The sequence below is a fragment of the Chelonia mydas genome, chromosome 20 (assembly GCF_015237465.2).
Source record: "Chelonia mydas isolate rCheMyd1 chromosome 20, rCheMyd1.pri.v2, whole genome shotgun sequence".
Taxonomy (NCBI): Eukaryota; Metazoa; Chordata; order Testudines; family Cheloniidae; genus Chelonia; species Chelonia mydas.
The window spans coordinates 14,791,754-15,009,755 of record NC_051260.2 but is presented as its reverse complement, the minus strand read 5'-3'; the positions used below and the strand labels follow the sequence as shown (position 1 = coordinate 15,009,755).

Sequence of the window (218,002 nt, the reverse complement as noted above, 5' to 3'; positions counted from 1 at the left end):
CACAGACCCCGAGCGAGAGTGGAAGGGGAAGCAGGCACAGAGTGGGACAGGGGCTTGCGCAGGGTGACCTGCAAGTTGAGTGGCTGAACCAGCACCTAGACCCTCGCTCCCCAACGACTAACCACTAGCCCACAGCGCGACGGACAGAGCCTTGTGCTGGGATTACCCCACCATGTTATTAATCAATCCCCCGCTTTATGCCACGCACAGACCCTGAGCCAGCCCACCAGTTCGCCCACAGCGACCCACACCGCTATTTCGGGCGCAGGCCCCCAGACCCTTCCCTTGCTGTCTTTCCCAGGGGGCGTTAAACGTCCAGCTCTGAGTACAGCCGAGAGAGCTGAGTCCTTAAAAAACTCCCAGTGGCCCCCAAAGCTAGCGAGGAGAGCAGAGGACCTGTCTTTGCTACGTCCCCGATTGATTCCCGCTGCCCATCACAACAGCAAAACAGATGGGGGGGCGAGGATCAGCGCCTGCCCTTAACCGGGCGGCGTGCTCTCTTTTAGGGCCGGGGGTGGGGGCGGCTACCACCAGGGCCGTCCTTAGGCATATGCAGAAAGCGCAGCTGTGAAGGGCACCACGAATTTTGGGGCACAAAATTTCCCCAAATTTCATGGTGCCCTAAGCAGCTGCATGCTTCATATGCAGTAGCGCCAGCAGCCAGCCCCATCCCCCAGCTGGCCCCCCGTGCGTTCCTGTGGGGGGGGGGGTGCGGGGCCTGGGACAACTCTCTCCACCCCTGCCTTGCCTCTTCCCAGCCCCATTTCCCACCCCTTCTCCCAAGCCCCTGCCCCCGAGCGACACGGCTGGGGCCAGGTCATTCCCTTGCCTGCTGCCGGCACCAGGCCCACCAGCTAATCCTCCAGGCCACTCTGGGCCTGAGCGGCCCCCCACAGCTCCCCGCAGGCCTTGAGTGCAGCCCAGACCTGCCGGGGGGCGGGGGAGCAGGTCCTCAGGCTGTGTAGGGCACCATAATTGGTAGGGACCACCCTGGCTATCCCCCGGGCTAGTTCTGAGATGTGGCCCCTTTAAGAACATCAGACCCAGCTGGAAATGGGCAGGGCCAGGAGACTGCGTCATGTGACTGCCCGCTGGGGGGTATAAAAGGCTCCCAGCTGGGGCAGGGGAAGGTTAGTGCAGGAGAGGGCTCTAGGGAGGAAGGAGTGGAGTGATGTCTAGGGGGTGAGGAGGCGGGTTGGGTGACCTAGAGACTGGGGAAACCCACAGCTGGTCTTGGGGGAAAAGGGTCTGATGTAATTTGAACTGGCTTAAATTCAGGAAATGAGAGACCCCGAGGCTGGAAAGCTGCCACTGGGGGGGTATTTGCCATATGGGGGGGGGGGGGCACTGGCTTTGTCTCCATTACCCTGACCCTTAGCTGTATCCACAGTTGTGCCGGTTTCACTTTAAGCTTCCAGGGACAGAGACTCTCCTGTTGTGCTGGCTGCTGTACAGACCTAGCCTGTATCTAGGGCTCCAGGGTGTGAGTGCGACAGAAATTAATAACTTGGCCAAACACCTTTCCAACCCTCCAGCGTCCTGGGAGCACCCTCCACCCCGAAAGCCCCCTTTTGCTGCGGGCCGGGAAGGCCACCAAAGCCGGGCGGTTTGGAATCAGTCGTGATAATCCCTTGCGCTTCTCTAGGGCTTTTCATGGCTTTACATCAGCGGCTCTCAAAGTGCTTTAACAAAAAAAAAATCAGTGTTGTTAACGCCATCTGTAAAATAGGGAAACTGAGGCACACAGCAGGGTGGTCACTTGCCCAAAGTCATCCAGCCAGCCAGTGGCAGAGGTGGGAATACTACATCCGCAGCAACAGCAGCCTGAAAACAGAATGATTTCTTATTTGGAAATGTTGCTCTCTCACATAAGGGGAGCTGTAGGCTGGCTGCGAACGCCAGCCCCAACTGGGGAATATCAGGGCTGTGAGGAAACTGAACTACGACTCCCAGGAGGCACTGCAGTCAGGCACCACCATCTCCCCCTAGAAGGGGAGGTCACAGTGCATCATGGGAGATGTAGTCTGACAAGGGATCCTGGCCTGCAGAGGAAAATTCTGCCACCAGTAGAAAAAAACCCCTTTTTTCTTCCATGTGGAAAAATTTCACCTAAAATTCTCTCATGTTCACTGAATCTTTTCCTCAAAAGTCTTTATCCCAAACACCCCTCCCCCTTCCTTTTCTTTTAAAGTTTCCCGTAACCAAATTTCCCCCTGAAAACCCAGTTTGGGGGCACCAACACACACACCCCCCCTCTGGCCTCCCCCATTTTGACAGGGGCGGATCCCATGTTCTGTTTTAAAATAAACCAAACCAAACCCCACCCAATCTTTTAGTCTTCTGTGATATCCTGGGACTGAGCACGAGGTGGCATTAGGCCGTTTGTAGTTGCAAGCTCGCGGGCAGGTGGCGTGGGCTGGTTTGTGCCAATCTGGGCCAGTTGTTTGACCCACGAGCCAGTGCCCCGTGTGCTGTGGCTCCGCTCCGGCCCTTCCAGGTATCGCCACTAAATCCGGCCCCTGCTCAGCCTGGGAGCCCTGCAAACGGGTCCCTCTGCCGCCCGCATTGCCTCCCCATGGGGCGTTGGTGCCGTCAGGGTAAGGGCTTTGCTGTGAGCCAGCCGTGGTGGCTTCGGTGGCCACTTGGCGTCACAGCAGGGCCCAAGATGCCATGGGGGAGGGTTGCCCCGTTGCATAGATCCAGCGGGGTGCCCCCTGCTGGTCACCCACAGGATTGCTGGGAAGGGATGCTAAACTTGCTGGTGGAGTTGTGGCACCGTGTCCCCTGCTAGTTGAACTCTCTCCGGCCTCTTCCCGACCCTTGAGTCTCCAGAGACATGTGCGTAAGGGGGATGTCTGACCTTGGGGGGGGGTCACACCCTCCCCCCGGGGTCTGCTTTGCACCAATAGATACACCAGTGCCACCTTCACCAGGGTGATGGGGGGTGTCACTCTGGCACAGGGGAGCCGCCATGGTGGGCTGGGCAGCAGGCTCACTGGGGCTCGGGGTGCTTGGCGTGCCAAGGGTGAGGATTTGAGTGCCCACGCTGGGTCACAGACCCCGTTCAACCAATAGAGATTCCCCCCTCTCGAAGCCATAGGGGTTTGTGCTGTCAGACCCGAGTTGTAGCCTGGTTGTTGTGGTGAAGTGATGACCTGGACCACTGTGTGTCATAGTCCCTACAGAGCTAACAGCTGAGGGAGAGTCCCTGATAGCTTGAGCAATAAGGGCCTGTGCTTTAGGAGGGTGATGGTCTGGATTCCAGCCATGCTGCTGCACAGCTCTAGTTACCAAGCGATTTGCCCCAGTGCTGCAGGGGAACTGCTCAGCCTTCACCTTGAGCCCATGTGACGGAGAGGCGGGCGCTGACCACTTGCCCACAGGCCCTGGGTCCTACAGGCCCCGGAGCTCCAGGCTGGCCCTTATGTGGCACCCCATCCTGGTAGTGCCTCAGAATGAACCTACCCCAAGACAGCTCAGGGTTAGTCTTCACTATTTTGCAGACTGGGGGAAACTGAGGCACGGAGAGATTAAAGCAATGCAACCCAAGGCGTCTGTGGCAGAGGCAGGAATTGAACCCTCATCGCGCATCCTTCTAAGTCTTAGACAGGAGCATGGATGATCAAGGTGGGCGTTACCCTGGTCAAATCTTTGTGCCCTATAGGCTTCAGCATGATCTTGAGGGCGAGTGCAAGCAGGGGTGGGGATCTCTAGTTCCTGTGGTTATCTGAACTCTGCTACCTGTGACACGGAGTATAGACCCCCAGAGAGACAGCCCCTGCATGGAAGAGCTACCCAGCTAAACAAGCTGGGCCAAAGGAGGGGTTGCTCTGAGGAAACTGAGGCCCAGATGACCTGACTAGTTCAAGGGCTGGTAGGGGAATCTGGGGGCAGAGCCGGGAGTCACACCTAGGCCTCTGAGGCTACTGGAGCGGGTTGTTCCATGGCCATGTGGCTGCAATGCTCTGTCCTCCTAGCCATGGCAGCTGGGAGAGGCCCACCCACTCGGGTGCCCTGGTGGCTGTGGCTCATGCATCTGGCCGAGGGGGTGGCGCCTGCCCTGTGTGGGAGCCTGGCTGATGTGGTGCACGGAGCTATCCCAGCCCCTCATTCCCATTAAAATCCCCCCAGCTCCCTCCAGCCACAGAACAAGGAGGAAAGTTTAGAAAACTTTATTAGCTCTTTTTTCCCTTTGAAGTGGCAGCCCCCCGGGCGCAGAGTCGGGCCTACCAGCCAGCCCTGCAGCCAGCACATCGGCAGGCGGGCGCGGGGCAGCGCCAGGCCCCGCTGAGATGGGGCGAGTGTCGTGCTCTTCCCACCGGTTACTGGCCACCACGCAAGGCACCACGGAGCAAAGGTGCTGGCTCCGGATGGGGTCAGGCGTCCTCAGCTCCAAGGGGAAATGCTAGGATGGCGAAACTCAAACTCTGCCCCGCCCCAGGTGCTCACAGCGCCTCCTACGGGAGAGGGACCAATTGCCCCTTGGGAAGCCTGTTTGCACCACACTGGGGGAGGGCTGTTATTCTTCTGCCCCACACTGGGAGGGGCTGTTTCTGGCCCCCTCCAAGAACCTGCCTCTGCCCCCTACTATCTCCTTAACCCTTTGTGCCTCTCATCACGCGAACCTCGAGCGGGGAAGGGGGGAATTAAATAAGATTAAAGCAATAATAATAAGCTTCAAACAGTGCCAGGAGTTTGCAGTGTCTCGCTCCCCCTCCCCACCCCAAATGGGCTCCTTCCCCACCCATGTCACAACTTCCCCAGTCCTCAACTGCTCAGCACCTGCTCTTACGTTCTGGGAGCAGGCCCCTCCCCACAGCCTGCCCATACACAGCCCCACACTCTCAGAGGAAGGAGGGGGACTCCTTCCTGACGCCCAGCCCCCCAGTCGCTGCACCCCCCCAGGCTCTGCAAATATTGCTTGGGAGTGCCCCAGGCGAACAGTCTCTCTGTTGCTCTCTAGTGGTCAGATTTTGTATGGCGGCTCAGGAGTCAGCTACTGCGAGTGAGCAAAACAGTCCTTTGGCTTAATTAGCAGAGGGGCTTGCATCAGTCCCAGGTTTGGTCCCAGCCAATGACCCAGCTCGGGGGGATGGTGAAGGGGGGGGGTGTTCCACCCAGACTTCTGCTCTGGTTTTACTGGGGGAGCTCACCCCACTGATGCCCCCCCTTCAAACACAAATCAATCCCACACTCCGCTCAGTCCTGGCTGCCAGAAGCAGAGACTGGACAACCGGCAGTGCTCAATTTGTGCCAGGGCTCGGCTGTTCAGAGCCCCGGCCCCCCTGGGCTCGGCCGTTCAGAGCCCCGGCCCCCCTGGGCTTGCTGCGTCAGTTATGAAAGTAAAAACAAAATTTTTGCTTGAGCGCGGGCACCTCTTTCATTGCAAATTAAGCACTGAGGCCAGGAGCTGGATCACTCGCTAATCACTCGGTTCTGTTCGTTCCCTCTGAAGCACCTGGCACTGGCCACTGTCAGAAGACAGGACACCGGGGTAGATGGGCCATAGGGCTGACCCGGTATGGCCGCTCTTATGGTCTTCTCTAGGGGCCCCCTTCCACCAGGGAGTCTAGGACACCCTCGCAGGACTAAAGGGCTCTGTCACTCCCGCGCCCCCCCCCCCCCCCCCCCCCAGGGCCTTGGCTCAGAGCTGGCGTCAGCAGGACGGGAGAGGGGCAGGCCGGCCAAGGACTGATGCGGAAAAATGTCTGCGTCCAAGGTCTGGGGGGGAGGGATCTGCTAGAGGGTCGAGATGGTGACTGCTGGATCCAAGCGGATCCCAGCGGAGCCATTGCAAAGAAACGGCCGGGGAGCCCGCAGGCGGGCGCTCTACCGAAAACCCCGATGCAAAATCATAACACAAGAATATTCTGTCTGTGGGATCCACCCTCCCTGGTGTGGGGGACAGGGGGTGCAATCCCCTGTCTCGGTACCTGAGGGGTGGGGCCTCCACATGGGCCACAGAAAACCAGGCAGAGTCCGTAATGGGCCAGAGTTAAAACCCTCCCTGTGCAAAAGAGGCCGACGCTTTCCGTGCTGTGTGCCCCGGGGCTCCCCCTAGGGGAGCTGAAGAGAGGGGCGGGGGTGCTGCCCCCTAGTGGATGGAATTTCACATGTGCTCAAGTATGTATACGTGGGGGCAGTGCGCATGCAGCTGGGTGAAGCTGCCCCCTGCAGGTTAGAATGGCACCTCTGCCCAAGGTTGGGGGAGGGGAGAGCAGCGTGTGTGTGTGTGTGTGTGTGTGTGTGTGTGTGTAAAACGCTGCCCCCTGCTGGACGGCCTGTCACTCCTACGTGCTGCGAGTGGCAGGGGACTCACTGGGGTTGAAGAATGCTGCCCTCTGCTGGACGGGATATGTCAGAGCGGCTCGTGTGCGTTTGTGTGGAGAGAGGGGTGGGTGTAGGAGGGCAGCTGTGTGCATGCCATGCTGCCCCCTGCTGGATAGGATATGTCACAGCGGCTGGTCTGCACATGCCCAGCACTGCCCCTTTCTTGGGTGGAATTTCACCCCCATCTGCCCTGGCAACATTGCCCTGGGGTAACCCACGGGCTGGGCTTGGCTACACTGGGGCCACAAGCCCTCACTGCATCTCACCCCACCCTGGCCAGGGGACGTTGTGTGGCTCACTCTGCGTCCCGCCTCGCAGTGGGGCCGTGCCCACACCACTCGGCTTTTAGCCTGTCCATTGTGCCAGGGCCGCGCCCTGCCTCAACCACTGCCCCGTGGCGCCAGGTGCCAGGAGGCCAGTGGGTCTCCCCTGGTGCGCAGAGGGAGATCTGCTTGGTGTGTGGAGGGGAGACCTCTGAGGCTGCCGGGCTTCCCCCAGGTAGGGGAAGAGGCTACCAGTGCCAGGTCTCCCCTGCCTAGGCGGGGGCAGAGAGAGACAATGGGTGGCCATGGAGGAAGAGCTGGAGCTAGCCCTGCTTTCAAGGTAGCCCCCCAGGCAAGTCACATGTGGCCTCCCCCTTTTGCAAGGTCCATGCACATGCACGTGTGTTTTAGGCTGCAGCCCCTTGGGGGATCCGGTGCAGTGCCTGGGCTGGGGGGAGTTGCAGGGGGGTCCAGCTGGGCTCTGGTAACGCTACTTGGGGGGTGACCCTCTCTACAGGAGGGGACCCCCCGTGGGATCCAGTGGGATCACTATGTCGGTGAGTCCTTCTAGAAGGATTCCCCCAGAGTCCTGTATCATTGGGTGGGGGAGTGGCTAGTGGAGGACTCTCCATTGGGATCCAGTGTTGGTGCTGATTGGAGGGATTCTCCCGTGGGATCCAGTGTCAGTACTGAGTCAGGGGATGCTGATTGGAGGAGTCTCCCCTGGAATCCAGTGTCAGTGCTGATTGGAGGAGTCTCCCCTGGAATCCAGTGTCAGTGCTGATTGGAAGAGTCTCTCTCCCCTGGGATCCCCTGACCGTGCTGTCTCAGCGAGTGCTTGGGGGGCAGGAGGGGGGCAGCAAAGCCCCCAGTGCAGGAAACATGCCATGCCCCAGGCCGTAGCATGCAGGGAATGGGGTTGTGCATGTGTCATGTGCTTCCAGGAGCAATACCCCCTTAAGCAGAGCTGGGGGCTGGAGTTGGGGGGGGGAGCTTGTCAAGTCTCAAACTAAAATTAGCCAAAACCTGAGCCTTGTATTAATCCCCTCCCCACCGCCCCCAATGCCCCGGGTCTGCTCCTAGCCCCCACATCCCCTGGCAAAGGGTGCCCCCAGCAGCCATGCTCTGAGTGGCAGAGATGGGGCGAGGGGTTCCGGGCACGCTCAGAGGCAACGCCCCCGGGTTGCTCCTGGATTTGGTCCTCTGGACCGGCTCAGCCCCGCTGCATCGGAGGAGGGGTGTGTGTGGGAGCGGGATGTAGCTGAGAGCTCTCAGCGTCCCTCTTAACGCTCCTGGATCCGGAGCCCCCACCGGCCCTGATCCTGCTCCGTCAGCCTCCAAAGTGCAGCGAGGGGGCAGGGGGCAAGCCATGGGGCAGGGGCATCCGTGCCCCGCCAGGCCGGCGGGTTCATCTGGACGTCACGCCCAGCACCTGCTTCATGTTCTCGTAGACCACATAGCTGATGCTGACGGCCGGGATCACTTTCATGAAGTTGGGGGCGATGCCCCGGTACAGGCCCAGCACCCCCTCCCGCGACAGGATGTGCTTGAAGAGGCCCAGCATGGTGGGCTGCGGGGCGCCCTCGATGGAGGCTGGAGGGAGAAGGGGTCCCGGTCACTTCCTGCCACTCACTGTCACCCCCACCAGCACGGCCTGAGGCTCAGTTACACTCAGGCTATGGGAGAATGGGGGGGGGCGGATCTCAAAAATCTCCCTGTGCAGGGGACTTTTCCCCCCAGCTTTTAGGGGGCTTTGCCCCAGCCCTGCTCCCAGGCCCCCATGCAGCAGGTGGCTTGGGAGCATTGCCAGAGCATGCCGTGCTACTGCTATTCTCTGCTCCCCAGGGCCCACGGGGCGAAGCATGAGTTAGAGCAGCCCCAAGGCTGCTCTTGTTGACACAGGGAGCCAGGCAGAGGGCCCCAGCAGCTGGGTACGCAGCAATATGCCCCAGGGATGGCTTGCCCAGCATGGAAGTGCAGCTGCCTCTGGGGTGAGGCACAACAGCTGGGCACAGCAACGCTGCACAGGGACGGCTCGTTCTGGCGCTGCAGCTGACCTGCACTGAACTCGCACTCGCTCCTTGCCCCACGGATCTGCCCCCGAGCGCTGGTCCAGGGGAAGTGCTGTGGGGAGGGGCGGGGAGGGCTGAGCACGGGAAGACCCCGTCTCTCCACTAGTCAAGGCCCCAGACTGGGAAGCAGGGAGCCCAGAACAGTGGCTGCTGCTGGTCCCCCAACCACCCTGGCTGCCTGGTCTGCTGGCCCATGGGGATTGGACCACTGGTTCTCCTAGCCCATAATGCACCTGGGTCAGCTGCGCAGCTCACGGGTCCTGCCCTGGGATGCAGAAATCTCCTCTGCTTTCGGAGTCCTTAGGTCACGCCCATCCCCGGGGTTTCTGGGCCACTGCCCCAGCCCCCCCAAGGGCATCCCTCACTCAGTGCCTGTCCCCCGATCTCACCTTGGGCTTGCATCCGGGTCCTCACCAAGGCCAGGGGGTAGCTGGCTATCTGCCCGCAGGTGCTGGACATCGTCCCGCAGGCCAGGAGCACCAGGATGCCGGGGTCCGCTGTGTTCTTGCTGTACTTCTGAAGCCACATGTTCTTCAGCGTCTACAGGAGGGAGGAGAGGAGACCTGATGGATGCCGGGAGGGGCTACAGCAGAGGGATGGGAGTTGCAAGGGATGGGGGGCTGCAGTGGGATTGGCAGTGAGGACTCCTGGGTTCCTCTGCTGGCTCTGGGAAGGGAATGGGGTCTAGTGGTTAGAACATGGGAGGGCTGGGAGTCAGGACTCCTGGGTTCCACCCCCAGCTCTGGGAGGGGAGTGAGGTCTAGTGGTTAGAGCACGGGAGGGCTGGGAGTCAGGACTTCTGGGTTCCACCCCCAGCTCTGGGAGGGGAATGGAGTCTAGTGATTACAGCAGGGGGGGCTGGGAGTCAGGACTCCCGGGTTCCACGACCAGCTCTGGGAGGGGAGTGGGGTCTAGTGGTTAGAGCAGGAGTGGGGCCTGGAAGTCAGGACTCCAGCGTGTGACAGATACGCCCACGCTAAGCTCTCAGACCCTGACACCCAACGGTGGGGGAGGAGCCTATTGGCAAACAGACTCCACCCCCTCCACCTCATTTGCAGGCCTGTGGCCCCGCGGGCCCTGACCTCGTAGATAGCCAGGTCGATGCCAGCGTAGGGGATGATGCCTAGCACATTGGGCAGGTAGCCCTTGTAAAAGGCCCGGATTCCCTCCTTCTGCAGGATCTTCTTAGCACAGTCGGCCATCCCCGAGTATTGACCCGTCTTCCGCAGGGTCAGCCGGGTCTTCAGCACCTGGGGGACCGGATTCATTCAGGATAGCGAAAACGGCAAGGGGCCCTTGCCCGCCACTCAAATGCAGCTGCCTCTGGGGTGGGGCACAGCCACGGGCTAGCCGCATAGCAATGGCTCAGCCGGTACTGAAATGTAGCTACCTCTGGGGTGGGGCAGGAAACCTGTTTGACAGAGTAGCTTAGGACTGGAATAAGGAATCACCGGAAGGACTGAGGGAGGGAGAACGGCATTTCTCGAGCTGGATCTGGCCTGGGCACTGGTGCTAATGTCCCGATAGCCATTCCTATAAGGAGCTTCAAGGGCTCTCTAACCATCATGGGCGTGCAAGCCTGAGATCGTACAGCTCATGTGAAAGGCACTTTCCCCCGGGGCCTCATGCTGGGCATTGGGGCCAGCACCGATTGCAAGGGGAGAGCTCCCCCTCGTGAGCCCCTCCCCAACCCTGCAGCACAGCACCCCCTACTGCCGCACTGACTGTGAGGAGAGAGCGCCCCCTACGGAGCGTCCTCCCACAGCACAGCACCGCCTAGTGCCACAGCTGGATCAGCTCTGGCTCTGGGCACCTGCTCCCCCGGAGTACAGCACTCTCCAGTGCCTAGTCCGAGAGAGAGCGCCCCCTACCGAGTCCCTCACAGCCAGCGGACGCCCCCCTCCTGGATCATGCCTTGCAGCCCCCCCAAACGCGAGTCTGTACTTATCCCGTTACCGCAGTCTCTGGCCTTTCCCATTCTTCAGGGTCTTCAGGCAGGGTGCTGCTCACGCTGCTATTACCCCATTGTACAGCTAGGGAAACTGAGGCAGGGAGGCTGGGGGACGTGCCCAAGGTCACACGGCCAGTCAGTAGCAGAGCTGGGACCTGAATTCGGGTCTCTTGAATGGCAGGCCCGGGCCTTAACCATTCCTCTGATAACACCCCAAAGTCCCTGCTTTCATACAGGACAGGGGAGCTTTCAAGGAGGCCAGGCTGTAGCTACCGCACTGGATGCAAACCCTGGACTGGTGCCCCCTAGAGGTGGCTCGGCGTCCACGGAGGGGCCTTACCTCCATGGGATAGATGATTGTCTGAGCAGTGGCACCGGCCAGCGAGCCGGCTACAAATCTTTCTTGCACCCGCAGCGTCTCCTGCTGCCCACGAATCGCCCGCTTGATCTGGGATGAGAAACAGCAGATCAATCGCCTGTGCCCCGAAGGCATTTTCCAGTTTGTGATCCACACCCCACCTTTTAGTGGGCAAAGGCAGGTGCTGGGTCGTACCATGGGGTCCCAGGCTGTAGTCCCACGGGAAAGATATTCTGGGGGTGGGGGGAAGTTGTCTGCATTTGGATGAGCTTGGAGACCATGAGCCAGGATTCCTGGGTTCTGTCCCCAGCTCTGGGAGGGGAGTGGGGTCTAGTGGGTTAGACTAGGGGGGCTGGGACTCAGGACTCCTGGGTTCTCTCCTTAGCTCGAGGAGGGGAGTGTAGACGCCCTGACATCCCTGTATCTGTACTCCTCCCCGCGGGGCTCCAGGCCCCCGGCACCCACCTGCTCATAGGCCATGAACTTGATGGCTGACTCAGGAGCGATCTTCAGCACATTGATCCCATTGCCACGCCAGAGCGAGCAGACGCCCCCCTCCTGGATCATGCCTTTCAGCCCCCCAAACACGTTCATGTTGTTGGTCTTGGAGGCGTGAACCTGCGCCAGAAGTGCAGCAGCATCAGTGCCCGGGGAGGGTGCCCCGCCTTGGAGGGGCTGGATGCCCAGCCTCGTTAGGAACCCTGGCCTCACGGAATGCGACCACCTCTGGGGTGGGGCACGGCAGCTGGTTAACACCTGCACAGCAATGTTGCACCGAGTCTGCATGTTCAGTGCTGAAATGCAGCCACCTCCAGGGTGAGGCCCCCCGATCGGTCTCACTGCCCATCTCCAAACCCCCTCTCCTTCTGCCATGTCCTTTTGGAGATTGGGTACCCCAGAACTTCACGCAGAATTATGGGGTGCATTTGTGGCACCCACTGGGGGTGGGGCAGCCCCGCTATACCAATGCCCAGCTGCTGCTACATTCCACCCCACGCACATGCCCATGGGCTTCACTGCAGGGTCAGACTATTCAGGTGCATAATGCCCACTTCCCTATAGCCACGGCCCGAGCAATGAGTTGGGAGCCTTTTATTACTTACCTGCATGAAAACTTTAAGCCGGTCCAGCGGGGCGGTTCCGGTTCTGGAGACGGCCCCAGCCATGGCGCCCGCGAGCAGCTGCTTCCACCACATCCCCGTCTTCTTCTCCTTCTCGGAGAATTCGTCAGGGACGGTAAGGCACTCGCCGATGTCCAGGACCTGCCGGGAGAGGCGAGCGGATCAGAACCAGAACCCCAAGGACAGTGCAAAGCCCTGGAAGGAAACCCCCAAAGAACAGCATCCCCTGGCTGTTATCAGCTGACCTCAAAGCGCTTCACAAGGGAAATCAGTAACATTTACCCCCCTTTTACAGGTGGGGAAACTGAGGCACAGAGGGTGCAGGGGGAGGCAGAAGTGATTTGCCCTAGGTCACCCAACAGGCCAGCGATAGAGCCAGGAACGGAACCTGCACCCGGCCCCCTAGTGGGAAATTCTCCCCCTACCCCCAACACGATCTGGGCTGCATCACCTAATCTGACCTCACGCTAGCCCTGCAGCTTGTCCAAGGTTGGGTTTCATTAGCTTGGCCATTCATTATGTCTCACAGCCCCAAGGGAGGCGAGCGAGTGGGGCTCCTCCTGCCAGGACCCCATGGGGCAGCTGGTGGGGCCAGGGTGGCAGGGAAATCCGTGGCCGGACTGCAGCTCCGGCATGAGTTACAGGGGCTTGGCACCTCTGAGCAGCAGGAAATGGGTCCGCCGTGGCCACTGGCTTCCTCCCCCATGCTGCTGGACCCCAAAGCCAGGCACTGACTAGTAGCCTACATGAGGAGCAAGCCTACTCCTCTCTTGGGGGAGCCAGGCTTAGGATTTAAGCCATCTCTATCGCCGCGTGCCAGGCGTCTCCTCCGGGCACCACCCGTTGGGCTCACATGTCGAGGGAGCCCATGAACGCCGAGAGCCATGCAACACCAGGCTTGGAGCCCCTGTAGGATTAAAAATTCAGGTGTGCAAAGCCCCTGAGACAGCCCTGTGGCTGCCTGGAGCCCTAAGAATGCTGCTTCCTATTGACGGAGTCCCGTGCCAAGGAGGATTGCCAAGCGCCTCGCAATGGTAGGGTGTCACCGCCGTTATACAGATGGGGAAACTGAGGCACAGACCTGGCCAGCGTCACACATGGAGACAGTGGCAGAGCTGGGAATAGAACCCTGAATTCTAACCTCTCCCTGCTCTAATCCCCTAGACCCCACTCCCTTCCCAGAGCTGGCGATAGAACCGAGGAGTCCTGGCTCTCAGCCCCCTGCTCTAAACACTAGAGACCACTCCCCTCCCAGAGCTGGGAACCCAGGAGTCCTGGCTCTCAGCCCCCTGCTCTAACCACCAGACACCACTCCCCTCCCAGAGCCAGGGATAGAACCCAGGAGTCCTGGCTCTCAGCCCCCTGCTCTAACCACCAGACACCACTCCCCTCCCAGAGCTGGGGACCCAGGAGTCCTGCCTCCCAGCACGCAGGTGTTGTTTAATGAGTCCAGCTGGCAGGAAGTGGGGATGGACTGAGTTGCGGATGACTAGCCACATGTCCTACCCGTTGGGGATCACCCAGGATAGACTCCAAGCCCTGGGGGCGTCTCTGCTCAGCCTCCCACAGCCTGGCCAGCTCCTGGAGCCTCGGGAGCCCCCCGAGAGCGGCCCTGTGGAGCATGGTGGGGCACGCTCCAGCCGGATCCCCTGCAGCTGATGAAGGTTCCTCCATGGCAGGGCGAGCGGAGGAAGGTGAGAGTGGGTGTGGAGGGCAGGGCAGGCAATAAAGCCTCCTAGAAATCCCTCTAATGAGATTAGGGGGCTCTGCGGTGGAGGAGGGACTTGGACAGAGCTTTGCCCTCTAGCTCATCCTGCCGTTTGCCTTTATGGGGAGGGGGAAACTGAGGCACAGGGAGGGGCAGGGACTTGCCCAAGGTCAAGAAGAAAGCTCAGGAGTCCTGACTTCCAGCCCCCCCACTATAACCGCTGGACTCCACTCCTCAGCTCCCAAAGCCAAGGAATAGAACCCAGGAGTCCTGACTCCCAGCCCCCCCGCTGTAACCACTGGACTCCACTCCTCTCCTGAAGCTGGAGACAGAACCGAGGACTCCTGAGTCCCAGCCTTCAGCGTCAACGCTGGAGCTATCCACTCCCCTCCACCGCCCGTAAATCAGGGTTAAATATATCGCAGCCTAGCTGATTGCCAGCTGAGATTAGCCCAGGAAGAGAAACAGCCCTTCCAACTCCCGGCACTGGCCTCCTCCCAGCTGCCCTGGCCTCCGGGCACCTGCTAAGAAGGGGGCTGTTGCCCCCTTGGATCAGGGATGGGACAAAGGGACGGGTTAGGTCACGGCTCCCTGGGGGAGAAGGTGGGGGCAGGGGGGGCTGCTCAGTCTGAGTCATTGAGCTCTTCGGCGGACTGGGATGCGTTGGGCTGGTCCCCTCTGCCGCCGCTCAGCACCTTGGTGGCAGGAATAGAACCCAGGAGTCCTGACTGCCACCGGCCCCTCCACCCCACCTTGCCCTAACTCACTAGACCCCAGTTCCCTCCCAGAGCTGGGGAGAGAACCCAGGAGTCCTGCTCCTAGCCCCCTGCTGTAACCACTAGACTCTCCTCCCAGAGCCAGGAATAAAACCCAGCAGTCTGGATTCCTAGCCCCTCTCCTGTCCCTCCAACGGCTGGTCCTATTCCAGCCCAGCCAGGCACCCTCAGGTTGGGGACACGAGCCGGTGGGTCTCGGCCTAGTTCCCGGTGGAGATACGAACCGGCGCATTGATGGAGCGCATTGGCTGGGCAGTGAGGGGTACCTGGGGGTCTCCAGGGACCGGCCGGGAGCTCCCAGCTGGGAAGCAGAGTCTGGGCTCCCGGCCGAGGACCGGCCCTAGCCCCACCTCACCATGGAGTGCTTCCAGTAGTGGACGACCTCCTCCATGTTCTCCAGCGGGTTGAGGATGAAGTGGTCTCTCCACTCGTGCCAGTCGATGGTCATGGTGCCGTCTTTGTCCATGCTGCCAAGCAGACAACAGCTGTGCCCAAGGTGAGGGTCGGTTCACATGCCCTGTCCCTCGTCCCCCGCCCCCCTCGCTGGCCTGTACCAGCCCCCACCAGCCCAGGGACACAGGTGGCTGTGCAGATGCTCAGCCACCGAGACCCCCACCGAGTGGGGGGCGGGGGAAGCAGGTTTTATTATCCCCAAGTCACAGGCAGGGGCAGCTGAAGTACAGAACTACTCCCCCCTGTGAATCAATGGCAGAGCTGGGAATAGAACCCAGGAGTCTGGGAACCCAGCTCCCTGCTCTATCCACTAGACCCCACTCCCCTCCTAGAGCTGAGAGTAGAAGCCAGGAGTCCTGGCACCCTGCGCCCCCCTACTCTACCCACTGAACCCTGCTCACCTCCCAGAGCTGGGGAGAGAACCCAGGAGTCCGGGAACCCAGCCCCCATACTCTACCCACTGAACCCTGCTCACCTCCCAGAGCTGGGGAGAGAACCCAGGAGTCCGGGAACCCAGCCCCCTGCTCTACCCACTAAACCCTGCTCACCTCCCAGAGCTGGGGAGTCCTGGCTCCCAGCTGCCCCCCTGCTCTACCCCACTAGACTGCAGCAGTAACCAATGCAGCTTGTTTGGCAGAGCTGAGGCTGATCTCACTGGAGTTGCGAGCAGACAGCGGGGCAGGGTTTGGGGGCGTACAGCCGGGTGGGGGGGGAATTGGGGGCCCCTGGTCTCACCTTTGAAGGATTTTCTCTGCCTGCTGCAGAGAGATGTAGACTCCGAGGCTGTGGAATGTCTGCTGGATCTCAGACACGTCGATGTGGCCTGGGGCACAAGCACAGGGACCATGCAGGTCAGCAGGGACAGTGGGGCGAGGGGTGGATTCAGGTGGGGCTGGGAGGGGGGTCCTACTGGGCTATAGAGCTGCACACAGGGGGCATCAACAGAATAGCAGGTGGGGGGGCCGACAAGGTGCGGGGAGCTGTTTCTACATCCCATCACCCCAACGCTGCATGCCCAGGGAGATCAGCGAGCAGAGCTGGGGCCAGGATGGCTGAGGGGGGCGGGATGGGTTTGGGGGTGCATGCCGTAATAGCGAGTGGGGAGAGGAATCTGCCTACCCAACACTTAGGTTCCCGCAACGAGCTCCCCAGAAGGGGGTGCTGGCGTCCCACCTGGAAGAGAGGGGTGGGGTGGGGGGACAGCTGGGAAGGGGCCAATCCAGGCTGCAGCCAGTGAACTTGCGAGGGGCTGGGAGCTCCTAAAAGCGCCAGGTCTGCCCAGAGGGGGAGGAACGGGGCTGGGGGCACTCACCCAGCCCTGCCTCAGCCCCCAGAGCCCCAGCCCCAGTCTGCCCTGGGCTCAGCAGCTGGCGTCTTTAGGGGGTCCCGAGCGGGTGGGAGCGCCAATGGGGGCAGGGAGGGAGGGTCAGCTGGGCTCCCGGTGTGAGGTCTGGATCTGCGGGCGGGCGCGTGGGGCCGTGCATGCATGTGGGCATGGGCGTGTGCGGGACCAAGGCGTGTGAACACGCTGGTGTCTCTGGCCCTGCACGGTGAGACATCTGAGCAGACCCCCGTGTTTGTGCAAGCGTGTGCCCCCTCTCTCCACGTGCACCTCCAGCTGCGTCCTGCCCGGCGGGCCCCACTCTGTGCGGGGCGGAAGAGAGATCCAAGGTGGACGGTGAGCCCAGAGGGGAGGCCAAAGAGGGAATGGGACTGAGGGGAGGGCAAATCAAAGTAAATCCTATCTGGAAGAAAGAGTGAGAGAAAAAGAAAATGAAAGAGTGCAGGGGGAGTGGGGGGATGGAGAATCACTGAGAAAACACCTTCCCTAGGGAAAGACGGAGGAGGGGTACGGGAAAACGGAGGAAGAGAAGGAAAAAGGGAACAGAGGGGAAAGTGGAGAGAAATGTATTTATCTGGGTGCAGCTCTTCACTGGCCACCCTGGTGCAGAGATTAAAGCCACCCTGATCGATCGGCTGGTGCCTCCCCAAGCCGCCCACGTGGGCAACCACCTGCTGCTGTCCCAGCTGAGCACAGCCCAGGGCCCAGCACTTGCAGCTGCCAGCGCTGCCAACGCGGTGCTCTGCCAGAAGAGGCAGAGGGGCAGCCGATAGGTCTCGCATGTTTACACGCACTCCCCCCCACTCCAGTGCTAACAGGAGCCAGCCACCCTGTGCACATGCTCGGCGGGGCCCAGGGAGGCTTCGGTTCAGGGCCCCTCACCCCCACCTGGGCAGGGATCCCCAAGATCAAACAGCCGCAGGCCTCCGTGAGCCACCTCCACGTGCTGGCCAGGAGGGGCCTCCTACATAAGGGGCTCAGTTCAGTTCGGAGAACTAAGGTCCTTAGCATTAATCCCCAGCTGATTTCCTTGCCAGGCCCTTAGCTAGAGGCTGGGGACGTGGCCTCTCAGCCGCTGAGTCCAGCCGGCGGCATGGAGCCCAGCGTGGGAAGGGCTGAGATCCCAGGGGCATGGAGCAGCCGGCGCAGAGCGCAGGAAGGGGACGGTGCAGGATCCGGCCCTAGGAAGTTCTCGGTCTGCGTGGCATGGGGCACAGAGAGAGGGCTCGGAGCTGTCTGCTTTGCCGTGGTATCGTCCACCCACCCTCTGTCGGCCCCATCCCCCATCCTGTGCCAGCCCCATCCTTCCATCTACCCACCCTCTGCCACTCCCATCCCAAGATCATTCATCCATCCACTACTAGCCCAGTAACCCCTGAACCAGACAGATGAGAGCTAACCTATCCCCATCCATCCCGCACCCCCCTACATAGGCGGGAAGGGTGGCCCAGGGGTTAGAGCACTAGCCTGGGACCTGGCAGAGCTGAGTTCAATTCACTGCTCTGCTACAGACTCCTGTGGTGCTGTGTGCCTCAGTTTCCCCCATCAGGACGATGGGGCTTGTGAGGCGCGCAGACGCCATGGTAACAAGACCGATAATTAGTACCTACGCGAGACCTCGGTCTCTCATCAATTCTAATATCCCTGTTCCCATAGTCGCTAAACGTGAGAGAAAATCTTAAAGCAACTTTCAACTTCAAGTGCTTCCGCACATGGGAGACGCAGGGATCGCTTCCAGCCGGCTCTGGCAACGCGGCCACCTCTGGGGTGGGACGTGGCGGCCGCCTGCCAGCACACGGCAGCGCTGCACTGCAGCCCAGGGCGGGATGCGGAGGATAATCCTGAGCCAAGAAGAAACTGCAAGGGGGAGCTGAGGTCAGTGGAATTTAATCAGGGAATGGGGCCAATAATATCCATGTCACTCGCAAAAGTGATACAGAATCTGCAGTCGCTGCCCAGACCTTAGCTGTAACAGAGCACCTCCTCCTGGGGCTTTGGGGCCAGCCTCCACTGGGAGGGGAGAGCTGCCCCCACCCTGCAGCACAGCGCCCCCTAGGACCACGCTGGGGTTCGCACTTGAGGGCCAGGGGAGAGCGCCCCCTAGCGAAGACCCCACCCTGCAGCACAGCGCCCCCTAGGGCCACGCTGGGGTTAGCATTGAGTGCCAGGGGAGAGCGCCCCCTAGCGAAGCCCCACCCTGCAGCACAGCGCCCCCTAGTGCCACGCTGGGGTTAGCATTGAGTGCCAGGGGAGAGCGCCCCCTACCCAACCCCCACCCTGCAGCACAGCGCCCCCTAGGGCCACGCTGGGGTTCGCACTGAGGGCCGGGGAGAGCGCCCCCTAGCGAAGCCCCACCCTGCAGCACAGCGCCCCCTAGGGCCACGCTGGGGTTAGCATTGAGTGCCAGGGGAGAGCGCCCCCTACCCAACCCCCACCCTGCAGCACAGCGCCCCCAGTGCCACGCTGGGGTTAGCATTGAGTGCCAGGGGAGAGCGCCCCATAGCGAAGCCCCACCCTGCAGCACAGCGCCCCCTAGGGCCACGCTGGGGTTCGCATTGAGTGCCAGGGGAGAGCGCCCCCTAGCGAAGCCCCACCCTGCAGCACAGCGCCCCCTAGTGCCACGCTGGGGTTTGCACTGAGTGCCGGGGAGAGCGCCCCCTAGCGAAGCCCCACCCTGCAGCACAGCGCCCCCTAGTGCCACGCTGGGGTTAGCATTGAGTGCCAGGGGAGAGCGCCCCCTACCAAACCCCCACCCTGCAGCACAGCGCCCCCTAGGGCCACGCTGCGGTTAGCATTGAGTGCCAGGGGACAGCGCCCCCTACCAAACCCCCACCCTGCAGCACAGCGCCCCCTAGGGCCACGCTGGGGTTAGCATTGAGTGCCAGGGGACAGCGCCTCCAGCGAACCCCGACCCTGCAGCACAGCGCCCCCTAGTGCCATGCTGGGACAAGCACTGACTACCGGGGAGAGCGCCCTCCCAAGGGACTGGCTGATTCCTGACCCAGGAGGAAAAGCAGCCCTTAGGGGCGCCCAGCACCACCGCCTGCTACTTGGAGGTCTCCCAGCCAAGCAGTGACCCTGCGTAGCCCTGTCTAGCCCCGGTGGGCACGGCAGGCACTGGCTGGGTGGCCGGGTTACCCCCTGGTAGGTGTCTCTCCGAGCTGACAGCGCCAGCGGAGGGAGAACTGAAAAGCCACCCACCCTCCAGGCTAAAAATTGCTAGGGCGTGACGCCAGCTGTGCCTGCTTCTCATCTCCCCGCTGCCCACACACGGCACGGCATCCCTGCCCCCTCTGCCATCCCGGGCCGGCGCCCACCCCAGGGGACTGATCCGAAGGGCCAGAATGGGGAGCAAGGGCTCCAGCTTCATCCTTGATAGGGGCTGCGGGGAGGGGGCAAACTCCCACCCCCAAGCTCCTGGCTGGGAAGGGGAGGGGTTAAAAAGAGCCAGGTGGGGGTGGGGATCAAGTGGAGTCCTTTAATTCCCTGGCACCAGCCCAGATCCATCCCTGTCTCAGGCTGGAAGCTGCTTCCAATCTAACGACCTGCACCCCCCTCGCCCCCCACCTCGCCATGTGAACCGAGTTGGTTGGGTCTCAGTCCGGCTCCTGACCCCAGGGCCCCATCGAAGGGACCCATGGGCTGGCAGTCCCAGCAAGGAGGCCCTGGACGAGAGGGGGATGAAGAGATCGTGTAAGCCAGGGGCACGATGTGTGTTGTTATGGTAATGCCCAGAAGCCTTCAACTGAGATTGGGGGCCCATGGTGCCGGAAACAGGAGCCCTGGCTCCCAGAGAACCCAGGAGTCCTGGTTCCCAGAGTCGAGAACCTCCCTGCTCTAACCACTAGACCCCACTCCCCTCCCAGAGCCAGGGATAGAAGCCAGGAGTCCTGACTCCCAGCCCCGCCCCCCACTCTAACCACTAGACTTACTGGGACATATTCCCTTCTCACTACCGCCAGTGTAAATGCAGAGTCGCTCCACTGATTTCAAGAGGACTCCGTCGGGTTTACACCCAAAGGTAACCGAGCCCCCCATATTTATATCTCACTCATCATGAGGCCTCAGGCCTTAGACCCAACTGGACTTGACCCTCAACCCTGTCTCTCTAGGGGGGCCAGATCTCATCCATGCCCATCGACGCAGGGCTCCGCACCCATCCCCCAGCACCCCCTGGTTCACCCAGGCGACAGGGAGCTTTGGACACCTGCCACCCCCTGAGCAGCCAGACGCAACAGGAAACCGGTCTGAAACCGAGAGGGGAAGAAGCTCCTAGACAGAGAGACAGACAGACAGAGACCGACCGACCCTCTCCCGAGCTGGGGATAGAACCCAGGAGCCCTGGCTCCCAGCTCCCCCCTGCTCTAACCACTAGACTCCCCCTCCTTTCCCAGGGCAGGGGACGCTCCCATTGGAGACACAATGAGCAAAGATCGGGACGCTGCCGTCAGGGGCTCATCACCTGTTAGCAGGTGAACAGGGACGTGAGCAGCCCCGGGCGGTGCTGAGCCTGGCACCGGGCCCCGTCCCATTCAGGATCGTCCCTTCAAACACAATGGGGCTCCTTGAGGGAGCAACCCAGGGGCCTGGGTGGGGCTCGTGGGAGTCAGATTCGGCTGGTGACGGCCTGAGGGAACCAGGGAAGGAAGCTGGAACGGACCGAGACAGGCCCGATCCTCTGTCCCTCGGGCCCCTCCAGCAGCGCAAAGGGGACCCCGAAGAGTCCCCCCTGCTCAACGGGGGGGGGTCCACCCGGCTGCTGCGGAGCTGGCACATGGATGCCGCTCCCACGCCCCTGGCACGGGTGGCGGATCTGAGCCCCATGCCCAGGGGACAGACGGGGGCAGCGTCAGGGACTGGGTGGGGACATGACTAGGTGGCCCTGGGGCGCATGAGGGGAGTGGGGCCTGGTGGCCCTGAGGAGCGGGGGGGCTGGATTCCTCTGTGCCCTGGCGATTCTCTGCCCCGCAGGGGCCACGGAGAGCAGATGCAAGGAGCCCAAGCCCAGATCCCCAGGCTTCGAGCCATCTTGGCCCCCACCACTGAGCGTAGGGCCTGGAACAACCGGGGCCAGAGAGAGAGAGAGAGAGAAGTGGGGGGGGCGGGGGAAGAGAAGCCGGAGGAAGACCAGAGGAGGGCAGGGCTTGGGGGGAGAAAGAGAGGAAAGAAGAGAGGGGAAAAAGGGAGGGAGGGACTAAAGGGGGAGAGGGAGCGTTGGGGTGGGGGATGGAGGGAGGTACGGAAGTGGGGGAGGGACTGTTGGGGGAGCAGTGGGGAGGGGGATGGGGAAAGGGGAGGGAAGGGCCGTTGGGGGAGCAGTGGAATGGGGGATGGAGGGAGGGAGAAGGGAGGTAGCGGAGGCAATGGGGGAGGGAGGGGAGGTTGGGGCAGCAGTGGGGAGGGCAACGCAGGGAAGGGAGGCGGCGGAGGGCAGGGGGAGGGGAGGCAGGGAAGGGAGGCTGTGGGGGGCAGGGAGGCGGCAGAGGGCAGGGGGAGGGAGGGCAGGGGGAGGGAACGCAGGGAAGGAAGGGGGCAAGGGGAGCGGGGGGGCAGGGGAGGGGAGGCAGGGAAGGCTGTGGGGGGTGGAGGGCAGGGGGAGGGTGACACAGGGAAGGGAGGCGGCAAGGGGAGCGGGGGGCAGGGGGAGGGAACGCAGGGAAGGGAGGCTGTGGGGGGCGGGGGAAGGGACGCAGGGAAGCGAGGTGGCGGAGGGCAGGGGGAGGGAACGCATGGAAGGGAGGCTGTGGGGGGCGGGGGGCAGGGGAGGGCGACGCACGGAAGGGAGGTGGTGGGGGGAGTGGGGGGGCAGGGAGGGGACGCAGGGAAGAGAAGCTGTGGGGGGTGGGGGAGGAAACGCAGGGAAGGGAGGGGGCAGGGGGAGGGAACGCAGGGAAGGGAGGCTGTGGGGGACGGGGGGAAGGGACGCAGGGAAGGGAGGCTGTGGGGGACAGGGGGAAGGGACGCAGGGAAGGGAGGCTGTGGGGGACGGGGGGAAGGGACGCAGGGAAGGGAGGGGACGGGGGGCAGGGGGAGGGAACGCAGGGAAGGGAGGCGGTGGGGGGCGGGGGGCAGGGGAGGGAAAGCAGGGAAGGGAGGCTGTGGGTGGCGGGGGGTGGGGGCAGGGATGCAGGGAAGGGAGGCGGTGGGGGGCAGGGGGAGGGAAAGCAGGGAAGGGAGGCTGTGGGCGGGGGCAGGGATGCAGGGAAGGGAGGCAGTGGGGGGCAGGGGGAGGGAACTCAGAGAAGGGAGGCTGTGGGGGACGGGGGGCAGGGGGAGGGTGACGCAGGGACAGGAGGCGGTTGGGGGTGGGGGAGGGGACGCAGGGAAGGGAGGCGGTGGGGGCAGGGGAGGAGACGCAGGGACAGGAGGCGGTGGGGGGCAGGGGAGGGGACGCAGGGAAGGGAGGTGGCGGGGGGGCGTGGGGGGGGGGGGCGCGTACCATCGTTGTTGCGGTCCAGGCTGTGGAACATGAGCCGTAGCTTGCGCTCTCGCTCCTGCAGGTAACACACGAACTCCTCAAAGTCCAGCTCGCCGTCCTGGTCCGTGTCGCCCTCGCGCAGGATCTCCTGGGGGGACAGCGGGTGTGAGGACAGGCCAGCCCCCCGCACGCCTCGGACCTGCTGTCCGACATCCCACCTTGACTGCTGAGAGCCAGGACTCCTGGGTTCTAAGCCTGGCTCTGGGAGGGGAGTGGGGTCTAGTGGTTAGAGGGGGAAGGGGGCATCCTCTGTGTGTGACACTTGGATTGTGGGAGAAGGTGTGTTTGTGGCAGAACACACACACCGGCGGGGTAGTGGTGGTGAGAGGGTGTGTATCCCCCGAGGAAATATCAGATTGGTTGCATGTGTTACTGTGTGTGAGTGCAGGTAGGCGGGAAGGTGAGTGTGCAAGGTTGTGTGTGAGCTAAGTGTGCAAGGGTGTTCGGACGAGCCTCCATAGAATTGAGAGAGTTTGCAGGGCAGATTCCCATGCGCCGGGATGCCAACTGCAGGGAATTGCCCCCGCCCCCCCATCCCGCTGGGTGGCGTTACCCACGTAGGGAGCACCAGGCAGGGGCAGCAGGGTGGACCGGGGCCCGTGCTGGAAAAGCCAAGGCCGTGTGCTCCTGGGAATGTCTCCCCCTGACAATGACAGAGTTGTTATTGTACCTGAGCTGAGGCCGCCTCTTACACACCTGGCTCCTGGCCAACCCAAATGTTCCCAGCGTCACAGGGGAGGTCTCCACCCCCCCGCAAAACCCAGCTCTACAAAGTGCCAGGATCCCCATTTCCACCAGGGGAAACTGAGGCACAAAGTGGGGAGGGGACTTGGCCAGGAAGAGAACCCAGGAGTCCTGCCTCCCAGACGCCCCTCCTCTAGCCAATGGTCCTGAGACAGTCCGCTGACCCATGCTGCCCCTCGCCCAGGACTCCAGAACTGGGCTTGGTTTGGATCTGGATTCCACCGGGCCTCAAGCACCAGTGTCCGAAGTGGGGTTTGGATAAGAGCCCTCTGTGCTCTCCCCGCACCCCATCAGGACCTTGTGGTGGGGCAGAGGTCTACGGCCCAGGTAACCGGAACCAACAGCCCCACGCTGGCCTCTCTGGCTTTGCCACAAGTCCCTCGTTATTCGGGCCTGGATCGGGCCCACCTATTTTCAGCTTGTTCTGTTTACATTCCACATGCCGGTCCGGCTCGCTTGCACGTCCCAGCCGCTCTGTGAGAGGGGGAGAAGGAGACGGGTGGTGGGCGGAGGCGGACGTGAGGGCACGTTTTGGGCACTTGTTCCGTGAGGCATTTCCAGGCACGTGCAATCAAGACAGGCTGGAAATTAGGTAATCCAGGGCTTGGAGTAAGGGGATGAGGAGTCAGGACTCCTGGGTTCTATTCCCAGCTTTGGGAGGGGAGTAGGAGCTAGTGGTTAGAGCCAGGGGCTGGGAGTCAGGACTCCTGGGTTCTGTCACAAGCCCAGGGAGAGAAGTGGGAAGGATTGGGAGTCAGGACTCCTGGGTTCTATTCCTATCATTGCCACCAACTCCCCGTGTGAGTTTGGCAGAATGCTCTTTGAGCCTTTAGTGAGAGAACTCAGGGTTTGGGGACGGGTGCTAGATTGGGGCACGGGGAATCCAGTAGATCCCCATCCTCTGCGGTTCTGTGATAGTAAAGAGGCCACGAGCAATGGGCTAAAAATAAGGCCGGAGACATGGCCTATTTATACCTCCCCATGTTTGTCTGTATGTTTCATTCGGAACCCCCCCAGCTCCGTTTCCCCTGACACTGGGCTTCCTAAGCAGAGGGGTCCACGGCTACTCCCGCCGAACCGATTGGCTGGAGCCTGGGGGGGCAGAACTGGGGGTGCAGAATGGACTTAGCCGGCCAGAGGGTCAACCCAGGCTGGAAAAGCCCTGCCAAGCCGTGCTCACCACCCCCAGCTGCTGCAGGCTGGGCCTGGCAGATTGTGCCGTCTAGCGGCACAGAAGTGTATGCACAGGGCCACGTGAGCGCACGCGCACTTGGTTATGAACATGCAGACACATTCACGGGGTGCACGCACACAAGACTGCACGGGGGCACGTGAGCATGCACAAGCTTGCACGTGACCATGCACACACTTGCCTGAGGACACATGGGCACACGCATGCATGAGGGCACCACCAGGCAGGGCCATAAAGCACGTGTGCAAGAGGACACAGCGGCACATGCATGTCGAGGCCCACTCATGGAAACGGGCGCACCCCTGCAGAGGGGTGCACATGCAGGCATGCACATATGCACCTGGGCACATGTATGCACAAGGGCACATGTATGCACAGACACGGGCTTGCACATGGAGAAGCAGGCAGACACACCTATGGGGTGCAGCCATGCATGAGGAAGCTCACGCAGGAACAGCTGTGTACACATGGACATTTGCACAGCTGTGTACACATGGACATTTGCACACCCTCCTGTGGTTTGTGGGATAGTAGAATGCCCCCCTCCCCCATGGGTAAAGCTAGGGGGACCCCAAGCAAAGACCAAAATACCCTGAATTACCCAAAATACCCGGTTTTGTTCAATATCTTCATTAATGATCTGGGGGATGGCGTGGATTGCACCCTCAGCAAGTTTGCAGATGACACTAAACTGGGAGGAGTGGTAGATACGCTGGAGGGTAGGGATAGGATACAGAGGGCCCTAGACAAATTAGAGGATTGGGCCAAAAGCAATCAGATGAGGTTCAACAAGGACAAGTGCAGAGTCCTGCACTTAGGACGGAAGAATCCCATGCACCGCTACAGACTAGGGACCGAATGGCTCGGCAGCAGTTCTGCAGAAAAGGACCTAGGGGTGATAGTGGACGAGAAGCTGGATATGAGTCAACAGGGTGCCCTTGTTGCCAAGAAGGCCAATGGCATTTGGGGCTGTATAAGTAGGGGCATGGCCAGCAGATCGAGGGACGTGATCGTTCCCCTCTATTCAGCACTGATGAGGCCTCATCTGGAGTCCTGTGTCTAGTTTTGGGCCCCACACTACAAGAAGGATGTGGAAAAATTGGAAAGAGTCCAGCGGAGGGCAACAAAAATGATTAGGGGACTGGAACACACGATTTATGAGGAGCGGCTGAGGGAACTGGGATTGTTTAGTCTGCGGAAGAGAAGAATGAGGGGGGATTTGATAGCTGCTTTCAACTATCTGAAAGGGGATTCCAAAGAGGATGGATCTAGATTGTTCTCAGTGGTGGCAGATGACAGAACGAGGAGCAATGGTCTCAAGTTCCTGTGGGGGAGGTTTAGGTTGGATATTAGGAAAAACTTTTTCACGAGGAGGGTGGTGAAGCACTGGAATGCGTTACCTAGGAAGGTGGTTGAATCTCCTTCCTTGGAGGTTTTCAAGGTCAGGCTTGACAAAGCCCTGGCTGGGATGATTTAGTTGGGGTTGGTCCTGCTTGGAGCAGGGGGTTGGACTAGACCCTCCTGAGGTCCCTTCCAACCCTGATATTTTACGACTCTATGATTCAGGGAGCACTTTCTGGACAAATGTCTAGCAAGGGGAATGAGAGGCCTCCAGGACTCTTGGGTTCCACACCCACCTCTGGGAGCAGAGGACGACTCCTGGGTGTGCGTGTCCATATACAAGTGGGTGTGGGCTCACCTCCCCCACCATGAAAACACCTGTGCATGTGCGTGTCCCTCATACACGGGAGCCCCGGTTCACATACAACGTGCGTGCGTGCTCACATGCCCCACGTGTGTTTGCGGGCATACAGCTGTGTCGGTGCACGCCATCACACGTGTGGTCACGTGTACGTGTTTGCGCTCGTGTCTGCCACGCAGGCTGAAGTGTGTGTATGCCTCTGTGCGTGTGCCCTCAGTCAATCATTTCCCTGCTTGCGTGCAAGATCTTCCCACTCACTGAGCCCCAGGTGTCCCTCCCCAGAGGCGGGCGCTGTCCCACCAGGGGAGGGGACTCTGATAGCTCCCTCTTCCTTGGAACAGGGCACAAATGGGGTCGAAGTCTTAGGGGCTAGGGGAGAGAGGGTCCCCCCTTTGCACCCCATGACCCCAATGCCCATCCTCTCCTGGATGCATTGACACGGAGAGGTCAAAACAACATCTCCCAGCTGGAAAGCCCAGCCCTTTAGCTGAGCAGTCCCCACTGCTGAGAGATACTGGGGCCCCCTGAACATCAGTGGGACAGAGGAGGCGGGGTTCCTGCTTCGCCCCATCTCAGGAAGGGAGCTGGGAGGAGAGGGGAGTAGCTCCCAATGTCACTGTCCCTCTCCAGCTCTGCCTGTTGCTCCTGCTGCCTGGGCAGAGCATCTGGCTCAGGAGGTACTCAAAATGGGAAGCAGCGGGGTCTAGTGGTTAGAGCAGAAGGGAGCTAGGAGTCAGAACTCCTGGGTTCTATTCTCAGTTTGGAGAGGCGGGGGGGTCTGGTGGGTTAGAGCAATGGGGGCTGGGAGCCAGAACTCCTGGGTTCTATTCTGTTTGGAGGGGGAACAGTCTGGTGGGTGAGAGCAATGGGGGCTGGGAGCCAGAACTCCTGAGTTCTATTATCAGTTTGGGGTGGGGGGCTGTAGCGCTTAGAGCAGGAGGAAGCTGAGAGCCAGAACTCCTGGGTTCTATTCTGTTTGGAGAGGGAGCGTCTGGTGGGTTAGAGCAATGGGGGCAGGAAACCACAACTCCTGGGTTTTATTCCCAGCCCTGCCACTGATTCACTGCATGACCCTGGACATGTCCCTCCCCCCCTTACTCTATGCCTCAGTTTCCCCACTGTACAGTGAAGCTGTGACAGTCCCTGCCAGCCAGAAGGCACCCTCAGCCCCCTGGCTCTCCCAGTGACAGGGGCCCGTCCCGCCCTTACCTGTTCAGCTTGGGAGCTGGCATTCATGCCCATCCGTGCCAGGCCCTCCCGCAGCTCATTGATGTCCACCCGCCCGTCCTTGTTGGTGTCCAGCTGGTCGAAGAGCTCGGCCCAGTGCTTCTGGCGCTCGGGGTCCCGGCTATCCTGGCACAGCGCCCGCCACGGCGCCGGCCCCCCATCCCGGGCACCCCGCATGGCGGCGCCCCCCACTAAGCCCCAGGGCTGGGGGGACCCCGCATGCCAGACCGGCGGGCTGGGCTCCTAGCGACTCCGAGCCCGTCCCCAGGGGCTGGGGCTGGGCTGCACGGCTCGGCGCTGCATGGCCTGGAAGCGCGGGGGCCCCCGGGGCTCCGCTCACGCCCGGGACAGCAGGATCCCTGCCAGGCTCCGGGGAAAGCTGCGCCGCCAGCGCCAGGGCATGGCACAATGCGCTGGTTGCAGTCGCCTCCCACGGAGATTGTTTCCTCCTCCCCCAAAACCTTCCCTCCGCCCGCCCCCCGGCGCTTCTCCTCTCTTCGGGGGAAGGGCATGTGGAACCCAGGAGTCCTGGGCCCCTCTGCGAGGCTGCGGCCTTTCCCATTGTGCTAGGAGCTCTCCTGCTGCCCGGGAAAGTGAACGAAGGAACGGGAGCCAGGACTCCTGGGTCCTATCCCCAGCCCTGGGAGGGGGGTGGGGGCTAGTGGTTAGAGCAGGGGGGCTGGGAGTCAGAACTCCTGGGTTCTTTTCCTGGTTTGTTGAGAGGAGGCGACTCTAGCGAGTTAGAATTGGGTGGGGCCGGGAGTCCAGACTCCTGGGTTCTCCTGTCTTGTGGAGGAGAGTGGAGCCTGCTGTGGGGGGGGGAGCTGTGAGTCAGGATTCCTGGGTCCTATCTCCAGCTCTGGGAGCGGAGTGGGGTCTAGTGGTTAGAGGGGGGGGAGGGGCTGGGGAGCCAGGACTCCTGGGTTCTATTCCCATCTCTGCCACTGTCTCCCGATGTGACCAGGACACATGACCTTTGGACAAAGAGCATGTTGTGGAGACTTTCACGGCCTGGCTGCTAGTTGAGGATACAGGATTGTTCCCAGCCCACGGCTGCTTGGCAGCCTGCATGTGAAACAAACCTGGGGGGGTCTCAGCCCAGCTTGCCTGCAGCATGCAAGTCAACCCCCTGTGATCGGTGCTAGCTGGCCCCTGCACTGGCAGCCACAGTGGAGAGGCCATGGCCCTGATGGGTCAGGGACACCAGAGGCCCGGCTTGCCCAGAGAAAGGGTCTCCTATAGGCAGGAGTGTGGAGGCCCATCAGGGATGGGTGCATGGGGTTTGGCCGATTACTGCCCGTGGGGTCATCCCTGCTCAGCTAACTCCTTTCGTGCCCCAGGGTGCATGGAGCTTGAGATGCTGGGCTTCATTGAGAAGAGAGCCACATCCATTTACACCAGTGGGGGATCTGGCCCTATTGACACCAATGATGCAGTGCCTATTTACACCAGCTGGGGATCTGGCCACATTGACGCCAATGGTGTGATGCCCATTTACACCAGCTAGTCCCCAATTATTTTTGCATTTCAGGCTGGGAAAATGGAGCAAGAATCTCCCAAAACTGGGAGTTCCTTAAACCACCTGCTGTTGCCACCATGGGGCAACAAAGAGCTGTATGGGTCAGATCCATACTGCATGGGTAAACCCCTAAAGTCTTGGGGCCAGCAGGTTCTGAGGTCAGGACAATTCCCGGAACAGGAAGGACTTCTTTGTTGGTTGTTCTGAAATCTCAATCAGGAACAGCCCAGCTGTCACAGCTAACAGGGTGGGCCGCAGTCCTGATTTCGATCTCTCTTGAAATGCAACTTCGTGCCAAGTTCCTTGCACACTTCCCATCCCAAAACACTTTGCACAAGTAAAATGAGTCACAGAGAGCATCACACTCACCCCAGCATTGCAGCCACCTCTGGGGTAGGACACAGCTGCGGTTTGACAGCTGCATAGCAGAACTACATAGAGATGACTTGCCAAAGCTGAAATACATGCCTCTTGTGGGGTGAGGCATGGTGACAGGATGGGGGTCACTTGCTCAGTGCTGAAATGCAGCCACTTCACGGGTGGGACGTGGCAGCTGCTTAACAGTCAAGCCGTGACACTGCTCAGAGATGGCTTGCTTAGCACCGAAATGCAGCCACCTCTGGGGTGGGCCATGGCAGCTAATTAGCAGGTGCACAGCAAAGAGGACACATGAGGATCACTTGCCCTATGCTGAAATGCGGCCACCTCTGGGGTGGGGCATGGCAGCTATTTAACAGATTCACAGCAATGCTGACAAGAGAGCACTCGCTCACTGTTGAGATACAGCCACCTCTGAGGTGGGGGGCAAAGGGGAGAAAGTGCAGCAGCTGTTTGAGAGCCACAAAGCAACACTACCCAGCGAACACTCACTCAGACCCCAAGTGCTGCCACCTCTGGGGTGGGGCATGGTAGTTATTTAACAGCCGCACAGCGATGCTACCCAGTGATCACTCGCTCAGCACCAAAATGCAGCCACCTCTGGGGCAGGGCAGGGCAGCTATTTAACAGCCACACAGCGACACTGCACAGAGATCACTCACTCAGCAGCGAAATGCAGCCACCTCTGGGGTCAGGCACAACAACTGTGCTGAAATGCAAGGCTAAAGCGTTCATCACTGCATGGCTCCACCTGCCCTCACACAGACTCAGCTCACCCCACCCTTGGGAACACACCCAGGCCTCACTTGCCAAGGCCCAAACTCCCATAGAAGCCACGAGGCAGGTAGGACCCCTGTCACCCACCTGACGCCTGCGCATGAGCCAGCCTGCATGCTGCTCTTGGTGGCAGCCAAAGCTGCCCACCTCCTTGCACCCCGGTTGCTGACACCCAAGCTAATCTCTGTGTAGTGCATTAGCCAGTCACGGGGGCTTTAATGTTTCATGCCTGCTGCGGGTGCCATGATTTCATAAACGGCTCTAATCCCTGCTGTCGCAAGTCCCCTGGCAAGGCCCTGAATGAACTGTTTTGTTCCCCCTGTGGGGCGGTTTGGCAGGACCCATGGACTGGAAGAGGAAATCAGACAGATCCCACTTGAATAATGCATGTACACCCTCCCGCCTCAATTCGGATGCAGAAGGTAGACGTGAAACTAAATATCCTCCCAGGCTGCTTCCTCCCAGCACCCGATTGGTGGAGTCGCTTCCTGCCCCCCTCCCAGCTGTTCGCAGCCGTAAAGAGCCAGGCGGCCGGCGAGCCGCTGTTAACCCTTCGGCCGCCAGGCGGGGATAACAGCCAGGGCCAGAATGACGCATACTGGGGTCTTAAAGCGGTAGGGGCACTCATTTAGGTTTCCCCCTCTCCTCCAGAAATCTGGGGGCCTTGCAGACCCCTAGCACCACGATCCCAAGCGCATGGCAAACCTTGCTGGAGCAGCTTGACTGTCTTCGTTCTACAGGTGGGGAAACTGAGGTGCAGAGGGGAGGGGAGGGGCGTGCCTAGGGTCATGCATAGAGGCTTTGGCAGAGTTGCAGCTAGGAGTCAGGAGTCCTGGCGACCATCCCTGCAGCCTGCTCTAACCACTAGACCTTATTCCCATCCCTGAGCAGGGAAAGGAACCAAGGGGTTCTGACTCCCAGCCCCCCTCTCCATTCTAACCACTAGATCCCGCTCCCCTGAACTGGGAATAGAACCCAGGAGTCCTGATGCCCACCCCCTTGCTCCGAGACCCCACTCCACACCCAGAGCTGGAAACAAAACCCAGGAGTCCTGACTTTTAACCACACTACCCTCCTGTTTTACACAACGCCTTCTGCTGGCTCCAGCTTTGTGCATCAGCTGAGGGAAGGCAGGAAGTGCTGGCTGCTGGTCTGAAAATTACCTGACCCTCAAATTACCTTCCTTTGCAAATGGTTTTACCCTGTAGCCAATGTTCCCTATTAGCTCCACTTCCTCAGCAGCTCTTAGCCGAGAGCAATCCCCAGGGACACGGATTACCTTGGCCTCTTGGCTTTTCCAGGCAGAAAGCGTGGGCTTAGAGCCTCAGTTCCCTGATTTTCCCATAGCGCGCACCACGTCTTATTACACCGATTATTTTCTGGACATCTCCTTTGCCCGTCTCTGGTCAGCCCGTGACGCCAGCCTCCGTCACCCACTGGCGACAGCTTTCAACCTGCCCCTGCGGCCCAGATCCTCACAGGGATTTAGGCACCAAATGCCCAGGGCAGTTAAATATTTTCAAGGATCTCGGCCTTCGTCCTGGCTCCCCTGCTCCCCCTCGTGCTTGGGAGCTGCTTCCCGTAAACATCTGCCAAGCCACCACATTGTCCGACTTCAAGCGCCTCCTTAAAACTCCCCTGACCTGGGATGCCTCCAGAAATCTGGACAAAGGTCAGGCCGCTGGCCTGCTGAGACCACCTCGTGTCCGCTGACCGCTGACCGGTACTGAATTGTTTCCTTGTGCTCCCACTATCTGTCTGTCTGTCTCCATGTGTTAACTTTTGTTTTATAGAGAGATTGGCAGCTCTGGGGGGCAGGGACTGTCTTTGAGTTCTGTGTTTGTACAGCGCCTGGCACAATGGAGTGCTGGGCCATGCCTGGGGCTCCCAGGAGCTACCGTAATACACCTAATAAATAATGTACAGTGCCTGGCACCATGGGGTCCTGGGCCATGACTGGGACTCCTATGGTAATACAGATTAATACCGATTATGGTGGCAGTTCCTTATGGCTTAGAAACATAACAGTGGGCAGGTATTTCCTTGAATGTTGTTAATTACATGCACTAAACTGCACTTCCAGAGCCCAGCTAAGATCAGGGCCCCACGGTGCAGGGGGCTGCACATTCACTTAGGCCTTGTCTTCACTCGGAAGAAAGGTGTATTCTTGGAGAGGCAGTGTGGCTTAGTGGCTGGCGTACGAGACTAGGACTTCTGAGATTTGGGTTCTGGCCCTGCGGGGTGCCCCGGAACATGTCTGTTCTGTGCCTCAGTTTCCCCACCTGTAAAATGAGGATAATGGTCCTGTTTTCCTTTGTAAAGCACCTTGAGTTCTACTGACAAGGAGAGCTAAGGATTACTTTGGGCTAACACACAGCAAAGCTAGGGCAGACAAGGCAGTTTGAAGTTTTCACCTGAGTTAGCAGGGCAAGGTAAACTCTAGGAAACCTGCATAGTCTCTAACTCGTGAAAATTACAAACTGCCATGGATTTGACCTCCTGTTTGCTGACACTACCCTTATGCCAAGTGAAAATGCACCTACAGGGAGACAGTCAGTGTCCCCTCCCCCAAGAACTGATCATCTATGAGACCAAGGAAGGATTATGGGGAAACTGAGGCACGGCACAATGACATGACTCACCCAAAGAGTCTGCAGCAGAGCTGGGAATGGAAACCAGCTCTCTTGAGGGCTAGCCTCACAACTTATCCTCCAAACCAGGCTTCCGCTTCCTCTTCCTCCTCCTCTCCGAGCTCTCTCTTCCTGCAAGTGGAAACCAAGAAGTGAGGCAGCCAGCTCTCTGCAGATCGCAGCACCTGGGGACCTCAAGAGAAGTGAATTAGGAATAGTGAGGTTCAGGGAGACTGGGGCGGCTGGGAAGGAGGGACAGAGCCTTTCATGGCTTGTTTGATCCAGCCCTGGCTAGCAGCCAGCATGGTGTAACGGGCTATTAGCCTGGTCACAGACCACAAGGGGAATGTTGCTAGGTGCACAACTGGCTTCCATTCATAGCAATTGCACCAGGAGGGTAAAGAGGAAAGGCCTAATGCTGGACTCATTGACACTGGTGCAAATCTGGAGTAACCTCACTGAAGTAAATGGATTTACTCTGGATTTGTGCTCAGATCAGAACTGGGTCCAGAGAGTGATTGGTCCCTTAGCCTGGACTTCCTGGGTCCCAGGAGAGAAACATTGACAGGGCATACTGGGGGCATGATCAGATTCCACTCTTATAGTGTCCCACTTCCTCCATGGAACTCAAAGTGTTTTGCAAAGGAGGGTCGCCAGCATTAGTGTACGGAGGGGGAAACTGAGGCACAGACAGGGAAAGTCACTTGCACAGAGGAAATCAGTAGCAGAGCTGGGACTAGAACCCAGGTGCCCTGACTCATACTCTCCCCTGCTTTAGCCACTAGACCCATGCTCCCCCCTGGATTAAAACCCAGGTGTCCTGACTCCCCGTGCCTTCCCGTTACTCTAACCTCTAGATCACACTCCACTCCTAGAGCTGGGAATAGAACCCAGGTGTCCTGGCTCCCAGCTTTAACCACTAGACCCCCCTCTCCTCCTAGATCCGGGAATAGAATCCAGGAGTCCTGGCTCCTGATCCCCACCGCCCCTGTTTTAACTAGATCACACTCCCCTCCCAGAGCTGCTCTCTGTCTAATGTGCTCATATGACACCCCTTCCCCCACCAGTATCTGGCAGTCTCAGAGAAGTGCTATTATATGACACACACACAGGGAAACTGAGGCACAGAGCAACCTGCCCAAGCAAGGAATTGACTCTTGGTTTCCTGCATCCCAAGCTAGTGCAATAATCACTGCTCCGTCATGTCTGTGCTGCCATATAGTGATAAAAATACCTGACTGAAGGGCTGGGAAATTGATCTAGCCGCAGCAGATCGAGTTCCCCATAAACGAGAGCCCTAATCCGGGGGCCGCGAGGGACAGTTGATCTGGGTTTTTACCATTGGAGACGAGAGCAGGATCCGGCCCCCTGCACGCCAGGAAGTGCCAAAGCATAGCCCCAAGGGAGAGAGCCGATCTAGGCCCAGCCCCGTCCTCAGGTGGGTTCAAGAGACTTATAACTCTAGCTTATTTAAATTCCATTCTGGCCATGACAGCAGCAGCTTTCTCGCCCAGGAATGTAGCGGGGGGAGCAGCTGGGGGCTTCTTGGCAAAGCGGCTGCCCCTGAGTGCCACGTCGGTTTCCAGGGGCCCTTTGCCTGCTGCCTGGCACCGATGGCTCCCCTCTGGCCTGGCTGCTGGGGTTTATGGGGTCTCCCCCGGCAGGGGCTGTGCTTCCATTAGGCATTCCAGCGCCGGCTCGGAGTCAGACACTGGGGGGCAGCAGGTGTCTAGGGGAAGGCAGGTTAGTGAGGGAAAGCAAGAGGTAGAGAAAGTCAGGGGTCCTGGGTTCTACTCCCAGATCTGGGAGTGGGGTCTAGTGGTTAGAGCAGGGGGCTGGGAATCAGGACGCCTGGGTTCTATCTCCAGTTCTAGGACAGAGTGTGGGTGAGTGGTTAGCACTGCAGGGACAGTGAATTAGTAGAACTTGTGGGTTCTATCTCAGGATCGAGGAGGACGGGTGGTGGGGGGATTAGCTCTCAGGACACCTGGGTTCTATTCTCATCTGTGCTGCTGATTTACCTTGAGCAAGTCACTTCCTTGTTCTGTGCCTCAGTTTCCCCCTCTATAAAATGGGGATACCAGTGCTCTCCACTCAGAGGTGGGGGTTGAGGCTCTACCCTTTAGGGCTGGCACAGCGCTTTGAGCTGGAAGGAGCCGTGTAAGGACAGGGTAATTATCATTGGTGTTTTACAGAGCTCACACGTGAAGTTCCGCCCCTGTGGAGAGAGGTGGCCTGTGACACCGGGAGCCTGAGGTCTAGATCCCAGAGGTCCCTCCTGGACTTAGAATTGATGAAGCCGAGTAGCCGACAATTCCTGGGGGGTTTCTCAGTGGAGAGGCTGTGTTACAAGAGGGAAACGGAAACATGCCCACCTAAATGGACAGAGACACACACACACACACACACAGAGGCATTAGCCAGCTCTCCAGGCTACGGCCTCAACCACAAAACCAGACTTTCTGGCTAACTGCTGCATCTGTGACCTGCTTTACTCAGGTGAGTAACCTTCATAGAAGCCAATGGGCTACATACATGAGCAAAGCTGCACATGGGATCGAGTGGAATCAGGCACGAGGCTAGGCGTCAGGAGAGCTTAATTCGACTCCCAGCTCTGCCATTGACCTTGGGCAACTGACGTCCCTGCTCCGTGCCTCAGTTTCCCCTCCCACCTTTTGTATATTTAGCATCTGAGCTCTTCGTGGTAGGGATTTTCTCTCACTCTATGTGTGTGCAGCCCCTGGCACACTGGGGGCTCTGATCTCAGTCGGGGTCTGTGCACCTTATGGCTGCAGGTGCATGTGGAAAGGCGAGGGTCCATCCTCTCCAGGTGGGAGGCAGGTGTGGGGGGGGGCTGCCTGCGAGCCGAGCTCAGGTGGGCTTGGCAAATCTCCCCTTACCTTGGGCCGGGTCTTTGGGGGCAGGGTCCCCTAGGCTACAGATAGGCCCAGGTGATCCCCAGCTCTCTGGGGCATCCTGGGCCCGTTCCCCTGCGTCAGGAGGGTCAGAGATGCAGCTGGGGCTCTGGGAGCGCCGCTCGGGTGAGCCCCGCCCAGGTGAGCGGGGGGGGCGGGACCTGCCTGGCTCAGGTGCGGGAGGAGGGAGGCACCTGCCTGTCCCTGGGTCACATGAGCGAGAGGGAAGGCGGAGCTGGCCAGATCGCAGCTCTGGGAGGGAGCGGACAGAGGGACCGGGCCGGTGAGTGCGGGGAAGGGGCTTGGGGCTCTATGGGGCGGCCCCCACCCAGGGAGCAGGCAGGGCCGAAGAACCCCCCCCTGCCTCTTTAAGAGAGCCTGGACTCCCCCCCCCCCCTTCCACTTAAAGCCAGGGGACTCCCCGGGGAGGAGGGGGAGCTGCTACCCAGGGAAGTGGGCATCTGCCCCACCCCCCCTCTCTTGGGATTTGGCTGCTGGAGGCTGGTCCCCTCCCCACACACACCTGTGCCTTGGGTCTGGCTTCTCTGATGCCACAGATCCGGGGGGCGGGGGGGCAGATACCCCCTGCTATGGCTTGTGTCTGGGGTTACCTACACCCCGGCCTAGGCCCGCCGTGGCCGGGGAGCGGAGATCCAGGCCAGTCCCTGCCCTAGCCCAGGGCAAAGGCGGCGAGAAGCCCGAGGCCCCGGGCGATCGGGTGCCTGGAGTTGATTCATGCTGGAGACAGGGCTTCCTGATCTCTCCGGGGGCTTCCTCCTTCGGGGGAGCCCCCCCGCACTGCGCTCCTGGGAGTAGCCCTGGCTGGGGGGGGCTGGGGAGGGGGTCGCTCTGGGCAGAAGCAGGTTAATGAGCTCTGGGTGACTTTCACTGGGTTAGCGCTTAATCAGCTGGTTAAAAATTGACCAGCGAGGCCCGGCTGGGCTGGGACCCACAGAGGGAGTCTGTATGGGGGGGACCCAGGGGCACCCCTATTTCTTTAAAACCACCTCCCTGCCCTGAGATGGACCTGGCAGGGCCTTGCAGGGGGGGGAGCTGGAGTGGGCTAGGGTAGGGGGCCATCACTAGCCCCAAGTGGCTCACCACCTGGCTGTGGGGTCTCGGGGGGGTGGGTGGGGTGGAGATTTGCCCGGGGGGGTGTGGTGGTGGCTTCTGCTGCTGTGGGCCAGAAATAAGGTCTGTGGTCTGTGACCTGGGCTCGTGCTTAGGGGGGCAGGAGTCTGGCTGGGGCCTGAACGACTGGGGGGGCAGGGGGGCATGTGTAAGTCCTGGGCTGAGCTCATGGCACATTCCAGGTGTAGCTTATGCCCCCCCCCCCCCCAGCTCTCTTTGTGCGCCCTCCCAACCCCTTCTATTTCAGATTCTCCTTGCTGTCTCCCCCCCCCCATTCATGCCAGGGGCTCTGTGTGCCCCTCAGGCCATCCCCCAGCCCCCCCATGGCAAGGTCCCCTTCTCCCTGTGTGGGTGGCTCTTTGCTCCCTTCCCCAGTGGCAGTCTCTCCCATGCCTGTGACTCTGTGTCTCCCCACCCTCACTTTTCCCCATCCCTTGGTCCCCTATTCCCCCTCCCCCATACCAGGCTCCCCTCTTCCCAAGGGGCTGCTGTGGGCCCCCTATTTCGCTTTCCCCCATGCCAGGGGTTCTGTGTACCCCCATTGCCCCACTGCATACCAAGGTCCCCAACAGGCCCTTCCTCCCTCTCTGCACACGTCCTGGACTCTCAATAGAAAGGTGGGCCGTGACGAGCCCCAAATGAGTGGCCACACCAGAGAAATTTGGTGCGGTAGCCCCCTCGTGGCCCGCTACCACAGGGCTGGGACATGTACCCCATGTTCACCTGCACAGCTGCCCACAGCTGTTCATCCCCTGGCTGGGAGGAGGTGGCTGCTCGCACCGGGCTGGGCTCCTCCCTGGGAGCTCTGTGCCTGGTGGATTTTACCTTATTATCTGGGTTCCTCTAGCGCCCCCCCCAGGCGAGCAGGGCCCTGGTGTGTTGGGTGTGGCAGAGACACGGTCTCTTGTAAGCTCTGTGGGACAGGGAATTGAAATAGACAAGGAAAACAAAGAGTTTTCACAGAGCAGACGGGGAAACTGAGGCACAGAGTGGGAGAGTGACTGGCTCAGGAAGTTGGGCAGAACTGGGAGTGGATCCCGAGTCTGACTCACGGGCCTGTGTCTTAGCCACTAAACCATGTTCCCTAAGCAAGGGTGTGCGGCTTCTAACCCAGCCCCCTTGATAAATAGCCCCTGGCAAGAGGCAGCCCCCCGGCCCCAAAGAGCTTGCAGTCTAAATAGGTGGGAGGGGAAACTGAGGCACAGTGAGTTGACCAAGGTTCGTGACCATGCTGGAAAGGGAACTCGGCTCTCCTGGGTCACAGCCCGGAGCCCTGGCCACTAGGCCACGCTGCCTGCCAGGTTCTCTGTAGACCTCGGGACTGGTTGAGCTGACATGGCTGTTGTGGGTGTATGGAGAGGCCTGTGGTTTATTGAAATACCGGAGAGCAGCATTTCTGGTGGCAGCTGGAAGAAATATGGGTTTGGTTCGTTGGGCCATTCATTAACACATGAGTGATTGGATGATGAGGTGGGGGTGGGGAAATGGGCTGGGTTTTTCCTGGGATGGGAACCACAAGGAGTATGGAGCAGTGGGTAGAGCAGGGAGGGCTGGGACAGGAGCCTGGATTCCTGGTTCACAGGCCTGGGAATAGTGTCTTCTCCGGCTTAGAGCGGACAGCCAGGACTCCTGGGTTCAATTCCCAGTTCTGCCAGTGACTCGCTGTGTGGACTTCTGGTTTCTGTGCCTGGCTGTGCACTGGCCCAGCACTCTGCCTCCATCTCACTTGGGCAAGTCCCTTCCCTGCTTGGTGCCTCAGTTTCCCCATCTGTAACACTTGCCTTCCTCCCGGGGCGCTGTGAGGTTAGATTCGGCCAAGGTCTGCGCAGTGCTTTGGTACCCTGGTTGCTTGCATGCCGCAGCAGCTCAAATGTGAGCTAGGATGGGGATCTGCTGAGAGCAGCGGGGGTGGGGAAAGGGTCTGTTCTGTGGAGAAGACTCCCTGAGCAGGGGCCATGGCAGGTTTGCTCCCCTCCACCCTGCCCCCTCGAGCTTTGCCCTGCCTAATCCGGGGAGCCCTGGGTGACAGGAACTGCCTAGGGCCCGAAATCCTCCTCCTGATGAATACATTTGCATCTCCAAAGGGCTGGATCACTAGAATTGAATGGATCCAACTGCTGGGAAACTTCATTCCACACACCAAAGAGGCTCCTACTACCCTCCCTCCCTCCCCATTCACTTTGTGCCTCCCTCCTCCCGCCTGCCAGGGGCTCTGTGTGCCCCATTTCAGGGTCCCGCTTTCCTCCCAGCCCCCTATTCCCACCCCCTGCCAGGGGCTCTGTGTGCCCCATTCCTCCTTCCCCGCCATTATCTCTCGCACTTTCTTTTTGTGCCTTCAGCTGGTTCTTTGATCTGGAGCCGATTCAGCCCTGATCAAAGCTCAGGGATCTACCCACCAGATGTTGGGGACTCCATGTGTCCCCTGTTCCCCACCCCTCCCTTCAGTTTGTCTGATCATTCCCCAAATCAACAGGGAGCTGCCCTGAAATATCCCTGGAAGTTTGGAAGCGATCGGACAGGGCATTGCAAAGTCATTGCCTTGTGGACAATGCAGAAGTGCCACCGAGTAGATCCTGTGGACTCCTGAGCTTGGCCACGAATGGGTGGGATGTGCGGCTTTCTAGATACTTTGCACGGCCCCCCGTCTCGCTACGATCCAGGGTCTTCACAAGCTTTCGTAGATTTAGCCTCCTGATTTCCCCCCCCACCCTGTATTGGTCGATCAATGCAAAACCCGGCGCGCCACTCGCTGTCCGTGCGTGTGACGTGATTGCTCTGGAGAGCTACAGCTGCCCCGTTCCAGAATTTCTGGGAATGTTCTAAGCACCCCAATTGATTGTGGGGGGGGAAACTGGAAAAGGCAGATCCCGTCAGTGGGAGAGAGGGGAACGTCCGGCCTGCCGAGTGCCCAGCTGCTGCCGCAGATGGAGGAATCGGATAGCTGGTCCTTGACAGCAGCTGTGTGCGCTCTCGTTGGGTGGGCAGCTCAGCCTGGGTCCGCAGCCCTCTACTTTATCTCGGCGGGGTCTGACCGAGAATGAGGCGGGATCCCCAGCGGGCGAGGTGCTGGACAAAGACAGGATAAGAGACAGTCCCTTCCCCCAAAGCGCTTGTCTAAACAGACTCTCCCCACCCCTGCTGGGAGACAGGGCGGTCTCGTTTTCTCTTATTGTACAGATGGGGAAACTGAGGCACAGAGCGGGGCAGTGATTTGCCCAAGGTCACCCAGAGGGTCAGAACTGGGAATAGAGCCCAAGGCTCTGTCTGCGAGGCTGACACGGTGAGGTCTCTGCTTCCAGCTGTGTTGGGGCTGGATTCTATCCCGGAGGCAGGCCCACGAGGAGCAGCGTCACGCTTGCCTAGCACGGTGGCTGAGGGCTGCTTCAGCTGAGGCCTAGGCTTGCTAGATGAGGCAGTGTGGCCTAGCAGACAGAGCCTTGGGTGGGGACTCGGGACACCTGGGTTCTAGGCCCAGCTCTGCCTGCTGGGTGACTCTGGGCAAGTCACTTCCCTGCTCTGCCGCGCCTCAGTTTCCCCATCTGTAGCATGGGGGGAATGATTGTGACCTTCCGTGTAAAGCGCTTTGGGACTGGCTGGATAAGAGCCTAGAATTATTTCTGCACGTGCCCGGTTCTGTTCTGACTCCAGCTCCTGGCGCTCTGTCCGAACTTAACCCTTTAATGACTTGAGTACACCCCCGCCCCCAGCCAAAGGGGCCGTGGGCACCAGGAACTGGCTGAGAGAAACCCTGAGCAACAGAGCTCAGTCTGGAGAGGATCCCAGCCACCCTGGGAGCCCCAGGTGCGTGCGGAAACAAACCAACCAACCTCCACAAGAGGTTGTAAATGCCGGGGGGGGCTCCAGAATCCCTTGCTCAAACGACCCCAAATTTGGACCACAGATCCCACCCCGCTCCCCCATGAGGGGCAGCAAATTTCATGCCAATCCAAGGAAGTGGTTGGATCGTAGAGCGCCCGGAAGATCCGACCTGATGGAGGGGTAGGCTGGGTGGTCTGGGGGTCTAATGGATGCAGAGCTGGGGGAGGGTGTCACTGAGGGGGCAGGGGGTTTACCAGTGACTCTGACCCCTTTCTCTCTGTCCCTTTCCCAGGTGGTGAAACTCTGGGGGCTGCCGGTTCTTTGTCATCCCCATCTCCAAGGGCCCCCCAATGGGCTGAGGACCCTGGGAAGCAGGAGACTGTGTTACCATTGCACCATCAGGATTGTGATCCCTCCAGGGAGAGGGGGAGTGACCCCCCCATGTCCTCCCCTCCCCCCCAGACACCTGGGGGAGCGATGGCGGGCTACAGTCACCCCTTGCTCCTGGCCGTGGCCCTGCAGTCCCTGTTACAGCTGGCCCTGGGACAAGGTAGGTGGTGGGTTGTTAAGTACATCTGCTTCCACACCGGGGAGGAGGGCTGGGAGCCAGGACTCTTGGGTTCTATCTGCAGCTTTGGGTGGGGAGTGGGGTCTAGTGGTTAAACAGCCTGGAGTTCTCTTAAGTCCACCACTGATTCAGCAAGTTATTTTCCCCCCCCCCCCCCACCATGCTCACCCCTTCCCCTTTGTGGTGGCAGGGACCGCGACCTTATCCTGCTGCTCCAATGGCCCACGACCAGAAGGAGAATCCCCTCTCCCTATCGGCAGTATAGGCCCTATGACACACATCCGAGCAGTTCTGATTCCATGCAGCAGAGGGCAGCGGTGCCCCCAAACACTGCAAGAAAGTGGATAATGGAAGGAGGCTGCAGCTTAGCTTGACTAAAGTTGCTGCTGTTGTTAGTCTGGGCAGCCAGAGGGGGGGACTTCGTGGCTTTAGATTCTCGTCACCAGGGCTGCGGATGGAGCGCCGGGGTCAACCCAGCATTGCCCGGGTCAGACCAAAACACAGGACATTGACCCTCATGTGTGTTTCCCAGCATGTGGGTGATGGGCACAGTTAATCGGCTGCCATGCCCCACCCCAGAGGTGGCTGCATTTCAGCATTGGCTGAGCGATCCCTGCGCACCGCTGCTGCGTGGCTATTAGCCAGCTGCCCTGTTCTATCCCAGAGGTGGCTGCATTTCTGTGGTAGGAAGAACGATCCCTGCATGGAATCGTTGGGAGAGGGGGTGTCACCCTTTGACATGCAAGGCCCAGATTGGCAGGTTTGATTGTTTTTTATTTTTGTTCCCCCCTCCTTGCTTCCATAACATCTTCCACTGGAGTTATTACATGGGAGAAGGAACATACAGTACCCCGCGGGGTGGGGTCCTGCTCCAGGACCGGGGCGCTGAGGTGCTACCGTAATACACCTAATAAATAACGTGCGACACCCACCATACCATAATCCATATAATGGAGTTGATGCCTGAAGCAGGGGACTAGATTTTTAATGTGGCCAGCATACATCCTCTTTCCCCCCCCCCCCCCCCCCCGCCCCCCGGCAGCTTCCCAGGGCAGATCTTGTGGCTCTCAGTCCCCAGATCCCCCCCGACAGGGGGCCGTTGCTGCTGCCCCGCTCCAGGGCAAACCACAGGTGTGTTTGTGGAAGGTCCCTTCTCCGTTACGGCTTGATCCCGGGCCCCGCGCCAGCCCTGGCAGAGAGCCCGGGGAGCGGGCGAGGTGGGGCAATGTGGTTTCAGTTGTCCGGGCGCTGGGTTTCGGAGCCTGACACGGGTTGATCCACGCCCTGGAGGGGGTGGGGGGAGGGAGAGGCTGGAATAGGGTGGGTGAGTCACCTCTGTTGGGGGAATGTCCCTGGGACTGGTTGATCTCTGAGCACCCCGCCCGCCCCGTGTGTATGTCTGTTTACAGGTGGAGTCACCTACAAGAGTTTTAAGACCCCAAACAAACAGTTTCAACCCCCCCCCCCCCCCCCCCAAAAAAAAACAACAAAAAAAAAACCCAAACCACCACCACCGACAACCATATAATTTACTGCTCTGGGCAAAGTGGGGGAGGGTCCAAGTTCCTTATCAAGCAAGGACTCAGGCTGCACAGTAAGGGCTAGTGGTTAGAGCGGGGTGGGGGCAGGGACTGGGAGCCAGGACTCCTGGGTTCCATTCCTAACTCTGGTAGGATCTAGGGCTTGGGGGGGTGGTGGTGGTGGTGGTTAGGAGTAGGGGCTGCTGGATTCTCAGCCCTGGGAGGGGAGTGGTTAGAGCAAGAAGGGATTGGGAGCCAGGACTCCTGGGTTCTATCCCCAGCTCTGGGAGGGGAGTGGGATTTAGAAGCGGGGTGCTGGGAGCCAGGACTCCTGGGTTCTATCTGCAGCTCCGCCATTGGCTAGCAAAGGGGGGGGGGGTTACTTGGGACCAGCCTTGTGCGGGGCCAGTCCTGTGCATACCAAGGCCCCTCTTCCTGCTGGATCCCAGAGCTCTGAGTCGCACCCTGATCCTGGGAAGGGCTCCAGCCCCTCCCAGCTGCCTGTTCCGGCCTGACCTGCTCTCTAGGTTGCAATGCACAAGGGCGCTGGAGCTGGGAGCATGGGCTGAAGGCCAGGCTGGGGACTGGGCAGGGCAGACAGGGGCACCCTGGGAGTTGTAGTTCCCTTCCTGTGTAATGATGGGGGAGGGGAAGGGAGCGGCTGGCCTGGCTCGGAGACTAGCGGGTTGCTTACAGGCTGGAGGCAGAGTCCCGGGCCCTGGGAGGCTGGATGGCGCATGGGGGAAGCAGAGCTGGGATTGCGGGAATGAGCCCAGGGGTGCGGTCGAGTTGTCCTCTACGTTGGGCTGGGAGTAGGTCTAGTGGTTAGAGCTGGGACTCAGGGCTTCTGGGTTCTGTCCCCTGGGGATGGGTGGTTGGGGATGGGTGGGCTGGGAGTCAGGACACCGGGGTTCTGTCCCCAGCTCTGGGAGGGGGTGCGTGTGTGTATGGGGGGGGTCTAGTGGTTAGAGTGGTGGGGGGCTGGGTTGGATGAATATGGGGGCTGGCTTGTGTGCACTGCTGCCCCCTGCTGGGCGGGGAATACCATCCCGGGTCCCCAGGTGGCTGAGTGGGCGGGTGGTTGATGGGTTTCTCTTGCTGACCTGAGCTCTTGGGGGACAGCGTTGGGCCAGGCTGCTGTCGGGCTGGCGGAGACCTTCAGGCAAACCGCGGTCTCTGCTGGAAGTGATACTCTCTGCTCGGTGAAGGGCCCGCAGAATCAGAAGCCCCCCGGGGCGGTGCTGGGGGGGCGCTGTGCTGCAGGGAGTGGGCTAGGGGGCGCTGTCAGTGCTGACCCCAATGTCCCACTGTGGCACTAGGAGGTGCTGTGTTACAGGGAGCAGGGACTGGGCTCAGTAGGGGGCGCTGTCCAATTGAGGTCATTATAGGTCACTCCATATGGCACTTTTCTAAGAATTGGGGTGGTGGTAATTTAGGGGGGAACGTGACAGCTCATTTGGATGACCCCAGGCTGCTGCTTCCTTAAATAACCCTCCCCCTGCCCTGGTGCACTTGAAACTGGGAATCTCCTTCACTTCCTGTCCTAAGCTGTTGCCTTGCTCTGCAGTGGCTCACCAGCTGCCACCCCAGAGGTGGCTGCATGTTGGTGCTGGTGCCTGTGTAGCATCAGTGCCATGGTTGAGCTTTCCGAGCGCTGGGGGGGTGGGCTCCAGCAGATGCCTCCTATCATCAAAGCCTCCGATTGCACCCCCTTGCCGTACCCCTCCACCCGCTAAGCTCCGTTCTCTTTATCCCTCTTTTAAATCAAGTCATGAATGGGAGCACCGCGACACCCACATCCGCATCGGGGCTCACGGTAAGTAGGCGTGGGGGGGCGGATCAGCTGTGTGTGTGTGTGTGTGTGGTGGGGGGGGTGCTTATCCCAGCATGCACTGGGGAGAGAGACTTGATTGGAACTGGGCTGGAAGCTTGGAGACACACACACACACACACAACACACTATAGAGTATGTGGGGGGGTCCAATTTGGGAAGGGGGGGATCTGAGGCCAGGAGGCCTAGCTCCCCACCTCTGCTTACCACGTCCTCTGGGGAACCCCCATCTTTACCTTCCACACTCCTGGTTTGCTCCTGGTGTCAACCCCCCCACCCCCCATCCTCAGCTCCAACCCTGCCCCTGGTCGAATGCCCGGCTCCATTGTGCATGCAGCGATCTCCCCTCTGTGCAAGAGTGTTCTCCTCTGCATCGGCCTCCCACTCCCATTGCTAACACAGGCCCCCCCTTCCCCTCCGGCACCTCTCTGCCCCCCCACCCCACCCCGGGAACTGGGCAGGGCATGATTCTGGTTCTTTGTCTCACTCTTCCCCCCTCCCTCCTGGCAGGAGTCGGAGCGGCTGGCAGCCATCATTGTCCCCTCCCTGGTCGGGGGTCTCCTGCTTATTGGACTTGTGATCTTTGGGGCGCTCAAGGTGCGGGAGAGGAGGCAGACGGAGGGCACCTACCGGCCCAGCAACGAGGAGCAGGTGGGTGCTCGGGTGGTGACGAACACTAACCTCCAACTGCCCCCCGAGGAGCGGCTGATCTGACCCTGGGGGAGGGGGGGTCACACACACACCCCCTCCCCGGACTGGCAGACTCTGTCCTGACTGGATATTGCGGTTCCAGAGCCGGCCACACACCTGGGGGCCGCTCCTTGCTCTCTGCTGGCCGGAAGGAGCCGACGTCTTCGTCGCTGGATGCAGGATTTCCACCTGCGCCCCCCTGCTGCGGGCGGGGGGGTGCCGCCCAGCCAGGGCGGACACGGGGCAGCTCGCCTGCGAGCCTGCTGGCCATGCTGCCGCTCAGCTACATCGCCTCCTGGTGGCAGAAGCGGTGGGAGCCTCTGCTGCTGGGCTGGAATATTGGCGGAGCGCTCAACCTCGTGCCTGTTTCCACCTGGCTGGATTACTTGTCTTGTGACCTCCCCTACCTCTGTCTGTTCTGGGGCAGGCTGTGTTTAAGCTGCCCAGCTCACCAAGCCAGCCTCAGCTTGCAGATGGGGAGTGACTCTGCGTTGGCACCCGGGCTGGTGAAAGCAAGGCTGGCCCGGCAGCGAAGGAAGGGGAAGCTGTAAACTCCTGCTCTAGCCTCCGGGGAAGGTTTTGGCCTTAACCGTCGTGCCTCCGTTTCCCCATCTATCACCCCCACACCATCCCCCCGCTCACCCTGGTGCTCTTATGGTTACAAAACCTGCAGCCTTGTTGGATGCATGTGGAAGGTGCCACATCACTCTGTAGTGGCTGGTGAATGCACAGGATAATAGCCTCCTGCTGCTGCCAGCTGATGGAGCTGCTCCTTGGGCTGGGGGGCTGAAGGTACTGGACTCAAACCTGGGCCACTGATGGGGTCATTTCTCGTGGTGGGGGGCGGGGGGGAGGCATGAAATAATTAAAAAAGCAACTCGGCAGCCTCCTTTGCTGTCCTGTCTAGGGGGATGGGACCAAACTGCACCCACTTTACCGGTCCAGTCTCTTTGTCCTCTGGGACAGCCATGTTTCGTCCCTCCTTTAAACCAAGACTTGCTGGGAGACTTTTCCCCATGTGCAGCAACCCGCCCCCAGAGCAAGTTCAGTGGCTTTTCTCCCAAGCCGCAGTGTCCCACAGCACAACCCCGCCCCATTGCTGCTCCCCCAGCCAGCACCTGGGCCAAGGTCATTTCCCTGCATGGGGCAGCCTGGGGCACAGCACCAAGGTGCCCCCTACTCGGCGAGGCTGGAGCAGGAGCAACCATCCCCCTGCCTGAGGCTTCCATACCCAGCAGCAGTAGAAGCAGTGTGTGGGCTGATTTCCTTGCCCCATTAGTCACTTGAACCAGCCGTGGTTCCTGAGCCTCTGGCGTGGCCTGTGGGTTGGTGGATCTTAACTCCAAGAGTTTTTCTCCCACCAGTGCCTTGGCCATTTGAGTTATGCGGAACACACACAATCCATAGGTTTAGAATAGGCTGGCCCATGGTGCTGGCTTTGCCTTTATGCCACCTGGGGGTTGTCCTGTGAACATCTCAGCTTCTCTTGACTCTAACAAACTTTGATAAAGTGGCAGCAAGTTCCCCAGGCTTCTAAGGGAGGAAGATGCGGGGGAACTGTTTGCCCAGCGGGCCATCCAGCATCAGGGGTTGCTGGGAACCCAGTTCCCCAGCCAACTGCTTGGATCATCTTTCCAGCCCCTGGTCGGTGCTTCCTCGCTGTAGCCCGTGTCTTGGCTCTGTCCCCTGGCGCCTCCGGGGCACGCTAACCTTGCTCAGTGGCCGGCTGAAAGCTTCCCTGCTCCCACAGCTGTCACCTGGTGCTGCACGTTCTCCGCTCAGTCACCTCTTCTCTCCTTTCAGTCCTCCCGGGAAGACCCGAAATTAACCGAGCTGTGAGAGCCAGGAGCAAAGGTCACCAGAGCTTGGCCCTTGCCCTTTGAAAGTGCCGGAGTTGGAAGCTCCCTGCCTCATGCCCGCCCACCGGTCAGTTCCTAGTCATCCCCTCCCCGCAGGGTCACGCTGCCCAGTTTTGCATGGGCCAGTGGCCGCTTCTTACTACAACCTCCCTGTTCACCCAGCACGAGGGGGGGGCTGGTCGCTGACTGGGGTGCCTGGGCCCTGTGATGATACAAATAACTGCACCAGTGCAGCTCTGCTCACAGCTCAGGGTGGGCCCCCTGGTGCAGCTCTTTTCCCACCGCCAGCCCTCAAACCTCTTCTTCAGCTGACACACCTCCAGCGGGGCTGGGAGCCATGTAGGATTTAGGCACCTCCAGCCCTTTGAGGACCTGGGCCTCAGACCCAGGGGGTTTAGGTGCCCCAAGTTGCTAATCTTACCCCTTCTCTGCACCCAAATATGCAGCAATTTAATTGACCCCCCCCAGCTCAAAAGGGAGGCTGGTCGTGCCAGGACGGCTCTGCCTCAGACCAGCTGGGTGATCTTGGACGAGTCACGTCACCTCTTGTGCCTCAGTTTCCCTAGCTGTGGGAAGCCAGTCCTACAGAGCCCCGGAGGATGGGGAGGCAGGGTTACCTGCCCCACGGGGTGCTGCGGTGGCAGCTGTTTAAGCTGGGTTTATACCGCGGGGTGTTTTCCCTCCTTTGTGCAAATACAACTTTTATTTTTTTTGTAAAATAAACTAATTTGGGGATCCATTAAAAAAAATGGGGACCATGCCTCCCCCCCCCCCCCCTTGCTGAGTGACTCATTTTTTGCAGGGGGTGGGATCCGGTCCGCCAAAGGAGGGCGGCAGCAGCTGCTCTTGACCGCGGCGCCCCACGGCGGGGAAGGGGGAGGCAGCCTGAGGCTGGCTAGGGGGAGCGTTCAGCCCCGCCCCATTGAACAGCAACCACCGGGCGGTTCCTCCAGAAGCATTTATTGAGAGCCCCCCCTGCCGGCTTTGGGCAGGGCCACGTCTCCCCATTGTCCTCAGCCATGCAGGGCTGAGTGGGGCAGTGCAGCTTTTGGGCCTCCTGGTGCAGCTCTGCCCATAGCTCAGGCTGGGGGGGCCCCTGGTGCAGCTCTGCCCATAGCTCAGGCTGGGGGGGCCCCTGGTGCAGCTCTCCGGCCCCTGGGGAGCCCTGGTGCAGCTCTGCCCATAGCTCAGGCTGGGGGGGCCCCTGGTGCAGCTCTCCGGCCCCTGGGGAGCCCTGGTGCAGCTCAGCATGGGGCCCCTGGTGCAGCTCTCCGGCCCCTGGGGAGCCCTGGTGCAGCTCAGCATGGGGCCCCTGGTGCAGCTCTGCCCATAGCTCAGGCTGGGGGGGCCCCTGGTGCAGCTCTCTGGCCTTTGGGGAGACTGGTGCAGCAACGTCCGTAGCTCGGCATAGGCCCCCCGGTGCAGCTCTTTCTACGGCGCCAGCCTGCTAGGACTCAAATCTCTTCTTCAGCTCCGATACCTTGGGCAGGGCCGGGGGCTGGGAGGCTTGTTCCAGCTCTGGCCAGGCTGAGCTGGGCAGGGTGGCCCCTGGCCCCAGCGGGGGGACCCCTCCTCTGAAGTCAGTTTGCCTGCAGGCCTTGGCCTGGAACAGAGCCACAGCTGACTGGACGGTGGGGGAGGAGGGGCTATCTGGTGGGAGGTGGGGCTCTGCCTCAGGGGCGGGGCTATCCTGTTTGGGGTGGGGCTCTGCCCCGCATGCCCCCTGCCCGGGCTCTGTCCCTGTAGTGGCTGCTTCAGGGGGGCCTCCTGTCCCTGCTTCTTCAGGGGACCCCAGCGAGCTAGGGGCTGGTGTCAGCTCTGTCCCAGCCCCTCCCTGCCCCCCAGCTGCCCTGCCCCCCAGCTCCTCCTCCCCCAGCTGGAAGGGCTTGTGCCAGGACACCCTGGGCGCCGCTACCCTCTCAGCTGGCTGGGGAGGGCCCTCCTCATCCTCATTGATCCCGCGGTCCCACATCCCGCTCGCCGGGCGCGTGGCCTTGGCGGGGAGCGGCAAAGCCTGCTGGGAGTCCCCAGCCTCCTCCTCGGCCAGGGAGGCCTCCTCCGAAGACGGGGGGGCGAACTCCAGGGACGAGTCGTCCTCCTCGGCCAGCAGCCAGCACTCGTGGTCCCGGGCCTGGTGCCCGCTCAAGTTCTCCTCGCTGGGGTTCGTGTGCCTCAGCTGGAAGGGACAAGGAGCCAGGGTTGGTGCAGCACGGGGCAGGGAGAGAGACCTGGGCTGGAGAAGAATGGTGGGAGGGAGGGGCTAGAGAAGAGGGGTGGAGTTAGGGGAGGGGCTAGGAGAGGAAAAGTTGGGGAGGGGGCGGAATCCGGCGGTAGGGTCAGAGAGGGATGGGGGAGAGAGGAGCCAAGAGAAAGACTTGGTGGGAGAGAGGTGGGGTGGCACAGGGAGGTGCCCCTGGGGTAGGGGCAGCACAGGGAGGTGTGGGGGGGGCAGAGGGAGGTACCCGTAGGGGAGGGGCAGCACAGGGAGGTGCGGGGGGGGAGCAGAGGGAGGTACCCGTGGGGGAGGGGCAGCACAGAGAGGTGCACAGGGAGGTGCCCATCGGGGAGGGGCTGCACAGGGAGGTGCGGGGGGGGGAGCAGAGGGAGGTACCCGTGGGGGAGGGGCAGCACAGAGAGATGCACAGGGAGGTGCCCATCGGGGAGGGGCTGCACAGGGAGGTGCCCGCAGGGGAGGGGCAGCACACAGGGGGCACAGGAAGGTGCCCACGGGGGAAGGGCACTGCGGGGGGGCACAGGGAGGTACCCATGGGGGAGGGGCAGCACAGAGAGATGCACAGGGAGGTGCCCGCAGGGGAGGGGCAGCACACAGGGGGCACAGGAAGGTGCCCACAGGGGAAGGGCACTGCAGGGGGGGCACAGGGAGGTACCCGTGGGGGAGGGGCAGCACAGAGAGAGGTGCATGGTGGGGCACGGGGAGGTGCCCGCGGGGGTGGGGGGGGGAGCTCACCCTGGTGTAGCAGCTGCCCTCCTCCAGGTTGCAGAAGTCCAGGCTGCGGGTCCCGTAGAGCAGCCCCCGTCCACTGGGCGCCGCCAGGCTCAGCGTCTCGAAGATCTCGCCCAGCAGGTCGATCTCGCCCGTCTCCAGGAAGCTCTTGTCCAGCTCTCCCGCATCAGGGATGGCATCGGGGCCTTGGGGAGCCTCGGGGCCTTCTGCCGGGCCAGCCCTGAGAGACATGGGGGAAGGGAGGGCTGGGCATTCATGTTACAGCCACGCGTGTAAACGGACATACAGAAAACATGGCAACAAGCTCGTGCACGAAAGTGACATCACATGTGTCAACACGCATGACAACCGACACGGGAACACAGCGTCACATCTCACACTCTGTCTGTGCCTGTACGCACGGAAACGAACACGTGGAATAGGCAGGTCAACCGTCACGCATGGCCCAAGTGCCAACACGCAGGCCAACCAACACGTGCTCATGTATTAAAGCTGGCCGCCCATGCTGCCGTCTGCGTCAGAAGGAGCAGGCATGAAGCTGACCGCACTTGCCAGCACACATGTAAGCACACATGACATAGGCCCACAAACGTCACAGGATCACGCCTGAACGCAAACGCACGCGCGCGAGCCGACAGACACACACACTGGGCACGCAGCCTCCCCCCACGCTGGGAGCACGGGTGTCGAAGCTGACATGCACAGGCCAGGCCAGCGCGCACAGTGACGCACGAGAGCTTCCCGCACCCCAGTGCACGTGAAGGATGAGGCAGGCGACACAGAGAGTGAGCCCCTCCGGGGCAGGGTATGAGGTGGGGGGAACCCCCTCCCATGCCCTGCAGACCACACCCCAGGCCATCTCTGCTTTCCCCCGAGTATCTGTGCTCCTCCCGCACCAGTTACCTCTGGGCCTCCAGCTCTGTCCCGCTGCAGCGTTTATTGGGTCGCAGGGGCCGGGACTGCAAGGAAACACGGGTCAAAGTGGCCGATCCCCATGCTCACCCCTGGGCAGTGCAATACCAAGCCCCTCCAGCATGAGGGGGTTGCTGAGGCCAGGACCTCCCTGCCCCCAAGGCCTTTCCATGTCCACCGCTCCCCGATCTGTGCCAGCCTCCCCCCACGCTGGGCTAGGGTCGTTATCCAGGGCCACGAGCGACAGAGGTGGGGTGGGAAAGGGAGGAAAGGCCCACAGCCGGGCAGAGTTTGCCTTGTGGGCCCCCCCCCCAATGCTACTCAATGAGTAAGGGCTATCTGGGCAGGGGGGAGCGATTCACTTCCCAAACGACCTGCTACAGGTTCCAGATGTTTCACACCTGCATGAGAATTACCTGCATGCCGCCATTATTCCCACCAGATGTTGCACATCTGCATCGGGAATTACCCACACCCCGCTGTTATTTCCTTCCAGATGTTCCACATCTGGGGGAGGACTATCTGTGCATTCCCACCCCCTACAGAGGTTTAGCAGTCTCTGACCTTCCCGAAGTGCTGGGTGATGGGCAGCCGGCTCTGTAGGCACTCGGACTGGGTGCTCCGGGGCAGGATGGGACCCGAGAGCTGGTGGCTCCTCAGGGAGCCGCCTCGCTGCAGGGATGAAGCCTGGCTCAAGTCCTGGAGGGGAGAACGAGGGCCGGGCAGGAAGACGGTGAGCAGACTGCAGGCAAGGCGTCCGAAGAGCGACAGAGAAGAGCCAGGGCTAGCTTCCCCCATCCGCTCCTAGAGGAGCTCGGTCTCAGCGGCCGACAAAGGGGGGGCTGGTCTGGGGGTGACATGGAGGCCCAGCCCACTGGCAACTGGGTGGCAGCAAATGCCCCCACCTGGCGAAGCGCTCTTGGCCACGGCTGAAGTGGGAGTAGGGGGGGAATTCGAACCTGTGGCTTTGGAGCTCCAAACCCCAGTGCTCTTAATAGGGGCTTCATGACATTTCAAACGGCCAGCTAGCCCGGCAGGTGAGGGCAAAGGTCACTGGGGTGGGGGCATAGCTGGAGCTCAATGCACCTCGGGGGGGGCCTTCAGCCCGATCTTCTCCAGAGCCTCAGCCCAAGGGAGTCCCGCTGCCAGGAGTTGCCAAGAATTGCTGGTTCTAGCCCCCTCGGACCAAGAGGTCGTGTTCTGCAGACCCTCAAGAGGGCTCTCCAAGCAGAGCGTCATGGGGACTCCCGGCAGAATCTGCCCTGGGAGAAGACTAGAAAGTTTCCTTAGCCAGCTTAGGATCTATTACCCCAGACCCAAACCCTTAGCCCCCCTGTTGTCTCCTAACCCTTTCTCATCTACTACCTCTGACCCGAACCCCATTCACAATCTACTACCCTTAACCCTCCTTATGACCTGCTACTCCTAGCTCCTGCCCCACCCAATCCCCCAGGAAGTAGCTGATCAGAGGGGAGCTGGGGGGTGGGGGAATTTCCTCAGCAAGGGGGAATCCCTGGCTCAGAGTTGGAGGTTGGGTAGCGGGGGGAGTCTGGGCGGGATCCCCCAGCCCAAAGAGGATTGCTGCAGTAGGAATCTTACCCTGTACCTCAAGCGACTTCGCATCTCCTTCAGCCTGTCTCGGGCATGGCTCTTGGCCTAGAGGAGAGGAGAGAGCGGGGTGACCAGGCAGGAAGCCATTCCTGGTTCTCTATGGTCTGATACAACTGTCCACTCTGAGATCCTGGCACGGAGACACGACTGCATCCCCCTGCAATACCCCAGCCCCCGGGAATCCCCCGCACACAGACGCGACAGCATCCCCCTGTGATACCCCAGCCCTGGGACCCCCCCCTCATGGAGACACAACTGCATTCCCCTGTGATACCCCAGCCCCCGGGAGCTCCACCCCCCACTGATAAGATCCCCTTGCTAACAGAGCCCAGTGAACGGGGAAGACTGTGTAGCCAGCTGGTGACCTTACATATTTGTACATGTTCCTGACGGCTGGGTTCGTCTTGCTCTTCATAGTGTTGATCAGGGCCCCTCCGCCTTTCTGGCAAGACAAAGCACAGAGATGTTGCTTTGGAGCGACCCCTATAGGTGCCTGGTGTCTCCTGCAGTTCTTAGCTTTGTCTTTCCCCCTGACACAAGTAGCCTGACCTTCCTGCCATTAGAGGGAGCCTGTGGGTGAATACAGTTGCAGCAGGAATCACCAGGTGGCGCTGTTGCAGACAATCTTTCTCTTAGCAGCGTTCTTGGGCGCATTGTTGCCAGTTTTGCAATGGCATTTTCTCCGGTGGGAGCTGTTGCAAGCAGTGGGGGGTTGCTCTCTGCCATGGTCCTTCTAACTCAAATCAGCTGGAGGCCGGTACTGTGACATGTGGTCTCCAAGTTTGTTTTTTTTCCTCAGCAGGCGAGCGAACGGTCAGCCATGGGAAGACACACGCTGCGTATGGCAGTTAATCTGGGGGCCGTGCTGAGGCCCGGGGAGCGGGAGCTGGGACAGCACTGGACAGTTTGCTCCATCTTGGTCTCCGATTCTTGAGGCAGTGTTGCACCCTGGGCAGGGAGTTTTGCAATGGGCTGGGATCCCTGAATGAGGGGATCAGCCTGTGTGCAGCTGGTGACACCTCTGTTCCAAGACTGGTGTATAGAGTATAAATAAACAAGTTGCAAATATGCCCAGACTCCATATCACTGATTTCTCCTCCACTTGGAAGCTGGCATGCCCGGTGTTGGGCATCTGCTACCTCTCAAGAGAGAGGCAACAGTAGAACATAATATTGTCAATGCATCTAAGCCACTAATGGCCCCTAAGGAGAAACAAAAACTTAGGGCTTGAGCTTCTCAACCCACTATGGGCACTCCAGTGACTTCTGTGGAGCCGCTCCTGATTTAACTCGAAGGGGATCAGAATCAAGCTACTAATTTGGAAGTGGTGTGTTCGGGAGCGTGTGTAAATTACATGCCCCAGGGGAGTTAATTTACACAGCGAGCAGTACATTAAAGTAGGGCAGCAGCTTCTTTCGTTCACCTCTTCCGTGACTTATTCACCTGCTCTTTCCCAGCCCGCAGGATCGCGGGGGTTAGATCTTGGCCCCTCTGTTGTCAATGGGTCTAAACTGATTTACACCAATCAAGGATCCGTCCTCTCATGGTGTAAAATGCACCAGTTGAACCTCAAATCTGATTCCCCCCGACATCAGTTGCAAAATTTGCCTCAGTTTCCAGGGGGTCTGGATTTGGGCCCAGTTTGATCCATTTACTGACACAGGGAACTTAACATGTTGCCTCAGAATGATTTGGCCCTTTGCCGCTAGCCGGTGAACTAGAAGCTGCAGGTAATACTTAATGCAGATAGGTCGACGTCATCACCATTTTACAGAGGGAGTAAACTGAGGCACAGAGAGGTGCAGTGACTCCCCCCAACCCCCCAGGTTACATTGCAAGTTAGTGGCAGGGTTGAACAGAACCCAGGCATCTGGGATCCCACTCCCTGGAACTCAGGAGTGCTGAATCCCAGCCCCTGTGCTGTAACCACTGCACCTCACACCCTTCCCAAAACTGGGTATAGAACCCAGGAGTCCTGGCTCCCAGTCCTGCACTCACACCACTTCACAACCCCCTCCAGTGGACCCCACAAGCTGCTATCAGGCCTCACTGCCCCATACATAGATCAAGCAGGCAGCTGCATACCTTGAGGCTCTCCACCCACAGCTGGTACGACCTCAGGTTACCTGCATGGGGACAGGAATGGGAGAGATGTAAATTCCCAGGCCATTAGTGACTAAGGGCCCTAGGTGGGGACCTCACCCTCCCCACCCCCCACTCCTTTCCCCCTCACCCCCGAGCCTGACCCACGTCCTGGTGAAGAGGTGGATATTGCCAGGCCGGTCCTACCATCACTGCCAACCCCCGGTGCATTGTGGGGGAACCCTGAGTGGCACCACTGTTAAAAGGCCACATCTGGGGGGGCTGGGGAAGACGTTGCAGTGATGGATGCACTTGAGGGGGACAGATGGACAGAATGGAGGGACCGAGTCATAGGGGAAGGCGGGCAGGGATCAGCAGGGCCAAGCAAATCCTTTGCCACGGCTCCCTGGGGATGCGGGTGGGGTTGCTGTATACGCACAGGGGCTCACACTGGGGGCACCGCGCCCCTATTGCCCCCCGGGGAAGGTGGGGTCAGTGGCTGCACCCTCCTTACCCGCCGCCATCCCACTGTTGGTGATTTCCTGCTCAAACACATCCGAAAAGCCCACGCCGGTGTTCAGCTTCTCCAGGCGCTCGTCAATGAACTGCAAAGGGGGTGGCGCGGGTCCCAGGGGAGTTGGGGAGAGCGCAGAGAGCACATGGAGAAGGGGAACCGTGAGAGGGGAGCACGGGGGCAGATGGAGAGGAGGGAACCATTAGAGGGTAATATGGGGGCAGATGGAGAAGGGGGAACCATGAGAGGAGAGCACGGGGGCAGATAGAGAAGGGGGAACCATTAGAGGGGAGCACATGGCAGGGCAGATGGAGAAGGAGGAACCATTAGAGGGGAGTATGGGGGGCAGATGGAGGGGGGAAACATTAGAGGGGAGCACATGGCAGGGCAGATGGAGAAGGGGACCCATTAGAGGGGAATATGGGGGGCAGATGGAGGGGGGAAACATTAGAGGGGAGCACACGATAGGGCAGATGGAGAAGGGGGAACCATTAGAGGGGAGTATGGGGGGGCAGATGGAGGGGGAACCATTAGAGGGGAGTATGGGGGGGCAGATGGAGTGGGGGAACCATTAGAGGGGGCCATTACAGGGAGAGCACATGATACAGTGGGGGCATAAATTATTATGGGGGACATGGGGGCAGGGCATGGGGGACATGGTGGGAGAGCGCGGCCATTCGTTAATAACTTTTGTGATGACCTGACACCTCAAAGCCCTAGGAAATATGACCGGGATGGGGTGGCCCAACCAACCCCCTCCCCCCATCCCAGGTCCCCTCCCAAACACTCCTAGATGCACCCCTCACCCCTCCAGGAGAGAAGGTCACACGCACATGGCGGGGGCTGGGCACATCATTTCCTCTGGACAGGGGCTGCCAATGTACCTGGGGGTCTCAGAACCGGGCCTCAGAATTCCTGCCCCCCCCAGCCCTAGGCTCCCCTCTTTACCTGTTTGAACAGCTGCAGGTGCACTGCGTTCTGCAGGAACTCCCGCATGGTGCTAGACTTGTGGTTGAGGAAGGACTCTTGGCAGAAAGAGATGGGCTGGCCCTGGGGGCAGAGGGCACAAAGAGGGTGAATGCGGGGGGGGGGGGAGGGGGCTCCCTTCTAGGAGGTTGGGCCCCAGATCAGAGACACTGGCTCTGTGCCCCGCTCAGGGGGAGGGAGGTCTGGAGCGGGGCCCCAGACTGGGGAAGCCAGGTTGCTCTGGGCACCGGGGATTGGCAGCTAGCCCAAAGCCCCTGCAGGCACTGACCACGGGGTAGTTACTGGGCCAGCCGGGCACTCCAGCTGCCCTGGATGGTTCCTCAGCGTTTCTGGAGAACTCAACCCCCCCCCCCCCCCCCCAGCCCCGCTTAACCCCTGCAGCTGCTTTGCAACATAAAATCCTTGAGGGTCACTCAAGGCTAACGCCTCCCCCTGCACAGAGAAACCCACAGGGGCCACTGGATTTCCAGGAAGTCCTCCCTGGGAGGGGGTCATTAGAGGGACACAGAGTGGGGAGGGTTTGGGGTTTCCCCTCCCGATCTTGGAGATCCCTGAGGAAGGAAACCCCACAACGGGGAGAAGACAGACACTTAGAGGGCTGATTGCTCTATGCTACTCTGCCGGTCTCCCTGCCCATGGCAGCATAGCTGCTCAGAGGCGTGCAGACACTCGTATGGCTGGGCCTGGAAGAAAGGGGGAACGCATAGGCTGCCATGGGGGGAACTCTTGGAGGGAACACATGGGGCATGTGGGAAGGGGGGGCGTGGACCAGCTTCTTGTTCTGGGTCTGTACAGCGCCTGGCACAATGGGTTCCTGCCCTCAACTCAAATTCCCGGGTGAAATATACAGCACCTAACACAAAGGGGTCCTGGACCAGGATTGAGGGTCCCAGATACCAATAATGAATGTCTAGCCTCAAGGGGGAGACATTGAGCCCCCGATTCTGTCCTATCTCACACTGCATGTGCCCCCTCCCTGTGAGCTGCCCTCAGTGGGCGGGGAGGGAAGCCAGCCTCACCGGGGTGCAAAGCAGCGCGTCACGGTAGCCGCCGAAGAGCAGCGCCTGGGCTCGGAGGAAGGCTCGGGCCACCCCGTCCCCAGTGGTGGCCGACTGCTTCTTCAGCTGGAGCTTCAGCAGAGACACCTGGGAGAGGAGGGACCCACATGAGCGAGTCAGGGTCAGCTCCTGGGCTGGGGGAGCTGGGGAGGGGCAGCAGTGTGGTCCGGGCCCTAGATCCCAGGGGGCTTTGGGGTACACTCAGGCTGAGACGGATCCCTGGATTAGATGGGAAAGTCCATGAGAGCGGGGAGGGAGGGAGATCCCACAGGGTCCCTGCAGATCACGCTCCTCCCATCTCCTGGGGTTCCTCTGGAAAGGGACGGAAGGATCTGTCCGTGGGATCTCCAGAGATCACGTTGCCACTAGAGAAGGAAGCTGACTTCCAGCTCTGGCTGGGGAACCTCCTTCCTCATGCACCCAAAGGGCAGCGTTTGCACTGGGGATGAGATCCCCGGGCTGCCAAGCCATGAGATGCCAGGGGGAGCTCAGAGCCCACGCCCCATACCCGGGGTGTAAGGAGGGGGCATAGAACAGGAGAGAAGGGGGCTATGGGGAGATCCAGGCTAAGGTTTGGATGCAGCCCAGCCTGGGGCTTGCCAAGGATCATGGAGGTTGAATGTGGGGTCCCCTCCAGGGCTGGTGGAGGGGGAGGAGGGTTTCACCCATCTGCTTGTGCTGGAGACAGGGGACGGCAGCAGGGGACGGGCAGGGACTGACCACGTCGCTCGGGAGGTTCTCCAGGTCCTGGAAGGGCGACTCCAGCGTGTTGGTGTCGATGTTGAGGATCACCACGTCCTCCAGGGCCTTGTCCCGCACCCTCTGCCAGGAGAGGACACATCCAGAGGGGAAAGGGCTGGAGCTGGAGCCGGCCTCGGCGCTCTGCACCTCCCCACCAGGCAGCCGGGCTTGCCGTCCACCGGTGACCTCAGGCCACCAGGATGGCTGTTCCCTGAGGGAAACCCGCTCCAGCAGGCAACCCACAAGGGGCCAGAGCCTGTAGCTTGGCACCCGGCTTCGCTCCAGCTCCGGGACCCCCAGCAGCTCCTTGCTGATGGCAACTTTGACTCGAGATCCAAATTAAACGTCCAGGGGATCGGACCCACCCCCTGTGCAAAGGCTGAGTAAATCCCCCCCCATGAAGCTGTGGGACCCCTTTCTCCACACAAGCCCGCCCCCTCCCCCAGTCCCGGATCTCTTCCTGGGAACGGCAGGAGCTCCCTCCTGCATCCTGGGGGATCCCCCACATTCAGGCTTCCTGCAGCCCAAGCTTGCGCTGGGACTCACCCCCCTTCCCAGCCTGCAGTGCAGGTTGCAGTCCCCAGGGGGCGCTGGGGAGGGGCAGGACTCACCTCCATGAGGCTGGAATGGACACCGATGAGGTAGGGCATAGGGGCACTGCGGGAAGGGAGGGAGGGAGAGAGAGGATGATGAGACGCAGACAAATAAAGCATAAACTGCCCAGGCCTGGTAGCGCCCGTGCCTCAAAGCAGAGACTAGAGGGATCAGTGCACTAGATTATCCCCCTAAAACTTGCTCCCTATAGGACAGTCCCCCCCAAGCGCCACGCTGGGACACTGGGGCTGGCACGGACCGTGAGGGGAGAGTTCACCCTGCCTAGCCCTCGCCCCGCTCCCTGTGGCACAGCACCCCATGGTGCCAGGCAGGGGCTAGCTGAAAGGGCACAGTGCCCCCTACAGAGCCCCCACCCTGCTCTCTGCCGCACAGCGCCCCCTAGCGCCAGTCTAGGGCACTGGGGCCAGCCCTGACCGCCAGGGGAGAGCGCCTCCTACAGAGCCCCCACCCTGCTCCCTGCCGCACAGCGCCCCCTAGCGCCAGTCTAGGGCACTGGGGCCAGCCCTGACCGCCAGGGGAGAGCGCCTCCTACAGAGCCCCCACCCTGCTCCCTGCCGCACAGCGCCCCCTAGCGCCAGTCTAGGGCACTGGGGCCAGCCCTGACCGCCAGGGGAGAGCGCCTCCTACAGAGCCCCCACCCTGCTCCCTGCCGCACAGCGCCCCCTAGTGCCAGTCTAGGGCACTGGGGCCAGCCCTGACCGCCAGGGGAGAGCGCTCCCTACAGAGCCCCCACCCTGCTCCCTGCCGCACAGCGCCCCCTAGCGCCAGTCTAGGGCACTGGGGCCAGCCCTGACCGCCAGGGGAGAGCTCCCCCTACAGAGCCCCCACCCTGCTCCCTGCCGCACAGCGCCCCCCTAGTGCCAGTCTAGGGCACTGGGGCCAGCCCTGACAGCCAGGGGAGAGCACCCCCTCCCACCTCCCTGAAGGACGCCGGCGGTCCCCCCTCCAAGAACCGACCTGGCCCGCCCCTGCTTAGCCCGCCAGAGGCTGCCCGTGCCCTTACCAGCAGTAGTCGAGCAGGTGCGGGGGCAGCGTGGGGATGTAGATGTGTTGCCAGTACATGGGGTAGAGCATGGCGGAGGAGGCCTGGACGCAGGCCGTGAGCTGGGGACAGACACAGACACGGCCTTAGACTCTGCTCCGAAGTGGGGGGGTTGGGTGGGGGGCTCCGAGGACGGAGAGATCTGGGGGAGGCAGGGGCCTCAAGAAATGTCCTGCGTTGGGAGCTACGGGGGTCACAAGTCCCGGGCCGGGGCCGTAGCGGGTTGCGCGCGTGGCCCGGGGCACGTCCCTCTGAGCAACACCCCCCAGTGCCCAGCCAAGGCATGTCCCCGCGCCCACTGCAGGCATGTGCCAGGGCATATCCCTGCGACCCCCCCCGCGGGCCTGTGCCAGGGCGTGTGCCCCCCCCGGTGCCCCTCACCGTGCTGAGCTTGCTGGAGGTGAGCAGGATGCGCCGCTCGTACAGCATGCTCCCGTACAGCTGCAGCATGTTGGGCACGTCCACGGCCACCACGAACTCCGTCAAGTTCCTCTGCGGGCAGAGGCCGGGGCAGAAGTTAGAGATGCCCGACTCCCCGCTCTTCCCCTTCACCCCGTCTGCCCCTCTGTCCTTCCCGCTGCAGTGCGCTCCCCCCGGCCCCGTTCAACACAATGCATGCCCCTCCCCCTCCTGCAGGGCAATGTGAGCTCCCCTCCCCCACTCGGCAGTGTGCTGCGCTTCCCCCCTCCCCCCTCTGCAGTGCACTGTGCTTTCCCCCTCCCCCCTCCTGCAGTGCAGTGCACTCTCCCCCTCCTGCAGCGTGGTGCGTTCTGCCACTTCCCCCATTCTGCAGTGAAGTGTGCTGTCCTCCTCCTGCAGTGCACTGTGCTTTCCCCCTCCCCCCTCCTGCACTGCAGTGTGCTTCCCCTCTGCAGTGCAGTGTGCACCCGCTCCCCCTCCTGAAGTGCAGTGCACTCTCTTGCTCCTGCAGTGCAGTGTGCTCTGCCACTTCCCCCATTCTGCAGTGAAGTGTGCTGTCCTCCTCCTGCAGTGCACTGTGCTTTCCCCCTCCCCCCTCCTGCAGTGCAGTGCACTCTCCCCCTCCTGCAGCGTGGTGTGCTCTGCCACTTCCCCCATTCTGCAGTGAAGTGTGCTCTCCCCCTTCTGCAGTGCACTCTCCCCCTCCTGCACTGCAGTGTGCTTCCCCCTCTGCAGTGCAGTGCGCACCCGCTCCCCCTCCTGAAGTGCAGTGCACTCTCTCGCTCCTGCAGTGCAGTGTGCTCTACCACTGCCCCCATTCTGCAGTAAAGTGTGCTCTCGCCCTCCTGCAGTGCCCTGCGCTTTCCCCCTCCCCCTCTGCAGTGAAGTGCACGCCTGCTTCCCCTTCTGCAGTGAAGTGTGCTCTCCCCCTCCTGCAGTGCACTCTCCCTCTCCTGCAGTGCAGTGTGCTTCCCCCTCTGCAGTGCAGTGCGCACCCGCTCCCCCTCCTGAAGTGCAGTGCACTCTCTCGCTCCTGCAGTGCCGTGTGCTCTACCACTGCACCCATTCTGCAGTAAAGTGTGCTCTCGCCCTCCTGCAGTGCACTGCGCTTTCCCCCTCCCCCTCTGTAGTGAAGTGCATGCCTGCTCCCCCTCCTGCAGTGAAGTGCACTCTCCCCTCTCCCCACTCTGCAGCGCACCCCCCTCCCCCTCCTGCAGCACAGTGCGCTCTCCTCTCCCCTAATCTGCAGCACACTGTACTCTCCCCCTCGGCCCCCTGCCTATCCCACCCTGCCGCGCAGTGTAATGCATCCCCTCCTCTCCCTGCACTGCTCACATTCAGTCTCCCTGCAGTGCTCTCCCCCCACCCCACTCACTACCAGGGCACCTCCCCCATTCCACCGCCTCTGCTCTTTGCACCCCTGAATCAGCCCCCAAACCCGCCCATCCCAGGAGGGGGCGCAGGGACTTACGTTCTCCGGGATGGTGGGCAGGCTGCCGAGGTCCGGGGCAATGAAGTAGGAGGGCTGTAATGGAGAAGGGGGTGGCGTTAGCACGGCCCCCGCCACCAGGGGGCGCCGTGCTGCGGAGTTAGTGCTGTTCACCCAAGCCACACAGGGTTAATCATCGTTAAGCTTGTAATTAGTTGGCGGCTGAGTTTGCTCCCCTGGTTAGGGAGGGGAGAAGATTCGGGGGTCCTCTTCTTCCAGTTGCACAGTTTGCCCGTCCTCCCCAGCTGCCCCTTAGTGCCACCAGATAGGGGTGATCATACCACCTGGCTGGGGGGGGGACGGGGACCATGCACTGTCAGGGATCGCTCGGTTAGTCGGCACACTCCGGCTGGTTAACATCGGGCGGAGTTTTCCGACTCACCGACTCGGTCCCGCCCGCCGGATCCTGGCTCCGGTCTCTGTGTCGGCCATTCAGAAAGTTGCCGGTGCTTATTCTCAGTTTGTTCAACTTCTGGTCCTTGCGGGACAGCGAGGGGATAAAAGCATAGAGACGTGCGTGTGCACCACCAGCAGGACAGCCCTGCACCTTCGCGGGATCAGCGGGCTTGGTTGGGGCAGTCCGGAGGATTTAAGAGATCTTAATGCCAAAATGCCATAAAACTTCCCCCAAATAATTCCCAAATCAGACCTTTTAGAAAAACAACCAATAAGAACGTAAGAGCCAAGGTCCATCTAGCCCAGTATCCTGTCTCCGACAGTGGCCAGAGATGCACGGGGAGTGGACAAAACAGGGCAATTTTGGAGAAATACACCCCTGTTGTCCCCTCCTGATTTCTGGGAGTCAGATTTAGGGTTGCCCCAAGCATGGGGTTACATCCCTGACCTTGGTTGATAGCCATTGATGGACCTATCCTCCGTTAACTGGCCATCACAACATCCCAAGGCAGTGAGTTCCACAGGTTAATTGTGCGTGGCCTGGAAAAAATACTTCCTCTATCTTGTACTAAATCTGCTGCCTGTGCATTTCATCGCGTGACCCCTGGTTTTTGTGTTGTGGGAAAGGCTAAATATGAGTTCTCCATTCCCTTGTTTCCACACACGTACGCCTTATTTCCAGCGTGAACCTGGCTAGCCTCAACTCCCGGGCACTGGATCTTGTTAGCCCTTTTGCCCCTAGATTGAAGAGCCATGATTTTTCAGTGGAAAATTGGGTTTTCCACTAAATGGGTTCCCCCCCGCCCCCGAAAGCATCTGCTTCCCCTGGGAAGTGTCGCTATCTTGTCAAAATATCCCAGACTGAAATATTTTGGCCCCAAACCAAACTATGTCAATTCAAAACGGCACCTTGGTGTCTCATGGGAGTTGTAGTGTGGGTGTCTCATGCTGCCGTTCTCCACTGTTGGAAGGGACCTCAGAAGGTCATTTAGTCCAACTCCCTGCTCAAAGCAGGACCGATCCCCGACTAAATCATCCCAGCCAAGGCTTTGTCAAGCCTGACCTTAAAAACTTCCAAGGAAGGAGATTCTACCACCTCCCTAGGCAACGCATTCCAGTGTTTCACCACCCTCTTAGTGAAAAAGTTTTTCCTAATATCCAACCTAAACGTCCCCCACTGCAACTTGAGACCATTACTCCTTGTCCTGTCCTCTTCTACCACTGAGAATAGTCTAGAACCATCCTCTCTGGAACCACCTCTCAGGTAGTTGAAAGCAGCTATCAAATCCCCCCTCATTCTTCTCTTCCGCAGACTAAACAATCCCAGTTCCCTCAGCCTCTCCTCATAACTCATGTGTTCCTGTCCCCTAATCATTTTTGTTGCCCTCTGCTGGACTCTTTCCAATTTTTTGGGTCTTGTAGTGTGGGGCCCAACACTGGACACAGGACTCCAGATGAGGCCTCACCAGTGTCAAATAGCGGGGAACGATCACGTCCCTCGATCTGCTGGCCATGCCCCTACTTATACAGCCGCAAATGCCGTTAGCCTTCTTGGCAACAAGGGCACCCTGTTGACTCATATCCAGCTTCTCGTCCACTGTCACCCCTAGGTCCTTTTCTGCAGAACTGCTGCCGACCCATGATGCACTCCTCGGTCACACCCCTGCCCTTCACTGAGAGGGGAGAAAGTGGTGCATCCTGGGAGATGTAGTCCAACCAGGGAGCTGGCCCATAGAGAATGGGTGCATGAGGCACTTGAACTACAACTCCCACGAGGCCCCTCAGCACTAGTTTGAATTGAAATATTTTGGGTTTTGGCCACTTTTGGGAGGGGGAAGGTGGGCGACCACCCAGGGCACCGTGGTTGGGGATGGGGGGGCACTGTAGTCGTCGTCCCCTCCCCCCACACACACAGCCAGCCCAAGGCCCCTTTAATCCTTGAGCATTGCCCTGGAGCCAGGGAGGGCCAGAGTTGGGGGTGCCCCGGCTGGGGGCTCCTCCTGGGCACTAGGCTCCAGTTGTTAGTCCTGGCCGGGCTGGGGAAGGACCAGACTTCCCCTTCCCCTGCATGGACCACTCCTGGGGCCAGGTCAGACCCACCTACAGGAAACACCCCCCCCTCCCCGCCCCCAACTGTAGGAAGCTCCACAGCTGCTGGCCACCCCCAGCAGGAGTGCAGAAGTAAGAGTGGCAATCCCGCGTCGCCCGACAATAGCCTTGCGACCCCCCACAACCCACTTTTGGGTCGGGACCCCCACGGTTTCAACACCACAAAATTTCAGATGTACGTGTTGGAAACCGTGACATTTACGATTTTTTTTACCCTATGACTGTGAAATTGGATCCAAAATGGATCGTGAATTTGGTAGCGCCCTGTACAGATGGATCATGGACCCGGGGGGGGGCAGCACCCCCTAGTGAGAGAGACTGAGTTGATACTTACAAATTCTAGGTTGACGGGGCTGTTCAGCTGGGGCACCGGGTGGCAATAGAGGGCAGAGAGGAACTCGGCCAGTTCATTGAGCTGATGGGGAGAGAGAAAGGATGAAACGGATCGGTCCAAAAGGAGCTGGGGTTGAGGGAGTGACAAGATGATAGGGATGTAGCGAGACTAGGGGTGGAGGTAGCCACCGAAAAGGACCCAGGAGTCCTCGGCTCACCTGCTCCTTGGCTAAGTGGTCAGCAATGTTGTTGAGGATCTTGTAGAAAACTTCAAACCAGGGCAGGTAACTGAGAAAAGGAGAAACGGGGGCAGTTTAATGTCTGTGTTAGGGGACCCATCCTGCCGGGTGCTGAACGGACCCCGCGTGAGAGAGAATCTGTGCCCCAAAGAGCTCAGGGTCTGAACAGACAAAGGAAGGGCCGTTCCCCCTGAGGTACAGAGAGACGAAGTGACTGAGATGCGGCTGCCTCTGGGGTGGGACACGGGAGCTGTTTATACAGGGATCCTTCGCTCAGCGCTGAGATGCGGCTGCCTCTGGGGTGGGGCGCAGGGGCTGTTTATACAGGGATCCTTTATCCAGTGCTGAGTGAAGAAGTACCCTAAATCCAGGGACATGAGGGAACCACCGGAATAGAAGCAATTGACGGAGGAGGAATTTGGCAGAACGTGGGGGTGGATACATTGGCCGGGATCGTAGTTTTAGATCTGCTCTGAAACACGGTGGCTGCAGCAGCCTGGCATCCCCTAGTGCCACGCTGTGGCATCGGGCTCAGCGCTAACAAGGCGGGGAGAGCGCCCCCTGGCGGAGCCCTCAGCCCACTCCCAGCCGGTACCTGAGGATGCAGAGGCAGGTCCGGAAGCCCCCGGCCAGGCGGCAGAACCCAAAGCGCTGGTTCCCCTCCAGATCGGTCAGGACGAAGGTGAAGTTCTGCACCACGGAGTTCTCCTTTACCCTGCGGGGGCGGGGAGGGCACCCAGTGAGACCGATGGGAGAGGAGGAAGCTAATGGCCGATCGAATCGGGCATTGGTGACAGGACAACACCCAGAGCAGGGGGCTGGGAGCCAGGACTCCTGGTTTCTACCCCCAGCTCTGGGAAGGGAGTGGAGTCTAGTGGTTTGAATACCACTGCTGGTCCCAATCGTGGTGCACTGGGCTCACTGGGCTCGATCCTGCCAGGTGCTCAGGACCTCCCTCTCCCTTTGGCACTAGTGGGACCAGAGGCCTTTCATCCTCCTCCTGAGGGATGGGGAGGGGATGGCCCTCAGCTCTCACTGCTTCCTGCATTAGACACCGCACAGGGACGCCTATGGCCTGACCCCTGGCTACTGTCCCCCGAGAGCCATGAGCCACTGACCGCAGGGGAGCTCGTAAACTGGAGAGATTTATTGGGTGGAGGAGACCCCAGGACAGATCCTCCCACCCGTGCACATGCACAGACCGACGTGCACCCGCGCAGCCGTGTACCTCTCTATGTCGAAGGGGAAGCAGAATTTGGGCAGCATCTGGATGGATTCCTGGAGAAGGCAAGGTGAAAATTACACCCCCATGACTTCAGAGATCACGGAGACCCAGCACACCAGGGTGGGGGCGAAGGCCAGATCATCTTTATTTCCTGTCTGCTCTTTGCCCCCGACCGGAGGGAAAGTCCCCTAGGGCCAAAAAGCCCCATCAAACACCCCGGCCCTTGCTACAGACGAGAAGCCAGGACTGAGCTGAGAGGAATTTAAGGGGGATTCTTTGGTTCTCACTGGTTTAATCCGCACTAGGCGAGACAGGCCCACCGGTCTGATCTGGGACGGCAGGGTTTCATGGGCCCATGGGTCTGATCAAGGGGGCAGGGAAGGGGAGATAGGCTCGCTGGGCCCATGGGTGTGATCTCTGGGCAGGGGGGATAGTGGGTTAGATGGACATTAGGCAGATTAAGCCCAGATCCATGGCTCCAGGCCCACACACCAGCCTGCCCCCAACGCACTGTGGGGTGAGCGGCTCATGCTCAGCTGGCTGTCCCTTCCCCCGCTCTGGCGTTACAGCATGGCGCTTGGCAGAGGGGCGCAGAAGCGAGGCACAGACCTGGTCATCGAACTCCTCCGGGAACTGCCTCAGCACCTGGGGGTCTGTGGGGAAAGCAGAGATAGAACCGCGATGACAGCCCTGCCCCCCAGGCCCCTGCCAATGCTCCCTGAGCCCCACAACCTCCCTCACCAGTGGGGAGCAGGGAAAGGAAGTGACGTGTCCAAAGACAGCCAGGGAGAAAGTGGCAGAGCCAGAAATAGAACCCAGGAGTCCTGGCTCCCCTGCTCTAACCAATAGACCCCACTCCCCACCCAGAGCTACAAATAGAACCCAGGAGTCCTGGCTCCCAGCCCCCAACCATTTCATAAAGGCCATCAATCAGCACCACTGGATGGTAATGACTTTAGGATACTACTAGAATAGTCTGGATTTGAACTCGTAACCCAGAGCGGAAATGCCCCGTTATCCCATTCCCTGACCTCTAAGAGCCAGCCAGTCCCCCTGCCGAGGGAACAGACCAGAGCTGGCACTCCCTAGAGGAGAGCATCCCTCCCCTCTCCACCCCCCTAGCCAACCAGTCCCACCAACCAAGAGCTGGATCAGAGCCTCAGAGAGGGGAAAAGTCCAGTATGTCATTCCCCAACACCTGGAGCCAGCCAGGCCCCCAGAACCAGCACCCTGGAGGAGAAAGGCCCTGTATCTAGTGTGGCAGGGGGGAGGGATACCAGGCTGAATGGGCCCATGGGTCTTACTGGGGGACCAGGGGGAGGGATACCAGGCTGGATGGGCCCATGGGTCTGATCTGGGGTAACAGTGGGGAGGGATACCAGGCTGGGTGGGCCCATGGGTCTGACTGGGGGACCAGGGGGGAGGGATACCAGGCTGGATGGGCCCACGGGTCTGATCTGGGGTAACAGGGAGGCAGGATACCAGGCTGGATGGGCCCACAGGTCTGACTGGGGTAACAGGGAGGCAGGATACCAGGCTGGATGGGCCCATGGGTCTGACTGGGGGACCAGGCTCGGTGGGCTCACTGCTCGGAGCTGCTTGGGCCATGGGGGTAGCACACGGGATGGGACTCAGGTGGGGAGAGGCCGCCCCAGAAGCTGGGGACTGTTTGATCCTGAAGGTCCAAGGAGGCGAGCGATATACACAGATCCCTGGGGGAGCCGTGGGCTCGGGAGAGGTTGGTCTCTTCACCCAGATTCTTTACTAGACTATCCCCCACCCCGAGAGCAGCCTCCCACTGGGACAGCTCCCCCCGCTAGCACTCACTACCCCCCCCCCCCATGCAGGGCAGGATGCCCGTCCCCCCCCCGCGTGATGCACCAGACACACTCGCGGCCTCCACCTCCCGCCTCGCCACTTCCTGTGGCTGCTGAGAGCAGCCCAGATGGAAGGGCCCTTCGGCTCTGCGTGGGGGTGGGGGGGCGCACCTCTGAACCCAGGCCCGGCCCTGCCCATGGAGCCGACTCCCCCTGCCCCCCACCAGGAGGCTGGGGAAGGGGTTTCCGATTCCCCAGGACCTGACAGTCACCCCCACTGTGAGCTGGGCTATAATGCTTGACAGGCTGTTTATACAGCAATTCTTCACCCAGTGCCAGAGTGCCGTGTAGCAGCTGTTTACCTAGGGATCCCTTGCCTGGCGCTGAGATGCAGCCACCTCTGGGGTGGGGCGCGGGGGCTGTTTATACAGGGATCCCTGCCCGGCCCTGACATGCAGCCCTTCGGGGATGGGACACAGGGGGCTGTTTATACAAGGATTCCTCGCCCAGCGCTGAGATGCAGCTGCCTCTGGGGTGGGACACAGGGGGTTGTTTACACAGGAATCCCTCCCTGGCACTGAGATGCAGCTGCCTCTGGGGTGGGACGCAGGGGGCTGTTTACACAGGGATCCTTCGCCCGGCGCTGAGGGGCAGCCATTTCTGGGGTAGGCCGCAAGGGCTGTTGAACAGCCAGATACAGCAGTTTAGGACAGGAAGTGAATAACATTTTCTAGGACAAGAAACCTGCAGGAGGATTTAGGGAGGCAGAACAGAATGATCTACAGACAGGATGTGGGATAAACACCTCAGCTCTTGCACACACAACACACACACACAGTGCTAGGGAAACTGTCAGATCTATCCCCACGCTGGGGCAGTGGGGCCAACACGGACTGCAAGGGGAGGGCACCCCCTACTGAGCCCCCCACCCCAATTCCTGCAGCACCCCACCCCCTAGCACCATGCTAGGGTATTGGGGTCATACTGACGCCAAGGGATGTACCCCCCCCTACTGTTCCCCTGCCACCCCACAGCACCCTCATCCTATCACTGGCTTTGCTGGACCCTGCTTGGCTCAGGGGCCCTGAGGAAATCCCAACCCGAGGTCAGACAGCTGGAGGTGTTTCATGTCTCCCCTGAACTGCAGATGCCCCCAAACCCTTCCCAAATGCTGTCCTTCATGAAGATAACCCCCCATGAATGCCATGGGACGGCCCTAATTTCCATGGGTCTTTAGGCTCACAGAACAATGGAAGAGACACTCAGCAACAACTGCTCTAACCACTAGACCCCACTCCCAGGAAAGAACCCAGGAGTCCTGACTCTCAGTCTCCCCCCCTGCCCCCATTTAGACAACTACACTCCAGGACCCTCTTGGAGCTAGGAATAGAACCCTGGCGTCCTGACTCCCATGGCCACCCCCTGCTCTAACCATTAGGCATCACTCCCCTCCTGGAGTTGGCAATAGAACCCAGGAGTCCTGGCTTTTAGCACCACCCCCTTCAATTCCCCTCCCAGAGCTGGGGATAGAACCCAGGAATTTTGACTCCCAGCCCCCCACTCTAACCATGAGCCCCTGGGAATAGAACCCAGGAGTCCTGACTTCCACAGCAGATATCCACTTTTAGCCCCAGGGAAGGTAGGCTGGATTTGAACCAACAGTCTGAAATTAAGACTCCAGTGTTCATTTGCCCCAGACCTTCCCCTTGCATCCCACCCCCTCTAAGAACACAGATAAACCCCACACAACCCGCCCACCCTGGCGCCGGCCTCTGGGCTCAGGGACTTACCGTCATCTGCAGATGTGGGGCAGGCTGCCTCAAAGAACAAATCAAATGTCTTCTGGGGATTTTCCCTGGTTGGGGGAGAAGAGAGGAACCTATAACCACTGGCTTGGCTAATGGCTGAGAACGGACAAGCTCAGTGCACAAGCGGCCGTCACAGGGTTGTGCAGATTTGCTCAGCAATCTTAGGCCTGCATGCACTGAGGTGCTGGGGGAAAACCCTTTCAGGAAGGGCCCGATTTAGATTGCTCAGACTTCTTGTCTCCTGGGGGTGGGGGGCAGGGGAGACACGACCTTTAATGCACAAGCCAGGCACAGCTGGGGGTTGGGCACCCCTTAGGGGGACCTGGCTAAGGACCCCGGCGACGGATCCAGACTCCACATGGAATGGGAACCCCTCACGTGGAGATAAGACACACTATGGAGAGCTGGGACCCCTGGCTTCTAGCCCCAGCTCTGGGAGGGGAGTTGGATCCGCGGGCGGGGGGGGGGGGGGGCTGCGATTCTGGACTCCTGCATTCTGATTCACTCCTGCTCTGCCCTGACTGCCTGAGTGACTTGGGAAAGTCACTCCCTTTCTTTGTGCCTCAGTTTCCCCCCCCATAAGAGGAGGACATTAATGCTGACCGGCCTCTCTGGGGTGAGGCTGAATTCATCCGTAAGCAGGATGAATCTTTGGCTAGAAGATGCCAAAGGACAGCAACAGGATTAGCTGACATAGCTCCATAGGTGAGCTAAAACCCCCCTGATGCGCCCCATAATCCTGCCTGCACCTAGAGGATGGAGGAGAACTCCCCTCCCAACTGCGGACGACCCCCGCCCCTGGCTCCTGCAGTCCTGCCCAGGAGTACCCTGGGCTGCTCACCTGCCTGGCTAGCTCAAACCTGGGCGCGGTTGCCCGGATGGTGAACCGCGCTGGAAAGAGATGGACCCCAAAACTGGCACGGCCCAGAGAGCAGCAGGGCCAGCAGCCTGCCAAGCTAGGGATCCCTCACCCTGCCACTCCTTTGCAGTGTCCAATTCTCCATGGCGTCCCCCTGCCCGAGCTTCCAACCCACCAAAGGGAGAAATCTTCCATCCCCCTCAGTGTCACTCCCTTCATGGGGGCCTGAGGCATTGAAACCAGCAAAGACGGGGTGTCTTAAAGGGGCCTGCCTGTCTGCCCCCCGTGGTGTCTTCCCGGGATCAAAGGTCAATTTCACTTTCTCCACAGATCAGGTAAAGAGCCAGCAGGTGGGAGGCTGGTGCGCGCCTCTGAGGGGCTGAAAATCCCTTCTGCTAAAGCCCAGGCCCTGCATGGGATCGGCGCTCAGAGAAAATCAAAGGGGTCTTACTTTATCCGCGAGCCCATGGTTCTCACTGCTCATCCCCCGTCACGGTCTCATCCCAGGCTGGCTGCCTCCAATGGGGGTGGTGCCCGCGGCACCTCTGGAGGGTAGATTTCAAGGCTGGGTTGGGTATTAAAAAAAAAAACAAAAAAAACCTCTCTCTCTTTTTCTTTTTTTACGGTGCATCTACAAAAATATGAAAAAATTGCTCCCTTCTTGCTTCAGAGCTTCCTGTGTGGCTTTTCGTTAGAGGAAGTCTGAGCTCCGTGACACCCAATGGGGGCCCGGCAGGCTGGGGGGAGGGTGCATTGTGCCGCCTGATGGGGAGGCAGGGAGGTCCGGTTTTGCCCTCATTGTAGGGGGCTTCTCCGACACGTCGCCCTGCTCTTCGGAGCCCCGGCCGCAGATCGCATGTGCTGAGCAGGCTGGGGCCGGCTCAGAGCTTGGATGGCAGATGTCGGGGCGTTGCAGGGAGCAGGGTAGGGGGGCTCAGCGGGGGGCACACGCCACTCTCGTCCGTGCTGGCCCTAGGGAGCGCTGTGCTCCTGGCAGTGTGGTGGGGAACTCCGTGGAGGGTGGTCTCCTCTGGCCGTTGGTGCTGAGCCCTGTGCTCCAGTGAAGCACTAGGGGGCGCTGTGCCACATGGAGAGGGATGGGGTCTCAAGCGGGGGCTGTGGCAGTCAGTGCAGACCGCAATGCCCCAGGTTGGCGCCAGGGGGCGCTGTGCTGCAGGGTGGGGGTGGGTCAGTAGGGGCTTCTTTCCCCCCTAGTGCTGACTCCCGTGTCCCAGCACTAGGGGGCGCTGTGCTGCAGGAAACCGTGTGTGGGGCTCAGTAGGAGGTGCTCTCCCCTCTCAATGAGTGCTGACGGCAGTGCCCCAGGGTGGCACCAGGGGTCGCTGTGCTGCAGGGAATGGAGTGGGGGGCTCTGTAGGGAGCAGCTCTCCCCTCTGAGCAATGCTGACCCCAGTGACCCCTCATGGAGCTGTGCCAGGCTCTCTCACTGTCAAATCCTCATGGAGAGAAGGCAGCAGGTAATTGTTACCTCCATGTAGCTGCAGGGTCAGCCCTATACCCCACCCTCATCCGATGCTGACTGCGCCCCACTACATCAAGGTGAAAATTAGTGGGTCTCCTCTGGGGCTGCACGGTGAATCCGCCCCCAGGTGGGGTTGGAAGGGGCGCCGGGGATTCTGTCGCTTGTCGTACCAGTGAATAACACCACCAAGCTCTTTCCCTTCCGTAGCTCTCAAAGAATGTCAGGTCAGTATCATCATCCCTGTCTGACAGGCGGGGAAACTGAGGCACAGGGCGAAGTGCCCATGGTCGTCCAGCGGACCAGTGGCAGAGTCAGAAATCCAACTCAGGCCTCCTGAGTGCCCTTCGGATGCTCTAGCCACGAGGCTGTACGGCCTCGAAACACATTGAAAGAGGCACTGACTCGAGGGCTGAGCTGTGCCATTCTCTCCACCAGGAGGTGTGCGTACCCCTCCCTTCCCCATCTGCAGGTCAGCAGGGGGCTGGTATGAAATTAGGGTGACCAGATGGCAACTGTGAAAAAACGTGACAGGGGATGGGGGCTAATAGGCGCCTATATAAGAAAAAATCCCCCAAAACGGGACTGTCCCTATAAAAACGGGACATCTGGTCACCCTATAGGAACTGCTGTTCTGGACGGACAGCTGGGGCGAGCTGACTGTACAGTGTATGGGAGCCCGATCCTGCTCAGTGCATGTGGGAACAGAGGACTTTCCACCAATCATAGCTTAGCCCCCCACGGCTCAGTTCCTAGGCCCCTGGTAGGGCCCCCACAAACAATCCTGCAGGCAACTTGGAGTTCATTTAAAGGGATGTTACCTTCTGCTTGGGACACCAGCCCGGGCAGTTTCACTTTCTGTGCCTAGACAGCAAATTCATTTCCTGGGATTGTGTGTCTCCTAGTGGTGTTAAAGCAGGGAGAATGGAAATCAGGACTCCTGTGTTTTATTTCCAGCTTTGGAAGGAGAGTGGGGTCTAGTGTTTAGAGCGTGCGCGCGCCGGGAGGGGGGGGGGGAGGAAGGGGTGCGGGGGCCAGAAGTCAGGACTCCAGGGTTCTCTCCCCAGCTAGAGAGTCTAGTGGTGAGGTATGAGAGTCAGGACTCCACGGTTCGATCCATTTACAGGGCAATATAGAGGCCCCAGTCCACACAGGCCCTATGGACTTAAATGGGACCCCAGCCTGTGTTGAGTTCATTGGGGCCTGAGGTCTGGTGCACCCTGGGCTTGATCCAAAGCTGTAGCTGGATTGTTACAGTCCCCTCATGCAGACACGGTTTACGATGGCCTATCGCAGTTTGCGCTGACGCAGCTTAGCCAGGAGCCCTTGTGCCGAGAATAGGACCCAGGAGTCCTGTGCATCAAATCAGGTGAGCTGCAATGGGGCAAGTCAGGCTGTCGTGGTGTATAGGGGTCGGCACAAGTGGCTACACTCCCAGTGCGGACAAGACAGCGGACGATGGATTCTCAACCTTTACCATAGCAGGACCCCTCTCTGAAGGACACCCTTGCCCCTTTTAGCTGGGATCTAGTGGGGATCCCCTCCCCTTTAACAACAAGGGCAGGGAGGGGTTGCAAAATCTGGGATAAGAACCCCCACATTAGATCATCTGGCACATGCAGAAATGGGATTTCTCCAGTGCTGCGAACTCTTGCAATATCTGCTGTTTTTCCTTAAAGCCCCAGCTCCCGGAGTCATGGGAATATGGGGGAAAGTACATTTCTAGCCCTCTCTCCTAGAGAAAAGTTTTCAAATGCGACCTGAGTGTGACCTAAATAAAACAAAAGGCAGCCAGAAAGAACCCCAAACATACTATGTTCAAAAATATATATATATATCTCATGATGTTTTGCACCAATCTTGCGATTTTGGGTGGACCTGACTAGAGCTGGAGAAACAGATGTATTGCTTTGATTCACTGGTATTTGCAAATAAAACCTAATAATTTGTTTCAGATCAACACAAAACCAATTTTCTTCAGAATTTTCAGCAAATTGAAAAGTTGAAAAAGTGTTTTAGGTCAAACTCAATGTTTTTCTTTCAATTTCTAGCATTTCAAAAAAATGAAGGAAATTTCTAAGCACAGTGTCTTTCCCCCCTGAAAAATCAAATTGTTTAGACCTTTTTAGATGGGGGGAGGGGGTGGTTTTGGACCAAAACAATTTGCCAAAATCAAGACAAATTCATTAAATTTTTTGGTTGACTGGAATCTGCTGTTTCCACAACCCCCTCCCCCCAAAAGTTTTAGACAACGCACTGTCCCCAGTTCTAGTCCTGACAATGATTTTTGCACACTTTAGGATCGCAATTTTTCTCCCCAAAGCAAAACCCCCATTAAGTGATTTCCCCCACCCCCCCCAAGCATGAAAGTTAATCAGTGCAAAATATTTGTAGGGATCCATATCTCATGCAGCCCCGCAGTTAACAACCCCTCCCCCAGAAATGGGCGTAGTTCATAATCTAACCCATCCACCCAGAGCTGTGTCAGTTTTTACCTGCAGGAGTTGGGTTCAGAGAAAGAATCCAGACTGGAAGCTGAGGTTTATGTAGAGTAAGCTCCGCCCACTGTGGGTGGGGTCAGGCCAGTACGGGGGCGGAGCTAAGGCTCTGTGGATATATACAGCGGTGGGAGTAAAGGACGGAGCATTGGCAGAGGATCAGTGTGAATAGTTGTGTGGCTCTGTGTGTTAATTCCCTTTTATATTATGTTTGTTGTTTGGTTCATTTACTGGTACTTGCTAATCCCGTGTAGGAATCAGCTCACATGTCAGTATGTGCCCTCCCGCCCCCAAATTTGGTACATAGCCTATTTATCACTCACTGTTGTGGGGGAGTCTAGTGGTTAAAGGAGCAAGAATGGGACTCAGGACTCCTGGGTTCTATTCTCAGCTCTGGCAGGGGCGTGGGGGCTTAGTGGTGCTAACCCATTACACCCCCACTCCTCTCTCAGAGCTGGGAATAGAACCCAGGAGTCCTGACTCCCTGCTCTAACCTGCTGCCCCCACTCCCCTCCTGGCACCAGGAATAGAACCCAGGAGTCCTGACCACCCACTAACCACTAAACCCAACTCCCCTCCCAAAGTCGGGACTAGAACCCTGAGTCCCAGCCCACCCTGCTCTAACCCACTACCCCCCACTCCTCTCTCCAAGCTGAGAACTGAACCCAGGAGTCCTGATTCTCACCCCCACCAGACCCCCAGCTATGGGCCGTCCCCCAGCTGCATAGAACCAGTCATTCCACCACCGCCCTCTTCCTGGTTATCCTGAAACAACCCCTGAGGATCAGCCCACCCGCGCCTGGGCCCCTTTGCACTGAATCACATAGCAGCGGGGGCGGGGGGAGGGGGGGATCTGTGCTGCAGGTGGGTCACGTGCCCCCCCCCTCCCTGAGTGCATGGCGGGGCCGGGGGCGGGGGGGGCTTTGCAATCAGCCAGATCCCGTGCGCATGGCTGATTGCATGGAGACCCCGCATGGAGACAAATGCCACTTTGTTCTGCTGCTGGGCGAGGCCTGGTGCTGACCTCATTCACAGTGGCTGGCATGGGGGGGGAAGAGCTGGCTCGCTGCAGCACTCCCCTCCCCCCTTGATATGACACTGACCTAGATTGCCATCTACCAGCGCCATTTACCCCATCCCCCCGCCCCTTCCATGCCCGAGCCAGCTGCCTGCAGAGAGATGCCTCCGGCACCCACGCTGGACCTGTGCGTGATGCACCTCGCCTGGTGTCTGTGTGAGATGTGCGCCCATGTCTGTGCATGGCACCCGGGCGCTGTGTGTGTGCGAGACGTGTGTTTTGCGCCCGAGCGGAGTGTCTGGTGCATACGCGTTGGTATCACGTGTGTGGCGTGTCAGTGGGAGACGGGCGGAGGGGGATGTGGGGCATGGCTGTTGCGCCCGTGTGTGGGATCGGAGCGTGGGCTTTCTCTGTGCGTGTGGCGGGCGTGTTTGTGCGTCGCACGTGTGTGTGATGGGCACTGTGTGTCCGGGTGGTACCTGTGTGCGGTGTGTGTTTTGTACCAGGGCCTGAGGGGTGTTTTGTGTCCACGCGCTGTTTCGGCGATGGGTATAGATAGGGTGTGAGTGTATGTCTGTGGTGTATATGTGTGACTCTTTCTGTGTGTCTGTGTATGTTGGTGGGGTGTGTGCATCCCCCTTTCTCTAATCACTAGACACCACTTCCCTTCCAGAGCTGGGACTAGAACACAGCAGTCCAGGATTCCCAATCCCTCCCACCAACTGCCAGACCCCTTTCATGTCCCTCAGCTGGGTTAGAACCCAGGAGACCTGACGCCCAGCCCCACTGCTCTAACTACTAGACTCTACTCCCCTGCCAGAGTTGGGAACAGAACCCAGGAGTCCTGACTCCCAGCCCCCTCCCACCCGCTCTAACCCCTAGACCCCACTCCCCTGCCAGAGTTGGGAACAGAACCCAGGAGTCCTGACTCCCAGTCTGCTGCTTTAACCACTACACGGCACTACACAGCTAACTTTCCAGAGACGGCCTGTAAAGACAGTCAGGAGCTACACAGTTTTGACGGGGCTGGGGGCACGTATTCGGCAGGCCAGCCGCTCGTCCCTCTGACAAGCTGCATGGAGGGCCGTGGACGCTAGTTAATGCCCTGCCACAGCCCAAAGCCTCTCAACTCTGTGCCTGTGTGCGTGTGCACGGGCGTGAGCTCCAAAGGGGAGTGCAGGGCATGGGAACATTGGCTGAACATCAGGACCTCGGAGAGTTTGTGGCTGGCTGCACAATCCCAGCCGGAGTAGTGACGTGTTGGGTGTAAACAGAGTCATGCCAACATGCCCCAAGCTGGGCATGTCTTGCTCACGTGCGCCTAGGAACAAAGGCCCTCATCCCCAAAGCTATCTAAGTTTCACTGGGAGTTAGGCACCTAAATACATTTGAGGATCTGAGCCAAAATCTCCTCTCTTTGCTTCTACAATTACGATCGTTATTTAATCGTACTGTGGTCGCGCCTGGGGGCCACAGACAAAGATCAAAGTGCCCTCGCATGAGATGCTGGACCAACACAGAGCAAAAGTGTGCTAGAAAGGAGAGAAATCTGGGTGAAGGGCATGTGGCCTGGTTTCTGGGCTAAGACCCAGCCTTGTCTGGTGAATTACAATAGCGCTGAAAGGTCCCGTTGGAGCTGGGGGAAACTCAGGGTTTTCTGCTGGGTGAGAAATTCCAGCAGCTTTCCTCCCGAATGGGCTGTTTCCTGCCAAATTTCCTTTGGGAATGGATAATTCCTAGATGCGAAACACAGGCGCCAATTCGTTCCTGAGTGAACCAGAGCAGAGCTTTTAGAAAAACGTCCAGTCTTGATTCAAAAATTGCCAGGGGTGGAGATTCTGCCCCGGCCCTATTAGGTTGTTTCCATGGTTCATTCCCTCCCAGTTAAAAATATAGGCCTTATTTCCAGTCGGGATTTGTCTGAGATTGTCACCCCTTAACCTTCTCTGTGTTAAACTGAATAGATCCCGCTCCTGTCTGTTTTCCAATCCTTTCACGATTCTTGTGACGCTTCTCTTCGTCAGAAAACTTTCAACCAGTGCGAGGCCCCAGCTGAGCTCAGGGCCCCGTTGTGCCAGGCGCTGCACAGACACAGTGAGAGACGGTCCCTGCCCCAGCTGAGATCAGGGCCCCGTTGTGCCAGGCGCTGCACAGACACAGTGAGAGACGGTCCCTGCCCCAGCTGAGCTCAGGGCCCCGTTGTGCCAGGCGCTGCACAGACACAGTGAGAGACAGTCCCTGACCCAGCTGAGATCAGGGCCCCGTTGTGCCAGGCGCTGCACAGACACAGTGAGAGACAGTCCCTGCCCCAGCTGAGCTCAGGGCCCCGTTGTGCCAGGCGCTGCACAGACACAGTGAGAGACGGTCCCTGCCCCAGCTGAGCTCAGGGCCCCGTTGTGTCAGGCGCTGCACAGACACAGCAAGAGAGTCTGTTTGTGTTCATTAAACACACACACAGGAGGCCTAGATGCTTACAGCCCGCTGCTCTGGGTGGCTTTTGATGACTTAGGACGCTGTGAGCCTTGTTCTAGGGCTCACCAACTATTTAAAGGGATGCCGCCCTGTTCCTTTTTGCTACACGGTCCCTGTCCCAAAAATTTACAGTCTAACTAGAGTCAGGCGGCCAGGGGAAACTGAATGACAGAGGAGGGATGTGCTGTGCCCCAGGTCACGAGGCAGGTCCAGAACCCAGGTGTCCTGACTCTTAGCGCAGGGCCCTCTTCAGCCCATGCTGCTAGCTCACCCCTAGAAACGGTCACCCCGCTCCTTATGCTGCAGTGGGCAGCTGGGCTGGAAGGCAACAAGGGCCAGTGGGTAGGGAGTCGAACTGTGTTAAGTTCACCTGGGTTCTAGCCCCGCTGACCAGATGGGTGACCTGAGGTGAGTTACTTCACCCTTCTGACAGGTTTCAGAGTAACAGCCGTGTTAGTCTGTATTCGCAAAAAGAAAAGGAGGACTTGTGGCACCTTAGAGACTAACCAATTTATTTGAGCATAAGCTTTCGTGAGTTTCGTGAGCATCCGATGAAGTGAGCTGTCGCTCACGAAAGCTCATGCTCAAATAAATTGGTTAGTCTCTAAGGTGCCAGAAGTACTCCTTTTCTTTTCACCCTTCTGGGCATCAGTTTCCCCTGGCACCCTGAGTTTAATTAGACTGTAAGCTCTTCAGAACAGGCACTGTTTGTCTGTCACACTTTGTCCGTGCAGCGCCTGGCACAATGGGGCCCTGATCCTAGTTGGTCTCCGTGCAGCGCCTGGCACAACAGGGCCCTGATCTCAGCAGGGTCCACCTTGTTCTTTTCCCCAATCCAGGCTGCGTCACTGACCCCATAGCCCAGCCCCTTGGGGACAGAACCTGCCCCTCCACTCCTAAGCCCCATGGTTCTCCCTGCCCCATGCGCCTGCTGCAGAGCCCGGAACAGGTGCGCTGCGGTCCTGGTGTATTTAGTGCTGGACAAAGCAGCGGAGGAGTCCAGCTCCCCCGGCCACGGCTGTGAGGCAGCTTTCCTCTGGGGCCTTAGGGCTCAACGTGGCCCCCCCGCAGTGGGTAGAATTGGAGCTCCTCCACTCAGTGTCATGAGCTCTGTACTGCACGCAGGGAGTCTCCCACTGCAGACGCCAGTGCTAGGGGAACGGGGGAGGGCTGTTCTTTCTCCCCCCTCCAATGCATTTGGACCAAAGCACTCCACCCCACACCCCGTGGGAGAGGTCATGTCGCTGGGCCGAGGCTATGCTGGGGGGGTTGTTGATGGACAATGCACTCTGGCCCACGGGGCAGGGGGGAAAATGGCTTTTGTTTGACCCTGCTTGTTGCCCCCTGTGGTAGATCTACGCCCTTAGGCCATCACAGGGCCGAGCCAAAGGGTATAAAGCCCTCAGCCCCTGAAGGGACTCTGAACTGAGCTCAGGAGAAGCCCTGCGGCCTCCAGTGGCAAGGTAGCAGCACCGCTCTGCTGGCCAAGACCAGGAACTGCCACAGGGAAGCGTTGCAGAGAACTGCACGCTCCTGCTGGCGCCCAGCCCTAGCTGCCCAGCCAGCCAAGTTTGCACTTTGAGTCAGCGCTCCGGGCCTTGCTCCAGCGAGAAGGGAGCTGGCCTGCTCGAACCAGGGGGAGCGGGCAGCCCCCTTTGCTTGCTACCAGAAGCCCAGCTGGGTGGCAGAAGCGGCTGCTGCATGAGCAGCTTTGCCAGCTCTTGTTTCTTTAAGGGCGAGGGGGCTCAGGAGATAATTGGAGGGGAGTGAAAGCCAGGAGGGGGCATTTCAGAGTGCAGCGCCCAGGCCTCGCTGAGCTGTAAGGGAGACATGGGCCCTGGCAAGCCCAGTCTGGGGCTGCCTATAGAAAGCCCAGCTTTGCATCACCCCCGTGGGAGGAAGGGCAATGGGGGAAAAAAAAAAAAAATCAGTGCAACTCCCCAGCCAGAATGGGCAAGGGAGGGAAACTGGCCCTACAGGCCGGACTTGATTGGAGCCTTAGCAGGGACCTCCAGCCCCATTTTAAAGCCCACCCCAGAGCTGAGCCCAAACCCAATCCAGGAGCTTCAAGCCCTTTGCAGACATGACCCTGGTACCTGCCTCAGCCCCACCACTGCCTCCTGGGTCTTGCGCTCCCTTGCCAGAGGCCTGGGGGGTTGGCGTGGCAGCAGCGGTGTGCCCGCCCTTGCCTTGCTGCACGGCCCAAGGGGCTGCGACACGGTGGGAGACCAGAGACGGCCCGCCCCAGCTGGACTGCTGAGCTGCCCCCTACATGCAATAACCCCAGCCTCTCCAGCACAGAGAGCTTGACCCCACCCCAGCTGGCCTCTTCGCCAGTTTCGTTGCCCATGGCTAGTGGCAGCAGCCTCTGAGGCTGCAGGGAGGATGAGCAGGATTCTGGAGCCATGAGCAACATTGGGTGCCATGTGGCCACCCTAACCCAGCCTTCTGCACCCCCATGCCAGTGGGGCTCCACCATGACCATGGGGGTGGGGGTCCCCTGGAGCCTGCAAGACAGGTCAGTTCCCTGCTCTACCAGACTCCACATGACCTTGACCCATACTCCATCCACCTGTAATACGGTGATAGCTTCAGAGCACCCATGGGTGCTCTTTGGCCCCCCATTATGATGGTATTGAAGCACCTAAGAGAACATGGTCTAGCTGTTAAGGCTGCAGCATGAATATGTCTACTAGGAACAGGGACCATGACCCAGAGTTTGGGCAACTAGGCGGAAGGGGAGTTGGACTTGAGCCCGCAGCCTTGGTTCCATCAACCTCCCACCCTACAGAACGGAGGCTCATGGAGTTAACTGGAGCCCAGACTTTAAGGGGAGACATGACCATTATCCATAGAGGCAGGTGGAAATTGGCTTTCCCATCCCATGGCACAGCAGGAGGAAAATCAAGACCTTTGAGGTTTTCTCCACCTCCCCCCCACCCCTCCCACACAAAAAAGAGCCACTCCAGAAGAGTAATAGCTTGGTGCCCTCTTGCCCACATCTCTGGGGAGCGCGCGCTACCCACTAGGATCTCTTGAAGATCTTGATATGGACAATCAGCATATTCCAACCAAAAATGGAAGCCCAAACCTTCCCCACCACCTGTGGGTATTTATGGATGGATAGGATCACAGCACTTATCAATAGCATTCTGATAGAATAAGGGCCCCCCCCCACACCCCCCCCCCAAGCATCCTGTAGTGTGCCCATTTGTGGCTGATCTTTGTGAGAAAGAGACCAGCACGCTTGCACTTTAATATTATTCAATATTTTATTGTGGAAACATACACAGACAAACTGTTTTGAAAGCAGAAAGATCTTGGAGGGGGTTTGGGGGGGATTAGGGAGGATTGCCACCCTGGAGATCAATTCCTTACCCTGCCCCTTTCCACAAAACCCTCCCCCCCCATGAGTTCCATGATCCTCTAGTTTTATTTTAAGCCCAGCACAAAAACAACAACAAACAAAAAAGAGCAAGTGACGAGTTAGTGCATACTCATCTCTGGAAAGAAAGAGAAATCACATGACTGTACATGACATGAAGACAGAATTCACTGCAGGAGAGCTGTGTTTCTGGAGGGCGAGATGCGGTGGATGAAAAGGGAAGAGACTGACAGTTTTACCTAGACCTATTACCACTTGCTGCCAATTCCCGAACAAGGCCGACAAACCCTCCCACTACTACACAGACACCTTGAACTTCCCCAACCTACCAGTAGGGGGCAGGGTTTGCACCAAGCTCTTATCGGTTTCTCGCTGGGTGGAGAACGTTCAAGCCTATGCCAGCAGGGGCAACGTGGTCCATTGGTTTGGTAGGACTGGTGGGCACAAGGTGCGTGTGTCGGGGACAGAGGGAACGGGAAGGTCTATGCCATTTCTTCCTCTGCCTCCTCTTCGAACTCGCCTTCCTCAGCCGTGGCATCCTGGTACTGCTGGTATTCGGAGACCAGGTCATTCATGTTGCTCTCCGCCTCGGTGAACTCCATCTCGTCCATGCCCTCGCCGGTGTACCAGTGGAGGAAAGCCTTGCGGCGGAACATGGCGGTGAACTGCTCCGAGATGCGCTTGAAGAGCTCCTGGATGGCCGTGCTGTTGCCAATGAAGGTGGCGGCCATCTTGAGCCCGCGGGGCGGGATGTCGCACACGGCCGTCTTGACGTTGTTGGGGATCCACTCCACGAAGTAGCTGCTGTTCTTATTCTGCACGTTCAGCATCTGCTCGTCCACCTCCTTCATGGACATGCGGCCGCGGAAGACGGCCGCCACCGTCAGGTAGCGCCCGTGGCGGGGGTCACAGGCCGCCATCATGTTCTTGGCGTCAAACATCTGCTGGGTCAGCTCCGGCACGGTCAAGGCCCGGTACTGCTGGCTGCCGCGGCTGGTCAAGGGGGCAAAGCCGGGCATGAAGAAGTGGAGGCGAGGGAAGGGCACCATGTTGACGGCCAGTTTGCGGAGGTCAGCGTTGAGCTGCCCGGGGAAACGGAGGCAGGTGGTGACGCCGCTCATGGTGGCAGAGACCAGGTGGTTGAGGTCGCCGTAGGTGGGGGTGGTGAGCTTGAGGGTGCGGAAGCAGATGTCGTACAGGGCCTCGTTGTCGATGCAGTAGGTCTCGTCCGTGTTCTCCACCAGCTGGTGGACGGACAGGGTGGCGTTGTAGGGCTCCACCACCGTGTCCGAGACCTTGGGCGACGGCACCACGCTGAAGGTGTTCATGATGCGGTCGGGGTACTCCTCCCGGATCTTGCTGATCAGCAGCGTGCCCATGCCCGAGCCGGTGCCGCCGCCCAGCGAGTGGGTCAGCTGGAAGCCCTGCAGGCAGTCGCAGCTCTCCGCCTCCTTCCTCACCACATCCAGCACCGAGTCCACCAGCTCGGCCCCCTCCGTGTAGTGCCCCTTGGCCCAGTTGTTACCAGCTCCGCTCTGACCTAGGCGGCAAGGAAGGTGGGGAATCATAGAATATCAGGGTCGGAAGGGACCTCAGGAGGTCATCTAGTCCAACCCCCTGCTCAAAGCAGGGCCAATCCCCAATTAAATCCCCAATTAAATCAACTGGAGAGGGGTCCAGTTCCATTCCAGGAGCACTAAGGGTTGCATGGCTTGGGGGGGGGGGAGGGGGGGGGAGATGGGAGTTTCCACCCTCTACCAAGCCAACCCTTGATTGAGGGTTGGACATGGTCTCCGTTGAAGGCCTGTGTGTTGAGTTGAGCAGATCTCAGCCTTGGGGGCTCCATGGATGATCCCAGGGCTGAGTTCCACCAAACTCAACACATGGGCCCCCTGGACAGTTCATTGTGTGCACACAGCTGCCAGACACAACCAGCCCTTTCAGCAGGATGGGGCAGAGGACCAAGGAGACTAGATTGCCCATGACAGGACAGGAAGGAAGCACACAGGCTGGCGGGGAGCCAGGGGACAACACCCCCACCTGGTGCTGCAGCCTCACAACTGTGCAATAACTTCTCCAGCCAAGACTGGCTCTGGTGTGGCCCAATTCAGACAGCGCCAAGCACCCACCCGCTGGAGCTCCAGCCCCTTCACGGTGCCACAAAGGTTGGGCCTGCTGAAAGAGGGCCGAAGTTTGACACTGCCCACTTTCCGAGACTTCAGCTTCTTAGCCCCATCCCCTGCTCAGAAGCCTGGACATGTCACTGGAGAGCCTGGGGTAACCCTGCAGCTTTCAGATCCTGCACCATCTGGTCCGACATGGGATCCAGACACTGGCAAAAATCCATAGTTGAATGAATCAGCCAATGCCTTGGGGCTCTCCAATTCCTTCCTGAAGATGCAGACGGTGTAGGTGGGGGTTGTTAATTAAAGTGCCTTGCCCAGTAATTAAAAGCAATTCACACATGCTCTGAGCTTCTTCAGCAAGTTCTACTCCACCCAGATTGCTTTTGAGAGATTTCCTCCCCAGAAAAGACAGTCAGTTTTCTGAGAACTCTGGAGTCTTGGCTTCTCCCTTCCCCTAGCCACTGCTCTCACCACTAGGCCACACCGCTGGCCAGAACCAGCACAGGAGCCCAAGGGGTCAAGTTGGAGAGGGACAGTGGGGTGGTACCCCAAACCCCACCCATAACCCAAGCCCCACCTTTCCTAACCATCTCATTGTCACCCCTTCTTGGTGGGGACAGGGAATGCAGGGACAGAAGCCATCACCCACCAGCTGGGAGAAAACAGGCTGACCTGGGAATAGACTGGCCCTCCACAGGCCCTGCCCCTCCCGCCTTGTGGGGGGTGTGACAAAGTGGGAATGTTCTTAATGTTTTCTCTGAATACTGTGTGGGTGCCTCAGTTTCCCCTATGCAGTTCTTAAGTATCTAGGTGGTGGGATAATGGTGTGTGATTGTTGCAGAGCCCTAGGGGGCCATTGTGATGGTGTCTGCACAGAGAATGGCCGACACCCTGTCTCCTGATGGCCTGGGCCCCTCCTCTGCAAAGCTGCCAACTGAAGGTGTTGGAGAACAAAGATCAGGTGGCCTCCTGGCCCGTGAAAGAGACAAAGGCCAGAGGAGGGGCAGGAGAGTTTCAGTTTGGAACTGGCTGTGGAAATGGAGGGAGGCCCAGATGGGGCTCTGGCCTCCCTGCCCCCCAAGACAGACTTGACTGAGGGGGCCTGGTCTCTGTACCCACAAGCTCTGTTTTAGACCATGTCCCTGTCGTCTAATAAACCTTCTGTTTTACTGGCTGGCTGAGAGTCACGTCTGACTGCGGAGTTGGGGGGCAGGGCCCTCCGGCTTCCCCAGGACCCCGCCTGGGCGGACTCGCTGGGGGAAGCGCACGGAGGGGCAGGGGATGCTGAATGCTCCGAGGTCAGACCCAGGAAGATGGAAGCCGTGTGAGCTTCTTGCCCTGGAGACACAGTCTGCTCAGAAAGAGGAGGCTCCCCCAAAGTCCTGACTGGCTTCATATGGAGCAGTTTCAGAGCATCGCCCGGGGACTCCGTGACGGCGGGGGGCGGGGGGAAGTCAGTCTCCTCCATGGGTAGCTTGTGGGGTCATGATCATTAACCTACCCTCTAGGGATTCCCCTTGTCCCTGAAACACAGGTCCCACTGAGAGGGGACCCCCTGCCAAGTGGTGGCAAAACTAGCCAATTACAGACGGAGCTATTTGGGGAAGAAACTTGCAGGGCACCTCAGCTGTTCCTGCATTGCTGGGGACCCCCACCCACCCCCCGAGACCCCAGCAACTCAGTGCTGCCCACCTTACCGAAGACAAAGTTGTCAGGCCTGAAGATCTGCCCAAAAGGACCAGATCGGACCGAGTCCATGGTCCCAGGTTCCAGGTCCACCAGGACTGCCCTGGGCACGTACTTCCCACCTTGGGGAGAGAGAGATCAGATGCTTTCAGGAGGCCGGGTTTTGTCATCACAGGTTGTGTCACCCATCTGCCCTGGGAGCTTCTAGCTGGCGGGTGGGGCCAAGCACCGAGTTCACCTCAGTAGGCCTGAGACCAAGGTGTGTGCATTGCAGGGGTGGTTCCTCTCCTCCCGCAAGCAATGGATTGCTACAGATGTAGCCAGAGCAGCTGCTGAGCCCTCTCCCCCCACCACACTCTCTCCCCTGGCCCCACAAACTCTCCACTGACGGCAGGTGCTGCCAGCAATTTGCTTCTCACTTTGCAAGTATCGCTGTGCGTCAGAGGCTCTCATAGCGCACCAGGAAGGAGCATTCAGCCTCGTATCCACCCCCACAAAACCTGGGCACTCGCTATTTGAGAGGAGAGGAAATGAAGCACTTGAGTGATCTGACAAGAGCTCATAGCAGGGGAGAGAACCCAGGATTCCTGCTTCCCAGTCCCCTGCGGTGACCACTGGACTGCACTCGCCTCCCAGAGCTGGGTATAGGACCCAGGAGTTCTGACTCCCTGGTCCTGTGTTCCACCCACTAGGGTGCACTCCCAACCAGGCCACTTCCCTCCCAGCATGACATTAAAAAAGGAACTAGCCACAAAGCTTTAAGCACCCTCCGGGAAGTTGCATGTTAATAGGGGAGATCCCTCTAGACCCACTAGTCACAGACAGGCTGCGGTTAGAGACCCCCGCCCCCACAATTCCACCCACCCCTCCGGACTCTGTACCTGAAGCCTCATTGTAATACACGTTGATCCTCTCCAGCTGCAGGTCACTGTCTCCATGGTAGGTACCGGTGGGGTCTATGCCATGCTCATCACTGATGACTTCCCAAAACTGCAGGAGAGGGTGGAGGAAGGGGTTAAAAGAAATCACATAATCAAACCCTTCCACGAGCAATTGCAGACTGGATCTAGCCTGGCACCAGGGCTGGCTGCAGAGAAACCCACCCAAGCTTATGCAACACTAACCTGCCACATGAGAGATGTATTCCTTCCTGACCGCTAGCTGGTGACTGGAAGGTGCCCTGAAGCATGATCATTAAACCTGCTCTAGCCAGGTCTGCCTCAGCTTGATAGCTGTTGCAGCAGCCCCCCTCCTCTGTGAGAAGGTGCAACTAGATACCTGCCATATCATCCCCTTCTCCCCCCACCCGCTGAGTTATTAGCATCTGCCTGCCTCAGATCCTTTTAGGAAAACTGATCGAATACCTGGGTCTGTGGTGCCTTCATTGTAAGGAGCATATTGTATTTGCTTTCAGTGGTCTCTGCACCTCAGTCAGGGAGATGGGAGTGTAATTTATTTATCAAGCTGTCATCATAGCTAGGCTAACTGCAGGTGGCATTTGCACCAGTTACAGGGACACTGGCGGTATTATCTGTCACTTTCCACAAGCTGGGTTAGTACTTCACTCAGAACCGGCTTGCTGGGGGAGACTGGGGGGGAAACGGGGGTGGGGTGGAGAAACTGGCTTACCCCATTTCCCCAGGATAAGTGTCTGGCTTTTTTAAAATTCCAGAAGTACTAAAGACCTCAAACCCAAGAAAATCGGGGCTCCAACTGGGCTAGGGTCTGTACGTACACACACACACACACACACACACACACAGAGAGAGAGAGAGAGAGAGTCCCTGCCTCAAATGCTTACAAGGTAGAATAGGCACGGCAGAGAAAGGCTTATCTCCCTTATAGACAGATGGGGAAACTGAGGCAGAGAACGATTAAGGGCCATGTTTTCAAGGGAGTTTAGAACTAGATTTTCAAGGGCTCTGCTCCCATCTAGGGTGCTTAAAATCCAGATTGTCAGGAGAATTTACCGCCCATCACGACTGGGTTTGAGAGCTCAGATGTGAACTGAAGCCAGGTCTCTTTCATCCCAGCCCACATGGAGCCATCGGGAGGGATGCGAGACTGTCAGAGCTGGTACATTTCAGGAAATCTCTGGAAGGTTGTTTGCAAGCGCACTCCCCAGGGCGGGGTCCTTGTGATTTGATCAGTCGTGGAACAGCAACCCTGGAAGTGTTGGTCTAACGTACAGTTGGGTGCTTGGGTTAAGTGCCTGTGAACCCAGGGGAATTTGCAGGGTAATGGGACATCCCGCAAACCAGGGCAACAGATGGCACTGGTGTCACTCTCAAGCACCACATGGCCATTCGGGCCCTCCTGGAAGGTACAAGGCCCCCTTTTGTGGGATCAGCTTAAAGGACAGCAGTTTTCAACTGGCTGAGCCCCCACCTACAATAAGGGGATCAATCCACCTTCACTCGCAGGCAGAACTGGGGAGGGGGTGGAGCACCCAGGACGGAGCCCTGGCTCCCCCGCTTCTCTCACCACTAGAATACCCCACTTCAAGAATCCAGGAGTCCAACTCCCAGTCCCAGTCTCTAGCCATGAAACCCAGCTTCCTCCCCGTTAGGAGAGAACCCAGGAATCGGGATTCGCAGCCCTGCCCCCTTCTCTAGCTCCCCTCCCAGAGCCAGGAATAGAACCCAGCCACCCCTTCCCCCCCGCAACCCTAGCCACAGACCCCACACTCTTCTCCCAGAGGCGGGGGCTAGAACCCAGGAGTCCTGCCTCCCTGCTGCCCCTTACCGTCACAGACAATCAGGTCTGTATCTGGCAGGGGGGAAGAGAGAGAGAGAGAGAAGACGGAATTGCAACATTCAGGTCAAAAGAAATCAGCACGGATCGAACACCAGTCTATTGTCCAGCAGGAGATTTACACACACACACACCCACCCCCCGCCCCCCAGCTGGCACCCGCCCAGCAATCCCTCCCTGCCATTCTGCAGCATGGCTCTAAAATGGAGCCGCAAGCCCTCGCCTCTTTCAATCTCACCACTATGCTGCAGCAGGTTCTATTTATACCCGGTGCTGGCGACATGGGAGGAAGTGGGGGTGGGTGGCAAGGAATCTGCTAAGGCAGAACCTGGGGGACAGCAAAGAAGCAGACCCCCCGCCCCCACACACCCCTTAAAAAAAACCCCAGGACAGCAGGCACCCACTCCCCTCCTCTGCCTGGTCTTCGTGCTGTCACTTACCCCTCTGCTCCCACCACCACATGCTACAGGAAGGGGTGCCCTCCCTTGCCAGCACCCCTAGATCCAGGAATAGAACCCAGGCATCCTTCCCTCCACCCCCCAGGCACTAGACCCCATACTGGAGTGGAGGCTAGAACCCAGGAGGGATGGGGATGAAGATCAGGGGTAGGGGTGTCCCTCTTCTAAAATCTGAAGCACGGGATAGGGGGAAATTGTAGACTGCAAGTCTCCCCTCTTGCTGGGCTAATATTTCAGGGGTCTCAGATCCAGGCTGGCTGCAACTGGGGTGTGAGGAGGCAGCAGCGCCCTTCCCTAGAATTGGGGGTTGGATCCCAACTGGCCAGAATTGGGGCACATTTTTGGGGGCCAAGTATGCAACAAAAATATGTGGAGGGAGCTATTCTGGTGCCTGGCTTCACCCCTCAATTTCAGGGGTTCCGTTCCCTGCTGGTGTACAGGGCTGGGAAGGAGAATTGGTATCTTGGGGGGGGGTGTTTGCCGGCAACCGGCCTCCGCAGGAGGAACTGAACCCCTAAAAACAAGGGGTGAAACAAGCCATTGAGCTTGTTTCAGACTCCCTCCAGGGGACAGCCCCCCCCATCCAGATTCCACTGAACACCCCTCCCCCCACCAACACCAGCAGGGATCCAAAAATAACCCCCCATCCCCATGCAGATTCCTCCACCCTGCACCAGCCCTGGCCTGACAGGTTTGGCTTTTTAAAGAGACAGGCCATTGAAAGAGGGCGGGGGAGGGGCAGCGCCAGCCCTCTTTGCGGAGGGGCCTGTACACCGCAGGGGCACTTTAAATCCGAGCTTTGTTCTGTCTGCAGGAGGCATGTGGGAACATGAGCCTTGATCCCATTACCAGGCGGGGCCAGGCTTCCCATAGCCACACAGGGCAGAATCCCCCCCCCCCCCACACACACAAATACACATCAGCCACCCCCATGCAACATGGCTGGGTGTCTTTTTCCCGGTTTTGGTTAAAAGCCTTCAGATCCCGGGGTGGGCAGATGTTTGGGGAAGTGCAAGCTGAGTGGGCTGGATCTGCATCCCCAAAGCAATCGGAGTGGGCTGGATCTGCATCCCCAAAGCCATCCTAGCAACACCCACGGGCAGCCTTAGCCAGGCGAGGGTGGGGGGGAGAAGAGGGGGAGGACGGGGAAAAACACCGCAGGCAAGCAGGGCTGCCAGGGACTTTTAGACTGACCCTGTAGACCAAGTGTCTATTAGGAGAACGGGGGCGATCCTAGGACACGTCCCCCCAGTGCAGATGGAGCAGCCGGACACCCCAGCCCCCCGCGCCCCATTGCCAGCGGCCCCACCCGAAGGAGAGGCAACGTGGCCCGCATCAGGATGCGCCCCACTTCCACTGGGAGCAGGGCAAGTCCGCCCCACCTGGTGACTTGGCATGATGCTCTGGGCCTGCCCCCGCAACCTATTGGCATGAGCCAACGCCGCCCAGCCTCTGGCCAAGCCACCAGGCCATCCCCGCACAAGGCCTTGCTAGACAGATCAAGAAACTCCGGGCCGAGGCCAACCACGGTTCTGAGTGCCTGGGAGAACTCCCTGTTTGAGGCTGTCACCAGCCCACAGCAGCCTTGTAGGGCCAGATCTGCCCTCTCCAACCAGTGCTCCAGGCTCCCAGCTCTTTGGCCTTAGTCCCATGGACTCCACGCTCTGGAATCCCTCCCCGGGCAGGGGAAGCTGCCCTTTCAGCTAGGCCACGACTGGTGAATTACTCTGGTTCTGAGATTTTTTTTTCTCCGCCTCCCCCGTAACAAAGGATTTACAATGCTGACGCAATGCCAGGCAGGCGAGGTACCAGCTCAGCCGATAAGGCCCCCCCCAAGTGCATGCCGGGGATAAGGCCCCCGCCTTAAGTGAACGTGCAGCTTCTGGATCAGTCATGCAACTACGGCAGCATCAGGCAGGGAGCGAACCAACTCCCAGCACTCAGTGCCTTTGAGGAGAGGAGATTCATCGCTGACTAGGGCTGGGAGGGGCTCTCCCACCCCTGTTTGCTCCCCAATGCTCACAACTTTACACCCTCAGCTCCCACCCGCAAACCAGCAGCACCCTGACCTGCCAGACGCCCTGGGGACGTCACCATACCAGAGCTGGCAAGATTCCCCCAGGGTGGCTCCAGCACTGGAGGCCAACAAGCCACTCTGCTCCCCACCACAGCTCGGCATTTTGATCCAAGGTGCCCCCGGGCTTGGCGTGCCAGGGGATCTGGCTTCCATTTGGGCAGCCAGAGGCAATGGTGGGAGGACCGCAGGGATTTAATACCCCAGCTGGAGGACGTTGAGAGAGACAAGTGGACGAGGACTCCAACCTAGACAGGGGCTAACGGGCTGGAGTGGAGTCCATTTAACAGGTGCAACCGGCAATAAAGCCAAGCTCCTGATCAGAGACAGCCACGCCAGGCCTTTCAGATTCACTTCGCGGAGAGAGAGAGACCTGGTACAGGTTTGGTGCTTTGCCATCGCAGCCCCTGTCCGCTCCAGCATGGGGCGATTGGTCCAATAAAGAGAAATGGGCCTTTCTGCCAACATGTGCAGCGACTGGTGGGGGGGGGGGGGAAGCTGCCATATGCTGTCTAGCATCAGACTGTACGGGTCAGGGGAGATCTGGCAGGGGAGGCTCGGGCCAGAGCTGCATCCCTGTTTCTGCCCCCTCCGGGATGGGTGGGTCGCTCAGGCATTTGAGAGGAGCAGCTTTCCCAAGGGAAAGGCTCTGCATTATTCCCGCATTGCTCAGATCTCTTTCCCCGCCTGGCAGCTGGGCCGGCACATCCCTGCCCGTCTGGCCAGGAATCTCCCTGCCACCCGATCCTGCGCCCCATTCCTGCCGGGCAGTGACTAATTCACAGCTCTCTGGTGAGTCACCGGCTGGGTGCAGGAAGAGCCGGACAGACAGATCCGGGGCCCTCTCCGCTCCAGACCCGTCATGCAAGCTTGGCTTCTCCATCTGCAGCAGGGGAAGCCATGTTCATCCCCGGCCTCATGCCACTGCAAGAGACCCACCCTGCCCCGCTGCCCCTGCCATGGGGCAAACCGAGGGGGAAGCGCGCGGCTATTTTAAGAGGCTAGAGGGCCAGCAAAAAGCCAGGTCAAGGCTCCCACCTCTCCCCACAGGCGCTCCCTGCAACGGGCAGATTTCCCCGAAGGGAGCCATTGTGAGTGTGCGCAGGGCCGCCTCTCCACCCAGCCCCACTCATGCGGCACTGGCAGATTTCTTCCCCCCCCCGCCCCGCCCCCTGTTCCACGGATCTTCTCCTGCAGCGGGGGGGACACGCTGCATTTTCGTCCTGGGTGGGTGGGGAAGGGCTGCTCCCCTGGCTATCTCACCCTTTTATTTCAGCCCGCCCCGTGGATCCGCCGCTATTTCAGGGACAGGGGGGCTGGGAACCGGCCCTTCTGCCCACCCCACCCCACCCCTCACTGCAGCAAACAGCTGCTCGGCGTGTCCTTCTCCAGGCAGGCGGGATCGGGGCACAGAAAGGACTTGGGGTGGGCAAGCGGGGGGGGTACCCCAGCCAGACCCGGGGGGGTACCCCAGCCAGACCCCGCCCCCCCCCCCACACCGGGCACAGAACTACTAGCTGCCCGATCAGGTTACCAGCCCCCGCCCCCCACGCAAGCGCCTGGTAAGGGGTCTCCCCAATCAGCAGGGCACTGACAGCGGTGGGGGTCGCACTGGGCTAGGGACCCTGGCAAGGAAAGACAAACCCAAGGATAAAGGGGGTGACCCAAAGCCTTTACCCGCCCCACCAGGGGCCGGGCTGAGATCCTGCGGACCCCCCGCTTCCCACCACCCCAGCTCCCACCACCGGGTCCCGATCCCCAGCGGCCTTCATGCCCCCACCCCCAGGGCCCCTCCCTACACCCCCTTTGGCCCGGCCCCGCCCTGACCTTGGCTCCGATCTGGTTGCCGCATTGCCCGGCCTGGAGGTGCACGATCTCCCGCATGGTCTCGCTCTGGCTGCGGCTCTTCCCTTAAGCCTTCCGCGGCCTCGCATGCGCCTTTAAATGGAGCCCGGGGGAGACGGGGAGGGGCGGGCCAGCGAGAGCCGCTGTGCAATTTGCGCATGAGCGAGAGCTGTCCGGCCTCCCCGCGCGTGTTACACCTCGCTGCGCGCGCCCATGGCTGCACCCCAGCTCCAGTGCGCTCCGGAGCCCCTCTCCGTGCAGCGCGCGCGCCCATGGCTGCACCCCGGCTGCTTCCCCCCCCCCCAACTCAACTGGCCTGCGGCACCTTCCCCCCCCCCACCGCAAATTCTCCATACCCTCAACTTGAGCACCGCCTGCATCCCCTCTCTGTGCACCCTGCACCCCCATCTCAGTACCCCATGCCCCCCGCTTCAGCACCCCCGCCCCCCAATAAGCCCATGCACTCTGCATCCCCAGCCTGTGCTCACCCAAGACTCCCCCCGCACCCCCAGAAGAAAGACGTGCTCTGCTTGCCGCACAGATGACTGGGGGGTTTATTAAGGTTTTCCTGGGGATTTAGTGAAGGAGGGCGGGGGTCTGCGGTGCGAGGGGGAAGACAGGTGGAAAAAAGTGGCAGAGCTCCTATAAGGCTGAGCTGGAAAACAGGGTGCAGCAGGGGTGCCAAGCAGGAAAGATGGGGGGCTCTAGGGTAACAGACCAGGCTGGGGCACGGGGGAAGTAGGCCAAAAGTACCAGGTTTCCCTGAGTACTGTTCTCTGGAGGGAAGCGATACGTCCCAGGGGAACAGCCCAAGCGCTGGGCCTGGATGTATCCTGCCCCTGTGAGCGAGCAGCACCCTGCCCGCGAGGCCATTCTTGTGCACCAGGGAGTGCTGATGACCCCGCTCCTTCACCGTTAGCGTTGCCAGGTAGATCAGACCAGGAAGGGGCCCATCTAGGCCAGTTGCTCCAGGTTAGGGAATAGGTTCGTCTACATCAGCCTCACCTGTGTGGGGGAGAGGAACTGGTGCCCCTTCGAGGAGAAAGGCCACAGATCCTATTCCCAGCCCCCCTGAGCCAGCCAGTCCCGTCCCCTGCCCAGAATCTAGATCAGAGCCGGTGCCCCCTACAGGGGAAAGGCCCCAGATCCCATTCTCCTCCCCCTGAGCCAGCCAGCTAGCCAGTCCCCCCAGCCTGGGGCTGGAGCTGAGCCAGGGGAAGGCCTCTCATGTCTTTATGTGGATGGAAATGAAAGGCTAAACCACACAGCTCCAGATGATTACTGCTGTACTCCAGCGCCATCCTCTGGCTTGTGGCTACAGAGGAGCCCTCGCTCTGAGTGTTAAATTGTGGGAGCTTCCCCGCTTGATTACCCTGCACACCACAAGCTGAAGCCTCAGATAACACAGCAGAGTGACGGCGTAGGTTAAAACCAGACCACTACGGCAGCAGTGAAATTGCTACGTGCCCTTGCGGCTCCGAGGGTACCAGCTGTGACAGTCTGTACCCCTATGTTCACCCCTTTCATAGACAGGTGATGAATGTTGTACAAAGTATGCCTGGTGAGGTACCATCTGGAAACTCATAATTTGCTGATCATTATTGTATGGATGGAATATGTGTGGCAGCTTTGGGTGTAAAGATATAGAGTTCCACTGTAGGATACTTCTGAGGCCATGTCTACACTGACAAGTTTCCAGTGACACAGCTGTACCGTGTAGCTGTGTTATGCCGATGGGAGAGAGCGCTCTCCCACTGACATCATACATCCAGCTCGACGAGTGGCCGTAGCTCTGTTGGTCGGAGAGCGTCTCTCGCCGACATCGGGCTGTGCACCCGAGCCCTTATGCCGGCAAAACTTATGTCACTCAGGGGTGTGGGTTTTTTCACAAGCTTGAGCGAAAAAAGTTTTAAGTGCTGGTGTAGACGTGGCCTAAGACAGGTTCCAAGCAAGGACAAACCAGTTCCCCAGCGACAAAAGCTAGCCCAGGCCTCAGCCTGGTGTCAGTGAAATCAAATGGACCATCACCTAGTTAAGTGGCCATTCTTTGGCAGGAAAGAGGGTGTGAGCAGAAAAATCTACATCTGGACAAAGAAACAGCGGGGAGTTCCCCTCCACTCAGGCCTTTTGTCTCAGGAACCCCAGCTGGAGGTGTTTCTCGAGAAGGCTTTAAGAGGAGAAAGCAATTGGCCCAAATGATCTCTTTCCTTTTCTCTTTACCAATGGTGTAGACAACACTTGATGAAGAAAAGAAGGGGCACTGGACTGGGGGAGATCTTGGCTGAAAGATTCAGCCAGTTTGAGTAAAGCTGTTGTAACTGACAGAGAGAGTTCTTTGCTTTGCATTCACGTTGCTTGTTAAGTTTGGTGTTAGCTGTGTTTTACCTTTTATCTCTTTGTAACCGATTCTGACTTCTATGCCTCATTGCTTGTAATCACTTAAAATTCATCTCTCTGTAGTCAATACATTTGCTTTGCTGTGTTATCTAAACCAGTGTGTTGGGATTGAAGTGTTTTGGGGAAACTTCATTTGGGATAACAGGATTTGTGAATGTCATTTTCTGTTGACAGATGATAGGTTTTATATGAGCTCGTGTTGTCCCGGAGGGTGCAAGGTGCAATTTCTGGGGGAAAGTCTGGGCCGGGGAATTTGCTGGTGTGGCTCTGCTGTGTAATTCACGAGTGGCTGGCTCGAGGACTCAGCTGGGAGTGATTTAAATGGTGGTGGCTGGCTGTGAGCAGACTAGGAGTGATCGCTCTTGTAAAAGGTGTCAGAGTGGTAGCCGTGTTAGTCTGTATCAGCAAAAAGAACGAGGAGTCCTTGTGGCACCTTAGAGACTAACAAATTTATGTGGGCATAAGCTTTCGTGGGCTAAACCCCACTTCATCGGATGCATGCAGTGGAAAATAGAGTAGGAAGATATAGATACACACAGAGAACATGAAAAAATGGATGTTGCCATACCAAGTATAATGTCACAGCCATTAGCACCTGCTCTAAGAGCCAGAGTGGCTGGGTTCAGCCCTGCCCGGGGGCAATGGAGCATGACCCTGTGTGGGGGCTTGTGGGAGGGGGACCCAGGTTCGGGCAGGATGCAACAGGTGGTGAGAGCAGGGCAGCGGGGGACTGAGGGTTACCAGCCCCGGCTCTGAGCGTCCTGGAGGCCCTTCCTGCTGCCCTTGTCACCGGCTCTGGCCTACTTCTCTCCCTGGAGATCTCTCTCACACAGGAGTGTTCGGGGCGGGTTCCCCAGTCAGCCTCCCTCCCCCAGTGGCTCTAGTGGGGGTGCCCAGCAGGAGCTAGGTGGGGGGAGTTATTTCTGGTTCTATCCACAAGAATCTGGGATTGGTTTGGGAAGACCCAGAGGGGCTGGGATGGGGGGAGGGAGGTGGGTGACAATCCCCTCCCAGTGTTTGGAAGAGGTTGCAGATCTGATGCTGTGGATGCCTTAGCCACCCCTCTTCCCCCAGACCTGTGGGTCACATGAATCAGGACAGGCTGCATTTGCAAAGCTGCTTGGATGCGACATGAGTGCCGGTTCTGCGGGGCCCTCACCAGGGCTGCACTGCCCCCTGCTGGGCACCCCTCAGCTGAGCCCTGCTGCATTCGTTCCACCTCTGGCTCAGGGGTTAACGTTGGCTAGGGACCTCTTGCCACCTAGTGGGCATCGAGCTGTAATGACACCCGGGGGGGAGCCGGGACTTTTTCAAGGCATGGGTCACTTATTAAGATGGGAGAGTCTCTGGGATAATTCATGATTGATTCATATTAATTACTGTTGATTAATGGAGTATTAATAGTAATTAGTGAGGCCCACTCCCCCCCAGGTGCTACAAACAGCATGATGGATAGGTAGAAGTCTGAGGATAGCTAGCTAGCTAGGTGTGTATAGGGATGGGTAGGTAGGTAGATAGATGGGTGTGTATCGAGATGGATGGATGCAAGTGTATAGGGATGGATAGATAGATAAGGTAATAAGTCTTGTGGATGGGGGGGAAGCGGTAGATGTGGTATATCTTGACTTTAGTCAGGCTTTTGATACTCTCTCGCATGACCTTCTCATAAACAAACTAGGGAAACACAGCCTAGATGGAGCTACTATATGGTGGGTGCAAAATTGGTTAGAAAACCATTCCCAGAGAGTAGTTATCAGTGGTTCAGTCATGCTGGAAGGGCATATCGAGTGGGGTCCCGCAGGGATCAGTTCTGGGTCCAGTTCTGTTCAATATCTTCCTCAGTGATTTAGATAATGGCATAGAGAGTGCACTTATGAAGTTTGCAGGCAATATGAAGCTGGGAGGGGATGCAAGTGCTTTGGAGGATAGGTTTATAATTCAAAATGATCTGGACAAACTGGAGAAATGGTCTGAAGTAAATGGGATGAAATTCAGTAAGGACAAATGCAAAGTGCTCCACTTAGGAAGGAACAATTAGTTGCAGACATACAAACTGGGAAATGACTGCCTGAGAAGGAGTACTGGGGAAAGGGGTCTGGGGGTCATAGTGGATCACAAACTAAATATGAGTCAACAGTGTAACGCTGTTGCAAAAAAAGCCAACATCATTCTGGGATGTATTAGCAGGAGTGTTGTGAGCAAGACACGAGAAGTTATTCTTTCGCTCTACTCCGTGCTGATTAGGCCTCCACAGGAGTATTGTGTCCAGTTCTGGGAGCCACATTTCAGGAAGAATGTGGACAAATTGGAGAGAGTCCAGAGAAGAGCAACACAAATGATTAAAGGTCTAGAAAACATGACCTATTAGGGAAGATTGAAAAAATTGGGTTTGTTTAGTCTGGAGAAGAGAAGACGGAGAGGGGACATGAGAACAGTTTTCAAGTACATAGAAGGTTGTTACAAGCAGGCGGGAGAAGAATTGTTCTTCTTAACCTCTGTGGATAGGACAAGAAGCAATGGGCTTCAATTGCAGCAAGGGTGGTTTAGGTTGGACATTAGGAAAAACTTCCTAACTGTCAGGGCGGTTAACCAGCAGAATAAATTGCCTCGGGAGGTTGTGGAATCTCCATCATTGGGGATTTTTAAGAGCAGGTTGGACAAACACCAGTCAGGGATGGTCTAGATAAAATATAGTCCTGCCATGAGTGCAGGGGACTGGACTAGATGACCTCCCGAGGTCCCTTCCAGTCCTAGGATTCTATGATGGTCTATCCATGTATCTCTGGGCAGGGAGCCAGCTGCATTTGCTGTGTTATGGGGCCCTCTAGTGGCAGGGTTGAGGGGGGGGAAAGGGGGATGGTTCTACTTTCTTCAGTGGGTCCGACCCCAGAGCATTTGTGAAGCAATATCAAGTGGAGGCCTGACACCACAAAGGGTGTGTGTGGGGGTGTGTGTGTGTGATTCCCCCAAGGGGGGAGGGGTCACAACGACTTACAGCCCCCACCTGCTGAACAGGTATGAACGACGCAGGCTGGGGGTGCTCTCCCCTCGCAGCCAGTGCTGTGCTCACCCCGGCACGGTGCCGCAGGGATTGGGGTGCTCTCCCCGATCAGTCAGGGCTGGCCCCATGCACTGTCACCCAGTGACTATATCCAGCCCAGAAGTGATCACAGCCAGCAGGGGGGATGAACCCAGCATCTAAACCAAACCCAGAGCTGCCGGGGGGGGGGGGGCGGTCCAGAACCCCTGACCCTCAGTTCCAGCAACTCCCAGCTCCCACCACTGCAGCGCCCGCACGGGTCCCCTCACTGGCAGCTGCAGTAGGTCTGTTCTCCACTAGGAAGCAGCACCCCTGTCCCCTGATACAGGAAGGCCAGCGGTGATATCCAGCTCCGCTCTCCGGGTAACTTGATCCCCACTTGGGGTATTTTTAGGGCTGAGCCGACCTGCCCAAATCTCGGTCTGGCCTTTCAAAGGACAGGTATGAGCCAAGGAGCCGGCCCCCCCCGGTGATCTGTCCCCCATCACTTCCAGGGCAGGTACCAGATGCCCCCAGAGGGAGAGGAAGGAGGGGGGACAGGGAGCGGGGTGGGGGCAGGAGCTGTGAGGTGGGCTCCTGGGGTGTGTGTGTGTTTGTGGGGGGGAAGGCTGGGTTCGGCTGCCTAGGAGGGAGGAGATATTCATATGTGGAGAGCCTCAGCTGCTAAGAGGCTTTCAGAGATGGAGACACACACCCTGCAATACCCCTTGAAGCCAGGAGGTGGCGCTCTAGGCCTTGCTAATCTCTCCCACTAGCATCAAGCCTGCAGAGTACCCCCCCGCCCCCCCCCCCCCCAAATTCTCTCCCTTCTTATTTGGTTGGGCCAGTTCTTGCCGCCTCAGGGACCCAGAACTGGCAGGGCCTTCATGGGAGGGAGGGCCGGGGGGGGAGGAGGAGTTGAAGAGGCTGGCAGGGGCTCCTAGCCATAGGGCACTGATCTGGGAGAGTAGCAGCCCAGTCTGGCCGATGCTGACTATGAGGAGGAACGTATGGGAGGCTCTCCATTAGACACTAGCGCTACGGGGGCTATGACACACAGTCAGGCAGTGCTGAGCCCATCCAGCAGCGGGCTGTGAGTCGCATGCACGCGCACAGAGTGGGGCATTGGGGTCAGCACTGACTGTGTGGGCCAAGTGCCCCTTACTGAGCCCCCACCTTGCTCCCTGCACCACAGCGCCCCCTAGTGTTGCACAAGGGGGAGCGCTGCCTGCGTGGAGAGAGCGCCCCCTACTGGATCTCCATCACCAGTGTCTGGGTGGGGCAATTCCTCCCTACCCCCCCACCCAATGATGGCAGCTGGGGTGTTATCAGCCCCTCCCCCTATCACTGGCTCTGGCCCTGGTCTCAGTTCTGGGAATCATCCCAGCTTCTGGGGAAAACCCCTATCTATAGCCGCAGGCTGCAGGAAAGGGCCCGGCTCAGAGCAGGCCCGGCTCAGCTGTATTCAGTGGTCTGCGGGGGTGCCCTGCTCCAAGTGAGGGTACGCCCGGGGTAAGGTGCAAATCACCCCATCCTCCTCCAGGCACAGCTCTCTCCCCCTCCTCTCCCCCCCTGCTGCAGCTCCTAAGTACGCCTGCCCAAATCCCCCTTCATTCCACAACACAGCACCCAGGTGCCCCCCACCTGGGAGGGAGACAGCCCCGTGCACAGTGGAAAGCAAACGGTGCCTTCCCCTTATGCTGCCAGTTCCCCCCCACACGCAGTGAGAGTGACCCCCCCCTACTCTGGGCTGTCAGTACTTGGCCAGTGAGAGCACCCCCTGCTGGCCCTCCACCGTGCGCCCCCCCAGTGAGAGCACTCCCCCACCCCCGATCACCCCGAGATGCAGCCCCAGGCTCTTGGCCCCCCCCACCCCGGTCACCCCGAGTCGCAGCTTTGCGTGTGATGTAAATGCAAAAGGCCAGCGAGGGGGCCCTGCCTCTTGGAACAGAGTCCACGGCCCGGAAACGCAGAGAACAAACCCGGCTCCTCTGGCCTGCAGGGCTTCTCTCCCGGGAGACAGGAAGGCCGACCTGAGCTGACCCTCTCCCTGGATCCAAACAATCCAGATCACCGGGGGAGTCCATCCCAGGCAGGACACACCGTGCAGCCCCCCACTGGCCAGGCTCTGTTGAAGCAGCTGGGCACATGCTGCTGGGGGGCTCACCAGGTCCCAGCCGGCGGTGCCTGGTGTCATCACAAGGGGTCACCCTATGACACAGCTGGCAAAATTTGAACTCTGGTTCCTACGGGCGGGGGGGGGGGGAATACCCCAGCTTATTCCCCTGTGCGGCGTCGCTGTGCTCTGTTACCAGCTGCCATGCCCCACCCCAGAGGTGGCTGCATTTCAGCGCTGGGTGAGCCAGCCCCGGGCAGTGTTGCAGTGTGGCTGTGAAACAACTGGCCTACCCACCCCAGAGGCGGGCGCATTCAAGCAGGGCTGCGCAGGTAGCGTTTGGGCTCCCCGGGCCGTGAGATATGCCCCGGGGGCAAGGCTGAGGTGTCCCCTCCGCCCCCGCCCAGCGCTGCAGCCTCCCTCCAGCCCTGGCCGCCCGCCAGGCTGGGAAGTGACTGTTCCTGTTCAGAGCCAGTGAGTTACACAATGGGAAAAACAACCAGGAAATTAATATCCAGCCCATCGCAGCAGCCGCTGCAGCTGCCCTGGGGCTGGTTGCACAAGTACGCCGGGGACAGCCACATAAATATGGTGCATGCACGCACACACCAGCATGGGGGGGGGCGCACACACACACACACACAAAACTGCAGGCAATGTACCCCCCCACACAATACCCTAGCCAGCAGGGGGCAGTGGAGACACAACCTCTGCCCCCAGCTCCAATCCCATTGCAGGACTTTTGCCCCCCTCCCCCCCGCACTGAGCCCCACAGGGGGCTGCTGCCAGGGCTAGTCGGGGCTCCAGTCTCAAGCCTCCGCCTCAGCCTCAGCCGTTTGCAGGTTGGTTCCTTTCTCCCAGGACAAGCCCTGGCAGGATTCTGGTAGAGCAGGGAGGCTGGGCCAACCCAGCCATCTGGTGCACGTGGGAGTCAGGCCAGGAGCTGGTAAACTGCGGGGGTCAGAACCCAGGGCCTTAAAGGCACAAGTCAGGTGAGCGATGGAACTGATGGTGTCAACACCATTCGGCCCATTCCTGCTTTAACCACTGGACCCCACTCTCCTCCCAGAGCTGGGGCTAGAACCCAGGAATCCTGGCTCCCAGCCCGTCCTTACTCCAACCACTAGACCCCACTCCCCTCCCAGAACTGGAGCTAAAACCCAGGCAGCCTGACTCCCAGTCCAGTGCTTTCCTCGTAGGCCTGTGCCCCTGTGCCCCGGGTGGTATTTGGTATCGAGCCACCCTGTTCTATTAATGTGCCCCCTTCCGAGGGCCTGGGGTGCCCTGGCCAGGATTGAGTGCCAGGGGCTGTACCCTGCCCAGGGTATTGATCCAACCAACCAGCCCTGCTTTGTACCTGTTCCCTCACTCCTCAAATTTTAGCTTGAAAACGGCCACAAACACATGGGAACGCGTGGCCGGGGTGGGCAGGCACTTCCCCAACCTCTACACAACAGGAGCTTCCCCCCTTCACGTCTCTCCCATCTGATGAGCCCCAAGCTAACAGCTGGACCTCGTTAAGGACAGCTGGAACTGCAGACTTTCTCCCCCCCCGCCCCACAATCCTCTCTGTTCCCCAGCTGTTGGCTGGTGCAAAGCTGCCCCCCCCCCTTCACTGCATCTTCCAGAGTTGGGTCAGTGCTGGGTCAGACTCCGTGGCCGCTGTTTATCTTGGGCCGAGCGGGAGGTAGTAAAAGGACCCTTTCCACCCTGGATATATCCCCAAGGGGGAACTCACGTCACTTGCATCGGTTTGGGGGGAACTCACGTCAATTGCATCGGTTTGAGGTCCAGAGCGCTGGTCCCTTTTACCTCCACCCCACTCCAGGAACCCATCCAGACTTGGCTTCACCCCTGTCGCTAGCCTGGGGGAAGGCTCCCATTTTCCCTTAGCAAAGGCCACGGTTCTAATACAGAAAAGATCTCCTGGCTGTCGTTACTGGAGTGTTTCTGTTGTTAGAGCGGGAGCCCTCGCGGGGAGAGGGGGACATCACTGCACACTGTCTTCCAAGTTCTTATCGTGCGAGCAAGTGTTCTGCCCTTGAAGACATGCTGTGTGGTGGTGTTCGTTGAAATGATGCATGATGCGTGTTATGGGGCAGGGGTAGTGGCAAGCAGTGAAGGAGTTTGCTCCAAAGCCAAATTCTTCATAAATCAGTCAGGTCAGGTCCGGTGCTTCTTACACTGCCAGTGGCTTCTCGATTGAAGCTGCTGGCAACATGGTGGAAGAAGTGGGATTAGAACCCATGTCTCCATAGCAGCTGTTAGCAACCATCTCCGCTCCTAACTGTGATACCCTCAACCACCTCCCCTCCTGCTCATGAATCTTCTGGATCCCTGGGGAAGCCACAGCCGTGGGTTGCATGGTACAATGAGGTTAAGAGAGACCAGGGTGTGTGCGTCCCAGTGTGCTGCTACCCACATCCTGTCACCTGAGCCAGTGGGGCAACCAGACTGGCTCCCTCTTCCACATGCTTTCACAGGCATCCAGGGACTGCCAGAAACGCTAGGAGCCACAGTGTGGGACCACAGAATGGGCCATGTGGTCTAGTAGTTGGAGCAGGGGAGGCCGGGAGTCAGGACGCCTGGGTTCTATCGCCAGCTCTGGGGTAAGGAGTGGGGATTAGTGCTTAGAGCAAGAGACAGTCAAGACTCTTTGTTCAGTGTCCTGCCGTGTGACTTTGGTCAGGTCACGGCCTCCCCCTGTACCTCAGTTTCCCCCCGCTGTAAAAACGACTCATTATCCCTTATCTCCCAGGGCTGGTATTGCAGCTTTGCTTGGTTACCATCTGCCTTGGGGCTCAGAAGGAGCAGATACGGCTCCGGCTATTGTTCCCCTGAGCCTAGCGCTGGGAGTCACACGGCCCCTGTCTCCCACTGGGGTATAAAGGAGTCATTCATGGCAGCTTTGAAAGGAACTAACAGCCTCCCCCCCCAGAGGCTGTTGTGAAATAGTCGGAGGCAGGAGACAGACAGGGGCTCTGCTTCACGAGCCTGGATTCCCCCTGAGGATTTGTTGATTGGGCCTGCTGATACCAGCCCTGAATTCCTAAAAAGGCCCAAACACTTGATGAACTATGCAGGGATTGCTTGGGCCGGCTCCGAGATGCAGCCAGCTCTGGGGCGAGGCCTGGCAGCTGGTTAACAGCCACAAAGCACCACTGTCCAGTGTTCCCGACAGAGCCACCATTCTTGCTCCCTGCTGCACAGCACCCCCTAGGGCATGGGGGCTGGCACTAAGATCCCCCCATCCCCCTGAGCAGGGGCACGGTTGGCCTTTTTGGGTCTCCCATCCAAGAACAAACCATGCCTGAGTCTCCTTAGCTCACAGGCCCTCGTCACACGGGCCTCCCTGGTGCCACATCCAGAGCCAGGGAGCAGCAGGAGCTGCCTGCGGGCATGCCCTGGGCCTGATCCTCCCCTCTCCTGCACCCAGCGGGCGAGCTCAGCTCATCCAGGCCAGGCCAAGCCATGCGCTCCTGCTGGCCCCCAACCCCATCAGCCCAGCTGCCTCCCCTGCACGGCTGGGGCAGGGCCAGCTCCCCCATCGCAGCCCCGCTCCCAGGGTCAAGGACTTGCGTGGAATGTCTCCCAGCTGCAGGCCGACCACAGAGTCCAGAGCCACTCGGCCAGGACGGGGCCAGGCGGCGCGAGGGAGCCCCATCCCTAGCGGGAGAACGAGGCAGTGTCTTTCCCTGGCGTTGGGACCGTCATCCAGAGAGCATGACTGAAACCCAGCCCCTCAGCCCCACGCCTCTGCTGTACAACACCTCTGCCAGTGCCCCTCAGTCCCGACCCGCAGCCTCCTGCTACCCCAGCCCTGGGATCCCCCCCAGCTCCGCCAGTGCCCCTCAGTCCCGACCCGCAGCCCCCTGCAACCCCAGCCCTGGGATCCCCCCAGCTCCGCCTGTGTCCCTCAATCCCGCCCTGCTGCAGCTCCTGCGTGAGCTAGGAATTAGCCCCTCTGCCACCACCATTCAGGTCTGGGCTCACAGCCCCTCCGTCCCCGAACAATCCCCACCCCGACAGCCCCCTCCATTCAAACCCACCCCTGATCGCCCACCTGAGTCCTGGAGGACAGCCACCAAGGCAGGGCTCGCAGAGAGGAGGAAAGCCCCTTGCCTGAAGCCCCAGGACTGACCCATGCTCCCCACACCAGGGCCAGCCCCAACCCAGTCGATTGTCTGTACCATTTATTACAAAAATACCATTCACATTATCAGGGCCAGCTGGGCATGGGGGGGCGAGAGGCACAGTCCAGCCCCCAGGGGGAGCCCGGAAGCATCTGAGAAAGGGAGCCACTTGTGGCATGGATGAGCCCCCTTTGAGCGGTCCCTGTGGACCCCACTCCCATGGCCCAGCAGCCTGTGGTTCATCCTTCATGTTCGACCACCTGCCGCTCTCCCCGCCCTCCTCATCCCCCTGTCCACCAATCACAGCCCTCCTCCCCGGCAGCGGAGAGGGGAGGGGCCCTTTCATTGGAGGGGCAGGTAGCAGAGTCTGGGAAGGTGGCCAAAGCGTAACATGCAAATCGTCGTCATAATCCTTCAGTGATCTGGGAAATCCCAATGTGTGTGGGGGTGGTGAGGGGAGAGGTGGGACTTCCTGTAATGCCCATGTCAAAGGAAGGCGGGCCTTCCTGCAGCGTTCCTGCGACGTCCGTGCCAAAGGCAGGCGGGACTTCCTGCCATGCCCTTGCCACAGGAAGGTGGGACTTCCTGTGATGTCCATACTAGAGGCGGGCGGGATTTCCTGCCATGCCCTTGCCAGAGGGAGGTGGGACTTCCTGCGATGCGTCTGCGATATCCTTGTTAGAAAAAGGTGAGACTTCCTGCCATGCCTTGGCCAAAGGAAGGCAGGATTTCCTGCGGCGGACAGAGGAGAACCCCACCCAACAGGAAGCCTTTCGGGAGGTGGTGACGGCCTGACCCAGGGCAGGCATTCAAGAGGAAATTAAAGTGCTTGGAAAACAGACGGCGGCGACCAGAGCAACAGAGGAAAGCCCAGCCCTGCCGGAGAGGAAGCACGTAGGACCACGTGCTCTGTGGAGGAGCAGAAAGAGGGGCTGGCTCTCCCCCCCGCCGTGCGGAGGCCAGCTGGGTGCTGGGTGCTGGTCCTAGCAGGGGGATCCCTCCAGCCCCCCATTCTGGCACGACGCCTAGCAGTTGGTGTGGCCGCTGGAGTCCGGGCTATCGGGGCAAAGCTGGGGCAGGCGGGAGGCTGGGGGCTTGTGGTGGAACATGCCTGAGATGTGGAAGGCCTGGGAGGAGGAAGAGAGAGAGAAAAACAGGGTGTGAGGAGGGAGAGACCGAAAAGGAGGGGAGTGAGGCAGGGGAGAGCTAATTGCACTGACATGACCCTCCTCCCCACCCTGCTCTCGGGGTGGGGGATTATTACACAGCTGGGGGGAAACCGAGGCAGGCTCTAGTTTAGCCACAGGCCCAGGTTATAGAGTGAATCAGTCTGTAAGGCAAGAATAGGACCCCCCCTGCTCTAACCCACCCTCTCCCACTGCCAGAGCTGGGGATAGAACCCAGGAGTCCTGACCTAAGTTCCCTCTAAGCTGTACGGCCGTGCAGCAACCTATTAAGGGCCGCGCAGGTGCTCAGGGCTGCGGCGGGGAGAGGCGCCTCTCCCCCAGCCCTGGACCTGCTGTGGCCGGGAGAGATGCCTCTCCCCCAGCCCCGGGCTGCTGTGGGGAAAGGGGGCTGGGGGGAGTCCTCTCTCCCCGCTGCGGCCCCGGGGCAAGCTGAATCCCAAACCCCTCATCCCTGGCCCCTCCCCAAAGCCCGCACCCCCAGCCAGAGCTCTCACCCCCCCCCACCTGCACCCCAACCCTCTGCCCCAGCCCTGAGCGCCCTCCCCCACTCCGAACCCCTCGTCCCCACCCCCACCACACATCACCTCTATATTGGTGCACGTAAAATTCATTCCACACACGGATGGGAAAAATTAGAGGGAACATTGGTCCTGACTCCCAGCCCCCCTGCTCTGACCCACCAGATCCCCCTCCCAGAGCTGGGGATAGAACCCAGGAGTCCTGACTCCCAGCACCCCCTGCTCTAACCCACCCCCTCCCACTTCTAGAGCTGGGAATAGAACCCAGGAGTCCTGACTCCCAGCCCCTTGGATTCCATAATCCATGCTCCCGGGCAGGCCGCTTCGCCCCCTCTGTGCCTCAGTTTCCACATGAGTACAAGGGAGTTCACACCTCCTGCTGGGGCTGTGCTGCGCTAAGGACCCCCCGGGTTGCGAGCTGGGCCACTGGGCCCCCATGGAAGGAGAGGGGAGGTTGGCCGGGAGCCCTGTGATGAGGGAAGATTTCCTCCCTGTTGCTTGTTTTAATGCTGAAGCAGGAGGTGTTTCCTGTGCCGTTTCCTGGCAGCCCACGGCTCCGGCCCTGGGAGCGACAGTGTTTCGGCCCCTCAGCTCCTGGCCGGCTTCGCAGCCTCCTCCCCCCAAGGCCGGGGGTGGGGAGAACACGGGGGAGAATCCCGGTGCTGGCTGCAGCGCCTGCCACCCAAGGAGGTCAGAGCGTTCTCCACACGTTCCCTCCACCGCTGCGGCCCCTTAGAGAGGGGAAGGGACTGGCCCAAGGTCACACGAGTCAGCCGCAGAGCCAGGAATGGAGCCCCAGGAGTCCTGGGTTCTGGCCCCCACACTGATCTAACTGCTAGACACCGCTCCCCTCCCAGAGCTGGGGAGAGAACCCAGGAGTCCTGGCTCCCAGCCCCCCCGCTCTAACCACTAGACCCCACTCCCCTCCCAGAGCTGGGGAGAGAACCCAGGGCTCCCTGTCCCCCACCTCAACTCTAATCATTAGACTCCCCTCCCCTCCCCTCCCATCCCAGAGCTGGGAATAGAACCCAGGAGTCCTAGCTCCCAGCCCCCACACTCTAACCACCAGACTCCCCTCCCCTCCCCTCCAAGAGCTGGGAATAGAACCCAGGAGTCCTGGCTCCCAGCCCACCCTGGTCTAAATCCTAGACTCCACTCCTCCACTCCACTCCCTCTCCCAGAGCTAAGAATAGAACCCAGGAGTCCTGGCTCCCAGAACCCCGCTCCCCTCACCTACTTTAACCCACTCGACCCCGGAGCTGGGGAAAGAACCCAGGAGTCCTGGCTCCCAGGCGGGCTCATGGACGGAGCATGGGGTGGGCTGGGACGTGGACCCCCGATGCTCTAAGAAACCAGACAAACTCATCGCTCTTCTGGGAGCCAGGCCAGAGTCGAGCTGGTGACCTAGAGGGGTCCAAGCACTGATCTGTCCTGGACAGACAGACGGACAGTCGGCTGGTGGGGGGCGGGGGGAGGGGCTCACACTTACCACCCAGTAGGCGATGAGCGCCCCCTGCAGGAAGCCCACGGCCACGTCCGAGGGGTGGTGCCAGTAGTCAGAGATGCGGGTGAGCCCGGTGTACAGGGCCAGCAATAGCAGGACGAACTGCACCAGGGGGCGCAGCAGGCGGGCGCCCCGCCAGGTTAACCGCGCCTGCAGGTAGAACTGGGGGGGGGGGGGGGCGGGGAGTAGGGGGGAGAAGAGGGGGGTGAGCATCGGGGGAGGGCGCTGCTCCTGGCCCCCACTCTGCCCCCTTCCCCCCAAACGCTGCTGCTCCCACCCCAAAACCCGACCAGCTCCCCCCTCGTGCTCTGATTCCTGCCCCCTACGCCCCATGCCCTGCCCCTCACGCCCCAGCCGCAAACCCTGCTGCCCCCCAAATGCTGCTTCCCCACCGCCCACTGTGCTCCCACACCCCAGCCCCCGGCACAGCAAGAGGAACAAAGGGCATCTGAGCTGGGGGGCTACTCGCAGTCCTAGTCGCTGGCGTCACCGCTGCCCCAGCCCGAGACACGTTCCCAACCCCTCCATTCAGGCCCATCAGCCAGGGACGCATAAAGGGCCTGTTTGTGCCACTCCCCAAGGGAACAAGGGGCCCTTCTCCACCGCCAGCCACATGGACCCAGGCATCCGGGGCGGGGGGGCCATTCGGGTGTGGTGGCGGAAGTGGGGAACTGACCCACTTTGATGAGGGGAGAGATCGGTCGGGTGCGGGGAGTGGAGGAAATGAGGGCAGTGAGTGGGACAAGTGCTGAGAGCAGGGTCAGGACTCCTGGGTTCTATCCCCAGCTCTGGGGAGTGGGGTCTCGTGGTTAGAGCAGGGGGCTGGGCATCAGGACTTTTCCTTCTGTGTGACTCAGTTTCCCCATCTGCAGAGGGGCCAGTACTGGCCTGGGCTGGGCGGGAGGAGCAGTGAGTTAGCAGTTCTCAGAAGATGAGCCGCGGCTCACACATTGGCCCGCACTACCCTCCAGCCTAGGTCAGCCTGGGCCAGCCAAGAGACAGGAGCCGGGGCAGCCAGACATTGGGAGCACCTCACACAGTTGGCAGCTCTGGCGCCAGATGAGTCTCTGTAGGTATGTGGGGCACAGAATCACCCTTCTGCCACCAGCCACTGGAGGGAGCTCTCTGCTCACCCCACTCCACTCTCAGAGCCAGGTCCCTCTGGTCTAACCACTAGACCCCACTCTCCTCCCACAGCTGGGGATAGAACCCAGGAGTCCTGACTCCCAGCCCCTCCTTGCTCTAACCCACAAGGAGCCATGCCCCTCCAAGTGCCAGGAATAGAACCCAGGCGTCCTAGCCCCCCAGTGGGCTCTGCATGTAACCATCCAGCTCCCACACCAACAACTGCCACCCTAGCAGGAAGTGCCTGGCATGGAGGGACCCTCTGCTGGGCTATTCTGGGCACTTGGCTCCACTCCTTGCTGAGGTCTCAATCGCAGATGGCTCGGGGTGGGACCCTGGACAGGGGTCGTTGGCTAAGAGGGGCTGCCAGGCCCAGCCGCTCCTTTAGGGTGATCCCACCATGCACCCAGTCACCTCCCCCCAGCCTGGCTCTGCGGGGAGATCCCACCATGCTCCCCAGTGACTTCCCCCCAGGGCTTCTCGGGCCAGGGAACCCCCCCGGGCATTCAGGCGTGGCCCAAGAGGGATGGGCCGGGGTTGCCAGGGAAGGTTCTAGGATGATCAGATCGGGCCCGTGCAGTGTTAAGGTCTGTGGGGCCGGGCGGGGGCGCTTACCACCAGGTATGTCATGCTGTACATGGCGAAGGAGGCATGGCCGGAGTAGAAGGACTTCCTGGAAGGGGGCAAATAAAGGCCAAGGTTATAGCTGGCGGCACCGCCCAGCGCCAGGGGTGTAGGGTGCAGAGGGATCCCACCAGCAACCCCTCCGCCTGTCACCTCCACAGCTGCCTTAGATCCTGTCCAGGGCCAGGCGGGCAAGGCTGGGGGGCTCCAAAGCTGCTGCCCGGGGCGTGGGATTGTCCAGCACGGTGGGGGCAGTCTCCACGGGGAGCCACCCCCATGGCCCCAGACACTGGGACAGGGCAGCCTCCATGGGACCATTCCGGGTATTACAGACACACACAATATCTTGGCGCCAGTTGTCCCAGCGTTGCGATCTGCATCGGTGCGAGCCATGGGCCACGTTCTGCCCCCCTGGGGGCACAGTACCAAGCTCCCTCCAAGGACTAAACTCAGCGGGGGACAATTACTGCAGACTCTGGGAGCGACTGCACAGACTGGGTCGGACCAGGTCCAGAGGCCCAGGGGCTGGTGGTATAAAGGGCCAGCATAAAGTAGCTGGGAACCCTTCACTCTGACCTTTAACCAAGTGGTCGCACCCTGCCAAAGAGTCTGAAGAACGTGGGCACCTCCTGGACCCCCTGGCGGAAGTTGGCGGCGTGCTGAAGCGGGAATTTTTGGTAATATTTGTTCTGAAGCCTGTGCGTGCCTCAGTTTCCCTAATACACTGCATAGCTGCCCAGCGGGGGAAGGGATGAAGTTTGCTTTCATGTCACTTTCCTGTCTGGGTGGACTGAATAGTCCTTAAGGAACTGGCTGAAATCCCCCCAGATCAACAAGGGATCGACCGAGAGATGATGCCAGCCCGGTGCCTCACGGTTATGCAGCAGGGGGAGAGCGGAGACCCTAGCTTGGAAACCAAGGTCTGGAAGGGGTGCGGTGGGGGATAAGTTGGCTTGGAAACCCCGACGAGTCTTTCACCTGGGAACTGAGGAAATCAGAGACACGCACAGGGCATGCAAACAGGGGTCACTAGAGCTCTGGTCTGACCAGAGCCTCCTTCGAGTCTCCATCTGTCTACGCCAATTGTGCTGGGTCCCGGCTGATGAATCAACCCGTGGCTGGAGTGTCACCAGGACTCCTGGGTCCCTGAGGAGCGGACAAGCCTCCCCCCCCAGCGTCTGTCCCAGCTGGGCTTGCTGAGCAGAGCTCAGGGCGCGAAGCAGGAGGGCTGGAGCCCCAGAGGTTTTGGTCTCAAGAGGTGGCTGGTTTACGCCGAGTTTCCCCTGCAACGCTTCTGGCCCAAGAAGAACTGGCCTGCGCTGTGCGAAAGGACAGGGCCTAAGCGGGCCTCCCCTGAGCAGACACCGGTTCAAACCTGGCCTGGCTCAGGTAACCCTGATCCCCCCGACACGCTCCACGGTGACCCCGCCCCGATACAGGGCCAGGGCAGCCAGCAGGGGGGCAAGACACTGGCAAGGAGCAGTCTAATATCAGAACTCCCCCTGGCCCCCCATCACTTCACCCTGGTCTCAGCGGGAAGAGCCGAGATGGCTCTGTGGGGGAATCCATAGGGGATTTTTTTCATGCCAGGCTGCTGGACGCAGACAGACCCTGCGGTTCTCCTGAGCCTGTACGGCCGGGTGTCACCACTAGGGCCCCCCCCAAACCTGGGCCTGCACTCCACAGCTGGCTCCACTAGAGGGGGACCCTTCCTTTACCTCAAGCCCCCAGAGCCAGCCCCCCACCCCGCCTTAAAGGGACAGTGCCCCCGGGAGCTCACCTGGCTTCCTTCTCCTCCGACGGCCCCGCAGTGCAGGTGTACTCCTCCACGTAGCCCCGGGAGCAGTTAAGGATGAGGAGGTCGGGCCGGCAGACGGCCAGGAAGTGGGGGCGGAGGCGGCCGACGGTGATCTTGGCCATGTTGGTGAGGGACTGGCCCACGGTGCAGCCAAAGAGGAAGGCGCCGATCTCCTTGTAGAGGACGGCCACGTAGGGGTTGGGGACGAAGGAGCGGGAGCCCAGGCGCAGGGAGTGGATGCGGTAGCTCTCGCCCAGGGAGATCTGCACGGCAAGACGGGGAGGCACCGCGGGACGGCAGCTTGAGATGGGCAGCCGTCCCAGCCAGCTCCCCCCTCCACGTGTTGGGACACGGACCAGCCCCCAGGGCCGTGGGAAGCTCAGGAGCGACTATGGGGAGCAGGGGGGACTCCCTGTGTACTTTGCATTCCCTGCTTCCCCTGTCCCAGCCCCTTGGTTTACCCCATAATCTCATCCCACCCAACCCCTGTTTTTAAAGCCAGCCCTTGCCGCCCAATAATTTGCCTCACCAATCCTATTCTGCCCCATGCCCTGCAGCAGGGAGTCCCGCAAGGCAAACAGCCTGCTGGATGTGGCGTTCAGCGGTAACGGATCACGCCCAGTCTGGGATCCTGTCTCCTGGGCCAATGGCTGATGCTTTGGAGGAAGGGTTGGAAACAGGTGCTCTGCGCCGAGGGGCACGGCTAGCATTTCGTAAGGGGCACATGGGGGTGAGCTACCCAGAGCCCACCCCTCTGCCACCTTCAGCCCCTGACACCCTGCAGGGAATGTGGCAGGGGGGCGCTCTCCCCTGGCAGTCGGTGCTGGCCCCCGTGGGGCACTAGGGGGCGCTGTGCTGCAGGGGGCCCAGCAGGGGGCGCTCTCCTCTCACAGCGACTCACCGAGAGGGAGGTGATGAGGATCCCCACCGAGATCAGCACCGTGTCGCTGACGGTCTCCGCCCGCTTGAGCGGGTAGCGGATGCTGCTGTCGTTGCAGTAGAAGCCGCGGCGCATGGGGGGGACCAGGCCAACCTCGCAGACCAAGAACGGGACGGAGGCTGCAGCGGGAAGAGAGAGCGGGGCTCTGAGCAGGGGCTAACCCAGCCCCGGGGGCCCCTCTGTGCCCCCCCCCCAATCCCATGAGTCCTTCCCCCTCAGGGACTGGCTCCGGACATCCCAATCTGACTGTCCCCCTAAGGGACTGCCCTGCCTTCTCCCCCCACAATCTCCCCGCCTCTCCCACCCCCGGGCACCAGTTCATGACACCCTGCCCCCATCCTAATGCCCCCTCCCAGGGACCACCCTGCAACAACGCCCCCCCCATGGCCTCCACCCCCCCCAACTGAGATTCAAAACGCACTGCCCTTCCCCTGGACATCATATCATACCACCCAACCCCCATCCCACTGCCTCCACCCCCCAAGGACCAGCCCAGGACCCCTCCCACCCCACACACAATATCCTGCTCCCCCTCAGGTCCAGTCCATGACTCACCCCCTCCATCTTGATGTCCTCACCCCCCATGACTGGCCTGTGACAGCCCCCCCAGTCCTGATACCCCACCTCCAGGAACCAGCCTCACTGTTTTGGTGGGGCTCCCCCCTCCCTGGCTTCCACCCTCCAACTCCTCTCTGCTCCTCACCCCCCATCCCCTCCCTGCCACCACCTCCCCAAGGCAGGGCACATGGGTCAGACCCCAACAGGTGGCAGCCCCCCCAACTCTGATCTGGGAGCAGAGCGTGGAGACCTCCCCTCCAATCCCAGCAGGAGCAACGCCGGCAGCCCTTGGATGCCAGGACGGGGCGCAATCTGCTTTGCATTAGGGCTCCTGGCAGGAGCCGGGGGGGGGGGGGGGGGTGCGGGGGGGAGAAGATCAGGCCTTAAACTTCCAGCCAGGACGGGTGAGTTCCTGATTCCAAGAAGCCACGTCTCTGCCTGGCTCTTAAAGGGGCAGTAAAGCCAAATTCCCCCTCCCTCGTTAGAAGAGAAAAATGCCCACGTGGCCCCACCTTGCCCCCTCTCCACCATGAACCCTGCACCTGTGAGAGACCCCTGCAGCGCTGGGGGCTGGAAGCACCAGGCTGGGCAATGGCGAACAGATCCTGGTGAGGTGGGAGCAGAGACCCTGGTGCTCCCGCGCACGGATCCTGTCGCACGTGGGGGCTACAAGTGTGAAACCAGGCAATGGGTGTGGATCCCAGCATGCTGGGCGACTTAAGTGTGAATCCTGCCGGGTGGGCCCAGCTGCACACCAGGGTGGGAGCAGGAAGCCTGGCACTCGGGTGCTTGGACACCAACATGATCAGAGGCTGGGAGTGGATACCACAGTGCTAGTACCCTCACGAGTGTGGATCCCGGTGAGCGGGGCTTGCAAATCCTGGCACTAGCCCCCTGGCACGAGGATCCTGGTGAGCAGGGCGTGCTTGTCCTGGCACTAGTGCCCTGGCATGAGGATCCTGGTGCACTCAAAGGTTGGGAGCATGAACCTGGGCACTAGCAGGCTGGCACGGGAGTGTGAAGAGACGGAAGAAGATCCCAGTGAGGTCGACGTAGGGAGGGTTTGACGTAGGGAGGGGTAGGAAGTGCAAATGGTTCCCCCTTCTGCTTCAGTTCGGTGGGATTCAAGCCTTGGTGGGACCCAGGTGTCCTAGTAGGCCATGCCTGGGCTGTCACTTTAAGAGACAACGAGGCTACATAACCTTCCCCAGGGGGCTCTGGGCTCCTTTTTGGGGCTGAGAACGATGTTTCCACGTTCGGTTCCCAGGTTCCCTCCCTTCCCGTCTCGCTTGGCAACTGAGTTTTCTCAGGATCGCTCTTTCCGACGGGCTAGGCCGCCAGCCAAGATCCAGGGTGACGCCTGTAGAACACCTTGGGACCCAGGAGGGGGCGCCGCCACCAGGACAGCCCGATGGGTGAGTGGCTAGGGCTGGGTGTGCTCTCCTGGGGGGCCAGCAGGGGGCACTCCCATCCTCGAGGCGGGCAGGGAGAAAGCGAGGACTCCAGAGCTGGGAATGTCCAGCAGGGGCACTGCCAGCTTGGGGCAGGAGCCCCCCAGGGCTGGGCATGCCAGAGGGGCATGTCACCCCGGTGCCTGCAGGAGAAGAACACAGCCACGCCGGAAGCAACTCTGCAGCCCCGGGGCAGGAAGGAGCCACCCTAGGCTCTGATTTCAAAGATCTGAGACTCTTGGGGATGGTTGGCCTGGGCCAAGGCTGGACCCCACCCAGCTCCTCCCACACTGTGCGGATACCAAGGCCGCAGGGACTGGCTTGAGCCGGCTCCAGGTTTCCATCCTGACTTGGCTGCCCTGCGCCTTGCCTGGCCACGGACTGCGCCCGCTCTGTATTTATACCGAGAGCCCAGGGCTGGAGTGACAGCCGTGCGTTCAGAGCCAGAGCCCCAGCCCCCTGGGGCCAGATCCCCAGCTGGTGTAAATCAGCACCCTCCATTGGAGCCAGGGGACCAGATCCCCAGCCGGTGTAAATCAGCACCACACCATTGGAGCCAGGGGGCCAGATCCCCAGCCGGTGTAAATCAGCGCCCTCCATTGGAGCCAAGGGGTTTGGACAGAAGAAAAGTCCAACCACCCTGAAATCCAGTGGGGATCGTGCGGTGGCAAGAGACCAGCGCTTGGAGTTCAGGGGCACGTGCCCTTCATGCCGTCAGCCCCCTTGGGGGAGCGCCAGGGCCTCCAGCTCGAGGCGGGGCGCAATCCCACAGGCGTTGTGCACCCCAGACCATGCGCTGGGCGTGTCCCGGTGCCAGCCCCAGCAGCGGGGGGGGGGGGGGTAAACGTGTGTGCACGGGGGTTCAGCTAGCAATGCGTGGGGGAGCTTCTTTTTGCCAGGACACCACCGTGCGAGCGGGACGTGCAATCACATCCACCGAGCGGCGGCTTGTGCGAAGACGTCAATTTCCTCGTGTGCCACCAGCCGAAGGCAGCTTCTTAGCCGGCGCGCGTGTTACTGGGGCATGAGTCTGTGCCCACAGAGGGCATGATTCTGCTCAGCCCCTTGCCCTGGTCTACATCAGCTCTGTTAATGCCAGCCCAGTGCCCCCAGCAGCCAGCCTGCCCTTGACCCAGCCCAGCCCAGCCGTGGGGCCCCCGTCATCTCACACACGCCAAACCTCCCAGCTATTCGGAGAGGGCTGGGCTATTAATAGTCACTCTCTTGTCCATGTTCGGGCGTCCCCACTCGCCCTGGCTGGCTGCCCGGGTCTAGGGGCTCCCTGCCGTTCAGGCCCAGGCTGGGAGGGCGAGAACAGGGCCAGGGAGGGGGTTCCCTACTGTGCCGCGGGGCAGGGAGGGAGGGAGGGAGGGATTCTTGGGGCTAGTGCCTTAGTGGGTCGATCCTGTGTGGGTGGGGGGAGGGGGCCCTTGGGACTAGTGCTCTGATGAAAGGATCCCATGGCCTGCTGGGCACGAGCGTGCAAGGCCTGCCACTAGCACCTTTTGCACTCGGGATGGGTGTGGCAGCCCCGATGCCCCTGCAGCACACGCTCCCCCCAGCCCCCGGGGTGGTGTATAGGGCCAGAAAGTCTCCCCCACTCGGTTTAACAGGCACGGGCACCGAGGGGCGGAAGCAGGTGGAACCGGTGGCGGGAGAGGCCAGGGGGCACAGAGAGGCCAGGGGGCACGGAGAGGCCTAGGGAGAGGAGCAGGCAACAGCTGCAGGGCGCGGCCAGCCCTGAATGGCAGCCAAGAGCTCACGGCCGGGGAGGGAGGGCAGCAGGGACGCGATGGAACCAGGGCAGAAGGAGGAAGAGAAAAGCGGGCGAGAGGAGAAAGGGTGAAGCAGAGAGAGAAGGAGGGGCGCCCCCCCCCCACATGCCACTACACCTGCCCCCCCTCCCCCCCGCAGACCCCTGTTGGGCAGCGAGCTGGTGCCGTGGGCTCTGGAAGCTGCCCAAGCCAGGGCCCCGATCCTGGGGTGGGCTGTGCCAGCGGAAGAGGGGGAGCACTGGGGTCCCGCAGCAGATGGGGGGCATCCCCGGGAGTTGGGATGATGGCATGGGCGCTCCCCGGTGTAGGCGGATGGTTGGGATGTGGGCAGAGCCCCGGTGGGGGTAGCGGGGGGGGGTCATGACCTGGCACAACCCGTGACCCCTTCTTAATCCCCCCCTTGCCCCAGTGCTTTATTCCAGAGCCTTCTGGAGATCAGCTTTGTCCATCCTTCGCCCAACCTGACCCCCCCCCTGCCCCACAGCCCAACCCCCACGACCTGCCCCACCAGTGAGTCCTTCCCTCCTTCCCATTTAACACCCCCCCATGACCCAATCCCCCCAAACAGCCTCCCTTTGCAATCCAATCCCTCCCCCTAGGATCCAGCCCCACCCACCTTGTCCCAACCCCCCACGATCCACCCTGCCAGGCTGCCCCCCACGATCTGACCCCTTCTCCAACTCCGACCCTCATGATCTACTCCGCCAGCCTCCCTCTCCCCCAGGATCTGACCCAGGCCACCCTGCCACAGTCCCATGATCCAACCCACCCTGCCCCCTCCCCAACACGATCCAACCCCTTAGACCTGAAGGCCACCCCCCGCAACTGAGCTCCCCCAGTCCAGCAGCACCCCCATGCTGCAGAGTGCTCCCCAATCCAAACTGACTCGGATCCCCCCTCCATGGCACCCCCAGCTCTGCTAACGTGCCAGGATACTCCCCTGGCTCACCCCACTAACTCTGCCCCTCTGAGCCCAATGGCTAGCCATCAGTGCGGTCAGGTCAGGGGGCTCATAGAGAGGAAGAATGGCCCAGTGGTTAGTGTGCTAGCCTGGGAGCTGGGAGACCTGCGCTCAGTTCCCAGCTCCGCCACAGAGCTTGGGCAAGTCACTTGCCTCTCTGTGCCTCAGTTTCCCCAGGGGGTCCTACCCCACAGAGAGGGGCTGTGAGACAATGTACATTAAAGATGGCGAGGGGTTGGATACCAGGGCACGAGACTTCCGTGCGAGAACGAGCGCTATCTGGCTTTGCCCTGCTCCCGTTTGACTGAAGTGGAACTGAAGTAGGGTCTGTAAATCAGTTTGGAAACAGACTTACACCAGCACAGCCTCTCCTGTCCAGCGGGGACCCCCTGAAATGGGTTCCGTTTGCAATCAGTGTCAACTAAACTGATGTCAGATCTTGTCCACCCCCCTGCCCTCCCCAATTAGCTTAAATCAGCTCCCGAGCCAATAAGTAGGGCTCTTCCAAATTCACGGGCCATCTTGGTCCATTTCAGGGTCATAGGATTTTCAAAACAGCAAACGTCCTGAGTTCAGATGTTTCGATCTGAAATGTCACCGTGCTGTAACCGAGGGGGCCCTGGCCCAAATGGAGGTCCTGGGGGTGGGGTGGGGGCTGGCAAGGCTATTCTAGGGTGACACGGGATTGCCACCCTCACTTCTGCCCGCTGCTGGCAGAGGTGTTGCCTTCAGAGGTGGGCTCCCAGCCAGCAGCCGTGCAGCTTCCCGGAGGTGGGTTTGACCCAGTCCTGGGAGCGGTCCATGCAAGGGAAAGGGAAATCCCATCCCTTCCTGGCCTGGCTGGGACTAGAAGCTAGAGCCCGATGGGTGCCCCAGCCCTTCCCCTCCTCTGGGCCCAGCACTCGGGGGCTAAAAGGGTCTTGGGCTGGCTGCATGTGGGGGGGGAAAAGTTGTGATCATGGCGCCCTGGGAGAATAGCACTGCCCCTTCCCATACCATCCCAGCCATCCCCTTTCACCCATTCCCTCTGACAAACAGAAGATAAGGACACCATCCCTGCCTATCCTGGCTAATAGCCATTGATGGACCTATCCTCCATGAACTTATCTAGTTCATTTGTGAACCCTGTTCTAGTCTTGGCCTTCACAACGTCCTCTGGCAAGGAGTTCCACCGGTTGACTGTGCGTTGTTCCGTGCATCAGGTCTGCTCAACCGGTTGTGTGCTCAGAAATCAATCAAAGCATTCTGATTTCTCGGTTTGAAACGACTCGTTTCCTTCCAAAATGTCCTCTAGTTTTACTTAACCCCCCCCCCCCCACGATGTTTCAAAACGGTTGCAGTCAAGTCAAAACATTTTGATTTTGTCAAACAAATATTTCGTCGACCCAAAACGATTATTTTGCTTTGTTGTTTCAGTGAAAGAAACCAACCATAAAATCCATTATCTGCCCAGTTTTACTTATCTGGCCCCCAGTACCCAAAATAGATCAGTCCTGTAGATTATCCCAGGATATTTCTGCCTATATATAGGCAGAGACATCAGAACCCAGACTGGCGATGGACTGGTGGATCTATTTATCTCACTACCCTGTCTCTGAGAGCAGGCAGTGCCAGAGAATAAAATCCTGTTGTCAGCAGTTAAGGGAGAATACATATTAGCCTCCAAGATTCTCCAAGGTTAATGTATACACCAACAGGCCCTTTTTAGTCCTTTCAAACCTCTTGGTTATTACTGTTTTAGCCCTCTCACTCCAGATAGTCTCATTTGCCCTTCCCCTTTAAAAAACAACCACCACCCTGCTGAAATCAAGGACATCTTGTAGCAAGGAGTTCCACAGGCCAAGGACACAAACTGCATGTGGAAAGTATTTCCTTTGCTCTGTTTTGAGTGAGCCACCTTTTGACTTCATTCAATTTCCCCTTATATCGTGAGACACAGAGAACTGATCTACCTTTAAGGCCCGGCTTGACAAAGCCCCGGCTGGGATGATTTAGTTGGGGATTGGTCCTGCTTTGACCCAGGGGGTTGGACCCTCCTGAGGTCCCTTCCAACCCCGCTATTCTCTGATTCTCTGCCTCATTCACCTCTAACACTCCCACAATGTTAATCTCTCTCTTCCCCCGTAAGAGGCTTTTTCTCAGGCCTCAAGCCATGCTCCAGCCGTCTAATGCTAGATCCTTCTTGCTGATGGCTCTGAACTGAGCCCAGCCCCCCTGGTGGGTCTGGCCCACTGATGCCATTAGAATATTTTCCATCTTATTCTCCTTCCTAGCCTAACGCGTTTTCCTTGCTTTTCGCTTAGTGACACCAGCAGTTTAGTGAGTACCAGGCTCTGAAAGCCCTGATCCCTCTGGGGTCCAGACGCAGCCCTGATGGGGAGAGGCGCTAGATCGAAGTGAGATCCCTGCTGCTACTGTGCCATTAAATATCCCTCCAAAGGAGAAGGTTTGGGGCCTAACTGATGCCCCGGACACACCATACAAGGCCTGGAGCTTTGAATCGTCAGGTTTGCGCAGATCCAGGCTGCCCGGAGTCACTGGTTTCATTCCCAGCAAACCCAACCGATCCTCATGCTCCAGCCAGCTAACCTGGCTTCCATGCCATTTATAGCATGGGGACGATTGGACTTTAAACTGCGCTGGATCCGAGCCCCCCCCGCAAAATAAGAACCAGCATTTCTGTCTACAGGGAGACATAGTCTTTGCCTCCATGCGGCAGCTAATAATTCTGCTTCCTCCCCCAGACCAGCTGGCATCAGTCCCCGCCGTTGACGCCCTCCAGCTCAAGTCCCGGCCCAAGTTTCCTCCCCAGAGGTGGCTGCATTTCAGTGCCCCGGCACAGTATGGGAGCCGCAGCATTACATTAGAGGGGGCAGGAGCCCCAGGGAAAGGGGATGCAGGGGTGCCAGCTCCCCTGTGGGAAGGAGAACCAGGAGCCAGGGGTCCCGGGGAAGGTGGATCTGCACCGCATGGGGCCCTGCCGCTCCGCACTCACCCACGAGCAGACAGACGATATCCAGGACAACCAAGGTCTTTCTCTGTCCCAGCCCCGGGGCGGCATAATCCTCAAGCTGGGAGCTGGGCCCCCGGACTGTCACCCGGACGTCTCCTTGGCCTCCCCGCCATGCCTGGGGCTCCACCGAGAGCCTTGGGGGCAGATCGGGGAGGAGTTCACACTTGCCCTTTTGCATGGCCTTGGGGCGGGGGAGGAAAGGTGCAATCCAGATTCCTAGAGCAGGACCAGGGGAATGTGGATTTCCAGCCCAGGAGCGGCAGGGGATTGGGAGGGAATCCGGATTCCAAGCCCAGCCTGGCACAAGGACAGAGCAGTAGAGGGCTGGTGTCTTTTCTTCTCCTCCTCTCTCTGTATAGGGATCAGGGAGCCTGGAAAGCAGCAAAACAAACAAACCTTTCTAAGCTACAGGTCAACCAAGGCTGCGGCTGCATTGGGGGGCAGCACGGGAGGAGAGGGGGCTCAGTAGCGGGGAGGGGGGATGCCAAGGATTTATGCTCCAGGGATGACGGCATCGGAAGGGCTGTGGGCAGAGATCCCAGCTCCAGGACGGGCACGCACAGGGCCAGCTGTAAGAGACCATGGGCAGAGATGGCAGCTGCCCACGATGTGTGTGTGTGTGTGTGGCGGGGGGGAGGGGGGTTGCAGAGATGAGTACAGAGATCCCAGCTCCCCCTGGCTGGACCCCCCCTTCCCAGGCCTCTTGTGCCCCTGAACCTCCCCTTTGGGGGGGCAGGGGTCCCAGCTCTCCCCATGAGTGAGGGGATTCAGGGGGCCTGCATAGGGGGATCTAGGCAGGGGGTCCCAGCTCCCCCCAGGGGAGGAGGGGTTCAGTGGGGTGGAGGACCAGGCGGGGGGGTATAGTGGGGCCCAGGAAGGGGGGTCCAGGAGGTACTGCACATACCAGAGATGGATGGAGATGGGGCAAAGAGATCAGAGCTCAGGGCACCTTCCTCTGGGGGACCCCGCAGGCAGGTGAGATCCAGGGGAGGGGGATCTAATCATGGGGTCCCAGCTCCCTGTGGGGGAAGGGGGGTCCAAGGGGGCACCTAGGAAGGGGCATATAGGAAGCAGAGATCCTCAGAAGAAGGGGTCCAGCCAGGGGTCCCAGCTCCCCTCAGTGGAGAAGAGATTCGGGGGGCAGGGGTCCCGAGAAGGAGAGTCTGGGGGTCCCAGGAAGGGGGCCCAGCTTCCACCAGGGAAAGTGAGGTTCAGGGGTCCTGGGAAGCGGAGGCTCAGGGGGCAAGAGGCCCAGAAAATGGGGCCCGGGAACCGGGGCCAGCTAGGGGTCCCAGCTCCCCCCAGGGAAGGAGAGGTTCGGGGGGCAGGGGGCCGGAGATTGGGGAGTCCCGGGACAGGGGGGCCAGCCAGGGGTCCCAGCTCCCCCCGGGGCAGCCCTTCCAGGTACCTGTTGGCCGCTGCCGCGCTCGCCGGCCCTGGGCTCCCCCGCTGCGCTCCCGGCTCGCTGGGGCCGGTCTCCTGTCCCCGGGGGAGCGGGGCAGGGGGTCTCCCTTCAGCCGGGCTGGGGGGCTCGTTCCCCGGGCTCCTGCTCAGCCCAGCGCCGGACTGAGAGGCGCCGACGGCTGCTCCCTCCACCTCCAGCTGCTGGGACTGGGGCTCCTCCCTCCCCGTCCTGCCCCACGCGGGCTCTGGGCTTCCCAGGGGCTGGAGCACGGATCGGTGGGGGGAGAGACGGGCGGGATTGGCTGGCGGAGCTCAGCGTCTCTCCAGCCTGGGACCCTCCTGTTTATTCCCACGGGGCCAGCAAGGGGTCGAGACCCCACCCCCCCACCTGTTCGACCCCTCCCCCCACACTCCGGGATCCCCAGCCCCAAGGCCGGGGGGCGGGGGGGAGGACTGAGCAGGGGTGGCGAGAGGGGGTCTCCAAAGCCCAGCTGGCCCGGTGAGCGGGGTTCAGGCCTCCGCTTTGCAGGAACCTGGGTTCTATTCCCTGCTGCGACCTTGGACCTGTCACTTTACCGTGGCGTGCCTCAGTTTCCCCATCTCCAATGGGGATGAACAGCCTCGCCCTCCCTCGTGGGATGGGCATGTGTGAGGATAAACAGAGAGGCTGTGAGGTGCTCAGGGGGTCCAGATAAAGACCTTAGATTGCGTTAAGACATCTGTGTTAGCTCCCTGGCCAGGCTGGAACCTCTGGCTTGCGCCATGCGGCAGGTCTGTCCAGATCACCGCCATGGTCCCCTATGGCTGGCTTCCCCGCTGTGAATCTAGAGAGCAGGAAGAGCTGGGAGAGGATTTCCAGGCGGGGCATGGTGGGGTCCCCCATAGGAACCACTGCACTAGTCGTTTACCTTTCTATCTATGCATCCCCATTCACATTCCTCTACCTAGCTCTCTATCCGCAGGCACTCCCGCTCTCTGACTATCCCCATACGCACCCGACTATCCCCCCCCCGCCGGGCCCTGCAAACCCTCACCCCAGTCCCTATTGAGTTATAGGGGCCTTTCCCCCTGCATTAAACTGCATACCTGCATACTAGCCCGCTCCCATGCATAAAGTTATTCACAGGCCTGTGTTGTCACTTTCCAGGCCTGTTTCTCCAAGTGAGGATGCCCACAGCCATGCACTGCCCTGGCTGGGCCATTGCTAGGTTTAACAGGCCTTCAGCGCTCCATTCTGCACCCCCTGAAGGCAACGGTAACACCCACACTGAGTTCAGTGGGGCAGGACATGGTGGCTAAGCTCCCGGATCTTTCCCCAGCCCCAGGACCTGTGCAAACCAAACCCTCCCCAGCAGCAGGGACAGTTACCTTTTGCACAGATGGCTTTAAATGGCATCTGATTTTGCACCCTTGGGGGACACAGCGCCACCTTGTGGCAATAGTGGAAAAAAACCCAAGTCGGGGCGGGGATATTTCTGGGCACGATTTTGTCCCCTCGGGTTTGCGAAGAAAAGAGGGGGCTGTTTTGCACTGGGGAAAACCAGGAAGGCCGGTGGAAACAGCAACCCCTAAAATGTGTGTAGGGGGGAGGGGCTGGACCCTTCTATTGGAATCCATCCCCGGAGCAGTGGGGGGAAAAACCTAACTGAGCTGATATGTTTCTGGAGGGGATGGTATGACATGAGGCCCTACAATGGGAGGGGGAGGGATAGCTCAGTGGTTTGAGCATTGGCCTGCTCAACCCAGGGTTGTGAGTTCAATCCTTGAGGGGGCTATTTAGGGATCTGGGGCAAAAATTGGGGATTGGTCCTGCTTTGAGCAGAGGGTTGGACTAGATACCTCCTGAGGTCCCTGCCAACCCTGATATTCTATGATTCTATGGCACGGAGTTGATGGGCGATTGCTAGCAGCTAATATCCCCAACGGCCGGAGATGGGACACAAGGTGGGGAGGGCTCTGAGTTACTCCAGAGAATTCTTTCCCAGGTGTCCGGCTGGTGGGTCTCGCCTACATGCTCAGGGTCCAACTAATTGCCAGGTTTGCGGTCAGGAAGGAATTGGCCCCTGGGTCAGATTGGCAGAGACCCTGGGGGGTTTTCACCTTCCTCTGCCGTGTGGGGTCACTCGTTGGTTTGGATGAGAGTACGTGGGGGATTCTCTGTAACCTGAAGTCTTTCACCTGTGATTTGTGGATGTCAATGACACGGCAAGAGGTTCGGCGTCTATTCCAGGAGTGGGTGGGTGAGGTTCTGTGGCCTGCGATCTGCAGGAAGTCAGACTGGAGGACCACAACGGTCCCTTCTGACCTCAAAGTCTCCGAGTCTATGTTTGCACCCCAGCTTTGCCCCTGTCTCTGCATGCCCGCTGACTTTCAAGGGCAGAAGTTGTCTCCCTGTCCCCTAGGCATTGCTCTTAACCACACCACTCAGGGTTGGGGGGGGGTTTACCGGTACAGAGAGGGGTCGCAGGCTTCCTGTGAGTTGGCCTAACTCTGGGTGTCATGCAACTTTTAAAGTGCAAATGGAGGCCTGAAAGAGCAGTAAGCGTGTGTGTGTATGTGTGTGCGGTGGTGGTGAAGGACTTGGCTGGGGAGCTGGCTGGAGTGAGGGGGCAAAAGGCACAGCGGGAAGGGGGGGCAGGCTGGAATGGGGGGACAAGGGGCCTGGCTGGCAAGCTGGACCGAGTAGGGGGCGAGGGACCCAGCTGGGATGGGGAGGATTGTGGGGAGAGAGGTCTGGCTATGGGGGAGTGGCTGGGTGGGGGCTGGCCAGAGTGGAGGGGTGAGGGCTGGTAGGGGAGGGGTGGACTGGACTGGAGTGGGGGGTGAGGGGCTGGCCAGAGAGGGGAGTGAGGGGCCCAGCGGGGGTGAGGGGGCTGATCAGGATACAACCCCATGTATGGATGTCATCAGACCAGTATAAAGCTGCTTTACACCAGTGTAGCTTATTCCCCTTCCCGTACAGGAATAAACTCCACTGGTACAAGTACCTTTATGCTGGTAGCCCTGGGTCCGCACTCGGGCTCGTACGACTTTAACCCCACTCTGGTTCAGTCCAAGCGCAGTCAATGTTAGCAGGGTTAGATTGTGAGCTCTGTGGGGCGGGGACTGTCACTTGCCGGGTCTCTGCAGCTCCCAGCATGACCGGGCCCTGAGCTCAGTCCTGGCCTCGGCAATACAGCACAACAAACTGTGTCCGTACAGCACCTGGCACCACGGGGTCCTGGGCCACAACTGGGTGCCTAGGCGCTACCGTAATACGCCTAATAAATAACACACAGCACCTGGCACCACAGGGTCCTGGGCCACGACTGGGTGCCTAGGCGCTACCGTAATACACCTAATAAATAACGCACAGCACCCAGCACCACGGGGTCCTGGGCCACGACTGGGTGCCTAGGTGCTACCGTAATATACCTAACAAATAATGCACAGCATCCAGCACCACGGGGTCCTGAGCCACGACTGGGTGCCTAGGCGCTACCGTAATACACCTAATAAATAACCCACAGCACCTGGCACCATGGAGTCCTGGGCCACGACTGGGTGCCTAGGCGCTACCGTAATACACCTAATAAATAACCCACAGCACCTGGCACCATGGAGTCCTGGGCCACGACTGGGGCTCCTAGGTGTTGTAAAAATAATCACTACGCATAATGAAGACAAAAACTCGGTTCAATGGCTATTAAGGGTGCAAAGCCAAGCTCTGCTGTCTGTGTGTCCTCAGTCCAACCCCCTTGCTCAAAGTCTCACCCTGCAGCTGAGAGGCGAAGCTGTGGAAGAGAACCCAGGCGTTCTGGCTCCCTGGCTGGTGCTCAACGCCCTGGGCCCCTCCTAACTGTCCACGGATAAAAGGAATCCAAATGACAATCACAGCATGAAAACGTCGTTGTTTTAAGTTTCTTCAAATGGGGGGGGGAGGCGGCAGGGATCAGAAACGCATTAGCAGTGAAAGGGTTAAATGATTTGGCAGCCGGCTAGGAACAGTAGGGAAGGTCACAGCTCTGGTAGGGCAACTGTTGTGCCGGCCTCTTTGAGGGAAGAGCAAACAAAGGGAGGTGACTTTGAACTCCCCGCTAGATTGGCAGGGGGTGGGATGGCTGGCCTATAACAGATTAGGGATCCTTTCATCTCTAAATCACTAGATGGGTGGATTCTGGCCTTCCCTCTTAAACCTGAGTCAATCCAGACTCACTCTGAATCCACGCTGGGGTCCCTGAGCTCAGCCTATCCCAGCTGAAGGCCATCGGGCGACCTCCAGGTGAAATGAGTTGAGTGGGGTCTCAGCCCAGATCCTTCCAGGGCTGGTATCTACGGCCATAAATACCCACAATGGACCCTGATTCCCCTCCCTGCTGACCAGGCTGTGGGCTCCCTGCTCGCTCCAGGGCAGGGGTGAATCACAACAGCAGGGGGCGGTGTGGGGGGAAGTTTTTCAGTATGTACACTGAGAGGATTGGGTCTCAGCCAATGGCAAAAGGAGACTCTGTAACTGGGAGGCAGTGTGGGATGGTGCCCTGGACTGGGCCTCAGGACACCTCGGTTCTATATCCAGATAAGTCTCTTCTTGCCTTTGTTTGCTGTGTCTATTTAGATTATAAACTGCTTGGGCCATTGGGCTGTCTCTCACTGTATAGCAGCTAGCATCAGGGGATTGAGAGCGAGGTCGGGGTCTGTGCAGCGCCTGGCACAAGGGGGCCCTGATCTCGGTCGGGGTCTGGGCAGCGCCTGGCACAAGGGGGCCCTGATCTCGGTCGGGGTCTGGGCAGCGCCTGGCACAACGGGGGGCCCTGATCTCGGTCGGGGTCTGGGCAGCGCCTGGCACAACGGGGGGCCCTGATCTCGGTCGGGGTCTGTGCAGCGCCTGGCACAACGGGGGGCCCTGATCTCGGTCGGGGTCTGTGCAGTGCCTGCCACAACGGGGGGCCCTGATCTCGGTCGGGGTCTGGGCAGCGCCTGGCACAAGGGGGCCCTGATCTTGGTCGGGGTCTGTGCAGTGCCTGGCACAACGGGGGGCCCTGATCTCGGTCGGGGTCTGGGCAGCGCCTGGCACAACTGTGGCCCTGATCTCAGCTGGGCACTTCTAAAGCATGGTGGTTACACAAATAACAACAACCCTGCAGTAGCAGCTGAGGTGATTCAGGAGAAGCCCGGGGCTGTTTCCATTGCTCTCCCCTCCCTTCGCTCGCACACCTGGGGCAGAGGAGTTTGACAGAGCAGCTGCAGAGGGGCCTCTGGGAGGGGTCTGTGCATTGCCCGTCAGCGCATTTCCCATCCTCCCAGTTCCACCAGGTGGCTTCTCAGGGGCTGGGAACAGGCCAAAGGCGACTTTGTGCAGCTGATGCATGCAGCGCCCCCTGCTGGGGAGCGTGGACAGCCCATAGCAGGGCAGGGGCAGCTTGGCCACCGGTACGTCAGGAGGGGACTAGGAGGGCAAGGGCCTGTGGGGCGATGGATGGGAGCTGAGCGCCCCCTGCTGGTGAGTTTGAGAAAGGCTCCTCATCGCCCCTCCACACGCCCAGTAGAGCAGGGGTGGGCAAACATTTTGGCCCGAGGGCCACGTCGGGGTTGCCAAACTGTATGGTGGGCCAGGTTGGGAAGACTGTGCCTCCCTGAACAGCCTTGCCCCTGCCTCCTCCTATTTCCTGCCCCCTGACTGCCCCCCTCAGAACCTCCGACCCATCCAACTCCCCCTGCTCCTTCTCCCCTGACTGCCCCCTACCGGGACACCCCGTGCCTAACTGCCCCCCGGGGATCCCACCCCCCATCCAACCCCCCCGCTCCCTGTCCCCTGATTGCCCCCTACCGGGACTCTCTGCGCCTAGCCGCGCCCTGGGATCCCACCCCTCATCCAACCCCCCCCCGCTCCCTGTCCCCTGACTGCCCCCTGGGCCCCCCTGCCCCTTATCCACACCCCCCCCACCCCGCTCCCCACCACTTTACTGGCCGGAGCCAGCCACGGCGCGGCGAGCTGAGGCTGCGGGGGAGTGGGGACAGCAGGGGAAGGCCCAGGGGCTAGCCTCCCCGGCCGGGAGTTCAAGGGCCAGGTAGGACGGTCCCGCGGGCCGGATGTGGCCCGCAGGCCATGGTTTGCCCACCTTTGCCATAGAGCCAGTGTTGCTGCTGGTCTGTTGGAAGTAATGGGGCTGTGCGCTTGGGCAGGGAGGGGGATCGGATGAGAACAGGCTGGAGTTAAGAGTGCTGGGCTGTGGGCGCTGGTTCATTATTGTAGGGTTGCTTGTGATGTCTGGCCTGCACGTCTCGGCTTATTATTGTAGGGTTGCACTCGAGCGCTGGGCCGCACACCGTGGCTGCTCCATGCGCCAGCTGCCTACCCATCCCCGTCCCCTAAGCAAGCAGCAGGCCCCACAGAGAGCCTGGAATGAAGACCTGAGCAGAGAGACGCTCTCCTGGGCCTGCTCGAAGGCAAGTTAAATATTGTGTGTGGCGTGGGGGAAATCCAGCAATAGGAAGTGTTACCTAGCAGCTCTGTGTTCTTGGAGAACCAGGGCGCAGGACCCAGCCTGTCTGACTCACGAAAGACCCTCCCCTACCACCCCCGCCTCTGCTTGAACCAAAACCAATCAGAAGAAAGACTGACAAAAAGTAACGACAAGGTCTTGGGAGACACCCCTAAACCCCTGGGATAAAGGTGACAGGATTAAGGAAATTCCCCTGGCCTCATTTGCATCCAGGATGGGACAAGGAGGCATCTCCATGAGCATCCAGAATGAGAATGGAGATTCCAAGGCAAGAACCGCAGGAAACTCTGGGACCAGAAAAGCAGGGAAGCACGGCATGATGGGGGATCTCTGCTCCAGATGTTAATGAACCCACGCCTGCACACCCCCAGCTCAGTAGTGATCAGACCAATTCTAGTAATAAATCCTGTATTGGTATCCAAAATAGTGAAGCTCCCTAACTGCATTGTGAGCTCCCTCCAAGGAACACGGCCCAAAGCCAGGAATGATTAGCTCCCATGTCTAGCCTGAACAAATCAACTTTGGTACCCTCCCTTGTTTACAGATAAACAAATCTAGTATTCTCCCGTGGACCATTGCTGTTTCTCTAGACAAGCCCCAACCCATGATCTGGATGCCTCGGTGTTCTGATGCCTGGATCCAAAATCTGCATCAGTTCCACTGGGACTTCATCTTCTCCTGACTGATCGTGCTGGGGGCTCTGCATGCTTCCAGCACTCCGGACCCTAAGCTACCACCACCACCTGGGACCCCCGATCAATTCAAGCTTCATGGAGTGGTGAGAACCCAGCTCTCTCTCTGGCTCTAGGTATAGCCTTCTGACCCTGGCTTGTGTGATCAGTTCTAGTTTGTGACTTTTACAATCACATTTAAGTTAGATTTAATATTATCACTGCTTTGTCCGTTTGGCTTCCCTATGGTTATCGGGCAATAACCAACTTTCATGATTAAGCTGGTTGCTTCTCTCTCTCTCTCTCCCTCATGGGTGTTTTTGGGTTTCCTCATTCTCTCTGCAGCAACGCTCCTCGTACCAAAGCTAGAGATCCCTGCAGCGCCCAACAATCCTGTGGGGTTTGCTCATCAAGTGGGTTACGACCAGAACAATTGTAACAGGAACGTGGGGATAGGGACGTGCTGAACCTGGGGCATACGAGGGTGGCAGCTTGAAAGTGCTTCTCGACCCAGTCTGCTGAGGCCAGGGACATATAAGGAGTCATCTTGAGAGTGCTGATTAACTCCTCTCAGACGGGCTCTGTTAGTGTGTGTGTTCGTCTGATCCTGGGGCTGGAAGAACCCAGCCCCGGGGGAACCTAGGTCCTGCAGGATAGCCTCATGTTACCAGATTTGCCCGTTACTTTGGGGTATGATCATTTATTAGGGTTACTCTTCGCGGGGGGCGGGGGTGCTGTACTTCTGACTGCTTGTGTGACTTGTGTTCTCATACGGAGCTCTGCTTCTCCCTGCTGCAAGTCCCCTCCCAGTGGAGCTATCCTGCAGGGCCTCGGTTACCCTGGGCTGGGTTCCTCCAGCCCCAGAACGGGATGAACACACACCCACACACACACACACACACACACTAATAGAGCAAGTCTGAGTAGACCGGGTCAACCAGCCGTCTCCAGCTGACCCCTTATATGGCCCTGGCCTCAGCAGACTGGGTCGAGAAGCACTTCCAAGCTGCCACCCTTGTATGTCCCAGGTTCAGCACGTCCCTATCCCCACTTTCACGTTATAATTGTTCTGGTCGTAACCCACTTGATGAACAAACCCCACAGGATTTTTGGGTGCTATAGGGATCTTTAGCTTAGGTAAGAGGAGCGTTGCTTCAGAGTAAATGGGGAAGCCAAAACCACAAAAGAGTAAAGTTCAGAGAGAGAGAGGGAGGGAAGCAACCAGGTTATTCAATAAATAACTTTTATGGTTAAGAGTGATAACTACACAAGGAGAGCCTAAACCAACATAACAGTTACATTATTAAAGGTTACAAAGGTCAGATATACAAAACTATACCTGATCAAACAAGTCAGGGTTAAAAAGTTATACCTGTGGTAGAAAAGAAAACAGAGAGAGAGAGAGAGAGAGTGGGGGTCTCACCACTCCATGAAGCTTGAACTGGTCGGGGGTCCCAGGTGATGGTGGTAGCTCAGGATCCTGAGTGCTGGAGACAGGCAGAGACCCCAGCACGATCAGTCAGGAGAAGATGAAGTCCCAGTGGAACTGATGCAGAGTTTGGATCCAGCCATCAGAACACTTATTTGGGTGTGGGTCGGGGTTTTTGCAGAGAAACAATAATGGTTCAAGGGAGAAAACTCGATTTGTTTATGGGTAAACTGATGACTCAAGGGTTTTCTTTCGGCTAGACAATAGGAACTGGTCATTCCTGGCTATGGGTGGTGTTCCTTTCAGGGAGCTCACAAAGCAACAGGCAGCTTCAGTATTTTGGATACCAATCAAGGATTCATTACTAGAATTGGTCTGATCACTGCTGAGCTGGGGGTGTGCAGGCTTGGGTTCATTAACATCTGGAGCAGAGATCCCCCATGATGCAGTGCTTCCCTGCTTTTCTGGTCCCAGAGTTCCCTGCGGTTCTTGCCCTGGAATCTCTGTTCTCCATTCCATATGCTCATGGAGATGCCGTCTTGTCCCATCTTCAATGCAGATGAGGCTAGGGGAGTTGCCTTAATCCTGTCACCCTTATCAGTGGGGGTTTAGGCGTGTCTCCCACGGCCTTTTCATTGCTTTCTGTAAGTCTTTTTTCTGATCAGGTTTGGTTCAAGGAGAGGCTGAGGCTCTGTCCTTCATGAGTCAGGCAGGCTGGATACTGTGCCCTGGTTCCCCAAGAACACAGAGCTGACGGGTATCGCCCATTGAGAGGGAACTTGCAGCAGGGCGAAGCAGAGCTCCGTATGAGAACACAAGTGACACAAACAGCACATTGATAGAAGTACAGAACCCTCCACCCCAGAAGAGTGACCCTAATAAATGAGTGGACCCCAAAGTAACGGGCAAAGCTGGTAACAGAAGGTGGGAGGAGACTTTTGGGAAGGACAGAGACAAGGCCCCTTCTGTGCCTCAGGTTTCCCATCTGTAAAATGGGGTTAACGGTCCTATCCATCTTGCATTCCTCTTCCATATCTATCTACCAGCCACCCAGTACCCCAGTCCCTAATTCCCCAGCCTGCCAGAAAGCTCCGATCTGGATCAGCATCTAAGCTCGTTGTTCAACCCCATGTAATGTGAAGGACCCTCTGCCCCCCCGCCCCACCCCTCGGCCTTTTCTCTTCAGCATGTAAGGGGCTGTGCAATTTAACGAGAAGCAGGCATGTGACGCTCCCTCCCATCTCCCCCATCCAGGAGTGGACCCAGATCAGAGGATAGGGCCGTGAGGGAGTGGGGTTTATAATCTCTGCCTGGTTGCACTTCTCCCCTGCAGCCTGTTCCAGTTTGTGCTGGGAGCAGGGATGCCTGTTTTGGCTGGGAATCCGGCGGGGCTGGGGCTGAGTCTGGAGGAGGGAACTCCCCGTTGTCGCCACTAGATGGCACCAAGAGGTCGGGGCGGGGGCGTTGAACTGCTCTAGGGAGGCACCAGGTTCTCTTAGGAGCCTAGAACAAGACACAGGACGACTGCCAGGGGCTCCTTGGAGCCCACTATTGTTCTGACACCCAGCCCCCCGAGCTCTAACCACTAGATCCCATTCCCTTCCCAGAGCTGGGAATAGAGCCCAGGAGTCTTGACTCCCAGCTCTAACCACTAGACCCCCCCCCACTCCCCTCCCCTCCCAGAATGCCAGGCACTGCACGGACCCCAGCTGAGCTCCAGACCCCATCGCAGTGGGTGCTGCACAATCACAGAGTGAGAGCCAGACCCTGCCCCAAAGAGCCCAACATTGAAATAGGCAAGACAGAAAAGGAAAAATTATCGTCCCCCTTTTACAGGTGGGGAAACTGAGGAAAAGTTGAAAAATTGGAGTGGGAGGGGCTGGGAGTCAGGACTCCTGGGTTCTATCCCCAGCTCTGGGATAGGGGAGTGGAGTCTAATGGTTAAAGTGGGGGGGGGGGATTGATAGATTCCAAGGCCAGAAAGGTTCATTTTGATCATCTAGTCTGACCCCCTGGATAACCCAGGCCGGAGAACTGCCCTTAGAGCAGAACTTTAGAAACTCATCCAAGCTTGGTTTAAAAATTGTCCGTGATGAAGAATCCACCACGACCCTGGGTTACTCTCCCTGTTAAGTATTTACGCCTTATTTCAGTCTGAATTTGTCTAGCTTCAACTTCCAGCCATTGGCGCGTGTTATCTCGTTCTCTGCTAACCCGAAGAGCCCCCTGTTAAATATCTGTTCCCCACGGAGGTGGGTAGAGCCTGCGATCAGGTCACCCCTTCACCTCTTGTGGGTAAGCTGACAGAATTGAGCTCCTGGAGTCTATCACTGTTATTTCCAATGCTTTGATCATTCTTGTGGCTCTTCCAAACCCTCTTCGATCTGTCAACGTCCTGCTTGAATTGTGGGCACCGGAACCGGCCACAGGATCCCAGCAGCGGTCGCACCAGTGCCCGACACAGAGGGAAAATCACCTCTCTGCCCCTACTTCCAGATTCCCTCGTTGATGCATCCCGGGATCCCATTAGCCCTTTTGGCCCCAGTGTCATGCATCACGTTCAGCTGATTCTCCACCACGGCTCCCGAATCTTGGTCAGGGTCACTGCTTCCCGGAATAGAGTCCCTCCCATCCTGAGAGTGCGGCCGATGTTCTTTGTTCCGAGTCAGGACGCCTGGGTTCTGGCCCAGCTCTGAAGGAGCAGGGGGGTCTAGGGCATGGGCGGTGGGCTCGGGGGTCTGGCCAGCCCAGGGCTTCTCTGCCCGCGGGGGCCTCATGTGGAAGGGACGGGGCCGTGGGGCTAGCCTCCCCAAATGCGGGGGTCTACACCCTACCCATGGTCTAGGAGATGCAGCAAGAAGAGTCAGAAATGATCCAAGGGCTGGAGAAAAATGCTTGTCGGTGAATGGCTTCAAGGGTCCGATCTGTTCAGCTTCTCACAAGAGCCAACGGCGAGACGTTAAAGTCAGGTGGATTCAAGGTCAAAATGAGGCACCGATTTTTAACAGGGAGGGGGATTAAGCCCTGGATCGAACTCCCCGGGGAAATGGAGGGTTCACTGTCTCTTGAACTCTCCAGATCCAGGCGGGAGCAGGGGCGCCGGAACAGGGGCCGCCAGGGGACCAGGGCCCCCATCGCTTTTAAAAGTGGGAGGCCGAGCGACTGGGGCGAGGGGGTGGAGAGGAGTGAGGGAGAGTCTGGGGGTGGGGGAAGAGGTGGTGCGAGGGCGTGGCCTTGTGAGGAAGGGGCGGGGTCTCTTGGGAAGGGGCGGTGCAAGGGCAGGGGAAAAGGGGGCGGGGCAGGGGCGGGGCCTCATGGGAAGGGACGGTGTGGGGGCAGGGCCTCAGGGGAAGGGGCAGGGCGAGCAGGTGGGGCCATGGTTTGGGCGCTGGTGGCCCCCCCCCATTTCTAAGGAGCTTCTGCTGCTCCTGGACAGGAGGCCTTTCTGGAAGACGCTTTCGCCAGGCGTAGGACTCAATACTGGGGGGACCGGTGTGACATTTGCTGGCCTGCGTTAGAGGAGAGGTCGGAAGAGACGACCCAACGGTCCTTCTGGCCTTCAACTCACTGTCCCACACCTCCGAGGGAGCAAAGCTGGGAGGGAGGGACAGAGCCGGCGCAAAGCTGGGGTCCTTGCCCCCCGTCGGGAGCGCTGGGGGTCCCATCACCTCCTCTGTGCCTAAAGAAAAGGGCGGGCGCAGGGCAGCTCAGCACATCGAATTGTAGAAACGTCGGACGGGAGGGGACCCACCTCGAGAGGTCGGCAAGTCCAGCCCCCCGCGCTGAGGCAGGACCAAGGGCTGGGGTTTGTCCCACCTGTCCTTAAAAACCTCTCGGGATGGGGAGTCCCTGAGCCCCCTGAAGCCTGATCCAGAGCAGATCTACCTTGGAGGTAGAAAGTTTTCCCCAGTTCTAGCCGACTTCTCCCTCGCTGCAGATTAAGCCCATTGCTTCTTGTCCTACCTTCTGGGGACATGGAGAACTGACCCCCGTCCTCTTTATAACAGCCCCGAATGCGGTGGTCCCCAAGCTGTGGGGCACATCTTAGGGGGGTGCGGGGAGGAATATTTGGGGGGCACGGCCTGAGCCAGCCCCCATGGGCTGCACGCCCTGGCCCCACTCCCGGCTCCAGCCCCAGCTGCAGCTCCGCTCCCGGCCACGGCCCCTGGCTTCTGCACCTGGCCTCGGCCCCCGCTTCCTGGCCCCGACTGCAGCCCCAGTTCCCGACCCCGTCTGCAGCCCCGCTCCCGGCCTCGGCTCCTGACTATGGCTCTGGGGGCTGCGGGGGATGGCCCGTTATGGGGGGGGGGGGCGTGACCAAAAAAGTTTGGGGCCCACTGCCTTGACGGATGTGCACACTGTTCTCAGGTACCCCCTGTGCCTTCTCTTCTCAAGACTCAACGCACCCAGGGTTTTTAACCTTTCCGGTTCTCTGAACCCCGGATCGGTTCTGTGGCTCTCCTCCGGACTCTCTCCCCTCGCTCCACCTGCAGCCAGCGCTGCCCCATCCCGAGCCGGCGGTTGGGTCCTTAACCCCCGAGCTTGAGGCTGGGTGGGGCGGGGAGGGAGTTTCTTGGATTGAGCTGGGGAAGGGATGGGTGGGGGGCGGGGGGGGGGGGCGCTGAGGCAGCAGGGAAAAGGGAAACGCAAAGCAGACAAGAGGCCCAAATTAGTTCTTTGTTGAAGGAGAGAAAGGGGGAGAGTGAAAATCCAACAGAAAGAGAGAGAGAGAGAGAGAGATCCCTGCACCCCCACATCTGCCCCTCTAGGGAGCTGGCCCCGGAAGAAAAGAAGGAGATAAATGGAGGAAAGGAACGAGAAATAAAGAGAGAGAGAGAATAAAGCGGAGTTTGAGAGGGATGAACTAGCCGGGTGATCAAAGAGGGAAGAGTTGTGTGTGAGCATCTGGGTGTGTGATTGTGTGTCTCTAGGAACCTCTTTCTGGGCGTGTGTGACACTGTGTGGGAGTGAGTCCATGTGTCTGTGTGTTATCGTAGGCGTGACTTGCTGACTGTATCCTGGTGTAGCTGTGTGATTGTGTGGCACGTGGGATTGTGGGGATATCTGCGTGTGTGGGATTGTGCGAGTCTACGTGTGATTGGGCGTGTACCTGTGCATGCATCATTGTGTGAGCCTATTTTGTGTGTATGTGTGTGCACCTGTGTAACTCTGTGTGTGTGTGTGGGGTTGTGTCTGTGTTATTGTGCATGTGATTGTATCTCTGTTGTTAGTGAGAGTGCGTGTGTATGTGGGCGTGTGTCTGGCTGTTATTGTGTGACTCTGTCCTTGTGATTGTATCTGTGTGGTGTATGTGTGCAGTTGTGTGTCTGCCTGTTATTGTGTGAGTCTATCTCTGTGTGATTGTGTCTGTGTTGTGTAAGCGTGTGACTGTGTCTGAGTGTTATTGTGTGACTCTGTCCTTGTGTGATTGTATCTGTGTGGTGTATGCATGCAGTTGTGTGTCTGCCTGTTATTGTGTGAGTCTATCCCTGTGTGATTGTGTCTGTGTGGTGTAAGTGCGTCTGCCTGTCATTGTGTGAGTCTGTGTGCGTGGAAACATCCTGACAACAGAAAGTGAAAGGGAGGGAGGGGGCTGGGGGGCGACCCTCGCTGGCCTGACCCTAGAGAAGAAAGAGCATTGAGCAGCTGCCCAGCGAGCCGGCTGTCCCCAGCCACAGCCCTCAGCCGTCCCAGCGCTCCGGACCCCAGCCCTCTCTCTTCTGGTGAGTGACCCGCTGGGGCATTTCTGGGGGGGTGGGGAGGGAATCGGGGCTAAGGGGTTGTACTTTTCCAGTGCTGTGGGGTGGAATCCAGGCACGCAGGAATGTGGTGGGGGGCAGACGTTACTCTGGGGAGGCAATAACTCCTGCTGGCCCTGGTGTAAATCAGGAATAAATGCCACTGCAGTGTGCCCCGTTCTCCGCTCACCCTCGTGTAAATCAGGAATAAACTCCATGGAGTGAGCTGTCGCTCATGAAAGCTGATGCTCAAATAAATTTGTTAGTCTCTAAGGTGCCACAGGTCCTCCTGTTCTTACTGCCTAAGTAGAAAAGCGGCAGCAGGCCCTTATTTCACATGGCTTTGGGTGACAAAATCCATCACCGGGCCAAACTTTGCTCTTTACACTGGTGTAAATCAGGATTCCAGCGACATCAATGGCCTGGCTTCTCTTCTCATTTACCTTTAACTCCGTTGACTTCCGTGGGGTTACTCCTGATTTACACCTGCGGTGAGCATGGACTTGGATCTAATGTTCCAGATTTACCCCATAGCAACTCAGGGCCAGCTTTGAGCCAGGGCTCATGGACCCCTCTGGCCTGATCCTGACCTCGCTTATGCCAGCGCGACTCCAGGGATGTCAATGATCTTGATTTACATCGCTGTGACTGCGAGTAGGATTGGGCCAGGGGGATGATGCTGGTTTATCCTGGGGAGCACCAGAGGAGAATCGGACCCTTTCTTCACAGCCTGGATGTTGAGTGAGAATTTTTAAAAATAACATTTTTAAAACGATCTTTTATTTTACTAACTGGATTAAACGAAACAAACCCCAAAGCTGTAGTTGGATGAGCTTGGACATCAACGGGGCCAGCGGGTGTAAGGGAGCATTGGCGCATGGCTGATTTATACTGGGAGCGGGTGAAAGTGTTTTTTTTCTCTGGGGTTGTGGTTGTTGAGGGCGGGGTGGGGGCGATGGGGGGCCGGCTCTGTTATTCTGGTGGCGGTGTTGGTGGTATCCGATGGTTTGTTTGGGGTTTTTTTTCCCCTTCCCTTAAAAGCTTTTGTGGGGAAACATTTTGTTATGAACTGAAATCAGGAGTGACTCGGTGGAAGGGGCTGATCCAGAGCCAGCAGGCTGCTTGCCCTCGATTTCCAGAGGCTCTGGATCAGGCCCGCTGTCAGAGGAGGACTGGGGCAGTGGAGTCAGCTATTGCATGGGTGTAAATCTGGAACAAGCTCTTGATCCCCAGGGAGTCAGTCTGGATTTACACTGGCATAAATTGGAGTCCCAGTTTGAGAACATGCTTTAAGTTCAATTGGTCTTTAGCATCTGCTTCAAGTTAAGCAGTTAATACACACGCCTCTGCCTGCTAACACACACACACACACACACACACACACACGCTGCTCCCAATCAAACACAAATCCTGGAAGCTGCGAATGACTTATTGGGCCTAATTCTGCTCTTGCAGGCACTGGTGTAATAGGGTGCCGGTCCATTGGCCTCAAAGGGCCAGATCCCCACCTGGTGTAAGTATGCATCGATCCATTGGGGTAAATGGGAGCAACCTCCCCAGCTGGCGTAAATGGGCTGTAGCCCCAGCTGGTGTGAATCGATGTCACTCCCTTGACATCAACGAACCCTGAGCCCCAACTGGGGTAAAGTTGTGTTGCCCCATTTACACCTGCTGGGGATTTGGCCCAGTGAAATTACCCTGGTGTTAGCCAGCAGAGAATCAGGCCTGTGGGCCCCCTGCAGCCCAGGAAGAGAGAAGGGCCTGGATTCTCCCTCCTCTGCGAGTGTGTGTGTGTGTGTGTGTAGTGCAGCATCTGCAAACGCCAGGAGAAAGGGGCAGTAATTTGCCTTTAATGGCCGAGTAATGGGATTAAGTGTCCCCCTGCGGAGGTGGGTAGGGGGGAGCAATCCACAAGGCACAGCTCTCCTTCCCTGGCCAGCAGCATCCTGTATCCTGACCCTTGGGTCAGTGACTCACACCCCTGCCTGGGCCCTTCCCAGCTGACCCAGCCCCCTCCCAATTCCCAGCCCATTCTCTGGAGCCCGCCTGAGCCACAATCCCGGCCCATTGGCTCAGCCCCTTCCCCGAAGGCCCTCGCCCCCCCAGAGCAGCTGTTTATCTAACTGCTCTCTTCTCTTTCCCCTTTGTCCCATCAGGGGGTCTTCCTTGATTCCTTGTAATTCACCCGCCCAGACCACCCACAGTCCGGCCTGCCCAGCTGCGAGGGAACCACAGGGGCGGCGTGGGGGTGGGGGGGTGTCAGGTGCTCCCCACCTGCCTTTCCACCTGCGGCGTTTGGCGGATAACACTGAGCCCCAGTCCCGGAGACGATCCACATGGGAACACGCAGAGCGAGTGCGTAGAGCAGGGGCTGGGAGTCAGGACCCCTGGAGTCCACGCCAGCTCTGGGAGAGGAGTGGGATCTAGTGGTTAAAGCACACTGGGGGACTGGGAATCAGGACGCCTGGGTTCTATCCCTAGTTCTGGGAGAGGATTGGGGTTTAGTGGTGAGAGAACTGGGCACTGGGAGTCGGTACTCCAGGCTGCTATCCCCAGCTGTGCGGCTGAATCATGTCGCCGCTTCATGCCTCAGTTTCCCCATTGGTAAAATAGGGATAATAATGTATCTATCTATAGATCACCCTACATATCTATCTAAATACAGATCACCAGACATATCTAGCCAGCTAGTTAGTTAGATATAGATCAGCATGTCTGCCCATCTAGTCACTTACAGGAACTTTGTGTATAGTGGAGTAAAATGAAAGTCTCAAATGAATGGTTTCCAAGCTCCAGACAGTGTATGTTTCAATCCTGCTTACAGCAGAATGTCTGCCAGGGACAGAAGTGACTTCACGGGTCATAAACCCTCCTACACATCAGGTTTCAGAGTGGTAGCCGTGTTCGTCTTTATCAGCAAAAACAACGAGGAGTCCTTGTGGTCCCTTAGAGACAAGCACATTTATTCATGCACCTGATGAAGTGGGTTCTAGCCCACGAAAGCTTAATCCTAAAACCATTTGTTAGTCTCAGCTGACTGAGCTAAGGGTGGTTAGTCTCAGCTGAGGATCTGGCCTTTGTACGATGACCGTGAGGCCCACCAAGGCAGGGGGAGAATTTGGCCTTGCTTCAGCGCTGTCCAGATGAAGATGGTGGGTCGGTTTTGAGAACCGGCCCCATGTGCTAAGCCACAACCTGGGACCTAGTCGAGACAGTGCAGCAGCTTCTGAAAGGTCGGCTGGGCGTGAGCAATGCGAGGCTGCCTTTAGCACAGCGCCCCCTAGCGCCACACTGGGGCATTGGAGCCAGCACTGACTGCCCCGGGGCTGGAGCGCCCCCTACTGAGCCCCCACCCCGCTCCCTGCAGCACAGCGCCCCCTGGCCCGTTGGTTAATTGTCTCTCTCTCCCCCTAGGTCCCCGTGCTGTGGCATGATGGAGAACTCTCCTGGCCTCCTGAACCCCCTGGCGTCCCCAGCCCTCCTGGTCCTGGCCTCCACTTCGGAGGGCACCCGGAGCACCAGCACCCCGTGCCAGCAGCCCCGCCACTTTGGGGTGCCAGTTGCTATGGAGAAGCCATCCCAGCTGCCCTTCCTTGGTGCGGCTTACTCCCTGGTGTACCCCCATCCCGACCGCCTGGCGCCCGCCAGTCGCGACTACCCACCGCAGCTGCTGCCCCTCCCGCCGCCCTTTGGCCACCCCAGCCTGGAGCGGGGTGGGGTGGGCATGCTGGGCTACAGTGCCCTGCACCCCTTCACCCCCTTCCACCTCGCCGACGACGTCGAGTGCTTCCCAGGGGGCTTCCTGGCGGGCAAGCGGCCCAAGGGCCGGAGCGGGTCGGAGCCGCCTCAGGTCTGCTGCCTGGCGCTGGAGAAGGAGATGGAGGCCCAGCGCGCCCAGATGGGGCCGGAGCCCATTGGCAGGGTGTCTGGGCTGCAGCCTTACAAGGGCTCCCCGAATCCACGGCATGGCAAGCCAGGTAGGGGGCAAGGGCAGCACCCCCAGCATCTCTCAGCAAACCGGGGGGGGGGGGGGGGGGAGCAGGATGACAGACTAGGGGAAAATAGAGGTAAAGAGAACCAAGTGAGGGGTGGATCTTGGGGGGCTTGTCTGTCCTCCTGCCCAGGCCAGAGACTCTAAACCTGGGTCCCCATGGGGAACCCCTTTCTCCCGCCTTTCTGTCCACACCCCCTTCCTTTGCCCTCCTCAGCAGCCCTCCCTCGCCCTGTCTGCAACCCCCCCTGCCGCAACACCCACTTTCCCTCACTGTATTCACTAGCTCCCCCTTCCCCTTGGCCTTCTGGGCTGCTCCCCCATCCTGGTAGCCTCCACCTCCCCTCTCCAACTCCCCCCCTCCCCTTGCCATCCCGGGACCCCCTCCCCCAGTGTCCCCTGCTGCCATCCCTCCCCTGACTGGCCCCAGGACCTCCCCCTGGCCATTGAAGGGGGCTGGCGGCTGTGTCCAGCCCCGAATAGCCATCGCGGAGGGGTGGGGAAGTGGCGGGGTGTGGGGAGTGTACGGGGAGCAACGCTGTGGGTGGGTTATGGTGCACTTACACACTGTATTCATGTTCTGGGAGCTATTTAAGAAGATCTGGGGCCTGTGACCTCTGAATACGGGGTCAGGGTAGATGTTGGAGTGGGGGATTGGACAGGACCTCCCCCCCCCAAGGGAAGCAGCCAAACCTCCCAGGGTGGGACAGCATGGAGTGGGTAGAGCATGGGGGGGCGGAGATCTGGGGAGCTGGACTCCTAGTTTCTATCCCCAGCTCAGGGAGGGTGGAGTGGGGCCTAGTGGTTAAAGCAGGGGTCGCTGGGAGTTAGGACTCCTGGGTTCCATCTCCAGCCCTGCCACTGACTCACCGTGTGACCATGGGCATGTCCCATCCCTGTGCTATGCCTCGGTTTCCCTCAGGGTATAATGCGGGGTAATGATACCAACCCTCCTTTGCAACATGCTTGGAGACCATTGGCTGGAAGGTGCCAGAAGCAGGGAAAGGAACAATAAACCTCCCGCGTGCCTCATAGGAGCCCCCCCCACCCCCCAGTCCATCTGAATCAGGATAGTGGGGTAGCGAGGAAGTCGCAGGAGAGACCAAGAACCAAAACTGCAGCAGGGGCCTCGGGGGGTGGATGGCTCCTGGGCCCCCATTTCAGTTACTCGCAGCTTCCTACCCTCAGATCACACCCTGGGCCAGGTCACCCCAGAAAAGTGGATGAGCATCCTGCTCTCACCAGTAGATCTCACTGCTCTCCCAGAGCCAGGGAGAGAGCCCAGGAGTCCTGACTCCCTGCCCTCCCTGCACTAGGCAACACTCCCTTCCCAGAGCTGGGGACAGAACCCGGGAGTCCGGGACCTGTGAAGCTGCATTCTTCCCCTGGGCTTTTCTCATAGAGATGGGCTGGAAGGGTAGGGTCGGAGGTGGGGACGGCACTCCCAGCCCCCCTTCTCCCTGGTTGCTCTGGGGTCATTGTCCCCAGGGCTCCTACTCTGTCTTGCATCGCTCCCCGCACACCCTCTCTCTCATGATTACATGCTCCCCTGCACACTGTCTGTTGCACACTCACCCTCTCACACATGTGCACGCTTCCCCAATCACGTCCGCTCAGACACACACAATGACCCCCCCATCACAGCCCCCTCTCACGATCACCCCCCTGCACACTGTCTGTCGCACACTCACCCTCGCTCACACGCACACGCTTCCCCAATCATGCACACTCAAACACAATTCCCCTCCCCCCCCCGCATCACAGCTTCTGTCTCACAATCACACCCCACAGGCCCTGACACAATCATCCGCCCCCAGAGACAATCTCACACACACACACCCCCCAGCACACCTTCAGCAGCTGCATCTGAAAAGGGAAAAGCTGCCATAAAGCCCATTGCGGGGGTGGGGGGAGGCAGCATGATGCTTTTGTTTGCTGGACAGAAAGGGCAGCCTATAAACAGTCACAACCCCCCCCCCCCCCGCCCACCACCACCACGCCCTGTCCCCCTCCCCTCCCCTTCCCACCCCATCTGCTCTGACAGTGCAACTTTAGGTTGGGAAAAGCAAACAAAGATTAGGCAGGTCTTTAAACTACTCCCCAGGCCCCCAGCTGCCCTCCTGGGTTCGATCCCCAGCTCTGGGAGGGGAGTGGGGGGTCTACTGGTTAGAATCTGGGGGAGCTGGGAGTCTGGACTCCTGGGTTCTATCCCCAGCTCTGGGAGGGGATAGAACCCAGCCCCTGTGTGCTACAAATCTGGACATCTGGAGCTGGGATTTTCCTCTCTCCATTGACCCCCCAAATCTGCTGAGCCCCCTGAAATTGACGTGCCCGGGGGTGGCCTCTCTGTTGTTTGGGGGGAGGGTGTTTCAATCCCTCTTGAACCCTCTGTACTCCTGCGGCGGCCTGTCCCAGCAAGTGCTCGCTCTCCAAACCGTCCCTGTTTGCTTTAACTCCCTGCGGCTAACCACAATTTCAGGTCAGGGCCTGCCAGGGCCGTGGCTAGTTTGGAGATTACAGCCCTCGCTAAAATGCTTGTGACAAATTCACCGCAGACAGCAGCTCTGTGGCAAACTCTAGGGATCCCACATAATCTCCCTGAGTTACCACATGGGCCGGGCAGACAGCCGGGGCTGGGAGAGGCAGCGAGCCAGCAGCTCCATCCTGACTCCCTCTGGGGCCTTGAGCCGTTTTGCTTCCCAGGCCTGCCCACGCCTCAGTTTCCCCATCTCCACAGAGCTGCAGGAGTGTGGCGCCGACGGCCAGTCAGTGGGTCTGCTTCTCTTCTTCCTGACACTGGGGTACATCAGGAGTATGGGGTGTAAATCAGCAGCTGCGCTGGTGTATGTGAGATCAGAATCAGGCCCAGTGGGGTCTATTCCGCCGCAGGATCGGGCCATTATTGCTTAAATTGAGCTCCTGCTGCTATGGGCATAAGCTGCATTAGCTGTGGCTGGGGGTTCATTAAGGCTGGCATTGTCCAGGAAATTGTCCCCTAGCGCTGCTGCCCTCACTCCCGATCCTCCCGTTGTACCCGCCGTTGTACCCGCCGTTGTACCCGCCGGCCCATGTAGACAAGACGCTGGCATTCTTGCCGCCCCAGCGGCTCCTTGCCGCATGGCTCACCCAAGCCCCTCAAATTTACAGCCGCGCCTAGAAGTCCGGTGTCAGGGTGCCGGGACTGGGGGGCTGTCCCTCCCTTCCCGGTCTCTGGATCTGGGGTCCCACTGTTATTTTAAGGCAGGGGTTCTCAACCTTCTTCTTTCGGAGTTCCCCCTACCATGCTATAAAAGCCCACCTGTGCCTCAGCAACCGGTTTTCTGCACAGAAAAGCCAGGGCCGGCATTAGGGGGCAGCAAGCAGGGCAGCTGCCCAGGGCCCCATGCCACCGGGGCCCCTGCGAAGCTAAGTTGCTAAGACTTCGGCTTTCTGCCCTGGGCCCCGGCAGGCCTAATGTCAGCCGTGCTTGGCTGGACCCCCTGAAACCTGCTCGCGGCCCCCCCAGTGGTCTCTGAACCCCTGGTTGAGAACCACCGTTTTAAGGGCTAATTGGGGTCTAAGGTCTGATGACCCTTAACCCCGCACCTCCAAATTCCCAGGATCACGTTGTCGCGTCTACACTAAGCGAGGAAACCCCTTTCGGGGAGAGCGGCTGCTTCTCTTGCTGGGCTGGGGGGGGGGTGTCTTCAGAGCGACCCCGCCCCCCTTCAGCTGTAGCTGTGCTGGTGGCTTCTGGGAACCCCCTGCCCCATAGCCACCAGGGCTCGGGAGCAAAGTGTGGAGCTAGGAGAATCCTCCGGCTTCGCTGGGCACTTCTTACAGTAGAGACGAGCCAACCCTTCGTAGAAAAGGGGCCTTCTGCATGGAGGCTGCCGGACCCCGGACAAACCCTGCGGCTGTCCCGGGCTTGCTCACCGCTAGGGGTCTCCCCATTGTCTGGTGGAAGAGGTTGGCATGGTCCAGGGCAGGCTGGGGAGGGTGCCGTGGCTTTGATCCTGCTAGGATGGGGTCCCTGCTCTGCGGCTGGGCCCAGGAGGGGCGGGGGCGGTAACTTGGCAATGGCAGGGCGGATGCACAACAGAGCAACCTCTGTTTATCTCCCAGCAGGAGTCAACCACACGGTACAAACCCAACGTTTTCACGAGCCGCTGAGCAATCCAGCCTCCCCTGTGCACGGCCGTCCCACCCCGGCGGGTGGGGGGGAGGGAGTTCGGGTGGGCCTGGCTGGCCCCCTCTTTCTCTTGGATCTTGTCTTTTTGTCATGCTAATCCCCTCGCTGGGTGTATTCATCCCCTGCATTATCTCCAGGCTGCCAGGAGAACAGTGGCAGATGGATGAGATGCGGGGTAGAAAGTCTTCTCCATAATCCAGTTCATTTCCCCCTCCCCACCCCCACAGGCACTCATTACTAATGGGGGTAAGAACCTTGCTAATCACTGGGACAGCATGCAAACAGCATGGGCCCACCTGTGCCTACGGTCGATGCATCATACAGAGGATCAGCTTTGAGAACCCCCAAGTCTTCAAAAAAAAAAAAAATCACAACCCCCCCCCGCCCCCCCGACCACCATAAAGTTGGCTTAAAAGTCATGAGGGATTTTTACAAACAATACCTAGATATTTTAAATTGTATCACTTCCCTGGGGAGGGGATGGCCTGACCATCGCTTGGAGTCTTTAAAATGAGATTTAAGGATCTTTTAATTGGTGTGTTTTAATTCAGCTTCTGGGAGAAATTCGGCCTGTGTGTGGTGGGTCAGGGGTCAGGTTGTGTAGGTCCCTTTTGGCCTGGGAAGCTTCCTGACGCTCCCAGCTCTGCATTAAGATAATGACTAGAATCCACTCTCGTGCTTCAGGGCTGCAGCCGGTTGCATGGAGGGGTCAGGAAGGAATGTCCCAGTCCCCCCCACCCCAAATGCACAATTGGCCAGATGGATCCTGTGGGTTTTTCCTGCCTTCCTCTAAAGCATCAGAGCTCAGTCACAGCTGCTTCTGGGACACGGGGTGGGCTGAGCCGGTGCCCCGAGCAGATCCAGAGAATCCCCTTTCTAGCTGTCTGGCTGGTGGGGCTTGCTCAGGGTCAGACTGATCGCCTGATTAGGGGCGAGGAGGAATATTCCCCAGGTCAGATGGGCAGAGATCTTGGGGGCAATTTGGCTTCCTCTGCAGCATGAGGCTGAGATCATAGGGGCATGTCTCACCTTATCAGTTCTCGGGCATTGGTGACACGTGGGTTCCTCCTGACGCTCTGCCGGTGGCACATGACACTTTACCCTTCCAAATGCTTTGGTTTAACTAAAGTCATTGGGCTCAGCATGGGACCGGGGGGTCTGGCAGGAATTTCATAGCATGTGCTCTGCAGGCGGTCCGACTCGATGGTCTAGCTCTCCCTTCTGGCCTTAAACTCTAGGAAACAAAGTATTTTCCTTTTGGTTCCGGAACCTTTAGGGACCCATTTTCCAGCATCTCTCTGCCACCGCAAGGGCTAGAAATTTGCTTTAAAAAAAGTGGAAAGTTGAGATTCTCACCTAATCCCCTGACTCCAGGGGGTGGGGCTTTAACTAAAAACACCCTGGGCAGCATCCTGGCTTAGGCAGCATCCTGGCGCTGTAGGTTATTTATTAGGTGTATTACGGTAGTGTCTCCATGGCCCAGTCACGGCCCAGGGGCCAGGACCCCTTTGTGCTGGGCGCTGTAGGTTATTTATTAGGTGTATTACCGTAATGCCTAGGAGCCCCACGCATGGCCCGGGACCCCCATGTGCTAGGCGCTGCACAGCCAGCCCACAGAAAGCCAGGCCTTGCCCAGAGCATTTCCAATCTATGGTCACATTCATCTCCCTACCTGGACTTCCCAGCCCCTCTGCTTGGGCTGCTCTCTCATGACCCTGATCTATGCTGTCACTCCTGGGCGTTTCGATGACCCTTCACTGCCTCAGCCTCTCTGGCTTGAGAATCTCCCCACAACGCCCTTCCAGCGCCATCGTCCCCGCGACCCGGATCTCCCCGCCTCCTGGCCGAAAATCACAGGGGATCTCAGACCCGAACCTCCTCAGCTTCAGCCTGTCTCTGGGTCCTGCTGGCCGGGCAGATAGGCCCTGCACGGCCAGTCCCCAGGACAGGGGTGCCCCTATCCCCGCCCCACGCTCCCAGCTAACGCAGACTGGGGACCCTGCGCGGGTTACTGAGGGGCTGGGGAGCTGATCCTGCCCACCCCCAGGGGCCAAATCCCCCCACCCTAGTGCCCCCTGGGTCAGGAAGAGAATGCCTGACCCCGCCCCACGGCAGTGACAAATGAGGGGGAAGGGGCTGTGCCGGGGGGGGGGGGGGCCGGGACTCCATTACATCTCACATGTATTCACAGCTCCCCGGGTGTGACCGGCCGCCCAGCTAGGCGCATAAAGCCTATTTTCCGCTCAGCTGGGCGGGCTCGGGACCCCCCACAGCACGGCTGGGAGGGGGAGGCCCCTTTGGGCCTCTCTGTCAGGCCTCTGGCGGTGACAGGGCGTGAAGAGGACAAATTGGCGTAGCTGATTCTCCCCAGGGGGGCCCCGGCCCCTAGGGAAGTGGGGAGCCCAGATCCAGCCCCTGCGAAGCAACCCAGAATGACTCCTGCTGACACACCCTCCCGATTTGTCTTTGGCAGACGGGGTGGGGTGGGGTGGAGAGGGGGGCAGGGTAGACAATGGCCCTTCAGGATCTTAACTCAAGCAGAACTTTCGCCTCCGCCCCTTTCCCCCCCTGCACTGTGCAGCCACCCACCGCCTCCTCCTTCCCGTTTCAGGGAGGGGCTGAGCTATGGAGGTCCAGCTCCCCCCCCTCCATATCCCCCTGCAGACTTGGCCCCGTCTGGAGTCAGCCGCACAAAGACCGGGACTCAGCCTCCCAGGGAAATGGGGGAGCATTATCCTCAGTCTACAGACTAGGGAAACTGAGGCTCTGGGGCGGGGGGAGTGACTCTCCCAAGATTATGCAGAGAGCTAGGGGCTAGACTAGGAATGGAACCCAGGAGTTCTGCTCTAGCCACTGGACCCCACTCCCTGAGCTGGGAACAGAACCCAGGAGTCCTGGCTCCCAGCACCCCTCTGCTCTAACCATGACACCCTACCCCCCTTCCAGACCCAGGAATAGAACCCAGGCGTCCTGGCTCCCAGCCCCATCTGGGGTCGGGGTCTCTGACACTAGCGCTGAGGCCCAGAGCTCTCCATCACAGAAATGCCCGGTGAAGCTCAGCTAATCAGCCACCCCCCCCCCCCGACCCCCCCACCCCCCCACCGGTGTTGTGTTGTTGTTACAACTCATGACACGTCTGTAATGAAATTGGAATCCCCACCACTGGGAATTGCCTGGTTTCCTTCAAAGCTCCGCCCCTGGCTGGTGGGAAGGCTTCCCCCCCACCCCCCCCCACCGCCCCTCTGCACTGACTGGTGGTTCCTCCCCTCCCCGCCCCCTTGGTAGTGGAAGTTGGAGATTTGGAGCCGAGTTTCACTTTGAAGGGTTCTTCGGGGTTTTGTCTGACGTGGAAACTCAGAGCGAAACTCAGGCCTGCACAGGTCAGCTGGGGAGAAAGTGCTGTCAGGGAACTCCAGTCAGATGTCATATTGTAAATATTGCCAGCCATGGCACTAACTGGGGGGACCATTGTGCCAGGTGCTGCACAGACCCCCCAACTGGGATCGGGGGCCCCCATTGTGCCAGGTGCTGCACAGATCCCAACTGGGATCGGGAGCCCCCATTGTGCCGGGCGCTGCACAGATCCCGACTGAGATCAGGGACCCCATTGTGCCAGGAGCTGCACAGACACATGGTAGGAGACAGTCTCGCCCTACCTCACAGAGCTCACAATCTAAACAGACAAGCCAGACAAAGGCCGGGTGAAAGTCACTGCCATGGTGGAAGGATGTGCGTGTACGGCATTAGATGGAGACTCAGCTGCAATTCTTGGCTGTGCCATGACTCCCTGTGTACTCTGGGGCAAGTCACGGCCCTGCTCTGTGCCTCAGTTTCCCCATCTGCAAAATGGGTTACCAAGACCCCTTCTGCCTCTCTACGTTGAAGAGTTCTCCAGGAAGGGTCTACCTCTCCCCTGGAGTTTATACAGCACCAAGCGCAACAGGGCTCTGATTTTGGATAGAAACAACAATAATTATCCCCATTTTACAGATTGGGGAAACCGAGGCACAGAGCCAGCCTGGTGTAGCTGTGTTGAAAATCTAGGTGCCTCAATGGGAAGTAAAATCCTGACCGGTGCGGGGAGCCCATGGAAGAGCTGGGAAGTGAAGCTAAATCTCCAAAGGCCCAGATCCTCCCTTCCAGGCCCAGATCAGCTTCTGTAAGAAGCTCAACCGTCAATATTGATATGCATATTGTCTCTGCGGGGGGCGGGGCGCCTGGCCCCGCTCTGCCCTACAGCTGTCTGAGGCCTGCCCTGCAGGCGTCAGTTTCGCAGGAAGTTCTACCTTGAGGCTGGAAAGTTTGGGTTTTTTTTGCAGGCAAATAAACAGAACCGAGGCACCTTGCTGATTTTTGGCCTCCCGGGACGTGGAATTGAAACTGGACAACGTGGCTGCTTTTCAGATCTAGTACTTTGGAGGTGGGGGCGGAAGTTTGGGGGTGGAGGGGAAGGCTAAAAACAACCCACGGCTTGGGAAACAACATTTCATGAGATCAGTGAGACTCAACTCTGCCACTGCCTTGGGGGAGGAGCGTGCCTGCTCCGTGCCTCAGTTTCCCCTCCCACTCCCTTTGTCTATTTAGCTTGTCAGCGGGAGTTTTGCCGCTATGAAGTCAAAGGCGGGGCTGGTGTCCTGACCCTCCTTCCAGTGTCCGATTACAGCACAGCGCCTCTGCGCGCACCTTGCCTCTTGGGGCGCGTACAGCGCCCGGCGCAATGTGCGGGGAGGGGAGGCTGGTCTCGATTGTTGCCTCTGGCTGCTCTAACCAGGACTGATCTTGCAACTGTCACACCTTTGATTGCTCTGCAAAACCTTATGACCTCAGCTTCATTGCGTGTGTCTCCCCCCGTCCCCGCCTTAATCTCTCTCTTACCCCAACCCGTTCATTCCCTTCCTTCCACCCTTGCCAGGCAGCAGGTGCCCTGCTGTCCCTGGTTGGATACAATAATCCCAACAGACAGAGGGGACAAAGGCTCAATGGGAGTGATTAATAGCTCGTTAACCAGGCCCTGACCCTCAGCCAGAGTTGAAGGAAGAAGCTCCCGGGGTCGACCAGACTGATTGATTGGGGATCTCCGCTCCCCGGGCTCCTCGGCACCAGCTGCCCTCTGCTGGCCCCCGGAGAGGCCTTGGCTTGGTAACCAACTCCTCCTGCCCCTTAGGGTGGCACATGCAGATTCAGCCCATCCCAGCAGGGGGCGCTGTGAGGAGTGGGGCAGGAGCGCTGGTTGGGGGGGGAGCACCCAACTACTCCAGAACTGACCTCTCACAGCAGGGGGTGCTGTGGGGACCAGGCCGGGAGTGCTGGCTGGGCCGGGGGGGGGGAGCATCCCACTACTCCAGGTGGCTCTATAGGGAGCATCCTGCCGGGACGTCCTCGGGGCTGTGGGTCTGACCAGGCTGCCTCCTTTTTCCCAGGGGAGAAGAAGCTGGAGCCGTTGGCCCTTCTGTGCCCCCTTTGCCAGAGGGAGCTGCAGTGCGCGGAGCTGGGGCAGCACCTGCAGCAGGAGATCGAGAGACTCGCCCACCTCCTGGACAGGTACGGGAGCTCCCCGCCCCCTCCCCTGGACAGGTGCGGGAACCCCCCTCCCCTGGACAGGTACAGGAGCCTCCATCCCCACCCCTGGACAAGTACGGTAACCCCCCACCCCCTCCCTCGATAGGTACGGGAACCCCCCACCCCCTCCCCCTGGATAGGTACGGTAACCCCCCGCCCCCGCCCTGGACAGGTACAGGAGCCCCCATCCCCACCCCTGGACAAGTACGGTAACCCCCCGCCCCCTCCCTCGATAGGTACGGCAACCCCCCACCCCCTCCCCTGGACAGGTATGGGAACCCCCCACCCCCTGGACAGGTACGGGAGCATCCCTATCCCAGTGAGTCAGCGAGGCCCCTGGATGGCGGGGGGCTTTGTGGACTGGTCCCACTGGGGCTCGTCACTCTCCCTCCCCCACTCCCCTCTGCAGCTCACCCTTTCATTCTCTCTCTGCAGGGAGGCCATGACCCCGCTGGAGGACGCCCAGAGATTGTCCCAGGTGAGACCTGCCCCGCCCCTCCTGCCCTCCAGGATGGCTGTTTCAAAGGGGTTTTGTCCTTCTCCCCTCCCTCCCCGGGGACTCCCCCCACGTCCCCATCACCCTTCCTGGGGAAGGCCACTTAGGAGCTAGAGGCTGATGTCTCCCCTATGGGTGAACTCCAGGGGGTGCTACCCTGAGCATGTGTCCCGGCCCGGCCCAGCCCAGCCATTGCCCCAGCTCACAGGTTGCAAGAGGCAAGAGGAGAGGTGGTGAAAACTGATTCTTCGCAGAGAGCTACTGAGACTGGAGCAACCAGGGGCTCACCCCACAGCCAGCGCTCCTGCCCCACTCCCCACAGCGCCCCCTGCTGGGCGAGGCTGGGACCGGAGTAGCCAGGAGCTCCTTGCTGCCAGCGCCCCCTGCTGGGAGAGCTTGGACACCAAATGCCCCTAATCGCTCAGCCCCCGGGGGCTCCAGCCACCCCGCCGTTCTTCCCCTGCTGCTCCAGCCCCACATGATCAGCGGCGCAAGCTCACCCCTCACATCTTCCCTTCCATTCCAGTCTCCAGCGATCTCCGCTCAGGATGGCACAGACTCTCCCAAGGGGTCGCCGCAGGCCTACGAGGACGGGCACAAGGTGGACAGGCAGCAGGTACGCTTCCCCCCCCCCCCACCCCCGCGCACCCTCCCACCATAATCAGGCCACAGCCGAAACTCGAACCAGGGACCTTCGGCTGCACAGACACTAGCCCCCAACACGGGAGATAGAGGGGCCCTTCCCCCAGCTGGTGGAGCTGGCTGTTGTAGTACCTAGACTCTGCCACTAGAGGGGGACACGATTGCATGGAGTAAGCCAGGGTCTTGCACGAAGGTAACAATTCAGCCTGGAGCCACGTGGTGGGGGTTGGGAGCCCTGACTTGGGGCCCCCTTTCTCCTGACCCCTGGGCCACCCACGTCCTCCAGCTGCTGTTAACCGCTTAGAGCCTGGGGTGGGAAACACCATGAGAGCGGTTTTCTTCCTTCGCCTTCGTCTCACCCCTTTGCTTTCTTCCCCCACAGACCTTTTTGCAGGTGAAGTCGAACCGGGAGGGCCGCATGGGAGGTGAGAAGGGGATTCGGCTTGAATCTGGGGTGGAGGGTGGCATTTATACTGGGGGGGAGGGTCGGACTGAAGCTTCGTTGGTGGTGGATCAATGCTGATAAGGGGTAGGAAGGTCTGGTGGTTAGGGCACGAGACTGGGACCTTCACACACAGGGCTTTCAATTCCTGGCTCTGACACCAAGTGTTGTCTAGTGGTTAGAACGGGGACTCTAGCTCTAGAAGAGAAGTAGCATCTAATGGTAGGGGAAGACTTTTCCCAGCCGTGCCTCTCACTGACTACGCAGCACGTCACTGCTCCGTGACTCGGTTTCCCCATATTTGTTGAGTGGGGGATAATAATATTGAGCGACTTTGGAAAGTCTCTCAGGGGAGGCAGGGGATAATAATATTGAGCGACTTTGGAAAGTCTCTCAGGGGAGGCACTTTAGAAGCAGCAAGCGTGACCCTGGGCCTGTGCCTGGCTTGGCAGACCCCATTGGTTTTGGAACTTAATAACCAGGGCGGGTTAGATTGCAATCTGGGCCCTGAATCAGTGACTCCATCCCCCTGAGTTGTCCCCTGCCCAGATCCCTCCATGGAGATCCAGCTGCCCAGCCCCCATCGGCTGTCCCCATCAACCCCCTCTCCGGAGAGGCACAGCCTCCCCTGAAAGGTGCTTACCCATGTGTCTCTCTTGCCTTGCAGCCAGAGCCGGCCGGTTTAAGCGGATCAGACCCTGCCTGGAGGAGCAGGTGAGGATCCGGGGCTGGGTGTCTGCGGGTGTGCATGGATCGGGCACTGTATATTAGGGATTTAGCCCTGGTTTATTTCTGCCCTGGGAGAGGCTGGCAGGAAGTTGGGGGATATGGGGCTACTTGAGCCCAGGGGTCTGATCTGCAGCAGTGTGGCCGGGGTGGGGGATACTAGATTGAAGAGGTGTCCCTTGAGGGTGCTCTGGGGAGACGGTCTCTTCTTCCCACCCCTACCAAGGATTGAACTCCCAGCAGCAAGAGACAGACTCCCCCCACATACGTATGGTGTCTGTGTCTTTCCCGGAGGCCCAGATGGAGGGGCCTCTCCCCACGGGCTCCAGGCTGGCCGAGGCAGAGGACGAGTTCTCCGACGAGAGCCGCTGCGGAGGGTACGAATATCGCAGCCCGAAGAAAAACGTCCTGGAGACGAAAGGTAGGGGACAGCTGATGGGGGCGGGGGGCCCTTGGGAGGTGTGCGTGTGGGTCCCTGCCCCTTCCCCCCGGGTGTGTGTCTTCTCGCCCTCCCTCTTCCTTGCTTTCCCCCTCCCCTGCTGCTCTGGCTGCCTCCGAGTGAGGCCTGGAGCTGTTCCTCCTCAGTTACAGCCAGGTCCCGCTAGGCTGCTCTAGTGACCTTAACTTGGGATGGAAATGGCCCCCAGGGGTCTCTGGAGCTGGAACGGGGCCGGGGTTAGGGTTCTGCACCAGTCTGGCGGGAAGGGGATCGGGGGCATGGTGGGGGTTCACTGCACTGTGGCTATTCCTGCCCTCCAGGACCCACAGAGGGCAGATCAGGGGCATGGCCCGGGTGCACTGTGCTGTGGCTATTCCTGCTCTCCAGGGCCCACGGGGGTGGGGGGTGGGATGGGGCTGGATCAGGGGTGTGGCCAGGGCTGTGGCTCTTTTCTTCCTTCCCTAGCGGGTGGACCATAATTTAGAGCAGCCTGGAGGCTGCTCTACCTGACAGCATGGGCTGGGAATGTGTGGAGAGCAAAGGTAGCTTCAGGCAACTTTCCCTCTCTCCCTCCACTGCCCCAAGTACAGGAAGGGAGTAACTGAGAATTCACACGTGGTGGGTCTGTTCAGCACTGGGCTGCACCGGCTCTGAGCCAGCTACCCACTCCCCAAAGGAGCCCTCTTGAAAGGGAGGGGGCTGCTCATAGCTGTGGAGTTACTGGATGAGTTTGTTACACTTGTGTTAGAGTCGGAGCAGAACCTTTGATGCTGGAAAATGGGCTTGGTCAGACTAGAGTAGGGTGTGATACACCTGTGAGTACTGGGGGGAGACCGCTGCCCTCTACTGGATGGAATCAGAATGCTCAGCTATATGTCATAAGCCCTGTATTGCTAATGGAGATTCTCCTTTAATTCAGGCAGCACAAGTTTAACCCTTTGGAAGAGGAGAAGGCTCTGTCCCCGAGGCCCCCTGTGTATGGCTTAGCTGGAATCCAGGGTGTCTCTGCTTCACAGTGCCCCGATTCCAGGCAGATTTACCCCTTCTGCTTTGTTCTTGTTTTTAAATCCAACCCCCTCCCCACAGCGTGTTTCCCAGGCAGATGTGGAAATGTCACAAGTTCCAGTTCCTCAAACCCACACCTGGATTTGTACAGACTTGTTGGGTCAGCAGAATGGGGCTGAGAAATCTGACAGAGTTTCCGGTGTTTCACGCTTCCTGCCCTCACTTCAGCCTGGGCTCAGTTCCTTGCTATGACATTCACATCCCAAGGGACCTAATGTGATTCGAGTGAGGGGGACGGGGGGCTGGGAGTCAGGACTCCTGGGTTCTCTCCCCAGCTTTGGGAGGGGAGTGAAGTCTAGTGATTAGAGCTGGGGGGGCGGGGTGTGATCAGAACTCCTGGTTTCTATCTGCGGCTCTGGGAGGAGAGTGGGATCTAGTGGTTAGAGCACAGGGGGGCTGGAAGTCAGGACTCCTGGGTTCTATCCCCAGCTGTGGGAGGGCAGTGGTTACCTAGTGCTTAGAACACTGGCTGTAGGAGAAAGGAGTATTGTGTAGTGGTTGGAGCAGGGGACTGGGAGCCAGGACACCTGGGTTCTCTTCCTCTGTGTGACCAGGGTCAAGTCATGCCCCCACCTGGTGTGCCTCAGTTTTCCCTATTTTTATCATGGGAGTTATACTTCCCAGGGTGGGTTGTGAATCTTTACAAAGCGCTTTGACACAATGCTTAGCTCAGCTGGCTGGTGCTCTAAGAAAGGCAGGATGGTCCAATGAGTCTAGGATGTGGGAGACCAGGATTCAAGTCCCTGCTCTGCCAAGGCTTCCTGTGTGACCAAGGGCTTCCTGGGCAAGTCACTTAGCCTCTCTCTGCCTCAGTTTCCCCATCTGTACAATGGGGATAGTAGCCCTGCCCTGCCTCCTGGGGGGTTGTGAGGCTGTGCAGATCGTGTGGGTCTCCGATGCAATGAGAATGGGGGCCACCTAAGATAGACTATAAAAATACAACATATTATTAATTATCAGTGGTAATTAGCAGCAAAGACGGGGCCAGGGCAGGAGAGAGGGCAGCCTCAGATCCCTCAATGGAAAGTGGGAAGCCTACAGAACAGACACCTAGGTCCTGCTCCCCAGCTGGCATAAACTGGTGTCACTCCTCAAGGGGGGACCAGATCCTGAGCTGGCGTAAACTGGTGTCACTCCATTGGAGTCGGTGGAGCTCTGCTGCTTTACACCAGCTGGGGATCTGGCCCTTGTGGAATAACTTGCCCTGAATCTCTCCCGCTTTCCTGGGGAGTCTGTCCCATGGGAACAGGAAGGAAATCCTTGGCGGAAGAGCTTCCAGGCCCAGCCAGAGCAGAGCTGGGGGCAGGTGGGCGGGATGGAGCAAGGGGCAGAGTCACCGACTACGCAGGGCTATGGGCTGAGGTTGCTGCCTTCTGTGAGGCTGTGGGCCCTCACCGGAGGTCAATGCAGGAGGGGATTCCTGGTGTGTGACCCCCGCAGGGCCTGTTAGCGCCCTGTAGCTCATGGTCTCCAGACACTGCACGGGAGGTGGAGGAACAGCAGCAGCAGGAGGTGTATGGATGCAGGATGTGGGCTGTGGGGCAGCCCCACCGCCCCCTGCAGTGTGATGCTGGGAGGGGGCTTAATTGGGAAGGAGGGAGGGAGAAGTTTTCTTAGAGTGGATCGGGCACTGGGCTGGAGTTCAGGACACCTGGGTTCTCATCTTGGCTCAGGCTCTGACATGCTGTGTGGCCTAGGGTAAGTCATGTGGCCGCTCGGTGCCTCAGTTTCCCCACCCAGTCTGGGTCTATTTGGAATGTAAACTCTTCGGGGCAGGACGTGTTCTGTGTCTGAGGCATACTGGGAACCCGGTCTCAGTTGGGGGATCTTAGATGGGAAGCTCTCTCGGGCAGAAACGATCTCTTTGCTCTGGGTCTGTACAGCACCTAGCGCAAGGAGGTCCTGGGCCATGACTGGGGTTCTTAGGTGCTACCGTAGTACATCTAATAAATCATGTTCAGCGCCCAGCACAATGGAGTCCTGCTGGGCCATGACTGGGGGTGCCTAGGTGCTACTGTAATACACCTAATAAATAAGAAACTATGCTGACACACATCCTGGGGGCCAAGAGTCTTATAAAATCCACCTAACGCAGCTAAATTCGACCTAACCTCGTAGTGTAGACCAGACCTTAGTCCAGTTATGCTTCCATCCTCCGCCCCCTCCCCCCCCCGCCCAGTCTTCCTCAGGGAAAATTGTGCAAAGTCTTAGTTTTGCCGAACAAAACCAAACGTCAAACCCGGCGAACTTTGCACGAGACGGAATTCTTGTCGGGATCATCGCTTTGCTGGGCGCTGAGGACAAAAGCGGCAGGGGTCCCGAGGCACCCACGCTTTCGGAGAGGAGCCGGTGGCCCCGGTGGCGTTGCGCTGATACAGTCCAGCTCGGGGCCCCATTACGCTAGGTGCTGTACAGACCCATTGTCCCATGCTAACGCTGCAAGGGAGCGAGGAGAGGGAGCGAGGGGTCCTGGCTGTTTAATTTTGTACTTCAAACCGGGGCCTGTCTGGTCAGTTTCTTTGGTGTTTTCGGTTCTGTGTGTGAACTGGTCTAGGCAGGAGCGCTGTTAGGGGTCTGAATGCGCAGGTGAGATGATTTAAAGGACTGGGGCATCTTTCTGGCAAGGAAAACTCCCTTTTAGCAGGACTATACTGTGATTAGCATGGGGGGGGCTGCTTTGTTTGCCACCCAGGATCTGCCTGGGCTGTGTGAGACAGAATCTGCTGAGGGGGGAGGTGCTGCTGAGTCTGACACTGGCTTCCTGCCCCTAGAACAGTGCAGCTGGGGAGGGTCTCTCCCTGCCCTGCCCCCCCCCCCCCCAAGTTCTCCCAGTTCAGGTTGTCACGGCGGAATCCCCTGGCATTGTGGTTCCCACTTCCTCCGCTCGCCCCTCTGTCTGCGGTATCTGGGCAGAGACTTCCCGCAGAGGGACAGTTGTGTTACTACCTGGAGGCGGCGGGGTGGGGGCATCGCTACCCTTATTTTAGGAGCCTGTGGCCCTTCCTGCTGCCCGCCCCACCAGTTGCCTTCCTGCCCCCCCCCTTCTCTGCACATCTGTCCCACCAATCCACTCTCCAAAGCTGCCGTCCTTTCGGGATTCCCCACCGGGCCAGTGGGGTACAGCGGCATGGTGGTCCGATGAGCTGGCATCCCTTGTCCGCCCCTCCCTCCTCATGCTGCTGGCTGCCCTTGGGCAAGTCACTGCCCTGCTCCATGCCTCAGTTTCCCCTCTACCTTCCATCTACTTGGATTGTAAACTCTCTGGGGCACTGTCTCTCGCTGGGTGTTTGTGCAACAGAGGGGCCCGAGATCTCAGTCGGGGGTGTGTCTGTGCAGCGCCTGGCGTGATGTGGGAGGGGGGAGGTCTGATCTCGGCTAGGGGGAGTCTCAGTCAGATGCTACCATAATACAGCAGTAACTCTGTGCAGCGTTCGTTTCTCCCCCACCCCCTGGCTGGCCCGGGCGTAGCAGTTGATGAGTGGGCTCCAGCTCAGCCAGCAAAGCCGGATGCAGTTAGATCTCGGGGGTCGCAGGTTGGGTCCGTACAGCTGATGCCCAGCGCTATATTACAGGCCCCCAATAAGAGCCCCTCCCGCGTCTCTCCCAGACTGCAGACTCTTGGCGGCACGGAGCAGCCCCAGCCAAGACAGCGACGAGGCGGACATGGACTCAGAGGGCGAAGAGCTGCCTGCCTTCGCCAAGCAGACGTATCCTGCTCCCTGTGGGTCTGAGGGAGGAGCTGACCCTCTGGGCTGGGGTGAGGAGCAGGCTTAGGGGCTGCGAGGTTTCCCTTCTGCCCCGAGACTAGGTGATCAGAGAAGTGTGTGTGTGTGTGTGTGGGGGGGGGGTAGCAAAGCCCCATGGCTGCAGCATTCACACCCGCAACTCACAGAGCTGAGGCTCAGCCGTGTTCCAGGCCGCACAGCCCCGCGGCTTGAGCTGATGGAGCGCTCCCCCGGCTGGCAGCGGCAGTACGTCCCTTAGTCGCTCCCAAGTGGACCCAGTTGCTGGTGATGTGCGGGGAGGAGACGGGAGGAGACAGGACACACTCTAGGTCCCGTCAGCGCCAGCCCAGCTGATCAGCGCTCGTGCGACCTGGCGCAGAACCAGAGGCCAAGGTTGGCTTGAAGAGTCGTGCTGGGCTGGCAGTGAGCTCGCACTCAGTGGAGTGAGATCTAGTGCTTAGAGCGGGGTGAGCTGAGAGCCAGGGTGCCTGGGTTCTAGTCCTGGCTTGGGAAGGGCAGTGGGGTCTAGTGGTTAGAGCAGGAGGGCTCCAACTCAGGACTTGGATTTCTGGGCCTGGCGCTGAACTCTGCCTCACTCTTTAATTCAGGCAGGTTGCGTTGCCTTTTGTGCCTCAGTTTCCCCATCTGCACAGTAGAGACATACCCCCTTCCCACCCTCCCCACCCAGTTTGCAAAGTGCTTTGAGATCCTTGAATGAAGGACAAACCACACTTTGGGATCGGCGTAAAGTCCTGGCCTGGACTGTGGGTTCTGTAATCAGCACATTCCATGGCTGCCTCTCTCAGCAAACTCAGCTCCGGCCAACTCCCTGATTTCAGCCCCGGCTTTTGGGGGACACTGTCTAGATCCCTGGAGCTCTACGGCTGGGGGTGGGTGGGGGGGAAAGGGGCTGTAAGGGTATTGTTTCTTCCTTCACTGCCACCTAACCAGGTGCCTGTCTCCAGTCTCGAAGAGTGCCCCGGTGGAGGAGGACAGCAGGAAGCCAGGGGGCCTGGGTGCACCTGGGACGGCAAGAAGGTACATCAGTGGGGGCTTCCTCTTTCTCTTGGCGTCTTTCCAGTGCCCTGTTACTCAGTGGCTAGCTCCTGTCCTGACCCCCTCCGCCGCAAGCAAAGTGGAGCCTGCTAGACGCTACAGAGGACGTATTCCTGGCCATCCCCGTCTGCAGGCCAACGGACGGGTGCTCCCGTGGGCCATCTGTCCTGGCGCCCTGCATCTGGCACCGCTGGGACAAACCAGCTAGTCCAGCCCCATCGATCACCAGCCCCGGATCCGTCAGAGGAGGATGTGGGGAGATACCGTAGTGTGGGGCGGGGGTGGATCTCGAAGCGCCTTCCAAAGGAGGGAGGAGCTAGGGGCTATGAGGCCGGAAGGACGCCCGAGAGGTCCTGCCTCACTGAGGCCGGGTTAAGTGCACCTAGACCATCCCCGCCGGATGTTCGTACAACCTCCAGGGATGGGCCTTCCCCAGCCTCCCTAGGCCACCTGTCCCTGAGCTGCTCCAAGGGCTCCGGCCCTGGGGGGCTGGGCTGCGGGTGTGTGCCCTGGCCTGCGCTCTCCATCGCTCCATCCTGCTAAGAGTTGGCCCCGACGCCGCTCCGTCCGTCTATCTTCTCTCCCCGGCCCTGCCCCACATGGCCCTGCCCCAGAATCCCAGAACGCCCTCGGGTCGCCTGGATCTGAATCCTGGCTTAGCTCCCGCTCTAGCTGTCTTCTTCCCCTCCGCCCCGCCGCCTTGCTAACGTCCAGTGCCAGCCCCTCGGCTTCTCTCCAACCATCTCCTCTCCCCGCAGCAAGGTGGAGGAGGAGGAGGGAGACTCCACCCTCACCGTGGAGCTGCTGAAGGCTCAGATCCAGGGGCTGCGGCGCCGGCTCCTCCGAAAGGACTCGTACAAATGCCACATTTGCCTGGTAAGGGTGGCCCATCCCCCGGCTTGTTACCGCCCCCTCCCCACCCCACACACACACATGGGGCCCACGGAAGTAAAACTTGGACCTGGATCCGACATCTGGGGAGCCGGCGGGGGGTTGACCTGGCATCTGAATGAGCAAGTTCATGCGACTGGCTCCCAATGCAGAGCAGTTAGAGGTGGAGGTGCTGATGCCCTCCCCCCATTTCTGCTTGGGACCAAAACGTGAGGTCTGGATTCGCCCCCCCTCCCACCCCCGAGTCTGGCATCATTCTGGATACTGGAGTAGCCAGGAGCTTCCCCCCTGCAGCCAGCACTCCTGTCCCGCTCCCTACAGCGCCCCCTGCTGGGAGAGGCTGGCTGTGGGGAAGTTCCCGGTTACTCCCTACTGGGAGAGGCTCGGGGTGGAATAGCCGGGAACTCCTCCACAGACAGTGCTCCTGCCCCATGCCCTACAGCGCCCCCTTCTGGGAGAGGCTGAGACTGGAATATCCCGGAACTTCCTCCCGCAGCCACCGCTCCTGCCCTGATCCCCACAGCGCCCCCTGCTGTCAGGGGCTGGGGGTGGAATAGCCAGGAACTCCCACACAGCCAGCGCTCCTGTCCCGCTCCCTACAGCGCCCCCTGCTGTCAGGGGCTGGGGGTGGAATAGCCAGGAACTCCCACACAGCCAGCGCTCCTGTCCCACTCCCTACAGCGCCCCCTGCTGTCAGGGGCTGGGGGTGGAATAGCCAGGAACTCCCCCACAGCCAGCGCTCCTGTCCCGCTCCCTACAGCGCCCCCTGCTGTCAGGGGCTGGGGGTGGCATAGCCAGGAACTCCCCCACAGCCAGCACTCCTGTCCCACTCCCTACAGCGCCCCCTGCTGTCAGGGGCTGGGGGTAGAATAGCCAGGAGCTCCCCCCCCCCCACAGCCAGCGCTCCTGTCCCGCTCCCTACAGTGCCCCCTGCTGGAAGCGGCTGGGGGTGGAATAGCTGGGAGCTCCCCCGCAGCCAGCTCCTGCCCCCCTCCCTACAGCGCCCCCTGCTGTCAGGGGCTGGGGGTGGAATGGCCGGGAGCTCCCCCGCAGCCAGCTCCCGCCCTGCCCTCTACAGCGCCCCCTGCTGTGAGCGGCTGGGGGTGGAATGGCCGGGAGCTCCCGCCCACCCCCTCAGCCAGCTCCCGCCCTGCCCTCTACAGCGCCCCCTGCTGGGCGCGGCTGGGGGTGGAATGGCCGGGAGCTCCCGCCCTGCTCCCTACAGTTCTTTCCCAACGTCCAGTCTCCTTCCTTTCCAGGACTCGTACTCGGTGCCATTGACTTCGATTCAGTGTTGGCACATCCACTGCGAGCAGTGCTGGCTCCGGACCCTGGTAATGCCCCTCCGCCCCCACCTCCCCGCCCTTTTGGGCTTCCTGCCCGTGCTCCATTATCCGCTCCAGAGCATGAAATACACGGTCCAGAGCTGCCCCTTTCACATATGTCTGCATAACCCCCCTGGCTAGCTCTCCTCTCCCCTAGTTGCTGCTCTGTGGCTTTGAGCCCCCCAGTGCTGGCTTGACTCCAGGCATTGATGGCAGGTCAGTGCTGGCCCAGCCCCCTGTACTGTTCTGTTCAAGCTCTCATACTGTGCCCATCACCATGGTCCCTGGGCACCTGCCCATGATGCATCAACTCACGTGACGGCTATTGTCGCAGGTGATGCCTTCCATTTGCCTCTTCCCGGGGGGAAAATTGTCTCTTCAGTGCTTCCTTATTATGCTCTTGAAGGGAAGCCTTGTCCAGTGGTTAGAGCAGGGGGGGTCAGGAGCCAGGACTCTGGGGTCTCATTTCCAGCTTCGGGAGGGGAATGGGGTCTAGTGATTTGGGGCAGGGAGTCTGGACTTCGGGCTTCCATTCCCAGCTCTGGAAGGGCAGTAGGCTCCAGTGGTTAGAAGGGGGTGGGGAGGGATGGGAGTCAGGATTCCTGGGTTCCATTCCCAGATCTGGAAGAGGAGTGGGGTCTAGTGGTTGGGGGATGGGAGTCAGGATTCCTGGGTTCCATTCCCAGCTCTGGAAGAGGAGTGGCATCTAGTGGTTAGAGGAGGGTGGCTGGGAGACAGGACACCTGGGTTCCATTCCCAGCTCTGAGACAGGAGTGGGGTCCAGTGAATTGGGGGCTGGTTGGGAGGCAGGACACCTGGGTTCCATTCCCAGCTCTGGGACAGGAGTGGGGTCCAGTGAATTGGGGGGTGGCTGGGAGACAGGACACCTGGGTTCCATTCCCAGCTCTGGGACAGGAGTGGGGTCCAGTGAATTGGGGGGTGGCTGGGAGACAGGACACCTGGGTTCCATTCCCAGCTTTGGGACAGGAGTGGGGTCCAGTGAATTGGGGGGTGGCTGGGAGGCAGGACACCTGGGTTCCATTCCCAGCTCTGGGACAGGAGTGGGGTCCAGTGAATTGCGGGGTGGCTGGGAGACAGGACACCTGGGTTCCATTCCCAGCTCTGGGACAGGAGTGGGGTCCAGTGAATTGGGGGGGGGGGGTCAGGATTCTCAGGTTCTATTTCTAGCTCCAACACTTAGTGCCCAGAGGTAGCTGCATTTCAGCGGCAGGGCCGGGCGTGTCGAACGCAGGGTGCTCGGCGGGGGGGCGGGGGGGGGCGTGCCTTGTTGACCATTGACCCGATCTCTTTTCAAGCTTGAGGTGTCGCCTTGCCCTTTCTTCCAGGGCTCCAAGAAGCTCTGCCCGCAGTGTAACGCCATCACGTCCCCGGCCGACCTGCGGCGTGTGTTCTTCTGATCTCAGGCCCAGCCTCCCAGCCCCGACGCTGCATCCTTCAGCACGAGCCACGCATCCCGCTCCCCCCGGCCCCCCCCCGGCAGACTGAACCCAAACTGGGAGGCTGCTGAAATGCTATAGAGACCTGCCTCCCATCCCTGGCAGTGAAAGCAAAAGGAGCCACGGCTGCTCCAGGCGTGGGTCGTGATTGGCCGTGGCAGCCCCTCCCCACGGCCACGGGGGGCTGCTCTCTTGTGGCCAGTTTCCCCTTCTGCCCCCTCTTGTTTGTCTCTCGTTTGTTAAGTAAAAGCTATTTTTAGTAACGATTGAGCCTGACCTGAATTCGTCGCTCCCACCCCTCCAAGGTGAGCAGTTTCAGGCTGTGGGCGCACGACGAGCAGACTAAGGCCCGGCTCCCGGGCTGGGGTGCCCCGACCTAAGGCTCAATTCCTGGCTTTGCCACACACTCCCTGAGGGTCTAGTGGGTTGGGGCTGGGGATCAGGACCCCTGGGTTTCCTTCCTGCTTGGGGGGAGGGGCAAAGGGGGGGCTTGCAGTCAGGACTCTAAAGAACCCCATTCGCCCTGGTTATGCAGCTCAGGATCTCCCAGCCCGGCCCCTCCTGTAGCCACTTCCCCCTCGCACGCTGGAGGAGTGGGCCCCAGGGAGGCGGAAGGGTCTGGGATTCATTCCCCACGGCTGACTGGCCTGGTGCAGCGCCATAGTCAATCAGCCCCTAAACGCCGCCCCACGAGGTCAGGGGTGGGTAGCTGGAAGGACTGGGGCTACGGCAAGGGGAAGCGAGTCGCATGAGGTCACTAGCCATGTGCAGCTGGAGACAGACCCCCCCAGGAATCCGGTTGCCCAGCCCCCTGCTCTACCCACTACATCCCACTCCTTTCCCAAGCTGAGGATAAACCCAGAAGTCCTGACTTCCAGCCCACCCTGCTAGATTCCCACTCCCCTCCTGAGCAGGGGATCAAACCCAGGAGTCCTCGCAGCCGATCCCCTTTAAACGCCAACGCCATACCCCCCCACGCACCGGAATCAGTCTATCTGCCATGACTGGGGGCGGGGGGCGTGTGCTTATTCCTATAGGGCTATTGCAAAGCCAGGGCTCCTCCATACCCTGCCTTCCCCACTGTGCTGAGAAATCACAGCCTTGATGCAACGCTGGCTGGAAATCTACCAAGTTCACATGATGGCCTCATGGATCCCGTGGCAGACAGGAAACACTGTTGTTGTAACAGGCCCGCCTGGTTTCCCCTGGAGCTAGAAGGTAGCAAATCTCTCCACTGCCCCTCCTCCTCCCCGCCTCTTCCCCTGGATCCAGCCATCTGGCCTGTTCAGAGCAGGGGGGCCGGGTTCAGCCCGGTGCTGCGAATTGGGTCGGCGACAAGGTTCTCATCTGGATGCAAAAATTACCCACCAGGTTAAGATAGGACGGCTTAATGGTTAGAGGCATCAGGACTCCTGGGTTCTCTTCACGGATCAGGAAGGACAGAGTGGGGTCTAGTGGGTAGAGCAGGAGGGCTAGAAGTCAGGTGTCCTGGATTCTATCCCCAACTCTAGGACAGGAGTGGAGTCCAGTGGTTAAAGTGTATGTGTGCGAGGGGGGAGTCTAGGACTCATGGGTTCTCATTCCGACTCTGGGGTAGGGGGTTAGAGTGGGGAGACTTGGAAAGCAGGACTCCAATGTTCTCCTTGGGTGGATCCTCGCTGTGATAACCTTTTTTTAACACACCACATCACCTGTCGGTGCCTCAGTTCCCCCCCCACCAGGGCTCAGACTGCCCAGGATTCCGTGAGCTGCGCCCAGGAAGCCCTTTGCCACCCTCATGGGTATGAGTTGAAGTAAAGCCTCGCGGATCATCTGGGGATAGACCTGCTGGGAGGAGCTATGTGCAGGGAGGATGGGGAAGCTGCATGAAATGTGTGGGTGGAAGCAGAGGCCGAGGGATAGTTTCAAATTCCTCCTTCAGAGCATTCACAGAGCTAGGAGCAATTTACATCTCCAGAAAGGGACTTTTCCACTCCCTCTGCCCGGAGTTTCCTGTTAAGGCTCATTGCAGGTCTACTCTTTCTCTCTCTCTCTCTACGTTTTTTGTCAATGGAGTTTTTATTCACCGCAGTGTCCCCTGTAGGAGACAGCTCCATCCGCTCTGGGTGCATGCAGGATGGATGTGGTTTAGGCACAGGGGCCAGGACTTGGAGGTTTCATTCAGCGGTGCTTAGTGCCGAGCCCCACTGAAATCAAGGGGAGTGAGACCCCCCTAAGAACCTTTGAGTAGCTGGGCCAAATTGCTTTAGAGGTCAGTATCGTTATCCCCATTGTACAAATGTGGAAACTGAGGCAGAGAGCGGCTAAGCGACTTGCTCAAGGTCACCATGGCAGAGCTGGGAATTGAATTCAGATCCCCCCCGCCCCCCGTCCATGTCCTAGAGGGGCACCCTAACCACTGGAGCACCCTTCCTCTCCTAGCAGAGCAATGGAGCTTGGTCATGTCACATCATTGCTCTCTGCCTCGGTTTCCCCACCTGTAAAATGGGAAGAATGCTCATTCCTTTGTCTGTTCAGATTATAAACAGGGCTTCTGAGTTTCGGTTTCAACCGATAAACACCAATAACCCCATGCAAAAAAGGAAAAAAATCATTGTTTTTCCATTAAACACCAGAAAAACACCAGAAATGGTTGGTTTGTTCTTCTAAAGACTCAAAACCACATCACTGCTGATTAGCTGAAGTGGGGTGAAAACACCCTGCCCGTGAAACCCAACACGGAGTTGGGTTATGGTAAAATGAAATAATGTGTAGGCGCAAAATATACATACGATTAAGTGAGCTCAGTCATAAGGAATGAAGCTGGAAAGAATTACAAGTACACAAAACACAACACCAAGGGCACCGATTCATTGGGTGCTCCGGGGCTGGCCCACCAGCAGCCCCCCACCCCCCCAAGCCCTATCAGCTTCCCCCCACTGCCTCCCCGTCCCTTCCCCTACCTGCTGCCCGCCGCAATCAGCTGTTTCGCGGTGTGCAGGAGGCCGGGAGGAAGCGGGAAGGACGCGGCACGCCCTGGGGAGGGGGTGGAGCGGGGGCGGGAAGAGGCGGGTTGAAGGACCCATCTTTCACAACTTGCAAGAGTTCTGGCCTCTTGTGTCTGTTCAGTGCTCGGCCAGTGAACCTGTGAAATGGATTTTTCTCAGGGTTACCCCGCAAAGTAAAGTGAATGCAAGCCGCAGGGAAGGCGGCACAGAGGCCAGTGGGGAAGGAAGCTCCGTGCGCTTTCTTCCCTCCACCTCTTAGCTTACTAGCTTAGGGTAAAATTGCTCAAATAAATTGGTTAGTCTCTAAGGTGCCACAAGTCCTCCTTTTCTTTTTGCAGATACAGACTAACACGGCTGTTACTCTGAAACCTTCCTAGCTTTGTTTCTCTCATAGGTAAAAAAGGACGACCGTTTTCTTTGCCTGACGATCGGGCTGGTCAGAGAATCAAATGCTCATTCCTTTGTCTAAGCAGGCCTGGTTACCAGCTGCCCCTGGCGCTCCTGGCTTGAACACACTTGAGTTATCATTCCAGCATACCTCCATAACTCTTAACACCCACCACGTGCACACATCCCACCAGAACTGCAATGAGCAGCAAGTTATTAGTTTTCCCAGGATACCTCACGAGGCATCCTTCGTACTACAACACTGTGCAGGGTGTGAATACAGAGGTGCTTAATATCACAGGGTCCGGCTACCCTGCAGTTAAAACCCCGCAGCTGGCCCGTGCTCATGGGGCTCGGGCGAAAGGGTGGTTTAACTGTGGGGAAGACTTTCAGGCTGGGGCTGGAGCCTGGGCTCTAGGACCCTCTGCGGTGGGAGGGTCCCAGGACTAGGGCTGAAACCAATTAAACAGCCCCCTCCCCTGAGTCCCAGGAGCCCAGTCAGCTGCGGGTATTAAATTGCAGCACAGAGGTACCCGAAGAAATGTAGGAGTGAACGGTCATTGTTCTAGCCCATCCACTCTGAGGCAGGACCAAGTACACCAAGACCATCCCTGACAATTGTCTAACTTGTTCTTGAAACCCGCCAGTGATGGGGATTCTGCAGCCTCCCTATGTCCCCTGGCCCCATGTTGAACTGGCTTCAGAGTTCAAACGTGCTTTTACCGATATCTGTGTCTTCCTTGCTCCAAACCCTGCTGGTCCTGCTCTCTGTGGACACGGAGAACAACGGATTGTCATCCTCTTTAGAACAACCTCGTCCATATTTGCAGACTGTTCTCAGTCCCCCCTCCATCTTTTCTCTGGACTAAACATGCCCGGTTCTTTCAACCTTTCCTCAGAGGGCAGGTTTCTAGACCTTTAATCATTTTTTGTTGCTCTCCTCTGGACTCTCTCCAATTTGTCCACATCTTTCTTAAAGTGTAGCACCCCAAACTGGACCTGGTACGCCGGGGAGGACTCACCTCCTATGTCCTACATATGACACTCCTGTTAATACACCTAGGACAGACAAAGTCCAGACACCCAAAGGAAAGATCAGGGAGGTCTAATCTCCCCCCCAACCCAGTATGAGAAATTGAATTGTTTGTAGACAATATTACTGTGTATAAGAAATTATGTCAGGTAAAGGCTTCTATGAAAGCATGTAATGTCTTGAACCTGACGGTCATTGGGAGATCTGTATGCAGGATAGAGTTATGAATATGTGCCTATATGTGTCCAAAATTGTAATTATAAATACAGTGCAACTGCAGCCTCACCTCAGAGCAGCCTGGAGAGACAATCAGGCAGGGCACCGCCTCAAGGCCCCTAGCAATGTGCAGCCAGGAAGAGACAACGGCCTATGGTGGACCACTCCAGTTAATCGGAAAACAATGAAAGAACTTGAAACTGAAAAAAAGCCCAGGGTGGGAACCACCCCAGCTCTGTGTAACTCTGAATGACCACGTTCTGAGAAAAAGGGGAAAAAAAATGACAAAGGGCAAAGCCTGTCAAACGGGAAGGGGTTTGAAGGGAAGCTTAGCCGGAAACCCAAGGTCAGCACCCCCGGCTTGTCTCCACTTGACATTCTACACCAGCACCGTGCTGAAGTGTAGCCACTCCCGGAGCTGACGAGAGGTGATCCCCCTCCCCGAGACGCAGTAGCTGGGTCTATGGAAGAATTCTTCCATCCACCTGGAGCTGTCTATATTGGGACGTGGGTGCATGACTTAACCAGGTCGCTCAGGGATGTGGATTTTTCACACCCCCAGAGTGGCCTAGTTAGACTGAACTAATATTCTTGTGTAGACCAGCCATACGTGAAATCCTGGATCCCCTCTAGTGCAGCAGGCCTGCAGGCAAACTGTTCAGAGGCAATAGGTAACGATAACTAGAAAAGGAAATACAGCTCAGACAAATGTGAAGAACCTGAGATTGCATCTTGACGTTTATTTTCTAGGTTACTTGTCTCTGTTCACTTTTCCTTGCTATCTCATCTCTGAGTCGACTATTTCCCTATTACTGAAATGTCTTTGTTGCGCAAGCTGTGTGTGCTGAAGCGAGCCAATAATTGCGGGCAGGTTTCATGTCTTCGGGGCTGAGGAACCAGAGGGGACAAGTCCGAGCGGCTGGTAGTTAAGAACTCAGGGAGATGGATTTGGGGGACTTGGGACCAGAAGGGGCGGCTGAGTTCACCCAGCTAGAAGTCACGAGCCTGCTGGGAGCCAGGGTGAAACGCTTGTGGGCTGGCTACTGGTGTCCGAGCGCTGACCCATAACAACATTAAAACACCCAAAGTGACAAGGCAGGGGGTGACAGAACCCCTTCCTGGTCTGGGTGCTCCCCTAACTGTTATAACACCCAGGAGTGACATTTGCATCTTTGACAAGAGCATCACGTTGCTGGCTCGCATTCTGTTTGGGATCCAGGCGAACCCCGGAATTCCTACCTCCCCGGTGACCCCTTTATTAAAGGTACACTGTATTCTCCCAGAAGGGGGCAGCGCTGAGCGTCACAGTTCACTGTCAGGTCCTTGGCAGCCAAAGGGACAGGTGGAGTCCAGGTGTGCAGGGCGTATGTTCACGTGAGATTCTTTGCTGAGCACTTGTGCAGCCATGTCACTCCCCCCCCCCACCCCCCCAGTGCAGCCATGGTACATTTCCATTCATAGAATCATAGAATATCAGGGTCGGAAGGGACCTCAGGAGGGTCTAGTCCAACCCCCTGCTCCAAGCAGGACCAACCCCAATGACATCATCCCAGCCAGGGCTTTGTCAAGCCTGACCTTAAAAACCCCAAAGGAAGGAGATTCCACCACCTCCCTAGGTAACGCATTACAGTGCTTCCCCACCCTCCTAGTGAAAAAGTTTTTCCTAATATCCAGCCTAAACCTCCCCCACTGTAACTTGAGACCATTCAAGGGCTCCCACTGGGCGGATTCATTCAGCCTATTGTTTCCGTCCGTGTAACCAAGCCCACCAGATCCACCCCTCCACTCAGCAAGACAGAACAGGTTCACTTCATGTTGCCTCTAAGGGGCCAACAGGGATCACTTGGGCTAGGGCAAGAGATGAGTCCTCACTCTGTCACACCTGGGTCTGGCTGGTTTCGAAATGTGAGCTGTTAGGGCTGGCCAACATTTCATACCCGCAAATTTAGACCTCCTCTTTAAAGAGAGGGAGGGTGGCATATTCCAGCCCTTTACAATCAACAGGCTAAGTCACCTCATTTCAGTTGGGCGACACTCCCAGGCAGCCCGCTTGAGTCGGGCGATCTGACGGGCGCTTCTGGTTGACACGGTTTGCCAATTAAAATAAGGCCAGCTCAGCCCGGCAGGTAAATCCACGTATCGGACTCGCAAGACGAAATGCAGCTCCGCAGGGGACGTGCATCGTCATTTGTACTTTGCGGGTGCGCTCTCTATTAAAGATCCGGCTCCGATCCGCCACGGTCTTTAGGCTCCTAATTTTGAAATCATAGATGTACCCAATCCTGCTCCTGATGGCCATTGTGATTAGGAGCTGGCGTGAGACAGCACCAGTCTGCCAAATTCGCCATGCCTGTGGGTCACATCCACTCTGGATCACTGCCCCACTATGTAAGAGCCTTAATTATTTCCTTGCCTGTATCCCCCCATTGCCTCCTGCCCTATAGTTAGATTGTCAGCTAACTGGGATAGGGACCATCTGTTTGTGCCGTGTTTGAACAGCACCTTGCACATGATCCACAATGGGGTTTTTTTAGAAGCTACCATAAGACACCTAATAAATCATGTACTGCACCCAGCACATTGGGGTTCTGGTTCATGACTGGTGTACCTCGATGCTACCATAATACACCTAATACTGCACAGTGGGGTGCTGGTCCATGACTGAGGCTGCTAGATGGAAATAGCACGGCTCGCTTGAATCGTCACCTCGGCAAGCACGCTTGTTGCTCTGATCTGCAGCTATGTCAGCACAGCCAGCAAACTACCGGAAACCCTCACCATCCCATTGTTTGTGTGAGTCATCTGTAGATACAATAGCTCAGCAGCATTGTTCTCCGCAGAGCTTAAAATAGATGAGCAGGGGTTCTCTGGCTGCTGTTCCTTTTTTTGAGGTCATTTACAAAATAACGCCCCCCCCCAAAGTCTTTTCATTTGTAATTCGTAATTTTTTTTTTAAGTTAAGGTGCATTTCTATTGCTGAAATAGTTTACACTCCTGTTTTTCCTTTCATCCCAAAGGGCTAGTGAATGTTTTGCCTGCTACTTACATTGCAGCTCCCTCTGGGGTGCACAGCAGCTGGCTGACCGTGCAGCAAGTAGGAACAGGGCTCATTCACTACCATGGAAAGGCAGCTACCTCTAGGTGGGGCATGGCAGCTCCTCAAGAGCAACACTTCACAATAGTTTAGGACAGGAAAGCAGAAGGATCCCAGCTATCACCGCAGGACAAAAAGCAGGGTGGCAGAATTGGACGCTGGAACTGGGCCAGCACCCTGAGGTTAATGTCCTGGTTCTTGTGAAAAGGCTCATGTGGTCTCTAAGGAAGACGAATGGTCAAGACCTTGGTTTTTCATGTTTCATCTGAAATCAGCCCTTCCAAATAACACAGCACCCCCACCCTGCTCCCTGCAGTGTGGCACCCCCGAAAGCTGCACTGGGACACTGGGGTCAGCTCTGACGGCACAGCGAGAGCGCTCCCTACCGAGCCTTCGTCACTGCTCCCCCTACCACTCCAGGGTTCTCTGGCAGTCTCCCATCCGAGTACTTAGCAGACCAGGCCAGCCTCTGAGAGCGGGCGAAAACGCAGACAGCCATGACGCTGGCTACAGCCAGTACACAGGAAACACAAGGAACTGAGATGCGATTTTTCCGTAGCATTCTTGGAGTCAAAACATTCGTCTGCTCTGAGCGAAGGGTAAGCCGTCAGATGGAATCTGGGGAGGTGTGAGCCACCCACACACACCCTAAAGAGATAACAAATTGTATCAGCCTCTGAGATAGGTTTGATCTGATGTACTGTGGCCTATTAAGCCCTAAAGATGCCACAGGGCCCCGTTCCCACCCACCAATGGCCCTTGGGAAGCAGAGAATAGCCATAGTGTAGCATGGTCTAGATAATACCTAGTCCTGCCATGAGTGCAGGGGACTGGACTAAATGGTCCCTCCCAGTCCTACGATTCTCTGATTTTATGCTCCAGCATTGCCCTGATCTGCCCCCAGTGCTAAGAACTGGGTTTGTGCAGATCCCTTATACCAGTCCCACACCAGCTGGAGAGACCTCCCTGGACCCAGCTTTGTGGCAGGAGAAATTCTAAGGACTTGTTTATATGGGGACACTCAGGAAAATTAATCCAAATTAACTTTTAAGCAGATTACTTCAAGATAATGGAGTGGCTGTTATGGGACTTGATTACTAAAGAACTAACCGCGGGTAACGTAGTTCATGCAAATCAACGTGGGTTTACTGAAAACAGAGCCTGTCAAACTAACTGGAGATCTTTTTTTGGTGGGATTACAAGGTTGGCTGATAAAGGTCACAGTGTTGATGTAAGAGACCTAGAGTTTGTAAGGCGTTTGAGTTGGTGCCACACGACATTTTGATTGAAAAACTAGAAAAATTGAAAATTAACAAGGCACACATTAGATGGATTAAAAACTGGCTAACTGATAGCTCTCAAAATGTAACTGTAAATGGGGAATCGTCATCGAGCGGGGCTCTGTCCAGTGGGGTCCCACAGGGGTCAGTTCTTGGCCTTACGCTACGTAACATTTTTATTAATGACCTGGAAGAAAACATAAAATCATCAATAATAAAGTTTGCAGATGACACAAAGATTGGGGGAGTGGTAAATAATGAAGAGGACAGGTCACTGATTCAGAATGCTCTGGATGGCTTAGTAAACTGGGTGCAAACAAGCGCTATGCATTTTAAGATGGCTAAATGTAAATGTGCTCATCTAGGAGCAAAGAATGTCGGCCATACTTACAGCATGGGAGACTCTATCCTGGCAAGCAGTGATCCTGATAAAGATGTGGGGGTCATGGTGGATAATCAGGTGAACAAGAACTCCCAGTGTGACGCAGTGACCAAGAGGGCTAATGTGATCTTGGGATGTGTAAACAGGGGAATCTTGAGTGGGAGTAGAGAGGATATTTTACCTCTGTATTTGTTACTGGTGCGACCACTGCTGGAATCCTGTGCCCAGCTGTGGTGCCCAAAATTCAAGGAGGATGTTGATAAATTGGAGAAGGTTCAGAGAAGAGCCATGAGAATGATTAAAGGATTCGAAAAGCTGCCTCATAATGAGAGACTGGAGGAGCTCAAGCTATTTAGTTTAAAAAAGAGAAGGTGAAGGGGTGACTTGATCACAGTCTATAAGTACCGACATGGGGAACAAATATTTCATAATGAGCTCGCAGAGAAAGGTCTAACACGATCCAACGGTTGCAAGTTGAAGCTAGACAAATGCAGACTGGAAATAAGGCTTACATTTTTAATGGTGAGAGTAATTAACCACTGGAACAATTTACCAAGGATTGTGGTGGATTCTCCATCACTGATCATTTTAAAATCAAGATTGGATGTTTTCCTAAAAGCTCTGCTCCAGGAATTATTCTGGGGAAGTTCTAGGGCCTGTGTTATCCAGAAGGTTGAACTAGATGATAATGGTTCCTTCTGGCCTTAGAATGCATGAATCTATGAACTGCATTAAACCCATGTGTGAACGCTCTTATTCAGAATTAAAACGCCTTAATTTGGTTTAGCTTAATTCCCTTAGCCCCCCGCATACCCTGCTCCCTGCAGAACAGCGCCCCCTATCATCCTAAGGGAGTCATTCCCACCCACTTTAAGACTCCTTTGTGCTCCCATGGTCTAAAGGGGCTTGCTGAGTCTAGTTATTTGGGCTCAGATCCTCAAAGCTTCTCAGGTTGAAAACTTGGAAGTCTGGGGCTTAGATTCTAGCTGCCTATAGATTCCTCTTCTAACTAGAATTGGGGCCCAAACTAACCTTCCGGGCCTCAAAGTTCCCCTCAAACTTTTGGTCCAAATCTGGACCTGACTCCACATTTTGTGTATGAGGGTGAACCGAAATCCTGGATCCAGAGTGACACTGGTGTCTGCAGTGTTGCCCAAGCCAGAAGGTCAAAAATCAAGAGTCAGGCCATTCAACTGGTTTAAAAATTATGAGATTTTTTTTTTTTTTTTTTTAAAAAGACACTTTGGGTTCTTTTTATTTGCCTTCTGCTTCCTGAGCCTTTCATGTGGCCCTCAGGACGAGCTTTCATGCCTCCACACCCAGAATGGTTAAGAAAAGTCATTTAAATTTTTTAAAGGGAAGCTGAGACTCTCCCTTATTCACAGGACTCCAGGAGCTGGGGCTTTCTGAACAGCACCAATTATTGCAGGAGTTGGCAGTGCTGAGTTGGTGACATTGATCTGACCTTGATGGGTGCCCTCAGGCCGATGAACCAAAACGGGAGGATCCATCCCGAGGGCATAGTGTGCATATTCTGAACCACAGGTTTACAGGCTACACACTTTGACAAGGACTGAATCAGCGGTGGCATTCAGGGATCACCTCCCATGCTGTGCAAGATCTGTGCTTTATTCTGATTCCCCTTCCAACTGGCTGTGCATAACAATGGAGGCGGTGGCTGGGAAGCTCATCCCTTAAAGGCACAATTGCCCAATACGCCACACCAGCGATGTCCAGCACGAGAAACATGCGCCCCCCCTACAGCTCAGTGTGTATGACATGCTCCCTTCTGTGTCTCATCCATCTTTTTGTTCTGTGTCCGTACAGCGCCTAGCACAATGGGGATGCTCGTCCATGACTGGGATTCCTAGGCGCTACCGTAATACACCAGATAAATAGTAATGTAGAGAACCTAGCACAATGGGATCTTGGCCCAAGCCTGGGTGCCGGGACACTACCATAATACACCTAATAAATAATAATAACAATAATAATTTTTCACTGCCCCCCGCTCAGGGCTGTAGCAAACCCACATCCTCTGTGGGGCAGGCAAAGAGGGCACCGCAAGACCCGCACTGACTCGTGAGTTCCAGGCCCACCTCTGGTTTATTAAAAGAGGGTATGTGGCCCCCCCGGCCCCACCTCCTGCAATACAGCCTCCCAGCAGCGAGAGTGCATTCCTAGCCCTTGCCTATTTCCCGCCGGGCTGTGCTAGGAAGTGATGCGTCTGGGAGCCCTGTGGCAGACTCAGAACACGAAATGCTTTCCTCATGGTTAAGGGCCCTTGCTGCAGCCGGGTGTTCCACTGATGCTCGGCTCCAGTTACGGGTGCTTCACGCTTCACACCCCCGCTCTCCCACCCACTCAGCGGCTTTCCGTGTTCGCATCAGAACCTGGCGTGTCAGTGCAGACAGCTGTGCCAGCCAAGCCTCCCTTTCTCACTGACGGGTTTAGGCTGAGAAATGGGGCGGGGGTGGGGAGGGCAAATCTCCTCTTGCTGCTCCGGAGACTCAGATCTTGCTGCATGGGGTGAGGTGGGGGTCTAGCGGTTAAAGCTGGGGGGGTCAGGTCTCCTGGGTGCTAGTCCCAGTTCTATGGGGGCAGTGGGGTTAGAGCGGGGCGTCTGGGAGTCAGGACTCCTGGGTGGTATCCATGGATCTGGGTGGGGAGTGGGGCTCAGTAGTCAGAGCAGGAGGGCTGGGAGCCAGCCTTCCTCAGTTCAGCTGCCAGCTCTGGGAGGGAAGTGGAGTCTAGTGGGTGGAGCAGGGGAGGGTGGGAGTCATGGTGCATGGGATCTAGGATGAAGGGTGCCAGTTGTTTAGCACAAGCGACTGGGAGTCAGGAGAGGTGCAGCCTAACCCATCCTATGGGAGGGAGCTTGGTCCGATGGTTAGATCGAGGTGAGCGCCGAATCCGGGCCGCTGGGATCAGGAGGGGAATGCAACCTGTCGGATCCAGCAGTGACATGTCCCCCGTGGTCCAGTGGCTAAGGCATTGATCGTGTTCTCATTTGGTGCAGACATCTCCAAATATTGCTCTGTAGCCACATTACTTAATGACAGTACAGGCCGCCAAGGGCCACAAAACCCCTTCGAGGCAGAGGTGACGTGCGGTGGTGGTGGGGGGTCGTGTGAGGTCATGTACCCCCCCCGCCCCCTGGATTTCTGCCAGGGTTTATATGCCCTGCCCTGAACCCCACCAGAACCTGTAAATTGTGCCCTGCCCCCAATCACATTAACCAATTCCTCTGTCGCCTTGGGATGCCCCCCCCCCTTTGCCGTTGGTTCCCCTCTTCCTACTGCCTTCCTCACCGTTTCTCCCAGTGCCCCAGAAGCATTTGACGTTCGCCTTAGAAAGTGGCGATGAATTGTGACAGCAGCAGAACCTAACTGATTTTTCAAGAGGGATTTAGACACGAAAGAGCCTAAATCCCATCAACAGCCAATAGGACTTTGGCTCCTAAGTGCCTAAATCCCTTTTGGAAATGAGATTTCAGGATCCTTAAACTGGTAGGCATTGCAACGTGAGTGCAGCAAATCCTGGCTACCTGCCAACCTCTGGGCTGCTGTTCCTCACCCCAGGCCAGGCGAGGGTCCAGGCCAGAGTGGGGAGCCGGCCCGGAGCCCCAGGCCAGTCTCAGCAAGGTCAGTCTCCCCTTTCCTCCGCCTCAGCCCGAGTCACACTCCCTCCACTTCCTGATTAACACATTTCAAACTCCTCTTTGCCCTGCTCCCTTCCCATGCCATCACATGCTCCCTTTTCCACATCCCCTTCCCCATGCCATCTCACACACCCCTCTGCCCATCCCCACTTCCCATGCCACCTAACGCACCCCTTTACCCATCCCCCCTTCCCATGCCATCTCACACACCCCTTTGCCCATCCTCCCTTCCCATGCCATCTCACACACCCCTTTGCCCATCCCCCATCCCAGACCATCTCACACACCCCTTTGCCCATCCCCTTCCCATGCCATCTCACACACCCCTTTGCCCACCCCCTTCCCATGCCACCTAACACACCCCTTTACCCATCCCCCCTTCCCATGCCATCTCACACAACCTTCTGCCCATCCCCCCTTCCCATGCCATCTCACACACCCCTTTGCCTATCCCCCTTCCCATGTCATCTCACACACCCCTTGGTCCACCTCCCCTTCCCATGCCATCTCATGCTCCCCTCTGCCCATCCCCCTCCCATACCATCTCACACTGAACTTTTCTGATCCCCTATCCCCTTTGCCCAGCCCCCTCCAATGCCATCTCACACCCCGTGACACTCTGTACCTCAGGCCTTAATGGCTGGATGCCAGGAGAACTGTAAAACAAACTGCTTTTGAGATAGTCAGTGACTAACCTTCTTGCAGGAAACTAAGGGGGCAGGTGTGACACTCGGTACCTTGGGGGGACACCCTGCACCCCCATGTTCATCCTTATAATATGACTGTGTGGTATCCAATGCAAAGTTTGTCATGTCGGGTGTCTTCGGAAGGCTCATGATGCACTGAGCATTGTTGTTATTGTGAGGTTATACGTTGTAATTTCATGTATGTAGTTATGAGGCTGAAAATGTGTCCTCATGGCTTAAAACAAGGCCAGGCAAACACTCTCCAGGAGCAGAGGGGCAGCTCACACCTCATCAGGGCATGTATGGGACAAACCCAGCCCAGCCTCACAGGAACAAAGGACACCTGCCTAGGCAACAACAAAGGATCTGTTGGACTCTGGAGTGAGTGAAACCCCTTCCCTGGGTCAGTTTGGGACTGTGATGAGATAATGCTCAGCTGACTCTGAAGGGGGTGGGGGGCAAAACCAAAAGGGAAGAAAGAACATGATAAAAGGGAGAGAGGTTTGCCATGCTCTTCCTCTCTCTTCCACCTGCATCTCCAGACACCACACCCAGCGACTGAGGCGCTGATCAAAGGGGAGAACCTGGCTGAAGGGCAACCAGCCAGCCTGTGGTGAAAAGCATCTAAGTTTGTAAGGGCATGGAAAGTGTTCAGATCAGCTTAGAATGCATTTTGATTTTATTTATTGACCAAATCTGACTTCATAGAATCAAAAAATCATAGAATATCAGGGTTGGAAGGGACCTCAAGAGGTCATCTAGTCCAACGCCCTGCTCAAAGCAGGACCGATCCCCAACTAAATCATCCCAGCTAGGGCTTTGTCAAGCCTGACCTTAAAAACCTCTAAGGAAGGAGATTCCACCACCTCCCTAGGTAACGCATTCCAGTGTTTCACCACCCTCCAGTGAAAAAGTTTTTCCTAATATCCAACCTAAACCTGACCCACACTGCAACTTGAGACCATTACTCCTTGTTCTGTCATCTGCTACCACTGAGAACAGTCTAGATCCATCCTCTTTGGAACCCCCTTTCAGGTAGTTGAAAGCAGCTATCAAATCCCCCCTCATTCCTCTCTTCCACAACTAAACAATACCAGTTCCCTCAGCCTCTCCTCAGAAGTCATGTGTTCCAGTCCCCTAATAATTTTTGTTGCCCTCCACTGGACTCTTTCCAATTTTTCCACATCCTTCTTGTAGTGTGGGGCCCAAAACTGGACACAGGACTCCAGATGAGGCCTCACCAATGCTGAATAGAGGAGAATGATCATGTCCCTCAATCTGCTGGTAATGCTCCTACTTATACAGCCCAAAATGCTGTTAGCCTTCTTGGCAACAAGGGCACCCTGTTGACTCATATCCAGCTTCTTGTCCACTGTAACCCCTAGGTCCTTTTCTGCAGAACTGCTGCCTAGCCATTTGGTCCCTAGTCCATAGCAGTGCATGGGATTCTTCCGTCCGAAGTGCAGGACTCTGCCCTTGTCCTTGTTGAACCTCATCAAATTTATTTTGGCCCAATCCTCTAATTTGTCTAGGTCCCTCTGTATCCTATCCTCACCCTCTAGCATATCTACCACTCCTCCCAGTTTAGTGTCATCTGCAAACTTGCTGAGGGTGCAATCCACACCATCCCCCAGATCATTAATGAAGATATTGAACAAAACTGGCCCCAGGACCGACCCTTGGGGCACTCCACTTGGTACAGGCTGCCAACTAGACATGGAGCCATTGATCACTACCCGTTGAGCCGGACGATCTAGCCAGCTTTCTATCCACCTTATAGTCCGTTCATCCAGCCCATACTTGTTGTGCTTTGACTTATAATTACTTAAAATCTATCTCTTGGAGTTAATAAATTGGTTTGGTTATTCTACCTGAAGCAGTGCATTTGGTTTGAAGCGTGTTAGAGACGTCCCTTGGGATAACAAGCCTGGTACATATCAATTTCTGTGTTAAATTGACGAACTCATATAAGCTTGCAGTGTCCAGCGGGCATAACTGGACACTGCAAGACGGAGGTTCCTAAAGTTGTGTCTGGGACCGGAGATATTGGCTAGTGTCATTCGGTTGCACAATCCAAGGAGCAGTTTACATGCCAGAGCCCAGGAGTGGGGGGTTCTCACAGCAGAGCAGGGTAAATCTGGCTCCCAGAGTCGAGGATTGGGGTGACCTAGCAGATCCCCAGTCCAGATAACACCAGAGGAACATCACAGTGGCGCAGCGAGCCGAGTGTATATACAGTTTGTTACTTCAAGTGAAGTTCAACAAACTTTAAGCACTGATATTTCTGATTTTAAGTGAGTCTTAAGTGCAGTGGCTAACATTAGTCAGAGAAGATCACAGTTTTGTTATTTTCTGTTTGCTTGTTTTGGGAAAGGGAAGTAAGAACAGGAAAGCAGGAAAATGAGCGAAAGCAGTGAAGTGATTGCGAAGTTGGAGCTTTTTAGGCTGCAGGTTGCAGAAAAGGAGAGGGAGCACCAGAGATTATTACAACTGAGAACTGGAGATAAAAGAAAAAGAGAACGAGAGAGAAAAAAGAGAAAGAGAGAGAGAGAGAGACAGAAGAGAGAGAGAGACAGACGAGAAAGAGAGAGAGAGAAGAGAAAGAGAGAGAAGAAAGAGAAAGAGAGCAAAAACACCAGCTTGACCTGCTAGAGAAGCAGAACCAGAACCCCCCAACCCCAACGACTCCCATCACTCCAAAAATCCACAAATGGGAACACTTATGTCCTGTATACAGTGAGGAGGACGATATTGCTGGATATCTGACTACCTTTGAAAGACTGTGTGGAATACATGAAATCCCTGATGATAAGAGAGTTCCTACCTTGATTGTGAAATTAACTAGTAAAGCTCGAAATGTATTCAATGGAATGCCTTATGAAGATGCTTTAGACTACTGTAAATTTAAAGATACTGTTTTGCGAAGTTTTCAGATTACCCCTGAAACATATCGAGTTAAATTTAGGAATCTTAAGAGGGAAATTGGTATGAGTAATGGGGCATATGTAAATAAAATGAAAGATTTGTTGGAAAAATGGGAGAGCGGTAAGGAGGTGGCAAGTTTTGAAGGAATGCTTGATCTTGTGGCTCAGATAAGGCTGATGTGAAGCAGTGTCTATGGGACAAAGATGTCAAGTCTGTGGACGAGATGGCTTTTTTAGTGGATGCCTTTGAACAGACTCAGGAGTCTATTGAGGGCAGGCCACAGAAAGAGGGGTTTACAACTGGTGGGAAGGGAGGATCCCATTTTGCCCCTGGGGAGAGAGAAGGGGGCTGGGGGCCTGAACAGTCTCTGACCCAAAAACAGCCCTCTACTGCTAACCCTCATCCCAAATCTCCTGTTAAAGCAGAAGAGCCCCGAAGGTACTATCGGTGTAATTCCACTGATCACCTGAAGAATAGATGCCCTGTGCTAGGAGGAAGCACGCAACCAATAGCTCATGTTAGTTCTGCTGTCCTCAACACAGAACCACCGCCAAGCAATGGAAACCGATCATATTGGTTCTGGGAGGTTAGCCTCTGCAGAACCAGATATGGAGCATGTTAAGGCTGTCCAAATTGATGGCAGGGAATACTTGGGGCAGAGGGATACAGGGGCCCAGATCTCTCTGGTTAAGCAGAGTGTGGTCCCAAAGGCCAGTATGTTGCCTGGCCAAATGGCAAAGACCGTGGGAGTGGGCAAAAGCAGATTCCTTATACCACTAGCTAAAATCCATGTGGCTTGGGAAGGTTTGGAAAGTGTTTTGACTATGGGGGTAATGGAACACCTCCTAGTCGACCTGCTCCTTGGTAATGATTTTTTCTGTGTAGCTCAGGTTAAAATATTTGCCTGCAGCAGGAGGGGGTTTTATGCTGGGACCCCTGAGGGAAAGGGTAAGAGTTTTCTCAGGAACTGCTGAGAGAATGGGAGAGAGTCTCCTTGATTCTTCTGCAGCAGGGGGAAGCCACATGCTTCCAGATGGGAGGGAGGTTGAGACAAATTCCTGGACTGCAGCTGAAGGCAACACCACATCAGGAAGGGATGGGGGCGTAATGCCTGCCAGGGAGAGAATTGTCCAGGTTATTAGCTGCCAGCAGGTCGCAGCTGAACCAGAGGCAAAACTGGCTCTAGGGAGCACAGAGAAATTTGTCCCAGAGGAGAGCCCAGAGAAGGGGCAGAGGATCTCAAAAACCACTGAGGTGGGTGAGGATTCCTGTGACTCTGTAACACAGGGAAGCAGGGTGCTTCCAAGTATGGGAGAGGCTGAGACTGGCTCCTTCACAGCAGAAGACAACATGCCCCCAAGTGCAGGGGCAGGAGAGGGGTTGTCAGTGATTATGAAAACTGCCCCAGTAGTTAGCTGGCAGAGTTTTGCAGATGAACAAGGGACAGAACTCCTCCTAGGGAGCACAGAGAAACGTGTCTTAGGAGGGGGCCCAGAGGAGGAAACTGGGGAAGGAATATTGCAGGCACCGGAATGTCTCCTCGCTGGTCATTTGGGAGAGGATGCCCAGGACAGAATGGCTGAGTCAGCATCTGTGCACCCAGGCACTCAGCCTGTGACTTGGGTTTTGAGGGGGGACCTGTGTGACCGACTTCCTGGAGGGGAGCAGTCACACAACTGACTTCTTGGGGACAGAGAAAGGGGTGGCTGAGGGTGCCCCAATCCAGGTCCCAGTTTGTCAGGATGCTATTTCTGATAAGTTTTTGGGAAGTAACTGTGTCTCTTTACATCAAGATGCAGCTCCAGTGCCTGGACCTGAGACCAGGAAATTGCCAGGTGGTAGTTTGTGAGAACACAAATGACCCACCTGACAGAAAAGTGGGTGTTTTCCCCCAGGCTGGTGAGACGCAGAGAGCAGTTATGGAAAAGCTGATGGGGAAAGGTGCTTCTGATCAAAGGGTAAACACACTTAGACCAGAGGGCACAGATCACAGCCCTCTCGGGCGCAGGGAAGGACTCAGTGCTGGGAGGGGGAAACACCGGGTAACCCCAAAAGAGGAGCTGGATTTTCTGTATATGTACAGTCCTGGGGTTGGGAGACGGCTCCCAAAGGGCCAGCCAATGTGCAGGATCCCCCTGAACACCTACCTTGCCGCACCCTGAGGCACCAAAATTCCAGGAACCTGATTAAATTAAGAGCCCACACAGAGGGGAACACTGGAGGGAAAGAAAAGCCAGTGACTGATTGCATGGGAGAGAGTCAAAGGACACCCTGGGTGATGAACAAACTAACCTCAAACTAGAATATCTGAACAGAGGGCCTGGTATTATTAAGATACCTGTAAACGTCCATCTGTGATAAAATGTTTTGGTATTAATGTTAAGTTTTGGGGCTAAGAATTTTGACGCGGATGTTAAACCTTGTGCTAATGCTACTTTTCAGTTAATACCTGTAAACAGACCACAGCAGAGAAACCATAACAAACCTGGTTTCCTGGGTGAGGGGGAAACTGAGGCATGCTGCCTTATGGCCTTGATGGTTGGATGCCAAGAGAACTGTAACACAAACTGCCTTCGAGATAGTCAGTGACTAACCTTCTTGCAGTAAACTAAGGAGGCAGGTGTGACACTCGGTACCTTGGGGGGACACCCTGCACCCCCATGTTCATCCTTATAATATGACTGTGTGGTATCCAAAGCAAAGTTTGTCATGTCGGGTGTCTTCGGAAGGCTCATGATGCACTGAGCATTGTTGTTATAGTGAGGTTATACATTGTAATTTCATGTATATAGTTATGAGGCTGAAAATGTGTCCTCATGGCTTAAAACAAGGCCAGGCAAACACTCTCCAGGAGCAGAGGGGCAGTTCACGCCTTATCAGGGCACGTATGGGACAAACCCAGCCCAGCCTCACAGGAACAAAGGACACCTGCCTAGGCAGCAACAAAGGATCTGTTGGACTCTGGAGTGAGTCACCCCCCTTCCCTGGGTCAGTTTGGGACTGCAATGAGGTAATGCTCAGCTGACTCTGAAGTGGGGGGTGGGAGGCAAAACCAAAAGGGAAGAAAGAACATGATAAAAGGGAGAGAGGTTTGCCATGCTCTTCCTCTCTCTTCCACCTACATCTACAGACACCACACCCAGGGACTGAAGCGCTGATCAAAGGGGAGAGCCTGGCTGAAGGGCAACCAGCCAGCCTGTGGTGAGAAGCATCTAAGTTTGTAAGGGCATGGAAAGATCAGTTTAGAATGTGTTTTGCTTTTATTTCATTTGACCAAATTTGATTTCTTGTGCTTTGATTTATAATCACTTAAAATCTACCTTTTATAGTCAATAAATTTGTTTGTTTATCTTTACCAGTGAGTTTGTATGAAGTGTGGGGCAAATCTGCTCAGGTTGGCAAAGGCTGGTGTATGTCCACTTTCCATTGCTGAAGTGGTGAACCAATTAATAAATTTTCATTGCCCATCTTGGGCAGTGCAAGATGGTATATTCCTGGGGTACAGTGCTGGGAACTGGGGGGATTTGGCTGGTGCCTTTCTCTGAGTGATTCATGAGTGGCTCTGGGAGCATTCATGCAATCTCGCTGGGTGTGGGGCTCCACATGCAGTTGCGCTGAGTGATCACAGCTCCTGGAGGGGTTTGCTGCTGGTCACTAGCAAGGCATGGTGAGAGACAGCCCAGGCTGTGGAGAGTGCAGGGGGCACAGTCCCAGGCCGCATCCCGGTCCCAGGCTGAACCCCAGGGAGATCCCGTCACACCATCTGACCCTCCCCTTAGCTCAGCCCCCTCCCATGCCATCTCAAACACCCCTTGGCCCATCCCCCCTTCCCATGCCACCTCACACACCCCTTTGCCCATCCCTCCTTACCATGCCATCTCACACACCCCTTTGCCTATCCCCCTTCCCATGCCATCTCACACTCCCCTTGGCTCACCCACCCTTCCCATGCCACCTCACACTGCCCTTTGCCCACCCCCCCTTCCCATGCCACCTCACACTGCCCTTTGCCCACCCCCCTTCCCATGCCACCTTACACACCTCTTTGCCCATCCCTCCTTCCCATGCCACCTCACACTCCCCTTGGCCCACCCCCCCTTCCCATGCCACCTCACACTGCCTTTTGCCCACCCCCCTTCCCATGCCATCTGACACCCCTTTGCCTATCCCCCTTCCCATGCCATCTCACACTCCCCTTGGCTCACCCCCCCTTCCCATGCCACCTCACACTGCCCTTTGCCCATCCCCCCTTCCCATGCCACCTCACACTGCCCTTTGCCCATCCCTCCTTCCCATGCCACCTCACACTCCCCTTGGCCCACCCCTCCTTCCCATGCCACCTCACACTGCCCTTTGCCTATCCCCCTTCCCATGCCATCTCATGCTTCCCTTAGCCCATCCCCCCTTCCCATGCCACCTCACACACCCCTTAGCCCATCCCTCCTTCCCTCACACTCCCCTTGGCCTCACACTCCCCTTGGCCCACCCCCCCTTCCCATGCCACCTCACACTGCCCTTTGCCCATCCCCCTTCCTATGCCATCTCACGCTCCCCTTTGCCCACCCCCCTTCCCATGCCACCTTACACACCTCTTTGCCCATCCCCCCTTCCCATGCCACCTCACACTGCCCTTTGCCCACCCCCCTTCCCATGCCACCTTACACACCTCTTTGCCCATCCCTCCTTCCCATGCCACCTCACACTGCCCTTTGCCCATCCCCCTTCCCCATGCCACCTCACACTGCCCTTTGCCCATCCCCCCTTCCCATGCCACCTCACACTGCCCTTTGCCCACCCCCCTTCCCATGCCACCTTACACACCTCTTTGCCCACCCCCCCTTCCCATGCCACCTCACACACCCCTTAGCCCATCCCCCTTCCCAGGCCACCTTACACACCCCTCTGCCCACCCCCCCTTCCCATGCCACCTCACTCACCCCTCTGCCCACCCCCCCTTCCCATGCCACCCCACTCACCCCTCTGCCCACCCCCCCTTCCCATGCCATCTCAGTCTTTCTTCCTGTGCCCTCTCTCTCACTGATCCCGTCTTTCTTTCACACTCATCAGTTCTTTCTCACGCAGCCCCTTTCTCCCTGTCGCTGTCTCCGCCCCGCGGCCCCGGGCCGGCTCCCCATGATGAGCGCGTTACTTTCCCCGCAGCTCTCTTTCCTTTCCTGCCCCCGGCGCTGTCAGTGGAAATTCTCAGCCGCGCTCCCGCTTCCCTCGGCGCCTCCCTCCCTTCCTCCCGGGGCCGCCCCGCGCCTATAAAGCCCCTGCGCCGGGCGCCGCTGGCTCATTTCGGCCTCGGAGCCCCCAGCCCGGAGGGAGCAGCCGCCTGCCCCCATGACGGCTCTACAGCGCAGCCAGGACCCCGAGAGCCTCCTCCAGGCCGGCTCCCGGCGCGCCTGCCCCTGCCGGAGCCTGGACTGGTGCCTGCTTCTGGGGCTGGGCGCCCTGGGCGCAGCGCTCCTGACGCTCGCCCTGTTCTCGGTCTGGAGGGTCCTGCCCCCGCCGCTGGAGACCCCGGAGCGTCCCCTCCTCTCGCTCAGCACGGGACAGGTAAGGGAGTGGTGGGGAGGCGTCTGTCCAGCCCAGGGTCCCCTGCCTGTCTGCCCCAGCGACCGGGGGCCCCCATCTGTCTCCCTGCCCACAAGGCAGGGGTCTGTGGGTCTGGCCCTTCCCCTCCTGCCTGTCTGTTGCTGGAGCGTGGGGATCGGTCTGTCTGGGGGGAGGGGGGGTCTGTTTGTCTGGCCCTGCTGGGGGTGGGGGTGGGCTCTGTGTGTGCGGAGATAGTGGGGGTAGCGTCTCTCCCCTTGGCTAGCTGTCTGTCTCCGTGCCCCTGTGGGGTCCTCCGCTCCCGCTTTCCATACCAGACCTTCGCGACCCCTCTCCAACACTTCAGGTGTAAACACCCGAGTGCGCTAGTTGTTTGGGCAGCCAGTGCTTAACCGCTTCACGAGCAAGGAGCTGCATGCTGAGGAAGGGTGGCCTAGGGGGTAGGGTGCTGGCCTGGGCCGCGAGAGACTTGTGTCGAATTCCCAGCTCTGCCACAGACTGTCTGTGTGACCCCGAGCAAGTCACTTCATCTCCCTGCATCAGTTTCCCCACTCTCCTATGTCACAGGAGTCCGGGGCAGTGTCCAGATGCTACAGTCGCGGGAGGAGGACGGTGTGAGGCAGCTGATTCTTAATCTTAGGGCACAGTGGGTGATTTAGGGATGTGGCACTTTAAGCCCTAAATCTTCTGTCAGCTGCCAGTAGTTGCTTTAGGTTTTGTCGCGGATCCTGCCAGCTAAGCAGGACGGGGAGACAGGTGCTGGAACACTTTGTGTAGCGGGCAATGCTGAGAACGACTGAACCAAACTGTAAACCTTGTATGTAATGGAAACCACTTCCAGCCAGGGGGTGCGGGCACACCCCTAGTTCCAGCACCTATGACGGGGAGCGCTCTCCATTTAACCCAGTGCTTGACTTGCCCCCTTGGGGCCCAATTTCTAGAGGCGCTGGGTTCTTGCGACACAAACTGAAGTCAACAGCTGCCACAGGCATAACTTGAAAACCAGGCCTGGGACGTCACAGGAAAACAGCCCAGAAACCCCAGCGCCCGCCTTTGCAAACTGTCACTGTGTGTGACCAGTCAGGCTGCTGGAAAGTCCTTTTCATTCCAGCTGTCAGCGTCTCCGCTCTAAAGTTCTGCATCTCAACTTCCCCAAAAGTTGGCATGCGCTCAGGCCCTGCCTTTGAGTCTACACCCCTTGGGTCTAGTTTATATGATCTAGTTGGTGCTGCCCTCTTCGCTCCGGTGTCTGGGGGTGGGAATAGTATCTTGTCTGACCCTTCCAGAAAACAGCTGTTCTCGAGCATGGTCAAGTGCATCTTTGTTTGTAAAACAAACACTCTCTTTCCTTCTTTTCAGGAGGCTGGTGTCCAGGTATTGCCCACAAGCGGTGAGTATTTTACAGTTACTTGACATTAATGGCTCATGTTTTCCCCTTCCTGAAGGGGGAAAAATGGGAGTTTGGGGGATCTAAATCCCTTGGAGGCTCTGGGATGGGAGACTAATACATTGTTTGCATCGCTGGTATACACGAACCACCTGTGGTGTCCACCTGTGGCAGGGTACCAGTGGGCTGGATAATTCCCCTAGCTCCATGCCATCTGTGCGTCAAAGGAGACTTTAAAACTCATGCTGTTTGTACAGTAGGGGAAATTGGTCTCTGTCACACTGCAGATCTAAGCAGGTTTGAGCTGGACCAATACTTAACACCTCTCCCATCCAACTAAACCAGTGTTCATTTAATCAGGGGTGCTCTATCCTCTAAACCAGACCCCCAGACCACATTACATCTTGGATGCAATGCCAAACCAAATTCTTGTCTACTCCTGCTCCGTTAGGCAAAAATCCTGTAGGTTGCTACCTTCACTGTCTTGACTAAATTCAAACTCTAGTTATATTCTGCCGACCTAAACCACAGACATACTTTCTGTTGGATAAGTGAGATCCCCCATTTGCTTCCTCTCTGAAACTGGGTGGCTGTCACAGGAGTATTGTGAAGCGTTCAGACATGAAGGCGGTGGAGGAGGAAGGCGTAAGACAGATGATTCTTAAATTCAAGGGCACAATGGAGGATTTAGGGATGCAACACTAAATTGCTCATAAATCCGTTCTGCTCCACCCCAGAGGTGGCTGCATTTCCATGGTAGACATAAGTGATTCTGAAGTATCAAGCTGCTGGAGTCAAGCAGTGAGTGCTTTTGAGGTCTCTCTGGGTGAAAGAGCCATAAAAGAGACGGTGAGGTGGTGCTGATTTGTTATTTCACCTAACCACTCGACCTCTGGGGGCTCGCCAGCCTCCTGACTTGGACAAATGCATCGGTAACAGGGCTGTGTGGATGTATTTCCCAGCCTCCGAAGAGTTAATGCTGGATTCTTCTCTCCCAGCAACGATTGCTGCTGTATATTTCACGAGCACCTCACCCCTCCTAGAGTCAATGCCCGTTGTCTTGGTTATACGTGCTTGGGAGAATCCAGTAGGGTGTCTAGAAAGGGGGCACTGGGACCATATAGGATACAGACTCTGCCTAAAGCCTCCGTTAAGGCAGAGCATAAAGAGAAGGCTGTGGAGATAGGAATCTAGGGTGCGTTGCCAGCAGCGGACCCTAGAGAGTGCTACAGCTCTGAATACCTTGTTCATGGCTCATGCGAACAGAGTCCCAGCCGCCAGATTGACATGAGTCATGTTGGCTAATTCTGCAGCATGTGACCTTCTCCTGCCTATGGGAGTGGGAAGGAAATGGTTTCACTGCTTGCAGAAATAACACCAGATGTGGGGAAGTCCTAAGGCAGCGGTCCCAGGGTGAGGGAATGCCTGTAAGCCCCCTGGCTCGGACCCGTGAGCTCGTACTGGGGCTGGATCGTCAGTAGCCATAGCTCAGGGCTCTGCGGTAGGATGGCCCCATCCTGCATGGCGCTGAGGATTGGGGTGGTTAGACAACCCCTGCCGCTAAAGGAGAACCTCTCATTAGCTCTTGTCAGTGCAGAGCCGGACACATGGTTGAACAGTTAAGACTCCATCCAGCAGAGGTCACTGTGGTGCATGCGTTGACTAGCCAGTTCACTCCTACACTCCCATACTTTGTAGGCCCTAGCTCTTCTCTCGCCCTTTTTATCAGTGCTTTGCAAAGGTCGCGATCATTTCTCCCCATTTCGCAGCTGGGGAAACTGAGTATTTATCCCCGCCTCTTCAAAGATGACTAACGTGCCTTCCCTCTTCTACCCTGTTTCTGCAGATGTAATCGAGGACAGGGTAATGGGGTTCTATCATGCCCCGGGTATTGATGGAGTGGTTTTCAGCTCCAACTTCAACTACCACGACACCTCGCACAAGCTGGAAGTGAAGGTCGGAGGCCTCTATTTTATCTACGCCCAGCTTGCTGTCAAATGCATTGCCAAGTGCAGCAAGAAGCAAACAGTGGAACTGATCATCAAGCAGGTGTCCGGAGGCACCGACAGCCGTGTTCTGACCATCTCCCTGCACTTGTCCTCCAAGTCGGAAGAGACCATGTCCAAGTTCTCGGCGGTTCTGCGACCTCTGAAAAAAGGGGACTCTATCTATGTGAAGATGGACACTAATAAAACAGACATCGAGAACTGGCAGCTGGACCAAACCAACAAAAAAGACAACTTCTTTGGCCTCTTTAGGCTACCTAGCTCTGCTGACCAATAGGTGGGAGCAAGGACCTCTGCGGTGGGAGTGGCAGTCTGTATATCGCCTTAGGTTCTCTTGGACTCTCTGCTAGAGGTTGTGGAGGGTAGATTCCACCCAGCTAGATGCCCAGGGTAACAGTCAGCAGCAGACACTGGGGAAACACGGGTGTGTTGCTAGCTCTGGGACAGCACCATCGCTTTGAGTGGCGACAGCTGGTTTCCATTCGAAGCAGGACTGAAACGGAAGGAACACGCTGTGAGGCGTGCGCTTGCCACACCAAAGAACTGGCGTGGGTCTGGTTTTCGCGATCAGCGATATTTATTATTATGTGTTTCTTTATCATTCTGTAATTTATTGTAAGCAACTGGGAGATTGAATGAATGGTGCTGCTTTTTTTTTTTTTTTAATTTGTGTGTGGGGGTTGCTCTAAATGTTGACAAGGACAGACACATTTCCATTGGGGCACACGGCAACCTGAGTACTGACGTAGTAATTCCCGTGACTGTCAGTATTATGATTGTCCGATCACTGCTGCATTGGTATTATGTCATCCATTTGGTCTTATGGTGGCTAGGGTATGGTGCTTATCAGTGTGGTTTAGGCATTGCCCACTGCTGGCTGGCATTGCAACTGCTCAGTCATGTGTCATAGGCCCTGCATTGCTGAAAGCTACTGAATATTCTCTTTTAGTAGAAGTAGATAGTTCTTCTGGAGCAGGAAGGTCTGAGATCTATCTGAGCTTGTCACCATGAAGCCCTAAGAGGCGACAGATTTGTTACAAGAGCGTGTTTGCCTAATCATTATATTTTGCATTCTGTGATTATGTGTCTGACAGTGACTAGTGTCAGCATCTGTGTGGCCCCCCCCAAAAAATTTACTACTAAAAATACACGTATGAAAATGCGTCTGTTTGAAACTTAATTGGAAAGAGTCCGTTTAGAATTTAAACAGCCTTCTGCGATGCTCCTAAAATTGGGTCTTACTCACTAGCGCAATGTCTAGTCAATTTCCATTTCCTGGTTGTGGTGTTAGCTCAGGGTGGAAATTGACTAGCTGGTTTCCACTGTACAATCTGAGTGACATTCAAACAGCGTAAATAGGATTATTAAAAAAACGTATTTCACCCCTAATTGTCACCAGGGCCAGGGGTCGCAACAGCTTTCACAGGAGTCTTCTTGAGTTATTTAAGCGGATTGTGATGATTTTTACAGCAATTTAGAGAGGCTTAAATTAGCAGATACAACAGTTGCCAACTTTCATGACTTTAAGGAGTCTTGGGATATTTAGTCCTTTTCTTAAAGCCCCAGGCTCTGGTGTCACGTGAATGCATCAAAGTCTCAGGAATCGTTCTCAAAAAAAAAAAAAAAAAAAAAAATCAATCCTAGTTCTAGTTTGTGGAGAAATGCTGGAAAAAAGTGGCCCCGAAAGGTGCAAAATCCAGAAAGCAAATAAAAAGAATTCCAATTTTATTTATATCCATTTTAAATTTCCTGATTTTTTTTTTTTCAGCCAAGCTCACGATTTTTGTGCAGCCTGACTTGTGATATTTTGAATGCTTGGGACTGGTAACCCTGCACAGAGTAACTACAATCGTGCCAATAACTTGACTTCAGACTGCACTTATCAAAGGCTCGGGTCTATCACTGCAATAGCATTACTCGGAGTAAGATACTATTCCGCCCGCAGAAAGTGAGCAGTGCTGGCTCCTAAGTTATTGGGGCCCTGATCTTTTCATTAAAGGAGAGGAGACTGCAGCTTGCCTTGACTTCAGCTGGAGTTGGAGGGATTTTGCACTTCTGGAATAAAGACTTCCATAGCTTGCTCCTGTTCTGTTGCACTGATGCTCTTCTGAACCCCTTAGGTAAAGCAACAGTGGTTCCAGACCTGCGTGTTTTTAATACAAAACACCCATTGTCTGTGAAAGCTTGTCTGACATTCAGATGTATGTATTTTCTTCCTCCATACTGGGGTATATTTAATATATGAATATACAGTTTAAGTATTTATTAACAGTACATTATTTCCAACCAGTGGATTAATCCACAAGTACTAAGCTCAACTCAGTCAGGAGTGAGTTTAGAGGAGTAGTTTCTTAACCTTTTCCATCCTTTACAAAAAGAATCTAGGGATTCCCTTTTCTCTCATCCTAAAGAGTGTGAAAGGGTGTAACCCCATAGGCAGAGAACCTCTGATTTTAGGACACTTGTTCTCTGGTGTCTGGAAAGAACTTGTTCTCATCTATTTAAATAAGACCTGAATTATGTGCGCGGGAAGAATTAAGACTCAGGTGTATTATTGTCATATATGCTCTAACTTTTTTTGTAAAAACACTTCTGGAATATATATACTATATATTTAGTATGCACTTTAAATTGCTTATTTATTTTGATACAGCAGTTAAAATGGACGTGTCCATCAATAATAAACTATTTATACTCAAGAGTCTGAGTGAACTTGCACTGTATTTTATAAGCTGGCTTCTTTGATCCTTTTGGGCCCAACGCTCCAGACGTACTGTTGTAAGGAGGAATGTGAGTTGAGGCAGATCAGAATCTGCTTTTCTGTGTTAATTATCCGGCAGATCCGGCCTTAGGCTAGGTTAGACAGCGTGGCTTTTTCCATTCTCCCCATCCCCTGTTGGTCGGTGAAAATTCAGCTTGGCCTTAGATCTAAAGAACTATAAGTCCAGTAATGAATAGCCCTGGATTGGTCTGGGGAGATGGAGCCTATGTGGTTTTGTAAGTTTGTCACATGGTGTAGCGAGGCAACGACTCACCGGTGCAGCGCCTCCTGCTGGTTGTCTGGGAATTAGCTCTTTCCAGCCTTCGGAGCACCCTCTGCAGGCCGGTGTCTCACCTGCCGCTGGCCCTGTGTCCCTCCCGGACCCTGTGCCCCTTTACCTTGGGGTGCTGCCCCCTGGCAGTGTCCCAACACTCTGGGTCTCCCCTCCCAGGGAACCCCCAACCCTCTAAACCCACCTTGCCTCAGTGGCTACTGCCAGTCATCTAGCCCCCGCTCACTGGGGCAGACTGCAGTCTGTAAACCACTCATCACAGGCAAGGGGGTTTGGACCAGCTGCCTCTGCCTAACCCCAGGCTATACTCTGCAGCCCCAGTACCTCCGTAGGCCTTGCACAAGGCCTGCAGCCTGGGGAGTTACCAGGCTGGAGCTCCCCAGTTCCTCTTGCCTTTCCCCAGCACTGCTCTCCTCAGGTACCCTGCTCAGCTCTCAGGCAGCCAGGTCCTTCTCTCTCAAAAGCTAGAGAGAGAGTCTTCTGCTTCTGGCCCCCAGCCCTCTTATAAGGGCCAGCTGGGCCCTGATTGAGCTGGCCACAGCTGTGGTCAGCTACACGGTCAGCTTCCCCCAGCTGTTTGTAATCCCTTTTACCCAGCCACAGCCCTCTCCAGGGCTGCTTGTAACCCCTTCACGGCCAGAGCGGGGGGACCTCACTCCCCTACACATGGCCAAAACTTTTACTGGTACCTTTGCTTCTACATCTCCAACCGGATGAATCTTGAGCCTCACGCTTAAGAAGTGAACTCAGCTGGAGCAGTGGGTGCTGACCACGTAGACACCAAGGCCCTGAGTTTCACAGTTGGCTGCTAAATTCAGTGCCTGCTGCTGAAAATGTTGGTCTCCCCCATCCCACGGTGAGTGAGAGAGCTAACTCCCATAGGAGCCCTTTGCTCTGCCCTCTTCCACTCACCCTTTGAAGGAAGACGCAGAATTGTTCTCGTTATCTTGGTGCGGATTGGAGCAACTTCATTGCTTTCTGTGGAGTCGCTCCACAGTCGCCCTGGGGTAAAAGAGAGCAGAATCTGCCCCATGGCTACTTCTCCCGACCTTCTGGAGGTTTTGCCCGACATTAAAACTTGAGTGACTTTCCAGAGTTGCTGGTCCTTTTATGGTCCATCCATAGGAGGTTACCCAACAAGGAGACTTTGGGTCAGGGTGAATGCAAGACATTTCCCAAGTTATGGTCTGGAAACCTACTCTTAAGCCAGCTCCAAGCGATGTGGTGGCACCGGAGAGCATTCCCGGTCTCCTGGCAAGATCGTGTGAGCATCTTCCCTGGAGCATCTGCTCCTGAATGGGCTTGCTCTGGAAACATTCAGCACCATGTTGAGCTGGAAATGAATCTAGAGACAGCCGATCCACCTCACGCGGGACTCTCAAGAGAACCAGTCTCTTGGTGGGATTTTATTAATCCTTTTCAAAAGGTCCTGGCTCACTGAGAGACAGGAATTCATTTAGGGATTGATTCTACTTTGGGGCTAGTCCAGCCAACTGCCCCAGGCCAACATACACCACCACTTCCCAGGGAGCGAGCTTATAAGAGGGGGAAAGTTGTCCCTCTATGGTCCATCCAGCCCTTGGCCTCAGCTAGTCACCTCGGGGTGGGCAGGAAACTCCCTGTCAAAGGATCCAGCCTGTCCTCTTGCTGAGACATGCCTCTTCATTCGGCGGCTGTTGGATGCCGGACTGCTTGTTAGGATATAGACATTCAGGCCTGTCTGCAGAGGCCTCTGCTTTAGGACTTTAGGTGTATTTTTATCACTAAGCTAGTTATGGAGGTATAAAACAAAGACGGAAACTCACAGTCCGCCTGTGTATGGGCCTTCTCGCGCTAGGAGAGTCTGAGGCTTGGCTCTTAGGCTAAGCCGGGGGTGGCCAACCTGTGGCCCCGGAGCCCCATGCTGCTCCTCAGAAGTTAATCTGCGGCTCCTTGTACAGGCACCGACTCCGGGGCTGGAGCTACAGGCGCCAACCCTCCAATGTGCTCACGGCTCAACCCCTGGCTCTGCCCCCACTCCACCCCCCCACCCCCTCCCATGAGGCTGCCCTGCCCTCGCTCCTCCCTCCCCCTGCCCACCCCCAGCCTCCTGCACGCCGTGAAACAGCTGATCGGGAGGTGCAAGGAGGGAGGGGGAGGGGCTGATTGGTGGGGCTCCTGGTGGGTGGGAGGCACGGGGAGCGGTGGGGCCGGGGGAGCTGATGGGGCTGCTGATGTATTATTGTGGCTCTTTGGCAATGTACATCGGTACCTTCTGGCTCCTTCTCAGGATCGGGTTGGCCACCCCTGAGCTAAGGCCTTTGGCCAAGCAGTGGGAGCAGCCATAAGCTGGGACGCGAACGGTCACATCCTCACATCCCAAACCAGTCACGTTGAAATAAGGTGCTATTGGGCTGTTAGGAATATAACCCTGCCCTGCTAATGCCGATCACCACCAGAGAAAGATGATTAAAGAAAACTTAGTCTGATAGCATCCTGTCTGGCAAGACCTGGGGTTGTGAAACCCTCATTTCTGTATGCTTTATCTTTATGGCCCTCACTTTTCTATTGGCACCTAAAAGAGTAACAGATTTATTTGGGCATTTATTTGGGCCGGACTCCTCGTTGTTTTTGTGGATACAGACTAACTCGGCTACCCCCTGATACTTGACGCTTTTCTATTGTTAATCTGGCTGGTTCTCTGACTGTTTCTGTCTGCTGTATAACGAGTTTTGCTAGGTGTAAGTTAATTAGGGTAGTGGGATATAACTGGTTTGAGAATTAGGTTCCAGTATGTTAGGATTGGTTAGCTAGCTTTCAGTAAAATGATTGGTTAAGATATAGCTGAGAATATTACTATATAAATTAGTGGCAAACAGGAAGTAAGTTGGGATTCGAAAATAAGGAAAAAGGAACTTGGATTTAAGCTTGCTGGAAGTTCACCCCAATAAACATCAAGTTGTTTGTACCTTCGGACTTCAGGTATTGTTGCTCTCTGTTCCCGCAAGAAGGATCAGGGAAGCGGGGTGGTGAAGGAATAAGCCCCCTAACGCTGCTTTGAACCGTTCCTGAGTGGTGCCACCCATGACCTATGTGTCCCCTCACCTGGCCCTCAAGCTTGGACGTGGTTCATCATGGTACATCACAGCATGGGGCGCTTGGTAGCTCAGCTCAAGGGTGTGACATCAGGTCCCCCGCATACCCATCACAGGGGAGCTCTCTGTGCAGCAGGGAGGAGACAGAGAGAGGCGATGCGGTCATGGTGCCAAATGCACATAGCCTTCCATCCTCTCTGGTGGAAACTGACGTGAGTTCAAGGCCAGAGGCATCTCTCTCTCTCTGCGTCAGCGCCACCTCCTCGCTCCCTCCCAAACAATAACAAGGGAAGTCTACACAACAGCCCACACAAAGCTAACCACATCCCTAGCGGTGACAATGTGAGCTCCAACTCACCCCTGGTTTTTAATCCTTTCCTTCCCTGTGTGATTAATGATCTCGGGGATTAAGTGCCGGGTTCGGCTGTAAGACTCCTGGCTTCAGTTGCTTCGGCAAGGCACTTCCCCGCTCTGTGCCTCAGTTTCCCCAGCTCTTGAATAGGGAGAACAATCCGTCCCCTTGGCTGCTCAGACTGTAAGATCTTCATGTCTCTTGCTATGTGTCTGTGCAGTGCCTGGCACGCTGGGGATCTTGCTTTTGCTAGGGCACTCAAAGCACTACTGTGATGCACGGATTGGTGGCAGAGGGGGAGAATACACAGAGTCTGAAAGGTTTAGCATCTCTTCCCCTGAAGTTCCAGGATGAGTGGGAGTCTGGTCCCCAGCAGGCCTTTGCAACGCAATGGTTCTGTGGGAACAATGCTGCCCGCTAGTGACAGGGCGCCAGAGTGGCACGCAGCCTACTACCGCCGCTGACTAATGAGAGGGGAATTCTGCTTTAACTTACGTGGTGGAGGTTTGGGGTTTTGAATCAGGCTTGTAGTCGTGTTTGCCCGTAAGCGTGATTTGATATCAGAGTGTCAGGAATGCTTCAGGAGCGCGAGCTGCGTGCAGAGCTCCCAGCTCCTCCAGTTCTGTCCTCTCCCAGCAGGGGGGCGCTGTAGGGATGGGACGGGAGTGCTGGCTGGGTGCTGTAGTGTGGAAGCAAAAGTGCTGGGTGCGAGGGCAGCGCCTCTGTGCCTCAGTTTCCCCACCTATAAAAGGGGACACGGCCACCTCTCTTGTGAGAGTTGCGTGCCGCTTAACTTTTACTCATCTGGCGATGGCAAAGCTCTAATGCCCATGAGCTGGAAGGGGTGGGGCTCGACCCGTACCCCCACCCCTTTGACAGCAACTCTTCCCAACTGCACAATGCTTTCGGCAGCCGATGTTGTTTGAGGCCCGCCTGGCAGATGCCTTTGTTCCATTCTGCTCCCCACGGCATCAAACACCCTGGGCAGACCAGGGAACAGGCTGGGGATGAAGATCCGATTGCATCATGCCACGTCATTAATAAAGTCTAGGATCTTGGTCCAAAAATCATATCCTGTTGGCTGAGCCAGAGGGGGTAGCTTAGCAGTTGGAGCCCAGGAAAGGAGGCGAATGGGTCAGAAATGGTTCAAATGGCTCATTTTTAAAAAGTGGCTTTTTTGATTAAAAATTCCGGCATCCCCCCCCCCCTTTTGGGGTGTGTGTGTGTGTGTGGGGGGAGCTGAAATGAAAAAACAATTAGCCTTTTAATAGTTTTTCTTTCCTTTTTCCCCTCTTGTGGTTTCCTTCCCCCTTCACATCTTATTTTTGTCTCTTTTTTTCTCAAATTTTTCTTGCTGAAAACCCAGACGTTAATTCGAAGAGCTCCTTTAAAAAATCAAAAAATTCCAAGGGGGTGGCGCAGAATAGAAAACGGAGGCAGAAAAATACCCACGACCCAAAATTGGGTCAATTTTAAACTCCACTAAATGATCATTTGGAGAATTTTTCACTCCCCCACCCAAGTTGTTTTTCTCTTTTCAATCATTTGGGGGGGGGACAGCATGGGGGGAACTGAACTCTTCTCCCTCTGCGTTTCCAGGCTGGATGGTAATTCTGGGTAAATAGGGGTGGTGATAAATACACAATAAACCAAGGTCACGCATTCTGCTGCTGGAACAGCAGGGGGCAGCACTGAGGTGGGAGGGGCAGTTAGGAGCTGGCGCGGGGGGTCTCCTTGTGGGTGAACTCCAGGGCCTGCTACACTGAGCGTGTCTCACCGCAGCCGCAGTCAGTGTCCTGTAAGATGCAAGAGCAGAGGTGGTGAAGCTGATTCCTCTCTGCAAGCAACTGGGACTGGAGTAGCCGGGAGCTCCCCCAACAGCCAGGGCTCCTGCCCCTTCCCTACAGCGCCCCCTGCTGGGAGAGGCTGGGTGCTCCCCCTTTCCTGCACAGCCAGGGCTCCTGCCCCACTGCCTACAGCGCCCCCTGCTGGGCGAGGCTGGGCTCTCCCCTTTCCCACACAGCCAGTTCTCCTGCCCCTTCCCTACAGCGCCCCCTGCTGGGAGAGGCTGGGCGCTCCCCCTTCCCGCACAGCCAGTTCTCCTGCCCCACTTCCTACAGCACCCCCCTGCTGGGCGAGGCTGGGCTCTCCCCTTTCCCACACAGCCAGTTCTCCTGCCCCACTTCCTACAGCGCCCCCTGCTGGGAGAGGCTGGGTGCTCCCCCTTTCCCACACAGCCAGGGCTCCTGCCCCACTTCCTACAGCGCCCCCTGCTGGGCGAGGCTGGGCGCTCCCCCTTCCTGCACAGCCAGTTCTCCTGCCCCACTGCCTACAGCGCCCCCTGCTGGGACAGGCTGGGCGGGAGGAGCCACTCGACCTCTTGTTGTGGTCTCAGGGAGATGGAGTTGGAATCCCGGTGACGCCTCACCACAGCCACCGGACCTATTCCCTGGGGAGATAGACCATAGCAAGGAGCTGATTCACTGACCCCTCATCCGCTTGCCCTAACTCACTCGTCGTCCCCCCCGGCCCCCCAGAGCTGTGGGCTAGACCCCAGGAATACTGGCTTCCACTTCCCTTCCTCGGATCCTTAGAGCAGACTCTCATCCCCAGCACCTTCAGATAGAACCCAGGAGTCCTGACTCCTCCTAGTCCAGTGCTCTACCAAACTAGATCGTAAACCAGAACCACACTCCCGCAGACAGAACCCAGGAGTCCCACCTCCTTGCTTGAATCACTAGACCCCCCCTCCCCTTCCAGAGCTGGGTCTGGAACCCAGGAGTCCTGAGGTCACAGCCCGAACACACGTTACGCCGTTAGCCCCTCAATCTGTGCTTTCCCGAGCCATGCAATCAGTCTGAGCCGCAGCCCATGAAATGCGCAGAGCTAGCTAAGGCCTGGGCCTACTAGCTAGCCCTGTGGAAATGTGGCCCCCGGGTCATATGTCTCCGCAGACATATTTGGTTGCCACAGCTCTTCCCGTCGAAGCTGCATGCTAGGGACCGGAAACGCAATCCCTGGGCTGGTTCACTCCCCACCGCCCCCATCGGTTCTGCTCGGGTAGCTGCCAGCTTGGCTGTGATGAGGGCTAATGAGTTTCTGTAAGAGGCTGGCAACATAACAAGCCTGAGAAGAATGAGAACCAGGCGGTGAGCAGCTGGGGGTGGGTGGGGAAGCAGGGCTGCTGTTGCTGTGATTAGCACTCGCTAATTGCGGTTCTCACCCTGCCATTGATTTGACCCAGATCCACAAAGGGACTTAGGTGCCCAAGGCCCACCGTGTGGGAGATTCAATTCCTTCCCCCTCCCCCCCCCCCCCGAAGGAGAGAAAGGGTTTGAACAGGGGGTCTCTGAGCTCTAACTCCTGAGCTATGTGATATTTGGGGGGGATGCCTCAGTTTCCCTTGTTGAAGCTGTTCCATCGTGGATCTAATTCAATACGCCCTGGGGCTGGCCCCTGGTCTCCCACCTGGGTGCCCAAACCAGCAGTCTAGAGAGTCATTCTCGGTCTCCTCTCTGTGACCCAATGACTCTAATTATTTAATCCAGTGGTTCCCAAAGTGGGGGTCCCCCCTGGGTTATGCAGGGGTCCGTCTCTTGAGCCAGGGCCGGACTGCATCAGAACAGTGTTCCAGCGAGTCTGGTGCATGGCGGACGCCATTTTGTTCTTAAATGGTGCCTTCCACACACTGTGACCTCGCACGCACCGAGCGTGAGAGGTCTCATTGGAGGGGCCTTCTCTCGCCGGCGGGGGTGTTCTGGTAGCACTGTACTGGGAAGGAAAGTCAGTCAGATGCCAAAGGGATCCTCGGGAGGAAAAAGTTTGGGAACTGCGAGTGAATTAAATGCACCAACACATAGCCGCCGACTTTCTAATGGGCTGGGTGACGTCACGCAATCTGGCTGGCTGAGTCCTGGGGCAGGGGGTTAGGAAGCACCTCTCTTGCTCACACAGTCCAATGAATCTCAAACTGGTTCCCTCCCACAGCTGGGACCAGAACCCAGGAGTCCTGACTCCCAGCCCCTTTGCTCTAACCACTAGACCCAACTCTCCTCCCATAGCTGGGACCAGAACCCAGGAGTCCTGACTCCCAGCCCCTCTGCTCTAACCACTAGACCCAACTCCCCTCCCATAGCTGGGACCAGAACCCAGGAGTCCTGACTCCCAGCCCCTCTGCTCTAACCACTAGACCTCACTCCCCTCCCACAGCTGGGGACAGAACCCAGGAGTCCTGACTCCCAGCCCCTCTGCTCTAACCACTAGACCTCACTCCCCTCCCACAGCTGGGGACAGAACCCAGGAGTCCTGACTCCCAGCACCCCCTGCTCTACCCACTACAACCACTCCCTCCTTTCCAGTTTTGCTAAATCTCATTAGTTCCCCCCGTAACCCCTGCCTGTATTTCAAACCCGCCGCTTGCTCCGGCAAACCCGGCCTGCAGAGAGCCGGGCAGGCAGAGAGTGAAGCTCTGGGTCTGACGGTCCCGCCCGAAGTTCGGCTGAGGCGGATGCATGGGAGAGGAAGCTGTTCTCAGAAGGCAAGGGGGAGTCGGAAAGAGGGGGTGGGGAGAGGGGCTTTTGGGTGAAAAATTCCATCTTCGGACCTGGCCCCCGGGCTGCGGTCGGGATTCTCAGAACGGAGCAGGCCGGGGGCTTTCGGCACCGGGGGCCGTGCTTATCTCTGCCCATCAGGCCACAGCTCAGGTGCATGCTTCTGGCCCTGGCCTATTTAAAGACAGAGGAAGCTGAGGTCAGAGCTGTTTGGGGCCCTGAGCTTGGGTGGGGAGTGTACGTGTCGGAAAATATAAACAAACAATCAACAACTCGCATGCCCTGCACCTTGCTATTAACATGCCCAGCAGGGCTAGGGCATTACCCCTGCTTTAGCTATGGGGAAACTGAGGTCCCGAGCCACTCACCCAGGGAGTCAGCAGGGGCACTAGGAATCAAACCGACAGCTCCAAAGAGCCGGGTGAGCCCCCCACCCACTGTCCCGTCCTTCCCCCCTGTGGCACCAGCCCTGCTCAGTAGGTAACCAGAAGGCATTGAGACCAGTCTGTAGAAGACTCCAGGCATCCTGATCACGACTTCGCAGCCTGGCACTGCTTCTCTTCCTTGTTGCTGAGATCCCAGGGTGGCACCGGCAGCTGGCATTGCAGCCAGCGCCTGGCCCAGCCACAGCGCCGTCCAGCTGAGGGGTGCAGAGCACTGAAAAGACAGACTAAACCCGCCCCTCCCCCACAGGGTGGGTATTATCACTCCAGCCTTCCAGATGGGGAAACTGAGGCACACAGCCAGGAAGGAGCTTGCCTGAGTGAATCCCTGGCAGAGTGAGGAATAGAACCCCGGAGTCCTGACTCAACAACACCCTTCGTCTATCCCACTAGACCCCACTCCTCTCCCAGAGCTGGGAACAGAGCTAAGGAGTGCAGACTGCCAACCCCTGCCCCCTGGAGCAGGTGGTCTGGGGCTCGGAGCTGGACACGGCTGCCCGGCTATCTTACTGTCACGTGTGCTGCGGTACTTTTCCAGCTCTCAGGCCCTGCCCTCGGCCTCCCGGATGAACTGCCAGCCTCAGCTGCAGTAACCCGGCTGTGCGTGCTTCTTAATCTCAGAACCCAAATTTGTGGTGGGCCGACGTAAGGGGCTGATAGTGGGAGCGATGGAGGGGGAAGGCCCTGGCATAGCTGCAAAACCCAGGGGACGCGATCTGGCTGGCTGGCACGCAGCGATGGGTAGGTGCCATGGATTCCAGGATGTAGCACTGAAACCAAGGGGTAGCACATGCACCCTTACGATCTTTTGCGGATCCTCCCAACTTTTAGACCGGGCAGGGGTTCTGGGTGTGTAGCAAACTCCAAAGCTCCCCACCCAGAATGGATCCCAAACTCCCAGCCCCCCACCCCATGCCCCTCCCAAAGCTGGGAATGGAACCCAGGAGATCTAGCTCACAGCACCCCTGCTCTAAACATTAGATACCACTCCCCTTCCAGGGCTAGGAATGGATCCCAAGCATCCTGACTCCCAGCCCCCCCCTACTTTCACCACTAGACTCCCCTCCCCTCCCAGAGCTGGGGATAGTACCCAGTAGTCCCAGCTCCCAGGCCTCCCTCCTCTAACCATTAGATACCCCTCCCCTTCCAGAGTGCAACCAGGTCTCCTGGCTGCCAGCACTCCGTTCACTGCTACAAACACTTTTTGTTTGTCCTTTCCTATAATCTCATTTGCACAAACAGTGGCTCAGCCATTCAATATATTGGCACCAGTCCCCATTTGCTACCCTAACTTCCTCTGTTTGCCCCAGAGAGGCCATTCTCACATTTCCTCTTCATCAGGTTTGTGACGGGACTGCTCAATGCAACGCAAAATAAGTCCATGCACAGGAATTGCAGGCGGGGAACTCGATGCTTTGGGCGGGTGTGGTGGAACAAAGGGAGGGGTGGAGCATGGTGCTAACCCATAATACTTTGGGTCAACCAGTTAACCCCTGGATGATCATTTTACTGGTGCAAGGCACACCCCTCCCCAGTGGGATTCTAGGTATGCACTTAATGCAGCTTGTTTATTGACGCTCTAGGAGCCAGTCCTTGGACAGAGGTGGGCGCAAACAGCGCCAAGCCCAGTCTGAGATTTCAGCCCAAGCACCAGTGCCTGATCCCCATGAAGTTATCCAGCATGGACTCTAGGGAAGAAGATTTAAGGCCTGGGCTACACAATGATTTTGTACCCATACAGGTATATTATGGTAGCACCTAGAAGCCCAACTGATGGACCAGGACCCTTTTGTGCTGGGCGCTGTACATTATTTATTAGGTGTGTTATGGTAGCACCTCGGAGCCCAGTCTCATAGACATATAAAGTTTAAGGCCAGAAGGGACCATCACGATCATCTAGTCTGACCCCTCTGCACAGCGCAGGCCACAGACCCTCACACACCCACTCCTGTAGCAGGCCCTTAACCTCCGGGTGGGTTAATGATCCCCTCAACTCTTGATGCAAAGACTTCAGTTACAGAGCAGCCACCATTTACACGAGTTCAAACCAGCAAGTGACCCGTGTCCCATGCTGCAGAGGAAGGCAAAAACCCGCCCGGGTCTCTGCCAATCTGGGGGAGGAATTCCTGCCTCACCCCAAATGTGATGATCAGTTGGACCCTGAGCACGTGACCGAGATCCACCAGGCAGACACCTGGGAAAGAATCCTGTGGAATAACTCAGAACGCTCCCCACCGTACGCCCTTGGAGGTGACCGCATCAGATCATCCCCGCCAGCTCAGTCATGAAGCCAGTTCGGTTTGTTCCACTCCACTGTTCACTTTGGGAGGTGGTCCACTCCTCTGATGGTTAAAAACCTTTGCCTAATTTCAGGCCTAAATAACTTTCACCCGGTGTTTATCCATCTGACTTATTGATACAGAGCAATCAGATCTCCTCTCGGCCTTGGTTTGGTTAAACAAGCCAAGTGCCCTCAGTTTCTTTTTGTCAGGTAGCTTCTCCATTCCTCTCATCAGCCTAGCAGCCCTTCTCCGCATCTGGTCCAGTTTGAATTCATCTGCCTTAAACATGGGAGCAGGACCCCACTGTGTGCACATTATTTATTAGGTATATTACGGTAGTGCCTAGGAGCCCCAGTCATGGAGCAGGACCCCATTGTGCTGGGCGCTGTACGTTATTAGGTGTATTACGGTCGCACCTGAGAGGCCCACCACCTCACTGTGCTGTCCCTATACAAACATCGACCAATAATCCCTAGCTCTTATCATCGTTAGCTCTCAAAGTGCTTTACCCAGGAGACCAGTATCATTATCCCTATTTTACAGATGGGGAAACTGAGGCACAGGGTGGGAAAATGACCTGCCCAAGGTCACCTAGCAGGCCAGGGGCTGAGCAGGGAAGAGAACCCAGGTCTCGTGAGTCCCCGTCCAGAGCCCTACCCATAAGGCTGTGCTGCGAAAGGGGTAGGGGTGTGATTTGTTTACTGGTATGGCAGAACAAGACCCAATGGCTGGATGTTGACGGCAGATAAGTTCCAGTTAAAACAAGGCACATTTTTACAAGGCATGTGATTAACCAGTGGAACAAACTGCCAAGGGAAATGGGGGGTTTTCTACCGCTGGAGAGCTTCAGATCAAGACTCCGTCCCTTTCTAGAAGATGCTTTAGCCAAATATACAAGTTACTGGGCTCAACCCAGTGGGGCTGGGTGTTCTTCTCTGGCCTGTGTTACACAGGATACCAGCTTGGATGATCTAACGGTCCCTTCTGGCCTTGAAACCGATGGATCCATTTAAACCCCTAAGTATGGCTGGAGATATACTGCTATAAAGGTATTTCCTACCCCGTCCCATTTAGGAATAAACTAAACTGGTACAAGCACCTTTACACTGATGTCACTGTGTGGGCACGATGTGGGGGCAGGGTTGTATCAGTAACTATAGTCTGCTGTAGTTAAAGAGACACCACTTTTGCATACAGAGAAGTGCTTTGAGATCTACTGATGAAAAACACTAGATAACTGCTGGATCGTAATTAATAATAACATAATAAATAATAGTAATTGTTATTATTCAGGCAAAGAGCAAACTCCCCAGCTGTCTGCAACAGCTCCCCCCTAGAGAAATGTCACAAGACTAACAACGCAGCCCGTCTTCAAAGACTGAAAACTTGATTGCACGCTCAGAAAAAAGACACGCAAGGGTGCCACCAAGTGACTCCTGCCATAGCAGGAGTTCTCAGACTTTTGTTCTGGTGACCCCTTTCACACAGCAAGCCTCTGAGTGCGACCCCCCTCCGCCCCTTATAAATAAAAACATGTTTTTATATATTTAACACCATGATAAATGCTGGAGGCAAAGCGGAGGTTGGGGGTGGAGGCTGACAGCTCGTGACCCCCCATTTAATAGCCTCATGGCCCCCTCAGGAGTCCCAACCCCCCAGTTTGAAAACCCCTGTGCCATGGCAACAGGAGCTGTCTGGTGGATCAGACCAATGGTCCACCTAGCCCAGTAGCCAACAGTGACCTTACAAGAAGCGCCCCCTTGTGGTCCCTGGTGGAATTACCTGCCTCTCATATCTCCCCCTCCTGACTGCAGCATTTCAGAGAATCATAGAATATCAGAAAGAACAGGAGGACTTGTGGCACCTTAGAGACTAACCAATTTATTTGAGCATAAGCTTTCGTGAGCTACAGTTCACTTCATCGGATGCATACAGTGGAAAATACAGAAGATGTTTATATACATACATACAACCAAGAAAAAATGGGTGTTTATCACTACAAAAGGTTTTCTCTCCCCCTACCCCAATCTCCTGCTGGTAATAGCTTATCTAAAGTGATCACTCTCCTTACAATGTGTATGATAATCAAGGTGGATTATCATACACATTGGAAGGAGAGTGATCACTTTAGATAAGCTATTACCAACAGGAGAGTGGGTTTGTGTGGCTGGGGGGAGAAAACCTGGATTTATGCTGGAAATGGCCCACCTTGATTATCATACACATTGTAAGGAGAGTGATCACTTTAGATAAGCTATTACCAACAGGAGAGTGGGTTTGTGTGTGTGTGTGGGGGGGGGGGAGAAAACCTGGATTTGTGCTGAAAATGGCCCACCTTGATTATCATACACATTGTAAGGAGAAAGAAAAGGAGTACTTGTGGCACCTTAGAGACTAACCAATTTATTTGAGCATAAGCTTTCGTGAGTTACAGCTCACTTCATCGGATGCATACTGATCTTCTACACTTTCCACAGTCTGCATCCGATGAAGTGAGCTGTAGCTCATGAAAGCTTATGCTCAAATAAATTGGTTAGTCTCTAAGGTGCCACAAGTCCTTCTTTTCTTTCTCCTTACAATGTTTACGATAATCAAGGTGGGCCATTTCCAACACAAATCCAGGGTTTAACAAGAACGTCTGAGGAACGCAGGAGGTGGGGGGGTGGGGCGGTGGTGGTTAGCAAAAAACAAGGGGAAATAGGTTACCTTGCATAATGACTTAGCCATTCCCAGTCTGTATTCAAGCCTAAGTTAATTGTATCCAATTTGCAAATGAATTCCAATTCAACAGTCTCTCACTGGAGTCTGGATTTGAAGTTTTTCTGTTGTAATATCGCAACTTTCATATCTGTAATCGCGTGACCAGAGAGATTGAAGTGTTCTCCGACTGGTTTATGAATGTTGTAATTCTTGACATCTGATTTGTGTCCATTTATTCTTTTACGTAGAGACTGTCCAGTTTGGCCAATGTACATGGCAGAGGGGCATTGCTGGCACTTGATGGCATAGATCACATTGATTGATGTGCAGCTGAATGAGCCTCTGATAGTGTGGCTGATGTGATTAGGCCCTGGTGTCCCCTGAATAGATCTGTGGGCACAGTTGGCAACAGGCTTTGTTGCAAGGATAGGTTCCTGGGTTAGTGGTTCTGTTGTGTGGTGTGTGGTTGCTGGTGAGTATTCGCTTCAGGTTGGGGGGCTGTCTGTAGGCAAGGACTGGCCTGTCTCCCAAGATTTGTCAGAGTGATGGGTCATCCTTCAGGATAGGTTGTAGATCCTTAATAATGCGTTGGAGGGGTTTTAGTTGGGGGCTGAAGGGTGACGGCGTTCTGTTATTTTCTTTGTTAGGCCTGTCCTGTAGTAGGTGACTTCCGGGAATATCAGGGTTGGAAGGGACCTCAGGAAGTCATCTAGTCCAAACCCCTGCTCAAAGCAGGACCGATCCCCAATTTTTGCCCCGATCCCTAAATGGCCCCCTCAAGGCTTGAACTCACAACCCTGCATTTAGCAGGCCAATGCTCAAACCACTGAGCTCTCCCTTCCCCGCCCCAGGCCCTCTACACTGTGTTAGCACTGAGCATGTCACAAACCCCGCGGGCTTTAGATCCTTCCCTTTGCCCATTTTGCTCCGAAGAGAAAAGGGTTTCCTACGCCGGCCTCCCCCCTTTAGCAGCCTGGCTTGGAATCCTGTCCGGTGTCACAGAGAAAAGTTTTGTTGCTACTTCCTAAGTTGTAAGCCATAAAGCCATAAAAGTGGTGCTTAGTTGGGCCGGATTCAGGACAATTCAGGACAAGAGCAGGCCAGGGATGGGACAGCAGGGGCTGCAGGTCGGGACTGAGGCCCCCCCCGGCAGAGCTGGGAAATCCCCCTGTGCCCGGCACAGTAGGCCACTGACGGCTTTTGCGCTCTAACTGTGGAACAGGAGTGCCCTCTGCTGGAGCTGAGGCCCAGGTACAAGGTATCCTGACAGCTCTGCAGAAGAGAGACAAGGCGGGTGAGGTAACATCTTTGACTGGAGCAACTGCTCTTGGCGAGAAAGCCAAGCTTTCAAGCCACATAGAGCTCTTCTTCGGGTCTGAAGTCACACGATGGGTGCGTTCAGCCCTAGGTCAGAGGTGGGCAAACGACGGCCCGCAGGACCCTCCCGCCCTTCCCCTGAGCTCCTGGCCCGGAGGCTCGCCCCCGGCCCCTCCCCTGCTGCCCTGGGCAGAGGGGCTGTGAGGTCTTGCCGGGCAGCACAGCTGCAGAGCCGCGGCCTGACCCGGTGCTCTGTGCTGCGCGGTGGCGTGGCTGGCTCCAGCCGGGCGGCGCGGCTGCCTGTCCTGGTGCTCCAGGCAGCGCGGTAAGGGGGCAGGGAGCGGGGGGGGGGGGGGTTGGATAGAGGGCAGGGGAGTTCAGGGTGATGGTCAGGGGGTGGGGGTGTGGATACGGGGGCGGGGCAGTCAGAGGGCGGGGAACAGGGGGGTTGAATGGGGGAAGGGGGTCCCAGGAGGGCAGTCAGGAAGGAGAAGGGGGGGTTGGATGGGGTGGCGGGGGGCAGTCAGAGGCAGGGGTTCCGGGGGCAGCCAAGGAGAAGGGGTGGTTGGATGGGGCAGGGGTCCCCGGGGGGCAGTCAGGAATGAGAGGAGGGGTTGGATGGGGTGGCAGGGGGCGGGCAGGGGACAGGGAGGGGTGAATGGGGCAGGGGTCCCGGGGGGGGGCCATCAGGGGACAGGGAACAGGGGGGATTGGATGGGGCTGGAGCCCCGGGGGGGGGCTGGTCAGGGGGTGAGAACCAGGGGGGTTGGACGGGGGAGAGGGCACAGCCTCCCCTAACCGGCCCTCCATACAATTTCGGAAACCCAATGTGGCCTTCAGGCCAAAAAGTTTGCCCGCCCCTGCCCTAGGTGATGCTAAACTGCTGCTGTGTGGCTGTATAAACAGCTGCTGCACTCCACCTCAGAGCCAGCTGCATCTCAGCATCAGATGAGGTATCCCTGTATAAACAGCCCCCATGCCACACCCCAGAGGTGGGTGCACTTGAGCAGCAGGTGGGGGATTCCTGTATAAACAGCCGCTGTGCCTCACCTGGGAGGCAGCTGCATCTCAGCATTGGGAGAAGGATCCATGGATGAACAGCTGTCATGCCCCATCTCAGAGGCAGCTGCATCTCAGGGTCAGACGAGGGAATCCCTGTCCAAACAATGCTGCATCCCACCCCAGCTACAGCTGCAACTCTGTGCGGTGCAAGGGATTCCAGTATAAATAGCTGCTGCATCTCACCCCAGAGGTGGCTGCATCTCAGTGCCAAGTGTATCACAATGACATCAAGTGGCAGAGAGTTCCACAGATTAACATTCTGTTGTGTAAAAAAAGAATTTTCTGTGATTCATTTTAAATGCGCCACCTTTCCATTTTATTAGTTCCCTGCTTGTTTTTATATCACCAGAAAGTGAAAACAGGAGCAGCTTTCTCTGTACCATCCATTATTTTAGTAGTTAAAGAGAAGGATCCCTATATACAGCCCAAGCTCCTCACTCCAGAAGTGGCTGCATTTCAGTGTCGGGCAATGGATCCCTGTATAAAACAGCCCCCACACCCCAGCCCAGAGCTGGCTGCATCTCAGCACGGGGCAACAGATTCCTGTGTAAACGGTTACTGCCTGCATCCTACCCTCTGAATCTCCAAAGAAGCATTTGTCTCTCGCCCATCCACTATTTTAGACCACTCCAGCAGTTCAGGGCAAACGTCTCCCCTCCAAAACACGCCAATTGTTTTTTGTGGGAAATTTGGCGGGGGGGGGGGGGGGGGGGAGGGGACATTTTCTTTTTTCAATTTCCCAAGCAGTTTCAAAAAAATGTTTGACAAAAAAAACCCTGAACAAATTCCATTTTTTAAAAACCAGTTTTAAAAGTTATTAAAAACAGCCCAGGCCATTTTTTAAACAACCCCCCTACCCCAATTTCCCTCCCCCCCATTACATTTTTTCTCACCAAACTATGGACAAAAAGCTGTGTCAAAAATGTGGGCAATTTGCAGAAAAATTAGGGCGAGATGTGCATTAAAAAGGAGGGAGGGGGGAAAGGGTGTCAAAAATGAGAAAAATGTTAGGGCGAAAATTGCAAAATAAAGAAAAGAAAAAAAGTTTTTGATGGAAACCTTTTCACCAGCTCCCATCCCACTTTGCCCGGTTCCTCTTACCCGACAGTGCCCTCTAGTGCCCCCCAGAGGTCTGGCATTGACGCAATGCACCTTGCCTCCATTGGCTATAGCGCCTACTAGTGGTCTGTGGAAGGCATTGCATCCGTCTCCTCTTGCTCTCATGGGTCTGGGTGAGAGTCCTGCTTTCAATAGGTTGCAACAACTTGGCAGGCCGAAAGCTTTGCAGCGAAGTAAGAAAAACCTTCCGTTGTCAAATGACAAAGCTTTTCCCTTTTCCTAAACCAGAAGAAAAAGCCTGACTCACCTCAAGACGAGACTCCGGCGCGCGGCCCTGACCACACCCTCCCACCTCTTGCCTTTGAAAGACAGGCCCTGCTGTGGGAGGGGCAGCCGTTGGCAGGGCAAGCAGGGGGGAGGGAGGGAGGCGGGCTTTGTAGCTGCACCTCACAAGATCCCAGGCACGAATTGCACAACTGTTAAAAATATCCATCTCTAGGATCCTGACTCATAGCTGGAGGGGGCTGCGTGCTACTTTCACTATTGCAAAGCGCAGATTGCCAGCTCTGAAGGCTGCAGCGAGGAGCCAGCACGAGCTTACCGAAGGCTGGGACGGTGGGGATCGCTGAGCCGGGAGGACGGTGGCCGCTATATCCACCCCTGCAAACAGCCCTAGGAGGCTGCTTCTTGGTTTCGCTGGTCCTGGGCTTTGTGGAGGGTTAAGAAGGCTTTAAGCCATCTGTGAGTGCCCTACTTGTTGATTGTATTATCATAGCGCCTAGGAGTGGCAGCCATGGACCAGAACACCCCGAGGTGCTAGGCGCTGTACATTATTTATTAGGTGTATTACGGTAGCACCCACGCACTCTCATCACAGCCCAGGACCTCACTGTGCTAGGCACTGTACATTATTTATTAGGTATATTACGGTAGCACCTCAGAGCCCCAGTCATGGCTCAGGACCCCCGTCTACAGACACAGTCCCTGCCCCCAGAGAGCTGACAATCTAACTATAGGGCAAGGGACAGAGGGACACAAACAGGAGTACAAGGAATCCCTGAGACACTGTTGACCCCTCTAATCTTTAGGCTGTGGCTGGTACTTGGTCTAAGTTAGAGCAGCCTCAGGGCTGCTCTAACTCATGATCATCACTCCCCACAATGGCCTCCTATAAGAAGCAGAGAAAAGCCACGCCCCTGAGTCCTCCCCTCCACCAGCTCAGCACCACCCAGGGAGGCAGCATTGTCCGGGAGGTGGCTTGACCCTTGTCAAGGCTCCTTTACAGAGCCTTGATGTCACTTAGGCCCTCAGGAGCCCTTAAGCAAGGGGGGCTGTGTCGAGTGCCACTGAGTCCCTGGCAAAGACGCCACAGGTGCTGAATTTTATTTTTCCTGGGGGGTGCTTCACCTGCCGCTCTGCCCCGAGGCCCTGCCCCCACTCCGCCCCTTCCCGTGAGGCCCCACCCTCGCTCCTCCCCCTTCCCCGAGGGGTCCCCCTGCCCGCTGCTTGCTGCTCTCTGCCCTTCCCTGAGCGCCTCCCGCCAGCTGCCAAACAGCTGATCGGTGGCCCCACCGAATGTGGCTGGTATGTGCTGAGCACCCATGTTTTTCCCCCATGGATGCTTGAGCCCCGGAGCACCCACAGAGTCGGTGTCTATGAAAGCCCCCCCACCGCTTCCTGCACATTTAAATCTCCAGGGTCGTACGCAGCTTAAAAATGATTTTGGCGTCTAAACTTGCAACCTGGGGAGGAGCAGCTGTGTTGCTCCCTCCCAGGGCACGTGAGTACCTGGATCTGAGCAGAACTCACACAGCGGGATGTGCGGGAGGAGGGACTTAATGTATGGCAGGGTAAATCAGCAGGGTCCTCCGGCACCCTCTAGTGGCCATGCCACTCCTGGAGGACGATGACCTGTAGACCCGCATGCTTTCATACTCAGAGCTCCTGGGTTCAAACCCGCTGCTGACAGCCACCCTGTTACATTAAATAAAGCCAGGGACTTCCACATGTGCTCGGCTGTGGAATCAGCACAGCTTGAGTTCCACCTTTGTCTCCTTTGTTACCACACAGCAACTGCTAGTGGCTGAATGAGGTACTGTAGGTAAGTGCATCACGAGGGCCACAGCACGTTGCAAGCCTCTGTCAAGGATATGGCGTGAAGAGGGAGATGATAGTGTCTTGTTCTTGCTTTTGGAGGGGGGGGGGGGGCCCGTGTCCCAGTCCGTACCTCTGAAAATGCCCCCTCTCCTCAGGCAGCTTAGAGGGGCGGGTGAATAGTGAGCGGGATGAACAGACAAATGGATGGCTAGATAGATAGACAGCTAGAATGGATAGACAGCGAGAGGGCGAGATAGAGAAAGAGGCAGACAGGCCAGTGGACGGATGGACAGACAAAGAGAGGTGGAAATGGGGCCCTGACAGAGCAGGGAAGGTACTTGGTGCTGGTGGCATTTGCTGCTACTTTGTTTCGTTTAACCTGGGGCACTCAGGGAATTTCCTTGCAGGAAGAGAGGTGCCAGTCAGTCACTAAAATACCGGCAAAGCATGCTCAGAACTTCCCAGCGGCTGCCGGGCTGGAACCCAGCCCAGCTCCTCTTTTTGCAAAAGCCCCAGCTCCTGCCAAACAAGCTAAAGGGGAAGCGCTTAGCAGCACCGACCCTATGGCTAGGGCCCTACCAAATTCACGGCCATGAAAACGCGTCACGGACCGTGAAGTCTGGTCTTCCCCTCTTGAAAGCTGGTCTTTCGTGCGCTTTTACCCTACACTGTACAGACTTCACGGGCAAGATCAGCGTTTCTCAAACTGGGGGTCCTGACCCACAAGGGAGTGGCAGGGCACAAGGTTATTTTAGGGGGATCGCGGTATGGCCACCCTTACTTCTGCGCGGCCTTCAGAGCTGGGCGGCCGGAGAGCAGCGGCTGCTGGCCGGCTGCCCCCCTCTGAGGGCAGCACCTCGCCAGCAGCAGCGCAGAGGCAAGGGGAGCAGTATCACCCCCCCCCAACAATAACCTTGCGACCCCCCCCCCCCAACTCCTTTTTGGGTCAGGATCCCTACAATTGCACCACCATGAAATTTCAGCTTTAAATAGCTGAAATCATGAAATTTACGATTGTTAAAATCCTAGGACCGTGAAGTTGACCGTGAATTTGGTAGGGCCCTACCTGTCGCACACAGGTGAGCTGTTCTCATTCCTTTCCAGTAGAGGGCAGCGGTTTACACCCACCCCCACCCACCCCACTACCCCAGGCCTAAATCCCTCCAGTAGGGGGCAGCAAGGACACGGACACACATACACTCACAGCTGGTTTCCTACACTGTCTTGCAGGCTGGGGACCGTTCGACAGTGGGCTGCGCCCATGTGCCTTCCCCTTGCAACACAGTCGTGAGCAAGGCAGCATCCGCGTCGTGCTGTGGGCTCTTAGTCGCAGAGCCTCACGGGTACGTAGGCATCTAACGCCTGTGGGCCTTAGGGCCTCACCCCAGGGACTTGGCCTCAGGGACACCCCCCACCAATGTGGGAGCCACCAGCAGAAGGAAGATTCCACCCGTCAGGGAGCATCTGAAATCTCCGTGGCCGCCCAGTTGCTCTTGCCCTGATCTAGCCGCTTTCCCTTTGAGGAGAGTAAACTTCCTGTTTAGAGCATTTGTGCTCGGAAACCCGGCTCCCCTCCCCCACCCCTACTCCAGCACAGATAAGAGCAGCCCCAGCAGGCTGTTTTCAAGCACAGCGGCCAGATATCATCGCAGCCGCGGAGCTGTATAGTCTCTCTTCCACCCCCATCCCCACCCCCGTGATGTCCATGGCCCCAAAAGGCCCCTGCCCTGTCAATTTCCTCTCCAGAAAGTTGCTAGGGGAGAAGCCTGCCTGGCCCTGACTCACAGCAGGCCCCACACTGCACCGGGAACTGGGGGAATCCAGGGCCCTGTGCAGTACGGCAGGGGATATGGCAATCAGGACACCTGTGTTCTCTTCCCAGCTGTGGGAGGGCAGTGGGTCTAGTGGTCAGAGAAGGAGGGGCTAGGAGCCAAGACTCTGGGTTCTGTCCCTGGCTCAAGAAGGGGAGTGGGGTCTAGAGGCTAGAGCAGGGGAGTGGTGGGAGTCTGAGAGTCAGGACACCTGGGCTCTAGCCCAGGCTCTGGGCGGGAGTGCTGTCTAGTGGTTAGTTTGGGGTGGGAGTCGGTTTATATGCCACTGAGAAGTATCTGCTTCTGGGTCCGCGGGTTGGTGTGGCAGCTGTCCAGCAGCCACACAACAACACTGCACAGGGATTGCACCGCCAAGGGCTGATATGCAGCTGCCTCTGGGGTGGGACCTAGCAGCTGTAGGCTGGCACCCGGCAACGCAGCACCACTGTTGAGGACAGGAACTGAAGAGGACTCAAGGCTCAGGGGGAAACGTTGTGTGACCAGATGTGAACACAGGCAGGACGCCAGAGTTCACAGCCCCACGCTCTGGTAAAACCCCGATGGAGCATTAATGAGCTGAGCGGCTCTCTCTCTCTTGCCCCTTATCTTGAAGATCCATCTTCCCCTTCTCGCTACAGCAGCAGCTCGAGAGCGCCGCAAACAGCCAGGAGGCAGCGCGATCAGTGAGGCCTACTCCATCACGGGCACGGCCGAGATAAGGGATTCGCAGAATCACCCACAGCCCGTGGTTCTGCTTCTGCCGACAAACCCGCCGGTGCCTAAAGTAGGTCGAGGCAGCCACAGGCCATCGAGGCTGCAGCAAGAGCCCGCGTGCAGCAGAAGGAGAAGCACGAAAGCCCCACGAGCGATGGAGGAGCCGCAGGAGTCTGCAGTGAGCCCCGCCGGCTCCTCGGCACCATCGATGTTCTGTGTGGCCCGAGAGAGCCGTGGCCAGGCCTCAGTCTGGCTGCGTTTCCCTGGGCTTCATGCATGGGCTTGTGTTGCCTACTCTGCCCCCTCTCCCAGCCCTGGCTGTCCCGGTAAAGGAAATTCATCTTCCCTTCCCTTAATGCCACAAACAGGGCAGCCATCTCAGTGCCACTGGGCACCAACTCAGGGCCAGGCCACAGGTCCGGCTCTCCAGCTTGGGTCACTAGATCTGCATAACTGTGAGTTTTGCGGCCTGGCACCACGCTGACCCTCGGCATCATTTCAGGGCCGGATTTAGGGGCAGGTGACTCCCGCTACTGGGCCCCCGTCATGCCCTATCCTCGACAGAAGCTTGCAACGTGCTATGGCGTTTGCCTGCAGTACCTTATTCAGCCACTAGCCGTCGCTGTGTGGTGGCTGGGTGGTAACAAGAGAGACAAAGTGGAACGCGAGCTGGGAGGCTGCTTTTGTTAGTAAATGCCCCCTCCTTGAGGAGGACTCTGGGATTCCACCGCCGAGCGCGTGTTGAAGTCCCTGGTTTTATTTAATGGAACACGGTGGCCGGGCTTGTGGGGCGTCGGGCTGGGGATGCTGTTTTTGTTGTTTACAGATTCTTGCATGCAAATGTATCGTCTGCTACGGCCGGGATAAATCGTGCAGCAACGGTGTGAAAGGGGATCCCAATGCAATAAAAAATAAGGGATTCAAAAGTTCAACAAATGGCGGGGGGTGGGGGGGAGAGCGGCACCAAAGACACTCCTCTCCTGGGGGACCATTTGGTTTAGGGCTGGCCCTGCATCAGCTTTTCTACGGCTGGCATTGAGACCCATGACAACACGGTTCCAGGACCCCCTCTATTGTCCCCTCTCAGGAGCCCCAGTCTCCCCCACCTTGCTCCTTCCCTTCCCTTTCTGGCTGGTGAGGCTCACCCTCAGGGGATGGGTCTGTCCCACTTCCCAGCTGCTCCCAGGAGTCGCTGTGGTTTCGGAAACAGCAGATGCGGGCCTGGCCTGCTCCCAGCTGCGACATGTGAGGCCGATTGTCATGTGTATGTAGCAAAACACCCGGCACCTTACCCCTTTTCACTGGCAACCGGCAGGGCAGTAGAAAAACTGGCCAGACAGAGCAAAAACCAGCCAGTGGCAACCCAAGCCCCCCCCAGCCCAGCATGCTCAAGGGTGTGTCACCAGTATGTGGCATGTTGCCCTCGTGCCAGGACTCACAATGCCAGCTTCAGCACATAGATACCACAGCTCCCCTGGGAGATAGACCAGGTTCTCTCCAGGTCACAGCTGGGAAAACTGAGGCACAGAGAGGGGAAGTCCAAGGTCACACAGTGAGTGAAGAACCCAGGCATCCTGATTCCCAGCCCCCCAGTCTAACCACTAGTCCCTTCTCACAGCCAGGATAGAACTCAGGCATCCTGACTCTCAGCCACCCCACGCTAACCACTAGTCCCCACTCTCCCCCCAGCCAGGATGGAACCCAGGAGTCCTGACTCCCAGCCCCCTGTTCTAAACCCTCGACCCCACTCTCCCCCCAGCCAGGATGGAACCCAGGAGTCCTGACTCCCGGCCCCCCCCTTGCTATAAACACTAGATCCCATGCCCCTCCCTTCCCAGTGCTGGGGAGTGCCTGACTCCCAGCCCATCACCCAGCGGACCATGCTGCCACTCACAGATCTCAGTCATTCTCTACACAAACAAGACCCATCTTGCTTTGATTATTTTTTTCTCTTCCCACTTGCGGGCTCTGAATTTTGCCATTTCATTGTTATAAATATCCCACCTGTAGGTGCCTGCTACCCCCCCACCCCCCCGGCCTGTGGGTTTGCAGCGCTGAGTAACCCGGCGCTCTTTCTTTTACTGTAACGCTACTTCCCCGATGCTTATCACACCCACAGCCACCCATATTCTTCTTTCAAGTCAGTTTCATTTCCCATGGCAGCGCCTCTTGCTTTGGCACAGAGATTCAGCTGGCAGCGGGGAGGGGAGAGCCGCCCCCCCATCCCGCACCACCCCCTCGGGTTGGATTGGTTCCTGGGCCGATGTGCCTCTCTTAACGCTGAATCCTCTTTAGATGGGGGCTTCCCCTTCTGGTCTGTAGACAGCAGCATCAAGCATCTTGAATGCAAATCCACGCCTCAGTAGATTAATGCAGCCTAAAGCTGGATCATCGAATCTGACCTTCTGTATGACATAGGTCAGAGAATTCGTCTCCATTTTCTACCTAGGTGACATCATTGGTCCCAATAACCATTGAAACAAGAGCCCAAGGGGAGCAGGACACCTCCCGGTGGCTCTCAATCCAGACTGGAGGCCTCGCTGGGAGATGCTTTAGTCAAACAGAAGCTATTGGGCTCAAAACCAGGGCAAGGAGGTGAAATTCTCAGGCCCGTCTCCGATTTGGCGATCTGAGAGTCTCTTCTGGCCTTAAGCTCTCTGATTAAGCTGTGGTCAAACTAGAGAATACAATCATGCGCCTGGTTTTCAGCTGGGGAAACTGAGGCACGGAGGTTTACCCAAGGTCACTGGCAGAACTGGGAATAGGACGCAGGCACTGGGACTCAGCCTCCCAATGCAGCGAGGCGGTGTGCTCCATGACGGTGCCATCAGCTTCACGAGGCTCGTGGGGGACTGGACTCGGCCCGACAGCTGAGTGAAAGTTTTCAGCTGAAACTGCTGTGGGTGAAAAACGCAGATTGGAGACGCCAAGCCATTTCATGAGGTTGAGTTGGTTTTGCTAAAATGTTTTGGCTGCAACAAAACCAAACAAAGACAGTCCTAAAACCCCCCAAACATTTCGGTTTGACATTTGCAGAATGAAATTTTTTGGCTGGAAATTAATTTCCATTTCAAAATTTCAAAATGATTTTTTTTTTTAAATAAAAAGTGTGTGGAAACGGACCAGATCGTGCTCGAATCTGACCCACTCTGGCAATTCCTCTCTTACTAACAATACTGTAATGTGGTGTGTGTGTGTGTCTGTGTGTGTGTGTGTGAGCCCTCTGCTCTCTGCAGTACTTGTCATGAACTGAGTGATAGGTGTGCAAGCGAGCATGTGTGACTCCATCGCCCTCTCCTGGATGCAAACAAAACCGCAAAGTTGGGTGTCAGACTCCAAACACCTGCCAGCAAAGGGAGATTCTCCTGTGCTCTTTAAGCTAACAGTGGGCAACTGCCCAGGCAAAGTCCTAAGTGGGCTGCGGGCGGTTTTGTTACGCTCATTTGTACTTCTCTAGGTTATTTCATCTCCACGCTGTAGGGCAGTATTAGTTTCCTTGGGCTACAAATGGCGACACTGAGGCACAGCCAGAGGAAGTAACTTGTACTAGGTCACACGTGAGTTAGTGGCTGGGTATAGAGCCCTGGAGTCCTGGCTCTGGCCACTAGACCCCACTGCCCTTCCAGAGCTGGGCACAGAACCCAGGAGTCCTGGCTCCCAGAGCACCTGCTGTAACCACTAGACCCAGTATCGGAATCAATGTGGCCTGACTCGTAAGCCCTGTAACCACTTGACCAGACTTCCCTCCTAATGCTGACTGTCATAGGGCGTGACTGCCCTCTAGCATCCTCTGTTGGCCAAGCACAGCACGGCAGTGCATCCCTGCCTCAGTTTCCCCTCCCCCAGGTTTTGTCTCTCCCAGAGATTCACGTGGCTCGGGGAGCAGGGCACTCCCAGAGTTCAGGATAACTAAAAGCCAAACAACCCCCAAGTCCTTTCACCCCACGTGGGCTCCTCTTCAGGGCTCAGTTCCCAGAGGGTTAGCGTCCAGTATCTGAGCCTCTTTCCCTGGAGTCCTTCCACAGAAGCGCAGCACGCTACACCTCGCTGGGTGGTGCTTTCCCCTTTGGCGTTTTCCCCGCCCTTTTACGAGGGCCAGGTGTTTCAGGTTATCACCTAGCTGCAGCCCTCTTAATTGCCGCACAAGGCGGGCTCCCTAGCTCCAGATCTCCTGTCCCTCAAAGGACCAGCTGCCCTGGTACCCCAGGCAATGGGCCAGCCGACTGTGATGGGCTGTTGCAGTCGGACGTGGGCGTTTGGGGCACCATGACTTGGCTTCGTGCCATTCTCCCCCTGAGCTGGGCGCTGCCCCTGCTGTGTCCGTATGCCCCACTTCTCAGTGCCATTGAGCCACAGCCCCTGAGCTCCGGCTGCAGGAGCTGATGCAGAGCTGCCCTCCCCAGCAGAGCCGTATCTGGCCACGGCTTGCAGCACTCAGGAAATCCTCCTGCTCTCATGTGGTGTGACCCAGAGGGGCCAGATAAGCATGCGTGTGTGAGAGAGCAGAGCACATGCTGCCGAGCTGACGCCGGGCATTTCCATCCCAGCCAGGGGCCTGGTGCATCTCTGCATTCTCATCTCTGGCACCTCCGGACCTCGGAAAACCGTGGACCGGGCAGGAAGTGCCTTCTCACCCAATCTGCCCTCAGGTCTGGAGTGGGGACTCTAGCCATCATCCGCAGCTCCCTAAAGCCTCCTGCACTGGAGCTAGTCACTTCATCAGCAGCTCTCAAAGCATAGTGTCATTATCCCCATTTTACAGGTGAGGAAACTGAGGCGCAGAGCGGTGACGCGACCTGCCCAAGTTTGCCCAGCAGTGCAGCTGGGAATAGAATCCAAGTCTCCTGAGACCCAGTCCTACCCACTAGGCCATGTTGCTTCCCTGCTGAAGGAGAGTTCCCAGTTCCCTCCCTGCTCACACTTCCACCCCGAGCCAGAAAGAGAACCCAGGAGTCCTGACACACAGGGACTTATGCTGTCTATCCTATCTTGGGAGCGCACCCCAAGAATCCTAACTCCTCGCCCCCTTCCTCTAACCACTAGACCCCACTCCTCCTCCAGAGATGGGGCTAGAACCCGGGAGGCCCATCTCACAGCCTTTCCTTAGCCATAAGAGCCTTTTGCTCTGAGTCTGTAGCGGTGCAGACCCTGCCCTGGCCCTGCTCGGCGCTAGCTCGTTTGTTTGCCCCGTGAGCGCACTCTCTGAGAGCAGGGTGCAGGCCCAGACCAGGTCAGTTTGCTGTCATGGCGGAGGCAGAGGAGTGGTCCCCCGGGACGTGAGCCTCAGTGCTAGGCTCTCCTTAACTCAGCCGGCTTCCACCTTGTACATGCTTGGTTGGGAGACCACTACAGAGAGCGCAGAAAGCCGGGGTGGGTGATTTCCACTGAGTCAGTGCAGAACCCGGGGCCCCACTGTGGTAGCAAGCGACGCTACAGTTCGGAGGAGGTGTAAAACCTAGCTCCTGACCGCTTGTGGTCATTAAACATTCCTACGGTGCATTTCGCGGGGGTGCACGCTGTCCAACTGCCACCCCACGTATTTCCATTCTGCCTCTTTAAAAGGTCCCCTGTCATTTGGATTCTTCTTTGTTTCCTAACCGAAACTGCCATGGAGCATTGCGGTGGAATAGCTGCCGTGTGGCCCACCCCAGAGAGGGCCACATTTCAGAGCTGGGTGAACAAACCCTCTAGACTGAGGGCCAAATTCTGCTCTCCCACTAACACCAGGTGTAAATCTGTTATGCTGGCATCTGTCAGTTATAAATGGACCTCAGTGGAGTCATTCCAGATGCACACCGGTGTCACCGAGAGCAGAAGCTGATGCATCAAATAAAACTGAAACCTTGGGTTGAATAAAAGGTCAGGTTAGTCCCAGGGAGCTTTGGGACCCAGGGGTCAGATCCCAGGCTAGTGTAAATGGGCCCAGTCAATGGAGCTATGTTGATTTACTCCAGCTGGGATGCTGGAAACTCTTGGAAGTGGCTGGAGGTGCACTGGGCCTGAGTCAGATCAGACAATCTAACCCCCCGGTTTTCTAACGGAGTTACTCGTATTTACACCAGGGGATGAGAGCGCTACCTCTCAGAGCAGACGCAAGGCCTGATTCTGCTCCCATCGACACCAGTGTCATTCCAGGGGCATTACGCCACCCTTGCTCTGGTGGGAGTGAGAATGAGGCACCGGGCTGCTGGCGGTGGGGTAAAAAAATTGCAGAACCTCTTGGAAATCCTCAGATGACCTCAGTGGCGCTACCCTGATTTACACCAGCAAGGGGGATCTGGCCCCATTCCCTCCAATGGAGCAAGGGCCGATTCGCACCAGCCCTAGGGCTCATGCAGGGGCTTTTACTTCAGAGCAGTCGCATCGCACAGGGCAGAGGAGAGAACTCATTCTATTTTGAAGCTCAGCAGTGGCCAGTCTTTGCTCTGTCCCTTTGGGGTCTCCAGCGGCTTTACAGACACCGATTAACCCCACAGCTTGCCCCCCTGCCAATCCTGCTCCCACTGAACTTAATGGCAGATTTGCCAGTCACTTCAGTGGAAGCCGGATCGGGCCCAGGGAGGTGGATTATGTGGAAAACCAGCGGCAGAACTAGGAACAGAATCTCGGAATCCTGATCCCCCCCCAACCCCGAGCTCCTGTGGTCTTGGACCCCCCTCCTCTCCCACAGTGAGGAGTAGAACCCAAG

At 57.7% G+C, this 218,002-nt stretch overlaps 7 protein-coding genes across 16 annotated transcripts; 3 read left to right on the top strand and 4 right to left on the bottom strand.

Annotated features, from left to right (window-relative positions):
- Positions 1 to 4,157: 4,157 nt before the first annotated feature.
- SLC25A23 (solute carrier family 25 member 23) lies at positions 4,158 to 28,162 on the bottom strand. The gene is made up of 10 exons (XM_027820710.3): positions 27,700 to 28,162; positions 22,814 to 22,940; positions 15,768 to 15,855; positions 14,935 to 15,046; positions 12,078 to 12,236; positions 11,440 to 11,592; positions 10,957 to 11,064; positions 9,748 to 9,915; positions 9,055 to 9,205; positions 4,158 to 8,186 (listed from the first exon to the last, which is right to left on the bottom strand). The coding sequence occupies exons 1-10, from the start codon at positions 27,892 to 27,894 to the stop codon at positions 8,002 to 8,004; spliced, it is 1,446 nt and encodes a 481-aa protein (XP_027676511.1). The 5' UTR covers positions 27,895 to 28,162; the 3' UTR covers positions 4,158 to 8,001.
- Positions 28,163 to 35,162: 7,000 nt separating this feature from the next.
- On the top strand, positions 35,163 to 48,215 carry CRB3 (crumbs cell polarity complex component 3). 4 transcript variants are annotated; one of them, XM_043532959.1, is made up of 5 exons: positions 36,097 to 36,219; positions 41,179 to 41,436; positions 44,744 to 44,790; positions 45,316 to 45,456; positions 48,157 to 48,215. In XM_043532959.1, exons 1-5 carry the CDS (start codon positions 36,150 to 36,152, stop codon positions 48,202 to 48,204), a joined length of 564 nt encoding a protein of 187 aa, XP_043388894.1. In that variant the 5' UTR covers positions 36,097 to 36,149; the 3' UTR covers positions 48,205 to 48,215. The 4 variants fall into 4 exon arrangements, with proteins under 4 accessions (XP_043388896.1, XP_043388895.1, XP_037743805.2 ...); XM_043532961.1 differs by lacking the exons at positions 36,097 to 36,219; positions 48,157 to 48,215 and adding an exon at positions 35,163 to 35,520 and having other exon boundaries at positions 45,316 to 48,135; XM_043532960.1 differs by lacking the exons at positions 36,097 to 36,219; positions 48,157 to 48,215 and adding an exon at positions 35,975 to 36,077 and having other exon boundaries at positions 45,316 to 48,135.
- Positions 48,216 to 48,456: 241 nt separating this feature from the next.
- On the bottom strand, positions 48,457 to 74,008 carry DENND1C (DENN domain containing 1C). 7 transcript variants are annotated; one of them, XR_005223642.2, is made up of 24 exons: positions 71,028 to 71,301; positions 69,700 to 69,764; positions 66,702 to 66,745; positions 66,096 to 66,145; positions 65,463 to 65,582; positions 64,847 to 64,916; positions 64,630 to 64,710; positions 62,173 to 62,268; positions 61,773 to 61,826; positions 60,263 to 60,373; positions 59,843 to 59,943; positions 58,836 to 58,881; positions 58,204 to 58,305; positions 57,445 to 57,570; positions 56,387 to 56,488; positions 55,439 to 55,529; positions 54,928 to 54,968; positions 53,213 to 53,284; positions 52,831 to 52,887; positions 51,796 to 51,930; positions 51,223 to 51,278; positions 50,323 to 50,539; positions 48,736 to 49,530; positions 48,457 to 48,666 (listed from the first exon to the last, which is right to left on the bottom strand). XR_005223642.2 is itself a non-coding variant. In XM_037887855.2 (23 exons), the coding sequence occupies exons 1-23, from the start codon at positions 71,042 to 71,044 to the stop codon at positions 48,802 to 48,804; spliced, it is 2,583 nt and encodes an 860-aa protein (XP_037743783.1). In that variant the 5' UTR covers positions 71,045 to 71,300; the 3' UTR covers positions 48,457 to 48,801. The 7 variants fall into 7 exon arrangements, 4 of the variants coding, with proteins under 4 accessions (XP_037743783.1, XP_037743784.1, XP_037743786.1 ...); XR_006286732.1 differs by having other exon boundaries at positions 48,457 to 48,612; XR_006286733.1 differs by having other exon boundaries at positions 48,457 to 48,622; positions 48,745 to 49,530.
- A 7,289-nt stretch (positions 74,009 to 81,297) lies between these two features.
- Positions 81,298 to 92,621, bottom strand: TUBB4A (tubulin beta 4A class IVa). The gene is made up of 4 exons (XM_037887988.2): positions 92,355 to 92,621; positions 86,123 to 86,231; positions 85,253 to 85,363; positions 81,298 to 82,969 (listed from the first exon to the last, which is right to left on the bottom strand). Exons 1-4 carry the CDS (start codon positions 92,409 to 92,411, stop codon positions 81,912 to 81,914), a joined length of 1,335 nt encoding a protein of 444 aa, XP_037743916.1. The 5' UTR covers positions 92,412 to 92,621; the 3' UTR covers positions 81,298 to 81,911.
- An 11,463-nt stretch (positions 92,622 to 104,084) lies between these two features.
- LOC102933032 (phospholipid phosphatase 3) lies at positions 104,085 to 121,114 on the bottom strand. Its single transcript, XM_037888126.2, has 7 exons — positions 120,900 to 121,114; positions 119,474 to 119,862; positions 111,695 to 111,852; positions 110,776 to 111,056; positions 108,987 to 109,044; positions 107,232 to 107,408; positions 104,085 to 105,164 (listed from the first exon to the last, which is right to left on the bottom strand). Exons 2-7 carry the CDS (start codon positions 119,667 to 119,669, stop codon positions 105,063 to 105,065), a joined length of 972 nt encoding a protein of 323 aa, XP_037744054.1. The 5' UTR covers positions 119,670 to 119,862; positions 120,900 to 121,114; the 3' UTR covers positions 104,085 to 105,062.
- Positions 121,115 to 138,648: 17,534 nt separating this feature from the next.
- Positions 138,649 to 161,422, top strand: LOC114019142 (E3 ubiquitin-protein ligase Rnf220). Its single transcript, XM_043533209.1, has 12 exons — positions 138,649 to 139,192; positions 148,798 to 148,918; positions 149,372 to 149,414; positions 149,959 to 150,048; positions 150,457 to 150,499; positions 151,184 to 151,230; positions 151,537 to 151,663; positions 156,354 to 156,453; positions 157,423 to 157,509; positions 158,286 to 158,403; positions 159,678 to 159,752; positions 161,090 to 161,422. The coding sequence occupies exons 1-12, from the start codon at positions 138,649 to 138,651 to the stop codon at positions 161,159 to 161,161; spliced, it is 1,467 nt and encodes a 488-aa protein (XP_043389144.1). The 3' UTR covers positions 161,162 to 161,422.
- Positions 161,423 to 183,149: 21,727 nt separating this feature from the next.
- On the top strand, positions 183,150 to 189,501 carry TNFSF9 (TNF superfamily member 9). The gene is made up of 3 exons (XM_027820716.3): positions 183,150 to 183,410; positions 184,767 to 184,797; positions 186,641 to 189,501. Exons 1-3 carry the CDS (start codon positions 183,195 to 183,197, stop codon positions 187,075 to 187,077), a joined length of 684 nt encoding a protein of 227 aa, XP_027676517.1. The 5' UTR covers positions 183,150 to 183,194; the 3' UTR covers positions 187,078 to 189,501.
- The last annotated feature ends 28,501 nt before the right edge of the window (positions 189,502 to 218,002 follow it).

What these genes read in the sequence shown, in the direction of transcription:
- SLC25A23 (XM_027820710.3), bottom strand. Translation starts at nt 27,894, where the DNA reads ATGCGGGGTGCCCGGGATGGGGGGCCGGCGCCGTGGCGGGCGCTGTGC. An exon ending in GGCTTAAAGTTTTCATGCAG is followed by an intron (nt 11,593 to 12,077) that starts GTAAGTAATAAA and finishes CTTCTGGCGCAG; the next exon opens with GTTCACGCCTCCAAGACCAA. An exon ending in CAATCATCTATCCCATGGAG is followed by an intron (nt 9,916 to 10,956) that starts GTAAGGCCCCTC and finishes CCGGTCCCCCAG; the next exon opens with GTGCTGAAGACCCGGCTGAC.
- CRB3 (XM_037887877.2), top strand. Translation starts at nt 36,150, where the DNA reads ATGAGCGAGAGGGAAGGCGGAGCTGGCCAGATCGCAGCTCTGGGAGGG. An exon ending in ACAGCTGGCCCTGGGACAAG is followed by an intron (nt 41,437 to 44,743) that starts GTAGGTGGTGGG and finishes TTTTAAATCAAG; the next exon opens with TCATGAATGGGAGCACCGCG. An exon ending in CATCCGCATCGGGGCTCACG is followed by an intron (nt 44,791 to 45,315) that starts GTAAGTAGGCGT and finishes CCCTCCTGGCAG; the next exon opens with GAGTCGGAGCGGCTGGCAGC.
- DENND1C (XM_037887855.2), bottom strand. An exon ending in ACCACTTAGCCAAGGAGCAG is followed by an intron (nt 64,711 to 64,846) that starts GTGAGCCGAGGA and finishes TCTCCCCATCAG; the next exon opens with CTCAATGAACTGGCCGAGTT. An exon ending in CACCTGCTCGACTACTGCTG is followed by an intron (nt 58,882 to 59,842) that starts GTAAGGGCACGG and finishes CCCTTCCCGCAG; the next exon opens with TGCCCCTATGCCCTACCTCA.
- TUBB4A (XM_037887988.2), bottom strand. Translation starts at nt 92,411, where the DNA reads ATGCGGGAGATCGTGCACCTCCAGGCCGGGCAATGCGGCAACCAGATC. An exon ending in GTATTACAATGAGGCTTCAG is followed by an intron (nt 85,364 to 86,122) that starts GTACAGAGTCCG and finishes TCTCTCCCCAAG; the next exon opens with GTGGGAAGTACGTGCCCAGG. An exon ending in GCCTGACAACTTTGTCTTCG is followed by an intron (nt 82,970 to 85,252) that starts GTAAGGTGGGCA and finishes CTTGCCGCCTAG; the next exon opens with GTCAGAGCGGAGCTGGTAAC.
- LOC102933032 (XM_037888126.2), bottom strand. Translation starts at nt 119,669, where the DNA reads ATGCAAAAGGGCAAGTGTGAACTCCTCCCCGATCTGCCCCCAAGGCTC. An exon ending in TCCTCATCACCTCCCTCTCG is followed by an intron (nt 111,057 to 111,694) that starts GTGAGTCGCTGT and finishes CTTGCCGTGCAG; the next exon opens with ATCTCCCTGGGCGAGAGCTA. An exon ending in CGCTCATCGCCTACTGGGTG is followed by an intron (nt 105,165 to 107,231) that starts GTAAGTGTGAGC and finishes TCCTCCTCCCAG; the next exon opens with GCCTTCCACATCTCAGGCAT.
- LOC114019142 (XM_043533209.1), top strand. Translation starts at nt 138,649, where the DNA reads ATGGAGAACTCTCCTGGCCTCCTGAACCCCCTGGCGTCCCCAGCCCTC. An exon ending in ACAAGGTGGACAGGCAGCAG is followed by an intron (nt 150,049 to 150,456) that starts GTACGCTTCCCC and finishes CTTCCCCCACAG; the next exon opens with ACCTTTTTGCAGGTGAAGTC. An exon ending in CCGGGAGGGCCGCATGGGAG is followed by an intron (nt 150,500 to 151,183) that starts GTGAGAAGGGGA and finishes CTTGCCTTGCAG; the next exon opens with CCAGAGCCGGCCGGTTTAAG.
- TNFSF9 (XM_027820716.3), top strand. Translation starts at nt 183,195, where the DNA reads ATGACGGCTCTACAGCGCAGCCAGGACCCCGAGAGCCTCCTCCAGGCC. An exon ending in TCTCGCTCAGCACGGGACAG is followed by an intron (nt 183,411 to 184,766) that starts GTAAGGGAGTGG and finishes CCTTCTTTTCAG; the next exon opens with GAGGCTGGTGTCCAGGTATT. An exon ending in CCAGGTATTGCCCACAAGCG is followed by an intron (nt 184,798 to 186,640) that starts GTGAGTATTTTA and finishes CTGTTTCTGCAG; the next exon opens with ATGTAATCGAGGACAGGGTA.